The sequence below is a fragment of the Loxodonta africana genome, chromosome 17, assembly GCF_030014295.1.
Source record: "Loxodonta africana isolate mLoxAfr1 chromosome 17, mLoxAfr1.hap2, whole genome shotgun sequence".
In the NCBI taxonomy this organism is placed as follows: Eukaryota; Metazoa; Chordata; class Mammalia; order Proboscidea; family Elephantidae; genus Loxodonta; species Loxodonta africana.
The window spans coordinates 73,187,129-73,475,486 of NC_087358.1; the positions used below are offsets into that span (position 1 = coordinate 73,187,129).

Sequence of the window (288,358 nt, forward strand, 5' to 3'; positions counted from 1 at the left end):
AAGACACTTACCTGGTCAACAAACGGGAAGAGATCAGCTTCCTGTAGCTGCTGGCAATCCTTGGTGTTCCTGGGCTTGTAGATTCATCTGCTTCTGTCTTCACGTGGGATCTGTCTCCGCTTGTGTGTGTGTTTCTGTGTGACCTCATTAACATGCGTTAAGAAAATTCCTATTTCCGAGCAGGGTCATATTTACAGGGAGAGGGGTTAGGACTTCAACATAATTTTGAGGGGACACAATTCAATCCATTGTTGTCCATTGCCATCAAGTCAATTCTGACTCGTGGTGACCACATGTATGCAGAGTAGAACTGTGCTCCATAGGGTTTTCAAGGCTGTCACCTTTCAGAAACAGATCCCCAGACTTGTCTTCTGAACCCTCTGGGTGGGTTCAAACTGCCAGCCTCTTGGTTAGCAGTGAGGTACTTAACCATTTGCATCACCCACGGACTCCATAACAATTAGCAATTCCAATTCTAAGGGTGTATCCTGTAAACATGGTTACACATATGAGAAATACTGTATGCATCGAAGAATTGTTTATGACATGAAAAATCACAAATGACCCAAATGTCCGTTTCTAGGGTAATAGATATGACAATGGAATATTAAGTATCTGTAAAAAGGAATAAGGAAGATCTTTACTGCGACAGAATGATTTCTGAGATATCTTATTAAATGAAAAGAGCAAGGAGCAGTACAGTGCCTGATACTACTATGTTTGCATTTAATTTTCAAAAGAGAGAAAAAAAGATTATAAAACATGTACATATATAGTAAAAAATTAACTGCAAATATGACTATGTACATTCACACATGCTGTATATATAATCCTCATATGAATATATATGTGCATGTTTGTATATACATATATATGCATACGGGTATATAATGCTTGCATGAAGAGAACTGAAACACAAGAAACCAGTAATAACGGTTGCCTCAGGACACAGGACTAAGGGACTGAGGGACTGAGGGACAGGGATGAGCCGGTCTTTTCAATGCATGCTCTTCTGTGCCTTTTTCATTCTGTAACATTATGGATGGAAGACCCTTTTCTAAAATAAAATTTAAATATAAAGCATGCCTAGAAAGGGGATGTATAATCTGGATCCTACTATTTTTGAGCCCTCTAAGATCAGAATGCCTCCTTTGGCCACAGATCTTGTAAGTCTGCAATTTAATTTTCTCACAATCAAATTTTTAGCAAGTTTTCAGGAGCAGGTTTTGTCTGAAGCAGGGAACAACCTGCACACTAGTATCTGACACTTTAGTCCCATTTCAAAACACAGCTATCACTGCCTTCCACAAAGCAAGTTCCCTTCAGTCCTCACCAGAAGCAAATTTACTGAAAAGGGCCCCTCACTTTCCAAGGCCCAGCCAGGGGCCTAGGAGCATGTTCATGTGATCAGATACTTCTGTAAATTTGCAAAAGCAAGATTTTTCTTTCTTTCTTTTTTTTTTTTTTAACTGTGCTTTAGATGAAAGTTTACAGAGCAAATCCTTTTCTCATTAAACAATTAATACACATGTAGTTTTGTGACATTGGTTGCCAATACTTTCTTCTTCTCGACCTTGGGTTCCCCATCACCAGCTTTCCTGTCCCCTCCTGCCTTCTCATTCTTGCCTCTGGGTTGGCGTGCCTTTTTAGTCTTGATTTCTTTTATGAGTCTGTCTGGTCTTTGGCTGAAGGGTGAACCTCAGAAGTGACTGAGTTAAAAGGGTGTCCAGGGGCCTTACTCTCAGGGTTCCAAAAGTAAGATATTTTAACCACATGCACTTAACACTGATGTCTTTTCAACTCCAGTTTCCCTTTCTTTCATTTCCTCTCATGTTGGGTGACTAGAGAAGCTACAAGCATTTGGGGATTCCAGTAAGGGAGAGTGAAATTGGGGCTACATTTAGTTTGGGTTTAGTGGATATACTTAAATATTTTGAAGTCCCTTCCATGCATAGTTGGAGTCCCTGGGTGGTGCAAACAGTTAACATGCTCAGCTGCAAACTGAAAGGTTGGAGGTTCAAATTCATCAAGAGGTAACTTGGAAGAAAGGCCTGGTGATCTACTTCTGAAAAATCAGCCATTGAAAACTGTGGAGCACAGTTCAACTCAGACACACATGAGGTTGCCATGAGTCAGAGTCAACTCAACAGGAACTGTTTTTGTTGTTTTGTTTTTTTTAATGGGGTGTCCAACCTTCAGGAATTCTATTGTGGCCTAGAAGGTAACTGTACTGATGACTCCCTTCTCTGAGCCTTGCCACCAAGGGGTGAAAGAGGAACCCCCCCCTAAAAATGCAAAAAACCAAGCCTATTGCCTCCAAGTCAATTTTGACTCATAGTGACCCTAGAGGACAGAATAGAAGTGCCCCATAGAGTTTCCAAGGAGTGCCTGGTGGATTTGAACTGCCAACCTTTTAGGTTAGCAGACATAGCACTTAACCACTACGCCACCAGGGTTTCCAAACCCCCCAAATGCTTTAAAATATAACTTCTTTGCTGAAGTGAAAGGAGGAGTCTGAGTGGTCTATTTCTAGAAAAAGACCTCTTAGAGAATTTAGTACCAACCAAACTTCAGTCCACTATCACACCCTCTGGGAAATAAACTTTCTGCTTCCATTTCTCTTTCCTTAGCTGGGGAGAGAGAGATGGTCTAACTTAGCCCTTTTCCTCTTCCGCAAGACAGCTACTGTCCCCTCACAGAGATAGCACTTTGAAGCTCGTGTTGAGATTTTACCCCCTCTTCCAACCTTTTGGGAAAAATGATGGACTTGGACTCTTCAGAAATTATGTTCCTAGAAGAAAATGTTCCTCACTTGCTCTGGTCCTTACTTTATAACCCGCCTTGTAACAGGCGATCTTTATGGATAATGTTATGGATTGAATTGTGTCCCCCCAAAATGTGTGTCAGCTAGCCTAGGCCATGATTCCCAGTATTGTGTGGTTGCCCACCATTTTGTCATCTGATGGGATTTTCCTGTGTTGTAAATCCTAACTCTATGATGTTAATGAGGTATGATTAGAGGCATTTATATAAATGAGGCAGGATTCAATTTGCAATATTAGGCTGTATCTTGAGTCAATCTCTTTTGAGACATAAAAGAGAGAAGTAAACAGAGACGGGGGTGGGGGGCAGAGGGAGGACCTCATACCACCAAGAAAGTAGTGCAAGGAGCTGAGTGCATTTTTTGGACCCAGGGTCCCTGCACTGAGAAGCTCCTAGACCAGTGGAAGATTGATGACAAGGACCTTCCACCAGAGGCAACAGAGAGAGAAAGCCTTCCCCTGGAACTGACGCCCTCAGTTTGGATTTCTGGCCTCCCAGACTGTGAGAGAATAAATTTCTGTTTATTAAAACCATCCACTTGTGGTATTTCTATATAGTAGCACTAGACAGCTAAGACACCATCCTTTTTGTAGCACACTTTCTAGGTGTCCATCTTTCTAGGGCCTAGATCTGCTAACAGAGCAGGAAGAACAAAGTCAGTTTTTGTTGAGTCAACTCTCATGTTGACACCATGTGTGTCAGAGTAGAAATGAGCACCATAGGGTTTTCTTTTTAATTTATTTTATTTTTTTTGTTGTTGAAAATATAAACAGCAGAACATACACCAATTCAACAATTTCTACATGTACAATTCACTGACATTGATTACATTCTTTGAGTTGTGTAACCATTCTCACCCTCCTTTTCTGAGTTGTTCCTCCCTTATAAACATAAACTCACTGCCCCCTAAGGTTCCTATCTAATCTTTCGAGTTGCTGTTGTCAGTTCGATCCCATACAGATTGTTCTTGAAACAGCACAATGCCCGAGGCAGACATTCCTTACTAGGGTTTTCAATGGTCCAGTTTTCAGAAATAGACTGCCAGGCCTTTTCTTCAAGGTGCCTCTGGGTGGACTCAGACCTCCAACCTTTTGGTTAGCAGCCAAGCATATTAACCATTTGCACCACCCAGAGGCTCAGGAAGAGCAAAGCCACCAACTTTTACATAGTCCAGCTAATCACGAAAATGTGTCCAGGCTTCAAATAACTTGAATTTTACCTTTTTTTTTTTTTCTTGGCAGCATGATGTAAAATTAAAATGGGAAACATATTTAATACTAAGCTTTAAAAAGAAACCTGCTACCATTGCTATGTACTTTGATACAAAGTCTATGATGATAGTAATAAAAGAAAGTACAGGAAATACTCGGCATTCAAAGATTTGAAAAAACAAACAAAAAATATGTCAAAGCCCCAACCCCTGGAATCTGTAAATGTGACCTTGTTTGGAAATAGGGTCTTTCAAGATGTTATCAGTTTTAAGTTAACATGAGGTCAGTTAACATGAGATAAGTTAACATGACTGGTGCCTTACGCAATACGAGAAGAGCCACAGAGAGACAGAGGGAAGACAGCCGTGTGACAAGGAAATGATGCTGCATCTGCAAGCCAGGGATACCTGGAGCTACCAGAAGCTGGGAGAGACAAGTAAGGATCTTCTCCTAGAGCCTTCAGAGACAGCGTGGCCCTGCTGACACCCTGAATTCAGACTGTGGCCTCCAGAACTGTGAGACCATAAATTTCTGTTCATATAAGCTACTCACTTCGTGATATTTTGTTACAGCAGCACTGGAAAGCTAATACACTGCCCATCATAGGGATCCCGTCATGAGCAATCATTGCTCTGGGGCCCCCAGTGCCTGGCCAAGGCCTTCTCAGAGCAGCAGCTCTCAGGCTCTTCTTGCCCCAGCCTCCTCCTTCCCTCTCTCCTCTCCCAGGTGTCAGATCCACATCACAGTCTGCAGGCTCTTCAAGCCTCCTCCTGTTCTGTCCCCTTTATTCTTCACAGGTATTTCTCAATAAATCTCTTGTACATCTAATTTCATCTCAGCGTCTGCTCCTCAGAGGACTCCAGCATTACCCTAGAACATTTGAATCATGTGAATAAAAGGGGAAAATTAATACTATTTTTGCTTTTGCAGAAAAAAAAAAAGACGGAAAATAAAACTTTATGGGGCATCTACTAAGTGTCGGATAGGGCTAGGCATTTTTAAATACCTTGTTGCATTTAATTCACAAAGGTAAGCATTATTATTCCTACATTTTTAAAATCTAAGTGAAATTCTCTTTGGTTAAGTGACTCCTGATGCTCTTGGTATTTACATTGCTACTAGCTCTGCTTAGCTTTCTAGAGAAATTCAGATTTGGAGTCCTGAGGCAGTTCGTATACAGTTTTCATGAGCTTAGAGGAAGGGCTAATAAGCCCTTATGTTGTGGGTTGAGTGCAGTGAAGACTCTTGCTTTCAGTGACCTCATGTCCTTCCTTCACCTCAACCAGTTGCCATCATGTTGATTCCGACTCATGGTGGCCCCGCGTGTGTCAGAGTAGAACTGCACTCCACAGGGTTTTCAATGGCTGATGTTTTGGAAGTTGAATGACAGGCCTCTTTCTTCTCAAGCACCTCTGGGTAGACTTGAGCCACCAATATTTCAGTTAGCAGCAGAGCATGTTAAACATTTGCACCACCCAGGGACCCAGCCCCTCTCAGACAGGAGACCTGCCTTTCATCAACACTCCCACCATCTTATACTAAAAATTCTCTGCAAAGCCCAAACTGAGCCTGAGTCCACTTGCAGAAGTCTCGATATTTTCACTGTACCTTCAAATATGACGGCAAAAGTTGTATGGAATGGTGGTTATAAAATATCATGAAATGGTTAAAAACAACTTTTATGTTAGAACTCCCTAGCCTTTTCAATATGAAAGGAATACACAATCAAAATGGTAAAAATGTAATATAGATATAGTATATATGTACGCAAAAGTGGTAAAAATCTGCCTTAAAATGATGAGTAGCTATATGAACTATGGTAGCACCAGCTGCTGTAACAGATAGACCTTGAAATCACTGGCTTAACCCATAGAAGTTTATTTCTTGCTCATATAGAGTCCCATGGCAGGGGTGGCAGGGTAGGGGGTGAGGTCCTCGGCCATGTGCAGTTGTTCACAAACCCAGGTCCACAGAGGCTCTGCCATCTTCAATCCATGGTGCTTCCAAGGTTGCCCTGGGTGTCGACATCCAGGAGAAGGTAGAGAAGGCATTCCTGCTTCTTCGTCACTTTTGCTCACAACACATCCATTGATGAGAGTCAGTCACACGGCCCCACCTAAATGCAATGGGGCTGAGGAGTGTGTCCCTGGCTGGGCAAGGGGAATGCAAATATTGAAGGACAGCTGGCCATCTCTGCACAGCAAACATTGCCGGCTGGGGTGATGACCATCCTAGCTTGCCTGGGCTCTCCTGGTTTTAACACTGAAAGTCCCACATCCCAGCAAGTCTCTCAGTCCCAGGCAAACTGAGACAGTTGGCCACCCTATTAATTGAAAATAGACTCACAATTAAATGTAATAACAACTTAGAAAGCAGACAGAATTGCTTTTAAATGCGTTCAAGAATTGTTCAATAGCCCTAACGTACACAGGTGGTTCAAAAACCTGAGCAGGTGATTAGAAACATTGTTTTTTTAATTGTTGTAAAGATGTATATAACACAGTATTTGCCAATTCAGTGTTTTTCACATGTACAATTTAGTGATACTGATTATATTAATCATATTGTAAAACCATCACCAATAATCATTTTTAACCAATTTGTTTTCAGACAGAATTAATTGACAGCTAAGAGCAAATTTTTTTTTATTGTGTTTTAAGTGAAAGTTTACAGATCAAGTCAGTCTCTCACACAAAAATTTATATATATACACCTTGCTATATGCTCCTGGAAACCCTGGTGGCGTAGTGGTTAAGTGCTACGGCTGCTAACCTAAAGGTCGGCAGTTCAAATCCGCCAGGTGCTCCTCGGAAACTCTACGGGGCAGTTCTACTCTGTCCTACAGGGTCGCTATGAGTCAGAATCGACTCGACGGCAGCGGGTTTGGTTTTGGTTTTTATATGCTCCTAGTTGCTCTCCCCCTAATAAGACAGCACACTCCTCCTCTCCACCCTGTATTCCCTGTGTCCATTCAAGCAGCTCCTGTCCCCCTCTGCCTTCTCATCTCCTCTCCAGATAGGAGCTGCTCACATAGTCTCATGTGTCTACTTGAGCCAAGAAGCTCACTCCTCACCAATATCATTTTCTATCTTGTAGTCCAGTCCAATTCCTGTCTGAAGAGTTGGCTTCGGGAATGGTTCCTGTCTTAGGCTAACAGAAGGTCTGGGGACCATGACCTCCAGAGTCTTTCCAGTCTGTCAGACCATTAAATCTGGGAAGAGCGAAATTTTAGGGATTCATGAAAATATCGACTCTCAAATAAAAGAGTCACAATTGGCTGAAAATAAATTGTAAATAAAACTTCATAAAAGATTTTAAATAGTATAAAACTTATTCTTAAAATAAAACAAAAATACTAAAAATCTTCAGTATTCTACAAAATGAGTAAAAATCCTTAATAACATAAAATATTGCTTAACTGCCTCTCTAGCCAAATAAAATGATCAATGTCTGAATAAAAAAAGTTAATACTCATTTTTTACCAATTCCTCATTTTGGCCAGTGTGTTATTTTAAACAATTTCTTTCAGCCAATGTTTTCACCCATTTGATTTATACCACTTCACCTGGTCCACTTTCTGTATTCACTGAAGGGTGAGTCCTGACTCCCTATGGAGAAGGCCTCTCAGACTAGCCACAGATCATTTTTGCCTGCCCTGTCCCCAGCTCTTTTTTGTTTTAACATCTTATTGCAACTTTGCCGCAAGAGGTCTTGTTCTCCTTGCCCACATTACCAGTTCTCTTAAGTACAGAGGCTGAGTATTGCCTTTCTGTGTGGCCCCTCTATATCCTCCATAATCTCTTATCTCAAAGGAAACTCAAAGCCAGGAAGAAATGAAGTATAGGGCCCAGGTCTCATATTCCCTCTAGAAGGAAATGATGCTTCATTGATTGTCTCCCACCTGCCCCCTCCCATTAGAATTAACCTCCTTCCATGTGCTTACATCACACTTCATTTAGGCTTCTTCCTTGAGTACCTTTCACCAGATGCTGGAAATACTGACTTCTGTTTTGCTACTGTGATTTTTAAAGTTGTGTGTCACCTTGGCTGGGCCATAATTCTCAGTGGTTTGGCAGTTATAATGTCATTTGGCAGTTGTTCGATGATGTGATCACTTCCATGATGAGATTTAATATACGGTGATCACCTCCATAATGGGATCTGTTATGAGTAGCCAACCAGCTGAAAGGGCGTTTCCTTGGGGGTGTGGCCTGCATCGAATATGAGTGGATTTTTCTGATAAGGCTCAGGGGCTTTCGCTCTCTCTGAATCCTGTAGCTGGCTCCTGTTTGTCAGGTTCTTGGCACTTGAGCTAGCAACTTACCTATGGTCTTTCCTGCTGATCTTGGGATTCATCAATCTTCATAGCCTGTAAGCAACAGCCCTACTCTCTGACCTGCCGATCTTGGCTTCACCAGCCCTTGTGGCTGTGTGAATCAGGAGAATTCTCTATTCTGACCTGCAGACTTGGGACGTTACAACCTCTACAACAGCGTGAGCCATTTCCTTGATATAAGCCTCTCTTTCTTATACGCTTTACTGGTTTTGCTTCTCTAGAGAACTCAGCCTAAGACAGTTGCTGTTGAGTTGGCCCTTGACTCACGGCAACACGGTACACAATGAAACGAAAAACTGCCCAGTCCTGCACCATCCCCATCATTGGTTGCTGATCTGATCATTGTGATCCATAGGGTTTTCAATGGCTGACTTTTGGAAGTAGATGCCCAGGCCTTTCTTCCTAGTCCTTCTTAGTCTGGAAGCTCCACTGAAACCCTTTTCAGCATCTTAGCTACACGCAAAGCTCCACTGATGACGGGTGGAGGCTGTGCATGAGGTATATTGACCAGCAATCAAACCTGGGTCTCCTGTATGAAAGGAGAGAATTTTACCACTGAAACATCAATGTCTCTTATTCCTCTTAAGAGCTAAAAAAAAAAAAAAAAAAAGGCATGGCAATGAAGTTTGATTTGAACATGTTAGATGAGGGATGGATCCACAAAGTTTAGTCTCATGATAAAGTGAAATCCTCTAGGGAGATTGGTATAGCTACAGTATTTAAACAACTTGAATGGCAATTTGCATTTAAACAATTTGAGAAATTTGGGGTATAAAGGGTTACATGGACAAATCAATAAGTTCTGGCTCTCGGCTTTCACTATCTGGAACCATAAAATCTCCATTCTCGTCCCATGCCTTTCAGCTTTGAGAGCACTACTGCAGTGAAATTTCCTGTGCTTTTGGGGTTAGTCTGCTTAGGTCATTGCTGATTTAAAGGAAAGTAAGTGGGGCTGAACCAGCTTTTCACAGCTGTGAGTCACAGCTGTGAATCTCTATGGTGCTGAAATAACAGTAGCATGTGGTAATCCAATCTGGGCTTTTCCTGGGGGCTGTCATTACTGCAAATTGAGGTGAACTTGGGTGGAAAGCTCTAAGGTGGCCACAGCGCTGTGGAGTCAGAAGCCGATGCAGGAGCGTGTCTAGGGCGTAATGAGAATCAGAGGACAAGGTAGCCACAGAGCCCCAGTGGATGGTCATGTGAGCGTCACTCCCTGCTACACTGCCCACTTGTGCAGTGCTCAACCCCCCTGCTCCCTTGCTCCAACCACACTGGCATCTTTCAGTACCTTGAATGTGTCATGTCCTCTCCCACCCACCTCCTTAGTACATGCCTGTCTTGGTTACCTCGTGCCACCAGAACAAAAAATACTGCAAGGGGATGGCTTTAAAGAACAGAATTTTATTTTCTCACAGTTCAGGAGGCTAGAAGCCCAAATTTAGAGTGTACCTCTAGAAGGAGGTTCTTTTTTAATCTATTTTAGCTTCTTGTAACCAACAACCAGTTATTATTGAGTTAATTCCAACTGTAGCAACCCAGTGTATGTCAGAGTAGAATTGTGCTCCACAGGGTTTTAAATGGCTGATATTTTGGAAGTGACCGCCAGGTCTTTCTCCCAAGGCATCTCTGAGTGGATGAAAACCACCAATCTTGGTTGGCAGCTGGGTGTGTTGTTTGTGCCACCTAGGGACTCCTTAGCTTCTAGTAGCTGTGGCAATCCTTGGGGTTCCTGGTCTTGTAGGTGCATCTGCCCTGTGTGTCTATCTTCATATGGCATCTTCCACGTCTCTGTGTCTAATCTGCTGTTTTCATAAGAGCTGACTCAGAAGTGATCAGGTTTAGGATCCACCCTACAGTGGTATGATCACATTAACATAACAAAAGAAAACTCCTATTTCTAAGCAAAAACCAAACCCAGTGCCTTCGAGTCGATTCCGACTCATAGCGACCCTACAGGACAGAGTAGAACTGCCCCACAGAGTTTCCAAGGAGCACCTGGCAGATTCGAACTGCCGACTCTTTGGTTGGCAGCCGTAGCACTTAACCACTATGCTACCAGGGTTTCCTATTTCTAAACAGGGTCTCTCAATACCTTTTTAAGCACAGAGGTTAGAACTTTCATATTTCTTTTGGGGGGAACAGAATTCCATCCATAACGCTCTATCCTCTCCTCCCCCCCCCCAAATTCATACCCTTTCTACTTGCAAAATGCATTCACCCTATCTAAATGCCCTTCCCGTATCTGGATCTCTCTCTTCTCCCACAAACATTGTTCTCCTACTAATCCTTAAGGTCCCAGCTCAAATGTCACTCCTTGGAGAAGCCTGTCTTTTCAGATTGGGTCAAGTCCTCCATTATAAGTTATTCTTTTCCTATATAGCAGGTTTTACTGTTTATATATCAGAGTATTATTTTATCTGCCTTTCCCAATACACTATGAACTCCATGAGGACAGGGGCTTGATCTGATTTACTCATCATTAAAACCCTAGTGGCATAGTGGTTAAGTGCTACAGCTGCTAACCAAAGGGTCAGCAGTTCAAATTCACCAGGCACTCCTTGGAAACTCTGTGGGGCAGTTCTACTCTGTCCTATAGGGTAGCTATGAGTTGGAATCGACTCGACGGCGCTGGGTTTGGTTTTCAGTTTTTTTTTTTTTTTTTTGTATATTTAGAGCTCAAACTAATACCTGGCACCTACTAGAAGCTTAGTGAGGCATTAGTGGTTCAGTAGTAGAATTCTCGCCTTCCATGTAGGAGACCTGGGTTCAATTCCCAGCCAGTGCAACTCATGTGCAGGCTCCATACATCTGTCAGTGGAGGCTTGCATGTTGCTATGATGCTCGTTGGCTTTCAGCAGAGCTTCCAGACTAAGGTGGACTAGACAGAAAGGCCAGCCAACGAAAACCCTATCGAAAACAATGGTCCTATCTGCAGCAGATCATGGGGACGGTGCAGGACTGAGCACTGTTTCATTCCATGTTTCGTTTCATTGTGCATGGGGTCACCATGGGTCGGGGGCTGACTCAATGGCAGCTAACAATAACAACAGTAGAGGCTTAGTTAATATTGGTTGAATAGGTTGGATTTTCTCATGATAATGAGCCCAGTGAAGACTCATAAGGGTAGAAGAGGGAAGTAGGCCTAAGCCTGCACTGACTTACTTGAGGTACCTGCCATTCGTCTTAAAGCAGTAGTTCTCAAACTTGAGCCTGCATCAGAATCACCTGGAGGACTCGGTAAGACACAAATTTCTGGGCTCCACCCCAGTTTCTCGTTCTGTAGGTTTGGAACAGAGCTGGAGAATTTGCATTTCCAACAAGTTCTCAGGTAGTGCTGAGGGTCCTGACCCTGGGACCCCATTTTGAGAACCACTCCTCTAAGGTATCTGGCAGTTTCCATACATGAAGTCTGCTAGAAGCATCCCAGCCACTCCCTGGATAAGCTGTATCCAGGTCTTGGCAGTCCCACCCTATTTATATCCATGGTTTTCCACCTCCAGTGGGCTTCAGACTTACAGGTGGAGATGCCCATGGAATCTCAGGCAACCCCAGGGATTAACTTTCTGTTGATTTGAGTGCAACTCCAATATCTATATTCATAAAACCTCCTCAGGTGATTCTCAAGTACAGCCAGGACTGAAAACCATTGATTGAGATCATGACTGGTAGGTTCCATCAAAAGTTACAGTTATTACAGATATCAGATGTTTGACCACTGAGCAGGTGATTTTTTCCAAGAACTATGTCGTGGCCTTTCATTGAACCAAAGCATCCACGCACACAGCATCATTATGGTTAGACAGAAGCCTACATCTTAGCCCAAATAACCTTGTTACGGGAAACTGCATTTGGAATCAGAACTGGAGACCAGAGGGTAGGTGTCTTAGTTATCTAGTGCTGCTATAACAGAAATACCACAAGTGGATGGCTTTAACAAAGAGAAGTTTATTTTCTCACAGTAAAGTAGGCTAAAAGTCCAAATTCAGGGCGTCAGCTCCAGGGGAAGGCTTTCCCTCTGTCAGCTCTGGAGGAAGGTCCTTGTCCTCAATCTTCCCCTGGTTGAGGAGCTTCTCAGGCACACGGACCCCAGGTCCAAAGAACGCCCTCTGCTCCTGGTGCTGCTTTCTTGGTGGTATGAGGCCCCCAACTCTCTGCTTGCTTCCCTTTCCTTTTATCTCTTGAGAGATAAAAGGTGGTACAGGCCACACCCCAGGGAAACTCCCTTTACATTGGATCAGGGAGGTGACTTGAGGAAGGGTGGTATTACAATCCCATCCTAATCCTCTTAACATAAAATTACAATCACAAAATGGAGGACAACCACACAATACTGGGAATCATGGCGTAACTGTTACCAATTGCCCATCTGACACAAAGGGTCCTTGTCTTTTCCCGAGTAAGAATACACGCTAAAGACAAACTGTATCTTCAGCAAGCTTTATTTTGCTTGAGTCAAGCAAAAGGAGTCAGCGGGGATCTAAGCCTCTCCAAAAGACTGACTCAAACAGAGCAGCAAGGCTAGGGCTTATATGGGTTCAGGGGAGACAATAAAGTTATGAATATTTAGCAGGCTTCTTTCAAGGGGCGGGTACTTCTCAGAATTGCGGTGTGTGCTAATTAGGTTGCACACCCATCTGGAATCTAAGATGGAACCCGCTGATATTCAAGATGGAGTCCTTTCAGCAGCCCTTGGCATCACTTATTATGGGATATAGCACAAACGCACTTGATCTTCGGCACTACATCGCCATCTTCGGAGGGCTAAGGAAGGGTAAACAGTGGTCACGCTTTGTTCTTCTGCGCATGCGGAGCCTGTAAAGGAGGAGGGGACTAGAAAAACACTAAGAAAGAGATAGTAATTCATGGGTCATTTCAATCTTACCTCATGTTGACAGGGTGGGTTCCTGTTCACCCAGCTTGTAAGTGGTAATCTTTTAACACCTCTTTTGTTCAGCTAGGAAACCCTGGTGGCATAGTGGTTAAGTGCTATGGCTGCTAACCAAGAGATCGGCAGTTCAAATCTGCCAGGCACTCCTTGGAAACTCTATGGGGCAGTTCTACTCTGTCCTATAGGGTCACTATGAATCGAAATCGACTCGACGATAGTAGGTTTGATTTTGGTGTTTTTGGTTTGTTCAGCTGCCGGCACAGTTAACTCTATCTGTCTCATAACCAAGTTGATATACACATTTTTGGGGAGGCACATAATTCAACCCATGACATTCCACCCTTTGGCCCCCAAATAATCACATCCTTGCAACATGCAAAACATATTCACCCTATCATATCATAGCAAAAGTCTTAACTCCAAGTCCAAAATCCAAAAATACCTCTTCATCTGTGAAATCTAGAATACAAGTTATCTGCTTCCAAGAATACAATGGCAGAACAGGCACAAGCTAGACATTTCCATTACATATGGGAGAAACTGGAGGAAAGGAAGGGATAACAGGCACCAAGCAAGTCAGCAGAACACATTACATTAGCCCTCAAAGCCTTGAAAATAATCTTCTGTTCTCTGAGACAATTTACACAATAACCCTGCCCTCCAGCCTCTAGGTATTGGCCACACTCTCCCGATTCTGAGTGGAGGCCTCTGGGCTTCAGCTCCACCTTCCAGGCCCACTGGGACAGCAACTCTGCTTCCATGGCTTTAGGGACACTATTCTCCTTGCCCACCTGAGTGGCAACTCCACCCTTAGAAACACCAGAGGCCATGGCTCCACCCTTTGAAACCCCTGAGGTCATGGCCATATCTTTTGAGAGTGAGGCAGCTCAGCTTCTTGTGTTCCTGGGCTCTTCAGCTTCTGTTTCCTGGGTTCTTGGCTTCTTGGCTCCTCAGCTTCATGACCACATCTGCCCTGCTGGGGCAAGTGTTCCAAAGCTCAGTAGCTCCACCAATAAGCGCCTGGAGGCACCCCACTCTGCCAGGAAGCCTCATGCACACAGGCACTCAGCTTTCTCGCTCTGTGGGTCGGCTCCAGCACTGTCTGGCGCTGGTGCCCTGGTTCTGCTGCTGCCGCTTCTCTGCCACTGCAGGTCCTCTGCCACTGTCATAGCTCTATCCATTCACAGTTTCAAAACCACTTCCACATTTTAGGTATGTATTACAATCCCATCCTAATCCTCTTAACATAAAATTACAATCACAAAATGGAGGACAACCACACAATACCGAGAATCATAGCCTAACCAAGTTGATACACACATTTTTGGGGGGACGTAATTCAATCCATGACAGTAGGAAATCATTCTTCCTTAAAGTTATTCCCTGGGGAGCGGGCGGGCCTCTATGCCAGGTACTGTATTAGGTGCCAGGGACATAATGATGTATGGGACACAATTTCTGTCTCGGGTTGAGTTGCTGGGGACATTCTAGGTGAGGGTCCAGATGGCAGAGAGCAGAGGCTAGGGACAATGCACATCAAAGGACACAGGGACCAGGGGGAACAAGATGCCATTTAGCTCAGAGAAGCAGTCAGAGCTGAGAGGGCCTGCCTGGTATCCTCCAGGGCCCAGGGTATCCACTGTGCCCCCAGCAAAGCTGAGATGCTGAACACAGGAGCAGATGCATCCAAAGGCCTGTATACAACCCCACGAAAGAGAAAGAGCTTTATTGGATGTATGTGAGCCACCCAAGTTTGGAAGTCTGAGATATTGAATGTCAGGGGGTTAGAGGTGGTTTTGATATATTACGTCTAGACTGTAGCATGGCAAGGATTCAGCTATGCCTGGGTCCCACCCTGCAAATCTCCTCCTCTTGGGGATTCTGGCCATTAGAGAAAATGCACACAAGTGCCCACACATCACGCTAGCAAAATTGGAACAAAAATGTTGCTAATGTCTGGGCAAGGCTCCATAACCTTCAAAATGAAAGGCCCTCTAGAAATAGCAGGTTTGGGAACCAAAGGCCAAATTGGAGACTCCTACTTGCCTGTCCCTTTGATAACTAAGGTGCATCTGCCCCAAGCCATGGTCTTTTCAATTGCCTTATGTGCATGCAAAAATTGGATAATGAAAAAGGAGGACTGAAGAAGAACTGATGCATTTGAACTGTGCTATTGGCAAAGAATATTGACTATATCATGGACTTCCAGAAGAATGAACAAATCAGCCTTAGAAGAAATACAACCAGAATGCTCCTTAAAAACAAGGATAGCAAGACTTCAGTTCACTTACTTTGGACATGTCATCAGGAAAGACCAATTACTAGAAAAGGACATCCTATTTGCCAAAGTAGAGGGTCAGCAAAAATGAGGGAAACCCTCAGTTGAAACGGGTTAACATAATCACTAAAATTACCAATGGTCATGAAGACGGCACAGGACTGGGCAATGTTTTGTTCCGTTACACGTAAGGTCGCCACGAGCCAGAGCCAACTCAACGGTAACTAACAACGCTCGCCTGTCAAATCTGTGCCTTTGGGAAGACATAGAGCCGGATACTCAGAGAGGCCCAAGAGCCAGCAGCACCAGCATTCCCTGGGAGCTCGTGAGAAATGTAGAACCTGGACCCTGCTCAGAAAGCCTAAGGCAGAATCTAAAGGCTAACAAGCTCCCCACGTGATTCGCTGACACATCACAGTTTGAGAAGCCTGATCTTGGCCACTGGTCCTCAAACATGACCCCACATTACAATCACCTGAGGAATGTTTTAGACCACGGCTGATACACAGGCCCCATCTCAGACCAATTAACATGGAATCTGCAGAGGTGGGGCCAGGCATTGTTTGGTTTGATTTTTATAAGGCCACAGGGCTGTGAGGAAAGCTTGCTCTGAGTGAGGGTGTTGGTGGGAGTGGGACGTGCAGGAGGGCCTGGCCCTTTTTACCATTCTATAAGGCAGGTACCACTCTTGAGGCACAGTCACCTTCCCTCTAGAAACACAATGTATGTCCTGGACGCATTAAATCAGCTTACTCATTCCTACTCCACTGGGGGTGGAGAGAGACAGGAAGTGTTCAATCCCCATCCTTCCTTGGGGGCTTTGTGCCCTCTCCTCTCTGATAAATGTTTCCCCTTCATTTACTTATGGAACAAGTATTTATGTAAGAGCAACAATAACTGTTACTTACTCAGCACGTACTTGGTGTCAGGCAGTGTTCTAGTGCTAAGGCCACAGCAGGAAACAAGTAGGAATCTGCACAGAAACAGGCACAAAATTGTGAATGAATAAATGAACAAAATTTCAGACAAGTGCTGCAAATACAATAATACAGGGTGGAGTCCCTGGGTGGTACAAACAGTTAACATGCTCAGTTGCTTACTGAAAGGCTAGAGGTTCAAGTCACTCAAAAGGTGCCTGGAAAGAAAGCCATGTTGATCTACTTCTGAAAAATCAGCCCCTGACAGCCCTATGATCCAGCACACACTGACAACCCTATGATCCAGCACACACTGACAGCACTATGACACAGCATAGTTCTGCCCTGACGTACACGGGTGTCATAAGTAGGAGTCGCTTTGACAGCGACTGGTTTACTACAATGATTGGAATCATCTGGAGGGGTCTGTGGGCTGTGTGTTCAGAAAAGCTTTTTTTTTTTTTTTCCTGAGAACATTGCACTTGAGTGGAAGCCTGAGTTATCAGACCACTCTGGGGACACGGAATTCCAGGCAGAAGGAACAGCAAGTGCAAAGGCACTCAGGTGGGAATAGCTTGCAGTCACAAAACAGAAAGAAGACAAGGTCAGGCAGGTAGGAAGGGGTCAGCTCATCCAGGGCCACACTAAGGAGTCAGGATTTTACCCCACATGTAATACCACTGGGAGAGGTTAAGCAGAGGAGAGATGTGATACGATTTGCATTTTTAAAGCTCACTCTTGCTGCTGTCTGGAGAACAGAGCATAAAGGAACAAGAGGAAGCAGTGCTACCAGCAAGGAAGCTGGTAGAGTTGTCCTGCCCAGAGGCAGCGTGCAGCACCTGACATCTGGGGTATTCACAGCACAGGCTGCTGTGTGTACCCGGGGAGGTCTGCATTGGACTGGTTCTGTGGAGAGATTTGGGGCATTGTTTCTGGCTCTGTACCACAGCCCATGTGATGGTTAAGGTTGTGTGTCAACATGGCTGGGCCGTGATTCTCAGTGGTTTGGCAGTTATGATGTAGTTTGGCAATAGTGTGATGATGTGATTACTTCCATGATGAGATTTGGTGGGATGTGATCACCTCCATGATGGGATCTGCTGTGAGTAGCCAATCAACTGAAAGACAGTTTCCTTGGGCGTGTGGCCTGCATTCAAATATAAGCAGACATTCTCGCAATGCTCGTGGACTTTTCCTCGCTCTGGACTCTGCAGCTGGCTCCTGTTCATCTGATCTTAGGTTCTTGGGACTGGAGCTAGCAGCTCACCTATGGTCTTGCCTGCCAGCCTTGGGATTCATCGATCTTCGCAGCTTGTGAGCAAGAGCCCTACTGTCTGACCTGCTGCTCTTGGGTCCACCAGCCCCTGCAGCTTTGTGAATCCTCTATCCTAACCCACGGACTTGCGATGTTCCAGCCTGTACAACCATGTGAGCCATTTCCTTGATATAAACCTCTCTCTCTCTCTCTTTTTTTTTTTTATATTTATATGCTTAACTGGTTTTGCTTCTCTAGAGAACCCAGCCTAAGACAGCCTGGTTCTCCTGTTCTCCCGGAGGTTATGAGAGCTGCCAGTGTCCTTTAAATAAACTCCTTTTCTGTGCAAAGCAGACAGAAGTGGTTTCTGTTGCTTGCAGCCAAGAACTCAGCTAAGCCTCTTGAAGACAGTACTGACCAAATCAGAAGTCCTTGTGTGTTAACTGCAAGTGATACACTGACATAACTCGATGTAGGGCTGGAGAAAGCAAAAGAGTAAGGTAATAGGATTAACAAGATGACCAATTATCTCAGTTTGCCTGACAATCCTAGTTTATAATTCTTGACCCTGTGTAATTATTAATAGCTCTTCGAGGCTCCAAAGCAAAAGTTTATAGAGGGGCCCCTTCCTTACAGTCCACCTAGCCAGGATGAGAGACAAGTTCTTTTCACAAATACCAACTATCACAGGGACTGCGATAATTACGTAGCACTATGGTAACAAAAAATATTTTGTTGTCTCACAGTTCTGGAGGCTACAAGTCCAAATCAGGGCCTTGCCCATATTGCTTCCTTCTGTGGGTCTCTCTCCTAGTTCCTGGTGTCTGCTGCAATCTTTGGCATTCTTTTACTTGTAAACGGGTCCTCATATGGCGGGTCCTCACCACTCAAACCCCCATGGGTGTCTCTGTGTCTACTCTGCTCTTTTTATGAGACACTACTCAGAAGTGATTAGATGTAGGACCCACCCTGCATTGATATAACCTCATTAACATTAATAGTTGTCATGGAGTCAATTCCAACTCAAGGTGACCACATGTGTGTATGGGTAGAACTGTGTTCCATAGGGTTGTCAAAGGCTGATTTTTCAGAATTAGATCACCAGGCCTTTCTTCTGAGGTGCTTCTGGGTAGACTCAAAGCTCCAACCTTTCAGTTAGCAGCTGAGGACATTAGCCATTTATACTATCTTATTAACACAACAAAAGAGAGCATCTATTTCCGAACAGGGCCATATTTATAGGTACAGAGGTTAGGACTTCCACATATCTTTTGGGGAGACACGATTCAACCCATGACACACGATAAGCCCTTTTTGTACCCATACCAATGAAATTCATGTTATGCAACATAAAACAGAATTCTCTCAAGGCAGCTTCTACCTCATACAGAATTTTCCACTGCCCTGATCTAAAATTCGCTCCACTAAGCTGAGCGGCCCTCAGCTGCTCCATCTTGAGCCAGCTAATCTGCCCATGCAGATGATAATCCAAATTGGCTAGTCTGTAGTACCTAGCAGACCACTTCTGTGCAATGACCAAATATTAAGAGTTAGGACACTGAAAGGAACACAAGAATAAAGAGAAGCTATAGTAATTACTATATAACATAGACAATCCTACAACAATAGTATTAACAATTTATGAATGGATACATAGGTAGATAGGTATGCTGAAGAGGTGTGGGAGGGTGTAAGGGAGCAGACTCACCTGCAGATATAGGTTTGGTTATGGATATTTCTACATACATAACTGTAGGTACTGCACGTTTATTAATATAGACAAGAGAGCACATGAGGGGCACGCTTATGGAAACTTCTTAGACATAACCAAATGCCTTGTGGGACAAAGTTTCTAGGCTCAAAAGCAAAGGGGCACATTTAAAAAAAATTTTTTTTAATTGTACTTTAGATGAAGGTTTACAAAACTAGCTTCTCATTAAACAATTAGTACACATATTGTTTTGTGACATTGTTTACCAACCCCACAACATACCAGTAGTCTCCCTTCTTGAACTTCGGTTCCCTATTACCAGCTTTTCGGTTCCCTCCTGCCTTCTAGTCCTTATCCCTGAGCTGGTGTGCCCCTTTAGTCTCATTTTGTTTTATGGGCCTGTCTAATCTTTGGCTGAAGAGTGAACCTTATGAGTGACTTCATTACTGAGCTGAAAGGGTGTCTAGGGGCCATACTCTCAGGGTTTCTCCAGTCTCTGTCAGGCCAGCAAGTCTGGTTTTTCCTTTTGAGTTAGAATTTCATCCTACATTTTTCTCCAGCTCCATCCAGACCCTATATTGTGATCCCAGTCAGAGCAGTCAGTGGTGGTAGTGGGACCCCATCTAGTTGTGCTGGACTCATTCTGGTGGGGGCCGTGATAGATGTAGTCCATTGGTCCTTTGGACTAATCTTTCCCTTGTGTCTTTTGTTTTCTTCATTCTCAAGTGGGGGACATCTTCGATGCGGTGAACAACAGGTGAAATTATTCACTACAGATTAGTAAGTATGCGCAAGGAAGCCCATGCATACCTTGTTGATTAGGTAATCCAGCCCTGCCTGAGATCATCTTCAATCCTCAAACTAAAAATATCCCCTGAAGCCTTCTTAAAACCAAATAGTAGTATAGCTTAACTAGTAAAAAAAATTCCTGCCTCGAGCATTATGCCCTATTAAGAACTATCTTTATGGGATCAAATTGATAACAGCAACTGTAAAGATTAGATAGGAACCTTATGGGGCAGTGAATTTATGTTAATGGAGGAGGAACACCTCAGAAAAGAAACATGAGAATGGTTGCACAACTCGAAGAGTGTAATCAGTGTCACCAAATGGTACCTGCAGAGACCCGAATTGATTTATGTTTTGCTGTGTATATTCTCAACAATGACAAAGAAATTAATAAAATTTAGAAAAAAAATATCAGTTACTCCTGGGCCTGACCCTGTGAGAATTTCAAAAAAATATTATACCTTGTTCCTGCCCTCAGAAAAATGATTGTATAGTTGGGAGTGATGTGGTTTAAGATCACCACATGTTAAATGAAACCGTAAGATGAATAACTGAGCAGACCCTAGGGCTGATTCCTGAGTCTCTCTGGCTGGCCGTGTGATCTAAGCAAATGATTCAGCCTCTGAGTCTCAGTGGCCTCCTCTGCCAGCGGAAGGCGAGAGCCCCTACCTGCAGGGTTATTGTGAGAATTAAACTGAACAGTGTGTGTAAGAAGAGCCCAGCTAAGCTCCTGGCACCTCGTAGGTGCTCCTTTTTAAGAAAAGGAAATCGACAACTGTGTGCCAAGCAAACAGCAGGCAGGGAGTGAGGTGAGGATCAAATGAACTAAAGAAGTAGACCTTGATCTTACATTGGTCCTGTGCCAGGAACACAGCTGTATGCTGGGAACGCAAATAAGATGGGGCCACAAGGAGCTCCCGGTGGACTGGAAGTGAACACGCAGGCAAACAAGCAGTAATGAAACAGAGCTGCAGGGCACACAGGAGCACACAGGAAGGAGAGCTCACCTGAGGAGGGCGCTCACCTGAGGAGGGAGCACTCACCTGAGGAGGGAGAACTTACCTGAGGAGGGTGCTCACTTGAGGAGGGAGAGCTCCCCTATGGAGGACACTTAGCTGAAGAGGTTGTTCACCTGAGGAGGGAGCGTTCACCTGAGGAGGGTGCTGACTTGAGAAGGGAGCACTCACCTGAGGATGGAGCATTCATCTGAGGAGGGCGCTCACCTGAGGAGGGAGAACTCACCTGAGGAGGGCACTTACCTGAGGAAGGTGCTTACTTGAGGAGGGAGCACTCATCTGAGGAGGGAGCACTCCCCTAAGGAGGACACTTAGCTGAGGAGGGTGTTCACCTGAGGAGGGAGCGCTCACCTGAGGAGGGAGTGCTCACCCGAGGAGGGTGCTAACCTGAAGAGAGCAAGGCTGAGCTACAGTAACACTAAATCATCAGCCCATTCACTGAAAACTATCAGGCCAGTTACTGTTCTGATGTACACACAAAAAGGTTTATTGAAGTTCTGGCTTCCCTTTTCAGCTCAGTATTTTGCCCAAGTAGATTTATATTCATTTTTGGGTTCCTGTAATATGATAGAGTTTTGCTTTCTATTTCCTCTTCTACAGAAAATGAAACACTGAATTCTATGATGTTTCAAAATAGTCACAGAGGTGTAGTCTGGTTTCCCCTGAGGTCCTGGTGCTCACTATATGCTGATGTCATACGCAGCTGGACTTAGGGGCACAGCCTGATGAGGCCTCAGAGGCTAACCTGGGGGTGGGGAGGAAGGGAGATCCAAACAAGGCTGGGCTGGGAGTCTGACCTAACCTGCCTGCACTAGCCAAAGGGGTGGAGAATTGGGTTCCATGTGCTACTAACATACCTCTGGGGGTCCAGTCTGGACAGGGACAATACCTAAAGGCAGGTGGGGATGACATTGCAGTTCTCTGTGGTCTGTCTGAATCCAAGTAGGGCCCAAAGCAATCACATGGGATTTCTGGAATCATAACCCACTTCCTGGCAAGGGCCAGGTCAGTGGTCCACAGTCAGTTCCTGCAGAGCAAAGATCCAGGAGTGGGCTCTCATCTCAGAAGGGCCTGGAGCTCAAACCAGGAGCTGAGGCAGAAGTACCAGAAGTCCTAGGAACAGCCCACATAGCAGGAGGGGAGACGTGAAGAATAACATGTTGTTAGTGGCCGTCAAGTCAGCTCTGACTCCTGGTAACCTGACACATAACAGGTGCCTGGTCCTGCACCACCTTCAGGATCGTTGGTATGTTTGAGCCCATCATTGAGGCTATTGTGTCAATCCATCTCATTAAGGGTTTCCCTCATTTTTACTGCCCCTCTAGTTTACCAACCACGATGTCCTTTTCTAGAGATGGGGGTCTCTGATGATGTATCTGAAGAAAACAAAGTCTCTCCATCCTCCCTTCTAAGGAGCGTTCCAGTTATATTTCCTCCAAGACTGACTTGTTTATTCTCCTCGCAGTCCAAGGTATATTCAGTGTTCTTCACCAACACCCAATTTAAATGCATCAATTCTTCTTGTGTCTTCTGAAGAACAACATCAAGTTTCATTTGCTGTTGAGTTGATTGACACATGTCAACCTCCTGTGTTTCAGAATAGAACTATGCTACATAAGGTTTTAATGGCTGTGACTTTTTGGAAGTAGATCATCAGGCCTTTCTTCCAAGGCACCTCGGAGCGGGGAGGGCGTTCAAACTGCCAGCCTTTCAGTTAATAGTCCAGTGCTTAACTGTTTGTACCACCCAGGGACTACGAAGGATAACATCAAACTGCTGACCTCTTGGTTAGCAGCCATAGCACTTAACCACTATGCCACCAGGGTTTCCGAAGAATAACATAGCTACTGTTAATTGAGGGCTTACCTGTGCCAAGTATCACCTCACCTGAACCTTACAAGAACCTTAAGGAGTACTTCTTTATCACCCCCATTTTACAGATGAGGAATCAGCAACTTGGAGAGGTTAAGAAACATCCCAAGAGCTCATAGACAGTCAGAGGAGACCAGTAACCCTAGCCCAGGTCTGACTCCAGAGTTCATGTCCTTAACCTTTACTGGCCACTGCCCTCAGACAAAACCCCCAGGATTTCAGTTACTCTGGCCTGCCACAGCAGTGCTGTCAGGCTCCCAACCGCAAGATCGACTCTAAGCCTCACCCACTTGGGGAGAGAGCCTTCCTATATTTACTGGCCTGGTCAGTACTGGTTTAAGAGCCAGTTGGGACAGGTCACAGGGGCTTCACCTGAGTTACTCCAACAGAGAAGGGTTAGGGGAGGCACGGGTTAAGAGATAACAGCAATAACATCTAAGAAGTGAAACTTTTATGGCCTATATTTTTTTCTGTTCTAAATATGTACAGTAAATGTTTAGATGGTATTACTTTCTACCTGTTGAAAAACAGATTAAAGCTTATTGGTAATTATATACATAGGTTAGTGGTAGGATTCTCAACTTCCATATGGAAGACCCAGGTTTGATTCCCCGGCAATGTACCTCCTGCACAGCTACCACCTACCTGTCAGTGGAAGCTTGCATGTTGCTATGATGCTGGGCAGGTATCAGTGGAGCTTCCAGACTGAGATGGACTAGGAGGAAATGCTTGGTGATCTACTCCCAAAAGTCAGCCAGTGAAAACCCTATGGATCACAATAGTTTGGTGTACAGTGGATCATGGGGTTAGATCATGGGGATGACGCAAGACTGGGTAGCATTCCTTCCACTGTGCGTGGGTTCGCCAGGAGTCAGAGCCAACTCAACGGCAGGTGTTATTGTTAGCTGCCACCAAGTCAGCTCCAACTCCTGGCAACCTTATGTATAACAGAGCAAAACGTTGTCTGGTCCTGCAGCATCTTCATGATCAGTGGTATGTTTGAGTCCATTTTGTAGAGATTATATATATGCATATGTATATATGTCTGTTGTATATACATACATATAATTTTATATTATTTGTCGCATGTTCAAATATCTTCTAAAGTGATGTTCTGAGTCTTGGTAGTCATTGTGGTAATTCTTAATGCATGTGGTAAGCCCTGAATAGAAATGTCTCGTCCAGCATATCATCCATGTAGGTTCATCAAGACTTCACTGGAAGAAGTAAGCCAGGAGATAACACCTGGCTCGCGGTAACAATAACTGTTTACCTCATGAGGACAAATGTTATGTCCAGAGCTAGGAAGCTAATGGAAGTGGGCTTCCAGCCAGGATATCACAGCCAACAGCCACTGTGGTGGATTTCAGGATCGCTCCACATCCAAACACCAGACCTGGACCCTACCTTTGGTGCCAGTGGAAGGGCCCCAGACATTTTTAGGGCCTGTCTAACTCCCCAGCAAGTGGGAATCCGGGGTTCAGTCCACACCAGGGAAGAGGGAAATTGTGTGGGAGTGGGCAGGGCCAGAGTCATGGAGTCAACAGGCAGCCCAGGACCGCAAAGCACAAATCAAAGCACAACTTTCCTAAGGGGTGCGCGAAAGCCTGATTCCAGAGCCAAAGCAGAGAACAGACAGAGCCAGGTGTGTCTAAAGCAATATCCAGAGGAGAAAGGGCCCTTGGGATGGGCCTTTTATAACGTTCTCACAAAGCCCTCAGACAAGACCTTGGGCTGGCACTTCCTGCAGGGCTGGCCATCACTAAACATGGATGGATGGATGGATGGACGGACGGACGGACGGATAGATCAATGGACATAGATACATATAGATAGCTGCTGTTCAGTCAACTCCCACTTATGGTATACAGTGGAATGCAGTGTTACCCAGTCATGCCTCATCCTTATAATCACCAGCATGTTTGAGTCCATTGTTGCAGCTACTGTGCCAATCCATCTCATTGAGGGTCTCCCTTGCCCTCGCTGGCCCTCTACTTCACCAAACATCATGTCCTCTTCCAGCAATTGATCCTTCCTGATGATGTATCCAAACTGAGTGAGTTAGACAATGTTATGTTGTGATCCATAAGATTTTCATTGACTAATTTCCAGAAGTAAGTGGCCAAGCCTTTCTTCCTAGTCTGCCTTAGCCTGGAACGATACTAAACCCGTCCACCATGGGTGACCCTGCTGGTATTTGAAATACTAGTAGCATAGCTTCCATGCATCATAGCAACACACAAGCCACCATAGCACAACAAACTGACAGACAAGTAATGACATTTTTACCTTTGCTTCTCAAACCCAGCTACCCATTCGATATTAAAGAATAACACTATCCAGACCCCACCCCCAGAGATTCTGTTTCCGTTAGGCTGGGATGGACCCTGGCATCAGCCGTTTCTAAAAGCTCCACGAGGAGATCTAAAAGTGTGGCCAGGTCTGAGCACCTCTGTCCTAAGGGAAACGCAAGGTGAGGAGCCGGCTGTCCTACCCTGACTGAGCCCCATGGCCATCTCAGAGGGGAGCTGGCGGTCCTACCCTGACTGAGCCCCATGGCCATCTCAGAGAGGATCTGGCGGTCCTACCCTGACTGAGCCCCATGGCCATCTCAGAGAGGAGCCGGCGGTCCTACCCTGACTGAGCCCCATGGCCATCTCAGAGAGGAGCTGGCGGTCCTACCCTGACTGAGCACCATGGCCATCTCAGAGAGGAGCAAAGCCCCCACAGCGTCATGCTGGGCAGTAGCCCAGCAGCCCCGAAGAGACACCTGAGCTGAAACCTCCGCCCTTTGGAGCAGTATTAAATGATGGCTCGCAGTGTCTCAGGATGAGGCAGTCCAGGGTTTCTGTGCTGTCCAATAACTAAATTAAAACGGCATAGTGAATCTTTCTCTCTGTAGATTTACATCTAGCCAGGCCAACCCCAAGGAGAGACCTGGGGACTTTCAGAGCCCAGCAGGTCAGAGCGCCAGGGTTTTAAGTGGGACTGAACATCCTAGAGAACAGTGAGGCTGACTGCTGTGTTAAAAGACAAGACAGGAGAACCCACCTGTGTCTCTATCCGAGGCAAGAGAAAGGCAATGAGAAACTAGAGCGCTGTGACAACTCCTCACGCACATGGAAGCCTGATTTTATGCTAGTCAAAATAATTTTGCTCTATTTTTAAACACTGTTGAAATCAAAACTAAATTAATATAGACTCAGATTTGAAGAAGGAAAAAAGGCACCAAAATCCGTAATGAAGTGACAGGCTAATTAATATATCTGAACAGAGGAAGGAAACCAGAGAAACAGATTGGAAATCATGTGGATTTCATTCATATGAGGGAGAAGGCAATTGAAATATTCTTGCACAATTAATTAAATCTATAATGCACCCAGAATGCAGGTTTTCTAGCCTCCTGCTGAGCCCCATGGGACGGCTGTTGACCGGTAAGAATTTCTAAATTGCATTCTGGAAAGGTGTTTTAGAAATAGGGCAGAAAAGGCAATTTGCAGTCAGATCATGGGTACCGGACCTCCTTGTGCCTTGAGCATAAATGACACTCAGATTCAGCTCCCAACAGAGTCTAGAGCACACTCGCTGAGCAGTGGCCCCCAGTACAGATCAGGCCTGGCTGCTTCTTTCTCTCGAATGCCCCCTGCCCACCCGCTCCAGGCAGGGCAGGCTTTATATTATACCCTGGGAATAACCAGGAATCTCTGGGTGGTGCAAACAGTTAACATACTTGGCAGCTAATTGAAAGGCTGGAGGTTTGAACTCACTCAGAGGCACTTCAAAAGAAAGGCCTGGTGAACTACTTTAAAAAAATCAGCCATTGAAAAACCTGTGGCCCACAGTTCTACTCCGACACACAGGAGGTTGCCATGAGTGGGAGGCCGCTCAACAGCAATTTTTTTTTTTTTTTAAGGGACACTAGAACCAGCAGGCCCAGCTGGTGTCAGAACAGGCGTGGCGGGAGCCTCTTAGCTCCTCTTCCATCATGTCCCAGAGGTAGCTGCCAGCCTGGGCCTCGCTGAAAGCTAGCTCTGCCTCCAAGTGGAGGCTAGCAGGTGATCTTGGAAGAATAATGAACTTTATAAGAGCAGGAGTTCAGACATAACTTGGCCAAATCAACTTTTAGATGAGACCCTCCCAAAGGTAACTGAAATTGGCCTTGAAAGGTAGATTATTTTTGTTTTTCAAATTCACCTTGGCCAATGAGTATGAGTTGATACTATTTTGATTACAAATAATAAAACCCCGCTTAATTAAAAAAAAAAAAAAAAAAAGGAAACATTAGAAGGAAAATCTCAGCGAGCTCTAAGAGTTGAATAACCAGGGCTCCGGAAAGGGAAGCCTGACAGTTGTAGCAGGAGACTCTGATGCTTTGCTCTGGTGCTCTGCAAAAAGTGGGGTCCAGCTCCCACTCCCAGTGTTTGAGTTTCTCAGTTCTGATCTCAAGAGAGATGCTGATAGGCCCTGTGTGGGCTGGTGTCCACCCTTGGCTGATTTGCTGGACCAGAGTTGTGTGTCACATGCCAGGCCATTGGGAGGGCTGTGTGGCTGCCAGAATAGCCATGTCCTGGCAGCAGGGGTGTGGAGAGTCACACGCATTTGTACCTTCGGTCACCCACAAGATCTCCTCTGCCTGGTGTGCACTCGCCTCCAACCCTGAATCCTTCCCAACAAGCCCTGGGTGAAGTCTGACACATCCTCCAAGTCAGAACCAGGCATACCTCCCTGTGGCTTCCAGGGCACCTTGTGTCAGCCCCAGTTTAGCACTGAGAACAGGTCCTGCCTCAGCTTCCTATGTAGCCTCCTCCACCACCTGTCCGTCAGTGTGTCTGTCCTACTGTGGTGGCTTGCATGTTGCTGTGATGCTGGAAACTATGCCACTGGTATTTCAAATGCCAACTGGGTCACCCATGGTGGACAGGTTTCAGCTGGGCTTCCAGACTAAGGAGGACTAGGAAGAAAGGACTGGTGATCTACTTCCAAAAATTAGCCAATGAAAACCTAATGGATCCCAACAGAATATTGTTGATATAGCGCTGGAAGGTGAGCGCCTAGGTTGGAAGACGCTCAAAATGCAAAAACAGACCTGAGCACACCAGTGATTGTGCAGATGGTATAGGGCTAGGCAACATTTTATTCTGTTGTACAGGGGTTGCCATGAGTCAGAGCCAACTCAACGGCAGCTAACAAGCATGTAGTCTCCTGCAGATTATCTTGTACCCACAAATCCATTTTCCAAATGACCTGTGTCACATGCAAATCGGACCAGGCTCCTCTATTGCCTAAACGATTCAGTGGCAGGAACGATCTTCCTGTAAGGAAACAGGAGCACTCTCTACACCACTCCCAGCCTGTCTAACATCACCCCTGCCCAGGAAACCTTTCCTGTGCGCCCACCAACATCAGGTGCCCTGCTCTGCACCCCTGCAAGGCCCAGCCTAGCTGCATTAGCACACTGACGACATACTAGGAATTACAGCCCATGTTCTCTCCTCACCCTCAGACTTGGAGGTACTCTTAATATCACGGTTGTTTCTTTAAATCTCCAGCATCAAGCCTAGTGCCTTGGGCCAAAATCAGTGCTTAAAAGACAGTATGGTTTTGGATGAATGAATGAGGATAGTCACGAGTGATTTAATATTTTATGCTACAGTCAGCTCATTTCAGGTGTGGGACTTCTCCACAAAATTTTAAGTTTTTCAGTCAAGTTCACTCTCAGCTTACACCCACTGAGCTAGTACAGCGTGCCAGTCACTGGCCATTGCTACCCCATCCCCTCTGGTGTGTCTGCAGCACCGAAGGCCCTCGGTGAATGGACAGACTCTTCAGAGACTGGTGTGGATGGACGTGCATCCTTGAGGACAATGTCTGTGCTCAGAGCCCCTTGGCTAAAGCCAGCTCAAAGCAGTGTACACTCTAGTATTCAAACTCCGCAGCTATTTGGCTGGGGGTTTTCCTAAAGTCACAGTCACAGACCCAGGAAATAGTTGCTGCTTCAACAACCTGACCCCTACTCACACAGGAGGTGTTAAAATATTCCTGTCCTTACGGCAGAGAGCAAGACCCCAGGCTCAAGTCAGGACACCAGCTTGACTCTTGCCAGCTGGGGGAGCTTAGTTAGCAACCCTAGAGTAGGGCAAAGCATCCCATCCCAGTTAATGCTGTCATTGCACTGTTTACTTTTCCCACCATGGAAGTCATTCTATTGCTTTTTATGTTGTTATTTGCACGCTACCTGTACTGGACTATAAATTCCCGTGAGGCAGGGACTAAGGGCACCCTTTTCACTGCTGACTCTAGCGCCTAGCTCAGTGCCTGGTATATGCTCAGCAAATATAAATTTAAGGAAGGAAGGGAGGGGAGGGAGAGAGAGGGAAGGCAGGCAGGAAGGAAATTTCTCTAACCTCAGTTTCTCATCTGTAGAAACAGGCCAATAATTTCTGTCCCACAGGGTTGTTGTGATGATTAAATAAAAGAACAATTTGCTCCTACATCTTTCTTCCCATAACCCTTGTACACACTTAAAAAAAAAAATCCAGTTGTGGTCAAATCGATTTTAATTCATAGAGACCCTGTGTGTGTTGGAGTAAAACTGTGTTTCGCAGGGTTTTCAATGCTGATTTTTCAGAAGCAGATTGCCAGGCCTTTCTTCTGAGGCACCTCTGGGTGGACTCAAACCTCCAACCTTTCAGTTAACAGCTGAATATGTTAACTACTTGCACCACCCAGGAACTCCTTGTACACACTGCTTTTATAGAACTTAACATGCATACTTATGTGCAGGTCTGTCTCCCCTGCTTTAACTGTGAGCTTCTCTAGGGCAAAAAAAAAAAAACATTGCTATCTAGTTGCTTCTGACTCACAGCCAACCAAAAAACTTGTTGGCATTGAGTTGATTCCAACTCATAGCAACCCTATAGGACAGAGTAGAACTGCCCTATAGGGCTTCCAAGGAGCAGTTGGTGGATTTGAACTGCCGACCTTTATGCTTAGCAACTGAGCTCTTACCCGCTGTGCCACCAGGGCTCCGTAGCAGGGACTGTTACTTCTTTCACCTGTGTAATGCCTGCTCCTAGCCCACGGGCATCTGGCACACAGTGAGTGTTTAGTGTACTTCCTCCTTCTGCACACTTGCCAGAAGGGACCCTGGCAGAAGCAGCTGCCCCAGCCATCCTCCCTCCAGGATCCCCGGTTCTTCTGCCCAGCTCTGCACAGTCCCAGCTGCGTGCCTTAATTAGACAGAATGAATACTCTGCCCAGGCCTTTGGAGGGGAGCACACAGGGAGAAACAGAACCTGAGACCCGTGGGAAATCAGTGTTATGGAATCAATGTTACTGTTGTGATAGAAAAAAGTGCCAGGACTCAGGGCCCACCTGCTGTTCTGCATTTGTTCACATCCCAGTCAGAGGCTTGGTCCTCCCTCCCAGATGCATTGTGGGTCACTCTCTGGTCTGCCCTCCTCTCACGAGGCCTTTTGGACCACAGGGTCCGGATGCCATCTCCAGAGCCCAGGCCCCCAGAGCCGGGGCTGCAGCCATCCCTGATTGGTGGGGGACCTCCCAGTTCCTGCACCTGTTCTTCGTCTCCACATTTACCTTCCTATTGGTGGCAGATTTTGCCCCTGTACAAGTTTTTGCAATCACTAACAGCAGAACCAGTTGGTCCCCTATGCTTCACGGGCACAGGGAAGGTTCTGGAGGTTTTAGAAATTGGGATGCACCACTCACACCCTGCAGAGGACAGCACAGTGTGGATTGTATACAAGATTCAGACCCGACACAGGGGGGCTGCCTGCACCCTTTCCTCCCAAGGCTGCTCTCAGGAGAGGGTCTTACTCCCACAGCCCACCCTCCTGCCACCTGTCCCTGTCTGCTCTCCACTGGCATACTCAGCGCCTTGCTATCACAGGCTGGGACACCCTATGCCTTTGCCCATGCGGGTGCTCTACCAGGAACCCCTATCTCTCCTTCAAGTCTCAGCAGGCCTGACCACCCTACACTCCCCTGGTAGGGTGTGTTACTCCTGTGGGGACCTGCAGCCTCGCTGGCCCCGGCTCCCTGCACAGGCCTTGCAGTATCCATGTTTAAAATCTGGTCCTTTTCCTGTCTCTGTGCCACCAGGCCCAGCTGCTTGACAGCAGAGATTGGATCTTATTTGACTCTGTGTCCCAGAACCCAGTCGATGTCTGGCATATAGTAGGGCCCCAAAATATGTTTGCTGAATTGGTGACTGACCTCACTAACACCGAAGTGAAAACCACCAGTGATACAGTGGACTGCCTCTACTCAAGCATTTCCATTTCAGGTAAACACCTGCAGTTCAGCTGAAGAAATTAACTCAGTAACAGAAATGTGGACCAACTAAGACTCAGCTGAGCTTTGTGAGGGGTTACGGGGCTGATTCTTGGACAGGGAATAATGGCAAAAATTCCCTGAAAACTGAAGACTGTCTAGCAGAGGGTGGGTAGGTGAGAACAGGAATTTTGGGGTGTGTATGTGAGGGTCGGGTATGAGGTAGGCAGAGGGATGCTCCCTGAGGACGTCCACATCCTATATTACATGGCAGGGGAAGCTAAGCTTGTAGGTGGCTTTAGGCTTCTAATCGGCTAATATAAGATAGGGAGATTACCCTGGAATATGTGGGTGGGCCTGATATAATCATGAGTTCCTTTAAATGTGAAATAGGGAGGCAGGAGAGTCAGAGAAAACCATGTGATGACAAAAGCAGAGGGCAGACTGTTGGGATTGCTGACCTTGAAGGTGGGAGGTGGGCCGGAAGCCAAGGAGTGCAGGTGGCCTGCAGAAACCAGACAAGGCAAGGAAACGGCTTTTGTCCTAGAACCTCCAGAAAGGAACGCATACCCGCAGACACCTTGATTTAGCCCTGTGAGAACCATGTCAGACTTCTGACCTCCAGAATTGTAAGACGTAAACTTGTGTTGTTTTAAGGCACTAAGGTGGTAGTAATTTGGTACAGCAGCCATAACAAACACACGTAAGTTGATAGCTTGTCCACACCTGGAAATAACACTACCATAACTAACACTCACTGAGTGCACGCCACGTGTGAAACAGATGTACGCAACCTCATTTATCCCTCCATTAAGCCATCTACTCACCTAGGAGGGCAGCAATGTTATTATCACCACCGTTTTATGGATTGGGGAAACTGAGGCATTGAAAATTGAGTAATGGCCCAAGACTGAGCCCACTTTTGCTGACTCCAGTACTCATAACCCACACTTCCTCTCCCAAATTCCCAAAATATTCTTGTAGTTCTTGACTCCTTCCCCAAAAGGAAGCCCTTCTGTGGGCTGAATACAACTAAACCTGTCACTATATGCTACAAAGTGAAAATCTCAGTTTTCAACAAGATCACCTTTTTCTTCTAAGTTTCACCAAGATCAGCATTCGATTATCCTGGTGAGGGCTGTCTGCCCTTTTTGGCTTATGAGCTGAGATGAGACAGAAGAAAAGCTGCAGAGGCTGCCATGGGGCCCATCCAGCCTTGAAGCGGAAACATGGAGTTCACCACCTTGTGCACAGAAGAACCTGAAACCACACAACCCACCAAACGGTGTCACCTGCACAGACACAGGAGCAAATGGGCAAGTCTGCATTTACATTGTTTCTGCCTCATGTTTTCAGTTGCCTCTAGCTGGCTTCCCAGAGAACAGCAAATCTGCCTGGGGGGGCCAGAGGCATCCCAGGCCACCTCTTACCTTCACCTCCAGGCCACCTCTTTCCTCCACCTGGGGGCAGTCACCTCCAGGCCTGGACTCCACTTGGAGAGGGAGAAATCCAAGCAGACTGGGACTGGAGCAGATGTTTCCTTGGAAGACAGCAGACAGCAGGGCTTGTAGTTCATCTGGAGTTTGTCCATCTGGGTTCAGATCTGGGCACTGACTGACACTTTAGCTATGTGATTTGGAGCAAATAACCACTCTAAGCTTCCATGTCTGGTATATAAAATAGAGATCATCACTTTTATCTGCCTCCCAGGGTATGTGAGGCCTAACTGAGGTGGTATGTGTAAGGCCATTTACTCAGTGTCTGCAACATGGTAAGTGCTCACTAAATGGCAACCACTGGTGTTTATACCCCCCTCTCCTGGGCTTGTGGGATGCTATGTCTTTCTTGACCCTTATCCTGTTTTGACTGCTGTGAAGCGAGGCCTGGCCACCCTCAGAGCAGACATAGATGGCTACTAGGGCCTACTGTCCCACCCCACTGCCACCAGAATCAGCAAATCAGCAGCCAGGGCACAGATGTGTGCACACTCCTTGCACATACACATTCCCCAACCCCCCTTCCTCGAATTGCCTGCCATCTGCATTCCTTTCAGAAGAGAGGAGATTGACATAATCAATGAATGTCACTGGATGAGTGGAATTGTGGGCATTTTGGGTTTTCTTTGCCATATTTTTTCTATTTTATTAAAATATTTGTGCAGTGACTAAGAGGTGCATTTCCCTAACTGATAGGATGGCTATGAAGGTTAAGTAAGATAAGCTCATAGAAGGCCTAGCACAGTGCCTCTCAATCAAAGTTGGCTCTCATTAAAAGAGATCTAACTAAAAGCAATAATGTATCTTTTATAGGACTTTATGATTTACAGACCACTTTCATATGTTTTATTCATTTACATATTCACAACTTGAGGTGGATATTATTATTCCTGTTTTACAGATTGGGAAACTGAGGCTCAAAGACATTAAAAAGACTGGTCCCAGGATTGTCGGCAAGTAGCAACAGGGTGGGTGTTTTTAGCAACAGGGTGGAACAAGGAGTGAGTTGTGGGACCATGATGATACTCCCCGTGCAGGGCCGCTGGGCCTTGGTTCCTGCCACCTAGTGGAACTGTGGCTCACAGACAGCTCCCTAGGGCTCTGAGATAGAGGACCAGCTGCCTGGCATTCATCCCTGATTCTGGGTTTCCTGTTAATTCCTGAATCTAGAAACCAGGCATTACTCTCCTGATCCCTGCAAGCCTTTCCTGCTCTGTGGAATCAATATAAGCCACAGGCCTGAGAGCCATAGGAGGGAGGTGGGTTTCCCCAAAATGGTGACTGGCACGATGCAAAGCACCACAGCTGGCATGGGACAAGGGTTGCCAGCAGGCAGTGGGCTCACAGCCTCCCCCACGGGGGCCTAGAATGAGGAGGAAGGAGACCAACTTTACCACAAATCCACCTGGGTAACGAAAGGGAAGGCTTTTTTCTTATTTGTATAATGGCTCAAATACCTGCTCTTATCTCGTAGACAAGAAGTTTTTGAGTAAAAATAAGATCTATGCAACACTTTGAACTCCTTGGCATGGGGAGGATGGTCACAAAATGCATGCTAAAAGAGTTGTTTTCCCATTTATTCATTCATCGTTGATTGAACAAATATGTACTGAGTACCTTCCACATGCCAAACTCTCTTCTCAGAATTGGGAACACAGCTGTGAAGAAGAAAGCTTCCCCCATCCTCACGGAGTGCACTAGCACCAGGTGTCATTGAGTCAACACTGACTCATGGCAGCCCCACGTGTGTCAGAGTAGAATGTGCTCCATAGGGTTTTCAATGGCTAATTTTTGGAAGATCACCAACCTCCAACCTTTCATTTAACGGCCAAGCATGTTAACCATTGCACCACCCAGGGGCTCCCCATGGAGTAAACCAAAACCAAAAACCAAACCTGTTGCCGTCAGGTTGATCCTGACTCATAACGACCCTACAGGACAGAGTAGAACTGCCCCGTAGGGTTTCCAAAGAATACATGGTGGATTCGAACTGCAGACCATTTGGTTAGCAGCCATAGCTCTTAACCACTGTGCCACCAGGGCTCCCATTCATGGAGCATAGAATATAGAAAATCCAAACCCAAACCATCAGTGACCATTACTCTTCTATTTTTTGTAGCATTTTTCAATCCCAAAATGAAAGTGGTACTGTCCTGCTTCTAGGAGGAGAGGCTGGAGTGTCCTGGAAAGGGTAAGCTAATCTAAGTACATGCTGAAGTCAGTAATTGGAGGTAAGGTGATCTACTGTCCAGTCGGGGACATGTGAAATGAATTTTTGCAAAGGGTTCCTCAGCCTACGTTTTAATAGGTACGTATAAAAATGTATTTGCTGTGCTTAAAACTGGTAAATGAGCTTTTCCACCAAAAAAAAAAGTCCCTTTGCTTATAAACGTGTTTTTTTATGTAGTTAAAGTTGTAAACATGTTTGCCCCCAAAATTATGAAATATGTTGATAAATTGTAGTATAATTTGTAAAAAAAAACTTACATAACCAATGATGTAATGGCTCACGTAATTTTGGGTATAACCAACATGGCGGACGCAACTGCAAACCAGCGGGGCGGAGGCAGTGCCACAGTGCCAGGCTCTGCAGTTAGCACATAGTTCTGGCTGTCAGCCTCTGTATCTCCCTGTGTTTCGTCGGAGCGCCCTGAGCTGGTACTGGTGACCCTGGAGAAGATGAAGACAAAGACTTCTGTGAGCAGAAGACCACGATTGCTCCTGCTAAGTATGTAGCGGCCAAAGCAAGAATGAGACTAGTCAATCCCTCACTGGGCACACAGCTCCTGCCCACCCCCTCCTGCTGGCTCGCAGTTGCCCCTTAGCTTGTTGAAGGAAATAAATGTGCGAACGCTGTTTACTTAAGAGGTGTTTGTGCATGATAGCTCCTACTCATTGACATCCTAAACCTAGGTTCGTATTTTGACATGCGGTGTAATTTCTCAAAATACAATACCAGTCACATCATTGGATGCATTGCCAAACCCAATAAAGAGCCCACTGTGCTTGACATTCCCCCATTTTATGATGAATAATCAGGTTTGGGCTATGCCGGAATGAGGCTACTCCAGCGGACCTTTAAGGCAGGCGATTTTTCCCCAGGCCTCTATTCCTCACACCCTTGCCTCTTATCACCCAGGAGGCCAACCAGTCAGCTTCCCCAGAGGACTCCCAGGGCCTGCCTTGTGCCTGCAGCTCACACAACACAGCGCCCCCCACCCCCTTCCCAGATGCTGTCTGAGTTCAGAGCCCTGGGAGACGAATATGTGCTTTCTTGTCATTGCTGTTCATACAGACATTACGTCCCTGGCTTGGGCATCCAGAAATGTTCCAAAGCAGTGCCAGCATTTGTAAGTGGTTTCTTTAGCCTGCTCTCATCCCCCACTCTGTAGCCAGCCAAACCACCTCACTGTAAACTACTGTGTTTAAATAGAAATAATAAAATATATGTTTAAAGCCTGAAACCACACCACCTGCCCCCCCGCCACCTCCTCTCACCTCCTAGTCTGTAGGGCGTGTTAACAGATGGGGTAGGCTGGGATTTCTGCCTCTGTGAATCAGCTCCTAAAACATCCTCCTCACATTGTCCTTCAGGCCCGGTGGGGCCTTGGGCCTCTGCATATCACCAGCACCGGCACCGAAACAGCAGCGGGCCAAATGGTGTGGTACCATCTCCGTGATTCCAGCCATTGGGGCCTCTCTGGGAGGTGGGCCCAGAGTCAGGCCATCCCTCTACCCATCGTGGTGCTGAGGACCTGCTTTCAGGGTTGAGACTTTCACAAAGGGCTTTAAACCCCTTTGAACTGTTGTTCTCCTGATCCTCCCCCACCTCCCTCACTCCTCTCCCCATCAATAATAATAATAATAATGGTGCACTAATATGCAATTTGAACATAGAATTTATGACGTTGACTTACTGGTAGGGTATCCTGTACCCAAGCACTGCCCTAAAGTCCTCAGGGCCAGCCCAGGGATCACATGCCTCTCTTCTCCAACCCCAATCACTTCCTCAGGCAGAATGTGTCTTAAAGCCACTACCTAAAGCCTTCTACCATCTGTCTGTCTGTCAGTCTGTCAGACTGTGGAGGCTTGCAGGTTGCTATGATGCTGGGAGCAATGCAACCAATATTTCAAATACCAGGATGGTCACCCATGGGGGACAGGTTTCAGCAGAGCTTCCAGACTAGGACAGACTAGGAAGAAAGCCCTGGCAATCTACTTCTGAAAAGAGAACAACTAAGGTTGAGCTTGGAAAAAAGGTACCAGTCTGTGTTTGGGTGTTCTGGTTCTTTAGATCTTTCTTTCAGTGTTACTGTCCCATATGTTTCTGTATAGTTAGCATTTTGACAATTTTTGTACTATTGGATTAAAAAATGAAAAAAAGAAAATGAGAATTGAGATTATCCCAGGTTTTTCTCTCGAGCACTCAGGCTGAGCAACTAGACAGGCAAGGCTGTTTCTCACTAAGCCAGCATCATGCTTCAGAAATTGGCAGGTATAGTTAGGAGGAAAAACCGAGCCAGAGATCCCAAGCAGGGACAGGCCCCCTCCCCTCTCACCCGTGGAACAGTGGACATCATGGATTTGTTACAACACTTCAACCAGCCTTGACCTAGAAGTCCTCTCACAGAAGGACCCTAGGGAGCCACTTCTAATTTATCAGTGTTGACTTGTGAGAGAAATGTATTCGTAATCCCTGAACTAGCTGAACTGTCTCAAAATGAATTTCCAGGTTGGCTCTGAGAACCCCATGGCCTTCTGTGAACCCACAAAGCCCAGGACAACCCCACCTACTGTCTGAAGTGATTGGGCAGCAGTGCTGACGAGCCACCCAAATGAAGTCAATACGTTCTGAAGAGGCAGACTTATCACAACCACACTTAAGTGGCATTGAAACCCTAAGGCCTGGAGCATGCGCTTGTAGGAAAGGTCACTGGGACTGTGACCAGCTGAGGCCCTGAGGGGGATTTCTGCAGAGGCCCCACAGCTGTGTGTTGTTCATTTACCACACACTGTACTTGTGCCCTGGGCCAGCCACGTCAGAAATGCCTGGTTGCAGAAAGGCCACAATCGGAGTAAAAAATCATGAGCCACTGAAGAAGATGAGCAGAGGTTTGTGAGTGGGAGCAAGGAAGGCAAGGCCCAAGGGGAATCTATAAGCCTTTAATTTGTTGTTGTTATTAGTTGCCATCAAATCAGCTCCAATTTATGGCAACTCATATACAAAACAAAACATTGCCCAGCCCTGTGCTGTCTTCACAGGTGCTCGGGTCCATTGCTGGAGCCACTGTGTACTTTGAGTGCCTTCCAACCTAGGAGGGTCATCTTCTAGCACTATAGCAGACAATGTTTCATGATCCATGGGGTTTTCATTGGCTAATTTTCAGGAGTAGATTGCCAGGCCTTTATTCCTAATCTGCCTTTATCTGGAAGCTTTGCTGAAATCTGTCGACCATGGGTGGCCCTGATGGTATTTGAGATGCTGGTGGCATAGCTTCCAGCATCACAGCAACATGCAAGTTACCACAGTAAGACAAATTGACCCTCTGCTTAATTTGCTCCGTATTTAGGATTATTTTTCAGGCTAAGTAACAATTGCTTTTAGCTCATCCCAAAGCCTTCTTTGGAACCAGGAGGCTTTTAGGGCAGACGTCCCTCACACCGGTTCTGGTACTAAACTGGACTGCAGAGGAGCTGGTTATTAGAGCTCATCAGTGCAAATCAATCCATGAAGTGGCCTGAGCACCGGCTCCAGCATTGGCGGTGCCCCCAGAGTTCTCCCACCTCTTTATCTTATCACTTAGCCTCTTATGTCTGGTAATATAGCTTGTCCTAGAAGACCTATCAGCTCTTTAAGCTTCTCATAACCTAAAATTTCACTTTTCCCAATCAAAAGCAAATATGGTAATAAAACCAAATCCCCCTGTATCCCCCTAACATCTGCTCAAGACTGCCTCCAATTTAGTGATATCTACCCTCAATCAGAACAGTCAAAACTGTGTTAAATGCTGTCATCACGCCACCCACCTTCCTTAGATGCTTGCAAACGTTTACTAATTTGCATTCTGTAAATTTTGCACAGAAAAAGAGAACTGATAATTTCCTACATTTTGATCTCACCTCTCTGTCTTTCCCCTAGGAATAGCTAATCTGATATTATTTACAGATGATATATTTATATGGAAAAATCAAGCAAATCAACAAACTATTTCAACTCATAAGAGATATCAGAAAGTTTGTCAGATACAAATTAACCTCAAACATCAATCACATTTATCTACACCAGCAAAAATCAACTAAAAATATGATGAAAATAATGACAATAAAAATATAAAGCATAGGAACGTAATCAAGAATACATACAAGATCTGTATTTTTAAAAAAACTTTAAAACTTTATTAAAATAATCTATAAGAGAAGATGATTTTAATAAACAGAAAGACATACCATGGTTTTGAATGGGATGATTTAATATTATTAAGATATGAACTCTTTCCAGCCTAATCTATAGATTCAGCATCATCATAATCAAATTTTAATTGGACTTTTTGATACTTAATAAACTTTCGTTAAAACTGATTTGAAGGAATACAAGTTTATGGATAGATGAATCTGTCTTTGAAAAAAAATAATAAAGAGGAGAAACTTGCCCTACTACATAAGATATATCTTAAAGCCATGGTAAAGAAAATGGCTTGGTATTGGTACAGGGAAGACAAATCAACCAATGGAACAGAGAGCTGAGGACCTACTCAGGTATGTCTGGGGATCTAACACATGAGAAAGGGAGCAACGGGGACGAACACATCGCTTAGCTGATTTTGCTGGGGAAATTAGATGCCTGCTCAACACCTCACTCAAAGGTGGTCCCTAATGGACTAGAGACCTACATATGAAAAGTAAAATGTGGAGAATATGTAGCATAGTAATGGGGAAGCAAAGACTATAAGAGGAAAAAAAAAGGATGATTTGAATACCTGAGATTAAGGATTTCTTTTCAGCAAGGATATCATGAAGATAGTTAATAAATAATGGAAAGAAAGGGGAAAGATATTTGCAATATCTAAAATTGACAAATGATTTATATATATAACCAAAAACCAAACCAAACTCGTTGCCGTGGAGTCAATTCCGACTCATAGTGACCCTATAGGACAGAGTAGAACTGCACCTGGGGGATTCAAACTGCTGACCTTTTGATTAGCAGCCACAGATCTTAACCACTACACCGCTATTCACACACACTGCAAATCAACAAGAAAAAACAACCGCCAGCACAATTTAGAAAAATAGATAAACAGGGAATTTCAGAAGAAAAAATACACAAAAAAACAATCTTCCCCTGGCCTAGGAGCTTCTCAGTACAGGGACCCTGAGTCCAAAGGGTGCGCTTGCCTCCTGGTTCTTCATTTTGGTGACACGAGGTATCCCTGTTTCTCTGCTCGCTTCTCACTCTTATATCTCAAAAGAAATTGACTCAAATTACAACCTAATCCTATAGTTTGTGTCCTGCCTCATTAACATCATAAAATTGCCGTTGAGTTGATTCCGACTCACAGTGACATCATAGAGGTTAGGATTTAAAACACATCTGATCACAAAAAGGAGAACAACCACGCAACACTGGAAATCATGCCCCAGCCAAGTTAACACCCATTTTGGGGGGACACAATTCAATCTATAACATTCTACACTTTGGCCCCCAAAACATGCCCTTGCCACATGTAAAACACATTGAACCCATCATATCGTCCAAAAAGCCTTAAATCAACTTCAAGTCCAAATTCCATTCTGGGGCAAAATTCCTCTTCATCTGTGAAATCTAGAATACAAGTTATCTGCTTCCAAAGTACAGTGGTGGATGGAGCAGGCACAAAGTAGACATTTCCCTTACAAATGGGAGAAATTGGAGGGAAAGAAGGCATAACAGGCACCAAGCAATTCAGCAGAGCACATTATTAGCTCTCAAGGCTTAAAAATAATCCTCTGTTCTCTAAGACCATGGAGGCAATGGCCCTGCCCTCCACGCTCTAGGTGTTGGCCACAATCTCTGGATTCTGAGTGGAGGCCCCTCAGCCCTGGGGTTCAGCTCTGCTTTCCAGGCCCACTGGGGCAGCAACTCTGGTCTCTTGGATTTGGGCAACCCCATTCTCCTTGTCTGCCTGAGTGGCAGCCTTACTTCCTCAGCCCTGGCAGGCCTTGTTCTTCTGCCGCATGGGCATGGCAGCCCTGCCCTTTCAGCTATGGGCAGTTGATCCGTCCCCATCCTGGTGGCACCCACGAATGGCAGCTGTACGCTTCGGAAGCGAGTTGGTGAAAATCTGACTCTTTGAAGCCTAGGAGGCCACGGCCCCACGCTTTGAGACCCAGCAGGCCATGGTTCCACCCTTTGAGACCCCAGAGGTTGTGGCCCTACCCTTTGGGACCTAGGCAGCTCCACTTCCTGTGTTCTTTGTCTCTTTAGCTTCTGCTTCCTGGTTCCTTGGCCTCTCAGCCCCTCAGGCCTCTCGGGCTGACCTGGCTTCTGCCCTGTTCAGAGAAGTGTTTCCAAAGCTCTTTAGCACTACTGATAAGTACCTGGAGGCACCCACTCCACCAGTAACTTTGGCTGGAAGGCACTCAGCTTTCTTGCTCCATGGGTCAGCAAGCCTAGCTCCACTGATAGGCGCCTGGAGGCACCCCACTCCAACCAGGAAGTCTGCTGCCTGAAAACATTCAGCTTTCCTGTTCTATGGGTCAGCTCGCATATTGTCTCACACCAGTCTCCTGGTTCTGCTGCTGCCATTTCTCTGCTGCTTCTCACCATCTGCACTGTCTCCAGTGTTACAGCTCTCCTCAGTTCCTTCTGAGCCCTCACCAGAATTGTCTTTGATGTCCATAATACCACCAAGAGTCTCTTTAAGGCAATCTAGGCTTTTACTATTGGGCACTGTAAAACTCTTCCACCCTCTACCCATTACTCAATTCCAAAACAACTTCCTCATTGTACATCTCTGTTAGAGCTATGGCGAGCTATGGCTGCTAACCAAAAGGTTGTCAGTTTGAATCCACCAGCCACTGCTTGGAAACCCTATGAGGCAATTCTACTATGTCTTACGGGGTTGCTATGAGCCAGAAACAGCAACGGCTTTGGTTTTTTGTTCGATTAGAGCAACATCCCACTCTCGGTACCAAATTCTGTCTTAGTTATCTAGTGCTGCTATAACAGAAATACCATATGTGGGTGGCTTTAAGAAAGAGAAATTTATTCTCTCGCTCTGGAGGAAGGTTCATTATCATCAGTCTTCCTCTGGCCTAGGAGCTTCTCAGCACAGGGTCCTCATTACCACCAAGCAAGAAGAGCCAGGAGCAAAGTGTGTCCTTTGGACCTGGGGTCCCTGGGCTGAGAAGCTCTTAGACCAGGGGAAGATTGATGACAAGGGCCTTCCCCCAGAGCTGACATAGAAAGCCTTCCCCTGGAGCTGACACCCTGAACTCAGACTTCTAGCCTCCTAAACTGTAAGAGAATAAATTTCTCTTTGTTAAAGACATCCTCTTCTGTTATTTCTGTTACAGCAGCACTAGATAACTAAGACAGTATCTTAAGAAGAAGAATTGAGGACCGTCTTTGCAGTTGTCAGTTGTGATGACAGGAAGCCCAAAGGTGGTCCTTGCCGACTTCCCCTTCCTGGGAGGACAGACGGAGGCCCACCTGCAGCTTTCCTGAAGGGCTTGGCGGTTTTCTCCAGTCCTGAGACATCATGTGCTGGGTTCCCTTGCCTGGCTCTCTAGCTCACCCCAGCCTCATCCTGGCTTTTTCTTTCTGTCTCGACGTCTCAATCAGCCAGTGTGCTCTATTTCCACGCAAACTCCTCAAGAGTAGAGAGCAGTGGGCGTTCACCCTATACAACCCCAGACAAGCAGCCTACACAGCAAAGAAGAGATGTCTAATATTATGTTCCAGCTGAATTAAAACGTAATGCTTCTATCAGATTAATTTAATAGGCTTCTGAGCTTGAATGTGATTTGTTTATGCCTATCTGGTTTTTTATAAGAAGTCAGGTTGTGGAAAATTAAAACCATAAAAAAGCACTGCACCACATAGCAGCCTGTCTACAGGTGACTTACCACAGCATCCCTGGTACACGTGGGCAGAGCGGACACACGTGATGAGCTAGTAGCATCTGGTCTAGCCACCATATGTCTTAGAATCCCACAGCCAAGAAGGATTTCAAGAGATCCAGTACCTTGGCTCCTGACAAACTCCCCAAGCTATGGTGAAGAGCAGGAGTGTTGGAGTCAAGGCAGCCCAAGGTTCAAATCCAAGTTCAGCCTCTAACTAACAGTAGCAAGTGACCTAAACCCTTCAAACCTTAGTTTCTTCATCTTCCAGATGGAGATAGTAATACATACCTTATAGGATGGTTGTGAGGATTAGTTGTGAAAGCATATAATGGAATACCTGGGGCACAATAAGTGCTCAGTAATGTTCTCTGTTTTTGTTGTTACAATTATGAATAAATATCTCCAAGAATGGAGTCATAGCATTCTAACCAACATCTCTGCTTGAATGGTCAGAGGTTAACAGCTGAGTACACAAAAGAAAAATCAGCTGTGCTTCATCTTTCATTCACTAACTCCTTGAAATGTTTTACCTATAAAGGCAAAACTTCCTTTACGTTGCTTGCCTAGCATTTTTCCTTGAGATTTTTAAAAAACATTTAAAAACGTACAAATTTAGAATTGTACATTCTTAACATCAGGAAGGGTGGCTCCTAGAAGTCACACAGCCCAGCTTCTTTCCAATTTGAGATATCTTTTTACAGGCATCTCCCTGCCCCACTTCTGGCAGATAGTGAATCGGCTCGTCTGCACGTAATTCCAGTGGCCAGGAACCCACACTGTCAGCAAACAGCCCTTGCAAGCTACTGTGGCCTTCTTCATGGCCAGCTCTTTTTTCATCAGCATCAACATCGAAAATGACCACTCATTCACAACAGCCGAAGGTGGAAACAACCCAGTGCCCATCCACCAATGAATGGATAAACAAATGTGGCGTATCACACACTGGAGTATTATTCAGCTATAAGGAGAAATACAGCTCTGATACATGCTGCGGCATGGAGGAACCCCAAAAACATTATGCTAAGTGAAATAAGCCAGACACAAAAGGACAAATATTATCTGATGCCATTTATATGAAATATCTAGAATAGGCAAATTGATGAAGACAAAAGAATATTCACGGTTACCAAGGACTGGAGCAGGGGGGAGTTGGGGTGCTAAAAATAAAAAAGGGTCCACTCAGAGCCAGTTCACTGCCATTTCCCCAGGACCTACCCCAATGTCATGGAACCCAGGGTATGGTCAAAAGAAATATTTTGGTGGGAGGATGGGTAGATCTCATGCCCTCTACAAGTGCTGTGGAGAAGCCCTTGCGGCAGGGCACAGTGGTTAACAGCTACGGCGAACTATGGCCGCTAACCAAAAGGTTGGCAGTTCGAATCTACCAGCCACTCCTTGGAAACTCTTTGGGGCAGTTCTACTCTGTCCTACAAGGTCGTTTTGAGTCAGAATTGACTCACCACAACGGAACAGTATGGGTGCTATGGAACCCTGGTGGCGCAGTGGTAAAGAGCGCAACTGCTAACCAAAAGGTGAGCAGTTTAAATCCACCAGCCGCTCCTCGGAAATCCTATGGGGCAGTTCTACTCTGTCCTATAGGGTTGCTATGAGTTGGAATCCATTCAATGGCCACAGGTTTGGTTTGGTATGGGTACTATAAATAAGTTAAACGTATTTATTACCCTGTCATTCTATGACTTAGAATCCGAGGCCTTCAATAATGAACTTATACCTAAATTAAAGATGTTGGGACGATTTCATGTGAAACACTATAGAATGCTTTCTATCCTAAGACCTAAAAACGATCTCAGGCTCAGATGTTAGCATTAAAACTCTGCCTTGAAGGGATTTACCCACTCACTGACCATAGGGGTCTGAACGGTTGCAGCGGTCAGATGAAACACAGCCTCATTCCTTTTCAGATATTAACACTAACAGGTGCCTGAGAAATAGTGGCTAAGAATTGCATTCATTTCCAAATCTCTTCTTCTTTAAAAAAAAAAAAAGAATGTAATACCATATAACCTATCATCTGTTTGAACTTAATACAATGGCTAAGGCTTTATCAGAAATGTTTGTATTTCTGAATCAGTCACAAGGACAGACTTTTAACAGCTCTGCTTATACATTCCAAAAATGTGTATTTAGTCATTGATAACATGCTGTCTTTCTCAAGCTCAGTCATTGGATTCATTTAACTGTTGTATCAGAAAAGAACAAGGTTTTTAAGAGTTTTTATTACATATTAACAAATGAATACATGTGTTTTTATTAAGAATAATTAACATGAGTCACCCTCTCCCAAGCCGATTTGCTGTATCTTGCTTTTTCTTTCTCTTCTTGCAGAATGTCGTTTGCTGAAAGCGTTGAGTCAGGCCCAATGACTGATTTATTGTTCTCTTCACAGAGGAGGTAGGGAAGCGTTAGGTACCTGGTACCCAGCAAAAGCCCAGATGGCAGAGAGTCAGTGGAATTCCTCAAAGTGACAAAGGGCTGGGTGAGGGGTCCCTTGCTGGTACAACCAGGTCACAAGCCTAAGAAGGCTTGGCAGGTGTGGCTGGCTCCATCCCCAGCGCCCTGCTGCCACTCTTGGCTTTGCTGACCAAGGCTGTGTGCCTTCGCCTGGCTCCCACCAGGACCTCCAGGCCCCAGGAATTTGGACCGAGTGGTAGAGACATCGCTGGCAGAGACAGCAATCACCAGCTTCCTTCCCACACTGTCTTGTGATTCAAAGCAGAGTCTGCTCCACTTTTTAAAAGGGAGCGTGTTAATGCAGGGGGCCACAGGAACACAAGCGAACAAGGAAACACAGCAGTCCCATACAAGAGGCCGTGAGTAAGATGTTCATCCATGGTGAACCATGGCAGGGATGTGATCGAGCCCAGGGCATCACGGGCTGATTGCTGAGGGGCTTCCTGAGGGAGGTTCAAGGGGCTTCGAGAGCACTGCAACTTGGGGTTTTACAAACGACCCTGGACTGGGGCCCGCCACCTCCAAACACACACAGAAAGACACCCCCCGCCCCAAGATGCCATGTTCCTTCTAGAGATAGATCACCCTCCCTACATTCATGCTTGGCTGCAGAAGGGACAGGTTAAAAAGAAGAGGGTGCTTTTCCACCTTGAGCCTTTATCTCAGGCAGATATCACTGAGCCCAGTGGCCTTACTTGCGAACTTCTTGTAGGGAATGACTTTGAACTGGGCCTCTCTCACATCAATACAGTCTGATACCAGAGACAGACAACTTTGCAAAAATTGTTGTTGGCTATATGTGTGGCATAGTTGTTGAAAACGTTGGGTTTTTTTGGGTCTCTTCTTTGTGTTAATTTCTAGCTAATGCTTTCTCTTCCTTGGAGGGGTACATTTCTGTCATAGGAGCTATGCTGTGTAACTTTTTTTTTCTTATTGTACTTTAGATGAAAGTTTACAGAACAAACTAGCTTCTCATTAAACAGTACACAAATTGTTTTGTGTCATCGGTTACCAACCCCATGACATGTCAGCACTCTCCCTTCTCCAGCTCTGTCCGAGACCACTGTGATCCCTGTCAGAGCAGTCAGTGGTAGTAGCCAGGCACCATCTAAACAACGTTATGCTAATTGAGCCAGATGTTCCCCGAGACCATGGTCCCCACATATGCTGTGTAACTGTGCTCTCTATGAAATTTTTTTTTATGAGACTAACTGATATCACAAGAGGTGTGATATTCTGATAAACTCATGTATCGGTGAGCATATATATTCTCAGTATTTTATATGCCCCTTTTATATAGAAGGCCTGGGCTTGAGTCTCAGGCATGTGTCTTCTGAAATGACTCACTGGGCTCTCTAAACATCCACATCGTCATCTCTATCGTTGAAATAATAACAACTGTCTTGCACGATTATTGTGATGATTAAATGAGTATACAGTACAGAGTTTTGTAACATGGTTTATAAATCTTATCATTATTATGGTTACTATTATTACTATTAATGATAGACATGGCATAGCTATTGGCTGGCTAAATACCAAGAAACATGAATAGGTTATGTTTCTTATATTTTTTTCTCCAACATAACGGTTTGCTTCTGATCTAAACAGGGACTTACCCAAGTTCCTCCATCTCGTAAGTGGCAGGAAAAATCAGTTGCCTTTGAGCCAACTCTGACACATGTGACCCCATGTATGCCAGTGTAGAACTGTGCTCCATAGGGTTTTCAATGGCTGATTTTTCTAAAGTAGATCTCCAGGCCTTTCTTCCAAGGTGCTGCTGGGTGGGTTCAAACTGCCAACCTTTAGGTTAACAGCTGAACAAAAACTGCTTGCACCACCTGGAAGCAGGCCTAAAATCCAGGCCTCCCAGCCCACAGTTTAGTTTTCAAAAGGATCACAGGAGAGTATTTCTAATGCAGACATCATATGGTGGAGGGAGCAGCGGGGGTGATGGGAGCGGGGCTGAGTAACCAAGACAACTAAATGAACATCTCCCTCAGCCATTCCCAGGAGCCATGGTGGGGCAGCACAGTGGTTAAAATGCTTGGCTGCTAACAGAAAGCTTGGCGGCTGGAACCCACCAGCCACTCTGCGGCAGAAAGATGGGGCAGTCTTGTAAAAATTTACAGCTTTGGAAACCCTATGGGACAGTTCTACTCTGTCCTATAGGGTTGCTGTGAGTCAGAATCCATGCGAGGGCAATGGGTTTGGTTGGGTTTTTTTGGAACACCAAACCAGAGTGTCCCAATTCTCTGTGGGATGTGGCCCTCTAGTCACCGGCCCCATCTCACCCTGCATCGCCACCTTTGGGATTGCAGAACCCTCCCTGTCTCCATGAGGCCCCTCTTCTTCCTGCTCTTGCTCCTGCACACCTGTTTCCTCGGAGGAAATGGCGGCCTCCATGAAGGCCTGAAGTTGCTAAAGACTGAGTTTGCACTTCGTCTCTACCAGAGCGCGGCAGGAATTAGGAAGGCAACCAACTTCATCATTTCTCCTGCTGCCGTGTCCATCCCTCTGGAGATCCTGCAGTTTGGAGCCCGTGGAAGCACCCGCCAGCAGCTGGAAGATGCCCTGGGCTACACTGTCCACGGTAAGAGGCCTGCCCACACCTCACAGCCGGGCTGCCTCGGGACATGGTGAGCCCCCAGGCACCACAGGCAGGCACCTAGAGAAAGATGACTACTTGGCAAGAATGTAGTGAAGGGATTCAAACTTTGGAGTGGTGGTTACTCTGGATGATTTTTAAGGTTCCCTTCTAACTTCAGAATCCATGGCAATTTTTCAATTTCACTTAACAAATCTTTTTATAGTACATACTAGGTGCCAAGCAGTGTACGAAGCACTCTGTAAATATTAATTTATTATCACAGCAACCTTATGCAGGTAGGCAATTTTATAAGCATGCCTATTTTAGAAGTGGAGCCCTGGCGGCACAGTGGTTAAGAACTCAGCTGCTAAAGAAAAATGTCAGCAATTCGAAGCTACCAGCTGCTCCTTGGAAACCCTGTGGGGCAGTTCTACTCTGTCCTATAGGGTCGCTATGAGTTGGAAATGACTCAACGGTAAGAGTTTTTTGTTTTTTTTAGAGATAAGTAAGTAAGTGCAGAGAGTTTAAGCAACTTTCTAGTGAGTGGCAGAGTTGAGATTCAAAAACAGGTTGTCTGGCTCCAGAGCCCATGCTCTTGACCAGCCTGCTATCATAAATCTGTGGCTTCTAGTCAGAGCCATGTCTGTGGGTGATGTCTTTTACGACAGCTCTGCCCGCTGTGGCAAGAGTCTCCTGAAGGCTAGGTCAGCCTCGGCAGCCTCCCACTCAGGGCCTCAGGCCTACACACCTGGCCTTTGGTACCAGCTCCACACTAGACAGACAATCTGTACACAGCGATTCCTTTTCTGCCTTAGAGTACCAAAAACCAAACCCACTGCCAGCAAGTCGATTCCGACTCATGGGGACCAATATAGTACAGGGTAGAACTGCCCCATAGGGTTTCCAAGTCTGTACACCTTTACAGAAGCAAACTGCCACATCTTTCTCCCGTGGAGCAGCTTGTGGGTTCAAACCACCAACGTTTTAGTTAGCAGCTGAGTATTTTAACCACTGCACCACCAGGGCTCCTACCTTAGAATAAGATGTCAATTAAAAAAAGGATGGGAGTTATAACTGAGTAAATTAATATTTGTTAGAAAACGTAAGAACTACCCACCACACAGTCTTGGAGAGAACCTCCTTTGGGATGGAATCTTTGGCTGGCAAGTAAAGGTTAGCCCCCAAGATGTCCGGTTACATGGCAGTCCATCCTCATGCCATCCTCTGTCAAAACAAGTCTTGCGACCCTGTTGGCCAACTGACAAATGTGTTTTCTCTCTGGGAACATTCGAAGACAGATACAATTTATTGAACTTAATTTTTCTCAGCAAGTGTGTCATGCAAGCACACATACCCGCGGAGTTATTCTCCAGCCACGTTAGATTCAGTGTAGTTTGCAGCTTGTCAAGCACCACTGAGCCCCTGTTCCAGTGCTGGCTGGCGCTGTGCTGGGGACCAACGACACAGACGGGGAAAGAAACCCTGAGCTCAGGGTCAGTCTCAGGGATGACGCACGTAGAAGTACACTCTGATACAGGTGCAGTCAGTGAGTTCGTCTGAACTAAGTCCGTACAGGGAGGGTGGGGAATGATCTATTCCACTGCTGGACCGAGATGTCTCCTCAGAGGAGATGACATTTGACTACCAACACCAACTGCTCGGACTGGGATCACAACAGAAGCTCCCCGACAGGCTGGAGAAAAATGTAGAACAAAACTCTAACTCACAAAAAAAGACCAGTCTTACTGGCCTGACAGAGACTGGAGCAACCCCAAGATTATGGCCCCTGGACACCCTGTTAGCTCAGTACTGAAGTTACTCCTGAGGCTCACCCTTCAGTCAAAGATTAGACAGGCCCATAAAACAAAACGGGACTAAAGAGGCACACGGCCCAGGGGCAAGATGAGAAGGCAGGAGGGGACAGGAAAGCTGGTAATAGAGAAGGAACCCAAGGTCGAGAAGGGAGAGTACGGACCTATCGTGGGGTTGTTAACCAATGTCACAAAACAATGTGTGTGTTAACTTTTTAATGAGAAACTACTTTGCTCTGTAAACCTTCATCTAAAGTACAATAAAAAAGGAGAGATGACATTTGAGCTGGGTTACGAAGCATAAAGAGGAATATGAAAAAAGGGGGTGGGTGTTTCAGCCTGGAAGCAGATTTTCAGAGAAGTCAGGATTAGGAAGAAAGTCAGAAAATGCAGGTGTGGTTTTCCTGCAGAGGAACAAAGCTGATTACAAGCATGGTACCTAGTGAGTCAAATACGATGATTAATGGAGTTCCATTTAGCCCATTCAAGAATTCCCAAGTTTCAAGAATGGTTAATAATCATGCTCCGTAGAACATAGCCCTACTTTTTTCCTTAATCAGAGAAGTCTGGATTGTAGAGGTGGGGGTAATTATTATGAATAGGAATGCACCTGTTTACAGAGTGCTGGTTACCAGACTATGACCGTGCCTTCCCTGGCGGCACAGTCTACAGGGTAGTTAGAGCTCCAGCTACTCACCAAAAGCTCGGCAGTTAGAACCCACCAGGCTCTCCCTGGAAACCCTATGGAGCAGTTCTACTCTGTCTTACAGAGTCTCTATGAGTCGGAATCAACTCAACAGCAATGGGTTTGTGCTTTGCCTCGCCCCAGGACAGTTCAGAGAATCGTGTGTCCTGCTCGCAACAGCCCACTAGCTTTGCCACCTGGAGGGCCCCTCTTTCTTCTAAAAGTCAGTAGTAGCTGCTGTCTGGTCACTCCGACCCCGGGCAGCCCTGTGTGTGTCAGAGCAGAGCTATGTTCTGCAGGCAGCCCTGTGTGTGTCAGAGCAGAGCTATGTTCTGCAGGAATTTCAACGGCTGATTCTTCAGGAGTAGATCTTCACCAGGTCTTTCTTTCGAGGTGAATCTGGGTGGACTTGAATCACTAATCATTCAGTTAGCAGCCAAGTGCGCTAACTGTTGGCACCACCCAGGAACTCCTACAAGTCATTCAAAAACAAAAACCAAACCAAACCCAGTGCCGTGGAGTCGATTCCGACTCACTGCGACCCTACAGGACAGAGTAGAACTGCCCCATGGAGTTTCTGAGGAGCGCCTGGCAGTTAGCAGCCATAGCACTTAACCACTTTGCCACCGTCATTACAGACCAAGAAAACACATGTAAAAAGCAGCAGCAAAGCGTATCTCAAGGTCTTGGGACATTCTTCCTGTTTGATCAACAGAAAGGTCTCTCCACGATTGCAGCACCGCACTTCAGCCCTGTTTTCTTCTCACTGTGTGCTAGCCAGTATGTGACCACCAGGAACTTTGCCAGGATTCAGGCCTGCTGGTCTACAAACACAATATGAGATTCAGAACAGGCACCCGTGATATCCCCAAAGACTACCTTTATGGAAATGAAGCGCACAATTTCCCAATGTTCCGTGTTACAGGAATTTTCATTGTGCTTGCACGTAAATTAATGAAGACCATTGTATAGCTTTCTGTTGGGCATAAAGAACCAGGCCTCAGAGATAAAGGTGGTGTGGCCCCTGGGAAAGAATTCTGCTTGATGAAGCATATGGAGTTTACTCTTATACTCATTATGGCTTTGTTGTTGTTGTTAGCTGCCATTGAGGCAGCCCCTGACTCATGGCACCCCATGCACAACAGGATCACACAAGAGGGTTTTCATTGGCTGATTTGTGGAAGCAGATAGCTAGGCCTTTCTTCCTGACCTGGAGGCTCTGCTGAAACCTCTTCAGCACCACAGCAACCCATAAGCCTCCAGTGACAGACACGTGGTGGCTGTGTGCAAGGCGCACTGCTGGGAATGGAACCCAGGTCTCCTGCATGGAAGGTCAGAGTCCTACCACTGAGCTACCACTCCCCTCTATACCGTAGCTAGCTCTCTACTAACAGCTTCGTTTTAGAAGTAAGTCACAAAGGCAGGAAGAGGTTAATGACTTGGCGAGACTCAGCTTACCCAGCAGGCATGTAACGGAGGCAGGATTCAAATTCCAGATTTTCTGACTCCAAATCCTATGTTCTTTCCACAGTTCCTTAGCCAAAATCTAGGCCATTCAGCAGTTGCATAAATATACAAGCACCGTGCTTTCTCTCGTTCTCACCAGAGACATCTCAGCCCAAACAAATCCTTTGGAGATCATCCTAAACTTAATTCTCTTCTAGTTCTCCGGCAATTAAAATAACAGTGTCCTGAAGACAGTTCTTGTACTTAGAGAATTTTATATACCAAGTAGACCTCGACTTATGACATATTCGAGTTACCATGAACCACACTTACAACTGTGTTTTTTTTGTACCTTTTATCATTAGTAATATGCACTACATACAATATTGCAGTGTGTAATTTGCTGATGTAATCATTCTCTGATGTTCACTCACAGATGTTCAATGTATGATTTACTGTTCAAAACCCTACCATATAGCAGGCTATGAAAACTAAAAGAAAAAAGAGGTGTTCGTCTTATATCAGAACAGATTTAGGACAGAGTTGTGGTAAAGCCAGCTGGGATGAATTATCCAATAAGCAAGGTACACACAGGCTTAATTGTGCCCGCTTACTAATCTGTAGTGCACAGTTTCACCTGTTTTTCACCCCCTCTTCGAAGCCCCTGTGAAATTGTGCACTACGGATTAGAAGTAGAAAAATAAATCTCCTGCCTACCTTGCTTACTGTAAGCCGGTGCGTAGTGTGCTTCCTGGTTAATCTGCCCCTGGCAGGACCTCCCAGATTCAGTGTCACATTTGAGAAGTTCATTCAGGTCAGCAGTCAAATTAATTAAAGAGGAATGTACTCTCCATGCTAATGTCTCCCGTGAGTGTAAGGGGTGACCCACAGAAACACTGGTGAAAACTCCACTTCTGCTGTTAGCCTTTCCTCATTCTGGCGCCAGTCCTAGGGTCCTCTCCTCACGCCCTCTGTGGTTGTCTTTCCTTCCTCCTTCTGCCTCCTTCCTCTCGGCATCTGATTATAATCACGTAGCCTCTTTCCAGCAAGAAGATGGCTTTCTATTTCCAAGGAGGAAGGCGGAGAGAAATGAAGCCAGCAATTACAGGATTCCCTTTACAGGGCTGCAGAAGAGAAGAAGTTGATAATCACTCTCGCCCCTTCACAGACCAGGATCTAGGAAATACACCACAGTGTACACAAACAGGGGCCACTGCCTCCATGGCCCATGTTCATTTCCAGGAGGAGCCAAGCTATCTGAAGCAGAGAGGAGTCTTCCTACTCCATCCATTCCTCACCTGTGGGCAGGCAGGACAGTGAAGCATTTGGAGTCAGACAAACTTGTTCAAACCCCAGCTCCACCACCTACAACAGGTTGACACTGAGTAAGCTCCTTAATTTATCTGAGCCTCAGTTCTCCATCTATAAAACGGGAATAATGTTAGTACTTGCTACACAGGTTGTTAATAGGGTTAAATGTGAGAATGAATGTCAAGTGTTTAGAACAGTTTCTATAAAGAGTCAACTTAAGTTATTTTTTCTTCTGGCTATATATATTCTGGAGCCCTGGTGGTAAAGTGGTTAAGCGTCATGGCTGCTAACCAAAACGTTGACAGTTTGAATCCACCAGCCATTCCTTAGAAACCCTATGGGGCCGTTCTACTCTGTCCTGTAGAGTTGCTATGAGTTGGAATTGACTGGACAGCAACAGGTTTGGTTTTATATGTATTCTAAGCAGCCCTGGTGGCAAAGTGGTTAAGCGCTCGGATGCTAACCGAAAGGTCGGCTGTTCGAACTCATGAAAGAAAAGTCTGGCAGTCTGCTTCCGTAAAGATTTCAGCCTTGGAAACACTATGGGAAAGTTCTACTCTGTCCTAGGGGTCGCTGTGAGTGGGAATGGACTCACGGCAGTGAGAATGGAACATACTGTGTACGCTCACAGCACCTGGACAACCACTGAGAGAAGCTCTGCCCACGTGCCAATGTGCATGGACAAAGTCAGCTCAGATCGGGAAAAGATTGCAGACAAAAGTTTAAGCCACTTTACTCGGCTACTTTAATGCTTCTGGTTAAAACAACACAGGTTCCCTGGCCCAAGATCTTTGGGAGGATGGCGAGGTGAGCTTGGCGACCACCCCCTAAGACCACGTTACACAGTGGGCCAGAGAAATGCCTCACTTCGGCCTGTACAGTCAACATTCTAAAAAAAAAAAAACGGTTGCCTTGAGTGGACCCCAATTCAGGGCGACTCCATGATGTTTCGTAGGAGATCATCAAGCCTGTCTTTTGAGGTGGCTCTGGGTGGACTCAAACCTCTAACCTTTCAGTTTGCAGCCAAGCATGTTAACCATTTTCACCACCCAGGGACTCCACAACATTCTACAGGAACATAATCCTACAAATACGTAAGACCTTCCTCAGTGGAGTAAAGTCTGATTATCAGTGTTTTTTTCATTCATTTCTGTTCTCACTAAAATGAAATGTAAGCACTCAAGTTAGGCTATAATTCATGAGATATATCATAAGTCGTCTTTTACAGTTATAAATTCTAAGCAGCAACTTTGGTAGTGGAAGTTTGTGGATGAGTTGAATTGGCCCACTGCTGTTGTCTGCAGCCCGGTGGCTGGGTGCCCAGGCTTCCTCTGAGGGCTTTGGCCAGGCCACTGATGCGTCTGCAGCTGCCTGCTGGCCTGGCCTCGGTTATCGGAAGATCTGGGGAGGAAGGGTGTCGGGCCCCACACTATTCAGGGACTTACTGGTACAGGTTCCCTGGGAAAGCCAGGCCGGGCAGGGGTGGTACAGGAAGAAAGTACATATTTTATCTCACAGGGAGTCTGTATGGAGAGCTGAAGGGCCGTGCCTGGAGGGCAGTGGGGGTTCTGTAGTGGAATTCTCGCCTTCCATGGGGAAGACCCGGTTTGATCCCCAGCCAGTGCACCTCATGCACAGCCACCACTCGTATGTCAGTGGAGGTTTGCATGTTGCTATGAGGCTGAACAGATTTCAGTGGAGCTTCCAGACTAAGGCAGACTAGGAATAAAGGTTTGGTGATCTAATTCTGAAAATCAGCCAGTGAAAACCCTATGGATCACAACACTCTGACCCTGTTGCACATGGGTTGGCCATGAGTCAGGGGCTGACCTCACGGCAGCGAACAACAACAAAGGTCTGTGCCTCCTTCTTAGGCAGAGGGAGGAGAGGAGAGGACAGGAGGGGAGGGGGAAGGGCAGAAGGGGAGGGGAGAGGATGAAGCCTGCACAGGACGGGGGCCGGAGACCTGGACAAGCCCAGCTGGGCATGTGACTGGAGTGAGAAGACTGGGATACTCAACTGTGCTTTGAATCGTGGGTGGGGAGGCCTGGTTCCAGCCATGGGATGCCTAGGGGAGAGGAGTAGCTGTAGCTGGCAAATTAACCCATCCACCATGGCAAATTAGAGCATGAAAAAGAAACTCACTATTGATTATGGAGGGGAGGAAGCAATCCCCTGTGTAAACAGTAAATAGAGGTCCAGCTGCCATCCAAGAAGGTGGAAACTACTGGCTCTCTCAAATGCTTGTTATTTCCTCCACATTGTCCCAGGCTCCGCCAACAGTGCCAACAGCTGTCTGCAGCTCAGGGAGAGCTGGGGTGGGTGGAGTTGTTCCTTTCCTCAGGATTTCTCAAACGAAGGCATGATTCTACAAGAGGCTGCATTCAGATGTCACGCAGGCTTCTGACCTACAGTCATAGGAAGAGATTTAAGACCCAGTAGAAGACATATTGACCGCTCAACACCCTGGCCACTGTTCATCAGTGTTACTTGTGACATTCCACACAAATCTCTTCACTTTGTAAACATCTGAAACTTACCACCCTGCACACAAGAACTGCACTTTCCCCAGCCCTCCCTACTCTAGCACTGGTCAACATTTCTGAAGCAGAAAGTTCAGGAAGAACGGCCTCCGTAATGTTAGTAGTGTTTTCTCTTTGACCTAATCACAGCCTGATTTCTTTCTTGATTTCTAGCTTGATTGCTTCTCAGTTTTGTATCTGTGGACCCAGGCTAATTCCTGGATGGTTGCAGTAAGGGAGTCCCTGGGTGGTGCAAACAGTTAATCACTCAGCTGCTAACTTAAAGGTTGGAAGTTCGAGTCCATCCAGAGGTGCCTAGAAAGAAGGGTGTGGCAACCTAGTTCTGAAAATAGCGACTGAAAACCCTATGGAGAACATTCTACTCTGACACACATGCAGTCGTCATGAGTTGGAACCAACTCAAAGGCAACTATTATTTTTTCCAAATTGACTAGATAGTGGATGAACCTTCTGAAACAAGAGTACAGTTGCCCGGGTCCCGTGTCAATGTGCAAACTGAGAGTGTGCAAACTCACTGCTTGGCCCAGTTATAACTCACACCCACCATTGTCAACTCATCTCAAGCCTCCCACCCCCTCCTTTTCACAGACCAAAAGGTGAGAGATTTCCTACACGCCGTTTATGCCACACTAGCCAACTCCAGCCACCGCGCCGAGACGGAGCTGGCGTGTACCTTGTTTGTGCAAGTGGGGACACCTCTCTCACCCTGCTTCGTGGAGCAGGTCTCCAGGTGGGCTGGCAGCAGGCTGGAGACGACCAACCTCAGCAAGCCCAACCGCACCGCCGTCCACGGCGACCAACGGGCCTCCGGACAGATGGCAGGTAAAAGAAACCCGTCTGCCTAAAAGAGCCCACTGCCAGAGGGCTACGGAGGCAGAGCACCCATCCCATCACTGGGTCAAAGGGCATGCTGAAGGGTGCTGGGGGTCCCTCACTTGCAGTGGAAATTTGTCCTCCCGAGAGCCCCTGCATTTTAGTAATGGCCCTGCGCAGACCGAGGAAATCTGTGAAGCAAGAAGAGCTGATCTTGGCCCCCTTCTGCCGCGCACGCGCGCACGCACTCACCCACGCACGCACGCGAGCGCACTGTCACTGCCCCTTCAGAGCTTCCCGCTCCGGGACCTGCCTTGCAGGCTTTGTCCCATGCCTTTGTCACCAGGTGAGTTTCTGCTGAGCTCTGCCCTCGTGGACAGTTTACTGGCAAAGTGCAGCAGGAGTCGAAAAAGTGGTTTCTTGGGAATTACCTTAAGGAAATAATTCGATGGAACAAGAAGTTACATGCAATAATAGGTTTGGCCCAGTGTTGTCAAAAGAAAAACAACTTGCGAACAATCTAATTGTCCAGCAATTAGAAATGATTCAGAAAATTATGGCATCCATATATTATGCAGTTTTAATTATTATTAAGTAATAATAATTACTGGGTCCTTTTTACATTTTTATTTATTTAGCACTGATCTAAACATTCCACGTTCATTATCTCATTTTACCCTCAAATGTTCTGGTTGGTAGATACTATTATTGCCCCCATTTTACAAATGGAGAAACTGTGGCACTGAGCGTTTCACTTCTTGCCTCCCCTTCACAGAGCCGGGATCCTAACCCAGGCAGTCTGGCTCCAGTGTCCTTGATAATTACAATGGTTACATAGAAGTAGGAAGAGTGTTCAAGACCCAGTATTGTTTCAAAAGCAGAATAGAAAGTGATGTGCACATTGTGAGTGAACTGAAAACCATGTGTGGATAAGGACTACAGAGTTAAAATGCACAAGTTACAATCTTCGCTGATAAGGTGGTCTTCCCCCCTTCCCTCCCCTTCTGTCTGTCAACTTTCTATGATGATTCACAATGTCTTTTCAATTTACTTAAAAGTGTTGAACTCCTTGTTTCAGTTTTCCATGCCTCTGGAGGGCCAGAGGACACCATTACTGCTCTCAAGTCCTGGGCTGACTGCTCTCTAAGAAAGAGGGGCAGTGGGGTGCAGTGGCTAAGAGCACCGAGTCTGGGGCCAGGCTAAAAACCAAAACCAAATCAGTTGCCATGAAGTTGCTTCTGACTCATGGCAATTCCATGTGTGTCAAAGTAGACCTGTGCTCCATAGGGCTTTCAATGGCTGGTTTTTTGGAAGTAGATGCCAGGCCTTGCTTCCTAGGTGCCTCTTGGCAGATTTGAACTGCCAACCTCTGGGTTAGTAACCTAGCACTTAACCATTCGCATCACCCAGGGACTGGGGCCAGGCTACTTGAGTTCAAATCCAAAGTTTCTATGTTGGGAAACTGAGTGGATGGTGGCTCTGCCACTAACACATATGTGATCTTGGACAACTGCTCTGTGCCTCAGTTTCCCCATCTGTAAAATGGGCAATAATGATAGACCTGATCTCAGGGTTGTTGTGAGGAATTGATGGGGCTTTGTTAAAGCATTTAGAACACAGCTTATCACAAAGCGTGTGTCTATTAAATAAATAAAGAGCTGGGGCAAAAACTCTGCCTTTAGGGGTGAGCAGCCTGCTCATCTCTCTGGTAGTGCATGAAATTTTAACCTCAGCCCTCTGAAAACAGTGCCCTGAACCTCGCTGTCTATGCAAAGGCTCAACTAGGTACAGGGAGCAGCAGTTGGGCCATGTGGGGGCGGGTGGCACCGCAGCTTCTGGCCTGCGGAGTGAATACCTAATCATTGCTGGAAAACGGTCCCCAGACAGAACCAGCGGGAGCATCCAGCCCTGTTCAGCAAAGATTAAAAGCATAGTCTTCAGCAACAGCTAGTTATAAACGCTTACTGATTCAACAATTAATAGAGCTTCCACAAAGACTTCGGCCCCAGCAGCGCACATGCGCAGTTATCACGGCCAGGGTTTGATTCTAAGTTCTTCTCCTCCAAGGCCCTTTGCTCCCCGCCGGCAGGTGAGACCCCAGGTGGCCCATCGTGGGAGCAGGACGAGTCAGCGTTTGCTCAGCTTGTACTCGTGAGCTCCATGTCCTTCCAAAGCACTTGGCAGAAGAGGTTCTCCACAGACACACAACTCCTGCCTTTCACCTGTGCCGAGGGCCTCGTCCTGCAGGTGCCCATGATGTACCAAGTGGCAGAGGTCAATTACGGTGAGCGCCTTCCGCCAGGCAGCCTGAAGTGAGACAGTGTGGGAATGAGGGAAGGAGAGGGCAGGCCAGGGCCTAGAAAAGACGGGTGGGGTGGGACCCTTAGAGGGGCCTGGGAGCAGCGTTCCCGAAGGGATGGGAAGGAAGCAGATGTGGAAGAGAAACCCAATTTCATGCTTGACATTTCCCTTTTGGCTTAGTAAAGGAAGGAGTTAATGTGGAACCAAAAAACCGCCACCCTGGCCGGCACCCCCGTAAGCTGAAAACCCACATTGCTATTTGGCGAGAGGGGCAGGGCGGTGCAGAATTCGGTCTGAGAGGCTGTCCAAGAGTGTCCCAGACGGCGAGGCCGGCTTGTTCCAGCCCCGCTTTGAAGAGCCCTGGTTTGCACCCATCCTGGTCAGGTGAGGGGTGCCACTGGCCGTGAGGGGCTGCAGCCTCCAGCCCCACAGACTAGACTACAGTGTGGGCTCTTCAGTGGGACCCCAGCACTGAGGAAGGCAGGACCCCCCCACCCCCACCCCGCCGCCTGCCCTGCCCACATCCCTGCTTCCATGCACCTCTCTCCCCAGGCTTGCCTCTCCATGAAGCTCAGCCCCTGCAGGTTGTGGGTCTAATTATGCTCTTATTTGAGGGAAATTCAAGGAGACCTAAGTCAGTATTTTAGGAGCTTCGGCATTTAGAAAACTTTCTACTAGTCCCAGGGGCGGATTATCCAATAGGCAAAATAAGCACAGTGCTTACCTTGCTCACCAGATCATCTGTAGTGAACAATTTCACATTTTTTCACCACATCAAAGCTTCTGCATCTAGGTATGGCTGGTGTCTATCTCTCTCCCAACTCCACGGCACCTTCCTGTGGAATCAAAGCCCGTTTTCAAATTTACAGTCCCTGACAGGGGCAGATGACCCAGTAAGCAAGGTAAGCATGGGCTTTCTTGTGCTTACTTAATAATCTGTAGTGAACAATTTCACATGGTGTGATGTGGTGAAACCTATGTGAAAGTGTTCACTACAAATGATCTGGTAAGCAAGGTCAGCACTGTGCTTACCTTACCTATTGGATAATACACCCCTGACTAGTCCTACTTTGATACCATGCAGTCAGTCCAGGGCACACAGTGGGTGCTCAATAAATATGTTTGTTTATGCGACCTGTCCTTACCCACTGAGGTCAAGTAAGATGAGGCCAGGAGTCCCTGGTGGTTAAGCCCGCCACTAGGCCTGGCAGTCTGTTCTGAAAGGCCACAGCCTGGAAAACCCCATGGAGCAGCTGTACTCGGCACATATAAGGTCGCCATGAGTCCCACTTGACTCCAGGGCAATTTTTTTTTTTTTTTTTAAAGGTGAGCACTGAAGAACCTCTGTTGGGTAAATAAGCCCACATTTACTATTTATTGTAGTTCCTCAGTACACTTTATCCTTGCTGTGGCGCCCACTCTGGCTGATATGACTGTCGGCTCAGTGGCAACAGGCAGGCCCTGTGCAGCTCTTGCTCTTCCCAGCACACAAGGTGCACGGTGGTTGGCATACGATGGATGCGGAGGAAATGTTTACTGAAGAGACAGAGCAAGGAGTCGGCGCCATGCCTTCATAGCCTGCCAACTGTCCTGTTCCATCAGTACTAGACCCTGCATTGATCTCACCAGTCCCAGGAAGGGGTCCTGCCTGCAGCTCCACCCCAAGGCTGGGGTGCCAGGCTCTAGATCTCCACCTGCCGGCCTAGATTGTCCCATATGACTTGCCTTCTCTCCTGTTCCTGGCCCCCACTGGTACCCATGCATTCACCAGCAGCTCTTGCTGGGTGTCCTTGTCCCTGGCCAACTGTGTCTGCTGCCATCCGCCACTTGGCACATGACACTCTTCTGAACCTATGCTCTGCCTGATGGGCTGGACTTGTCCTCTCTGCTAGCCACTGGGCTCTCCCCAGTGCCAGCCCCCCTCCCAGGGTCCAGCCTCCAGGTCCTTTTCTCCTGGGCCAGCCATTCCCATTGCCGCAAGCTCCCTGCTGCCCATCCTGATACCTGTCTGTGTAGGTCAGAGGTTACAAACCATTAGTCCACAGGTCAAATCCAGCCTGGACTCATGTTTTGTCAGGTCTGTGTAGTGTTTTGAAAATTAGGACATCCAAATCTGGATTTAGAGCTTTCTTGATAGGAAGATCTGGCAAAAAGAACCTGGGACCCCACATGGCCACCACAGGCCAGGATTGCACTGGCTGCCCCTTCAAGCCAGGGAATATGGTCTCCCACGTGCCATCGGCCTCACTGTGTCCAGCTACCCCAGCCCCAAAGACGCAGGCCCAGCCAGGGTTATCTTAGAGATTCTAGGCTTTAGATCACAAAAGGTGTCCATATTACCCAACAGCTGTTGGCCTCAAACTGCCCCTGAGGGTGAGGTAGATATCCTGTTTTGTTTCTAATTCTGTAAGTTGGCCTCCTCCTAGAGCATGGTTCCCAGAACCCTGGGAGAGAGCTAATCCTCAATTTACTGAACCCTCAGGCCAGTTCCAGGACCCTGTGGGACAGCAGGTCGGGGTGCTGGAGCTGCCTTACTTGGGAAGTACGGCAAGCCTGTTCCTGGTTATGCCCCGTGACAAAGACACACCAGTGGCCCACATTGAGCCACACCTCACAGCCAGCATCATCCACATCTGGACCAACAGCCTGAGGAGAACCAGGATGGATGTGTTCCTACCCAGGTGAGCAGCCAGGCCCTCCTTAGGCCTCCATTGGACTAATGCGAGAGTCTGTCCTTATTAACCACTTGTCTAAGGTGTCTCCAGAGATGAGGCCAAGTGGAAGTTACCCTGGTGTTTGGGTCCCTTTTGAGCTTCTAGAGTCACTGCTGCTGACAACCTCATGGGACAGAATGAAATGAACCAATTCCTGGGGTTTTCTCAAGAGAAGATACTCTGCCTTTGATGTGCCAGGCTAGAGCCTGCAGGCGCCCACTCCAGCTTCTCAGGGGCAGGGAAGGAAGAGTCGTGCAGTTCCCTTCTGAAAATGTACCCCAAATCTTTTCACATCCTAAGAGTATATAACGGTCATTTTTCCAAAGCCAAAGAGTTAAGATGGCTTATATAATGGAGAAAATACAAATATCAGAATTATATCAGATATAATTCTGATCAGAAGCCCAATTAAGGTGTAAAAAATTCGAGACTTTAAATCTCTGTGCTGTAAGCTTTCATTCTTTCTAAATCGAAGTGAGCCCTCCCTTAAAAAAAACCCAACAGGTATAAATGCAAATTTTCAAAAACTTAAATGATGACATGGAAAAGCAAAACCTATTAGCAAAACTCATTACTTTACAAAAGGGCTCATCACAGAATTTCTTTAAAGGATGAACTTCTCTGGTACGTTTGAAATCAGAGTAACTTTGTAGTCAACTTGTAGACCGCATTCAGGGAGGGATGTTGTCTGAGGCTGGTTTTCAGTGTGCGAAAACCGCCCTGCTCCTCCCCACTCACCGCCTGGCCTCCCTCTGCTGGCCAGGCTCTCAGCGGGTCCAGGGAGAGGCCTTAGCAGCGTTCCCTGGAGGAGTTAAAAATAAGCCTGTGAACTGATGAACAAAGGGCCATGGTCTAAAGTGGAATCTGGCAGAGCCAGATAAAATCATCTCTCAAAGCCAAATATTTGGCCCCCAAATCAAAGCACAAAGTCTGGATATTTCAGCATCTCTCTCTGGTGTGGGACAGAAGCAACCCCAACCTTTCTGTTACGTTTGAAAAGAAGCTCAACAAAGGAAGGAAGAAGAGTTTCTGATGTCACAAGTAGAAAATGCAGCCTGTGCAGCAATTTGCCACAGTCCTTTTTTGTGTGTGTGACTTTGCCATAGTGGTTTCTTGTGATATTCCTGTCTGGTTTGGGTGAAAGGTATTTTCTTAATCAAGATTTTTTTGTACCATTTCTTCTGAAGCTGGCTTCACAGCCATACAAGAAAATCATTCATTTTTATAGTCACACCTCACTTTTACTGTTTAAGGTTTACCAAAAATGATACCGCTCAGTTTTATCACCCACTGGAATCACCATAGTTGGCTTCACAGAGCGCTCAGTACTTTCTCAAGACCAGTGAAAAACAACAATGAAGCACAGCGATAGCAGTGAAGGGCGTGCGCTCTGTGCTGGGCCTGTACTGAGCTCTCTCTAAGTCTTGCTTCGTTAAATTTTCACAGTCCTGTCACCAAGTACTCACAAATGAGGAAACTGAGGCAAAAACAGGCTAAGTAACTTGCTCCAGGTCCCCCAGCTAGTAAGAGTCACTGGGTCAGGATTCAAATCTCAACCACTTGATTCCCAAGTTCATGCTCTTAACCACTGTTTCAGCATTAGCAGTTTTAAAAAAGTGATGTGTTTTAAGTACTTAAGAAAATTTCAGAAGAGGTGGTCCAAAATTTTTTCAAGAAATGTCAACATATTTGGAGAAACCTTTTTTGAAAACTATTCACATAAAAACATACTTTCATGTGAAATTCTGATAGTTTTGTTTAAAATGTAGGGCACGAAGTCTTTGATATTAAATTGTCAGCAGTCTTTGATATTAAATGGTTTGTCCTTTTCTTTTACTCTCCTGCAAGCTCTGCTTGGTTTATAGAAAAAGATAATCTAAATTCCACTTCAAACTTTTAATTTTGAAAGACAAATAATATCAGCAGCCCTTTTAAAAGATCCTTCAACAGTAAATTTTTATACAGCTTGCCCTTGGGGATACATTATGAAGTTGGTTTTCTGCTCATAGAACTTACTAGGAAAACCAAGTTAAGTACATTCCTTCCCTCTGTGCCTCAAAGGCAACACGCTACACACAGCAAACATGAATATATGTTTTATCAAATATAAACATATTAAATGGGACACTCTTTGAATTCTAAATTAGTCAATAACTTTGTGTGTGTATACCTACTGTGTGCCAGGTGCCACACAAAATGGAGGTAGCCAAATGTAGAGGTTAAGACCAGGGTTGTACACTCAGACAGCCTTGGTTTGAAAGGAACTACAAAAAAAAAAAAAAAAAAACCCATTTCCGTTGAGTCAGTTCTGACTCATAGCGACCCTATAGGACAGAATAGAACTGCCCCATAGGGTTTCCAAGGAGCGCCTGATGGATTTGAACTGCCAACATTTTGGTTAGCAGCTGTAGCTCTTAACCACTACGCCACCAGGGTTTCCAAAATGAACTATACCACATACTACTTATGTGATCTTGAGGAAGCTTCTTAAACTTGTTAAGTCTCAGTTTCTGCATCTGTAAAGTGGGGATAATAATAACATAGTCATATGGAGATTAAATGAGATAGTCCACAAAAAGTACTTATCACAGTGCATAGACATGGTAAGCACTCGTTAATTATTATTATTAAAAAATATTTTTAAAAGGTTTGTATAGCCTCTATTCTCAAGTAGTTTACCATATCACCAATAACTGTAATAAGAAGCAAAATAGTCTATATATCAAAAGAATATAAAAAAGTGTTAATTGGACTTTAAAAACCGAAGGTCATAAAGCTACTAGAAAAAACAGTAGGAGTGATGTCAGTGAAAATGGCAGAATAGGAAACTCTAAGGACCTGTCTCTCCACAGAAACGCCTAAAAAACTGGCAAAAATTGTCAGAATCAACTTTATTGAAACTCTGAAAAATAGTCAAAGGTTTACAGCAACCAAGCAAATGCTTAATCAAGAAAAAAGGTAATTGAAACCCAGTAGGAGAGCTTTGTGGCGCCCTGGTGGTGCAGTGGTTAAGAGCTTAGCTGCTAACCATATGGTCTGCAGTGCTAATCCACCAGCTGCTCCTTGGAAACCCTATGGGGCAGTTCTAATGTGTCCTATCAGTTCACTGTGAGTCGAAACCGACTCGATGGCACATAGCAACAACAACAAGGCGAAGCTTTGTGGCATTTTTAACTTATCCTAACCCCATCCTCCCTTCCTGGCTTGACAGAGTCTTCACAGCAGCCCATGTTCCCAGTGTGAGTTTCTGAGTGCCAGAGGGAGCACAACTCTTCTCAAAGAATAGTGGCTGTCTGTTTTGATCTGTCAGGTGGCTACATGAAGGACTAATGTAAAGGGTTTGCCTTTATTTTGACTGACTCAAAATCCTTTCAGGACAAAAAAAAGCTGCTACATAAAGGACATTTGTTGAAATACTCAAAAGCAAATAAGCCAGCCACTGCCACCTGAGGCAGAGAATATCAGTTCGGGTACACCATAGGAATGCCAAAGAGCCTGGGAGAAAAGGCTAGGGAGTTAGATGATGTGGGGAATAAGGATTATGAATAGCTTCCAATATTTTGGAAATCTAGAAGCCCATGCATATGCCTAGGGTGAGCAGAAACTCATGGAAAACCTAAGAAGGTCCTAAGCTCCCACTTCTGGCTGACCTTCAAGCTCTGTGAAAGCAGGAAGTGAAGGTGAAAGGAGTGTGGTTACTGCCCAGCTGAGTGCTAAAGGTGTGCCCCAACACGCACACCAAGCCTAGCTATAAAGACAGGGTGATTTTTTTTCTCTCCTTGGCTCCAGGCATTTAAGGAAATCTCTGTCAGATCATCAGCTGACCACTAAACTAATAGACCAGAGACTTCTGTCATCACACATGACAAAGAATACAGTCCTTACAAAAATAGTTTAGAAAAGCCATTAAACAAGGAAACAACTACAATCCAAAACAAACAGCAACAACAAGATTCGGGGAGTGGAGAGAACCAAATTTCCAGACTTGTCACATTATAATACTAAAAATATCCAGCTTTTAATGAAAAATTATGAAGTGTACAGGGAAACAAGAAAGAGTGGCCCATTCACAGGAAAAACAGCAATTAACAGAAACTGTTCTTTAGGAAGCCCAGGAATTGCACTTACAAAAAAAGACTTTAAATCAGCTGTTTTAAATATGCTGAAAGAGTTAAAGGAAGCCACAGATAAAGAGCTAAAGGAAACCAAGAAATTTATGTCTCACAAAATAGAGGATAAAGAAATAGAAATTACAAAAAGAAACTGAATAGAAATTCTGAAGCTGAAAAGTACAGTAGCTGAAATGAAAATTTCACTAAAGGTAGTAATAAAACCAGTCTGGTACTGGTAAAAGAATAGATATATAGACCAATGAAATAGAATTGAGATGCCAGAAATAAACCCATACACCTATGGCCAACTGATTTTCAACAAGAGGGCCATGTCTATTCAATGGAGAAAGAATAGTCTTTTCGATAAATGATACAGGGACAACTGGATCTCCACATGCAAAAGAATGAAATTGGACCCATACCTCATATCATCTATGAAAATTAACTCCATGGATCAGTGACCTAAATATAAGAACTAAATAAAACCACACAATTCTTAGAAGAATACGTAGGGAAAATGCTTTGAGATCTAGTTTTTGACAGTAAAAAAAAAAAAAAAACCAAACCCATGCCATAGAGTTGATTCCAACTCACTGTGACCCTATAGGGCAGAGTAGAACTGCCCCATAGAGTTTCCAAGGAGTGCCTGGTGGATTTGAACTGCTGACCTTTTTGGTTAGCAGCCATAGCAGTTAACCACTATGCCACCAGGGTTTCTTAGAAATGACCCCAAAAGTAAAGCAAAAAAAGACAAAATAAATAAATTGGACTTTATCAAAATTAAAAAACTTTTGTACATCAAAACGGCTTTACCAAGAAAGTGAAGAAGCAACCTACAGAATATGAAAAATATTTGAGAACTATATATCTGATATAGGCTTAAAATTCAGAATATATAATTTACATAAGTCAACAACAAAAAGACAAACTAATTAAAAAATGGGCAAAGGTCCTAAATAGACGTTTTTCTAAAGAAGATGTACAAATGGCCAAAAAGCACATGAAAAGATGCTCAATGTCATTTGTCATTAGGGAAATTCAAATCAAAACCACTATATACCACTTCATGCCCCCTAGGATGGCTAGTATCAGAAAAATGCAAAGCAAATATTGGTGAGTATGTGGAGAAATTGGAACCCTCATCCATTGCTGTAAAATGGTACAGCCAGTGTGGAAAACAGTTTGGCAGTTCCTTAAAAAATTAAACATAGAATTACTGTATGGCTCAGAAATTCCACTTTTAGGTATCTTCCCAAAAGATTTGGAAGCAGGAGCTCAAACAGATACTTGTACAGTATTCGTTGCAGCATTATTTTCAATAGCCAAATGGGGGAAACAACCCAGATGTCCATCAACAGATGAATGAATGAACAAAATGTGGTACACACATACAATGAAATACTATTCAGCCATAAAGAGAAATTAAGTTTTGATATATGCTAGGAGATGGATGAACCTGGAAAGCATTATGCTAAGTGAAATAAGTCAGACTTTAAGGACAAATACTGTTTGATTCTGCTTATATGAAATATCTCAAACAGGAAATGCAGAGACACAAAAGTTTATCAGTTGTTACCAACAGATTGGGGAATGGGGGAAATGGGGAATTATTGCTTAATTATGTTTGGGGTGATAAAAGTTTTTTGGAAATGGATAGTGGTGATTGTGATTAAGGTCGCTGAATCGTACACCTAAGGCTTGTGGAAAGAGTAAACATTTTTATGATGTTAAAAAATATGTATAACAAACGTTTGCCATATCAACCATTTTTTTACATTTTGTTTTGTTTTACTATGCTGTTCAACCATCATCACTATCCATTTACAATTTTTTTCATCACCCTTAACAGAAACAGTGCCCACCCCAGTAATAAGCTCTGATCTCTATGCATTTGGCTGTAAAACAGCTGTTTTTTTGCGATAGATATTGTACCACAATAACAAAATCTTTACTGGAGGAGTTCAACAGCAGATGTGAGCAAGCAGAAGAAAGAATCAGCAATCTTCAATATAGGCCAATTGAAATTATCTAATCTAAGTTTGGTTTTTGGTTTTTTAAGGAGCAGGAAAAAAAAAGAAGAAGAGCCTACGAAGCTATGGGACACTGTCAAGTGTACCAACTTATGCATAATGGAAATCCCAGAAAGAGAGGAGAGAGGGAAAAGGACAGAAAGAATATATGCAGAAATAATTGCCAAAAACTTCCCAAATTTGAGGAAAGACATGAATCTACATATTCACAAAGCTCAATGAACTCTAAGTAGGAGAAACTCAAAAAGAGCCACACCAAGACACATTATCATCACACTGTTGAAGACAAAGACAAAGAATCTTGAAAGCAGCAAAAGAGAAGCAACTCATCATACACAAGAAATCTTCATTTAGATTAACAGCCAATTTTTCCTCTGAAACCATGGTGGCCTGAAGGAAATGGGATAACATATTAAATAAAGTCCTGAAAGGAAAAAACAAAAAGCTGTCAACCAAGAATTCTATACCCAGCAAAACTACTCTTCAAAAATGAAGGTGAAATTAATACATAACCAGATAAACAAAAGCTGAGGGAGTTTTTTGCTAGTAGACCTGCCATATAGGAAGTGCTAAAGGGGGTCCTTCAGGTTGAACTGAAATAACACTGGACAGTAAGTTGAAGCCATCTGAGGAAATAAGAACACTAGTAAAGTAACTAAAAACAAAAACCTGTAACCGTCAAGTTGATTTCTACTCATAGTGACCCTATAGGACAGAATAGAACTGCCGCATAGAGTTTCCAAAGAGCAGCTGGTGGATTTGAACTGCCAAACTTTTGATTAACAGCTGTAGCACTTAACCGCTATGCCACCAGGGTTTCCATAGGTAAATATAAAAGCAAGTATTTCTGTAACTTTGGTTTGTAATTCCTCTTTTTGTGTATCATTTAAAACATAAATGCATTGAACAATAATTATAAGTATGTTAATGGGTACACAATGTAGAAAGATGTAATTTGAATGAATAACAACATAAAAGGGTAGGAATGGAGCTGTATAGGAACAGCGTTGTTGTATACTATTGAAGTTGTCATTAATTCATTTAGGCTATAAACTTAAGATGTTAATTGTAAACGCCAGGGTAACCACGAAGAAAATAACAAAACATATACGGAGAAGGAAATCAAAATAGTAAACTACAGAAAATCATTAAACACAAAAGAAGGAAGTAATGGAAGAATTGAGGAACTGGAAAGGTACAAGACATACAGAAAGCAAAAAGCAATTACTTTAAAGATAAATGGATTAAACTCTCCAATTAAAGTCCAGAGATTGGTAGAATGGATTTTAAAAAAAGATCCAACTATATGCTATCTACAAAACACAAAGATCCAAAGACACAAAGAGGTTGAAAGTAAAAGAACGGGGAAAAAAATATTCCATGCAAATAGTAGCCAAAAGGGGGCTATACTAATATCAGACAAAGTAAACTTGAATTCACAATTGCTACAGGAGAAAAAGAAGGGCATTATATATTGATAAAAGGAATAATTCATCAAAAAATATAAAAGTTATGAATATATATGTACCTAAAAACAAGGCTCTAAAATACCTGAAGCAAAATTTACAGAATTGAAGGAAGAAAGTTTGACAATAATAGTTGGAAACTTCAGTACCCCACTTTCAGTAATAGAACAACTAGACAGAAGATTGATTAAAAAAAGAGGACTTGAACAACACTATAAGCCAACTAGACCTAACATGTATATAGACCACTCCACCAAACAACAGTAGAATATACTGTCAAGTGCAAGTGGAACATTCTCCAGGATATATCCTATGTAAAGCCATAAAGCAAGTCTCAATAAATTTTAAAAGACTGAAATCATATAAAGCATTTTCTCTGACCACAATGAAATAAAACTAGAAATCAATAACAAAAGGATAATTGGAGGATTCACATATATATGGATATTAAAGAACATACTCTAAAACAACCAGTGGGTCAAAGAAGAAATCACAAGGGAAATTTGAAAATACTTTGAGATGAATGACATGAAAACACAACAAACTAAAACTTATGGGATACAGAGAAGGCAGTGCTCAGAGGCAAATTTATATCTGTAAATGCCTACATTAAAAATAAAGGAAGATCTCAAGTCAATAGCCTAACTTTCCAATCTTAAGGAACTAGAAAAAGAGAAAACTAAACCCAAAGTTAACATAAAGCAGGGAATAACAAAGATAAGAGCAAAGAGAAATGAAATAGAGGATAGGAAAACAATAGGATCAACAAAACCAAAAGTTGGTTTTTTTAAAAGATCAACAAAATTGACGAACCTTTAGCTAGACTAATTAAAAAAAGAGAAAAGATGCAAATAACTAGAATCAGGAATGAAAGTGGGGACATTACTACTGACCTTACATAAATAAAAAGGATTATAAGATCATACTATGAAAAATTGTGGGCCAACAAATTAGGTAATCTAGATGAAATGGAAAAATTCCTACAAACACAAATTTTCTAAACTGACTCAAGAAGAAATAGAAAATCTCAACAGATCTATAAGGAGTAAAGAAATTAAATCAGTACTCAAAAACCTCTCGACAAAGAATAGTCCAGGACCAAATGACTTCACTGGTGAATTCTACCAAACATTTAAAGAAGAGTTAACACTAGTCTTCCTCAAGCTCTTCCAAAACTAGAAGAGGCAAAACTTCCTAACTCATTTTAACTCTGTGGTATGAAGCCAGCATTACCATGTTACCAGAGTCAAAGACATCACAAGAAAATAGATGCAAATATCCTCAACAAAATACTAGCAAATAATCTAGCAGTACATTAAAAGGAATATACACTATGACCTATTGGGATTCATGCCAGGTGTGCAAGGGTGGTTCAACATATGAAAATCAATCAATATAATATACCACATTGAGTAAGGAAAAAAATTACATGGTCATCTCAACTGATGTAGAAAAAATTGACAAAATCAACACCTTTTGCAATAAAAACATTCAACAAACTAGAAATAGAAGGAAACTTCCGCAACATGATAAAGGGCATTTATGAAAAATGCACAGCTAACATCGTACTCAGTGGTGAAGAACTGAAAGCACGCCCCTTAAGAACAGGAATAAGACAGGATTCCTGCTTTCACGACTTCTATTAAACATTGTACTGGAAGTTCTAGCCAGAGCAATTGGGAAGAAAGGAAGGAAAAGAAAGGAAGAGCATCCAAATTGGAAAGGAAGAAGTAAAACTATCTATATTCACAAACACCGTGATCTTATAAATAGAAAATCCTAAAGAATCTTCAAAAACTCTTAGAGCTAATAAACAAGTTCAGCAAAGTTGCAGGATACAAGATCAACACACCAAAGTCAGTAATATTTCTATACATTAGCAATGAAAATCCAAGAATAAATTAAGAAAACAATTCCATTTATGATAGCATCAAAAAGAACAGAATACCTAGGAGTAAATTCAACCAAGGAGATGCAAAACTTTTACACTGAAAATGACAAAATATTGCTGAAAAAAGACCTAAATAAATGGAGACATCCCATGTTCATGGATTTGAACATTTAATACTGTTTAAAAGGCAATACTCCCTCAAAGTGATCTATAAATTCAATACAATCCCTATCAACATCCCAACGACTTTTTTTTTTCTGGAAATGAAAAGGCTGAACTTAAAATTCATATGGAATTGCAAGGGACATCAAATAGCTAAAGCAGTCTTGAAAAAGAACAGACTTGGAGGACTCACATTTCCCAATTTCAAAACAACTACAAAACTACTACTACTGCAGCAGTAGTCAGAACACTGTAATACTAGCATATGGATAGATATATAGATCAATAGAATAGAACTGAAAATCCAGAAGTAAATCCTTGCATCTGTGGTGAATTTATTTTTGACAGGAGTGCTGACACTCTTCAATGGGGAAAGAATAGTCTCTATAACAAATAGTGCTGGGACAACTGGATCTCCACATGCAAAAGAATAAATTTGGACCCATACCTCACACCATATATGAAAATCAACTCAAGATGGATTAGCAACCTAAATCTAAGAGTTAAGACTATAAAACTCTTAGAAGAAAGCTAAAGATTCCTTACATATGACAGGAAAAGCACAAGCAACAAAAGAAAAAAATAGATAAATTGGACTTCATCAAAATTTAAAACATTTATGCATTAAAGAGTACTATCAAAAAAATGAATAGAAAATCCACTGAATGGAAGAAAATATTTGCAGATCATATATCTGCTAAGGGTCAAGTAGCCAGGGCATACAAGAACTCTTATAACTCAACAACAAAAAGATAACACGATCAAACAATGGACAAAGGACTTGAATAGATAAGCTCAGCACCGTTAGTCTTTAGGGAAATACAAACTAAAACCACCACGAGATGCCACTTCATTCCTTCCTAGCCATACTGGGATGGCTATAATTATAAAAAATAGAAGAAGAAAATAACAAGTGTTGGCGAGGATGTGGAGAAATTGGAATCCTCGTACATTGCTGGTGGGTATTATAAAATAGTGCAGCCACTGTGGAATAATTAGGCAGCGCCTCAATGAATTAACCATAGAATTACCTATGATCCAGCAATTCCACTCCTGGGTGTATACACAGATGTTGTTGTTGTTAGATGTCATCAAGTCCGTTCCAACTCCTGGCATCCTCGTGTGTGCTGAGTACAACTGCTCCATAGGGTTTTCAGGGCTTTGACCTGTCAGAAGCAGATCACTGAGCCTGTCTTCCAAGGCCCCTCTGGGTGGGTTCACACTGCCAGCCTTTTGGCTAGAAGTCAAACATTTAACTCTTTGCACCCCCCAGGGACTGCCTGAGAGATGAGGAGGAGGTATCGATTGAATGGGGTCTAGAGAAATGGGCTGTAATTAAAAGGCAATAAAGGAAGTTGAGGGAGGCCTGGGAAGAACAGCTTGAGCAGAGATAGGAAAGAGCAATGTGTGTTCAGGTTAGTCACTGGGTAGCATCTAGAGGAAGAAGGAAGGGAAATGAGCCTGGAGAACCTTGATTTCCAAGGTAAGGAATTTGGACTCCATGTGATATGTATGAAAGCATATTGAATGAGACTTTTAAATGAGTTTATTTATTTATTTATTTTTGTCTTTTAGATTTAGGATCCAAAATCATTTCAACTTAAAAAGCATTTTAAATTCTTGGGGAGTCACCTATCTTTTTGATCCACTCAAAGCTAACTTGAAAGGAATTTCAGGTAACAACAGTTCCTTCTTCCGAGATTTTTGGTATTGTGTTTTGGGGCAGTCTTATCATATTTTGATTAAGGGCTTCTAGTTGTTTCTATAGAACCCTCAGTATTAAACAGCCAGAGTCAACGTTACTTAAAAGAATAAAGTGCTTGGCTTTATATAAGAATGTGTTGCTTCTGCTGTCAGTCACGTTTGGGTTAGACTTTGAGGGTGGAGTCATTTCCTGAGACCCTTTAAGCACAGTTTTTGGAGACCAACTTCCTAGTGAGGCCAGCACCCGTAAGACACAACTCATCTTTCCTCTGCCCTGTGTGACTATGAATGTGCCAGACACTGGTGCAATAAACCAAACCCAGTGCCATCGGGTCGATTCCAACTCATAGCGACTCTATAGGACAGCGTAGAACTGCCCCATAGAGTTGCCAAGAAGCACCTGGCGGACTAGAGCTGCCGACCCTTTGGTTAGCAGCTGCAACGCTTAATTACCATGCCACCAGGGTTTCTGGTACAATAATACAGCTCTTTATTCTGATGTTCTGCTGTCTCCCCAGCCTTACAGTCACCCTTTCTTTCTACCTCTTCTGCCTCTCTTACCTCCTCTGGTCTCTTCTAATGAGCTAAGCTTGAAACTTTCCCTTATCCGTTCAACTTCCTTTCTTCAAATTATCCATGCTCCTGTAACCTAATCCTAAAATGGCCTGCTTCCCAGCATTCATATTGAACTTCTTTGCCCAAAGTAGACGTGCTACTCCCAATCAATAGGGGCTGTGTGCCTATGATCTGACAGAGGACTTAAATAAAATATAAAAAGAGAGTGGAATGCCAGAACATCGTATTCCAGGGTCCTCTTAGGAGACCGCTGGCTAAACTCTATTTTCCACTCCAAAGGCTCATGTTTGTTACTACTCTGAATAGTTGATTATCTGTGGGAAGATGACATTGGGGCAGACATTTTCATGGACCTTGACATCCTTCTTGTCTGATAAGCTTGACAATCACTATTTTGAACGCTAGAGCCTCATATCACAGACAGGTTTTCAAAAGCTTTGCCCAGAATCTTCCTTCTTAAGCGATCACAGAAAAAAAAATGAGAGTTTGATCCACAAAAGAAGTCTTGACTTGGGCTTTAGATGTGACCAGTCTAACGGGCAGAGTTACTTATCAAATAAAACACAAGAGGATTGACTTTATAGTGTTTAAAATCCACCCACTCTACTCATTACCTGAACATGCGGAAATAAGCAAAGCAAGAGTCAAGTTTGGACACCGTGCCCAGGACAATGCTTGGATACAGTGGGACACTCAATAAATATTGTTGGCTTGGTTAAATGTCTCAACCAGAAATTTTTCCTGGTGACACAGACACAGTCTGGCACCGCAGGGAAAGAAAGACTGGAGTGAAAGGGGCAGAAGGCAACAAAAGGGCAAGGGATGTGTGCCATCTTTAATAGTGTGCAAATCAAATCCCAGTCTCCTTTTGCGGCTCCACAGCTCAACCACGGCACTTCTGCAGTTGATGGCGGCTCTGTTCTTCTCCTGATCATCCTAGTTAAAAACTTTCGGGCCGGTCTTGACCTTTTTTCCTGCACCACTACATTCAATCAACCACTATGGCTTACTGAGTATTTCTTCATAGCTCTTAAATCTCTCTCCCTTGATGTCTTAAAAGTGCATCTTAAAATGCCACCAATCCTGTGGCTTCAAACAGGACTGAGCTTAACCCTCATTGTCCATAAATCTGTCTGACAAGATCTAATAATAAGCAACCCAGTTTTTAAAGTTTTTTTTTACATCTACCCTTTTTTTTTCTAATGCAATGCAGGTGTACTTATGTATGTTCAAACCAGTAGAATACAGGCCACCTGATCTGGCCTTATTTAATAATCACTGAGCAGTTACCATGTGCCAAGTGTGAAGTTTTCATTCATGTTTTCTACAGATTTATAAAAAAGACAAAATCAGTCTTATAACCTTCTCCCAGTTGTATTCATCTAAAGCAGGGGTTGGCAAATTATGGCCTCCCACTTGTTTTTATAAATGAAGTTTTACTGAAACACAACCACTCCCATTCACTTACAAATTGTCTAGTGCTGCCTTCCCATTACAATGGCAGTTGAGTCATTGCAACAGGTACTATATAGCCTTTAAGGCTAAAATATTTACTATCTGGTCCTTTCTAGAAACTATTTGCTACCTAAGGTATTGCCTCCAATGCCCTTCTTTGAAAAACATAATCAAGGGACTAGTCACTTCTGTGCCCAAATGGGCTTTCAACTTAATTCTAGAGGCATGACCACTGAATCTCTCCAAGAAATAATTTCCTCCTTCCGAAAATGGGAATAGCCGCCACCCACCTCACATATTAATTTTATCAGAAAATGCTGGCCTCCCTTCATCCAATTAACAAGGGCTTACCAAACAGGTCTTGTGTTGTTGATGAAAGCCTGACAACCACAGGGAACATCTGGCCTTTTTCTTCCTTGGTTCCAAAGCCCAGAATCATTTTGCTATCTCCTTCACTGGGTGGGTTTTTCCCTATTTACCAGTCATTCATCTCTTCCTACTTGGCAGCAAATCCATTTTTTTGCTCCCTTAAGAACTTGCTTCATTATCATTTTGAGGCCCTCTGAGCCCAAGTTATAACCTGCTCTCCACCCCAGCCATCCTTGACAGTAGGTGTCATGAGGCTTTAAAGAGTAATTCCAGTTGTGTTTACAGTGCTAGAGACACTTTTCTTGAGTAAGCCTACTTCCTATAGAACCAGCAGGCTTTGATGTACCCCCAATCCAAGAGCTACTGCTTCTGCACAACCCTTAAACTCTGAAGAAACAGTCTTCTTTTTTTACTTTTATAAGTGGGTCATTTCCAATATGCACTCAGTAAGAAGTACAAGCTCCCTGTTACTCTGACTTAAATGAGCAAACCACCCACAGTTGGTTGGGTACTGATGTTAATTTAGGCCACACCAGATGTCTGGTCAGAGCTGGAATAGAGAGGGCTGGGGAGTGGTCTAGAAGAGAGGAACACAGAAAGCAACTAACCACAGCCTAGTTTCAGATTCTTCTTAGCACTCTATATGCTGGGCTGGGTGCTGTGTGAACCCCACACTCCCGCCATCGTTCAGGAACTATGGGACAAGATGATGACACAGATAAACTAGAAGCAAATTCTGGCAATAACTCTTTAAATGCCACTAACTCTGCCAATAGTGATAATAATCGGGAAGACAAAAAAAAAAAAAAAACCAGCAAATGATACATTTGTCTTGCTTTATGAGAAGCTCAGGATGAAATATAGAGACATTGATTTACGTTTTGCCAATCCTGTGTTTACACAGTGTCATACCATGAAGACTTTTCAACTTTTTGATAGTCTGACCAACCACACACAAAGGATGATGGAAGAGGTCTCCACTAACGGGAGAGGGGAACTGAAGTAATCATTTGGTGAGATGTCCTGGAGGAAGTCTGGGCCCCTGTGGAGCTACAAACACAGGCATTTTTTTCCAAGTGAAATTAGGTTAAAAAAACATCAAGGCAGCTGCTTTTAAGGGGAAAAGAGAACAAATGTAGTGTGAGGGGTGTTTGTTATTCACTCAAGCAACATTTACTAAGCACATATATGTATCCAGCATTATTACGCTAGTTGAGTAAAGTAAGATATACTTAAAATGAATTTAAGACATAGTTTCTGCCTTCTAGAAGCTTACAGTCTAAAAAGGAAAATGGACATGTAAACACTTGGTAGAAGATGTTATGGAAAAAGAATGGAGAATATGCCAGGAGGGAGAGTAGGAAGAGTTCTCCCCCTTAACTTGGATAGTATAATGTAATGTAGGGGCAGATGGGTTGATGGTGGGCTACAGTGTTTCCTGAAATATGTTCCCGAGAATGCTAGTCCAGTAAATTTGGGAGGGAGTGGTATGGGTGATTCCATAGTTAAATAAGTAAAAAAAAAAAAAAAATTTTTTTTTTAAATACTTCATATATAATCCTCCTGGAGAGATTCACTGCGAACGTTAGCAAATTAGCAGCTCTAAGAAGTCCCCTACTAAAAACAAAAACTGTTCAACCAACATGTCCCACATTTAACTAACCATGGAACCCTTTTTACAGGATAGAACCTATAAACAACCTTTGGAATAAATGTTGGGAAGCCAGGCTATATGATTCTCAATGGCACTGAGCACCTGCCAACACTGCAGGGAAGGATGAGGCCACCAGGGGAGTCCCTTTGTACTTGGCCTCTTCCAGGCTGATCTCATTAGTTGTAGAACATTTCAGTAGCTACTTAGCAAAAGTAAGGATCTGTACTAGAGCAAGCAAGAGGAAAAAAGCAAACAAACCCACAGATGATCCTGAATTCTCATTTCGATCACACACAAATGCTGGTCTTCTCCATTCTCAACTCTTAACAGAGATAACATGTAAGAGATGCTGATGCTGGGGTATGGCAGGCGATGGTGTCTTGGCTTACGGCTGTGCAAACACGTGACCATCAATTATTGGACCATCCCTGTAGTCTGGTGGGGAAAAGCTATTTAAATGAAACTCTTTGGTTGGAGCTTTAAGATACTGGAATAACCAAGCCCATCCAACTCATCCATACAGTTGGTCCCATTTCTTAACCTGTGCCTAGACTAACACAGGCACATATACCTTAGTTGATACCCACCCACTGCCTTTGAGTAGATTCGGACTCATAGTGACCCTACAGGACAGGGTAGAACTGCCCCGTAGGGTTTCCAAGGCTGTAATCTTTATGGAAGTAGACTGCCACACACATCTTTCTTCCAGAGCAGCTGGTATGTTTGAACCGCCGACCTTTCAGTTAGCAGCCGAGCACCTAACCACTGCACCACCAGGGCTCCTCCTTAGCTGATAAGAGGTTTCATAGTGAACCTCTGCCCATTTCAGTATTAAAAATGCTCAGATGCCATACTAGATAGTAGTGAAGCCACAGAAACAGCGAGACCTCGTCTCTGCTGTCACAGAACCGTTCTTTATCCATAAACTCATCTTCTTAATTTTGGCACTGCATTTCAGCTTGTTCAGTGAGCGAGTGAGAGGCCAAGTATCTCATTACAGAAATGTGTTTCTTTTCTCAAAACCCCATGCAGAAAAAGACCAACTGCTAAAATAAATCAGACTCTTCACTCAGGACAAGCGATGCCAAGTGACTGCTTCCACTGGTTTTCCCTTCCTGTGGCCCTGTCTGGTTCCCCTTCCTGACGCTGGAAAGTAAGGGTTCTGTACTGTGAGAACAGCCAACTCAGACTTTCTGCACATACTTCATTTACAAAATGGATGAAATGCAGCATATTCCAGACGGGTTTTGTTCTCTTATACCACATTCATGGGCCACCTCCATGTATGTTGTTGTTGTTGTTAGGTGCCATCGAGTCGGTTCCGACTCATAGCGACCCTATGCACGACAGAGCGAAACACTGCCCGGTCCTATGCCATCCTTACAATTGTTGTTATGCTTGAGCTCATTGTTGCAGCCACTGTGTCAATCCATCTCATTGAGGGTCTTCCTCTTTTCTGCTGACCCTGTACTCTGCCAAGCATGATGTCCTTCTCCAGGGGCTGATCCCTCCTGACAACATGTCCAAAGTTGTAAGACGCAGTCTCGCCATCCTTACCTCTAAGGAGCATTCTGGCTGCACTTCTTCCAAGACAGATTTGTTCGTTCTTTTGGCAGTCCATGGTATATTCAATATTCTTCGCCAACACCACAATTCAAAGGCGTCAACTCTTCTTTGGTCTTCCTTATTCATTGTCCAGCTTTCACACGCATATGATGCGATTGAAAATACCATGGCCTGGGTCAGGCACACCTTAGTCTTCAGGGTGACATCTTTGCTCTTCAACACTTTGAAGAGGTCCTTTGCAGCAGATTTGCCCGATGCAATGCGTCTTTTGATTTCTTGACTGCTGCTTCCATGGCTGTTGATTGTGGATCCAAGTAAAATGAAATTCTCGACAATTTCAACCTTTTCTCCGTTTATCATGATGTTGCTCATTGGTCCAGTTGTGAGGCTTTTTATTTTATGTTGAGGTGTAATCCATATTGAAGGCTGTGGTCTTTGATCTTCATTAGCAAGTACTTCAAGTCCTCTTCACTTTCAGCAAGCAAGGTGGTGTCATCTGCATAATGCAGGTTGTTAACGAGTCTTCCTCCAATCCTGATGCCTCGTTCTTCTTCATGTAGTCCAGCTCTTCGTAGTATTTGTTCAGCATACAGATTAAATAGGTATGGTGAAAGAATACAGCCCTGACGCACACCTTTCCTGACTTTAAACCAATCAATATCCCCTTGTTCTGTCTGAACAACTGCCTCTTGATCTACCCCCATGTATATGCATGAAAAATGGAAACCAACTTTATTAGTCTAAGATGAAACAAAGAAAGCTCCCTCGAAACACAATATGCAAACCAAAATGATTTTAATACTCATACCACAGATCCCTTTCCAGTGGCATGCTAGAGTGGACTAGAATACACTTTCTGAAGGGGGTAGCCAACCCTGGGTGGTGCAATTGGCCACCGGCCTAGTCGCTAATCAAAAAGTTGGAAGTTCAAGTCCACCCAGAGGCGCCTTCAAAGACAGACCTCGTGACTGACTTCCTAACAATCAGGCATGGAAAACCCAGCGAGCATAGTTCTCCTGTGAAACATGGGTGACCATAAGTGTGAGTGGACTTGACAGCAACTGATTAACGTGTATATGCAGGGGTGAGGTGGAAATGGGTGCTGGCTCTTACATCAGAAAACCTACATGTTCCCAACTCTGCTCAGGTAGTGAGCTCAGATGGCTTAACAGTTCCCTCTAAAATGAAAGGGTTGGACTGAATGATTTCTAGTTAATGATAAAGTACAAAAATCTGTCAATTCCCCTAAGTTATCACTCATATTTCCTAATAGTATTTTTGAAACTATAACACAGAACAATTATATCCTAACTTTGCATTTTCTTTGCACGCTCTAGCCATGAAGCAATTTAATTGCACGACTGATAGACCTAAGTATACTGGAATGCAGTCATGCAGCATTAAACATTGTTAATACACTGAATTGTGCCTCTTCAAGTCCATAATGCAAACCTGTCACTTAAAAGTGGCTCTTTAAACGCAGTCCAAGGACATGTTCAAGGGTAATCATCTGAGATGCCTGCTAAAAATGCAGGTTCCTAAACTCCATATTCTGCATTTAACGAGTACCCTGGAGATTCTTATGACCACTGAAGTCTTAGAAACATTGGCTGAAGGGAATATTTCAGTACTAATTAGAAATCATTTTTTAAAATTAACTATTGGAAAAATGGGGCACTGATCTGAATATTAATTTGGGGGGATTATTTATTAGATAAATTTACCAAATTTGAGGTTTTGAAAGTTGCATAAAATGTCAAACTCTAAGAACTTCATGAATTCTCTCTCCCTGGCTATACAGCAGCCCTGGAAACTAAAAATTTAAAGTACATTCTTTAAAAATGTACTGAAATCCTTAAATGAAATGCATCGGAACAAATACTAATCAGCAATTCACATTTTTCTCATTTCCTGGGGTTAGGCCAAGACGGCTTCTACGTTTCTGAAGCGACCCACAGGGCCGAGATTGAAGTTTTAGAAGAAGGTACCAAGGCGTCCGCAGCCACAGGTATGTCCGTAACAAGTAAGCGATACCCAGCCACACTGGTGGCCTCTATCTGCTTTTGTTAAATGTACGCATTTGAATTTTCACATTTCTAAATCTTTCAACTTAAAACTCCAAGTCAAGATGTGGCACAGCACTTTTTAAAAAGTCTTATCAATGTTTACAGAAAGTGAAAAGGTTTTGGAAAATGATACGAGAAAAGAAATACCCATTTCGAAATGGATTTGTACCATTATCCCATAAACAAGGAATAGAGTCATTCTGAAAATTACTTTCAGTAAGGTATTTATTCCATGGGATGTTTTGAGAATAGGAGACAGGCTTGGCTAAGTGGTATCTTTTCTCTAATTTTCCAATTTGTACCCCTATCATAACACTAAACAATGAAAGGTCATTAGGATTTTTTTTTTCCCCTAAGAATCCAGAGATATGATTGACTTCTTATCCAATTTAAATAACAGTTTTCTTCAAATGTACAGAAAACACAGTGGGATTCCTCTCTGTTCCTTTTTTCTTGCAGCTCTGTTGTTATTCAAAAGGTCTCAGATTCCTATGTTTAAAGCAGATCGGCCATTCATCTTTTTCCTGAGAGAACCCAACACAGGTATTACAGTCTTATTTTTATAGGATTAATATAAATTATTTATTAGCATCTCTCTAGCAACAAGGGCTCATTTGTCCACGATAGCCTATATACAAGCATTCTTTCTAGCTATAGCTAGTTTCTCTGGTGCTTCAGAAACTTCCCAGTTGCAGGGTCTTGTATCCTGAGAAAGGGGAATATTTCATACCTAGAAAGAAAACTATTATCCTCAATGTGTTTTGCCTGCTCTTTCTTTCAACTCATTTGTAGTTGATGTAGATTAAAAAAGACTCAGTTTCTACTTCTGGAGAGACTTAGAAAAATTATCAAAGTAAAACTGACAAACCTTGCCTATTTTTTCACTTGGAATCTAGCTTCCTCATCATTTTAGGAAAGAAGGTGGTTTCTTCAGGCCACTAGAAGATGAGCGTAGTCCTCTAGCGTCTCTCAGTGATTCTAGCATTCTAGTAAACGCACCCGGATTTCTATAGTTTTTCCGTTGAAAAGTTGAGTTGACCCAGTATTTCTCAAGTTTGCTGAAATTATACAAAAATAAAATGTCTGCCCTAGTACTTTTAAGTCCTACTATACAACCTCAGCTTAATTCCAAAATGGTACAGTACCGACAAAGCTGCAGTACATCAGAATGACAAGCACAAGTCCTGTAAGATTCAAGAGCGCTGAACAAAGTGTTCAAGTATTTCTCTTTCAAGCTTAGTTTGCTTAATGTTCCCTTACCCCTCTGGCACTTATTTATCAGCCTAGGAAGAAAGAAGGATTCTCAGTAAAGAGTTGTTGGCAAGTCTAAATAATGTATTAAAAAGAAATAGGATGGAATAACACTAGTAAAATCACGCAAAGGTGGATCTCTTTTAACTAAGCATCAGGCATTATTTTTATTAATGGAGAGAAAAAAATGTCAAAAGTTAGAATAATGAAAATTATGCATCAGCTTTATACAAATCGTTAAGGAAATACTGTCAACATTGTTTTATCTGGGAATCATTTGCATACTGCTATAACTTGTGCTAGAAATCAAAGTAACACTTTTGTGGCAAAAAGGATGAGGCTAATCGTTCATTAGAAAGTAAATGGGGAGAGAAGTTCATTCTCCAGAATATATCCTCCTAGTCTTTCACCACGATCAACCATCCCAATCCCACATTGATTAGGTGAAAATTTCATTTATCCCTCAGAACAGGAAGCAGAGAGCTCTTAGAAAGGATGCCAAAAATATCAAAGATGAAAAAATGACAGGTTCTACTCCCTCAAGAAAAAAAGACAAGGCTAAATTTGAATAGAAAGGTCATTGCTAAAAGCTGATAACCTAAAAGGGTTGATGACAGTTAAAAGAGAAAGATTCTTTTTTGGAATTCAGTTGCATAAAAACGATGTCAAACCCCTGGGTCTAGGAAAAGACAGACCACTGTTTTCAATGGTGTGAGTTTTCAGAACGGCCTTAGCCATCAGGATGAGGATACAAGGCTAATCCAAAACCAGTTCCACAGTCTACACATTCTGAAGCCCTTGTGAATTTGTTTCCTTCTCTTTTTGGGAGGCATTTGCCCATATCACACAAGACAGTGACTCCTCTTCTGGTGACAGAGTACTGAATCTTTAGCACACCAAACTGACAAATCTTATTGATAAAGGCAACTAATGACTCCTGCAACTCACAGATGAGACACATAAGGGAACATTAAAAAAAGGATCTCAACATTGAGATTAAACATTCAAAGAATATCATTTACCCAGCCTAAAGCCATTCAGTGATCTAAAGGGCCTAAAAGATGTGATAAAACCAAAATATATCTTTCTTCCCCTTTGCTTACAAGTAGAATTCTACAGTAAGTACTTCACTACTGTAGTTAACACGCTCATAGTCTCCTAAAATGCAACAAGCCTGAGAAAGATGGAGCAGTTAAGTTTTAGTTTAGATGGATCTTGATGAGTGTAAAAACTATGCTGGCAGACAGAAAAAGGACAAAAAAAGAGGAAACTTGACAAATGGCTGCTTCCCAACTTCTTCCAGGGTTCATCTCCCCCAAGATATTAAAACGTCAAAGGGCTAAAGGATTATTAACTCATAAACAAGCTGTCAAATGGAAATAAGAATTTTCTGATAAGGAAAGCAGCTAAAATACTGGAATAGATTCTCTTTCCTACATATTCTTAAGTATGAGTTTGTATCCAAATGATTTCTAATCCCTTTTATTAATCTCAGAATCTAAGTATATATAATTTAAGATCAGACAATATATCTGGATTTGTTTAGCTCTTGCTGAATTTAGCAATGTAACTGCAGGCAATTACTTTAACAACTCCACCTTTTAAATGATATCCTGCTTTACCTAAAAAAGTATTCTGTAGATATAAAAAGAATTTAAAGAATTGCATATGAAAATACTATATAATGCTACATTAAATTCTTCTTTTTCTTGACAGGGTTTGTCTTCAGTATTGGGAGAGTTTCAAACCCCCTAGATTGAATTAACAGGTCTCCAGCGTGCCTTCACGTTCATCTATGCTTTTCTTCATCAAAAGTTAGTTTCACTTTGCTATACCCTTGAACTTTAAAAAAATGTTCTGCTTAAGTGCAAAAAGATGAGGGTATGTAATTTTCAAATATTATGAGTGCAAAAATACTTCAATTGTATTGTAAGTTTATTTCACTCTCTTTTAATCCAAATGTAATTAAACCTTCTTTTCTACTAGTTAACTCCAAAAAACACTGTAAGGCACAGCAGTGATCTATGAGTAATGAGTGAGTCAGGTCATAGGATCACTTCCTCAGTAAAGAAACACAAGGCCATGTTCAACTGAGTGTGGGGAATGAATAGTATGGATTTTTCCTTATCCTGTGTAACTCAGGGGGAATGCAAAGTGATCATAAGCAAGGTCATCTTAAATGTGTGTCCTTTCCATTTATCTTCTAAATAAAATTGAGAATTTAAGTATGAGAACAGCCGAGCAAAACAAAGAGATCCCCCCTTTGTTGGACCCCCAATATATTGTGGGCCTTGTGTAAGCACGGCATCAAGTGCTAAAGGCTAGACATTGCAGAGTCTATGCTGTAATCCCACACTTACCACTCCCTAACAGCTTCAATGTAATGCCATCCACAAACTTAGTGAGAAGGGGAAAAGGGTTGAAGGGAAGTAAGGAAACCAATAATGTCCAAAGTCTGCTTTTGAAACAGCTTTGTAAGTGTCTGCCTGTGTGCCACGGATACAGTCGCTTCCATTATCTAGACAAAAAATGGGAGTACGTTGGTGTGGACAACAAAAACTAAGAACACAGAGTAAAAAGACAATGCAGATTATCTAACACATAATTACAGTTACGTTTAACAAATAGGAACTTCCAAGTGGTGTGTCTTTCCAATGATAAAAAGCAAGGCCTTTAAGATTCCATTAATTTTTTTTTCAAATGATTACTTTAAATGTGATTATTTCCTAAACCACACAAGAGTAAAATAGAGCATTTATTGATGGAATAACAAAAGTGCTTTTCTTAAATATTCTTCAAAATACATTTGTACAACTTACAATAATATATCCAAAATAACTGTATATACAAAACATTACCTAGTTTGAAGGTATGTGCTTTTTTCCCCAAAAATTACAAAGTAACTTTTTTTTTTTTTTTTTTTTTGGCAAAGTTCAACCTTAACAGAGGTGACAATTTTAAAGGTTGGTTTAAGAAAATAGAACCTGAGGGAAATTGACACGCAAGAGTCAATGACAAGCAAGAGATTTGGAGAAATATTTTTAGTTTGTTAAATAAAAATGTTTTGTTTTTTTTTTAGAGTGATACTTTTCACATTACAAAAATAAACCAAAATGAAGAAAAGGTCACTGTAAAATGATGGAAAAAGGATCTGTAGACTTGTTTTTTGTATTTCAAATAACCAACAATGCATGTCAAAAAATGAATGCAAGATCACGATCATCTGGTATTTACTTTGTTTGTATTTGGAGAAGAGAGTGAAATAAGTGGCCAAATTTTATTTCCTTTTAATTGCTATTAATATGGTTGATCTGATTGGCTCTTCGATGAATTTCATCCAAAAAGTTCTCCAGTTGTTCTATTAGCATTCGTTTTTTAAACCTGTATGAAAAAAATAATACCACTCTCAATTTCTTATTAATTAATATTTACATACCAGTATAATATTTAAAATAAAAGAGAAACTGTTTTGGGAAATTTTTCAAAATGAGAATGAAAAATGTACATGCTATTATATATAAAAAATTATTAAATCAGTACAGTATTACAGTTTGTCCCTAAAACAAATAATCTAGACCTAGGTACCTAGGTACAATAGTAAAGAGGTTATTCCTTCCACAACCAAAAAAAAAGAGGTTATTCCTTCCACAACCAAAAAGAAAAAGGGGGAAAAAAAAACTAATGTTGCAAATAGTCTAGCATAGTTTGGGCTCACAAAGCCATCACTGCAAGAATTTCTTCTCATACACTTTGAAACAGAACGTTTAAAGTAATATGAACAAAGTGTGAATATAATCCCCACAAAATGGAAGGAGAAATAAGAGTTGGGCCAGATCATTTAAAATCCATGCTGTCCTACTGTTCCAGCTAGAAAGCTAGCAAACCAAGGGTAGACAGCTAATATAGCAAATAATAAACGGCACTGAAATAGCAATTTTTAAAAAATCTCAGTAATAAATACAGATAGCCTAATTTCAAATTAAAATTGAATTTATCTATATAAGTGTTAACATTGCTGATGCTTTTAGAACATCTAAGACTGCTGTGCAGCCCACACCTGTCTCCTCTCTACTGGTCGCTACTATGAACAGCCATTATACTATTACACAGCTCTTTCAAAGGCAAAAGTGAATGAAGTACAAGTACCAGCCACATACACAGGAATGGCTACATTCACAATGAGGTCTGATCTGACAGTACGTTGCTATAAAGAGCATAACAGGTGAAACACTCAAAATCATGGGAATAATTATGGCCTTATCTTGATCCTTAAAGTGGTCTGTGTTCTAGCCACTCCAAAAAAAAAAAAAAAAATGTAACTGCTCAATCTAAAAATGCTCTATCTTTAATGTGAAGCATGGAAGATACTGGCAGACTAATTAAGTAGGGTGGAACTATGCTTACATTTAGCAGGTCAGACTAAGTTTCCTTATGATACTAAAATTTTATGTGTGTCTCGGAATAAAAATAAAAAATGCTTTGTGTATTTTCTAAACTCATACAGCTATGCTTTTCAATTGATTGCATTCTAGTTACCATTTATAACCTTGATCCACATTCTTTGTATTAAAGTACATGATCCTAGGCTACTGAAAGGAGTCAGAAATAAGGTCAATTTGTGCAACCTGGTTCCCTAAATTACAGGTTTTCCCATGTACAAATAAAGTGCATTCAGATACTGCCTTTTGAGGTTATCTCTAATCACTGATTAATATTAACTGTGGTCCAAATATCTTAAAGAGAGAAATTAAAGGCTAAAAAAAAAAAAAAAAAGACACCAAAATGTCACAATAGGATAAATGAGAATTATGCAAGCATCTAATAATTTACTTATCCATAATTTCTGAAGAATTGGTGTGTGGTTAATTTTTAACTGAAGTTCTTTTATAAACTAAAAATGAGAAGTACTTGAATACATGTGAGTCTGTCACATGTAAGCACAGACAATACAAGTACAAAATAGACTCTATTATTATGATACTGGCTACATACACTGGGGACTCATTTCATAATGTGCTGTAGTTTATTTACCTTGATGCTTCTTTGATGACATTTTGTAAAAATATTAGTCTTGTTTGTAAACTGCCTTGCACATGCTTCAGTAAAGTGAAGATTCTTTCATATTCTTAAAACAAGAGAAGCAAAAAGATATGGCTTTCATTTGCATTCTTACTCAATATTTTTCTATTGCAGTTTACTATATTAAGATATACTAAGACAAAAACAAAAATATTCTACATAAAAACTTCACTTATTTAAGATTTTATATTTTAACATATATGTGTGAAAGAAAATCAACATCAATACAGGTAACTTGGCAGACATCTTTTTCTTTTTTTGTAGAAGTTCCCAATAAGGTATCAATCATAAAGCTTAGAAGGATGAGTAAATAGCTTTTTGGTAGTACTGCTGAAAAAGAGGCAAGTGGCTATTACAAAAACCCATCCTTATAAATTCTAAACTACAGCTAACATGGGGAAAATGTGGAGAAAAATCAGGTTAAGAGTACTATTTCAGTTTCAAGTTTTCACATAAAATTCTGCCAAGGACTACAAGCTCCTAAACAGTGAGTCTTACCCACTTCTGGCCCACCCCTGGATCACTGTACCCTCAGAGCTGGTGATGTATCTTCTGAATGAATGCTGACAACATTGAGTTTTTTTCCTACAAAGTTCTTCTGTATTCATATATATAGTTTTCATAACTTTCGTTTTTTACCCTAAACATATCCCTGGTCACTATCATAGCTTAAATCTTACATAGGCACTATGCCAAGAACTTTACAGACATGAAATCATCTAATCTTCACATTTTTGGGGGTTAGCTGCTATGCTAAAAATTCTAGTTGCTGGTAAGAAGAATAGTCAAGACTATGTATGAGTTCCTGTCGAGGCAAGAACTACATGTAACTTATCTGTATATTCTTCACTGCTCTCAGTCCCTGCTGCCTACCACCATACCTAGCATAGTACCTTGGACACAGCAGATATTCAGTAAATGTCTGTCAGCTGAATAAAGAATCAAATGTTCTTTAATACAGCTCAGATGTTGTTCAAGACTGATCTAGATTCATTCAGATCTATGCTTTCAGTTAACGGGACTTTTTTGTTTCATAGAAATCAAATCTGAAGTTTGTCTCTATACATACTTCTTCCTGGTTTTCGGATCTCTTTCATTATTTGTGCTTTTAGTTCAGTGTTGACTTCTTCATGGCTTCTGCAATGCACCAATTTCTTTCCTTTGTTGAGTGAAGATGCTGGTATATTCTCTTCAGCACATTGTTCTTTATCTCTTGGCTCCTCATGATTTTCTAAAAATCCACCAACAGTTAGGTCATTAGCTCCTAAATGGTCATGACTCAGAGCCTCTGTATGATTGGTTGGTCGTTCCAGTAAATTGGCTGGAGAAGATGATGTTGAAAATTCAGTATCCATAGCATTTGGTGTAATGTCCAACGGAAGTTGGTCTGCAACATGATTTTCAACCACATCATCTATTGCCAAATCATTAGTGGTTTCTGAAACTAAAAACAAAGATAAGGGAAGAAAAAAAAATGAGAGCCAATTTCAAAGCACACAGTAAAGAAAGCTACAAAGGAATATCATACATAGCAAATCACAACCAATTTCCTTGACTAACACAAATTAACAAGTAACATGTATGGTTAAGTTTTGCTAAAGAAGATATGCTAGATTTCAATTTGAAACTCTCAAAATATTTCCAAAATCTGTACAACTTCTGCCCTTAGAAACACAATTAAAAATAAAGCCAATTTCAACCACCTTTTAGCTCTCTGGTCTATCCTATGGCAATTTCATTGAACAAGTAGGTTTTTTTTATGCTTTAAGACCAGTTGCCCGGGAGTCCATCCAACTCATGACAATGCAATGTGTGTCAAGAGTAGAACTATGCCCTCCATGGGATTTTCAATGGCTGACTTTTTTCGAAAGTAGATCGCTAAGTGTCTCTTCTAAGGCACCTCTGGATGGACTCAAACCTCCAACCTTTTGGTTAGTAGCAGAGCATGTAACTGCTCCACCCAGGGATTCCTTTTATGTCTTAGTGAAATATATGTGATCAAAATTATCATGGCCATTTTTCCCTTAGAGAGCCCTAGCTCGTTCCAACCTAATTCTGCCTTACATAACAATTATCATTTATAAGCAAAAGCAAACACTGGACGACCTGACTGCCAGTTTATACTGTTCCACATTCTGCAGGGAACATAGCAAACATGTCAGGTTTCACAGCACACCCTTTCCTTATAACCAAGTATCTGTGGTTGTTAGGTGCCATCAAGTCGGTTCCGACTCATGGTGACCCTATGTACAACAGAACGAAACAGTGCCCAGTCCTGCGCCATCCTCATAATTGTTGTTATGCTTAAGCCCATTGTTGCAGCTACTGTGTCAATCCAACTATCTAGTCCTCATTATATGAGCAATGTAGAACAAGCTGATGCCCACTTCAGGTCATTAGTCCACCAGACCCTGAAGCTTGCCACTTAACAGCAGATTATTAGACTTACTCCCCACAGAAAACAGCTGAATTCTAAGTTCCCTGATTGTTCACCAGCCTCCAAGACACCAGCAAAATTCATCTCCGTTTTGTGCATTCACTGTCCAAAATGTAAGCTCCCTCTTCACCTGTACTCCCCTGCATAATCACCCCATAAACCCTCTCCTGGATCCTGTTCCATGATTGTAAACTCCTCTTCACTGAATGTTCTCTATAGCAATTCATGCTTCACCTGAAACTTAAAATCAGGTCCTGGAGTACCTGCCTCCTTCACCTCCCATGACCATTGCAAGGCCATTTCTCCTATGCACTCTTACAGAAACTAGCTCTTTTGAGACTCTGCCACTCATCCTCTCTCCTCATCATTATCATATACTGATCTCCAGGGTACACCCCTTTAGTCACTGATGTCTCTGGCATCTAGTTCACAGCCTTCCCCCCAACCCCAAGTCCCTCTTGACATCACTGGAGGTCTGTAAGACTCAAAGTGGGGGTCTGTGTACAAGCAGAATCAGCACCATCAGAGAGACTGCTAGAAAGGTTCATCATGAGCCCCAGCATATTTTAACAAGACTCCCAGATGATTCAGATGCACATGGAAGTTTGAGAAGCAGTAAGTGACTTCAAGTCAATCACCTGGACTGAAAAGTTCTCAACTTCTTATCTCCAAAGAACTCTTCCATTGATGCTTTGCCTCCTACCTCAAACACAAATTCAGACATCCAGGAGCATAAGCCCTTACCTTTGCAACACTCTCTAGCCACTGCTCTAACTCATCCAGACTTTCCACTCCAGCGCCCCCCTTCCATGCTCCCGTCTAGTCATCAGCTCTCCCGTCTCAATACCTACTTTCCTATCTATCTAGCTTACATCCTGTGGTATCTCACTTTCTGCCAAAAATATCCTGTGGTATCTCACTTTCTGGAGAAGGTTGGAATACTTTTTTGTGGGAGAGGAAGAAATTGCTTGGCAGTGCTGAGGATCCAAGTAAAGGTGGTGATTGTGACCACTCCGCAGGGTGGATGAAATTTCTGCAGCAGCGCCAGTTATTCCAAACGCAGTTCTAGAGCAGGCAGATAGAATCATCTAATTTGGGGGTTTGCCCAGGAGATGTCATGGAACGACCGCCTCTCTTGCTCTGTGACACGTTCCGCGTGAGCACAATTAAGTGTTCTGGAATTCTCAGTCTTCACAATGTTATCTATAATTTTTTATGATCCACACGGTCGAATGCCTTTGCATAGTCAATAAAACACAAGTAAACATCTTTCTGATATTCTCTGCTTTCAGCCAAGATCCATCTGACATCAGCAATAATATCCCTCCTTCCATGTCCTCTTCTGTACCCAGCTTCAATTTCTGGCAGTTCCCTGTCGATGTACTGCTGCAATCCGTTTTGAATGATCTCCAGCAAAATTTTACTTGCGTGTGATATTAATGATATTATTCGATAATTTCCGCGTTCGGTTGGATCACCTTTCTTTGGAATAGGCATAAATATGGATCTCTTCCAGTCAGTTGGCCAGGAAGCTGTCTTCCAAATTTCTTGGCACGTATCAGTAAGCACCTCCAGTGCTACACTGTTTGTTGAAACATCTCAATTGCTATTCTGTCAATTCCTGCAGCCTTGTTTTTCACCAATGCCTTCAGTGCAGCTTGGATTTCTTCCTTCAGCACCTTTGGTTCCTGACCATATGTCAACTCCTGAAATGGCTAAATGTCAGCCAATTCTTTTTGGTACAGTGACTCTGTATTTGTTCCATCTTCTTTTGATGCTTCCTGCATCATTCATATTTTGCCCATACAATCCTTCAAAATATTGCAACCCAAGGCTTGAATTTTTCGTTCAGTTCTTTCAGCTTCAGAAATGCCAAGCCTGTTCTTCCCTTCTGGTCTTTGCATTATGTCATTATAATACTTTACTTTGTCTTCTCGAGCCACCGTTTGAAAACTTCTGTTCAGCTCTTTTACTTCATCATTTCTTCTGTTCGTTTTAGCTACTTGACATTCAAGAGCAAGTTTCAGAGTCTCCTCTGACATCCATCTTGGTCTTTTCTTTCTTTCCCATCTTTTTAATAACCTCTTACTTTCCTCATGTATGATGTCCTTGATGTCACCTTACAACTCATCTGGTATTCGGTCATTAGTGTTCAATGCATCAAATCTATTCCTGAGATGGTCTCTAAATTCAGGTAGGATATACTTAAGGTCATACTTTGGCTCTTGTGGACTTGCTCTAATTTTCTTCAGCTTCAACTGGAACTTGCATACAAGCAGTTGATGGTCTGTTCCACAGTTGGCCCCTCGCCTTGCTCTGACTGATGATAGTGAGTTTTTCCATCATCTCTTTCCATAGATGCAGTCTATTTGATGCCTGTGTCTTCCATCAGGCGAGGTCCACGTGTATAGTCAATGTTTATGTTGTTAAAAACAGTATTTGCGATGAAGAAGTCCTTGGTCTTGCAAAATTCTATTCTCCGATCTCTGGCATCATTTCTATCATCAGGGCCATATTTTCCAACTACCAATCCTTCTATGTTTCCAACTTTCGCATTCCAATCACCAGTAATTACCAATGCATCCCAATTGCATGTCAATTTCAGATTGTAAAGATGGTAAATATCTTCAGTTTCTTCATCTGTAGCCTTAGTTGTTGGCACGTAAATGTGAATAATACTAGTCATATTAACTGGTCTTCCTTGTAGGCATACGGGCATTATCCTACCACTAACAGCATTGTACTTCAGGACAGATCTTGAAGTGTTCTTTTTGACAGTGAATAAAACGCCATTCTCCTTCAAGTTGTCATTTCCAGCATAGTAGACCATATGATTGTCCAATTCAAAATGGCCAATAGCAGTTCATTTCAGCTCACTAATGCCTAGGAAATTGATATTTATGCATATCATTTCATATTTGATGATTTCCAATTTTCCTAGATTCATACTTTATACACATTCCATGCTCCTCTTATTAATGGATGTTAGCAGCTATTTCTTCTCATTTTGAGTCGAGCCACATCAGCAAATGAAGGTCCCAAAAGCTTGACTCTATCCACATCATTAAGTTTGACCCTACTTTGAGGAGGCAGATATTCCCCAGTCATCTTTTGAGTGCCTTCCAACTTGAGGGGCTCATCCTCCAGCACTATATCAGACAATGTTCCACTGCTATTCATAAGGTTTTCACTGGCTAATTTTTTAATTCTGCACTGGCAGTCTACTTCTGAAAAAATTAGCCAGTGAAAACCTTATGAATAGCAGCATATCACTGTATGATGATCTGATAGGCACTTCTAAACTCACTCATCATCTCTTCCTTCATCTCATACCTGACACCATTATTTACCCAATGCCTCTCAAGGCAGAAACTTCACTCTTCCCTTGTCCTGGACCCAACAACTAATCAATTGCCAAGTCCTTTCCTGCTATGTCCGAGTACTTATCAAATACATATTTTCCTCACAACCCCACTGCCAGGTCACCACTATCTTTTTCCTGGGTTTCTATAATAGCCTCCAAGATGGTCCCTCTGCATCTAAAATAATTACAGAATAAAATCAAATATCTAGTCAGTGTCCACATTCTCCAATTACCTTATACACTTTCTGTTTGTGGAAGAGTTTTTGTTTGATTCAGGATCCAAGTGAGACCTATACATTGCAAGTGGTTTATATGCCTCTTGGCTATCTTTTAAGCTATAAGATTGTTCTGCACCTCTCTTTTTCCTAAGCATTTTCTTCTGGGATAAATAAAAATCCATAATAGATTCTTTTTCCTACAGAGCCTCTCACAATCTGGGTTTTGCTTATTGTATCCTTGTTTTGCCATTTAACATGGTCCTCTAGTATTGCCTTTAAATTAGTAGTTAGAGCTAGAGGCTTAATCAGACTGCTGTTCATAAATATATATACTTTTGGGGGGGGGGCAAAACATAATATTGTATAGTTGCACCAGGAGATATGTAGTATCTGAGTTCTCTCCAGTTAGGATGTTGTCAGCCACTAAAGATCACTGCCTATATCCATTAATTCATTAAGGAGTCCCTACATCCATTTTTGTCTCTCTCTGATAACATTCTGTACATTATAGTCAGCCTGGTTTTTATAAAGTTAATCTGATCAGGCTACTTTCTCTACAAAACTTTCTAATGGGTTCTCATTGTCCTTAAAATAAAGTCTAGAATCTTTACAAGAGCTTCCAAGATCCTTCATGATTTGGCCTCAGCCTATCTTTCATTCTCACCTTACCTCATTCTCAATACCCTTATTCTCTCAGTTCCTTTCATGCCCTTCTCTCTCCTTTATACCTCTGCACATACTCTTGTTAGAATACTACCTAATATAGGCAAATGCACGGCTTTATTTAGCTAACTGCCAGTCATCCTTCAAGTGGTGGCATAAACCATAACCTCCTCAGTAAAGTGCCTTGACTCCCAGATTAAATTAAATCCTCTTGCCAAACGCTTCCACAGAATACTTGACTTTTCTTTTGTAATGCCCATCACACATGTTCAATATCTGTTCAATGACCTTCTTTCCTCACTCATTATAAATGAGGGCAGAAGTCACTATTTTCTTATTCAGTGCTATACCTCAATGCCTATCATTGTCCAAAACAGACTATGTATTTAAATAGTTGTTGAACTAAACTAAAATTGAAAACCACCTTTCTGTGGGTATTGATAATGCCCCTTTTAATGCCTATTTTTACATACTTAAGATTTGTAAATGCTATTTTAGAGCACAACAGCCACAAAGTATCATGAATATATGAAATGCTCCACAAGCATTTATTAAAAAGACAAACAAAAATGATTACACGCTCATTTAAATAAAGCAATATCTTCTCCAGATACTCAATGGACTCTTATCAACCAATTTTTTCTATAATTTACTGCAAAAAACTCCTCACCGAAGAGAAACCAAAAGGTAGCAAATCATGTTCAAAAAAATAAAGAACTCCTACTTTTATGAAGAGGAAGGGGTTTAATAAGATCTGACTGTGCTTGAGTCATAGGTACAGGTGGTCCTTTTCCTCCAATATGATTATTCACAACAGGGTTCTGTTGTCTGCCTCGCAGTAATGGAGACATACACCGGCGTCTTTTGGGGATCCCTTGCATATTTGGTTCTCCAGGTCGTTTATGTTTATTTTGAGGTCCAGCCACAAATTCATCTGCTTCATCTATCATCATACCCTGTAACAAAATATGTAATTTTCCTGAATTTACACGTACTTTTACATGGCACAACTAATTTCAATTGCAATTAAAACGATAGTATTACAACTATGTTGCCATTTATTAGATACTCAATAAGGAAAATAGCTTCAGCTTATTTAGTTAAATTAAGAACGGTTATAACCCTGTTAAATCCAGTGCCTAGCACAATGCTCGGCACATAGCAAGCACAGTCATCCCTCGGTCTCCATGCGGGGTTGTTTCCAAGACCCCTTGCAGATACCAAAATCCGTGGATGCTCAAGTCCCTTATATAAAATGGCGTAGCATTTGCATATAACCTACGCGTGTCCTCCCGTATACTTTAAACTATCTCTAGATTACTCAAAATACCTAATACAATGTAAATGCTATGTATGCAGTTGTTATACTGTATTATTTAGGGAGTAATAACAAGAAAAAAAAGTCTATATGTGTTCACCATAGACACAGCCATCGCAGGCCTAACTACATAGTACATTTCAGACACGAGGTGGACAATGCTCAAACAACAAGTGCTGGAGAGCCTGAGAATTTGTGAAATGGCAACAAGCTATGGCAAGGGATGCCCACACATCACTTCCCCTCCTCCCCAAAATATTTTGAATCTGCAGTTGGTTGAATCCGCAGATGTGGAGGGCTGACCGTACTCCATATACTTGTTAGATGAATAAATGAAGGAATGAGCAATCAAATAAAAGATTAACTACTAAGCTGACAGTACGAATAGAAATCAAATTCTCTTAAATTGTGTTTAAGATTACCTAATAAAGGTTTAACTTATTGTACAATAACTTCACAATGTTTGTAAACTTTAGAAAATACACTACTGAAGCAGGCAAAATGTCTTTGAGAGTGAGTCACAGAGGCTAACTTATTCTCTAATTCCCATGCAAGATTCCCACACAAGAATGTCAAGAAATAACTTGAAAATTGAGAATAAAGACAAAGCTATAAGACATGATTGTCTAACAAAACAAATGAGGCAAGAGGTTACTGTGAATTTTACCTAAAGTCTCTTTTTATAAAGGAAAAGTATAAAAACATACCAGCCATCACATAAAGAAGGAAATTTAAGTTGTAAATATAGAGGGAAATAGAGGCACATGTAATACTGGTTACATGACTGATGAAATGACATTGTGTTTTAATGAATATAAAAGCACAGTATTTTAGTCAAATGAAGGATTGTTATAAACTCTATTAAATCCACCATGCCTAGCATAAAAAATTATGTAATGGAATACTTTAAAATTACCTTTTTATCCAGCTTAAAAGGGTTACCAAATGTATGCAGCCTTCGAGGCTGGTCAGGATCAAGTTCTCTTAGAGGAGAAGGTACTTGCTTGAGGTATTCCTGGTAATTTCCCATTTGTGCTATAGGAACACTGTGCACTTGATCTTTTCAAACAATACAACAACAAAAGTTAGCCTTAATAAAACTATGGCCATCTCATTTTCCAATAATGTCTTCTCATATACGAATACCACCTAGTGTTATTTTAGGCCGTCTTCCCTTACTATACATATTCTAAATTAGTCTGCTACAATTATAAATATGTAGCATAAAGTCTTTCACTTTTTAAAATATTGATTTCATTTTATAAACACAACAAAAATATTGTAGTTAATTTCAGTGCATAAACAGTACGTGTAATCTTACCATGAAAACGTATGTCTCTTCTGCTTTGTCCCAAGTAAACAGAAGTATTTAATTATAGCAGAATTTACAGAAAAGAGAAGTCACATAGATAATGCTTTTTATATAAAGCTGTAATCGGAATGCTTAAATTAGAGATGACAAAGGGTTACATCCTCAGCTGACGCGATGTGCGGTAGGTGCTTTGAATACAGGAGGAGGTACAGAACGTGCCACTTGCTGGCCACCCAGAGCTACCCCACCAGGTACTAGTGCAGTGCAGGAGAATGACTGTGTCTGACTGTCTGAGCATGTAAAAATATGAAGAAAGCGAAAAAGGAAATCAAAGTTTACCTCTGGGGAATAGAATCTGGGGCAACAGTGATGGAGAAGAGAAAAGAAGAGAAATAGGAATGACTCACCTTTACTTCATCTGTCTGTATATGCATAGAGACTGTAATACTACTATAATAATGCTTTAAAAAACTAATTGCCATACCCTATTTTTTCATACTATAAAGAAAAAAACACAGAGGAAATACTAATATTAATGTCATTATCTAACCTTCATCCTGTCCTTTAAGAAATTTGCGGGTGCTCTTCAAAAGATTGGACCTCATTCTTGTTAAGTGATCCAGAAGATTCCGTCTTGGTATGTCATAAGCATTTCTAAATGTCTGTGGTTTCAAATCCTATGGTTGAAACATTTAAAGACAAATTTATTTTCAAGTGTAGAATTGAGAGACTAAAATCTCTGGCTTATAACACAGCTTTGGAAATAAGATATATAAGTTATCTAGTTAAGAAAATTAAATATCTTATAAAACCAATTTCCAAATTGTAAAAACTGTGAAGGTTTTTAAAAACACTCGTGGTAAAATTTACATACATAAAATCACCTACTTTAAGTATACAGTTTGATGTGTTAGTAAATTGACAGCTGTGAAACCATCCCCACAATCCAGGTTTTAGAACACTTCCATTACCCCTGAAAGTTCCTTGTGCCCATTTGTAGTCAACCCTCATTCCCATCCCCAGGCTACCATTGATACGCTTTCTGTCTCTCTGTATTCCGTTTTATAAACAGAATCTCACAATATACAATCTTTTGCATCTGGCTTTTCCACTTAGCATGTTGTTTTTGATATTCATCCAGGTTGTGGGTGTGTTAGTAGTCTGTGCCTTTTTATTGCATTAGATGGATATGCCACATCTTCTTTATTCGGTCAGCAACTGATGAACACTTGGGCCATTTCCAGTGTGGGGCTATTACGAATAATACTGCTGTGAACATTTGTGTGAGAGCCTTTATACGGCCATTTTTACTTCACTTGGGTAGATACCTACACGTAGAATTGCTAGTTGGGTTGTATAGCAAGTGTATGTTTAATTTTTAAGAAACTGCACACTATTTTCCATCAGGAACGTATGAGAGTTCCAGCTGCTCCGCATCCCAACCAACATGTGATTCTCTTCAGTCTTTTAAAGTTCATTCATTGTAGCGGGTGTGAAGTGGCGTCTCATTATGACTTTAACCTGCATTTCCCCGATGGTTGCTGACGTTGAGTGTTGTTTCATGTGCCTGTGTGCCATCTGTATATCTTCTTTGGTGTCTGTTCATCAAATATTTTGGCTGCTTTTTTTTATTGGGTTGTCTTTTTATTATTAAGTTGTATGAGTTCTTTATATATTCTTATATGGAGTCCTTTATTTGATATATGCTTTTTTTTCCACCCTGTAGCTTGCCTGTCCATTTCTTTGGAAGAGCAAAATTTTTTCATAGAGTTTAATTTATCTATTTTTTTTGGTCTGTGCTTTTTGTGTTGTATTTTACAAATCTCTGCTCTCCCAAGGTCACAAAGATTTTCTCCTAGAAGTTTTATAGTTTTAGTTCTTACATGTAAGCCCATGATCACTTCAAGTAATGTGAAGTAAGGGACAAGGCTCACTGTTTTGCATATATATATATATATATTTATATATTTATATATATATACACACAATTGTCCCAGCACCATTTGCTGAAAAGTCTTCTCGCCCACTCAATTATTTTGACACCTCTGTTAAAAATTGACCACATGTGTGAGGGACCATTTCTAGACTCTACTCTCTTTTTCTAATCTATACGTTTATTCTTCTTTCAACACCACACTGTTGTACCTTTATAGTAAGTTTTGAAATCAGACAGTGTAAGCTCTCCAACTTAATTCTTCTCTTCCAAAATTGTTTTAGCTATTCTAGGACCTTTATATTTACATGTAAATTTTAGAATCAACTTGTCGGTTTCTTCAAAAAGCCTGCTGGGATGAAGATCTTTTTAATAATGAGTATTACAAGCATTTTAGGGTGAGAACATGCTGTGTCCGAGGTCATCAGTGTAAGTACCAAAGTTCAGTGAAACTGTAGTGACTTAACTCTACCCTTAGCTACATAACTTTAAGCAATCTCTAAGCCTGTCTTCTCATCTATAAAATGAACGGGTTAGTTTACTCTTCATCAATCCATCCACACATGCACAACGTTAGTTTAAATTCTAAAATGCAATGATTCAACGCTGCAGAGGTATAGAGATACTTCTTAAAATTCTGGCAAATGAAATGCCAGTTAACAGAAAGAATGATTTATTCAAAAAACCATAACAGAATATAACTACAGTAGCACTAAATTCATATGACTATTACCTTATTTAGCAGAGCCACCTGGAACCCAGTGTACTCCTTCATATTAAGGTCTAGCAGTCTGGGAGGAACATCCTCTGAAATTCCCTGGAGCAACTGCTGAAAATCTTTCCTACATGCCGTTGATACGCCGTGTGATCGGCTTCGGACTTTAATGCCGGTTTCCTGTACTACTTTTTTGCCTACAGATCCGATAACTCGATCAGATTCTATTTTGGCCTGAATTAAAAATAAACAAGAGTTGTCTTGATATAAAGTAAATTGTGAAACCAGATACTAATAGTCAGTTTTGGTCTTCTATAAATTAAATATTTATTATATTAAAAAAGGGATATAAGACATTAAAAACTGAAGTAGCATAGTTTATATCAGGTACTCAGTAACTAAACATTTTTAAAACAATAATGCCTTATGACTTTAAATCATTATAACTCTAAACTTTTGGACAGAGCAAACAAATTCAACTTCAATTCGTTATTTACTAAAACTCGCGAAACTCTAAGCAAGAGCCACCAGAGCTGAGATGCAGACCTTATCGGAGAAGACTTGGCCGTGGCTCTTTGGACTGCAGAGAAGTCACTGTGGTCTCATGGTGGAACCTACTAAAGATCCACCCTCTAGGGTGCTGGAAAAGGCCACTCATGGGGAAGCCTCTGACTGCTGGCTGCCATAACCTGCGAATGCTATGCACTGAAGAGGCCACCCGTGCTGCCGGAGTCAGGCAGGAGAGAAGCCGCACCGCTGCAGAAGCCTGCCGTGCTGGCGAGCAGACCCACCACCGGGGCTGTGCTCTGCTCTTTCCCATATACCACAATGCTACTGCTTAAATTTGGGTTCTGCAGTCGAGTTTTTAGGCTAAAGTGATATTACTAAAATTATGTCCTTTTGAAAAATCTTTACTAAGTATAAATAAATGTCCTATGTACATTAAAAAAAAAAACTCTCTACACTTAAACCAAGGAGCCCTGGTGGTGCAACGATTAAGTGTCAGCTGCTAACCAAAAGGCTGGTGGTTGGAAGCCATCCAGTGCCTGCACATAAATAACATAAACAGTATATTACAAGCAGTGTGTACACTTCAGTTCAATCCAAATGGTTAATGTCCTATGAAATACATTATTCTTCTAGTACTTTCGATATCTCTAACTTAACTAGTTGTCAAAATGCAGGTTGAGAGGTGTGCTTTCCACTGAAAAACGACACCGCTTTTTGCCACGCCTGTGAACGTTCAGTTATGTGCTAATAGCAGTGTCTTTAAGTAAATATCGATATGATTATTTTTTCTAATTTTCTATCACGTCTGAATTGGGGATAAACCCAGTGCCATCGAGTCGATTCCGACTCATAGCGACCCTACAGGACAGAGTAGAACTGCCCATTAGAGTTTCCAAGGGGAAAGATCTGTCAATCTGCTTCTGTAAAGATTACAGCCTAGAAAACCCTATGAGGCAGCTCAACTCTCTCACGTTGGGTTGCTATGAATCAGAATCGACTCGATGGCACTGGGTTTATCCTCAATTCAGACGTGATAGAAAATTAGAAAAAATAATCATATCGATATTTACTTAAAGGCACTGCTATTAGCACATAACTGAACGTTCACAGGCATGGCAAAAAGCGGTGTCGTTTTTCAGTGGAAAGCACACCTCCCAACCTGCATTTTGACAACTAGTTAGGTTAGAGATATCGAAAGTACTAGAAGAATAATGTATTTCATAGGACATTAACCATTTGGATTGAACTGAAGTGTACACACTGCTTGTAATATACTGTTTATGTTATTTATGACCAGAATGGCAAAATTCAGTGTTTTTACAAACGCTTCAGTAGAAACTCCCGTTTTGAAAGAGAAAATTCTGCAGAATTTAAAAGATAAAGCAAAAGAAATGGATACTTTTTTCTAAGAAAAATAACTTTCTAATATAAATTTCTCAAAAGAAAATGTTCACATATAGGAAGTCTAGGGACACACTAATGATGCCATTTTTCGTAAACTAAGAATTATTATGAAACTTTAAAATTAAACTAACATTTCATGTATTAAGAAAACGTTCTGCATCCCACTTTGGTGAGTGGTGTCTGGAGTCTTAAACACTAGCAAGCGTCCATCTAAGATGCATCAATTGGTTTCAACCCACCTGAAGCAAAGGAGAATGAAGAACACCAAAGACATACAGTAAAGATGAGCCCAAGAGACAGAAAGGGCCACATGAACCAGAGACTACATTAGCCTGAGACCAGAAGAACTAGATGGTGCCTGGATACCACTGATCACTGCCCTGACAGGGAACAGAACAGAGTATCCCTAACAGTGCAGGAGAACAGTGGATGTAGATCTCAAATTCTTGTAAAAAGACCAGACTTAATGGTCTGAGACTAGAGGGACCCTGGAGGTAATGGTCCCCAGACCCTTTGTTAGCCCAAGACCGGAACCATTCCCGAAGCCAACTCCAGACAGGGATTGGACTGGACTATAAGATAGATAATGATACTTGGTGAGGAGTGAGCCCTTTGGCTCACGTGGACACACAAGACTATGTGGGCAACTCCTGTCTGAAGGTGAAATGAGAAGGACGAGGAGGACAGGAGCTGGTTGAATGGACACAGGGAATACAGGGTGGGGAGGAGGAATGTGCTGTCTCATTAGGTGGGGAGAGCAGCTAGGAGTAAAAAAAAAAGAAAAAAAAATTTAACATTTCAAAACATAGCAGACTATGAGACAGAATTATGTTAACATATGATATATCTGCTTTAAAATACAATATATAAATGTAATGCAATTCCATTCAAACCATTAAGAACTAGCATCTGGCTTGTTACCATATTAACCAAAACCAATTACAATACTTAGAGGCTCACTCTATTTCTTGACATTACCTGTTGACTCAATTTTTTGAGGTATGAAATGACACTGTAACTAAGTCCATATTCCATACTGTCTGCTATTAGGTTAGGTGCTCCCATCATTCTAACAGCTTTCTTCAAGGGCTACAGGAAAAGAGGAAACATCATTCAATATTAAGCTTTAAAAGTTATGGCTACATGTATAAGAAATCAGTTTTAAAAATTTCTCCAAAAAGATTTCCCTTTCTTTTCCTCAATAAAGAAGGGAGTAACGTAATCATATTTGTATTTCGGCAAAATGTTTGTCAGTGGCATAAAAGGCAGTTTGAAATAGAGTTAAAAAGGATTAGAGGCCATAATAATACCAGGAACAAACAAGGGTTATCATGGGATAAAATGAGTTAATACATGTAAAGGACTTATAAAAGAAAGCATCTTGCTCATAGTAAGCATTCAGCAGCTGTTAACCATGACTATTATTATAATTAGCTGAGATTAAATTAAAAACAACCAAGAAACAAGATCTGAAAGAAAAATAAGAAGGAAAAATATTTACTATAGACATGGTATAGTGAAATAATTTTCAATTTTAAGGGGATGCAAATTGAGACTGTCTTTGTGCAATGAAAAATAGCGCTAGCAGGAGTGTCCAGCACATGTGCATGGAATACAGCCAGTAAAGGGATGATAATAACTGATACACAGAAAGAATAAATATTGGAATCAAATGAGAATTAAACCCCAGCTCTGATATTTAATATCCATATAAGTCCTCAGAGTTGCAATAAAATGTAAATGAGTCAACAAATGCAAGTTCCCCATTCTAAGTGATTCTTCTTTTTCATCCTTTTACATGGCAGGCTCTACGTGCTGGACACTCACACAACTTTTCTCTTACAACTCTAACATGTTATGATTTTCAAAACTTCAGAAAATAATCTTCTAATTACATTAGGGATATATTTAAAAAAGATTAGTTATAGCCAAATGCTATAATATTCCTGGATCAAAAGCATAAGTGTTTAAAAGTGTAGGTTTTTTTGTTAAGAAGTTACTTTTCCTAAATTAATTAATGTATGTAAATAATATGTATGTTTTTGGTCTTATCTACCAAAACACAGCAGTTTTTAAGTAATCAGGTTTTCTAAACGTATATGGTTCTATGAGAATATATACTTATCTACCTAAAAAGGCATTTCTAGAGACTTGGGAAATAATGCAACAAAAAAAATTTTGTACCTTTAAAGAGAAAACAATTATAACACTGCAATTTAAAAAGCATTATAACAAAGTTAAGAGACTAAATACTAAAGTCAGACTAGACTGCCTGGGGCTGAATCCCAGCCTCCCACACCCCCACATATATTAGCTATGTAGCTTTGGACAAATTTCTTAGCCATTTAGTGCCTTAGGTTCCTTATCTGTGAAATAGGAGTGACGGTTTTTACCTCACAGGCTTATGACATGAACTGAACGACGTTCACATGTGTAAAGTGCCTCGGACAGCGCCTGACCTATGGCAAGCGTTATGCAGGTGTTTCCTATCAGCATCATCACTGCCATTCTATCAGCCACTAAAACACATCTTTATCATTCCATCTGTATTGATAAAATGGTCATTTGTACACCCAATTTTCATGACATTTAATCTATAACAGCAATAAATAAAGGTTTATAATAATACCTAGGGTAAACTATAGGCATTATATAAAATTTTATATAAGATCTATTTTTAAAAATAATAATATTCTTACCCCAAGATAGTAGGGAGGCATTGTTTTCAGGTAACTTTCAAACGACTGTCTCCATTTCAATGTTGGTTTTGCTTTATGTACTTTAAACAAGTCATCTAAGAATGTACATTATGAACAAAGTATCATCACTCAATGTTTTCATGCATAAAAATCAAGTCAAAAAAGTTCCATTTTTAAAGTCTGTGTTTTGTTATTTCTATGACAGAGTAGCATCAGACACAAGTTTTTAATAAAATTCGAAGCAGGAAAACTTCTGGTCCTGGGGTTTTCTCTTAATAATACCATTTAAAAATGAAAAGGTGCCAATTATGGTCTAAAATTATATGTAATAATAAAGGCAGAATCAGAAATACACAAGAAAAAAATCCATATCCTGCGTAGACCTGGACACAAAACAGATTAGAGGACAGAAACAAAGTATGCACAACGTCTTCTGTAAAATATACCTACTTTCACCTATAGCACAATTAAGAAAAAAATATATATGTGTTGTGTGTGTATATATATAAAAGTGTATATATATATATACACCTACAAATTTTTTACTACAACTTTTAAATCTGAGTGGATTCCATGAAGGGAGGGAAGTCTTCTCTAACAGCAGTCCTCAAAAAATTACAGCCAGATGATACTTAGAAACTAACTTTGAACTTTTATCATACATTATTTTGAGATAGATCCCCTTATTTTAAAAAGTTTTTTCCAAATGAAAATTAAAGCATAAATTCCCTGAAAGAAAATACACTAAGACCTTGTGCATATATAATGCTTTTACAAAATATGTTTTGTTTAACAGAAGCCCTGCATTACCAATTCTACCTAACTTATAGAAAAAATTCAAATATTTCATTTAAAATTTAATATACCTTTATTAGTCTGTAGAATAAAGGTGTTTTGACACCAACTTTCAATTTGCCACAAACGTAAACAGGCTGTTATAAAAAAACTCTTTAGAAAGGCTTAACATTTTCAAATATTAAATACATCTTCATTAGTTCCCAGAAGACAAGAAAAACTGCACAGAGATGTTCCCCAAGTTCCTTTTTAGAAAACTTTTTCTATGCTGAGCCACAGAAAATGTTACAGAATTACTTACCTAAAAGGGGAAGGAGGACTGGATAATTGTAAGGCATCACAAATAAGTTGACACAGTTCAGTGCTGTACTGGCTTTCAAGTAACCGAAAGGATGACCGAGTTCACTATATTTTGCACTATTGCTCACATATACCTGTTTAAAAAGGAGTTGTTAAAACTTCGTATTTAATAACCTTTAAAGAATGTTAACGTAAACCACCGACGCAATTTAAGTTTTTAAGAAACATCTCACTTAAATTTTTACATCACTACAATTGTTCAGCTTACCTGCCAACATGTCTGAGGAGATTTCCTTTCCAGGATAAACTGAGTCAGCGGTGAAGGTTCCAACTCATATTTGTCAAAAGGCAATTTGTCAATAACCATTGGTTCACAGTCTGTACAGGAAAACTTCACTACCGGATGAGATGTACGAGGTGGCTAGAGGGAAAGTCTTATTATTACTATCTCCACAAAACACCAGGAACAAACTCATTGTAAGTATTTTGATATCACTATCAAAATATACTCCATTCCTCAGTTTTGCTAGTAAGAGTCTGATCTTTACTATTAAAAGCACCATTACATAAAATACTTTAAAATATAATACATGAATTTTTTTAATATTCACAAGAAAAACATTTCAAAACCTATACAAAATGAAAATCTTCTTAGATCTTAAAGTAAAATTTATCAAATAAGTTAAATGCAATATTTCAGAATTAAATAAGTACTCTTTAATGTTTACATCTAAGAAATATGAAATGTATAGGAATCTTCATAAGTCTCATTTGAAGCAATTTAATTACTTGTATACATTTTTTTTTTTTATACATTAGCAGGTTCCAAACTGAGCATACATCTTGATCAGTAAAAAGTTTATTTAATATATAATCAATTAAGACATATATACTTATTATATGTTATTAATGTATTCTATACATAATAAAACATATACAAAAGCAATATTAAAATAGAAGAAAAATAAGCATAAATAGAAGTTCTAATGTTTTCTTCTCTACTTTAATGGGCTGTTTCGGTTACTCCCGTGGTATGCACACCCTACCTTGTAGACCCTTGTTCTAGGAGCATAGAAGATATAGGACGATTAAAAAGGCATAGCATTCTCCTATTTACCTCTTTCTTAGTAGTTTCCTTCCTGAGAAATCTCACCAATTATGAAGAAAATATGAGCTATGTGGAAATAATTTAAAATTTCACAGCTATAAAGGATTCTATCGGACTCAAGTGGCTCCCAAACCTACTGTGCTGGTCCCAGATCTCTCGTTTCTCTCCTGTATCCAACTGCCTACTAGACATAGCCTGACTCTTCTAGAGGACCCTTAAACACACTATATCTGATTCATTATTTCTCCTCCAGACCAAAAAACCTGTTCTAAAAACCTAGATGCTATCCTTGATGTCTCCCTCTTATCCCCCATAGTTAGCTGTCTCAAAGACCTAGCTAGATAAAATGATACCACAAATTCTAAGATGCAGTACAACACATAAAACATGAGAGGTGCTCAATATAAGTTGCTTTCTTTGTCAATACTAAATTCTCACTTTTCTAGAAATGTATCTTCTACTTCTTACCACTGGAATTCAACCCTTCATCATTTCTTATCAGACTAAATTAGTAAAATCACTTTTTAATTAGTCTTCCTAGCTAATTAGTCCTCTTCCAGTTTCAACCACAGCCACGTCAGCCCATTATTGTTATGAAATGTAAGTATGACCACGTAATTTCTCTCCCTAAAATTATCCCGTAAAAGTAGCTTCCGATCACCTAAAAATAGAGTTCAGACTCTTTTAATATTACATGCAGAGATCTTTGATGATCTGGTCCCTGTATGCCTTTCAGCCACAATGCCACACGGGCCCTGTGCTCCAGCCAGGCATACCTGCAGTTACCCAAATATGTCATCATCTTTCAAGTTCCTGTGTTTCACATGTTACTTCTGACCACTTTATTATTTTCTTTCTTCCACATTTTGCAAACCAAAGATGAGTTGGCAAGGACCAACCTCTAAGAGGCCTCTTCCCTGACACGCTTTCACACCTTGTACCCCAAACATATACCAGGCAGTTAGGCACTACCTGCCCTGGGCTCTGCTGCAAATCTCCATTACAGGTAGCATATTACGCTTGAGTATGTTTACATGTCTGCCCAGCCCATAAAATGCTGAGCTTCAAAAGGACCAGCACTAGGTTTTATTCATCCGTGCTCCCGTGCCCAGCATACAGGATACATAACATATTGAATGAAACTTATTTTTTGGATAAAAATATTGAAATCCAAAGGGAAATATGGAGAAAAAATGGTATAGAACTTGTCTAATTTTAATCCAAGAAAAGAAAATTTTGCATGTATTTTTTTTTTTCATCTAATCGATGAACAATCCCATGAGACAGGAGCGATCGATGAACAATCCCATGAGACAGGAGCTAGTATATCGATTTAACAGATTTTGGGAAACCGAGGCTTACAGAAGATAATTAACCAAAGTCACCCAGCTAATCACCAATAGAACCATGATTCAAATTCAAAATCAGTCTCTAAAAAATTACATCTCAGGCGGCGCCAAGATGGCGGACTAGGTACACAGTACCTCGGATCCCTCTTGCAACAAAGACTCGGAAAAACAAGTGAATCGATCGCATACATAACAATCTACGAACCCTGAACAACAAACACAGATTTAGAGACCGAGAACGAACAAATAGGGGAAAGCAGCAACTGTTTTCAGAGTCTGGAGCCAGCGTCCCAGTCAGGTAACCTTGGCGCCGGGCTTAGGTCTGCGCATGGGGGGCTGAACACAAAATCTTGTGACGGCTAAAACAAGGGGCACAGCCCTACCCCCCTGAACTGACCCCGGGAGGGGGCCCAGTCGGTCTGCGCAGGCAGTGTGGCGACGCAGCTGGTGGGAGAAGCCCCTGGAAGGCAGTGACTGGTTTTGGAGCCGGGAGTGCAGCGTACCAGCCGGGGAAGCTTGGCACCGGCATTTGACTGGGCGCTATCACGGCGCAAGCACGGGGCGCAGCCCTACTCCCCTGAATTAACCCCGGGAAGGGGGCCCAGCCAGTCCGCAGGGGCGGCGCGGCAACGCGGCTGATCGGATGAGAAGTCCCAGGGAGGCAGCGACTGATTTTGGAGCCGGGACTGCACCGTCCCAGCAGGGGAATCTTGACGCTGGACTTTGGACTGGCAGCGGAGGATCTGACCGCGGCTTCGGCGGGCCAGACACTCGGGGGGCAATCTCCACACAGCCAGCACACATAAGCGACACGCCCCTCGGGAATCTCAGATAAAATAGTCATTCCAAGCAAGATAAGCAACTTTGGCTATATTCCTGGGTGCTACTCTCCTGTTTCTCTGAACCCTCCCCCACCCTTCCCAGGCGGCTTCATTAACATTGGAATTTCCTGAGCCAGAGGGAGAACGGCTCCGATTCTGCAGCGGCTTTGCTTTTCCCTTTTTTTGTTTTTTTTTTTTTTGGTCTTTTCCTAATCCATTCTTCCGGCCTGAGAGAAGGAACCACAAAAAACCCAGGGACTAAAAATCCATCTCTAATTGGACTAAAAACACAGAACCAGCTACAGCCAAGCATATATGATCCAAATCTCAGGCTTTCATCCTTACAGGGAACAACGTGGCGGTTATAAACCAAAGGCAGTTCTGGTAGGGATCTGACTACATTTTTTTTTTAGCAGATTTTCTGGAAAAACAAGTTTCCCAGGTCTGATATCTCTGCTTATTCAACAGAGCCCTAACTGACCCACAACAGGAAACTGAAGGCTGAAGCTCCCCCCAGACCACCTAGCCTCTTGCCTTAGGGGTCTAAGGAGGGTGACACCTACCAATCAGTAGAGGTACTGGCACTGGGGGCCTAAGGTACACCTGCAGTGCCCTCCCACCAAGGTGCTATAGGAATAGAGACACACCTACCTTACTGACACTTGGGGGAAGCCTGTCAGCATCCTGCCCCCCCTGGAGGGTGAACCCCAGCTGCTAATAGAATCTGGTGCACACAACTATCACCACTACTTCTCGAGGTGGATAGGTGTTAGGGTGCAGCAAACGCTTGATGACCCAAAATCAGAGTCTACTCAAGAATAGTGAATAGACTCAGGCATATATATCTGGAAACAGTCCAAACCAGCTGGTAATAGGTGATAAGTAAGTCAAGGGCTACAACAAACAAAACAGCACAATCTAGTAGCCCATCCACGTATATTGAAAGAAAACAAAACAAGATAAGACTCAGTGAGCAAATATAGAATAAATCACTACTTTATATCTTAGTGATGGCTCGGACACAGCAGTCGATATCAAACCACATAAAGAAGCAGACCATGACAGCTTCTACAACCCCCCAAACAAAAGAATCAAAATCTTTCCCAAATCAAGATACAACCCTGGAATTATCAGATACAGAATATAAAAAACTAATTTACAGACTGCTTCAAGACATCAGGGATGACCTCAGAAATGAAATAAGGCAAACTGCAGAAAAAGCCAAGGAACACACTGATAAAACTGTTGAAGAACTCAAAAAGATTATTCAAGAACATAGTGGAAAAATTAATAAGTTGCAAGAATCCACAGAGAGACAGCATGCAGAAATCCAAAAGATTAACAATAAAATTACAGAATTAGACAACGCAATAGGAAGTCAGAGGAGCAGACTCGAGCAATTAGAATGCAGAGTGGGAAATCTGGAGGACCAGGGAATTAACACCAACATAGCTGAAAAAAAATCAGATAAAAGAATTAAAAAAAATGAAGAAACCCTAAGAATCATGTGGGACTCTATCAAGAAGGATAACTTGCGTGTGATTGGAGTCCCAGAACAGGGAGGGAGGACAGAAAACACAGAGAAAATAGTTGAAGATCTGCTGACAGAAAACTTCCCTGACATCATGAAAGACGAAAGGATATCTATCCAAGATGCTCATCGAACCCCATTTATGATTGATCCAAAAACAAAAACACCAGGACATATTATCATCAAACTTGCCAAAAGCAGAGATAAAGAGAAAATTTTAAAAGCAGCCAGGGAGAAAAGAAAGGTCTCCTTCAAGGGAGAATCAATAAGTTCAGACTACTCAGCAGAAACCATGCAGCCAAGAAGGCAATGGGATGACATATACAGAGCACTGAAGGAGAAAAACTGCCAGCCAAGGATCATATATCCAGCAAAACTCTGTCTCAAATATGAAGGCGAAATTAAGATATTTACAGATAAACACAAGTTTAGACAATTTGCAAAAACCAAACCAAAGCTACAAGAAATACAAAACAGAACATCCTGATATCAACTCAAATAGGGAAATCACAAAAACAAATTAAGATTAATTAAAAAAAAAAAATGCTCAAAACAGGGAATCATTGAAGTCAATATGTAAAAGATCACAATAATCAAAAAGAGGGACTAAATACAGGTGGCATAGAACTGCCATATGGAGAGGGATACAAGGCGATATAGAACAATACAAGTTAGGTTTTTACTTAGAAAAATAGGGGTAAATATTAAGGTAACCACAAAGACGTATAACAACTCCATAACTCAAGATAAAAGCCAAGAAAAACGTAACGACTCAACAAACATAAAGTCAAACGCTATGAAAATGAGGATCTCACAATTTACTAAGAAAAACGTCTCAGCACAAAAAAATATGTGGAAAAATGAAATTGTCAAGAACACACATAAAAAGGCATCAAAATGACAACACTAAACACTTATTTATCTATAATTACGCTGAATGTAAATGGACTAAATGCACCAATAAAGAGACAGAGAGTCTCGGACTGGATAAAGAAACACGATCCATCTATATGCTGCCTACAAGAGACACACTTTAGACTTAGAGACACAAACAAACTAAAACTCAAAGGATGGAAAAAAATATATCAAGCAAACAATAAGCAGAAAAGAAGAGGAGTAGCAATATTAATTTCTGACAAAAGACTTTAGACTTAAATCCACCACAAAGGATAAAGAAGGACACTACATAATGATAAAAGGGACAATTGATCAGGAAGACACAACCATATTAAATATTTATGCACCCAATGACAAGGCTCCAAGATATATAAATCAAATTTTAACAGAACTGAAAAGTGAGATAGACACCTCCACAATTATAGTAGGAGACTTCAACACACCACTGTCGGAGAAGGACAGGACATCCAGTAAGAAGCTCAATAGAAACACGGAAGACCTAACTACAACAATCAACCAACTTGACCTCATTGACTTATACAGAACTCTCCAACCAACTGCTGCAAAGTATACTTTTTTCTCTAGCGCACATGGAACATTCTCTAAAATAGACCACATATTCGGTCATAAAACAAACCTTTGCAGAATCCAAAACATCGAAATATTACAAAGCATCTTCTCAGACCACAAGGCAATAAAATTGGAAATCAATAGCAGAAAAACTAGGGAAAAGAAATCAAATACTTGGAAACTGAACAATACCCTCCTGAAAAAAGACTGGGTTATAGAAGACATCAAGGAGGGAAAAAGGAAATTCATAGAAAGCAACGAGAATGAAAATACTTCCTATCAAAACCTCCGGCACACAGCAAAAGCTGTGCTCAGAGGCCAATTTATATTGATAAATGCACACATACAAAAAGAAGAGCCAAAATCAGAGAACTGTCCCTATAACTTGAACAAATAGAAAGTGAGCAACAAAAGAATCCATCAGGCACCAGAAGAAAACAAAAAATAAAAATTAGAGCTGAACTAAATGAATTAGAGAACAGAAAAACAATTGAAAGAATTAACAAAGCCAAAAGCTGGTTCTTTGAAAAAACTAACAAAATTGATAAACCACTGGCTAGACTGACTAAAGAAATACAGGAAAGGAAACAAATAACCCGAATAAGAAACGAGATGGGCCACATCACAACAGACCCAACTGAAATTAAAAGAATCATATCAGATTATTACGAAAAATTGTACTCTAACAAATTTGAAAACCTAGAAGAAATGGATGAATTCCTGGAAAAACACTACCTACCTAAACTAACACATTCAGAAGTAGAACAACTAAATAGACCTATAACAAAAAAAGAGATTGAAACGGGAATCAAAAAACTCCCAACAAAAAAAAGCCCTGGCCCGGACGGCTTCACTGCAGAGTTCTACCAAACTTTCAGAGAAGAGTTAACACCACTACTACTAAAGGTATTTCAAAGCATAGAAAATGACGGAATACTACCCAACTCATTCTATGAAGCCACCATCTCCCTGATACCAAAACCAGGTAAAGACATTACAAAAAAAGAAAATTACAGACCTATATCCCTAAGGAACATAGATGCAAAAATCCTCAACAAAATTCTAGCCAATAGAATTCAACAACATATCAAAAAAATAATTCACCACGATCAAGTGGGATTTATACCAGGTATGCAAGGCTGGTTTAATACCAGAAAAACCATTAATGTAATCCACCATATAAATAAAACAAAAGACAAAAACCACATGATCTTATCAATTGATGCAGAAAAGGCATTTGACAAAGTCCAACACCCTTTTATGATAAAAACTCTCACCAAAATAGGAATTGAAGGAAAATTCCTCAACATAATAAAGGGCATCTATGCAAAGCCAACAGCCAACATCACTCTAAATGGAGAGAACCTGAAAGCATTTCCCGTGAGAATGGGAAGCAGACAAGGATGCCCTTTATCACCGCTCTTATTCAACATTGTGCTAGAAGTCCTAGCCAGGGCAATTAGGCTAGACAAAGAAATAAAGGGCATCCGGATTGGCAAGATGGAAGTAAAATTATCTCTATTTGCAGATGACATGATCTTATACACAGAAAACCCTAAGGAATCCTCCAGAAAACTACTGAAACTAATAGAAGAGTTTGGCAGAGTCTCAGGTTCTAAGATAAAGATACAAAAATCACTTGGATTCCTCTACATCAACAAAAAGAACATCAAAGAGGAAATAACCAAATCAATACCATACACAGTAGCCCCCAAGAAGATAAAATACCTAGGAATAAATCTTACCTAGGATGTAAAAGACCTATACAAAGAAAACTACAAAGCTCTACTACAAGAGATTCAAAAGGACATGCTTAAGTGGAAAAACATACCTTACTCATGGATAGGAAGACTTAGCATAGTAAAAATGTCTATTCTACCAAAAGCCATCTATACATACAATGCACTTCCGATCCAAATTCCAATGTCATTTTTTAAGGTGATAGAGAAACAAATCACCAACTTCATATGGAAGGGAAAGAAGCCTCGGATAAGTAAAGCATTACTGAAAAAGAAGAAGAAAGTGAGAGGCCTCACTCTACCTGATTTCAGAACCTATTATACAGCTACAGTAGTCAAAACAGCCTGGTATTGGTACAACAACAGGCACATAGACCAGTGGAACAGAATTGAGAACCCAGATATAAATTCATCCACATATGAGCAGCTGATATTTGACAAAGGCCCAGTGTCAGTCAATTGGGGAAAAGATAGTCTTTTTAACAAATGGTGCTGGCATAACTGGATATCCATTTGCAAAAATATGAAACAGGACCCATACCTCACACCATGCACAAAAACTAACTCCAAGTGGATCAAAGACCTAAACATAAAGACTAAAACGATAAAGATCATGGAAGAAAAAATAGGGACCACCTTAGAAGCCCTAATACAAGGCATAAACAGAATACAAAACATTACCAAAAATGATGAAGAGAAACCCGATAACTGGGAGCTCCTAAAAATCAAACACCTATGCTCATCCAAAGACTTCACCAAAAGAGTAAAAAGACCACCTATAGACTGGGAAAGAATTTTCAGCTATGACATCTCCGACCAGCGCCTGATCTCTAAAATCTATATGATTCTGTTAAAACTCAACCACAAAAAGACAAACAACCCAATCAAGAAGTGGGCAAAGGATATGAACACACACTTCACTAAAGAAGATATTCAGGCAGCTAACAGATACATGAGAAAATGCTCTCGATCATTAGCCATTAGAGAAATGCAAATTAAAACCACGATGAGCTTCCATCTCACTCCAACAAGGCTGGCATTAATCCAAAAAACACAAAATAATAAATGTTGGAGAGGGTGCGGAGAGATTGGAACTCTTATACACTGCTGGTGGGAATGTCAAATGGTACAACCACTTTGGAAATCTATCTGGCGTTATCTTAAACAGTTAGAAATAGAACTACCATACAACCCAGAAATCCCACTCCTCGGAATATACCCTAGAGAAACAAGAGCCTTCACACATACAGATATATGCACACCCATGTTTATTGCAGCTCTGTTTACAATAGCAAAAAGCTGGAAGCAACGAAGGTGTCCATCAACGGATGAATGGTTAAATAAATTGTGGTATATTCACACAATGGAATACTACGCATCGATAAAGAACAGTGACGAATCTGTGAAACATTTCATTACATGGAGGATCCCGGAAGGCATTATGCTGAGCGAAATTAGAGGCAAAAGGACAAATATTGTATAAGACCACTATTATAAGATCTTGAGAAATAGTATAAACTGAGAAGAACACATACTTTTGTGGTTATGAGGGGGGGAGGGAGGGAGGGTGGGAGAGGGTTTTTTACTGGTTAATTAGCAGATAAGAACGGCTTTAGGTGAAGGGAAGGACAACACTCAATACATGGAAGGTCAGCTCAATTGGACTGGACCAAAAGCAAAGAAGTTTCCAAGATAAAATGAAAGCTTCAAAGGTCAGTGGAGCAAGGGCGGTGGTTTGGGGACCATGGTTTAAGGGGACTTCTAAGTCTATTGGCAAAATAATTCTATTATGAAAACATTCTGCATCCCACTTTGAATTGTGGCGTCTGGGGTCTTAAATGCTAACAAGCGGCCATCTAAGATGCATCAGTTGGTCTCAACCCACCTGGAGCAAAGGAGAATGAAGAACACCAAGGTCACACGACAACTAAGAGCCTAAGAGACAGACAGGGCCACATGAACCAGAGACCTACATCATCCTGAGACCAGAAGAACTAGTTGGTGCCCAGCCACAATCGATGACTGTCCTGACAGGGAGCACAGCAGAGAACCCCTGAGGGAGCAGGAGATCAGTGGGATGCAGACCCCAAATTCTCATAAAAAGACCAAACTTAATGGTCTGACTGAGACTAGAGGAATCCCGGTGGTCATGGTCCCCAAACCTTCTGTTGGCACAGGACAGGAACCATCCCCGAAGACAACTCATCAGACATGAAAGGGACTGGACGGTGGGTAGGTGAGAGATGCTGATGAAGAGTGAGCTAATTATATCAAGTGGTCACTTGAGACTGTGTTGGCATCTCCTGTCTGGAGGGGGGATGGGAGGATAGAGAGAGTTGGAAGCTGGCAAAATTGTCACGAAAGGAGAGACTGGAAGGGCTGACTCATTAGGGGGAGAGCAAGTAGGAATACGGAGTAAGATGTATATAAACTTATATGTGACAGTCTGACTTGATTTGTAAACGTTCACTTGAAGCTCAATAAAAGTTAATAAAAAAAAATTACATCTCATTTCAGTATCAACACTTCTTATTTGAAATTTATTTTCAAATATTGAAATTTATAAAAATTCCCTTTCCTCTAAAACATCCTTCAGTTAACTAAATTTTGCCAGTTACTTTTCATATTATCTATTTCTTATGATTCTCTCATCATCTTACATTGAACTCTTACTGTCTCCTACCTGGACCATAGCAATAGCCCTCTTGCCAGCTGCCTGCCTTCCAACTCACTTCCCTTCCAACTTTGCTGCATGTAACAACCACTAGATTAACTTTCCTAAAGCAGCACGTAAAAATGCCACTCTGTTAAAACATCTTCAACTGCTCTTTGATCCCCACTGAAAAAAAAAAGCTCAAATTCTTTAACCTCAGCCTTCAGAGTCATCAGCAATTTGACTTATTTAAATAGTAATCTCAAGGTCCTATATACATGTTATGATCCACCCAAATTCAGCTACTTGTCATTCCTCCAAATACAACTTGTTCTTTTTTACTTCCATACTTTTTGCTCCTACCATTTCCTCCTCCAGTTGAAATGCTACCCGTGGTTCAAAACCCTCTATGGCTTGTGACAATTTGCAATAGACCACTTGACTAGTCAATATTAATACATACTGCTTGTAATATTGGTTTTGGATTTCTTTCTGTTAGGACTTCCAGGTACCATACAGTACTACTGCAGGCATTAAACAAATACAATAGGATGAATAACCAACAAGACAACATTGCATACAAACATGATATGAGTTGAAAGGGCTCTAGAAGAGAAAGTACACTGACCAAAGGAATGGGGAGCCTCTCTATGAGGGAAGATGAAAAAGTTATCATGGAAAAGTAATAAAGAAGATGCCTCACCAAAATTTATAAAGCCTCAATGAGTATACAATTATATACATTTTCATGTTCTACTTCATTAAATCCCTAACGAATAAAGGAAATACCACTTTACAGACTCTGTATGGACTTAAAGTAAAAATTACCCTGAAGAACTGGTACAGGTTTACATAAAAGGTTTTAAAAAGGGTTCAGTTTAATTCATAAATGATAGTTCCATGAAGTATCATTAAAGACAGCTTAGTGATCTTTGAAATACAATTCTTATCTTCTAAGGGTAATATTAAAGAGAACCACTGTCATGCTCTCCCACAAAGTATCTCCTGATGTCCTCAGATACTACAAAAAATACTAGTCTGAAAAAGAGTATACCACTAACACCGAATAAATATTATTTGTATATTTTTACCCTATGATAGTAAGAATAGTGAATACTGATAATTCACCATGATCATTCAAGAGATCTCACTGTTCCTAAAAATAATCCAGGTACACAAGACCAGAAAATCTTTTCTAACCTTAAGCCTCCAGAATGAAACACTGAAACATGCAAGTCAACACCAATCTCTGTGACTAAAAAGACTGCAGGTAAATAATCAGGATTTTCAAACCTTCATTTAAATTCTAAGTTGTGTCCCAGAGACAAATCCTCATGTCACATTATGTTGACAGTCCAAAGAGAAAATCTTGCTACATTTGTGATTCTGTATCCAGATGCCAATAATAAAAAGGTAAGGATGGTCAACAATTGAATGGATAAATAAATTATGGTACATTCACAAAATAGAATGCTGTACATTGATAAAGAACAATGATGAATCTGTAAAATATTTCATAACATGGAGGAACCTGGAAGGCATTATGCTGAGTGAAATTAGTCAGCTGCAAAAGGACAAATATTGTATGAGGCCACTATTACGAGAACTCAAGAAATAGTCTAAACAGAGAAGAAAATATTCTTTGATGGTTACGAGAGGCGAGAGGGAGAGGGGGATTCACTAATTACATAGTAGACAAAAAATAATTTAGGAGAAGGGATGGACAACACACAATACAGGAGAGGTCAGCACAACTGGACTATACCAAAAGCAAAGAAATTTTCTGAATAAACCAAACGCTGCAAGGGCCAGAGTAGCAGGGGCAGGGGTGTGAGGACCATGCTTTCAGGTGACATCTAGGTCAACTGGCATAATAAAAACTATTAAGGAGAGGTGGGGCCAAGATAGTGCAATAGACAGACGCTTCTGCGAGCCCTCTTTACAAGAAAGACCCGAAAAAACAAACCAAACGACTATATTTGTGACAAATTGGGAGCCCTAAGCATCAAAGGCAAGCTCAGACAACAAACTGAGGGGCAGAGCGAGGAAGAGGCCGTTCAGAAGTGGAGAGGAGTTACCGGACCTGAATCGCAGGGAGCCCTCAGACACCATTCCCGGAGCAGCGGCGGCGGTGGCGGCAGACTGATACCAGCGTTTGGCCACACTTTCCTCAGGGAGAAGCAGCCAGCACACAGCCTACTCACACCTCTGGAACCTGAGAAGAACGGCGCTCTCGGCAAAAGCTAAGTACTTGCATATATCTTACCGAGCCCAGCACCCACCACCCCCAAGCTGGCTTCAGCGGCTGAATCCCTGGACCTGAGACAGACCCTGCTGAGCACCTAGAGTCATCCTCCAAGCCTTAGGGAAGGAAAAAATTTGTAACTGCGGGGAAAAGATAATTTGCTAGCTCCATTAACCAGGTGAGCTCAGGACAGAAGCGGCTCCTGTCAAGGCATAAACCCTCCATGGACTTTGAGAACCTTTCCCTTCCACATGGACCTGAGTGGGCCCATTTCGGGAGAATAGACCCTGTTGGGAAACTCCAACCATTTCAACTGTGTGGTGGGGAGGTGGGTGCTTGATGTTTGACATTGCTTTGCCTCTTAAACAAGGTCATCACCTATCCACAACAGGGACCTAAGGACTGGCAGCTCCACTCAGATCACCCAGCCACCCGCGACAGGGGTCCAAACATAACTGGTACCTCCCAGTCCTAACAACCAAAACCTTTGGGTGCCCATGGTCCCTCTGCAGAACCCACCTACCACCACGCTCTAGTGAACAGAGACGCATTTTCCTCAGAGACACTCAGGGGTCAGTTCTCAGCCACCTGCCTTATTCAGAGCGTGACGCCCTGCTGCAATCAGATACCAGTACATACGCCAATCAACCCTGCCCCTCTAACACTGTAGGACAGAGCCTGTACCAAACACTTGATATCAGCTACCTGGAAACCTGAGCTGAATTCATGCAAGAAAACTAAATGGACTCCTAGACTGATAACACCTGATAACAGCTCTAGCCAGCTGGGGACAGGACACCAGAGCCCCAAAGGCGAAAATAATCAAGCTAGCTCACTCAAGCAACCCATAGGGGTATACCAAAACAAAACAAAGAAAGCAGCTATGACACAGTATCAAGCATAAAATAATAAAATAACTTACAGATGGCTCAGAGACAACAGTCAATATAAAGTCACATAAAGAAACAGGCCATGATCACCTCAACAGGCTCTCAAAACACAGAATCCCGGGATCGTCTAGATGAAAGTGCATTCCTGGAATTACCAGTGCCAGAATACAAAAGTTTAATATACAGAACCCTTCAAGACGTCAGGAAGGAAATCAGGCAATACGCAGAACAAGCCAAGGAACACACAGATAAAGCAACTGAAGAAATTAAAAAGATTATTCAGGAACATAATGAAAAGTTTAATAAGCTGGAAAATCCATTACAGACAGACATCAGAAATTCAGAAGATTAACGATAAAATTACAGAATTAGATAACTCAATAGAAAGTAAAAGGAGCAGAATTGAGAAAGTAGAAGTCAGAATTTCTGAACTCGAAGATAAATCACTTGGCACTAATATATTTGAAGAAAAATCAGATAAAAGAATTTAAAAAAATGAAGAAACATTAAGAATCATGTGGGACTCTATCAAGAGAAATAACCTATGAGTGATTGGAATACCAGAACAGGGAGGGATAACAGAAAATACAGAGAAAATTGTTGAAGATTTGTTGGCAGAAAACTTCCCTGATATTATGAAAGATGAGAAGATATCTATCCCAAGATGCTCATCAAACTCCACGTAAGGTAGATCTTAAAAGAAAGTCACCAAGATATATTATAATCAAGCTTGCCAAAACCAAAGATAAAGAGAGAATTATAAGAGCCGCGAGGGATAAAAATGAAAAGTTACCTACAAAGGAGAGCCAATAAGAATAAGCTCAGAATACTCGGCAGAAACCATGCAGGCAAGAAGGCAATGGGATGACATATTTAAGAAACTAAACGAAAAAAATTGCCTGCCAAGAATCATATATCCATCAAAACTGTCTCTTAAATATGAAGGTGAAATTAAGACATGTCCAGATAAACACAAGTTTAGGGAATTTGTAAAAACCAAACCAAAACTACAAGAAATACCAAATGGAGGTCCTTTGGTTAGAAAATCAATAATATCAGGTATCAACCCAACACTAGAACACTGGGCAGAGCAACCAGAAGTCAACCCATAAAGGGAAATCCAAAAAAACAAAGCGAGATTAAAAAAAAAAAAAAGCCAAACACAGGATAACAGCGATGTTATTACATAAAAGACAACATTAAAATAATAAAGAGGGACTAGGAAAAATAATTATACACCTGCCATATGGAGAGGAACATACGTCAATACAAGAAAAAACTCCTAGTTTTAAATTTAGAAAAATAGGGGTAAATAATAAGGTAACCACAAAGGAGAAAAACTATCCTACTCATCAAAATACAAGGGAAAAATACAGACTCAGCAGAAACAAAATCAACAACAACAAATATGAGGAAAGGACAATATATAAAGAAAATCTCAGCACATAAAATCAAGTGGGAAAAAGAAACTGTCAACACACAAAAAAAGACATCAAAATGATACCACTAAATTCATACCTATCCATAATTACCCTGAATGTAAATGGACTAAACGCACCAATAAAGAGGCAGAGAGTGGCAGAATGGATTAAAAAACAAGATCCATCTATATGTTGCCTGCAAGAGACACACCTTAGACTTAAAGACAAAAACAAACTAAAACTCAAAGGAAGGAAAAAAATATATCAAGCAAACAACAATCAAAAAAGAGCAGGAGTGGCAATATTAAGTCCTCACAAAATAGACTTGAAAGTTGAATCCATCATAAAGGATAAGGAAGGATACTATATAATGATTAAAGGGACAATACACCAAGAAGCTATAACCATATTAAATATTTATGCACCCATTGACAGGGCCACAAGATACATAAAACAAACTCTATCAGCATTGAAAAGTGAGATAGACAGCTCCACAATAATAGTAGGAGACTTCAACACACCACTTTCGGTGAAGGACAGGACATCCAGAAAGAAGCTAAATAAAGACACCCAAGATCTAAATGTCACAATCAACCAACTTGACCTCATAGACATATACAGAACACTCCACCCAACAGCAACCAAGTATACTTTCTGTTCTACTGCACATGGAACATTCTCTAGAATAGACCACATATTAGGTCGTAAACCAAGCCTTAGCAGAATACAAAACACTGAAATACTACAAAGCATCTTCTCTGACCATAAGGCCATAAAAGTGGAAATCAGTAACAGGAAAAGCAGGGAAAAGAAATCAAACACTTGGAAACTGAACAATACCCTGCTCAAAAAAGACTGGATTATAGAAGACATTAAGGATGGAATAAAGATATTCGGAGAATCCAGTGAGAATGAAAACACTTCCTATCAGAACCTTTGGGACACAGCAAAAGCAGCTCTCAGAGGCCGATTTATATCAATAAATGCACACATCCAAAAAGAAGAAAGGGCAAAAATCAAAGAATTATCCCTATAACTTGAACAAATAGAAAGAGAACAACAAAAGAAACCCAAAGGAAACAGAAGGAAACAAATAATAAAAATAAGAGCTGAACTAAATGAAATAGAAAACAGAAAAACAACTGCAAGAATTAACAAGACCAAAAGCTGGTTTTTTGAAAAAAAAAAAAAAAAATCAACAAAATTGATAAAGCACTGGCCAAACTGACAAAAGAAAAACAGGAGAGGAAGGAAATAACTCGAATAAGAAATGAGATGGGCGATATTACAACAGGCCCAGCTGAAATTAAAAGATCAGATTATTATGAAAAACTATACTCAAACAAATTAGAAAACCTAGAAGAAATGGATGAATTCCTGGAAAAACACTACCTACCTGAACTAACACAAACAGAGGTAGAACAACTAAATAGACCCATAACAAAAGAAGAGATTGAAAAGGTAATCAAAAAACTCCTATCAAAAAAAACCCCTGGTCCGGAGGGCTTCACTGCAGAGTTCTACCAAACTTTCAAAGAGTTAACACCAGTACTAAAGCTATTTCAGAGCATAGAAAAGGACAGAATACTACCAAATTCATTCTATGAAGCCACCATCTCCCTGATACCAAAACCAGGTAAAGACACCACAACAAAGGAAATTATAGACCTATATCCCTCATGAATGTAGGTGCAAAAATCCTCAACAAAATTCTAGCCAATAGAATTCAACAACATATTAAAAAAATAATTCACCATGACCAAGTGGGATTCATACCAGGTATGCAGGGATGGTTCAACATTAGAAAAACAATTAATGTAATCCATCATAGCAATAAAACAAAAGACAAGAATCACATGATTTTATCAATTGATGCAGAAAACGCATTTGACAAAGTTCAACACTCATTCATGATAAAAACTCTCAGCAAAATAGAATAGAAGGAAAATTCCTCAACATAATAAAAGGTATTTTTACACAGAGCCAACAGCCAACATCACCCTAAATGGACAGAGCCTGAAAACATTCCCACTGAGATCGGGAACCAGACAAGGATGACCTTTATCACCACTCTTAATCAACATTGTGCTGGAAGTCCTAGCCAGAGCAATTAGGCTACATAAAGAAATAAAGGGCATCCAGAACGGCAAAGAGGAGGTAAAAGTATCCCTATTTGCAGATGACATGATCTTATACACAGAAAACCCTAAGGAATCCTCCAGAAAACTACTGCAACTAATAGAAGAGTTCAGCAGAGTATCGGGATCCAAGATAAACATACAAGGATCAGTTGGATTCCTCTACACCAACAAAAAGAACATCTAAGAGGAAATCACCAAATCAATGCCATTTACAGTAGCCCCCAAGAAGATAAAATACTTAGGACGAAATCTTACCAGAGATGTAAAAGACTTATGCAAAGAAAACTACAGTACACTTCTGCAAGAAACCAAAAGAGACTTACATAAGTGGAAGAACATAACTTGCTCGTGGATAGGAAGACTTAACATTATAAAAATGTGTATTCTACCAAAAGCGATCTATACATTTAACGCAATTCCGATCCAAATCCCAACGACATTCTTTAATGAGATGGAGAAACAAATCACCAAATTCACATGGAAGGGAAAGAGGCCCCAGATAAACGAGGCATTACTGAAAAAGAAGAACAAAGTGGGAGGCCTTACTTTACCTGATTTTAGAACCTATTATACCACCACAGTAGGCAAAACAGCCTGGTACTGGTACAACAACAGATACATGGACCAATGGAACAGAATTGAGAATCCATAAATCCATCCACATATGAGCAGTTGATATTTGACAAAGGCCCCAAAACAGTTAAATGGGGAAAAGACAGTCTTTTTAACAAATGGTGCTGGCATAACTGGATATCCATCTGCAAAAAAATGAAACAAGATCCATACCTCACTCCATGCACAAAAACTAACTCAAAATGGATCAAAGACCTAAGTATAAAATCTAAAACGATAAAGATCATGGAAGGAAAAAGAGGGACAATGTTAGGAGCCCTAATACATGGCATAAACAGTATACAAAACATTATAAAGAATGTAGAACAAAAACTAGATAACTGGGAGCTCCTAAAAATCAAACACCTATGCTCATCCAAAGACTTCACCAAAAGAGTAAAAAGACTACCTACAGACTGGGAAAAAGTTTTTAGCTATGACATTTCTGATCAGCGCCTGATCTCTAAAATCTACATGATACTGCAAAAACTCAAGTGCAAAAAAGACAAATAACCCAATTAAAAAATGGGCAAAAGACATGAATAGACACGTCACTAAAGAAGACATTCAGGTAGCTAACAGATACATGAGGAAATGTTCACGATCATTAGCCATTAGAAAAATGCAGATCAAAACTACAATATTTCATCTCACTCCAACAAGGCTGGCATTAATCCAAAAAACACAAAAGAATAAATGTTGGAGAGGCTGTGGTGAGATTGGAACACTTATGCACTGCTGGTGGGAATGTCAAATGGTACAACCACTTTGGAAATTGATTTGGCGCTTCCTTAAAAAGCTAGAAATAGAGCTACCATAGGATCCAGCAATCCCACTCCTTGGAATATATCCTGGAGAAATAAGAGCCTTTACACAAACAGATATATGCACACCCATGTTTAATGCAGCACTGTTTACAATAGCAAAAAGATGGAAGCAACCAAGGTGCCCATCAACGGGTGAATGGATAAATAAATTATGGTATATTCACACAATGGAATACTACACATCGATAAAGAACATTTCCTAACATGGAGGAACCTGGAAGGCATTATGCTGAGTGAAATTAGTCAGTTGCAAAAGGACAAATATTGTATAAGACCACTATTATAAGAACTTGAGAAATAGTTTAAACTGAGAAGAAAACATTCTTTTGTGGTTAGGAGAGTGGGGACGGAGGGAGGGTGGGAGAGAGGCATTCACTAATTAGACAGCAGATAAGAACTACTTTAGGTGAAGGGAAAGACAGCACACAATACAGGGGAGGTCAACACAATTGGCCTAAACCAAAAGCAAAGAGTTTCCTGAATAAACTGAATGCTTCGAAGGCCAGCATACTAAGGGCAGGGGTCTGGGGACCATGGTTTCAGGTGACATCTAAGTCAATTGGCATAATAAAATCTATTAAGAAAACATTCTGCATCCCACTTTGAAGAGTGGCATCTGGGGTTTTAAACACTGGCAAACAGCCATCTAGGATGCATCAATTGGTCTCAACCCACCTGGATCAAAGGAGAATGAAGAACACCAAGGACACAAGGCGATTACAAGCCCAAGAGACAGAAAGGGCCACATGAACCAGCGGCTACATCATCCTGAGACCAGAAGAACTAGATGGCGCCCGGCTACAACCGATGACTGCCCTGACAGGGAACACAACAGAGAACCTCTGAGGGAGCAGGAGAGCAGTGGGGTGCAGACCCCAGATTCTCATAAGACCAGACTTAATGGTCTGACTGAGACTGGAAGGATCCTGGTGGTCATGGCCCCCAGACCTTCTGTTGGCCCAGGACAGGAACCATTCCTAAAGCCAACTCTTCAGACAGTGATTGGGCTGGATAATGGGTTGGAGAGGGATGCTGGTGAGGAGTGAGCTTCTTGGATCAGGTGGACACTTGAGACTGTTGGCATCTCCTGCCTAGAGGGGAGATGAGAGGGTGGAGGGGGTTAAAAGCTGATGAAATGGAGACAAAAAGAGAGAGTGGACGGAGAGAGCGGGCTGTATCATTAGGGGGAGAGTAATGGGGAGTGTGTAGCAAGGTGTATGTGGGTTTTTGTGTGAGAGACTGACTTGATTTATAAACTTTCACTTAAAGCACGATAAAAATTATTAAAAAAAAACTATTAAGAAAAGATTGTGCATCCCATTTTGGAGAGTGGCGTCTGGGGTCTTAAATGCTAGCAAGCGGCCATCTAAGATGCAACAATTGGTCTCAACCTACCTGGGGCAAAGGAGAATGAAGAACACTTAAGACACAAGGAAAGTATGAGCCCAAGAGCCAGAATGGACCGTGTAAATCAAAGACTACAACAGCCTGAGACCAGAAGAACTAGATGGTGCCCAGCTACAACAGATGATTGCCATGACAGGGAGTACAACAGAGAATCCCTGAAGGAGCAGGAGAGCAGTGGGATGCAGAACCCAAATTCTAGGAAAAAGATCAGGCTTAATGATCTGACTGAGACCAGAGGGATCCCAGAGGTCATGGTCCCCAGACTTTCTGTTAGCCCAAGACAGGAACCATTCTCAAAGCTAACTGTTCAGACAGGGATTGGACTGGATTACAATAAGACAGAACATGATACTGGTGAGGAGTGGCCTTCTTGGATCAAGTAGACACATGAGACTATCTAGGCAGCTCCTGTTTGGAGGGGAGATGTGGATGTGCCTAGGTGGACAGAAGCTGGCTGAATGTACATGGAAACACCGGGTGGAGAGAAGGAATGTGAGGTCTCATTAGTGGGAGAACAGCTAGGAGTACAGAGCAAGGTGTATATAAGAGACTGACTTGATTTGAATACTTTCACTTAAAGCACAATAAAAATTTTTTTTAAATATAAGGATGGTATCGGATTCTAAAGGAAACAGATACCTCATTTTTATTACTTCATTAACAATAGTTTATTATAGCATGTGGATCATCTGTCTAATCCCCCTCATGAACCACACCTCTAACTGACAGTAGTACTCAGAACTGATATAAACAGCAATTAAATGGTTACTATTACAGTCATGGTATCTCTTGTACTTACTAGTGTTGGAGAATTCTGATCCGGCCAAAAAGATTCTGGAACAGGCCAATGACCTATAGGAACCCCAGTTTTAGGATTTGGTCTGACATATATGAGCTTGTGACAACTATGCCAAGGCTGAGATCCAAAAGGCCTTGACACATCTGGCTGGCCATCTGTAGCAAAGAAATTAAAACAAAACATTTAGCATTGGGGGAAAAAAAGTTGAATTATACCCATTATTACCCAAGTTAATAAAAATGCCCTAACTCTTGTTCTTTTCTGGATTTCCCTATTTTCTTACATGGTAAAATACCACGGATTATTGCTTAATATTTAGATTAGATTAAAACTCACCAGACAATAAAGTTTGCAATTCCAACTATCAGTTCACCAGTTGAGAGGACCTCCTAAAGAACCTTTTGCTTGGCCAATCAGAACATGTAAAACATTCTCTATGGAAAATGTTTGTTTAATGAATAATAAGGGCAAGCATCCAATTTATCCGTTTCCTTATCATATCCCCAGTGCCAAAAATAGAGCCAGGCACACAGTAAATGCTAAGTAAGTATTGCTAAGTGAATATTTCTTAAAAATAATTTTAACTAAAGCCTAATAACTCCTCCAAAAAAAAAAATACTTTATGCCCATCCAGATTTAAAGCACCTACCTTAATCCAAAAGACTTGCAGCAAAACAGTGATTTTCTTTTCCAATTCAGTAAACATTTACTTACAGTGCCTAACTGTAAGTCAAGCACTAAAGCAAAAATAAATCAACACATTCCATGTCTAACAAGTTTGTTTTGTTTTAAAACCAAATGTAATAATGTGATTTTATATAGGTTTAGCATCCTCTGCTCCTTCTGTATAATCCCAACCTTTCTTCTCTGTAATCCCTCCCTCAATTACAGACTCTAGTGGCTCACCTCTCCTAACCACTGCCGTCGAGTCGATTCCGACTCACAGCGACCCGACAGAACAGAGTAGAACTGCCCCACACACCTCTCCTAAGCATCATAAATAATTTTCTAATTCTTGAAATAAGTTATATTCAGTGCAGAGAGTCCTAGCTGTAAACTGTCCATTGGTTCTAGTCTAACTCCTTATGTTGTTGTTGCTGTTAATTTAATTACCATCAAATCAATTGTGACTCATGGCAACTCCACACAGAGGCTTATCTACGGCAAATGGAACCTATGGCAAGCACGGAAATTGCACCCTTGCAGAGGTGTGTGAGCGCCCAGGGCCAATCTGTAAGTTGTGTTCCCCTACCCCAAAATTCGAGCACCCAGGGGCAATCTCTAAATTGCACCCCCCCCCCCAATTTCAGGATGAATAAATGTTGATAGCAGCAACACATGAGCAGAAATACCTGCCCCCTCTTGTCTGCCCTCCCCCCACTGTCCGGCTGCCTCAGTCAGGCACCTTTCCTATTTGTGGCGCCTGGGTATGTCACTCCACACCTCATCTGGCGCCCCCTTGCAGTTGCGCCCAGGGGCAAGTGCTGCGCTCTGCTCCCCCTTCCCCACGCCTCTGCGCCCGCGTCCACACACCTGGCACTCATCTCCTAGACAACCTCACCATAACATCACCATAACAAATACAAGTCGAGTTCCTTCATCTTTGACTTAACACACTATGGCACTACATGAAAATTACAACTGCATCTTCCTTGCTTTCATGATGAAAATTAATGTGTTCGAAGTCATTTTTTTTTTTTTTTTTCAGTTTCTTCTCTTTCTACACTCAGCAGAGCAAGATCACATACTCTGTCTTGACCCATGGTGGCTCTCAAATACAGAAGTATTAGTTTTAACCTGCTGAATGATCTCTCACAGCTGGCAATGTAAACTGAGATGGTTAGTCGAAACTGTTTGATGCCCCCCTTTCAAGTGGCACCCAGGGCATGTGCCATACTCGCCACACCTTAACTCTGCCTCTGATACATGTGCACAGTAGAACTGCAACACAGGGTCTTGAAGACTGTGACCTTTCAGAAGTAGATTCCAGGCCTATCTCCCCAGGCACTTCTGGGTGGGTTCAAACCACCAACCTTTTGGCTAGTAGTGGAGTGCTTAACTGTTTGAGACATCCAGGGACTCCTCTAACTCTTTATACCTTCTGGCTAATATAAATAGTTCATGATCAGAGAAGCTGAGAAAAAAGTTAGGTAGGGATTAGCTAGAATTAAAAGAGTTAAGCCTAATGGCAAAGGCTAGTCCTTAATTTTTGGACCCACACAAACCATTTGGTTCTGTTCAGTTTGATCCTAGGAACAGTGTAGCTAAGGAATAAACACCTAGGGTTGAACACTCTGTGAATTAGAGAACATGAGAGAGGCAAATTTATTGGAGAGGCAACAGTACAATATTAAAAAAGGAATGAGGTTTCTGGCTCTTACTAAAACTGTAAGCTATAAACAATCATTAATATCAAAAGATGACGTTAATGAACCACTATCAGTTTACCTTGATTTCCCTATTTTAATCTTCCCTCGTTACAGTAACAGTTTTGTCACCTTACTATAAAGGCCAAAATTGTAGTGATCAGTTCTACTTAAAACAACTGATAAAGCAAGTCTGTAAGTACAATAATACCTTCTACCGGAGAAGGGTCTGGTCCTGCTTTTTCAAAGTTTATTACCACCCCACTTTGCACCTTCTGCACCAAGGACTCCAGACACTGATTAAGCATTCTTGGAGAACATACTGAATATGAACGGCCTGAGATAAAAAAAAGAGTAAAACTAGTTAGTTGAAGGACTCTCACCTTTGGCAAGAAGGAACCATGGTGAGGTTACAGTACTAATAAAATTTAATGGTAAAGTTTAACTTATTTCACTATCTAATGGAAAAGTTATTTCCAATAAAACAACCAACAATTAATTCCATTTTATGAGAGCACATAATGTTAATAAAAATCTTGGTCTGTACAATGTACAAATCACAAAGAAAAAAATACATATTCTACGTATGTATATAACACTATTTCCAAATGTTACTAATATCATTTATCTTTAATACATACACACATACTTACAACATCAAGTAACTATCCCCCAATAATCTTTCTCCTACTTAGCAAAAGTACTCTCATTAAGATTAATGCTAAATACATAGGGGATATGCAGTAACTATTGAAATTGGTCTCTGGCAGTGACTGCATATTTTAAGTATCTGCAGAAAAGATGGTATTGTGTTTTTCCAAATTTCAGTTGGCTTAACTTGGGAATTTCCTATTTTTTTTAATGAATACTCCTTTCACATGTGTTAACCTACAATATATTTAGTTCAAAAGCATTAAAAATCTAGTGATTGGGAAAAAAAAAAAAAAAGATACAGGTGAAAAGATCTCCTAAACAGTGACTTTCAACAAAATTATCTGGACCTGTGCTGTCCAATACTATAGCTGCCAGCTGCGTATAGTTACTGAGAACCTGAAATGTACCTAGGTCCAATTGAGATACACAGTAAGTGTAAAACAGACACCAGATTTCAAAGGCTTAGTATTAAAAAAATGTAAAATCTCTTAATCACTTTAAAACATCAATTTCATGTCGAAATATGTGGGATACAATGGTTTAAATAAAATATATTATTGAAACTAATTTCACCTGTTTCTGTTTTTTTTTTAATGTGGCTACTAGAAAATTTTTAATTGCATACGTAGCTTGCATTATATTTCTTTTATACAGTGTTGATCTAGACCAATGCAGAAAACCTGGACCACTAAAATTCAATTTTAATTAAATATCTTGCAATATTATTTTTAGTAAGTTCAATATGATAAAGTCCTGCCCTTTTACAAACTCAACCAGTTATTTCAGAATACAGGCTACTTCACTGTATTTGACAAATCAAATTACTCATATCAATTCATTCTCAACATGTAATCTGCTAAAGGATACTCCTGGAAGAGACCATTAGGCGGTAGTGAATGACTCAAACACTCAAAAATAAGCTTTTCTTAGAAAAACAGCCATCACATAACAAGCAACTTACCTGCATACAATGATGATGTTGGTACCCATAAAGGGCCACCAATTACCAAGTGCCTCTTAGGTGCCTGGCACTGTTCTAACCACTTTATCATATTAATTTATTTAATCTTAGCAAAAAGTATATGGGTTATTTTTCCCATTTTACAAAGGAGAAAACTAAGGCACAGAGTAGTTAGCTAACTTATCCGAGTTAGTACAGTGGTGCAGCCAAGATTCAAACCCTGAAAGGGCATTAGAAACTACTCCAGGTACACTTTTTCCCTTTGGAAATCAAGGTGCTGATTTGAAACCAATACTGAAACTGTCTATACAGAGCCAAGTTTATTTGGAAGCACCGGTAAAAAATTAAAAAAAAAAAAATTAAGTCAATTTAAACATGTACATAAAACACATAAAAAAGGCTGACCATCCTAACACACAAGTATTTAAAAGATTATGTAAAGGTTGAATACCTTATTTCATGACATTTACACATCTTCCCAAGACATCATTAAAAAAAATAAATAAATTTGACTGTATAATTGTCGTTAATTCTCTCTACTCCCCTAAGCTATATTATCAAGTTGATGACCAGAAAAATATAAGCAAATCAGTTATGATCTTAGTTTGAAATAAAATTATTTAAAGAGGTGTTTTATAAAAACTAGGAAAAACTGAATAAACAAGTCATTTGGCAAATAATAAAAATCCATTCTTTTGAAAGTTAGAAATAAGCAATTTCTGCCATCTTTACAAAGTGAGCCTATATTCTATGTAATGTTGTTCTTATGTTTACTTATTCTCTATGTTAAAACTCACATAGAAGATGTGACGACACTTTGTACTGAATGTGTGAAGCTTTATACCGAAGGGTAAGGTTTCTAAAATCGCTAATTATATCTGTAAGAAAAGTGTATTAACACACACCTTCGAGTCAAGAAGCTGGCTCAGTCTTCGTTAAGTAGAGCCCACAGAAGTCTACTTCTAGATTAGCATTTTAGTAAAATGAAGAAGATGCAAAAAGAACATTTCTAAGTTGGGCAACAGTCCCTACAGATGCTAAGAAGTTACATTTATTAATCTAGAAGTCTTTAAATAATTCTTATAAAACACTTCTTATCCTCAGTATTTCTACCAACACGTCTATTAGGCACTGTCGCCCCTGCGCCTCCCCTGCTTCTTTCCAGCGTACCAATCTTGGTTTGTGGCACAGCCATTCAGCTCCAGCTGCTCAGGCCAAGGGAATCATCCTTGACTTCGCTTCCCCTCGCTCCCCCATCCCTGGTTTTCCTTTGAAATATATCCTACATCAGACTTCTCCAAACCCAGCACTCCAGACCAAATTACTATTATCCCTTATTAGTCTCCTGGTTTCCATTCTTGCTACTGTACAGTATGTTCTTACCCAACAACCAAAGTTGCTTTTCAGGAACAGAAACCAGACGTCATCCCCTATTCAAAGCCCTCCAATGGCTTCGCGTCACGCTTGTTGATGTTGTGTGCTGTCGAGTCAGTTCTGACTCATAACGACCCTACAGGACAGAGCAGAGCTGCCCCATAGGGTTTTCAAGGAGCAGCTGGTGGATCCAAACTGCCCACCTTTTGGTTAGCAGCTTGAGCTCTTAACCACTGTGCCACCAGGGCTCACCATCATACTTAGAAAATAAAAAATATTTATTATTATGGCCTAAACAACTATTCAATACTTGGCCCCTGCCTACCTCTTCTTTCCACTCCTCCCTAACTTTGTAAGCTCCGGTCACATCAACCTTTTTGTTGCTCCCAAATACAGAACTTTTTCCTGGGGGGAACAAGTCCCTTTCCTCCCTCCACTTCCCCCTTGCCAGGAGGGGAAGCTTCATCATTCAGGTCCCTGCTTATCCGCCACCCTCTACTGTAATTTCTTTTCTTCATAGTAATTAAAAAAAATTGCTGTCAGTCAATTCCAATTCATACATATAAACACAACTAATATGTGCATATATATGTATATCTGTGCACATATATGTGTGTGTGTGTATACACACACACACACACACACACATACATATGCCCTCGTGGTGCAGTGGTTAAGAGCTATGGTGAGCTATGGCTCCAACTCATAGCGACCCTATAGGACGGAGTAGAACTGCCCCATAGGGTTCCCAAAGGGCAGCTGGTGGATTCGAACTGTCAACCTTTTGGTTAGCAGCCATAGTTCTTAACCACTGCACCACCGGCGGCTCTCTAGAATAATATTATTTATTCATTTTATATGATTATTATCTGTCACCCTGTCTAACAATCTAGGCTTTGTCTACTGTAGTGCTGTATTCCCAGTATCTGGAACACTATTTGGCATAGAGTGGACGCTCGTTAATTACCACTTTAATAATTAATAATAACTACATCCTATTCAAATCACAGACCAATAAATAAAATTTTAAAACCATGTTAATATTTGTTAAAGAAAAATGCTTGCAATGACAATTTTGCATTTTTTTAAAACACATACATAAGAAATACAACAAAATATTAACTGATTTGGCAATTATAGGTGAACTTCTTTCCAGTTTTCTCAGTGAGCATGAATTATTTTAGCATGGGAAAAATAAATGTATGCGCACATGCGTGCACGCGCGCACACACACACACACACACAGAGGAAACTTACCAGTGATTATATATTTGGATAGTGCAGTAACAGCGGGTATTAGCTTTTTGTTCTCCTTTCCTGACATTCTACCCCTAAAACTTTCTTTAGTGAACATTCTTTTAAAATAAAAAAGAAGACACATTACTGAGATATATGAAAAGGTGAGTGGCATTTGGGCAGCTTCCCATTATTGTTAGCGAGAGCATGAAAAGGGGATTCAGGATATGTATTTTGCAGAAATTTCCTAATTTCTTCACTAACTAGGTTTCTGGGTCACCGAAAGATATTACCAAGGGTGAATTCAGAATCTTCTCCTTTGGAGATGTTCCTTTCAAAGAATAAACAAAATAACTTTAGTACGTTACTGCCCAAAGGCACGGATATTAACTACTACGTGATATCTCAAGGTTCTTTTCAGACCCACTCTGTTTACACCACTAACTTCATTTCACTTTCTGAATATACTTGATCCTAGAAGACATATGTTATAGTATATATAGTCCCATAACTTCTTCTTAATTCTAAATCCAAACTAAGTAATTCATGGTAAAGAATCTCCAATGCAAGAATATTTCAATTATAGCCTGAAGGTCCTTCACAATCTGTTAGGTGAAAACCCTAGATTTAAATTTAAAAAAAAAATCCAAGAATTTAGTAAATAGGTCAGTTCAAAGAAAACTCAAATTTCCTGAATACAAATGTACAATCCACCCACAGAAATAATTAGGACTGCCACTGAAACACATTCATGCACAGAGAATTATTAGCGGTAAATTTCCGATGATAGAAAGGTTGTCCCTTAAAAATTATGCATAAACTTTTTTTGGGTAAATTAAATTGTGAAGACATCAGTAAAAACAATTCACAAAAACATTTCTATAAAACGGTAACATTTAATAATGTGAATAAAGCTTCCTCACTTGTCTACCTCATATACCTGTGTAAAGCTAATTCCCTTTTTTGTCTGTAAGTGTTGCAGATTTTTAACACCCATAGAATTTTAGAAGGGCAACTAAAATATTAACTAGCTAGCAGTTGCTGACAAGTCGATCCCAACTCATGGTGACCCCATGTGTGTCCGAGTAGAACTGTGCTCCATAAGGTTTTCAACTGGTAACCTTTTGGAAGTAGATCACTAGGGCTTTCTTTCTTTAAGCCCTCTGGATGGACTTGAACCTCCAACCGTTTGGTTAGCAACCGAGCACATTCATGTTTTGTACAGCCCATTTTCCCTTAAATGATGCAGATGGCTATGACGGAATCTCAGTAGAGCACTAACTGTATCTAGAGACTACACCACAGGCCCTAATCACAGGTGAAACAGTGGTATACCAGACTTGGACATTTTAACATCAAATTCCTTAGGTGAGAAACAACCTGGTCCATGAAGGCAAGACCACTATGTCTGTCTTGCTTACTAGTGAAGTCCAAAGGCATGGAACAGTGCTTGGAATACAGTAGGCACTCAATACATATCAATACATAACATTTGTTACAGAACTTAGCAAAACTAATCCACCTGTTAACCAATTTCACATCATAGAAGTTGAGTCTATTAACGCTGTATTTCAAGATTCTCATTAATGCTCCTTTAACACACCGGCTATCTGATCGAATTTGTAAGTGAAGCATAAACTGGGGAAGGCCTCACCACCTGCTTCCTCAAGCCTATTTGCCTCTGAGAAGAACTGTACTTAAATCCAACAATATACCATCAAATGGATAATGATATAATTCTCAAAACATTTCTTACAAAAAATAACTCTACAGTATTTCTAAATCATTAGCAATCTCTGAAGAAAATTAATTTAACAGCTTCAAATGCCAGCATTTTCTATTTAAGTAGCAAAAATCACTATTCCTTATCAGATCAAGTAGTAGCCATTCTATTCGAATCAGGATCATAAATCTTCATCAATAAATGAAAATTTAACCATCTTCTTGTTCAATAAAAACAAGCATGGGGTTTTTGAAATGTACATTTAAAAACATTCAGATAAACTCTGCTTTAAGTCACTGAAATTCTGCAAGGAAGTGTTTACAAAACTTACCTCCTGTTACCTCGCACATGGGTGTGATTGCAGAGTCATCTAAGGGTACCCCTGTCAGCGGTTCTGATTCTACTGACATGGTGCCAGGCAACCGCAGCACTAATGCGAAGAGTCTCTGATCCCAACGGAAAGGTTCCTTGGTCAATTCACTTCCAGGTAAAGGAGAATTAAGAGGTAAATGGAGCTGGAAGTAGAAAAAAAAAAGATTTCCACACATTTTTTTTCCTAAAAGGCCACTTTAATTATAATTACATTAAAACTGCATTATGAATCTTTTAGCTGTTCAAAAAGAAGCTAAAAAATAAGAGCGTATACAGATACAGCTAAAATAGCATATAAAAAATATTGGGTATTATAATTTAATTTTCTCAAGCTTTACTCCAAAGACCTAAATTAAAAAAATCCGTATCAGTTTATAAAGAGTATGTTCTATTTTGGTGAGTACTGTCTGGGGTTTTAAAAGCCTGTGAGCGGCCATCTAGGATACTCTACTGGTCTCACCCCTTAGTGAGCAAGGAAGAATGAAGAAAACTAAAGATACAAGGGAGAGATTAGCCCAAAGGACTAATGGACCACATCTACCAAGGTCTCCATCAGACTGAGTCCAGTAAAACTAGATGATACCTGGCTACCACCACTCACTACACTCTGACAGGGATCACAATACAGGGTCCCGGACAGAGCTGGAGAAAAATGTACAACTAAACGCTAACTCAAAAAGAAAGACCAGACTTGCTGACCTGGCAGAGACTGGAAAAACCCTCAGAATATGGCCCCCAGACATCCTTTCAGCTCAGTAATGAGGTCACCCCTGAGGTTCACCCTTCAGCCAAAGATTGAATAGGCCCATGGAACAAAACAAGACTAAAGGGGTGTACCAGCTCTGGGGCAGGGACTGGAAAGCAGGAAGGAACAGGAAATCTAGTAACAGGGAACCCAGGGTTGAGAAGGGAGGGTGTTAACATGTCATGGGGTTGTTAACCAATGTCATAGAAAAATGTATGTCCTAGCTGTCTGGTGAGAGACTAGTTTGTTCTGTAAACCTTCATCTAAAGTATAATTAAAAGAAAAAAATCTAATTACTGTAATGTTTTTCAGATTTAGATTCAATGTTATAAAACATCAGGTCCTGGACTGCTTCCAAATAAATCATTTCATTTAATTGTTTAAAAAACCTGGTGATAGATCTCTTATTATTACTATTTTCTACATTTTTTAAAAATGGGTCTGAGAGAGAACGATTTGGTCTCCTGGATCCAACTCATTGCTGTTTCTACTGTACCACAGCAGCCTCAATAATATCCTCTGTTCTTAATAATTTTAAATATTAAATGTCTTACATAAGACATACATTCCTAAAGCGTTACATAAAAGTACATTTTGTCAATCTCATTACGTATTAAAGGTATTAAGGTAGTGATTCTCACCACACCTACGTAGACGGGTTTTGGGCGTGTGTGTTTATTTCTTAACAGATGCTTCTCCTTATCCCCATCAAAGCTGCTAAGTCAGAATCTCTTCTGATTCTAAGATTCTTAAGAATTTTGAAAAGTTCTAAAGTGATTCAAACAGGCACCTCTAGTTAAAAACCAGTGTACGAACAGAATCCATACATCAATCTTAGCATCCCTAAATGTGGGACAACTAGTATGTGTCATGATGTGATGCAATGGGAAGTTCATCACATCAACTCCTAGATCCTGAGGGAGTAAGGGAGACAGTGAAAGAAGGAAGGAGGGAGGGAAGGAATGAGGGGAAAGGGAAACCAGAATCTAACTAAGCCTTTATTTGTAGAGACTGGGGATATAGGATTAAGTTAAACAGCACCACAAGGGAGCAATCAGTAAAATAAAAAATGTGGGATATTCTAGAGAACAAATGATCCAATTTCTCCAAAAAACCAACAGCCTGAAAAAAGCAAGGCGGGAGAGGTGGGACTGATAAAACTGTTACAGAATAAAAGAAACTAAACAACCAAAAGCAAGGATTTTTGAGACCATCAGGAAAATTTGGAATATATGTTGCTTACTGGAATTATTAACAATATTTTAAGTGTGATAATGGTGTGGTGCTTAGGGGAATAAAAATCCTTATCACTATGTAGGTCCAGGTTCAGCATATTCAAGGAACTTATTAATACAAATGTTGGAGTTTGTGTTTTTGTTTTTTCTTAATATGTAACAGAGTTTAAAATTATCACTTCCATATTAATTTCCCAAGTTTACACTCTTTTCTCCATAAAGCAAGATATAACTGTATTGCTTACAGCCTTTCTATTTCTCACTTCAGAAAGATAACTAAACCTAATAAATTAGGAACTGAAGTCATTCTACACTGATTAAAGACTCAGGTTTCTTCAATGACTTCCCTCAAACCAGGATAAAAAAAATTCAATTCTATTCTAAGAGGGTTCCTAGAGCAGCTGCACCTCTGTCCAGAAGATTCCTGGCAAGAGAATACGCTTACAAGGCTCCCTTATCAAGATCGGCCAAGGTTCTCTGACCATGGACGGAAGTCATGAACTCTTCCTCTGGCAATGACCCTGCTTAGGGCAGAATAAGTCAGAGGCAGTAAGGAAGGAATGCTAACGAAATCTGGGCCAGGATGTTCTCTGATGAAGGCTCTCCAAACTCAAAACTCTGTGACACCTGCAAAACAGCTCAGCAACTCCAAGCCCTTGCCGCCATTACCATATCCTGCCGTAAGACACCCGGGAAAGCACTGTTTGTGTCATCTTTACCTCAGAACCAACCACTTTTCTACTTGGGAAACAGAACTACCAAGCGCTTGGTCATTTTCTAACATCACAGAAACTTCAAAGCACCAGTGGCACTGGCTGAAGAGGGTTTCAGTTGTTAATACAGTTACTCTGGGGAATAAAGGAGGTGGGAAATCATCTTGAGAATCCAGTGGATAACAGGCACTGCCTGTTACAAGAGGTATATGTGTATGTATGCGTATATACACACACCTATATACACAACTAGTATGTGCACACACATGTGTATGTGTACATATACATGTGAGTGGGTGTGGGTGTGTGTGTGTGTATATGTATGTAGGTATGTGTGACCTGATGGTGCAGTGGTTAAGAGCTATGGCTGCCAACCAAAAGGTCAACAGTTCAAATCCACCAGCTGCTCTTGGTAACCTTATGGGGCAGTTCTACTCTGTTCTATAGGGTATGAACAGGAATTGACTTCAAAGGCAAAGTGTTTGGGTTTTTTTGGTACATAGACACACACACAACTAATCATATCCTGATGAGCATCTGCAATGCAGACAATATCCAAAGAAAAAACTGGCCTATGGCTGTACAATGCTAAATGTAGAATGCATTTCAAGTTAAAAAAAAAAAGCCAAGAAAAGTCAGAAGGATATTCCCCAAAATTTTATATATAGCTATTTAAATTTTATAACTATTCTCAAATTGTTATTGTGTGCCCTCTAGTCAATTCTGACTCACAGCGATCCTATCTACAGGACAGACTAAACTGCCCCATAGAGTTTCCAAGGCTGAAATCTTTATAGAACCAGACTGCCACATTGTTCTCCACTGGGGTGACTAGTTGGCTCAAACCACCCACCTTTTGGTTAGCAGCCAAGTGCTTAACCACCGTGCCACCAGGGCTTCTTGCTCCCAAATTGCTATTCATTTTTCAATTTATTTCCCCCTCCCCATATCACCACCACCCTCTCAGCACCAAATAGGGGGAAAAAATCTCCTGTAGATAAAATAGGATGGAGTGATGGCAGACAAACAGGGACAGGAAAGAGATAAAGGCCTGAAGGAAAAACATTCTTAGGAGAACTGAATTCCTCCAAATCTAAGGTTTACAGTTTAAACTCCAGCAAGGTCTTAAAATCACAAGGGGTGGGGGGCGGGGGGACTTTCTGAACATAAGGACTTTGAGAATCAAAGCAAATCACATGCACATCAAAAAATATAAGAACATCCATTAGAAAAACTACGCAAAAAATACAAATAGATAATTCTCAAAAGAAAACAAAAATGGGTAAAATGTAACACCCAAGACAAAATCACCATGGCCTCTAAACATGTGAAAAGATGCTAATTATCAGATCATACAAATTAAATATCAGAGAGCATTTTACACCTATCAGATTAGCAGAAATTTTAAAGTTTGACAATACCAAGTGATATGACAAGAATCTAGAGCAAATGGGAACTCCATCACGCCTGATAGGCCTATAAACTGGCAAAATCACTTTGGCAAACAATTTGATAATATTTGGTAAAACTGAAAATGAGCATATCCTAGGACTCAGAAATGCCACCTCGAGGCACACATCCTGGAGAAACTCTCGTATATTTTCACAAGAAATAACGTAAAAGAATATTACAGCACTGTCAGAAACAGGAAAACCTCCAAGTCCACTGATATAAAAAAAAAAAAAAAATCAATAAACAGAACTGCAGTATATTCATTTACCACAGTTAAAATGAATAGAAAGTGTCTGTTACAGTTTTTTGCCCATGCTTTGGTAGGCTATCTGTCTTTTCTTATCGATCTGGAGGATATAAACATTGCAAATATCTATGACTGCTTTTCATTATTTCAGTGGTATCTTTGATTTGTAAAAAAAGGTGTTGATCATATTACTATATTTTAGTACTTTTTGTGTCCTCAAAGATCATGAAGATGTTCTCCTATGTTTTCTTCAAAAGGCTTTATTATTTTCACATTTACATTTAAATATGAAATACGTCTGGAATTGATTCTGGTGTATGTAAGGTAGGGATGAAGATTATTTTTTCCAGATGGATACCTAACTGACCCTGCAGCATTTCTTAAAAAGACTATCCTTTCTACGTTGCAGAGCAATGTCACCTGTACATATATGAGTCTATTTCTGTATTTTAAAAGAAGGCAATATGAAAAATTATATGTACAAAATAGCATTTATATGCACTATTAAAAGTAAACAATATTTAGAATAGCTCAAATTCATAATGGTTGCTTGTGGGGTAGAGAAGAAGGAGGGAAGCGACCCTGTGTGGAGGAACACATCATAACTACTGTAATATACTGTTTCATTTATTACATTTTTAAAAAATCTAGAACAAAACTAAGCAAATACAGTAGAATTTTTAATATCAGTTCATCTTATAATACTAGAATACATTAATATGGAGATAATTATCAAAAGCCAGTAAATTATTCTAGACTGCATAATAAAGTTTAAAACATCTAAGGAGGGCTGCAAATTTTAAAAACTGAATATATCATGTGTGATTTGGTAATACAGTAATTTTTTCATAAGCATGTTATTATTGACCTTTATTAAGATCTTCACAAGATTATACTTTCCAAAGGTTGGCAAAAGTTTTGATTTTACTTGAATATACTTGAGGCTTTCTATATTGCTATAATCAGATACCATTATTAAGTTATCCAATGGGCACAATTTCAGGACTTAATAAGGACATACCAAGCCAAATAAACAAGATTTGAGATCATGTTTTAGCTAGCTCGCTTTAAAAGAAGCTATTTCAAAACTTCGGGTAACCAAGATACTCATACATCATTACTTATTTTTTACACTTGCAGAATGTTAAAAAAATTAAAAGTCAGCAAAAGGTGAAAGACAAACGAAATTTATTTTAAAAGCATCTTTAATTCAGGAATCCAAACAGATGTCTCCTAACATACAACCTAATTGGCTCCTGGATGATGATCACACCCAGAGCTCACCATGAGTCATGGCTGATCTGTACCAACACTTAAGGGTTCCTCTTGAACTTGGATGTTCTGCCAATTAGTTCTATTACTAAAGTAATTCAAATTATACGCACTTTAATCATAGCACTTTCCACTTTAAGTTTAAGGGCCTATTTACTTGGCTGCCTATCTCACCAGTTTGGGAGAGGGGATCTGATTCTTTTCTGTGCCTGTCCGCCATAGTATTTGTCAAATGAAAGAATAAATGAGGTTCTACTACCAGTCTAAGGAAAGCATGAGAGGGCAGAGCAAGGTTTGCAGTCACAAAGCACAACCACCCTTCAATGCCCTGCTAACAAGAATCGCGCTCCCCTGCATGTGGATACAAACACACAAACACAGTTTCCATGGTAACATGTATGTGATGGGTCATAGAACTGGGTAGTCCTATCTCCGAGAGCTTGGGAAAGTTATTCTCTCCCTGTATGTGTAACTAGCTGTCTCTAGCTTGTATGTGCCCATGCATACAGGATACAAAGACATGAGTTGCAAAACCTGGAGCAGAGTGTGGAGAAACAACCACTCCACATGCTGGTGCCATGGCAACTACTCCAAGTAGCTCAGTACACAACACTCATAATGATAATTTACATAAGGACACACTTCCATAGAGGCCCACACAGAACATAACCTCATACATTTCTGCATTATGAGAGATACAAAGAACTTGACCATGTATTATTTCTTACAAATTTTTTTACCTCACACACATTAAACCTTCACTTTTCCATACAGTTTACTGCACTGGCCTGCACGTAACAAATGAACTTGGCATAATATCAGAGGTAATTAGATTATAAATAGACAAAATTTAATTTTTATCATTTGGGGCCTTTTTAAAAAAACTAAGAACGATCAAAAGAATAGAGATCACAAATCAAGCTGTAACTCAGGAGTTATTTAATGAAAGGCAATATATTAAGATATTGAGGTACACAAAGATAAGAAAAATAGATTTCTTACCTTCAAGAACATAAAAAATTTTACAGAGAAAACATAACGGCCATTAAGAGAGGTACAAGAAAATGAACTTCCTAAAATGCCACAAACAATAATATTCAAGGGGCAGAAGGGCACTTTGGGATGCTTGGAAATGCTGAAAGTAATTCAAGAATCTTGACAGCCCCGTATTTTCTTTCAACAAAGTACACAGACTGTTACTGCAAGGTATTCCTGAATGGTAACAAGGCTAGCAAGAAGAATTTTCCAGATAAAATGAGACAACCAGCAGCCATATTCTCATAGGCTTGGGGGCCAAATAAACCTGTACTGAGATGCACTACATCTGCTCCTACTAGGTGTGGTTACCTCACTTTCATAATATGTATCCTTGAACTCATTAAACCAGAAACACAACCTAACCTTACACAGATGTGTTGAATGTGGACTCGTGCCAATCCACGGCCTACCTGCAACTGGTGGCAGAAGCAGAATCTAAAATACTTGAAAATGTTTTATAAAGTTCTGAGTGTGGAAAAAAAAAAAAAAAAGGAATTCCAGTTGAGTCACAGAGTATGGACCATGGGAGATGAAAACAATTTATGGAAAAAGTAGCACTTCAGTCAAGTGTTCAACATTTCTAATAGGTAATAGTAACAGCAGCTTCGTGTTGTTATTGTTACCTTCTGTGCACCAGGTGCCATTACACATGATCCAATTTAATCCTTCCAACAACCCAATGCGTTAGGTGTTATACCCATTTAAAAACTGAGAAGACTTAAAGAGGTTAAGTACTTTATCTGAAGTTGCAGAGGTGTAAGATAAATGGGTAAATATTCAAAATTAGGTCAATATCTGAAGCCTATTTCTTAACCTCTATGCTAACATTTCCAAAGTAATTTAACCATAAAACCCATTATTTAAGTAATATCTACAAAAAAATAAAAAAACACCACACTTCCTATTTGACACCTCCTCTTGAATGACTCAAACTCAACATGTTCAAAACTGAACTCATAATTTTTCTCCACCTATACCCTCAAATGGAAACCCTGGTGGCACAGTGGTTAAGAGCTACGGCAGCTAACCAAAAGGTCAGCAGTTTGAATCCACCAGGTGCTCCTTGGAAACCATATAGGGCAGTTCCACTCTATCCTTATAGGTTCACTAGGAGTCTGACTCAACTCAACAGCAATGGATGTTTGTTTGGTTGGTTGGTTTTTGGTTTTATATCCCCAAATGCAATGTCAGCAAATTTTATTGATTTAACCTTCTGAATGTCTTTTGAAACTGTTGTTTCTTTCTATCTCTTCTACTCTCATCAACCTCCTTGTACAAGCTATTGTCAGAACTAATGCATCAGTGCCTAACTAACTGGTCTACCAATACCCACTTTGGTCTCCCTCTCCTCCACTCCCTGCCTCTCACCCCACCCCAAAATAAAACCCTTAGACAGCTTCCTATTGCTTTTATATTAATAACAACATTACAGAGTATGGCCTCAAAGTCCTGGATGGGCAAGCCCAACAACCTTCCTTATACTATGATTCCTTCTCTTTTATATTCCAGCCACATTAGCCTTCTTTCAGTCCTTCATCTCTCTTCTGCAAGAGCCTTCGTACATGCTAGCCCGCTGCCTGGTATGATCTTCCTTCCCACTTTTTGTGTACTAAATCCTACTCATCTCTTCAGATCTTAGGCTTCCACAACCTCCTTAACTAGATCTACTGCCCTTATTGTAAACCTCTCATTACACATACTCCTCCCTTTTATAGGATATTTCATTATCTTCATCTATGTAATATTTAATAATATCTGCCTTCCCAACCAGACCCATGGGAATGGGCCCGTTTGTTTTCTCACAATTTTATCATCAAAGCCTAGAATAGTATCTAGTTCATGGAAAAAAATCAAATAATAATGGCTAAATGAATAAATGGAATGAGAAGTGGCTAGGTTGTGGAGGGCACTGAGAAATCTAGTTGGCAGTGGAAAGCAAAAAAACATCGTTGAACGGTAGAATAATAAAGTCAAGTGGTGTACTATAGAGTAATAATTGCCATGTGTACGATGAACTGAACGGCTGCCAAGACAAGCTAGGGAGCTAATGTAATAGTTTAAGAAAAGCACCAGAGTGACTGCTGGTAAAAGGAATAAGAGCAGAAGGAAAAAAACAGATTAATGAAAGCAAAACACTGTTACCAGAAACAACTGCAGAGGAAAACATATATAACATGGTACATACTAAGGTCCTTATGCTTTCTCTACCTCTACTATTATAGTGATGATATAACATATTACAATGATGTTATAATAACAAGGTACCGGAATATACAAAGCATGAATTAAAAACTAAACTACAAAACTTAATTTCAAAATGACATGCACACACACATACATGCACCAGAAGAGAATATGTGTCTCAAAGACGTACAAGAGACAAAATAGGAGGTGGAGCCAAGATGCCAGAATAGACAGATGCTTCCAACAAGCCCTCTTAAAACAAAGACCCGAAAAAACAAGTGAAATCAGTATATTTACGCAAAGCTAGAAGCCCCGAATATCAAAGGCAAGCTTAGAAAATGAACCGAGGGAGACGGGGAGGAAGAGACAGTTCAGAAGTCGAGAAGAGTTACGAGACATGAATCGCAGGGAGCCGACAGTCACCACTTCCAGGAGCAGCAGCAGCGACGGTCTAGTACTAGTGCTTGGCTGCAGCTTCCTCAGGAAGCAGCAGCCAGCCACACAGCCTACTCACACCTTCGGAACCAGAGAAGAACAGCGCTCCCGGCAAAAGCTAGGTACTTGCATATATTTTACTGTATCCCCACCCCCCTGCCAGCTCCCAAGCAGGATTCAGTGGCTGATTTCCCTGGGCCTGAGATACGCCCTGTTGAGCACCTAGAGCCATCCTCCCAGCCTGAAGAAGGAATAAATTTGCAATTGGGGGAAAAGATAATTTGTCAGCCCCACTAACCAGGGGAGCTCAGGACAGAAGCAGCTCCTGTCCAGACATAAGCAGTCCATGGGCTTTGAGTGCTTTACCCCTCTGCATGGACCCGTGTGGGTCTATTTCAGAAGAATAGGCCCTTGCTGGCAGACTCCAACCGTTTCAGCTACGCGGCGAAGTGGTGGGTGTTTGATGTTTGACATTGCTTTGTCTGTTAAACAGGTCCTCACCTACCTACATCAGAGGCCTAAGGACTAGTAGCTCCACTCAGGTCACCCAGCCACCCGAGACAGGGGTCCAAGGATAACTGCTACCTCCCAGTTCTTACAACCAAAAACCCTGGGTGCCCATGGTCTGTCTGCAGAACCTACCCACCTGTATGCTCTAGGGAACACAGACACGTGTTCCTCAGAGACACGTGGGGGATGATTCTCAGCCCCTGCCTTGTTCAGAATGTGACCCCCTGCTGCAACCAGATACCGGTCCCTACACTAATCACCCCTGCCCCTCTAAGACCGTAGGACAGAGTCTGTACCACACACTTGATGTTCATCTACATAGACACCTGAGCTGAATTCACACAAGAAAAGTGAATGGACTCCTAGACTGATATACCTCATAACAACTCTAGCAATCTGGGAACAGGACGTCAGCGCTCCAAAGGCGAAAATAATCAAGCCAGCTCACTGATGCAACCCATTTGGGCATATCAAAACAAAACAAAGCAAGAAGCTTGCTTATGGTAAGCTAACATAAAATAAACTAATACAATAACTTATAGATGGCTCAAAGACAACAGTCAATATCAAATCACATAAAGAAACAGACCATTATCGCCTCAACAAGCTCTCAAAACAGAGAATCAAGGGATCTTCTAGATGAAAGTGCCTTCCTGGAATTACCAGAGGCAGAATACAAAAGATTAATATACAGAACCCTTCAAGACATCAGGAAGGAAATCAGGCAATACGCAGAACAAGCCAAGGAACACACAGATAAAGCAACTGAAGAAATTAAAAAGATTATTCAGGAACATAATGAAAAATTTAATAAGCTGGAAAAATCCATACAGAGACAGCAACCAGAAACGCAGAAGACTAACAATAAAATTATAGAAGTAGACAACTCAATACAAAGTCAGACGAGCTTGAGCAAGTGGAAGGCAGAATTTCTGAACTTGAAGATAAGGCATGAGGCACTAATATATTTGAAGAAAAATCAGATAAAAGAATTAAAAAAAATGAAGAAACATTAAGAATCATGTGGGACTCTATCAAGAGAAATAACCTACGAGTGCTTGGAGTACCAGAACAGCAAGGGATAACAGAAAATACACAGAAAATTGTTGAAGATTTGTTGGCAGCAAACTTCCCTGATATTGTGAAAGATGAGAAAATATCTATCCAAAATGCTCAACGAACTCCACATAAGGTAGATGCCAAAAGAAAGTCACCAAAACGTATTATAACCAAACTCGCCAAAACCAAAGAATTTTAAGAGCAGCTAGGGATAAACGAAAAGTCACCTACAAAGGAGAGTCAGTAAGAATAAACTCAGACTACTCGGCAGAAACCATGCAGGCAAGAAGGCAACGGGAAGACATATTTAAAAAAATGAAGAAAAAAAAATTGCCTGGCAAAAACTTATATCCAGCAAAACCGTCTCTCAAATACGAAGGTGAGATTAAGACATTTCCAGATAAAGAGAAGATTAGGGAATTCGTAAAAACCAAACCAAAACTACAAGAAATACTAACAGGAGTTCTTCGGTTGGAAATTCAGTAATGTCAGGTATCGACCGAGTCTAGAACACTAGGCAGAGCAAACAGAAGTCAATCTAGACAGGGAAATCACAAAAATAAAAGACAAAAAAATGCTCAAAACAGGGAACAGTGATGTTATTACGTAAAAGAAGACAACATTAAAACAATAAAGACGGACTAAGAAATGTAGTCATAGGTCTTCCATATGGAGAGGAAGACAAGGCGATACAAAGAAATAAAAGTTAGGTTTAAATTTAGAGAAATAGGAATAAATAATAAGGTAACCACAAAGGAGACAAACTATCCCGCACATCAAAATAAAATAAAAAAAAAAAAAAAAATAGAGACTGACCAGCAACAAAATCAACAACGAAAGGAGGAAAGAATAATATATAAAGATAATTTACTCGGCACATAGAATTAAGTGGGAAAAAGAAACTGCCAACAACGCACAAAAAAGACAGCAAAATAATAGCACTAAATTCATACCTATCCATAATTACGCTGAATGGGAATGGATTAAATGCGCCAATAAAGAGACAGAAACTGGCAGAATGGATTGAAAAACACGATCCGTCTATATGCTGCCTACAAGACACACACCTTAGACTTAGAGACACAAACAAAATAAAACTCAAAGGATGAAAAAAAATATATCAAGCAAACAACAATCAAAAAAGAGCAGGAGTGGCAATATTAATTTCTGATACAATAGACTTGAAAGTTAAATCCATCAGAAAGGATATGGAAAGACACTATATAATGATTAAAGGGACAATATACCAAGAAGATATAACCATATTAAATATGTATGCACCCAATGACAGGGCTGCAAGATACATAAAACAAACTCCATCGGCACTGAAAAGTGAAATAGCTCCACAATAATAGTAGGGGACTTCAACACACCACTTTCAGTGAAGGACAGGACATCCAGAAAGAAGCTCAATAAAGACACGGAAGACCTAAATGCCACAATCAGCCAACTTGACCTCATAGACATATGCAGAACACTCCACCCAACAGCAGCCAGGTACATTTTCTTTTCTAGTGCACATGGAACATTCTCTAAAACAGAACACAAATTATTAAGTCATAAAGCAAGCCTTAGCAGAATCCAAAACACTGAAATGATACAAAGCATTCTCTCTGACCATAAGGCCATAAAAGTGGAAATCAGTAACAGGAAAAGCAGGGAAAAGAAATCAAACACTTGGAAACCGAACAATACCCTGCTCAAAAACGAATGGGTTCTAGAAGACATTAAGGATGGAAATAAAGAAATGCATAGAATCCAGTGAGGATGAAAACACTTCCTATCAGAACCTTTGGGACACAGCAAAAACAGTGCTCAGAGGTCAATTTATATCAACAAATGCACACATCCAAAAAGAAGAAAGGGCAAAAATCAAAGAATTATCCCTACAACTTGAACAAATAGAGCAACAAAAGAAACCCATGGCCACTAGAAGAAAACAAATAATAAAAATTAGAGCAGAACTAAATGAAATAGAAAACAGAAAAACAATTGAAAGAACTAACACAATCGAAAGCTGGTTCTTTGAAAAAAAATCAATAAAACCGATAAACCACTGGCCAAACTGGCAGAAGAAAAACAGGAGAGCAAGCAAATAAACCGAATAAGAAATGAGGTGGGCGATATTACAACAGACCCAACTGAAATTAAAAGAATCATATCAGATTACTATGAAAAATTGTACTCTAACAAATTTGAAAACGATCAATTCCTAGAAACACATCACCTACCCAAACTAACACAAACAGAGGTAGAACAACTAAATAGGTCCATAACAAAAGAAGAGATTGAAAAGGTAATCAAAAAACTCCTATCAAAAAAAAGCTTCGGCCCAGACAGCTTCACTAAAGAGTTCTACCGAAGTTTCAGAAGAGTTAACACCACTACTACTAAAGGTATTTCAGAGCACAGAAAAGGACAGAATACTACCAAATTCATTCTATGAAGCCACCCTATCCCTGATACCAAAACCAGGTAAAGGCACCACTGAAAAAGAAAATTACAGACCTATATCCCTTATGAACTTAGATGCAAAAATCCTCAACAAAATTCTAGCCAATAGAATTCAACAACATATCAAAAAAATAATTCACCACGACCAAGTGGGATTCATACCAGGTATGCAGGGATGGTTCAACATTAGAAAAACAATTAATGTAATCCATCATAGCAATAAAACAAAAGACAAGAATCACATGATTTTATCAATTGATGCTGAAAAGACATCTGACAAAAGTTCAACACCCATTCATGATAATAACCCTCAGAAAAATAGAATAGAAGGAAAATTCTTCAACATAATAAAGGGCATTTATACAAAGCCAACAGCGAACGTCACCCTAAATGGACAGAGCCTGAAAACATTCCCACTGAGATCAGGAACTAGACAAGGATGCCCTTTATCACCACTCTTACTCAGCATTGTGCTGGAGGTCCAAGCCAGAGCAACCAGGCTAGATAAAGAAAAAAAAAGCATCCAGATTGGCAAGGAAGAAGTAAAAGTATCTCTATTTGCAGATGAAAGGATCTTATACACAGAAACCCCTCAGGAAAGCTACTGAAACTAATAGAAGGGTTCAGCAGTATCAGGATACAAGATAAGCGTACAAAATTCAGTTGGATTCCTCTACACCAACAAAAAGAACATTGAAGAGGAAACCACCAAATCAATACCATTTACAGTAGCCCCGAAGAACATAAAATACTTAGGAATAAATCTTACCAGAGATGTAAAAGACCTATACAAAGAAAACTACAGTACACTTCTGCAAGAAACCAAAAGAGACCTACATAAGTAGAAAAACATACCTTACTCACGGATAGGAAGACTTAACATTATAAAAATGTCTATTCTACTGGAAGCAATCTATATAGATTTAATGCAATTCCGATCCAAATTCCAATGACGTTTTTTAATGAGATGGAGAAACAAATCACCAACTTCATATGGAAGGGAAAGAGGCCCCAGATAAGGAAAGCATTACTGAAAAAGAAGAACAAAGTGGGAGGCCTCACTCTACCTGATTTTAGAACCTATTATACCACCACAGTAGTTAAAACAGCCTGGTACCGGTACAATGACAGATACATAAACCAATGGAACAGAATTGAGAATCCAGACATAAATCCATCCCCATATGAGCAGTTGATATTTGACAAAGGCCCCAAAACAGTTAAATGGGGAAAAGACAGTCTTTTTAACAAATGGTGCTGGCATAACTGGATATCCATCTGCAAAAAAATCAGACAAGACCCATGCCTCACACCATGCACAAAAACAAGCTCAAAGTGGATCAAAGACCTAAGTATAAAATCTAAAACAATAAAGACCATGGAAGAAAAAATAGGGACAACGTTAGGAGCCCTAATACACGGCATAAACAGTATACAAAACATTACTAACAATGCAGAAGAAAAACTAGATAATTGGGAGCTCTTAAAAATCAAATACCTATGCTCATCCAAAAACTTCACCAAAAGGGTAAAAAGATACCTGCAGACGGGGAAAAAGCTTTTTAGCTATGACATTTCTGATCAGTGCCTCATATCTCTCTAAAATCTACATGATACTGCAAAAACTAAACTACAAAAAAAAAAAAAAATGGGCCAAGGACATGAACAGACACTTCACTAAAGAAGACATTCAGGCAGTAACAGATACATGAGGAAATGCTCACAACCATTAGCCATTACAGAAATGCAAATCAAAACTACAATGAGATTCCATCTCACCCCAACAAGGCTGGCATTAATCCAAAAAACACAAAATAATAAATGTTGGAGAGGCTGTGGAGAGACTGGAACACTTATACACTGCTGGTGGGAATGTAAAATGGTACAACCACTTTGGAAACTGATTTGGCACTTCCTTAAAAAGCTAGAAATAGAACTACCATATGATCCAGCAATCCCACTCCTTCAAATATATCCTAGAGAAATAACAGCCTTTACAGGAACAGATATATGCACACCCATGTTCACTGCAGCACTGTTTACAATAGCAAAATGATGGAAGCAACCAAGGTGTCAATGAACAGGTGGATAAATAAATTGTGGTATATTCACACAATGGAATACTACACATCGATAAAGAACAGTGATGAATCTGTGAAACATTTTAAAACATGGAGGAATCCATGCTGAGTGAAATTAGTCAGTTGCAAAAGGACAAATATTATATAAGACCACTATTATGAGAACTCAAGAAATAGTTTAAACAGAGAAGAAAATATTCTTTGATGGTTATGAGAGGGGGGAGGGAGAGATGGTGGGAGAGGGGTATTTACTAACTAGATAGTAGATAAGAACTACTTTAGGTGATAGGAAAAGACAACACACAGTACAGGCGAGGTCAGTACAAATGGACTAAACCAAAAGCAAGGAAGTTTCCTGAATAAACTGAATGCTTCGAAGGCCAGTGTAGTGGGGCAGGGGTTTGGGGACCATGGTTTCAGGGGACATCTAAGTCATTTGGCATAATTAAATCTATTAAAAAAACATTCATTCTGCATCCCATTTTAGAAAGTGGCATCTGGGGTCTTAAAGGCTAGCAAAAGGCTATCTAGGATGCATCAATTGGTCTCAACCCATCTGGAGCAAAGGAGAATGAAGAACACCAAGGACACAAGGTAATTAGGGGACCAAGAGACAGAAAGGGCCACATAAACCAGAGACTACATCAGCCTGAGAGCAGAAGAGCTAGATGGTGTCAGGCTACAACTGATGACTGCCCTGACAGGGAACACAATAGCAAACCCCTGAGGGAGCAGGAGAGCAGTGGGATGCAGACCCCAGATTCTCATAAAAAGACCAGACTTAATGGTTTAACTGAGACTAGAAGGACTCCAGTGGTCATGGGCCCCAGACCTTCTGCTGGCCCAGGACAGGAACCATTCCCAAAGCCAACTCTTCAGACAGGGATTGGACTGGACACTGGGATGAAGAGGGATGCTGGTGAGGAGTGAGCTTCTTGGATCAAGTGGACACTTGAGACTATGCTGGCATCTCCAGCCTGGAGGGGAGATGAGAGGGTAGAGCGGGTTAGAAGGTGGCAAAAGGGACATGAAAAGAGAGAGTGGAGGGAGGGAGCGGGCTGTATCATTAGGGGGAGAGCAATTGGGAGTGTGTAGCAAGGTATATGTAAGTTTTTGTGTGAGAGACTGACTTGATTTGTAAACTTTCACTTAAAGCACACTTTTAAAAAAAGGAAAAGACAAAATAATGGTTACAAAACTCCAATCCACCCAATCTTGTTGACTGAGGCATTACTGCTTATTCAAGTGCTTAACATTTGAGTAATAGCAAAGAGTGTTTAATTGCAAGCTGTGCTTATTTATGCAAGTCAACAGTGACAGTCTCCTCCTTTTAAAAATACTCTATTATTAATTCAGTCATATATTCTTTGAAATATCATAACTTGTTACTTTAAAAAAACATAAAATTCAGAATCTGTCTCTCCCTCCCCTAGTGATCTGAATTGGTGAGGTTTCAGTACAACACATACACACTCCTGTTAACCCTCTCAATGCTAAAGCATAACTTGCTATCATTTAACCATTATGTCTGAAGTTTATTCAGAGTCTAGCTTAAAACATCTAGACTGGAATAAAGTATAAAGTATTAAATTATAAGGTTAATTTATAGTACACTGGTAGAAAAACTTTAAAAATAAAAACACAGTGAAAGCTTTATGAATCATTTTGGAGAGCCATTATTTTCTAGATAACCTAGAGAACATGTAGAACCTTGTACTTTAATATAAAATTTATTCAGATCAATTCAGACAAAGTTCAGAAGCTTTCTGAAATATATATCCCTATCTTCTGAAAACATTTTACACCCCTAAAACATGACAGTAATAGCCTTTTCACGATAATTCAAGGAAGTTTAGGAGAGAAAACATTTTTAAAGATTTCTTGTCCGTAACAATTGTTGCTGTTGTTAGGTACTGTTGAGTCGGTTCTGACTCACAGCGATCCTACAAGATAGAGTAGAACTGCCCCACAAAGTTTCCAAGGAGTGGCTGGCGGATTTGAACTGCCAACCTTTTGGTTAGCAGCCAAGCTCTTAAACACTACACCACCAGGGCTCCATCCATAACAACATTGCCTAAAATCACATAGCAAGTTAACAGAACTGACAATTCATCACTAATTAAGTTCCTATAATGTTCCAGGGCTTCAATTAGATGCCCTGCTTGAGTCATTTCATTTATTCCTCCAACAAACCTATTACCTGTAACTTAGATTCTTGGGTATACATTAATATATTTGTTTCTCTACAGTTAAACATTAAATGTACATGAAATTTTCTCCAACAATAACATATAATTATCCATACAGATACATATTTCTTTCTTCTTGCATATCCTTGAATTTCAGTATCACAGAGTTTCAGTCTGAGCCTTCTCCACACTGAGTCTAGCTGTTCCTCTGAATCTCTCTGGGTCATTCGAGGTTAAGCAGAGCATCTGGGTCATATTTTACAATGATCTTGACCAAATCTAACAATTTAGTATAAACAGCAAAATTTCAAGGCATATTAAAGACTACTAGTACTCATTTGGAAACCCTGGTGGCATAGTGGTTAAGTGCTACGGCTGCTACCCAAAGGTCGGCAGTTCGAATTCACCAAGCACTCCTTGGAAACTCTATGGGGCAGCTCTACACCGTCCTATAGGGTCGCTATGAGTTGGAATCAACTCGACGGCACTGGGTTTGGTTTTTTTGGTTTTGCTTAGTATTCATTTGTTTTTCCTATTTAATTAATCTTAGAATAATTTCATAATATCCTTACCTCAACTACAAATTACTGGAAGATATAATGCTTTTCTTTAAAAAGCGCAGCTTTGGACAGATGTTTGATTCCTCGGTAACAGCTCTTCATAATGGGTCAAACAGCAATAATACCACTTTATAGCTTTGAAAGTGTTATCACTTCTCCTCAGAAATTTAGCACTTTCAACTGCCTTTAATTGTACTGCCTGCTATATGTTAGGTAATCTATTGTACATAATTTTTTTTTCAATGCTTATTTCACCATACGGTAACGATCTTTTAAAAAAAGTTTTAAGGATCAATTAGGGATCCAGAGTTATGTTGAACTTCTACCATGAAACTTCTGGTCAGGCTAACACACACCTGTTTATCTCCTTTCTCTATAATAAAGAATTAAAATATAAGCCTACAACAATACAAAGAAAAAGAAGGCATCAGAGAAAAAAAGTGGACAGATGTTGAAGCTGAGCAAAGGAAACCACAGCATAGAATTTACAAGGAAAGGGGCCAAATGGTCCAGCAAAACCCAGGTGACACATTGGACTAGATGAATAAAGAGTACAGATTCGAAGTGGGGCAGAAAATTTAAGAATCTATTGACAATTTGTATATAGAACCACTGACATTCCCCACCTCCACCCCTAGCATTTATCCCTAGGCAAAAAAAAAGGGAAGAGGGAAGGATCCAACCAAGACTCCAGATACACAGCTGAACAGGAAATACAGAGGACAGAGGATCAAGTTAAACAACCCCATAAGGAGGCAAATCAAACAAATCCAGATGAGGGACATTCCACAGAATAAAGTACTAATTTCTTTACAAAATACATGACGTGGGAGAAAAACCCAGCAGGTAGTGAGGGAATACTGCTACAGGTTTTAAAAGGTTAAAAACACGTAACAACCAAATATAATGCATGAACCATGTTTGGATTCTGATTCAAAAAAACCAACTGTAGACATCTGTGAGACAAAACAGGGAAATATGACTATGGACTGGGATTTAGATTATATTACTTACTAGACCCCTTAAAAGTTTTAAGTGTAATGAATAACTGCCTACATTCACAGATGACATGATCATCCATGTAAAAAATCCAAAGAAATCTAGAAAAAGGTTACTAGGTAAACAAATTTAGGAAGGTCACAGGATACAAAATTGATACACAAAAACCAGTTGTTATTTCTATGTACTAGCAACAATCAGAAAATAAAAGTAAAAAACAAAATAACCTGCAATAGTATCAAATACACGATGCCTAAAAAAAAAAAAATTTTTTTAAACATGTGCAAACCTTGTACACTGAAACTACAAAACATTGCTGAGAAATATTACAGACCAAAAAAAAAAAAGATACATGTTCATGGAATAATCAATAATATAAAATGTCAATCCTCCTCTAAATTAATTTATAGATTCAATGTTATGCTGGTCAAAATTGCAGTAGGATTTTTTTTTTTTTAAATATTTGTGTTTTAGGCGAAAGTTTATACAGCAAGCTGGGTTCCCACTTAACAATTTTTGTACAAATTGTTCTGTGACATTGGTTACAATTTTTGTAATTTGTCAGCATTCTCATTATTTCCATTCCGTTCTGCTTCCATTTATCTAGTTTCCCTGCCCTTCCTTGGCTCTCATCTTTGCTTTTGCATAAATGTTGACCATTTGGTCTCATATACAGGTAGCCCCAACTTACGATGGGTTTCCGTTCCGATGACTTGGTTGTAACTCGGTTCTCACATAAGTCGAATACCACTTTTTCTTTTTTTCAGTTTTCACTATTATTGCCTTTTATTATCAGTATCTTTATAAATCCAATCTATGTCTTTGGTGGGTGACATGAAAATAACATCAGCAAATTACATGGTACGACACTGTATGTGTTACATATTACTAAGGATAAGATGTACCAAAAAAAAATAACGGATGGTTGTTAAGTGCAATTCATCATAACTCGAATACATAGTAAGTCAGAGACTACCTGTAGTTGACTGTATAGGGGAGCACATTCTTCACGGGTGACATTATTTATTTTAAGTCAATCTATTATTTGGATAAAAGGAGACCTCCAGGAGTGGCTTCAATTCCAAGTTAAAAGGGTATCTTAGGATGACAGTCTTGGGGGTTTCCTCTAGTCTCTATCAGTCAAGTCTGGTCTTTTTTAGAAATCTCAGTTTCCTTCTACATTCTTCTCCCATTCTATCCAGGACTTTCTTTTGTGTCCCTGGTCAGAACAGTCAGTAGTGGTAGCTGGGCACTACCTAGTTCTTCTGCTCTCAGGCTAGAAGAGGCCATGGTTCATGTGGGCTATTAGTCCTGTGGACTATTTTCTTCTTGGAGTCTTTGGTTTCCTTCATTCTCTTTTGCTGCAGATAGGAAGAATCCACTAGTTCTATCTTCGACAGCCACTCGCAAGCTTTTAAGACCACAAATACTGCTCACCAAATTAGGATGTATACGTTATCTATATGAACTATGCCATGCCAACTGACTGAGTTGTCCCACGAGACTATGGTCCCAAGCCCTTTAACCCTGTATACCAATCCTGCTAGGTGTCTGGACATGTCTAGGAGGTCTCTGTAACTGTGCCTTCTATATGCTTTATTACATATATGAGTATATATGTAGCACACCCAAACATGTATATACACAGCAAGCTTTTATATATAAAAATTAACAAGCTAATCTAAATTTACATGGAAATGCAAAAGACCTACAATAGACAAAAAAAATTTGAAAAAGAAAAACAAAGTAAGAGATTTAAATTGACTGATTTCAAGATTTATTAAAAAGTCTCTGAAGTTGAGGCTGTGTTACAGTTGTACTGGTATAAAGATAGACATAGAGATCAACAAAACAGAATAAAAAGTACACAGAGACACACAAGAGCATGACCAATTGACTTTTGACAAAGATGCCAAGGCAATTCCATGGCGGAAAGGATAATCTTTTCAACAAGTGGTACTGACACAATTAGTTAGCCATATGTCAAAAAAAAAAAGAATCTCAACACTTTCCTATCATACATAAAAATTTTAAATTAATCATGGCCCTAAAAGTAAGAGCTCTAAAATTCCTCTAACAATATATAGGGGGAAAATCTTAGTAACTTTGGGTTAGGCAGACTTCTTAAATAGAAAACAGAAAGCACAAAAAAAAAAAGGAAAACATTCGCACTTCAAGTGAACTTAAAAAATGAAAAGGCAACCCATAAACTGGGAGAAAATATTTGAAAAACATACATCCAATAAAGGATGTGTATTCAGAATACGTAAACATTCTTACAACTCAATGATAAGACAATGATCCAATTAAAAGCTGGGCAAGAGATCAGAATATTCACTTCACCAAAGAAGATACAGCGATAGCAAATGATCACACAGGAAGATGCTCCACATCATTAATTATCAGGGAAATGCAAGCTAATGCCAAAATGAGATACCACCACACACCCAGCAGATTGTCTAAGATTGAAAAAAACTGGAAAAAATCAAGCTCTGGTAAGGATGTAGAATGGCCAGAACCCTCGCTCACTGCTGGTGGAAATGCGAAACAGTACAGACACTTTGGTAAACAGTTTGAAGCTTCTTATACAGTTAGACACACACCAAACGCGCTCCTAGGTGTGTATATACCAAGAGAAAGAAAAACATGCATCTACAAAAAGGTCTCAAGATCAATGTTCATAACGGCCTTGTTCATAATCGTCAAAGAATGGAAATAACACAAAGTTCTATCTGGTGAAGGGACGTGCAAATCACAGCACAGCTATACAACGGAAGGACACTCAGCAGTAAAAAAGGAAAAAACTACTGACACACACAGCAACACAGAGGAGTCTCAAAGGCATCGTGCTGAATGAAAGACTCCAGATGCAAAGCCTACACACTGTATGATCCCATTTATACAAAATTCTAGATTTTAAAGACCAAAACACAACCCTATGCTCCAGACTTGCTTGATGCACATCATACCACCTGGTGAGTCCCTTGCCTTGATGTTTCTTCTAACTAACCCTCTGCAGCACCCTTGAGGCCCAGCCCTTCCTGAGAGCACACGTGTGAGCCCTCCATGGGCAGGTCTTCTCTGACACCTCCAAGAACAGTAGTCTCTCTTTTTTGTATCGAGATAGGGAACAATAAAAACAGTAAACTTTCTCGAGCATGTTACCTCATCTAATCATCACAGCAACCATGAGGTACAGTTAATGTTATCCCCATTTTAAGGATGAGGATGCTGAAGCTCAGAACAAGAGGGAATAAGGTTATACCTCTAATTAGGTGCAGAGCCAGCAATTAGTTCTAGGTCTCTAAGATATAAACACATTCTTTCATAAGCACATTTTAAATACCTCCTTTAAATCTGAATTGGAAATATTAGTATGAATTCATGACATTTTCTCTTAAAAAATATGTATGTACGTGTGTGTGTGTATGGAGCCCTGGTGGCACAGTGGTTAAGCGCTTAGTTACTAACCGAAAGGATGGCAGTTTGAACCCACCAGCCCTCCACACCCTTTACCCTGTTCCACAGGCTGAAATTTAGTTGTACTGTTGATTTAGGGTATGTTGTAAAACCAGCATTACCATTCAGATAAAGTTAAGATAGAACAACAAATGAGAAGGACCAGAGGACCCTAGACAACAGGCTGCAGCAGAACCACGCTCCCTCCCCAAACACCAGTTGTGTCTTTAATGTGAAAGGTAAAAAGCTTTCTATCTTTTTTAAGCCACTATTATTGTTGGCCCGATTAGAGCAGCCAAACCAATTTCCTAGAAAAACACACCTTGCTAGAAGTTTTTCAGAATCCTTGAAGGTTCAGCTAGATGCTGATCAATTTATTTTGCTTTGCTGCAGAAAATATGCATCAAAGAGACACTGTACTTTAAGGGCAGGAAAGCACACATGCTATTCAAACTAATGCTAGAAGTCTTTCTGAATAATAAACAGAGAGCTGACAATCCCAGCCTTCAGTCAAGTACCACTTTAGTCTCAATTACCCAGATTTGTTTGGATGATGTAGATGTGGAAAAATAGCTTCAAATAAAATCCTATTTTGGTGAAACTGAGTGGGTATTTCCTAAATCCCCTTGCTGAAATATAATATAGCCTTAGCTCCTACTCGTAACAACAGAAAACAAACATACAATTAGTATCAGGCCCTTACAGATTCATTTCAGTTTCCTCCCCAAAAGATGTAGGTAGAGTTCTAAGACTCATGATTTACATTTCCTCAACTCCCTTCCTTTTCCTAAGGTTTTTATCCCTCATAATTCCTAATCCCTAGTTCTTTTTCTAACGATTTTCAAGAAGAATGATTCAAAACTCAAGGATATCCAAATTAAAATTATCTGGTTGAGGGAAGGTTTATGAAATACATCCTAGAATTTGCTGTTTGGGAAACTCACAGTGAGAGAAGAGCCACTACACACTGAAAGCACCTTCACACTTTACCTGGTAGAAGTTTTATTAAAATGGAAGGGCAAAGGAAGGACACAGATGGACCCAGAGAGAATGGGAGAAAAATGTGGAACAGAACCTCAAATTCATTTAAAAAAAAAACACCTACTGGACTGGTTGAGACTGGAGAACTTCCCAAGACCACAGCCCTGAGATACCCTTCAAACTTTTAACCAAAACTAACCCCTAACGTCACCATGTAGATAAATAACAAATTGGCTTAAAAAATAATGAATATCACCCATAAGTATACTGTTGTGCTCCTTTAAAAAATCGCCCATGAGACCCAACAGTCAACAGTTACCTTCAAACAAAGATGAGAATATAAGAGGGCAGGGTAACTAGATTAATGGAAACAAAACAACCAGAATGGAAATAATGAGAATGTTCACACATTGTGGAGAATACAACCAATGTCACTGAGCAATCTATTTAGAAATTATTGAATGGGAACCTAAACTGCTGTGTAAACTTTCACTGAAAACACAATATTAAAAAAAAAAAAATCAACTTTCACTGAGCACAAACCTTAGCAAAAGCCAAGCACTACTCTAAGCCCTTTACAAACCCAGTGAATCATCACTATAATCCTATGATGTACACACTATCCCCAATTTACAGATGAGGAGATGAGGCTTGGAAGAGTTAAAAAATTCACACATTACAGAACGAGGCTAAGTGCAGATTCATGTCACATATAATAAGAAACTGAAGGATTTTAACCTAAAGAGTCACATGAAAAGATCTGCTTTTCAAAAATAATAACAATGGTTACAATGTGGAAAATAACTAAGGAAGAGAAAGATTAGCAACAAGATAGTTACTCTAAGCAAGACGCGATTAAAGTTTAATGACAAAAAATGAAGATTTTCAGTTAAAATAACACGATCTCTACTCCCTCCAGAACTCCCACTTTAAAAAAAAAAAAATGTTTTTAATGGTATAAATTCACGAGGACAAAAAACAGGAGGTGGAAGACTATAACAGACAAAAAGACATCAATAATATTTTGACTCTAGAAATCAAATGGAAGAGAGGTAACCAACTTAGAGTAAAAGCAGAAATCTAAGTGGCCACAGGACAATGTCAACAAGAAGAAATGGTGCAACAAAAAGAAAGTTCCACAAAATAGCAGCAAAAGGAGTCAGGAAGCTAAAGTCACAAGCATTTCAGAAGATAAAAACAAGGGGATTCCTGAAATTAGGGAAAAGGCTGCAGGCTTTGTAAATCATCAGCCTGTGGATAACAATGAAGCCACGGGAGCATAGGACAGCACTCAGGGAACTTAAGAGAGACAGTCTTCAAAGCCAGAAGGCTTGAGGGGTGCAAATTATTTTATTCCATCCTAGGGGTTGTCTTTTCACGTTCTTGATAGGATGCTCTGAAGCACAAAAGTTTTTAATTTTGTGAAGTACAATTTACTGATTTTTTCTTTGGTTGCTTTTTTTGGTTGTGCTTTTGGTATCATATCTAAGAAAATGTTGCCTAATCTGAGGTCGTGAAGGTTTATATCTATGTTTTCTTCCAAGAGTTTTATTGTTTTAGCTCTTATATTTAAGTCTTTGTTTCATTTTGAGTTAATTTTTGTGTATGATATCAGGTAGGGGTCCAACTTCATTCTCTTGCTTGTGGCTATCCAGTTGTCCCAGACCATTTGTTGAAAAGCCTAATCTTTCCTCTGTTGAATTGTCTTCTCACTCCTGTTGAAAATCAATGTCTGGACTCTCAATTCTATTACATTCATCACCTCTATCCTTATGCAGTACAGTATTAGTTTTTAAAAATCCCACATCAGCATGAAAAAGCAATGGATTTGAGGGGGAAAATAAAAAAGGGTCAAGTCCTAGCTCTGCCTTTTACCTGGGGGTCAGCTTTACTAAGATTCATTTTCCTGTCACAGAATTGTTGAGAATTAAAAAATATGTGAAATTACCTTATAAACAGTAACAAGTTACAGAATTAAGTTTTTATACATACATATATATATATATATATAAAATGATGAAACTCAACCTTATAAATCATTTTGACAACCAGAAGTAAAAGAAAGGAACACTGAGAAGCCTTCACAATCTGTTTCTAATAAACAGTGCTAGTATATAGTTGGCTCTAAGTATTTATTAGTTGAAATGGACCATTTTCTCATTGTTTTATATTCTTTTTATTCATTTTCTATGACTGTTAAGATTATAACAAAATAATTAGTAAATTTAAAAACACCCTTCAGATTCTTTCTTTAGCAATTATTTCCTCGAAAAAAAGTGAGTAAACTTCCCTTAGGCTATGTCTACACTAGATTTGTAATATTACTATGTAATATAAGCAATTAAGAAGGTTCTTCCCAAATCACTTCTAATTAGGAAAAAATAATTAAGAAATTATTAAAGTCAAAGTGAATTCTATAAAATGTAATAACAACCTGGTTTATTTAGCTGGTAGTTCCACTTGACAATTTGTTCCTCTGAGGTAAAAACCAACCAACCAACCAAACAAACAAAAACCACAAACACACTTTTAAGATCAATATTTGTTCAGAGGAAAAAGTAATCACTTTGCAACCAGCAATATAAAAATTATTGCTTTAACAAAGTTTTACCCCAACACATTTCAAAGGTGAATTCTTCCTACTATTTTTTAACAGCTGTTAAAATATAATTACTACCATAAAATTCACCTGTTTTAAATGTTCAAGTCAATGAGTTTTAGTACACTTACAGAGTTATGCTACCATCACCACCATTCGATTTTAGAACATTTCCATCACCCCAAAAACATCCCTGGAACTCATTTACAGTCAATCCCCGGCCCACTTCCCAGCCACTAATCTATTTTCTGGACATTCTATATAAATGGAATCATATAGTGTGTGGTCTTTTACATCTAGCTTCCTGGACTTAGCATAACGTTTCTGAGGTTCATGCTGTAGCATACCAGTAGGTTTGCTCCTTTTTTATTGACAAACAGTATTCCAACTTTTTTTTAAGTCTGGTATAAAATGACTCACAAACAGTTTTATCCTCTTTTATAAGGAGGTAAAAAAAAGATGAGTTGCCAAAAAATCTACTCTTTCTACAGTCCACACTATTGCCACTATCTAAAATGCAAATCTGATTTCTTTCTCCTCTACTAAAAGCTCTTCGATGGCTTCCATCATCACCTCAAAAGCAAAGTTCCTTGACAGAGCATACACGATGGGCCATGTCTACCTGTCTAGTCTCATTTCCTGATGCTTCTTAATACTTTACCAACTATCAACACTGAGGTACATACCCCCATGCTCTCTATCAGCTTTATGCCTTTGCACCCACCCACTTAGCAAACTTAAGTTAATCTTTCAAAGACCAACTCAAGACATCATTTCCCAGCACCAGCTCCAGCCTCACTTTCTCCGTACCATCTCAGCAACTTAGGCTTTGATCATTTTACTTCTCAACCACGCTGTAACTGTTACCTACCTCTCTTACCAAACTCATGATCCTAGCATCCAACGTAGTGTGTGAACATCACTGGTGTTCACTATTTGTTCAATTAAATGGAACACGTTCTGACCATTAGTGTTCTTCTGCTCACTTCATGAAAGATAACTTCATGCATAAAGTCTACCCTAAAACTGACAGTGAAAAAGGCCTAAAAGAAGTAGTATAACACTTCAAGGTCCATGGCAGTGGTCTGCAAAACAGAGTGTACACCAGGGGTCAGCAAACTACGGCCCACCAGTGAAATCCCAATGCACTGCCTGTTTTTGTAAATAAGGCTTTAATGAAACACAACCTCACTTGTTCATTTAACATACTGTCTATAGCTGCTTTTGCCCCTTAATGGCAGAATCTAGTAGTCCCTGAGACCATATGGGCTGAAAAGTCTAAAACATTTACCATCTGGCCCTGTAAAGAAGTCTGCCAACCCCTGGTATACATCTTGACTGGGGGGGATCAGAAGTTCCTTCATGTAAGTTTTTTTCATCACATCTTTTTAAATTTCCACTTTTGTATGTTTTGTAATATAGTAACATATTAGTAAAGCAGTGGTGTATATACTTTCTGAATTAAGAAGTTCAGATATGATAAGGAGGATATATGCTCTAGAATTTTTCTTTTTTACTAATGCAGGTAGCTTGATCAAAAATAAACTAGTAAGTCTTAAGACAAATTTGAGAGCTTACTTGAAAATTTAGCAATAAACACATTAGAGAAACAACTGGGTTTCATAAGTGTTTCAAATCACAAAGAGGCCTAGAATGAAATTTTTTCCAAGGCAAAATGGTCAAAACATCTCTAAAGAATCTTTTAATGGTGTTAAAATACTATTCAAATGATGCATGTAGTGTTAATATTCTTCAAGCTGAATACAATAAAATATGAGCTACATAAATCTGAACTGCTTCGAAGATGGTTATGTTTTTTAAAAAAATTTTTTAATGATAGACAAATGAAACACAAACTTATCCTTTCAACTCCTGAAGCTCAATTGCCTGAAAAAAAAATTGGTATGTGATAAATATACAAACTAAGGGAGTACCTCACTAGCTACATTTTTAAAAACTCTATCTGTACTCAACAACTTAATGTAATTTTGTAACAAAGTGTCCGTTAGTATGACAGTAAGACTGTTCCTGCTTAAGACAACAGATGCTAATCCAGGGCTCTGAAGAGCCCCCACCCATTAAACAGATCTTACAACTTGGGAGGGTGGTTTCTAATAATTCAAAAGGTGGGGTCTGGTCATCATCAACAAATCTGTAAGCTCAAAGTTAGTTTACCAAGTGAACCTGGATTTATCAGGTTAGGGTTGTCATTCTAGTTGAATCAGATTCTCCAACAAATAGTCACAGCCCCCAGAGAAAACTACGCTCTACTCTGCTCACCTTTAAGGCTTTTTCTGAGGCCCTCCGAGATGACTAGCATCAGACTTTTGAGGAAGGCTAGCCATTAGACAAGGCATTTCCCCACGATCTGACTGCTTGAAGTGACATCCAGGATCAGGTCGATCCTGTATCCAGGAATCATGACCCTCCCTGAGGCACCAGTCATCATGAGACAGTCAGTGCACTTTAGCACTTCTTGAAAACCACTGGGCTGCTCCTTTAGCTGAAAGGAAAAAAAACATCAAAACTACAACAAACAAAACAGAGAGGGGAGGGAGGGAATCACTAATTCAACCTGACAAGACAGAACGTGGGGAAAAATGTGCCAAAATAGCCTTGTCTAGATAAAAATGTAGCCTTGCCTTGACGTAAAGACCATAGTTTCAACATTGTTTCACTTACTGCATACAATTTATTCCTAATATCCAAATCTAAAATATTTAAAATTCACTGTTAAATCTGAAGAGAACAACTGAAAGTAGAAGTTAAATAAGATATTTATGGGAACGCAGCTAACCCAGTATAATCGGTATTTATAAAAGACTGGCAGCCTATGGCATATGTGAGTATGTCCCATCAGATACTCTAATACTCAACATTGGCATTCTCTCAAATTGTAATCTTACTGAAAAAGGCATGAAATACGCTTTCTAAGGATAACAGAAAACTGACAATGCCATTGTTAATGTCTGATAACCCATCTGCTCCTATTCTTAAATCTGACAATGATGAACAAGAGAAAAGGGGCTGGGCTCACACCCTCTTTACCTGGCCCGACAGCAGCACCAAGCGGGCCACACACAGCGCTCTCATCCCAGCACTCCTATGAATTTCAGTGTTGAGGCTTGCTTGAAATAAGCAAATGTAAATGATCACATCATCATGCCCATAAATAAAAACCTAAAAAAGCTGATAAATAAATAATAGGATGATTTAAGGCTTATTTATTTAATCTGCTTTAAAGTAAAAACTCTACATATAGGAATTAAGAGATAAAATTCTGCTCATTTCTCTTGTTTTCAAATACGAAATACCTTTTTTCCTAAGACATAATGTTAAAAGACAAAAGAAGTCTTTGAGGTTATCATTTTAAGAGCTGGCTCATAGCTTCTGTAAAATATCCTTGTCCTAAAGGTAATAAATACTTTGTCCATCGCACAATTGCTTTACATTGCTTTCTCTTACTTATCCCATATCCCCAACTTAGTTAACAATACCAACATCCATACAGATGCCCAAGTCTGAATCCTGGAAATGAGACTATTCCAGGGTTTTTAAAATTTGTTCGAGAATATGATTCAGGCTATGGAACTCTCTCCCTAGAAGAAATGTGCTTATGTACATATGGACAATATCTGGACGTGATTTCAGGAATTCGGCAACGGCAGGGGGAAGGGGGGCCACCACTGGCTGAGTTTTGGCATTCCCCATGTTTCCCTGGGTTGTGACATACAGTTTGCTAATTCTTCCAATTTTACCATCTTTCAATCTATCCTCTTTTACTCTGATTATGAAATGCATTTACAAAAATGCAACTCTGATCAGGTCACTTACCTGCTTAAAATCTTCAATGCCATCCCAAAAAATGTTAACAGAATGAAGCCCAACTTCCTTAGGATGGTATCATCTGACCTATACCTACACTTCAGGCAGCTATCCCTCCTATCTATGCTTTGCATACTCCAGTCATATAATCTCTACTCTACCAATACACTGCTTTCTCTGCTTTCATACTTTTGTATATACTATCCCCCCGTCCTAAAATATCATGGCTCAATTCCCTACTCATTCTTTAAAGTGCAACTCCTTACTTTAGGTTCTTTCAGAACCTTCTGTTTACTTCTGCCATGGTATTTATCTCAGTGTATTAAAACTGTTTATTTACTTGCCTGTCTTCAATACCAAATACCAAAAACCTTGGGGCGGTAGAGTCGATTCCGACTCACAATGACCCGATAGGACAGAGCAGAACTGCGCCATAGGGTTTCCAAAGCTGTAATCCTTACAGCCCCGAGAGCTGCTGGTGTGTTAGAACTGCTGACTTTTTGGTTAGCAACTAAGCATTTAACTACTGCACCATCAGGGCTCTCTCTAGGGGCAATAAAAACCAAAAACAACAAACCCATTGCCATTGGGCCTATTCTGACTCATAGCGACCCCGCAGGACAGAGTAGAACTGCCCCTACAGGGTTTCCAAAGAGTGGGTGGTGGATTCGAACTGCCAAACTTTTGGTTAGCAACCAACCTCTTAACCACTGTACCACCAGGGCTCCCTAGGGGCAATAAAAAATAGCCTTATTTAATTCCATCGTCATAATACAGTAAAACCTGAGAAAGCCAGAACCTGTGTAAGGGGAAATCCTGTCAGAGAGGAAAACTCAAAGATTTACCACTAAAACAAGCAAAAGAAAACTGGTAAGACTGCACCCTGTCAAAGGCAAAAAACTTTTGAGACCCAGAAAAACAAGGCAGTCCTGTCTAGTTCCAGCTCTCACAAGTTTCACCCTGGTACTAAATATAAATGTATGGTTCTGCTACTATTCTTGTATATAACCAAAGTTACTATGTATCAAAAAGTATCACAGGGAGAATTGTTACTGAACTAATAGAAAATACGCTTAAATGATTCAAAATCTGAAACATTCTTTCTGGAAGGATATTTTAGCACCAAATCTCTTAAAAAGCAACAAAATATCACCATTTCTTTATAAATTGCTTTTATCTGGGTGAAGCGAAGCCCTGGTGGCACAGTGGTTAAGAGTTTGGCTGCTAACCAAAAGGTCAGCTGCATCTCGGAAACCCTATGGGGCAGGTCTGCTCTGTCCTATAGAGTCGCTATCAGTCAGAATCGACTTCATGGCAATGGGTTTGTTATTTTTACCTGAGTCAAGTACAGACTTAATTTTTAAAATGATGGTAGTTGCAAGGACATTCAAGCCAGGAATTACAGCTAAGTAAGTATACCAGAATATTATGCAGTCCTTTGGATTAAAAACTCCTAAACCAGGGATAGCAAGTACATGACCATATGGTGACCCCATGCACACAATGTACAGAGTAGAACTGCACTTCATAGAGTTTGCAAGGGTATGACCTTTTGGAAGCAGATCACCAGGCCTATCTTCTGAGGTGCCTGTGGGTGGGTTCAAACATCCAACCTTTCAGTTAGTAGTCAAACATTTAACCATTTGCGCCACCCAGGGACTCCAAGTACATGGCAGATAATGTTAAGTAATTACTCCCCTCTTTTGCCCCTTTCTCTCCTCGACCCACATCTCACACTCAGAGTCTAAGAACAGCAACTCCTCAGTACAGCACACTGAGCAGATTGACTGCAGATGGCATGGAAGTTAACATTTCAGGGCTGCCATAATCTATCCTAAACCATACCATCAGAACTAGAAATTAGCCTATTAAAAATATTCACACAAGGTCAATTCCATTACTGAGTTGAACAGATAAGGAATTATTTAAATATTATTTATATCTTAAACAAAATACTTTTTGGTGACCTTGTAAGACAAAAACATTTCCACCTATTTTGTTAAAGTTGTTCATATTCACATGCTTTTTGTGTAGTTTTTTTTTTTTTTTTTAAATACTTGTAGTTACATTATCGGAATCAGCTCGATGGCACTGGGGGTTGGTGGAAGTTACATTATGTTTTAAAATCATGATTTCCAAATAATCTGGCTGCATCAGAATCAACTGGGAAGCTTTTTAAAAAATACAGATTCCCAGGTCCCTGCCCCGATGAACTGAGCTAAAATTTCCAGAATTAAAGTCGAAGCATGTGTATTTTAGAAAGCAAACACCCTAGGTGATTCTGATGCAGCCGCTTGGAAGTTACTGTTCTAAATATCACAGTGGTTCACACACAGAAGAGCTAGAATCAGAGAGTAACAGAAACATTTCTAAATGAAATCTTCCTTAAACGTGCAGTCTCTTATTGCTTATTGATTCTGACAGGGTAATAAATGCAGAGTGAAGTTGCTTCACCCTCTGAATAAAAACTACTTTGATAAATCCTGCCACAAAATTCTAGATTGTAGATTAATTTAGTTACTATAGCCTACAGCTTCATGAAAGAGTAGTTGGTATTTCTTTTTAATTACTTTTGCGTATGTGTGGGAACATTCCTTAAGAGTTCTTCTTACCACATAAGCTCTAGAAAAGTATATCCAATATGAGTACTCCAAATGGGAATTGCTGAAAAGTCACTATAGAAACTAGATTGAAATAGTTCATATTATTTTAATTACACATTTTAATAGTTACATATATCCAACATACTAAGAATGTCAGATGTATACATTTTTACAGCATACCAGAAGTAATAATTCAGAGGTTGAGAAAGCAGGGCCAAAAAATGGATAGAAAAAGAAAATGCAAATGATCTGCTTTCAACAAATTCTTATTAAATGTTCTTAGAAAGTTGAATTGGTAGAGACTAACACATACACTAACATTGGACCTATATTTAGAACATCTGAATCACAAATTAGTAAAACAGGAGCTTATCTTGAGATTGCTACTGGGCCCCTAACAATAACAATATAAAGAGAAGGACTACTAAGGGATACAGATGAAAACTCAGACACACATTTAGACACAGGCTTGTCTGAGAGATTCTACCACACCACAACAGCATCCCTCAAGGTTCCTTACAAGACTTTTTTTAAAAAGGAAAAAAAAGTTTCCCAAAATTCTAAGTGTCCTGGGAAAAAGCAACTATTTTAAATATGTGTTTAAAAGTCTTTACGAACACAATCAAAATAGATTTTTGGCAACTTTTGGCACATATTTTTAGTGAAATAAGACATTTTGACAGGAAAACATACGTTTATGGCTTCTGAATCATTTCAGATACTAGAAACGGATTTCAAAAAATTCTAGACTGTCCTATAATCCGTACAAGTCACTAAGAGTTAAATGCACACTATAAATTACAGATCCTTGCCAGTTAAGACAAAACCACGCACATCACCCAGAACAATGAGGAAAAAAATCACTGCGAACCTCACCCTGCACTTCAAAGACTGATGAACTTTGGCATCAACTTTTGAGAACTGACAAGTTGAAAGATAAGACCCCAATCTACGGCCATTTTCATACACAGCTGAGACTGCTCAGACACTCTCTTCCTATATGCCAATATCCTTGATTAAACTGCCCCAAGAAGTTATAAACCTAGATGGAGTTAATGCCCTAGCTGGTCTTAACTTGGGAAAGCTGACAGAAAAGCAAAACTGCTAATGTCAAAAGCCAACAGTTTCTGTTTTGTTTTATCCTATAAATATCTTCTCTAATATGTTAGCCTCCAAAGCAGTCATAACATTGCAGGATTCTTCAGCATATAGGAGTCTCAATATGTGAAAGATAATGCTACTGTTAGCACTTTCAAGGAAGGAAAAATAACTGCTCCACTGTCCTGGTACATCATTCATTGCTAAGGAGGTGCTGGTAGGCTTTCTCCTGGGCTGCCTCGTTGAGCAATACTGTTAGCCATGTGTTCCTGGAATCACAGCACAAAATGGTTTGCCATTGCAAGCAGTACTAGAGAAGACCTTTGCAGGGAAGAAAAACTAGAAACAAAAACTTTCAATAACTCAAAATTATTATTTGTTAATTCTACCAAACAGTTGATACATCAGGAAGTTCATGATGAACAGTACACTGACTATCTGGCCAGAGGCATGTTTACCAACACCAAAGATCACTACTATGGGGGTAAATACTGTAGGTTTCTTGTGTGTCCAAATTCAAAGTTCCATCTAATTCATTCCCTGTAAATGAAAATATTGCAAACAACCAGTTTTACCAAATAGGCCCATTAAAAAATCAAAGGCAAAAAATACACACATACACTTCCAATCCAAGTAGTAATCAAAAGCCCTTGTTGTAGTTATCAAAAATACTACACTAGAAACATACTCATGATACCTCAGATAATGGACTGGACTTAATCAAACGGGGCCAAAGAAGACAAAGTCAGGAATTAATGTAAAATGAACATACAGCTCAAGATTTTCATCTCTGATACAAAGCTGTTACTCTTCTCTCCGAACTCATAACATACTGCTAAGCGATGAGCCGTCCCAGAGGACATGGTACTGCTATATTCCTTAGAGAATCAAGCTACAAAAAACTGGATCATTCTGGCCTGTACATCTTAGCCAAGTCAAGAGACAATATGGTACCACGTTTTTCCATTAGCTCTTTTCTAGGCTCAAAACGACTTTATTCCAGACTTTCTTCCCAAGGCTCACAGATATCAACTATAAGCCAGACCCTAAACCAAATCATCCACAAGATTCCTGAATCTCGTCAGTCAAGACTGAAATCAGAGCTATAAAAATTCACATTACCCAGGATTTAACACACGCACAAGACAGTGACATTAACCCTCCCTCTTTACGGCTGCCACACGTTTAGTTTGTATCTGTATTTTATCATTCATAAAACTATTTAATAGCTGTCTCCCCCATAAGACTATGAACTTAAAAACCAGAAACCCATCTTATTCATCTCTGCAATCCTCATTGCCTAGAAATGCCTTGGTCACAACAGTCAGTTGTGGAACACTGCATGAATAACAGAATACCTACGTCACTACAATATAAAAAGCTGAAGCGCTAAAGCAGACAAACAAGAAATCAGGAACATAGAAGGTAAATTTTAAGAACACACAAAAACATACAATCAATGAGAAGCAGTAGTATTATCAGGAAAAAAGCACTGGTCTAAAGTGGCTAGGATATCTTTGGAATTTAGATAAATTCTTATCTAGATTTTAGTACTAACAAATGCTGTTTGAGCAAATCACTTCGGCCTCTTTGGATCTCAATCTCCTCATTTGTAAAATAAAAAGGTAAACTCACTTAGTGTGAGCTTGGAATTTCCTTATATGCTATGAGGATAATTTTAAAGCAGCAGGAATACTTACTTTTAAAAAACAGCACCAGAACAGATATAACTAGTACACTATGTTAGATAATATGACTCCTGAGCAAAGGATATCATACAGGTAGAATGTGCAACTCCATAAATAATAACAGATCACGTAAACAGCAGCCACAGTCAACCAAGAATGACACACACACACCCGTAATGTGGAAATTATTGATACATTCATTCATTCAATAAATCCAAAAATAAAGTTTTTCCAAAGGCAAAAGTGAGAGATTTTAAGATAAAGGGATATAAACACAAACTTATGTTTGTTATTCCCCGGTAAAAATTACAACACCAGATCATATTTTAGCATGAGTATATGTACACACACACACACCAAAGAGCAAAACAAAAGTGAAAGCATCTTTATGCTTTTCTATAAATGGAAAGACTCCTTCGATAATTTAATTACTTAGGATAGACAAGACCAGTATCTCACAACATTTTAGAACAAATTAAACTATAATGATATGTACACCTATGGTATATTCTCTGCCCCACAAGATAAGCCTCGCTGGGACATTAAAATCCAAACATGCAAAGGATCAAAGACATTCCTAAGCTGGAAAACAAAAAGAACTCACAAGTGTATGTTCCAAAATCATAGCCAAACTAAACCTTTGCCTTGAAACAAACGAACCTCCCACCTCAGATAAGTAGCAGTAGTAATCAATTCTGAGCTCAGTGACTAGCAGGCTCAATACAACTATGTCTATAATCAATGTTTTTTAAAAATATAATCTGTGCTCACTGACTATGGCTAAATATTGTAGAAGATATAAGAAACATGAAAGGTAAGACCCTTGCCCACAGGGAAATCTTCCCAACCTTATTCTAAGGTAATTTCTGCTTATACACAGTCAACATTTCTCAAATGCCCTACCCAAGGAAGGACCCAGAAGGAAAGGTGCAATTCCAATATCCATGTACATTCCAAGACATTATAAAAAGCTAATTGTTTGTACAAATATTGCAAACAATAGACTCAAATATATGGGAACAAAATATATTGCACCTCAAAGGGCATTTCTACAAAGGCAATAAGGCAGATCCCCTTGAATGGATTATCTCACAGGTAGGAACCAAGCCTAAGGAAGCCCACAAACCTGTTAACTGCAGCTATGGAACATTCCAAGGCTACTAATTATACACAAAATATAAATTATAGAATTAGGATTATAATCTGCCTAATTTTTCAGCTTTATCTCCAAGAATTATATTCCAAATTCCTTTTGATATCAACTGTTCAGGCAGTCACAGCTCTTTACTATGCTCTTTTCCTTTATGGCTCACTAAGCACTTTCACATACATTTCCTTTCAGACTTCCAACAACCCTCTGAGGTAAGGCAAGAATTAATCTTTATTTCATAGACAAGGATACAGAGTTAGGGAAGTTAGATGACTAATACAAAGTTAACAGCTAAAAAGTAACTGAGCCAAGACCAGAACCTAGATGTCCTGACTCCATGTACAACTGGCATTCCACAATGTCACCCAAATGAAAATACTGCTAAAAATTACTAAGCTTAAAAATTATACTTTTCCTGCTTAATCAAACTCTTTGTAAATAGAAATTAAACTTAAGATTCTAAAGCAAATGCAAGCAGCAAAGAGAGTTGTCTAATCTTTCTAAATCTATTTTGAAAAATAAATAAAATGTTCAAGAGCAGTTCAAATACTACAGTAAAAACATAGTAAAAAACAAAAACAGAACTTTTGCATTCACCCTACCATACCACGCAAAGGCAACGCTCCATAAGGCGTGCTAGGAGAGAACAGGTGAGGTTAGCGGCAAAGTCGTGACACCGTATCTGACTTAGAGAAAATGAACATTCCAAAATCACCACTAGTCCTGGTCTCCGACCCCTCTCGGCTTTGCTATTCCCTAGTCTAGGCGTCTCCTCAGTGAAGCGCATGTAACAGTCCACTTAAATATGGGACCAATTTATTACAACACTGTTCCCATTTTTTTAAACCTGAAAAAAAGAAATTCTTTTTTACTAATATTTACTGCATGAACTGACATTGTCACCGTCACATCAATGCATAAATACATATGTTTCAGGTGAGGGGTACGCTCAAAATTTTTTCACAGAAGGGATTCCTATGCAAGAAAATTTAGAGGCTGCCACTAAATACAACAAAGGTAGATGGGCCCTAGGAGACAGATGAATCTAGACTGCATCAAATAATCAAGAAGAGAACCTACTGAAAGTGTTCAGTATCCCACAGTGCACGCACAAATAAAGATTTCAACTGCATGTGTATAATAAATGCTGTTATAAGCAAAACTTACCTCATCCTGGACTCCACTAGTAGTAGTCAACTTGCTCCCATCAGTAATTGTAATAATTATTGCTGGCTCCAAGAAAAAAGGGTTTCTTCCCTAAAGTCAAAAAATACATTTGATTATATTAAGGTTTAACTTCTGCCTTAGAACTTTAAGTAAAAAGTCAATTCTCAGAACACAGCACACAGGATCCCTCCTGTTAATAAAATTTATACAATAGTGTATACCTGTTCCGCACATTTAAAAAGTTTATAAGGACACACAAACTAAAACAGTGATTAACCCTGAAAGAGTGGGATCAGGTAGAGAAAAAAGTAGGTTTTTTTTTTACTTCTTTACACATGTTGTTTTAATTTTACAATGAGCATTTACATCTATGTAATTAAAAATAAGTTAATTTCTCAAAAGTGACCCTAGTAGTTCAAGTCTAGTAATCCGACATTTTTAGATACAACAAACTGCACAGACACAGCATTTTCTGAGAAGCTTTCTTTAAGAGTCCGGCAGCACAGGTGAACACTGCCATAACCTATGCCTGTAATCCAAGTGTCTGAACAAGCAGGTAAATGAGCAGAAGAGCTCCAAGAGCTGGCTCCATGGAAAACACTCAGGCTACTCTGACCTTAGCAAAATTTAACAAACAAGAAAAATTAAAGTTAAGAAGGATGGTCACTTAATGCTGGGGAAGAGAAGGAATATATTTCTTATTATATTTAGACAACTGCCACTTCCTAGCACACTACAGCACATACAAAATATCTGCTGAATGAATGAGTTTGCAAACACTTCACCAACAGCAATTCTGTGATTATAACCTAAGCATAAAATGGGAGATCTGGTAGATTAAACGTCTTGATCAAGTCACACAACCTGTAAGTGGCACATGCATTTTTCAAACAGGTACCCAAGAAATAATGGTTCCAGAAGAAGAAAGAGCCCTCTGGTCAAGCAAAATTAAAATACATCGGATATATCACCCTCTGGAAGATTTCAAATGCATAACAGCATTCAAATGTCACAGGAGTCTGGCAGGAAGAAAACATGAATTTACCCTCCCTTTTTTCTTCTCTAGGGGGAACCCTGGTGGCATAGTGGTTAAGTGCTACAGCTGCTAACCAAGAGGTCGGCAGTTCAAATCTGCCAGGCGCTCCTTGGAAACTCTATCGGGCAGTTCTACTCTGTCCTATAGGGTCACTATGAGTCGGAATCAACTCGATGGCAGTGGCTTTTGGTTTTTTTTTTTTTTTTCTTCTATAGGAGCCCTGGTGGTTAAGAGCTATGGCTGCTAACCAAAAGGTCAGCAGTTTGAATTCACCAGCTGCTCCCTGCAAACCCTTTGGGGCAGTTCTACTCTGTTCCATAGGGTCACTATGAGTTGGTATCGACTCAACAGCAACGGGTTTGGGTTTTTTTGTTTTTTCTTCTCTACAATAGTCATGTTAAATGAAACACATTTTTGGGCAACATTACACTATTAAAAAAAAAAAAAAAAACACTATAGTGCCTCTCATATCATTTAACTCTCAACATGAATAATCAATTCTAGTAATGCACATTTCCTCCTGGGCCCTGCAAACAGGAAATGTTCGTTTCCATCTCTGGGCGTTGACTGGTTCCCTCAAGTGAAACGCTTTTCCTTTTCCCTGCCCACAAACTATTCAATTTTAATCAGGGCTTCCAACCAGCTTGTGCCAGTTCAACCCCCTGCTGAAAAGATATGTGCCTTTCTACCCCAGATATACTGAATCAGAATCTACATTTTAAGGAGATACCCAAGTGATTCTTATGTATAATAAATTTTGAGAACCATCGCTCTATAAATTCTTAGACACAATTCTAATTACCTGGGGATCTTGTTATAATGTAGATTCTAATTCAGCGTATCTGGGGTAGAAATGCAAATTTTCTGCAGGGGTCAAATCAGAATGAACTGTTCAAAGCTCTGATTTTAATTAACCTAAACTTTTCCAAAATTTAAAGCCATTAAAGAACCTAAAATCATTCTATCTTATATTCAGAAGCCAGAAAATTAGTCATATTTACAATTATAGAATAATAATCTACCAGGTACTAGGACCTCATGGATGATGTCCACCCAAAAATTAACACACTTTTTTAAGAACCGTAATGTCAAAAATCAAGTTAAAATGTATTAAAACTTAGCAAAAAGTCTGAGTTACTAAATTTACTGCAGCTAAATTCAAACACCAACATCAAAGTTACTTTTTTCTAGATGACCAAACAAAGCTTTTAGCTGAAACACTGCTAGTCTTCCCACACACTTAACACTCTGCTCTGCTGAGGCTAGGCCTAAAATAATACCCAGGCTCTTGATAATAACAATAAAGCATGTATATTATCACATTTGACCCTAAAAACTTGGTAGGGTAAAATGTTCGAGAAGATTTAAAAATATAACCCACCTGCTAAGAGGCAAGGCCAGAATCTTAAAGACTTTCCAAATCTAAATCACATTGTCTTTCTGCAGCATCTGGAGGTCCTGCTGGTACCAACTAAATTCTCTTAGACACAATTCTAAACCAAGCTGGACAGTGCCGTGTTCACTCAACAATGAATGGTGTTATAATCAGGCCTTTTCATTTTTTAATATACTCTATCTGTAGTGAAATTGGAGCCCTAGGTGGTGCAGTGATTAAGAGCTCGACAGCTAGCCAAAAAAGATCAGCAGTTTGAATCCACCAGCCGCTCCCTGGAAACCCCATAAGGCAGTTCTACTCTCTCCTGTAGGGCCACTATGAGTCAGAATCCACTAGACCACAACAGATTTTTGGTAGTCAAATTAACTACGGTAGGGCTATTCTTTACTTGACTTCCTGTTCCTCTATGACTCCTTATCCACCAATTTTTCTATATATAAATTAATATGCCTTCCCCAACACAAACACAGTGAAATAAAATGCAACATATAACAATGCTTGCTTTTGAAAAATATATAACTTTAACCAATTTTCAAAGTATTTATCTGGATATAAAATATTAAGTTATTTAATGGCTTTAAATTTTGGAAAACTCCGATAAAGGGGTAGAAAAAAGAAAAGAAAAATATTGCCATCCTTATTGCACCATTTGATCCTATCTTACCCCGCCTAAGATCCTCTTCTAAGAGGCAAGAGTTTAGCCAAAAATCACACTAAGGAAAGCAATATTAGGTACTTCAAAACTTAGAAAAATAATGATGAAATGAACGTAATTTATACACAAAAGAATGTTTTATTATTTCTTCAGGAAAAAACTTTCTCTGCCTCTGTAAACATCTATAAAAATTTATATTAAAATATTTCAAATTAACAAACTATTTAAACATGAATTTCTAAACCACAGTAGAAAGGCCTAAGTGCCCAGGACGTGCTGCTTCAAGGGAAGTTTTTACACACTCTTTTCTCTGCTCCGCTCGTCTTGTATACTCACTGCTGGTGGGAGCACAGTGAAAACCTGGCGTGTTTGCCAACGGTCTTTCACCCAGCCAAAAAAAAAAATGTTTTGTTTGTCTGCCAATAAGATTATTATTTTTTGTTTTCATAGAAGATAATTTCACACTCAAAAGTCTAAATCACCTATGATTCGATCACTGGAATACAATGTCATTAACTGGAAAATACCAGGCTATCTGGTGCCGAGCCTCTGCAGTTTAATTTAATAATTCTTAAATCCTTGTATTTAAGAGCAATTATTTTACATTTTCATTCTTAATAAGTATGTTTATGAAGTTACTCAACTGGGGAACAGTACATATTACTAAACTTTCCCTCAAAATTCACCTTGGTCATAAAGTAATAAACAGTCTTTATCATAATTATAAGATCTCGAAAAAAAAAAAAAAGAGCCCTGCTATGAGAAAGGCAGCCAGCAGAGGGCCTGTAAGTTAACTTTTGCCATTAACAAACTCACAGGTTTTACTTGAGAAGTGGTTCCGGACTTAGAGAAATCTAGACATATGACTATAAACTATTATGCAGACAAAATACACTATTCCACTTCAAGAGCTAAAACTTGTAATTTCCTATTGACTAATGAGAATCTTTCTGTCAGTTAGAAATCATGATTTTAATATCGGTCAAAAGGCTCAAATAAGGGTTTTGCCATAAGTAAGTATAAAGAAAAAATTTTCATTTAAGATTTCCTATGATAGTTTTCTGAATAATTTAGTATTATTACAGTGTTAAATAATTAAGATATAAAATCTCAATAATCAAAAAATTTAAAGATTATATCCACAATTATTCCTGCAAAGAAAATGCTTTAGAAAAGTTATTTTGCAAAGAAAACAGTTTTGAAAATGCAAAATTAAAGTAATTTCTCCCAAATATAAACTAACCTGGTTCTTACAATCAGAATTCTCTTAGTTTTACCTAAAAAATTTAAGTTGTGATGGGCAAAGGGCAGGAATTTTAATGTACCCTTAAAGTGGTGGAAGTATTATCTGCTGAACCAAAAGGAAGCAACCCTGAGTAAAACTCTTTGTGGCTACATCCGCTGTAGGACCAAAGGGCTCCAGCGCCACCATGCTCCACCATGTTGGCTAGTCCTTTGAACAACACATAAGGATAGGATGGCCAAGTGGCTGTCTGCCCTACAGTTTTCTTCACATGGTTTAAGGCATCTACTGAAAGGGAAACATGCACCAATGGTCAAGTTCTCCAGCTCTCCTATGACAGCATCTTCAGTTACTGTCTAGCTGTTTTGTTCTGTAACAGGAAAAACCAAAACAAATTCAACTCCAGAGTCAACTCCCAACTCATGGAGACCCCATGTGTATTACAGTAAAACTGCGCTCCATGGCTCTTCAATGGCTAATTTTTTGGAAGTAGATCGCCAGGCTTTTTTCCGGAGGCACCTCTAGGTAGGCTCAACCCTCAGAACTTTTGGTTAGCAGCCAGGCACACTAAGCATTTTCACCACCTAGGGAGTTAGGGAGTAGGAAGACATATTCAAGGCTATGGACAACAGAAATCAACAAATGAGATGTTACAATGGGTACCCCTAGGCCAAAACACATCACCAAATGAGAAAAAGCAAGAATTTTGAGAAATGGTTTGTGCTTTTTTCAATCGAATACTTCCTTTTCAAGTAAATAGCAACAACAAGCAAAAATGGTATAAGATGGAAAAGACTGCCTTAAGTACCGTATCACCAAAGACTCTCATGTATAAACTGAACACGTACTTTGAAAGATCACTGTTAATTTTGTAATGGTTAAGTTGCCAGGCTAGCTAATCTTTAGGTTCATTTATTTACATCTTTGTAGAATCTACACAGTAAAAATATGAAAGAACTGAAGTCTATATTATCTACCCTACTTTTCTCTGCCACTGATAATAAAGACGTGACAATATATATTGCTGTAAAATACGAGAAATCATCTGATATTCATTTAGAAACTTTTTCTGATACTTAGCTATGTAATTTGTGAAAATTCAGACTCTACAAAGCAAATATTTATAGAAATATTAATACAGAACCTAATATTCTTCCACTTCAAGCTTATTTTAAAAGAAAAGCATTTTAGGATCCAATTCACATCCAAAGACTTATCAGACATAATAAACACTGTTACAATTACACAGAACTGAGGAAAGCGGCTTCTTTTAATACACACTTTGCAAAGCTAGTCAACTAGAACAGCATTCTTCATATCAGTGCTGCTTAAACTTCAGACATTTACATACCACAACTACAATTTTTGCCAAGAGCACTTATTACCTGTATTCGTATTTTACATACTCAATTTTCCCTTTAGTTTTTTGTTTTAGCCTCAATCTATAGCAGTTAAGATCTATGAAATCACAGTTTTGATGTGTTAATTATATTTCTCTATTCAATAATTTGTTGTCATTATTATTGCTTAACTACTTTTTAAAGAGTGTGGGGGCTGTTTTGTCATTTTATGGAGATGAATACACAACTAGTTAATTACACATTCCAAACAAAATATGACTATTATTTAAGTTGATAAAGGCCTAACAGGCTTACATTTAAATCAATATTCCTTAGTCAGAATTGTAAGTTTTGCTTTAGAATTCAGCAAGATAATTACTTTTATACTTAAAATCTCAAGTGGTATGACATAAATGAGTCTTTTGATATGAAAACTCCAAAACGTTCATCTTAAGAAACGAGTACTTTTAAAACAATCTTTGACTACACACAAAAGACCTCCAAAGGACACATTTGGAACGGATTAACCATGGTTGCCTCTGATGAAAGGAAGTGAGCAACTGTCTAACTTTTTACAATACTTGAAATTGTTTAACCACGTTTATTACCTATTCAAAACAAACACTCTTTGAAATTGAAATGTTCTTAGTATCCCAAAATAAGGCACTTTTACAAACCTGACGGGATACATTCATGTCTATAACTATAGAAGAACATGTCAAAATTCCACTTTATAAGAAATATATTTTAGTTTCAAGTAATTCCATTACACAATTGTGTACCAATAGTTTCCTTTATTCAACCATATAATTCTTTGTATGAAAATATAAAGGATTAAAAACGTAATTTAATTGGAAAAGACATAATGCCAGATTAATTTTAAAGGGCCCTGATTTAAAGAAAAAAATGTGGATTTTTAGTTTTCTAGAAAGAATTGGTGGTAACGTATTTTAGTAAGTTTTTTTTTTTTTAGGAGGAAATACTTAAATTTCTCCAGATCCATTACAAAGGCATATGTACTTGGATAATTTTCTGGAAATCCATTCTTGCTAGATTATGATTCAAACATTTATTGATGCTTGTGCTAAATGGCTTACCAAGTATTTGTAGATTTAAATTTTTTAAATAGGTGACAAACAAAATCCAACCACATAATATTTGGGCCTACCCTTCGAGAAAAAATGAGCTTTCCTAACTCTAATACAAATCCACTAACGGTTTTACCTTAGTAATGCACTTCGCCACAAAGCAGATGCCACATATTGTTACATGCGACATGTTTTAGAATGTTACTATTCAAAAGCTCTGAGAGCTTAACAAAACCACGCCTTTTTACATTATGATTTCCATTCAATCTAATCTTACTTAGAATGAGATTTGACCCATTCTGGATTAGCAATCAAATGTATATAAAGGCCTGTTACCCTATTACCTGATTTAAGCCAATCTTCTGGATACAATCTCTTGGCTTTTCTTCCTAGTTTATCGGTTTGAGAAATGTGATTATATACTTGTACAACTAAAATTCAAGATTTTACATCAGTTATTACCAACCAAATACATAAAATGATCACCAGCTACCACAATTCAGACATTACCAGAGGTCACCAAGACATAGTTTTGCTTATTCCTGACAGTCCAAAAGTACTGGCTCTGGACCTTGTGGACTGGACCTTTGAAACATCACCCACTGTAATCTGCTGCTTAACCTTTCACAGCACACTGTGTAACCAATCTTCCTCATTGCCTGTGATTCAAAACCATCAATTGTTTTTAATTCTTTCAGAATAATTCTATTGTTTGGATACTTCCAGCATTTAGAAAACCCAAATAACCAGAAGGCTCTGTTGATGTTTTCTAATACCTAAGTTCATCAGCTTTAAGACTAAGGGAATATTCCTTTAACATGCAGCATGACTTCTATCATTCACTAGTTACAAATTACATCACCTAATAGTTAAGGCTACATTACTTTCTAATTTACTCATACATCAGAACTATTTTCATAATAAACTTTTGGAGATGAACATATCCAAGGACTTTCACCGTAAATTACCCAGCGTATGCAGGCAAAACTAGTGGACGGGAAGTGTTGGAATGTCATACCCTTTAAGGCACAAATTCAAAAGTCAAGAGTAGGCAGACACTAAAATTTTGAGAAGACTGATCAGTAGACTGATATAATTTGTCTTTTAATTACAACTAAACTTTTAAATGAGTTATGAGAGTTTTAAGTTAAAATATTTTCACATGCAACTGTATCTCTCAATCGCTGAGTTGAAACAGACTTGACAGCTATGAGTTATATTTCTCAATACACCACTAAACAAATTTCAAATCACACATACCCTAAAAAAGAAATATCTTCACGTAAAAAAAATTCCTCCTAGGCTTATCCCATTGTGTTTTTCCCACACTAATTTGTGTTGCGAACAATAAAAGTGACCATGTTACATATTTTACCTTTCTTCTAGACAAGATTATCCTTCCTTCACCCCTCTCCAGCCATCACCAACTTGAATTCTAAATTATATGTACTATTAGCATCAGAGGAAACCCTGGTGGTGTAGTGGTTAAGTGCTACGGCTGCTAACCAAAAGGTCAGCAGTTTGAATCTGCCAGGCGCTCTCTGGAAACTCTACAGGGCAGTTCTACTATGTTATGTACTACAGGGCCGCTATGAGTCGGAATCGACTCAAGAGCAGTGGGTTTGGTTTGGCGGGATTGGCCTCAGAAACAGATTCAGATCTAAATTTGCTCAAAGCTTAAAACCTTCCTTGCTTTGGAAATCAAAACATGTTTTGTTCTGTACTTTATTTGTACTTATTGTCAAGGAAGAAGTACAGCCCAGATGCTCCTTCGAAGCAAGGACAGTGAGACTACATCTCACATATTTTGAATGTGTTATCAGGAGGGATCAGTCCTTGGAGAAGGGCATCATGCTTGGTAAAGCAGAGGGTCAGCGAAAAATAGGAAGACTCTCAATGAGATGGACTGACACAGTGGCTTCAACAATGGGCCCAAACAAAGCAATCAATGATCGTGAAGATGGCACAGGACTGGGCGTTGTTTTGTTCTATTGTACATAGGGTCGCTCTGAGTCGAAATTGACTCGACGGCACCTAATAACACTGAATAGCTCATTCCAGCTTCTCATGATGGATGTTCGCTGGGTTATGCACCAACCTTCATTCTGTTTCTGCCAAAAGTTTCAGAGTAGAACAACCTGAAGATAACCACCACCTGTGCTCCTACCATGTACCTGGAACTTTGCTAGGTGACTGACAAATATTAATAACAAGTGTAAGCTCTAATTCTTACAAAAATTTTCAAGATTGGCATTATCACCATTTTGTGGCTCAGAGGCTATAGGACTTGTCAATATAACACAGCCAGTTCTGATAAAGCAGTTCCTTCCACGCTACCACACTGCTCACTCTGAAAGGCGCTATGCCTGTCAACCAAGAGGTAGGCGGTTAGAATCCGCCAGGCTCTCCCTGCAAACTCTATGGTGCAGTTCTACTCTGTCCTATAGGGTCGCTGAGTCAGAATCGACTCGACAGCAGTGGGTTTTTTGGTTTGGTTACTCTGAAAAAAGCAGGATAAAAACTGTATCCCAGTTTTTAAAATTCAAATAAAAGGAAATACACAAAAAATGGTAACAGTGGTTTGTTACAATAATAAATTTATATTGTATGTCACTTGATCTTCACAATCCTGTAGGGTAGGTTTTTTCACCCCATTTTTCTGATGGGGAAACTGAGGTTGAGAGGTTACATGATTTGCCAGGAATTCACCTGGTAGAATAAGAATTCAAAATCAAGCCAAGTTTTTCTGAGTCTTAGACATGATGCTCAGAGATTTTCAAAATTACCTTCAATCAAAGGAACACGTGATAGTTAACTAATAAAAAGAAACATAAAAAGCTTCAATTACTGAGCCTAATGCTGGCTGGCATACTAATTAGAAAAGTCAACTTGCACTGAGCCAATTCTGACTTACGGTGGCCCCACGTGCTACAGGGTAGAGCTGCTCCACAGGGTTACAGCTCTATATTAACTAACTACATCAGAAATCAAATGAACTATTTTGAATGAACAGAAAATCAAAGCGTGGCATTAAATATACATAACGGAATCTACATAGGCCTTAAAATAATAATGGTATCAAATTGTGTCAACTATCCCCACATTCGCATCCTTATTTTTTTCCCAAATAAAAGATAGGGAAAATTCTACTTAAAGTTAATACATGTAACAAACAGTATTTTATGGAGTGTTACGATAAGGACTAAATGCAGCCCACTGCCAAAATCCAAAGTCTGGTTTTCCTAAGGAATTGAAAGAACCCGTATTGCATTAGGCAACAACTATAGACATACCCCCAAGAAAGGGACTCAGATCTGCTGGCCCTATCTATAAATAAAATGTGCTCTTAAATAGTACACCAAGTTATTTTTTTTTAATTGCCTAATTGTTCCATAACCAATTATAATGTTTTAAATATTTCATAAATGAGAAGAAATTAACCATTTTAACCTTTCTGGGCTCCTTTCTTCACCTATAAAATGAGGGAGATGCCTTATTCTCCTTCTGAAGCCCTATGAAATAATCACAATAAAACACACAGAGAAAAGTCCCATGAAAATTTGTCAGTAGATGCAAAAGTTCAATGTTTTTTCCAAGAATGTATAAAATTCACTAAGCGCCACACTTACGATTTGTGTATTTAAAATAAAAAAATGGGAAGGAGAAGCAGTCAGGGAATAAAGACAGACTAAAATGAAACCAAAACCTTCAATATTTTGTTTGTAAGTATGGCATTCATACTTAAAACAGATTAATAATGGAAACCCTGGTGATAAAGTTTATATAAGAAAATTACTTTTTAAAAATGGATGAAAGCAGGGTTGAAATATTTGAGCATTGATCAACCACTGCCTATCAAGACAATTCTAATTATAGATTATAAATATGAAGGATGACTGAAAATAATTTTAAATATTTAAGAAACATTTCAAATTATAAGACAGTGTATCTCTTTGGAGAAATTCATGGCATGAACATGACTAAAAAAAATCTTCTTAGCAAATTTTGACCACTAATGACCTTAAATCAATTCAATATACTTGAATAAGTGAGTGGAATTCTTTCATTTTAATATGAGATTTGTTCTTGGACTTTTAATTTTCAATCTTATGTAGTTTAATACACAATTATTCATATACTCTTAACTTAAATGGAAAATAAGAGTCTCCTCCTTAAAGGCAAAGAACTTATTATTTTTGCCTTTTATACTTAAGGTTTTTTCCCAATAATTTTTCATTGAAAATGCAATGATGTCTTTGGGATGTTCTTCATTTTTTTTTTTTTTTTGAAGGACCATGACATGGCATTTTTTGATCCTTTAGAACAGAGATGTAAGGCATGAAATTAAGAACTGTAGCAATTGTTTTGAATGAAAACAAAATCTGCGTCTTGAAATATTCTTCCCATTCAAAGTACCACCTTTAAAATTAATTCTCAATAGAAAATAAATCACATCTCTTTTATGCTACCTTGAGCTCAGTCAAATCTTTTTATTAAAATATCCCTTGATTTACTCAACAGATGTCTTCCTGAAAGGTTCCTTGGAAATGAGATTTGTGTAACTCTCATCTTAAACGCACTAGGGGGAGCTCCCTATTTGAAAGAATCCTACAGCACGTGCTTCTCAAGCAAGGGTTCATATTCTAACCTGTATTCCTGCAAAGGAATGACTTTCAAATTTAACTGAACTATTTATATACAGGTTTTAATACATTTGTTTAAAAACACTCCACTACTTTATCCTACGCTTATCAACTGCCATGAAGACAACTTTGGCCAAATTATAATATTTACTTTTTACATCTCCTTCCCCAGAACTGAGTATAAAGCCCAAGGAAAAATACATACTTAATATGCTACCAGTAGATTTCAGAGCATGTAGTGTGAATCAGCTTTAGATACAATTAGATTTTTACAACTTTAATTTCAAACTTAGAGCTGAGAAAGAACAGAAACCCAGAAGTAAATACACTAATCCTTTACGGTAGAACGTATGCCTTCTGTCTACTGAGCACTTCGTCATTTTTAAAGTACATTTTAAATGCGCCATCCCATTTGACCTCTCATCGAATCTAGAATAGTAAGGGTACGAAGGCTTCATTGTCAATTTAGAACATGAAGAAACAAAGGCACGGAGTGGTGAAGTGACTGTCCAGTGCTATACAGAACTTCAATGGCAAGCTCAGGACTAGGATTCCAATTTTCACATTGCTGCTCATTGCTCTTCTTTTATACAATTGAATAAAGAGGGAGAAAAAAACATTTAAGCAAGTTTGACTACAGAGTCTCCTCTTTACCAATGGTAACTCCTGAAAATACTCTTCAGGAGGCTTATTATAAGCTCAGAGAACTTCAAAATTTTACAAAATACCATTTATCAATATGTTTCCCGTTCATACCCACCACATCAAAGTATATTCAAGAATAATAATTCAGTTTCTTTTGAAAAGATGTCTACTATAGCTCAGTAAATACCAAACTATTGATGATACATCCGTTGATAGCCTATGGGAAACCAAAAATCCAAATGGGAATCAAATTTTCATTACTTCACCCACCAACATTAAAAGTCTGTATTTAGTGCTACCTGAGTATTAAATGGGTACTGTATACGTAACTGAGTTATTTGCTAAATTCAGAAATGGATCTTTATGCTGAAGAATAAAATTGGTTAAAATTATTCTCCCTAAGAATCATTGCACCTGATTTTGTCTTAAAAGCCACCATTACTCAATGAGGACAATACTCAGCACTGAAAATTCTCAAAACATTAAAACACACATTTCATCTCCTTTTAGGCACTGGTCAAGCACTGTCTTCACGAAGGGCACATGGCATGCCAGGCGCCATTCTAAGCCCTGGAACAATCTAATCAGTACCAGCATATTGGGGGGGGGGTGGTGCGGAGTCAGGCCAGTGACAAATGAATCTCAGGCCAGAGTAAGACTGACCAGCTGAACCTAAATGAAGTTTTCTTTTCAAAGACAATGTTGCAAACATTGACCAAAAACAGGAAGATTTTGAATATGAAAAAATATATATCTACATGTATAAACTTTTACTACAGCTCTAAAACTTCATGTGTACTAATTTTAGACACTGAGGTGGGTTCAGACTTTCAGTGGCTCCTAAAGGATCAGTATCATTTGAAACTGGTAAACACATCTGGAAATTATGCAGACATATATATATGCCAAATTTACCTGCAATGATAAGCACTTAATTCAGTGCTGCTATAATTAAAAATTTTGTAGAAAATATACATTGTTACAAAACTGCAGAAGTAACAGTGAATGGTAACGAAATTAAGGACTTCTACACGCATGGACTCTTTTAGTGGGTTATCCAAAGAGCATGAGGAAAAGTTTCACCAAAAATTGTTTATTCCCAGCTACTGTAACCTTACTGATGCCAGTTCTGATAGCATCCTAACTAACATGTCAAAGATGTTTTATTTGTAGGTATGCTAACCAAAATCACAACTGTAAATTAACGGATGCAATATAGACAGATATTAAATACACTCCTGCAATTGGTTATGTAGAGTCACATATGTGTGCGTCTGTATGTAAAGGGGGTGGCTGTGGTATCTACAAAATCTATATAAAGATACAAATACATACATATATACACACACACACGCACTAACCCAAATTTAAATATTTAAGAGAAGACTAATGCAGAAACTTATTGAAGTATTTTAGACGTTCTGTAAAACAGATACACTTTGTCTTCCATCTCATATTTTCTCTGAGGTTATACACAAGTATATAGTACAGTGGGGCTCCACAGATCCTAGTATACATATCTATGTAAAAACACTGAGATATAACAGAACAAAAGTACTCCATGGAAAACAGGCCTATAAAAGTATTTTTGCAAAGAAAAAAAATACAAGAGCTGTGTTTAATATAGGAGTCCTGATGGCACAGTGGTTAAGAGCTCGGCTGCTAACCAAAAGGTCGGCAGTTCAAACCCACCAGCTGCTCCTTGGAAACCATATGGGGCAGTTCTACTGTCCTATAGGCTCGCTATGAGTTGGAATCAACTTGACAGCGACAGGTTCGGTTTTTTGGTCTGGTGTTTAATATTAAATATTTGAGTCATTCAAAATTCCTGACAAGTTATCCTTTTTATGAATAAAAAATACCATTATTTAAACCACCAAGAAATAGGTATATAAGAAATATCTTCTAAAAAGTCTTTTTCTAATTGAACACTTTCTCAAATAATCATTCTCATTTGGAAATTGTGGTTTCTTATTTTAACGCTAGTGTAATTTTTATGTGCGAATTCAGGACATAAGCATTAACGTTACTCCTTGAAACCTTGCTTATTCATCAAAATAATTGAGAAGCATTATTCCTCCCCCTTATGGAATTGATAAACCCTAATGTGCAAAAAAAAATCCTAATCTGCAGGCTCTTGTCTGGTCAAAGTGGTAACAGCAAGACCACCTTCAACCTCAAGCTGTTTACAGTGCAACCTGTGAAAGCCAGAACTGCATGCTTTCTCCAGGTCTTGCAAGTTTTCCACCTTGACAGGGTGTCTTACCACTTTTCTATCACTCTCTGTTAGTGGAAATTGTTTTGAGTTTTTTCTTCTCTGACAGGATTCTGTCTTACACAGGTTCCAGCTTTCACAGGTTTTATTACATAAGCTTTAGACAAGAACTAATGTGTTCTCTTGTAGAAAATGGCAATTGGGGAAAGGAAAATACAGGCTTAAGTTAAAAATGTTCTCAGCCTCACCATGACAATGAGTTTTCCTGAGGAAGGACCCTAAATATTTTTCATAGGTCGTAGGAAGTGAATGTGTAGGCAGAAAGACAGGAAATTAACAGTTGTGCAATACACTGTTGTTAGGTGCCATCAAGTCGATTTTCGACTCACAGCAACCCCATGTGACAGAGTTGAACTACCCCATACAGTTTTCTATACTGTAATCTTTACGGGAGCAGACGGCCAGGATGGTTTGAACCACCAACCTTTTGGTTTGCAGCCGAGCGCTTAATGGTTATACCACCAGGGCTCCTTCTGTGCTACCCACTGACAACCTGACAAATAATCAAGCAATGGCAAGTTTTGAGTTTTTCTTTGAAGTCAAAGAAGGTTGGATAAAAACCTTAAGCATTAAGATTGTGTATCACCACATATAACAACTGGATATGAAAGGGAAAGAAATCTATGATTATTTTACAGAAATAAATTGAAGAGTTCATGGCAAATCTACCTAAATTACTGAAAGCTGCAACATGAAGCAGCACAGAAAGGGGGGGAAAGTAATGTAAGAAAATACACATTTACCTAATTAAACAATGGACGTGCAATTCGGTAAAAGTAGAAACTCATGACAATTGTGGCTGTGGAACTGGGAAAAGAAAAAATGTACATCTAAGTATACCATGGTGGTGACAGTGCTCTTCACTATGACACAGGAAACTCACTGGGTTTAACAGCCCTTTGTTATGTGTCACATTACATATTCTTCAGTATCTTTTATTTTCCAGGCCAGTGATCTCGTTAAAAAGTTATAATGGACCACCTTGCATTATTCCACAGTGAACCACCATGTGATTTAAAGCTGCATGGAAGTCTTGTCTCATCCTTAAACAGACGAGCTGCAGGTGCAACAGAGGGCTTTAGGGGTTAAGAGTGGGTTCTTTCATTATTTTCCAGACAGCCTCTTTTCCAAGGGTTTATAATAAAAAAAAAAAATTCTCCTTCAATAGTTGCTAATTGTGTATGCTTGAAAAACTGAGAAATCTTAATGTACTCAACCAGGTATTGCACCCCAATGAAAATCTGAGCTTTCAGAATAGTTAAACAATATGGTTAAATTACACCCTGATGCAACACAGAGAATAGTTTCCTAATATTTGTCCTGACTGATACAGAAATGGGGACCACTGACCAACTGGCGTCTGTAGGCCACTGCAGTTGCTGCACACTCGCCTGCAGCGGTTCGTTACTGAGTATGGTGAGGCAGGAGGTTTCCACTTTAATGTACCAAATGAATTTCAAGGGATTAAAACCACATTCACGACAACTCAATTTTTAGCAAAGGATTCTGGCTCTAATTCTGAATTCAAGTGCGTTTTAAGCAAAAATATGAGGGATACAAAACTATACTGAGTATGTTGAGGGTTTCACGTTTGTGTTACGTGCATATATTTTCTTTTAATCTGAAATGTTTCATACTTATATTTTACATATAGGTTTAGGACTGGAATGTGTTTTTCCACAAAAAGAAAAATCAGCTATTTTTCCACCTTAATATTCAACCTACCTGCCCATAGTTGTCTATGCCAGTTACTAATCTATTTAAATTTAATAAATCAAAAGCTGTCCTTAGGGATTGGCCAAGAGTCGTAAGTCCTTCAGCCTGAAGGTTTTTCAGTTCATTCATAAACGTTGCATGGTTTTCTTTCCATCCAGCCTGAAAAGAAAAATGTAAGAATTTTTTTTTCATCTTTCAAAGCCATGCACACACGGGCAGCCGTTATAATCTGATGCTCGCCAAGTAGCTGCTTCACTTTACAGTACAACATGGTTAACTTGTTTGTTGTGTGTCACTGCTGAGGAAACTCCCCTCCAAAGCTCGCCAGAATAAACCTTCTTGCTCTATAGCTTCTGGTCATTACCAGCTGCCACACTTCACAACTTTACTGGGGAGCTGACTCTCTCACACCCCAAATTTCAGGATGTGAAGGCAGCAGCGCAGAGCAGAGGAAACTGGACTTCTGAAGTCAGCCTACAGCTGTCCCACTAGCCTGTGGCCCTCTCAGGAGCCATCCAGAGCCCCAGCGCCGCAGACCCCCGCTCCCCCACGCCCCAGCCCGAGCCCCGGGCGAGCCGGCGGGGCCGAGCCCCGGGCCGAGCCCCCTTTCATGCGGACGGGGCTGCGCCGCCGGCCGGGCTGTCACTCCGGCTAACTTGAATAAATATCCCCCACAGTTCATTGCTGCCGCTCACGCCGCGGAGGGGAAATGTCGGCCATGTTGATCGCAGCGCCGCCGCCGCCGCCGCCGCCGCCGCGGGCCGGGCCCGGGAGGGGACGGCGATGGCCTGGCGACTCCGCGCCGCGCCGGGACGATCCAGAGCGGGGGAGGGGGTGGGAGCCCTCAGGGGAAGAAGCCTCGGGGCCGGGAGCGCGGCGGGTGGGGGAGGGGAGCATAATGAAGGGTGGACGGGGGGCGGGGAGGGCGAGCGAGGAAGGAACCGGGAAGGGAAGGGAAGGGGGGAGGGCGAGGGCTGTTACCTTGATAGCATAGGGCGGCTCTTCGAAAGTGACCAGCATGTACCTGTCTCCTCTGCTGGCGGGATCCCGGGCACGGAGCTGCGGAGAGCGGGCGGGGGACGGGGAGAGGAACAGGGCGGGCGAGAGGGAAGCACAGAGGCGAGGTTACGGGCGGAGAAGGGGCGCCGAGCGGCCCCGCCGCCCCCCCACAGTACCGCACACGCAGCGGCCACCCCTCCACGTCGCCCCCCACACACAGATCGGTCCCCACACACCGCCCGGGGCCGCAACCGGGTCCGGGGCCGCAACCGGGTCCGGGGCCGCAGCCGGCTCCCGGGCCGAGCCCGGCTCGCAGCGCCCGCCCGCCCGCCGCCCGCCCGCCCGCGCGGTGGGGGAGGGGGTCCCCGAGGCCGGCAGCTCCCGCAGTCAGGTCCCCGACACCTCCGCCTCGCCGCCCCCAGCCGCCCTCCCCCACCCCTGCCGCCCGCGGACCGCCGGGCCGGGGTCGCCGCCCGGGCTCGGTCAGTCGGTACCTTCATGAAGGTCTCTACCGCGCCTTTGGCCGTGTCCAGGTAGGTGGTGCCCAGATGGCTGCGCTGGTTCATAGAGGCAGACGTGTCTATCAGGAACAGTAAGATGGGCATAGTGCTGGCCGGGGACACCGGGGCCCGAGGTGGTGGAGGAAGACGGTAGGTGTCGGCGCCGGTGGCGGCGACCGCCGCTACGCGGGGCGGGGAGCGCGGCCCCCGGGAGGAAAACACCGTCTGGGTCTTTCCTCCGGCTGCGGGGAGTTTCTCCCCCGATAGTTAAGAGGAAACTCCCCAGACCCAGTCCTCCCCGTCGTACCCCCGCCTCCGCCTCCTCCTGCCTGCCTGCCCGCTGGGCCGGGCTCCCGGCCGTCTGTTTGTCGGTCCGTCCCCCCTACCTCGGGGGTCCCGTCCCCGCTCCCGGCCCCTGTGTGTGTCCCAGCGGGAGACGGCCCTGGCTCCCCACCCCACCCCCGGTGCAGGGAGTGGGGACCTGGGAGCTGGCGAAGGGGGGAGTGGGCTGAGGGGAGATTGGCCCTGGGGCTGTTGGGAGAAGTTTCAGGGACTCCCTCTGCACCCCAGCGGTGTCACCACTTTCTCGGCCCCTCTCGCTACTGAAGCGCTTTTCTCTCTCACACTCCGGTTTTAACTCGGGCAGGGGCTGCAGAGGCTCCGCCCCCTGACACGTCCCCGAGCCACGTGATGCACCGCCCCGCTGTTTTATTGGCTAGCCCCTAACCTTTCATTAGCATATTTAAACAGCTCAGGGGCGGGGGAAGTTCCTAGGCCGGCTCTGGGGACAGTTATTGAGCACGCGCGGAGGCGGGGCGTCGGGTACGCGCGCGAGGGGCGAGCAGGCGGGCGGGCCGACGCGGAGGCGGGCTCCGGGAAGGGGCGGGGACGGACCGCGGAAGGGCCGCGAGGTGGGGGAGGGGGCCGCGTCGGCGCGTGCAGGGCCGCCGCGCTCTTGCGCGTCAGGGCGCCGGCCTGCCCTTGGCTCTTGGAGGTGTTAGGGGTCGGGGAAAGGGAGATGCAGGCTGGCTTCAGCTGCCCTCCGAGGTCGTTGTAGTGAACCCCTTCCCCGGGGGGCGAGTGAGGAGGGGATGAGTAAAGTGCCCGGACACCCGATGAGCACAAGCGTCGGACCCGCGGTCGCCCCCCCGAGGTGGCTCGGGTCCGCGGTCGCCGGAGGAGGTTCCTTGGACCGGGAGGGCCGGCCCCAGCGCGGGCGGGTCCGGAGCGGGGGAGGGGAAGTGAGAGGTTGTTTATGACCAGGGACTGATCTCCGCCAGTCACACCGCTCCCGCTGGGGAGTGGGGACGAGGGCCCGAACCTCGCGCGGAGCCTCCCTCGGCCTGGGGAGCGACCGAGGGCGAGGGCTGGAGCCGGGGCAGGCCGGGCTCCGTCTTGTTGAGGACCCCTCAGAAGGACAACAAACCCTCTCTCCTAACCCAACCCCGAAAAACCCTGGGAGAAGATTCCGATTTCCATAGTTCCCCTTTTTACTCCGGAGAAGAATAACTGGGCCTACCCCCAGAATTACATTGCACAAGCCGCGTTTACGTTGGGCCGTAGAATAAATAGCAAAATCTGCATATCAGAATTGAAAAGGACCCCAACGACCGTAATGCATTACCAATATTTTACACGTGAAAAAACTGCCTTTGGCTTGCCGGGATAACACAAAATGGGTTCCCATAACCCTGCTAGTGCTCTTTCAATATGGTGCCCTCTCACGCTTGACCCAAATACCGTAGAGGGAAGAAGTTCTAACGCGAGTCTCTGTCATCCTACCTGAGGTAATGAAGCTTCTCCTAAATGTCCGAGGGATAGTGTCCTCCAAGACACGAGTTGAAACACTGAAGACACTGTCTTAAATGCAAGTTGGATTGGGGACATGACATAGGACCTTCTAAAATGTAGCTATTAATCGGGCCTTTCCTACTAGCCTTGCATTGCCTGAATTTTTTAATTCTATTCCGAAATTCTTATTTGCTTACTGCTCATTTAGAGAAATTGTTGATACTGTTAACCACAGAAGAGATGCTGTGTGGCACTTTTAAAAAATTTAAGTTTTGTAAATTGGACTTTTCCTAATCTTTACGACAGCTTCAGAAATCTGTTCATTTATGTTAGGGCTTTTTCAGTAATAATGCTGCTCTGTGATTATGTACCATGGAAGAGGTGTCATATTTTTGAGATTTGAACTGTGAAATAGGAAGAAGATGGAATACAGGCCCTATAGCCAATATTTGCTGAGGACCTACCTTGTACTAGGTGTGCTGGAGATAAAAAGTTAATCAAGTTTGATCCTAGTATAAACTCGATGCCTTCGAGTCTATTCTGACTCAATGTGACCTTATGGTCTTAGTATGGAGAAGATAAGAAATAAATAAAATATGGTCCCTGCCTTCACAGAGTTTGTGGTTTTCTAGAAAAAGATGACATACATAAGGCATAAAGTGACTAGATACTAAGTAATTCAGAGAAAAGAAATATATATTGTGGTGATGAAAGAACATTTCCTAGGATCAGTATGTTTAAGGTGCAACATAAAGAAGTATTTCTCAAACTGGAATCCTAGACCCAGAGATAAGAATTATGTTCTATGATACTTTCAAATTTTTGTTTTCATTTTTTATGACAATATATAAATTACGCGGCCAGTTATAAAGACAATTTTTCTTTCAAAATGATGGACATATTCAGAGTATAGGTCTGTAGTTTCTATTATCAGTGTTTTCAAAGTCTGCAGATCCCTCCCTGCCTGTCTCAAATTGTATCCTCATAAGAGAGGCTTGGTGGTGCAGTGGTTAAGAGCTTGTCTGCTATCCAAAATGTCCGGCATTTATAATCCACCAGCCACTCCTTGGAAACCCTATGAGGCAGTTCTGCTCTGTCTTATGGGTCACTATGAGCTGGAATTGACATGATGGCAACGGGTTTAGTTTGTATTTTTGTTATTTTTTATAGGATCATAAGAATTTACATTGCATTAATACATTATTCAAGAAGCCCTGGCAGCACAATGGTTAAAGCACTCAATTGCTAACCAAAAAATGGGATATTGGAACCTACCAGCTGCTTTGTGGGAGAAAAGACCTACCTGTAAAGATTTCAGCCTGGGAAGCCATGTGGGGGCAGTTACAATATTCAGTATTTTGTATATAGGTTTGAGAAACACTGCTTTAAGGGATCGGTAGGATTTGGGATATATGAGTAGAGGAAGGGGAAGCTGCTGGTAAAAAAAAAAAAAAAAAAGAAAACCCTTCCAGACATTGAAACCATAGGAAAGAAAGGAAGGCAGGACAGCATTGCTGATGGCTTCGTGGGGACAGTGACGTTTAGCCAGGCTGGAGCACCAGACACAAGAAGAATAGCACAAGGTTCAGAAAGGTTGGTCAGGACTAGACAATAAGAGCCTTTATTCCAGACTACGGGATTTTTTTTCTTATAAATGAGAGTTTTTAGTTATAGTGCTAAGTACAAAGCAGTGTTTGAAAGCAACCAAACTGTTATTAGCTGCCGCAGAGTCTGCCACTCATTCACGGCAACCTCACGTGTTAAGAGTAGAACTGCTCCGTAGAGTGTCCTTGGCTGTAAGACCTAACAGCAACAAAATCTCAGAAGCAGATAGGCAGGTCTTTTCTTATGCGAAGGTGCTGGGTAGGTTCAAACTGCCAACTCTTAGGTTACTAGCCGATCTCAAACCACTTGTGCCACCCCAGCTCCTTTGAAATACATTAGCATATATAATTAACTATATTATATAGTTATTTGAAATCATTTTCCAACTGAGCCATCATGGCTCTTTCTTCCCTGACTCAGTAGGGTTGGCTGATTGTCATACTGATCAGGGTCAGATGCAAAGACCAGGAAGCCAAGCCCAGTGAGCCCAACCTGGAGTATATAACCAGAACCTATGTTACAATGAAGCCTGAGATCAAAGGTAGATTTCCAGTCAGAACCTAAGAAGTAATAGAAGGCACAGAACAGGAAAGAAATCAGGGCAAATATATGCTGCAAATGAAGAGGCAATCAGAAACAAGGAAACATTGACAACCTCTCTAGACAAAATTGTGAAATAGCCAAGTTTATTCTTTGTGCTCACTGGTTGACAGGCTATTGGTTGATTATGGCAGAAAGTTGTGTTTTTTTGGTCATGAGATGCACATCATTATCACCCAAAGAGCTTTAAAAAAAAAATGTACCAGATCTTCATCCCTGAGGAAAGCGATTCAGTAGAATTTGGGTAAACCCTGGTCATCCTACTTTTAAAGAGCTCTTCAGGTCAATCTTATAAAGAATACTGATTGAAAACTACATGCTTAAAATATAAGAATAATTTCGTGCCTGGCATCTAGTAGACACTCAATAAATAACTGAAAAACTCACACACCCTTAAATTTGTTGCCTTTATTAAAAGAACTCCTAAAATAAACAAGTCTGGAAGCTAAAGGAAAGAAATTATAAATGTTTCATATGCTTATTTAAATTACTTGAATTCAACTATATTTGTTTGGCAAAAAATAAAAAGAGAAAAAGAATTTAAACAGTGCCAGAGATTCCCACCATCTCCTCTCCTTAGGCCCTGGAGTGAGCACAAGATGAGAGCCACGAATCTCTTTTTCACTCAGTCTCTGTGATTCTGGAAATATAAAAATACAGAATTTTTCTAAAATGTGACCACTAAGCGCAAGCCAAGTATTTCATCTGAGACTCAAAATTCCACTGCTTAGAGGGAAGACTAGTTGGAGCCATGTGTGCCAAGCCCAGTGCTTTTGCAAATCTAGGGAATTAGGGAAAATTTTCCTGGAGAGGCATTGATCTGAAGAGGTATATAAGAGAAAACCTGCTCTTTAGTATGTTTTTAAAGAAGTGCTGCCCAAATGCTGTCTTCAGTTTAAAAGGGAATGAATAAATTATGTGGAAACCTCTGAAAGAATGGTGACTCTGGCTTATACAATAGCCTAAATTGTTGAAATGGAGCTATTCTAACAGAATTAAGAACTGATGATTTAGATTCATTTGTAGGAGCCAACCAGAGTCCCCAATTAAGCAGGGTAACACTGTTTAAAAATAATTATGTGCCAGTGACTTGGGTTATGGTATTCAGATGTGCCCTCTGAACAAAATAATCGTATGAACCTAGTGTTCCTCATTTGTAACCTAACAGTTTCTTTTGGCTGTTCTTACCATTTTCCCAACCCTCTGCTATACTACTCTGAAATGATAACAGTTAATGATGTTAAGTGGTTGAAACATCAAAAAAAGTGTAGAAATTACAAGCATAAAAAAATTAGATGTGAAACTATGTATATAATGCCTACAGTTTTATAATATGTATATAAGGGAATTTAAGTTTAGTCATCCTAATATCAATCCTCAGAAAATGCCACTAGGAGCTACCATTAAAAAGAAACTAGCTCAACAACAACCCAAAAAGAAAAAAAAAAATTATTTAAAAAAAGGAAGTCAAAAAAATTAACATAATTGCTGACATGAATTAATAGGCAAATCAGTAATGGATTTTATCAGGGCACACAAACATGGCATTTGAACACAAGGAAAAAAAATTTAGAACTGTATTTCATCCTTAAAAAAAGAAATTAGATCTTTCGAAGAACAGTGTTTCATGATAATAGTTGAAGTATCAGACAATTCAAAATCAGCTCTACGGACATATCCAGACTGAGAATTAGAATCACAGTGAACAGTTTCTTTAGGAAAAGAGTGTGAACATTTCAGCCATTCTGTCAACTAATGTTATCAAACACATTGTATGTGACAGTCACTATGCTATATCTAACGGGAAAGAAAGAAGACAGGTAAATGGGTAATGAGAATACAATAATTATGTCAGCAGACCCAAGCATGATATAAGACCTTCTGTGCAAGGTTGTTTTGAAAATTCTAGGTAATATACCCTATTCCATCAATTCTGAGACACCATGTGTTGTAAGAAGCACCATAATTTTTAGGCCACTGAAAGGAAAACAAAATGCTACTAATTAAGCTATGACATAATCCTTTCTCATTATTTAGAATTTTTCCATACTATATTGAACTATATACTATGTTGATAACTGTATACTATATTGGTAACAGGAACATTTTTTAAAAGAATGCTCTGCTACTGTCTGATATTTTCTTCCAAACTATTGTCACCCATTCTTCAATTTTTAATACTGATCTTTCCTGATCCAACTAGATGGTGTCAATGGAAAGTTTTCAGACCTCAACCACGACTTGATCCTTTCTTTAAAAGGCTGATGGAATTGCCAAGGGTTTGCAATTGTCTAGTCATGCCACCAGGAATAACCACAAAGTTTGCACAATCAAATTGACTATGTCTGTGGAAAGAGACAATGGAAAAGTTCAATATCTTCAGTCAGGCTATAGCAATTACATTACAATTACCTTCTGTTTGACAGCATTGTAAGCATGGATTGTAAGTCACATTCTTATTTTCGAGATGTTAAAATATAAAGAAAAATACACCTCAGAAGGAGTGAAATACCACTTAGTGCTGGTAACTATTAAAATAAGTATTATTAGAGTAATATCCACCACTCATCTGTCAATTTGTTGTGCCATGGTGGCTTGTGTGTTGCTGGGATGTTGGAAGCTATGCCACAGGTATTTCAAATATCAGCAAGGTCACCCATGGTGGACGGGTTTCAGCTGAGCTGCCAGACTAAGACAGACTAGGAAGAAGGACCTGGCAGTCTACTTCTGAAAAAAATTGGCCCATGAAAACCTTGTGAATAGTAGCAGAACATTGTCTGATAATAGTGCCAGAAGATGAGCCTCTCAGGTTAGAAGGCACTCAAAAAACGACTGGGGAAGTGCTGCCTCTTCAAAGTAGAGTTGACCTTAATGGGGTGGATGGAGTCAAGCTTTCAGGACATTCATTTGTTGATGTGGCATAACCAAAAATGAGAAGAAACAGCTGCAAACATCCATTAATAATTGGAACATGGAATGTATGAGGCGTGAATCTAGAAAAATTGGAAATACTCAAAAATGAAATGGAATGTATAAAGATGGAAATCCTAGGCATTATTGAGCTGAAATGGACTGGTATTGGCCATTTTGCATTAGACAGTCATATGATCTACTATACTGGGAATGGCAGATTGAAGAGGAATGGCATTGCATTCATCCTCAAAAAGAACATTTCAAGATCTATCCTGCAGTACAATGCTGTTACAGGATAATATCCATACCGCTACAAGGAAGACCAGTTAATACAACTATTATGCAAATTTACCACCAACCACTACTGGGAAAGATGAGGAAACTGAATATTTTTACAACTTCTCTAGACTGAAATTGATCAAAAATGCAGTCAAGATGCATTGATAATTGCTGGTGATTGGAATGTGACAGTTGGAAACAAAGAAGAAGGATTTCTAGTTGGAAAATATGGCCTTACATGATAGAAACGACACTGGCCATTGCATGATAGAATTTTGTAAGACCAATGACTTATTCATTGCAAATACCTTTTTTCAGCAACATAAACAGTGACTGTACACTTGGACCTCACCAGATGGAAAATGTGGCAACCAAATTGATTAAATCTGTAGAAAGAGGCAATGGAAAAACTCAATATCATCAGTCAGAACAAGGCCAGGGGCTGGCCGCGGAACAGACCATCAATTGATTATATGCAAGCTCAAGCTGAAGCTAAAGAAAATTAAAACAAGTCCACAAAACCTGAATTTGAAGATCATCTCAATAGATTTGATGCATTGAACACTAATGACCAAAGACCAGATGAGTTGTGGGATAACATCAAGGACATAATACATGAAGAAAGCAAAAGGCCATTAAAAAGACAGAAAGACCAAAGTGGATGTCAAAAGAGACTCTGGAACTTGTTCTTGAACACAGAGTAGCTAAAGCAGATGAAAGAAATGATGAAGTAAAAGATCTGAACAGAAGATTTCAAAGGGCATCTCCAGAAGACAATTATAATGAAATGTTCAAAGACCTGGAGCTTGAAAACCACAAGGGAAGAACACACTTGGCATTTATCAAGCTGAAAGAACTGAAGAAAAATTTCAAGCTTCGAGTTGCAATTTCAAAGGATTCTACAGGCAAAATATTGAACAACACAAGAAGCATCAAAAGAAGATGGAAGGAATATAGAGTCACTGTACCAAAAAGAATTGCTTGATGTTCAAACATTTCAAAAAACCAAACCAAACCCATTGCTGTCAAGTGGATTCCAACTTATAGCGACCCTATAGGACAGAGTAGAACTGCCCCATAGAGTTTCCAAGGAATGCCTGGAGGATTTGAACTGCCAAACCTTTGCTTAGCAGCCATAGCACTTAATCACTATGCCACCAGGGTTTCCAACTAAACTTGTTGTTGAGTCGATTCCAATTCACAGGGACCCTATAGGACAGAGTAGAACTGCCCCAGGTGGTTTCCAATGAGCAGCTGGTGGAGGCGAACTGCCAGCCTTTTGGTTAGCAGCCAAACTCTTAACCACCGTACCACCAGGGTCTGAGACAGACATTTCAGGAGGTAGCATATGACCAAGAACTGATGATATTGAAGGAAGAATTCCCTGCTGCACTGTAGGCATTGATGAAAAACAAGGCTCCAGGAATTGATGGAATACCAACTGAGATGTTTCAACAAACGGATGCCGTGCTGGAGGTGCTCACTGTCTATCAAGAAATTTGGAAGACAGCAACCTGGCCAAATGAGTGGAAGAGATCCATATTTGTGCCCATTCCAAAGAAAGGTGATCCAACAGAATGCAAAAATTATCCAACAATATCATTGAAATCACACACAAGTAAAATGTTGCTGAAAATAATTCAAAAACAGCTGCAGCAGTACATCGACAGAGGACTGTCAGAAATTCAAGCCAGATTCAGAAGAGAACCAGAAACAAGGGATATTGCTGCTGATGTCAGATGGATCTTGGCTGAAAGCAGAGAAAACCAGAAAGATGTTTACTTGTGTTTTATTGACTATGCAAAGGCCTTCTGCTGCGTGGTTCATAACAAATTATGGATAGCATTCAAAGAACGGGAATTCCAGAACACTTAATTGTGCTCATGTGGAACCTATACATAGACCAAGATGCAGTCATTCAAATGGAACAAGCAAATAGTTCATGGTTTAATATAAGGAAATGTGTTTGTCAGAGTTTTATCTTTTCACCATACTTATTCAGTACGTATGCTGAGCAAATAATCCAAGAAGCTGGACTCTATGAAGAAAACCGCAGCATTAGGACAGGTGGAAGACTCACTAACAACCTGTGATGCGTAGATGACACAATGTTGCTTACTGAAGGTGAAGAGGACTTGAAGCATTTACTGATGAAGATCAAAGATCACAGCCTTCAGTATGAATTACACCTCAACATAAAGAAAACAAAAATCCTCACACCTGGACCAATAAGCAACACCATGTTAAACCAAGAAAATATTAAAGTTGTCAAGGACTTCATTTTACTTGGATCCACAATCAACACCCATAAAAGCAGCAATCGAGAAATCAAAACATGCGTTGCATTGGGCAAATCTGCTGCAAAAGGTCTCTTTAAAGTGTTGAAAAGCAAAGATGTCACTTCGAGGACTAAGACGCACCTGACCCAAGCTGGGCAATGAAAAAGGAAGACCGAAGAATTGGTTCCTTGGCAAAGAATATTGAATATACCATGGCCTGCCAAAAGAAAGAACAAATCTTGGAAGAAGTACAGCCAGAATGCCCCTTAGAGATGTATCAAATGGACTCAACCCACCTGGAGCAAAGGAGAATGAAGAACACCAAAGACACAAGGAAAATATGAGCCCAAGAGAAAGAAAGACTCCATTGGCCTAAGACCAAAAGAACTAGATGGTGCCTGGCTACCACCAATGACTGCCCTGATAGGGAACACAACAGAGAATCCCTGATGGAGCAGGAGAAAAGTGGGATGCAGACCTCAAATTCTCATAAAAAGACCAGACTTAATGGTCTGAGACTGGAGGGACCCCAGAGGTTGTGGCCCCCAGACTCTCTATTAGCCCCAAACTAGAATCGTTCCTGAAGCCAACTCTTCAGACAAAGATTAGACTGGACTATAAGATGTAAAATGATACTGGTGAGGAGTGTGCTTCTTAGCTCAAGTAGACACATGAGACTATGTGGGCAGCTCCTGTTTGGAGGTGAGATGAGAAGGCAGAGGGTGACAGGAACTGGTTGAATGGACACGGGAGTGTTCTGTCACATTATAGGGAGAGCAACTAGGGTCATATAACAATGTGTATATAAGTTTTTGTATGAGAAACTGACTTGAATAGTAAACTTTCGCTTAAGGCACTATACATACATAAAAAAACCAAAACCAAACCCAGTGCCGTCGAGTCGATTCCGACTCATAGCGACCCTGTAGGACAGAGTAGAACTGTCCCATAGAGTTTCCAAGGAGCGCCTGGTGGATTTGAGCTGCCGACCCTTTGGTTAGCAGCCCAACACTTAACCACTATGCCACCAGGGTATAAACATATATATATATATATAAAATATATATATATATATATATACAAAAAAAAAAGAAAGTCTGAAGAAAAGAAAAAAGAGAATGCTCCTTAGAGGTGAGAATGGCAAGACTTCATCTCACATACTTTGGATATATTATCAGGAGGGACCAGTCAACAAGATGGACTGACAAAGTGACTGCAACAATGAGCTCAAGCAGAACAATTGTGAGGATGGTGCAGGACCCAGCAGGGTTTTGTCCTGTTGTCCATGGAGTCACTATGAATCAGAACCGACTCAACAGCACTTAACAACAATGACAACAAGTTATACTGCTGTGGATGTTGGGACTACATCAGTGAACAAACAATCCAAATCCCTTCCCTCATGGAGAGGAGGGAAGACAGACAATAAAGAAGTAAATTATATGTCAGAGAGTGATAAGTGCCCTGCAGAGAAATAAAGCAAGGAAAGGGAATAAAAAGGGCAGGCCGGGCTGTGGATTGCATTTTTAAATAGGATGATCATAGAAGAATTTGTTGAGAAGGTGACATTTGAGCAAATATCTGAAGAAAGTAGAGCAGCAAGCCAGGTAGATAACTAGGGGGGAGCATTCCAGGCAGAAGAACAGCACGTAGACCCTGAGGTGGGAGTGGATTTGGCATGTTTAAGGAACAGTGAGAAGGCCAGTGTAGCGCAGCGGTTAAAGCGATGAACTGCTAACCAAAAATGTCGGCGGTTTGAAACCACCAGTGGCTCCACAGGAGAAAGATGTGGCAGTCTGCTTCTGTAGAGATTTACAGCCTTGGAAACCCTAGGGGATCGCTATGAGTTGGAATCAACTCAATGGCAGTGGGTTTTCTTGGTTTTTGAGCAGGCCACTGTGGCTGAAGCAGAGTAGGTGAGCAAGGAGGAGAGCTATAGGAAATGAGGTCAAAGAGGTAAGAGGTGAGCAGCTCGTGTAGGACCTTGATGGTCGTGAATGGTCTGTGGCTTCTAAGCTGAGTGAGATGGAAAGCCATTGTAGGGTTTTGAGCAGAGGGTAGAATAGACTGTAAGAAAAAAGGGAACGGAGAACAGTCAGGAGGTTATTGCATCATCTAGGAAAGCAATGGTGGTAGCTGTTGGACAAGTGGGAAAACAGTAAAAGTGGCGAAGAGTGTTTTCTTGTTGGCTTGGATACAAAATATGAGAAAAAGAGAAGACTTGGGGATGACTCTAAGCATCTCCAGTTAGTTCCTTTGGACAAACTTCTAGGATGGGAATTTATTAGATGCATTTTTATGGCTCTTTAGACAGACAGGTAGATTACTCACCTGCAAAGTTAAGTCAGTTTACACCAGCCAGTGAAAGCCCTATGGATCACAGTGGTCCCATCTCATTGTGTGAGGTAGCCATTAGTTGGAGGCCAACTTAACGGCTGCTAACAACAACACTCCAGTATGTATATGGAACATAGATTATAAAATTTTTGAGAAAACTGTTTCAGCCAGAATTTTTTAAAATAGCTTTACAAATAACTTTGGCCTGCAGCAGAATCATTAAGGGACTGAATTGTTGCCTTGAATTTTGCATATATATGTTACTACAGTTTAAGTAAAAACACCTTTCTGATAAAGATTACAAAGGTCTTGGTATTTCCCTTTTGAGCTCACACTGTAGAAAAAACTGAAACATGAAGTGGAATTTGATAAATGCAAAAAAAAGGTTTGAAGAACTCTAAGGAACTCTTACCTGAGAGGGCAGGAAAAGAAAGGTGAACCAAAAAAACCACCAGAGAAGAAGGTGGAGGACTGGGAACCTGACTTGCCAAAGGAAAGAGAAAGAAAAGTTTGAGAAAGAAGGGTATGTTTTCTCAACAGTTGCTGAAATGTCAAATAAGACTGAGAAAAAGCCATCAGATTTGAGAAAGCAATTGGTGACTTTTATAAGGGTCTTTTTAGTGGAATATAGAGGCAAGAGAAATAGGTAATTAGATCACCAGGGATTTTAGTAAATGATTGAAGACAAAACATAAACTTCTCTTTTTGCATTAAAAAAGGAAATGGGATGGTAGCTTTAAGACTATAGAGGACTTTTTTTTTTTTTTTTAAGGTAAAGGAAAGACCTGAACGTATGTTTAGGGAGAGAAGAAGCAGAGGAAAACTGAAGGTACCAAGTGTATGGTGGTGTCAGAGGAGGCAGGAAAGGACAGGGTCAACAGCATAAGGCGGGAACACTAGGATGTAAAAGGAGGGGCATTGTGATCTCCGAGACCAGAAATAATCATGAGAATATGAGCAAAGCAGGTAGCACAGGGCCTGGTATATAGTAAATGCTTAATGTGTGTTGAATGATTGAATCCATTACAGAGAAATTCAGAGATAGAGAGGATGGATGCTGTGGTGAAGTGAGTCCTTTATGTGGTCTTTTGCCTTGGTGGGAAGCAACAGGCCCAGTCAAATGGGAAGTGGGAAGAAAACAAACATTTGATGTTCTGCTTGTACCAGGCAGTCTGCTAGGCTTTCCATGTTCATTTACTCTTCTAACAAGATTACTTTTGTTCCCAGCTTTTTTGGAAAAGGACCAAGTAATATTAAGTAGGTCCTTGGGTGGCACAAATGGTTTTCTCTTGGGTACTAACCTAAAGCTGGTTCAAAACCACCTAGTGGTACTGTGGAAGAAAGGCCTGGCTATCTGCTTCCATAAAGATTACGGCCAAAAAAATCCTGTGGAGCAGTTCTACTCTGTAACACATGAGGTTACCGTGAGTGGGAATCAACTGGCAACCAGTTTTTTGTTTGTTTTTTTTTTTTCCATTTCTTTGTTTAATATTAGGTAACATAGTCCAAAATCACAAAGCAGAATGGAACTAGAACCTGAGTATGAATCCAGAGGCATAATGCTGACAGTAGGCATCATTGATCCATCCATGGGAGTTGGCGCTTAGGGTCAGAGCTTCAATCCCTGTGAAGACTATAGGCAATGGGCTACTTCAAACTAAAACAAGGCAGAGACTCAGGCACAGAGGAAAATGACAGGGAGACCACAAAATGTCTTATAAGGCAGGAATTTTCTCATAAGAACAAGCTGGGAAGGATAAAGGGGTAAGAGATTCTAGGATGTTAGTGAGATTATCATTTTAATATTCAGTTCACTTATCCCCACGACCCATGTTCTAAAACAGTGAATAAAATAAAATAGCTTAGCATCTTATTATGCGATATCTATCAACGAGTATGAGCACAAGAGAAGCTCTCACGACATCCACTTAACTAATTTGCCGTAATAACTGACGCTCCTTGTTCCCTCTTTAAAACGTGCCCATGGCACGGTGTGGCCTCGGCTAGTAAAGTCGAGTACTAGTACTCGCGAAGTCCTGCTCTCATGACAGGTTTCATGCTCACGGAGTCAATTGCATTTTTTCTGAAACTAGTTTACGCCAGTTGAATTTGTCATTGTAATTACGTTCTTCAAATACTATATAAACCAATGAAATGTGAATATAAATATCACCAGAGACACTGCTGTCAAATTAGGCGAAGGCAAGACAACTGCAAAAGCCTGGAAAAGGTTCTTAAAAATCTGCAAGTATTTTTCACTTTGAAAGATTGGCAAATGAAATACATTTACATTTTAAGTTAAAATAAAAAGGTTAACCTATGTCTGCATCAATTTGTAATTTCTCTGCTTTAACTGACTTTTTCTATCAATCACCCGCTAGTGCTGGATAAGAGGACATGTACTATATGCCCTGTATTGTATTGGTATAACACTTTTGTTCCTTCTTTCTAAAAAAAACCAAAAACCGCACTAACAATCTCTCTGTAAAAGTAAAAATCAAGAACAGAGTCCATGTTCTTTTAGTGACTCTGTTCAACACTTTTATGTTCAATCTAAATACAGAGAGTAATACTACATGTCTGTTTAGATAATTCCTCTAAGTCTTGGGGATAGTGTGACTTTTACTTATGAAGTCTTGTATTGCGGCCGTTTCTTGCTCACTTGTAGTCAGAAGACTATCGGGAATTATGCACATAAGGACCAGATTGCTTCTGTTGTTGTTTCACGATAGGCCAGCGTGTACAGCATTTTAATATTTCTCTCTGTAAGGAATCTTAGAAATAATCTAGTGCAATTCTCTTGTATCAGAGATGAATAAACTGAGGACTAGGGTTATAAAGGAAACCCTGGTGGCATTCTCATTAAGAGTTCAGCTGCTAACCAAAAGGTCAGCAGTTCAAATCCACCAACCACTCCTTTGAAACCCTTTGGGGCAGTTCTACTGTGCTATAGGGTCGCTATGAGTCAGAATCGACTCAATAGCAATGGGTTTAGTGTTTTGTTTTGTTTTTGAGGGTTATAAAGAGTTGCCGTAGGTGAAAATTTATTGAAATAAAATTAAGGGAAATGTTTCAGTAGCACCTAACATTGTATCTTCACCATGATGTATAAAAATTTTAATCCAAGGATCTTAAACCCGTTGCCTTCCAGTCAGTTGCGACCCATAGCGACCGGATAGGAGAGGGTAGAAACTGCTCCATAGGGCTTCGAAGGAGCAGCTGGTGGATTTGAACTGCTGACTTTTTTTTTCTTTGGCTAGCAGCCAAACTCTTAACCAAGGCTCCAAAAGCACTTTCAAATCAGATCATTAATTATTCCGATACCTCTGTATCAAATTTTTCTCCTATTTTCTACCAACTGGGTTGCCGCTTGTCAGAGAGTGAATTAAAAGAATCAGCATCTTCTCTGCAGGTCAATCAGTTGTGAGTTACATGGTCTGCAAATAGAAACCTTAACAAGGGTTATTTTTATCACCTATGGCAGAGGTAGGCAGTCCAGGCCTCGTTTGTCCTCTCTGTGATTTCACAGTGTGCTTAGAAACATGAGGTTTTTCTCCTCCCGCCATTCTTAATGTGTGCTTTCAACTTGTAATTAGCTAATTTACTTCAAGTATTATGTCTGATTCTTGGTAAAAGTCAGGAGAAGGAGAAGAGAAAGCATGCCAGCTTAGCTGGCCTTTCTTAAAAAGGATATTTTCTGGAACCTTTCCTAATAATTTCCTCTTTCATCTGATTAACTACCCATGTCACATGGCCATCCCTATCTGCAACGGAGACTGGGAAATGTAGTTTTTTGGCTGGATATAGTGCTACCTCCAACAAAACTGAGGAAGAAAGAGATAATGAATGCTGGGAAGGCAACCAGCCCTCTTTGTCACCGTGGGGCTGTTGCCAAGATTAGAAAGAACATGCGTGTGGAGACTAGCATGTGCCTCCCACATAGTGGGTGCTGCAAACTGGTAGCTCTTATTTAAAAAAAAAATGAAATTAGTGGTTATGTCTCCAAACGTATTTCACAGGAATTATAAAAGAGTGTTTTCATGCATGTAAAGATGTCAATGTGGAACAAAATAATTTTTAGTAGAAAAGTATTTCTGAAACTGTCATTTGGCACTAAAATACTGGTGTGGCAACTTTGTTTCTGAATTGTACTGAAAATATACACACCAAAGCGTTCATCAGCACAATTCACACATCCACAATTCAATGACCTTGATAACATTTTTCACGTTGTGCCACCATCATCACTATCCTTTGCCAGAGTGTTCCACCACCATTGACATAAGCTCAGTGTACCCCAAACACTCACCCTATCCCCCTCCCCCCCACCCCTGATAACTGTTCATAATCTTTGGTTTCTGTGCATTTGCTTATTTCATATAAGTGAAATCATATAGTATTTGTCCTTGTGTGACTGACTTATTTGGATCAGCATAATGTTTTCAAGGTTCGTTCATGCTGTGGCATGCATCCGATCTTCATTTCTCTTTACAGCTGCATAATATTCCATTGTGTGTATGTACCACACGTTGTTTATCCATTCATCTGTCAGTGGGCATGTTGGTTGTTTCTACTTTTTGGCTATTGTGAAAAGTGCTTCAATAAACATTGTGTGCAGGTTTCTATTTGCATTCTGTCTTCACATCTTCTGGGTGTATACCTAGGATTGGGATTGCTGGGTCATATGGTAGTTCTATTTTCAACTTTTTGAGGAACCATCGAACTGTTTTCCACAGCAGGTGTATCATTTTACATTCCCACCAGCAACAGATGAGGGTTTCAGTTTCTCTAGAAACTCACCAACACCTGTGGTTTTCCTTTTTTTTTTTATTATTGCCATTCGAATAGGGATGAGGTGATATCTCATTTATGGTTTTAATTTATATCTCTCCAGTGGCTAATGAGGAAACCCTGGTGGCGTAGTGGTTAAGTGCTATGGCTGCTAACCAAAGGGCCGGCAGTTTGAATCCGCCAGGCACTCCTTGGAAACTCTATGGGGCAGTTCTACTCTGTCCTATAGGGTCGCTATGAGTCGGGATCTACTCAACAGCGCTGGATTTGGGAGTGGCTAATGACGTTGAGCATCCTTTCACATTTTTGTTGGCCATTTAAATATCTTCTTTGGTGAACTGTCTATTCAAGTCCATTGCTCATTGTCTTAATCATCTAGTGCTGCTGTAACAGAAATACCACAAGTGGATGGCTTTAACAAAAAGTTTGTTTCCTCACAGTAAAGTAGCTAAAAGTCCAAATTCAGGGCGTCAGCTCCAGGAGAAGGCTTTCTCTCTCTGTTGATCTTCTCATCAATCTTCCCCGACTAGGAGCTTCTCTTTGCAGGGACCCTAGGTCCAAAGGATGTGCTTTGCTCCCAGCACTGCTTTTTTGGTGGTTTGAGGCCCCAATTCTCTGCTTGCTTCCCTTTCCTTTTATCTCTTGTAAGATAAAAGTTGGTGCAGGCCACACCCCAGGGAAACTCCCTTTACATTGGATCAGGGATGTGACCTTAAAACCAAAACCAAACCCATTGCCATCGAGTCAATCCTGATTCATAGTGATCCTACAAGTTTTACAGTCCAACTCTAATCCTCTTTAACATAAAATTACAATCACAAAATGGAGGACAACCACACAATACTGGGAATCATGGCCCGGTCAAATTGATACACACATTTTTGGGGGGGACATAATTCAATCCATGACACCCATTTTGTTTGATTGGGATTTTTGTATTTTTGTTAAGTGGTAGAAGTTATATATATTTTGGGTATTAGGCCCTTATCTGATATACAGTTCCCCAAATTTTTCTCCCCATCTGTAGGTTGTCTTTTCACTTTGTCAATTGGTATGGCAACTTAGAAAAATCATATGCTTAACCAGATTATCATTTTGCATGATGGTCAATAATTTATGAAGGGGTACTGTAGTCTCAAAGTTCAAATAAAAATGAGCTTTTTCCTCCCCTTAAGTTTTATGAGTGGAAAATATTTGTTTGTTATATTTAATTAGCATTAAAGTATGTAGTTTATCATAATAAAGCATGTTCAAATTGGTGACATGTTGAGAAAATACATCTGTCGAACCATTAAAATTTTGCAAGTATTTTTTTGTACTGTTTATATATTGTTAAAGAAAAATATTGACCTTCAAAGATGTATCTTTGGGGATTGTTGGATTTCTGATTTCACTCTCACAAATTTCCAGCTTCCTATAGTCATTTCCATTAGAATGACAATGTTGGAAGTTTTATGTCAGGTATTTGATTTCGTGAACAACAAGAGACAAATATGTACTTTATAAGAAACTAAACAATTTTTCACATACAGAAATAGAAAATGTTAGAATTTCGTAGACATAAAAATACCTAATGCTAGATCCGCCTCATACATGTGATACGCCATGTACTGTCAAATCCCTCCATAAAACAGAAAGCTGAAGCAAAATCAATATTTTGTTATACTGGACTTTTATTCTATAAATTTTTGAGAATGAGTGCACAAAAATTAGTTCATGTCAGGCCGTTGTCTACACATTTTCTTTAAAATGAACTCAATATGAGGCCTGTGTGTGTTTAGCAATTTAGTAAATCCTTCTATGAAGAAATCATCCTGCTTAGTGTTTTACAAGTACTTACTTCTCTCCGTGTTTATATCTGAGTAGTTATTACACCAGTAAGGGGAGTCACATGAGATATTCACAGAGACTAAGTGTCCCATACAGGAATCGCAGAGCTGCAACTCGAACCCCGTTCTCCCTCTAAAGCCTGTGTTGGTTTCTCTACTCCATGTCCTAAGAATGTAATGGACTTGTGATTTAGAGTCTTGGTTTTGCATGTAGCAGTTTTGTGAACTTTGATGTCAATAGATGTATTGTGCTTTTAATTTTCAGATCTGTGAAATGTGATTTTGGTTCAGGTTTGTTTTTCAAAATACGACCAAGACAATACAAGCAATATAATGTGAAGAAATGAGTAGATAGGTGATGAAGTCAATCAATTTATGAAGTTCAAACCCAAACTTTTTCCTCAATGGCAAAATTCATCTTTTTTTTCCTCTAAATTACCAAAATACTTGATGGAGTTATCCAATTAATTTTTTTATCCATAATTTCTAATTGCAGTTTTTAACCACCATAGTTCCACCAGGAAGCCTATGCATGCTTTTTTTCTTTCAAACTTTTACTTTTTTCTTTGCTTAGGTTTATCCAATCATTTATAGTTAAGTCAGTGTCTTTCTTTAACTTATTTCAGTTAACCTAATTCCACTTCTCCAGCTCCATGCCACAACCCCCACCCAGCCCCAGTTTAGCATATATCCTGCTCCTCCCTGGAGAAATTGTGTCAACGTTATCATTTCATTGGCAGCGTCCTCACTGCTGGAAGTCAGGCTTGGTTGTGAAGGAGAATTTGTTCAGGCATAAACAAAAAAAACCAAACCAAACCCAGCGCCGTCCAGTCGATTCCAATTCAAAGCGACCCTATAGGACAGAGTAGAACTGCCCCATAGAGTTTCCAAGGAGCACCTGGCAGATTCGAACTGCCGACTCTTTGGTCAGCAGCCGTAACATTTAACCACTACACTACCAGGGTGTTTATGTTCAGGCATAAATATCTTTCAAAGCAACTGCAATATTTAACTCCGTTTTCTCCAAACTTCTTAGCCATTCGGATGGCACCTTTTTAACTTTTTTCTTTACTCTCTCATTTATTTTCTCTCTTTCTAGTTTTTTCAATTTCCATTCCAGAATCTTTTTAATACCCAGTCAGTTTTATGTTTATTCCGCTCCCACATTACAAAATGTCTACTCTTTTCAGTAAATGTAAACATTAGTTTCTCAGGGCACCTGTGTATCATGGTTTTGTTGCTGTAGTTCTTCCTCCGTTTCTGCATTGCCTTCAACTCCCAGCATCCCACGTTCCACCTTCTCCACCTTCTTCCCTAGCCCAACTCCTACTCACTATTCCAAACCCAGTTTAAAACCCGCCGTGACTCTCCAGTACGTAGGAGCTCCTTAGGCTGGGACAGCACTTGGTTCACTCCTCAGGCCAGGTGCTTAGCAGAGCCTGGGATTTGGCTATGATTTAGTTAGCAGACTGCCGGCTCAAATGTTTGTTAAATGTTAGGTCACATGCCCCATTCCAAACTCCCAGTCTGTCTCATCTATGCTTTTATGGTAGAACCTTTGTTTTACAGTAATACAACTTTTTTTCGCTTTGAGCTTTTTCTGACCAGTTCATTTTTTGTCCTCACTCAGAGTCACCCTTCAGTCTATTCCATCTTTGGCAAATATAGACTTTTTTTTTTTTTAAGTGAAAGTGCCCTCTGTTTTTCTCACTAAGGCATCCAACAAGATCTTTTTATACTTTAGGAAGTACTATTTTCCGTTTCATAAAGAACTCTGACACCTATCAGCTACTCAAATCTGGTAGTTAGCTGCTTTCCACAGATTAGCCTAAGCAAACTCGCCTGGCAGTCAGCCACCGGAAATTCCAGTTACAGCACACTGTCATATGCCTTCACCATGACCTCACTTACATGGAATAGGCCAATATATAGAAACCAAGTATGGTTCGGGGTTACCAGGGGAGGGTGGGTAGCTTTTGCTTTGGGACATTGAGTTTATGTTAATGGTGGCGGAGTGATTTGGAAAAGGATAGCGAGAATGGTTGCAAAACTTGAAGAATGTAATCAATGTTACTGAGCTGTACGGGTAGAAATTGTTGAGATGGTGTATGTTTTATGTATATTTTCACCACAATAAAAATTTTTAAAATCATTTTTTAAAAAGGCCTGGAAAGTGTTAGCTATGAGATTAGGCAAATACTCTGCTTCCCTAACCATCTCAGGCAGCCCTAAAAAAAAAAAAACCTTCTGCCAGTCCATTCCACCAACTCATAGAGACCCAATAGGACAGAGTAGAACTGCCTCATAGGGTTTCCAAAGAGTGGCTGGTGGATTCGAATTGCCGATCTTTTGGTTAACAGCCAAGCTCTTAACCACTGCACCACCAGGACTCAATTGCAGCACAAGGGGTCCTTTATTAAAATAGCCTACCAGTCCTAAACAAAATATTTTACAGTAAAACCTGTAAAAGCCAGAAACTGTGGAAGGCGGGAACCTGTCAGAGAAGGAAAGCACAAATATTTTCCACTAACAGAGAGTGATAGAAAAGTGGTAAGACCGCACTCTGCCAAAGGCGGAAAACTTGTGAGACCCGGAAACACAAGGCAGTCCTGTCGATTCGGCTCCCACAGGTTTCACCATGGAATTTCATGCTGGCGTCTTAGGTACCATCAAGGAGATGACGATGCTGCATTGTTGTTCTTACCCTCTGTTGCCTCTTATATGTCTGTTCTGCAACATGCTGCCAGAGTTCAAACAACATAGATGAGATACCTTGATGTCCTTAAGATCTTAAAGTACAGGCCTTTTATTATCAGAACTATGCAATGACAATGTAGAGCTTTAAAATAAGAATTTCCACTTGATGGATGCAATATGACATGCCAGCCTACATCTCTGGTGTAGGAAGTATTGAAATGTCCAGTATAACTCAGACAAAATGGAACCAACTCACAAAAAATGTTTGAGTAGTTTCTTGACTTGTGATTTATTGAAACTGCCTTGGAATAGTTTTATACCTGAGAAAATAAGGCAGAAAAAGCTTTAAAAAGTAGTTTATTCATAATGAAAGCATACATTATTATTTCATGTTTAAATCTACCAGGCCAACCATTTTCACTTGGTCTTTCTTTGAGTCAGGCTAGGGCTCCCTGGGAAACCCTAGTGGCACAGTGGTTAAGTGCTAGGGCTGCTAACCAAAAGGTCAGCAGTTCGAATCCACCAGGCGCTCCTTGGAAACTCTGTGGAGCAGTTCTTCTACTCTGTCCTATAGGGTCACTATGAGTCGGAACCAACTCAATGGCAGTGAGTTAGTGGTACAATTGTTAAGCCCTCCACTGCTAAACTGAAAGGCCTGTAATGGTTGAAAACCATCAGCCGCTTTGTAGGAGAAAAGACCTGGTGATCTGCTCCCTTAAAGAGTACAGCCTAGGAAACCCTGTGGGCAGTTCTGCGCTGTCATAAAGGGCCGCTATGAGTTGGAATCTACTCAACAATACGAAATAAGAAGAAGGCTATTTTAATTGAAAAAAAAAAAAAAAGACGTTGCCGTGGAGTCTATTCTGACTCCTAGCGACCCTATAGGACATAGTAGAACTGCCCCATAGGGTTTCCAAGGAGTGGCTGGAGAATTTGAATTGCAGACCTTTTTGGTTGGCAGCCAACCCCTTAACCACTGTGCCACCAAGTGAACCAAAAAACAAAACAAAACTTTGACTTCTAAAACTTTGACTTCTAGGTGTATCTATTTCAAGATACATCTGGTAATCAATCATTTTTCCTTCTTACGTAACTATTTCTCCCAGAATATAGCTCAGTGCATTGTTTTAAGAGTCATTTAAAAATGGAGTTAAGAAAAATCCACAGTTCACCTTTATAACTGGTTTAATTGTGTAATAATCTTGGAGATTTAGGTCCAATTTTGCAAAGTATAGTAAAGTGAGCCTAGCGTACTTAGGAGAAAATACACGATCCCAAACTTATTTTTTGATTAACTTAGAATTTTTACTTTTTATGGTTTCCTTGAATAAGGATTGGAGCAGTAAAAGGGCATTTGCCTAATGATCTGAAGTTTGACAGCCAAAAATAAATACAGGAAAAAATCATGACTTTTAGATGCCTCTAGTTTGAGATTTGGCACAGGCTGAATTCAAGCTTACCTTTGTACTATTGAAAAAAAAAGTTTGCTATGCAGGTGATATACACAGTAGAATTTATCTTACTTTATAATGAACATCAATCTATCCAAGATCTTTTAGCCTCAAAATTATTTATTCACAAATAATGAAAGAGAACATTACAAAAAAATAAAATCACCTCATTTTCATAGCCTGGTCTCTTCCATTACATAGCAGTGTACTGTGTGTTTTTAAAGTTATGAAAGTTGTAAAAAGTTATAAATTTATAAAAACTTATGAAAATTTTAGAAAAGTTCAGAGATATATATGTGTGTCATTTATTTACAATTGGTGCCAACTTTGCCCTTGGAAATGTCCGAGGGCATTTATGGTTTCTCAGCGAAGGAGCAGGGGCGGCAGTAAGCTACTTTCAGTGCCAGGAGATAGAAGTATTAAAACATCTCGCAGAGTGTAGGACTGTCCTGTGCAACCATCAATTATCCCGTCCAAAATGCCGATAATGCAGTCACCCCTGAGAGGCATATGGGGCCTGCCTAGCTCTTACAAATAGGTGAGTGTTCATTGTGGACATGTGTAAAGACAGAGGAGTATGGGCGCACAATGCACATTTGGAGCTAGACAGCCTGAGTTCAAATCAAATTTCTGGCTATATGACCTTGGGCATGTTCATTAAACGACCTGAGACTCAGTTGCCCCATATATAAAATGAGCACAATAGTAGTACCTGTCTCATAGAATTGTTGTAAGGACTGAACAGGTTAAAATCTATTAAGTTCTCAGCATATGGTAAGAGCGCAATAAATGTTGGTTATTGCTATTACAAGTTCACTCTGTCCCTTGATTTTTCATTATTTAGAATTGCTGAGAGAATGTACAAATATACTTTTGAAACCTGAAGCTTCTAAAGTTAAAACATTTCAGGCTAGAACCCATTGTGTTAGAAGATATTTCTTGCCGATGAAATGTCATAACGTAAGCATGTACTCAGCCATTAAATGTATTCAGACAAAGCAGTAGAAGAGAGTTAACAGTCGGGGGGCATTCGCAGCCTGGGGGGATCTGTGTCATCTGCAGAAAAGGGGTGGTGTAAGGGGGACAGTCTGTAGGATGCAGAGATGCAAGGAGGTCGGGCCAGATTATAAACACGAGTTTGCACAGCGGTGATCATAGCTGATGAGATGCCGCTGAGAAGAGATTACTCCTGACCTAGAACCTTGCGGAAAAATCAAATCCAAATTACCGTCAAGTTGGAGGACATTTGTAGAATACTCTGCAGTTACATGGGGTCTCTAAGCCTCCAGCCTATCAGTGCAGACACGGAACATTCTAAATAGTTAAATGCTTCTTTCTGTAAAAGAAGAGACTTCTCACTCTGCCGCTAAATCTCGGATTTGTTGTTCTGCACACAGAGGGCCTCAGAGTTAAAAACTCTCATTTTTAACTATAATATAGTGTCCTTTGAACATGTAAAGAAAAAGCCAGTGAAAGCCAGTTTTACTTCTGTTAAGGATTTATAAACCCAAAAGTGAACAGTAACTTCATCCCAGTGTTTTATAGATTAAAAAAAAAAAAAACTGAATCCAAACAAGAATAAGATTAGTGCCCGTGGGAAAAATAGAAGAGCTTATCGCGGTGAATACAGCACATTTTTCATGAGTACAAGTTAGGCAGCTGGAAACAAAAGGAACTGAAAAAGTAAATGAATACCAATTGTCCTTCCAATTTTTCAAATCAAAGGTCTTTCAGTTGTCAAATGTGTTACATGATGATGTAAATGATCATATGCTTTAATCACAGATAAGATCAAGTAACACCACAGTTAGTAGGGCACTTCCGAAATTAGCACTGCTAGGACTATGTTGATTCATTTTCTTTCAAAGACTGAGTCACAAAGTATAAAATCTAGCAAATTGGAATTAGTGCTTCCTCTTCCTCCCACTAAACCTTCACCTTCCTAAAGCTTCTCTAGTCTTTGTCAGGCTCTCTGGCTATACGCTTGCACAGGCCCACACCTGCTTTTCTTTGGAGACTCTCTAGTGGCCTCACATGCACTATTGTGACCGTTTCTCTCTAACATTGTCCTCTTCCTTGGGCTTTAGTCTTAATGTCCCTGAGGGCTACTAGACGTTGCAGCTTAAATACAAATATTCTACTCTAAAAATTTACATTAAAAATTTGCATATTTCCCCTTAAATCTTACGTCTAAACAATCAAGAAATCTTGTCAGCTATTTTCAAATTATATCCAGAATCTGTCCCATCTCCTTGCCTCCGTCCTGGTCCAGGTCATCATTATCAACTCTTGCCCGGGCTGTTGCAGTAGCCTCGTCTCTGGTCTCCCTGCTTCCACTCTTGCCCCACTTTATTGTCTATTGAAAGACAGCGGCCAGGGTGATTCTCTTAAAATGTGAATTGCGTTATAACACGACTCTGCTCAAAACCCTCCAATGTCTTTTCATTTCATTCAGGATGAAAGCCAATTTTTTTACGACCTATAAGTTCTTACACAATGTGGCCTCTGACCTGTCTCTCTCTGTCCTCTTGCGCACTCTTCCCCTTGTTGATGCCTCTAGCTGGAATGCTTTTCTTCCAGACACCTGCAGGATTCACTCCCTCCCTCCTTGAGGTCTTTAGCTGAATGACTTCTCAGTGAGGTCTTCCCTTACCACCCTATTTAAAAAGGCCACCCTCTCACCCTGAGCCTGCATGCTCCTTATTCTCCTTTGCCACTTGATTTTTCTCCACAATCCTTATCCTTAACGTAATATGCAATTTACTTTTTGTGTTTCTTTTTGTCTCTGGAAAGTGTGGCTGGCTGCAGGGATTTTAGTCTGTTTTGTTCACTGAGGTATACCCAGTGCCTAGAACAATGCCTGGCACACAGTCATCATTAAATGCATATTTCTTGAATGAGTAAAAAAAAGTAGCTCTCTGACTCTTCTGAAATCACCTTCTAATATAGACTACCTTATTTTTTTTTCCGAAGGTCCATAGTTTTCTCCCGCTAAAAATCCATCCAGATTCAAAATTTTGCTGTTATCTTTGTCCTTGTTTTTTCACATCTGATAAGTTACCAAATTCTTTCAATTCCACATTGTTCCCGGAATATTTCTCCTTTCTTCTTATTTCTGTTGCTACCCATGTCTTTCATGACAGTATGGATTAGAATTAGACAAACTTGGGTTTGAATCCCACCTCACAATTGATTAATTAGAAGACCTTTGGCAAGTTAGTCTGCAGGAGGGAGAAGGCCTCTATTTTTTATTTGTCAGGTGGTACCTCCTTTACAGAGTGGTTTTCAGTATTAAACAAGGTAATGTATCTAAAGCATGTGATGGTACCTGATACATAGTAAATGGTCAGCCTATTCTCTCATGCCCGATACATGGCAATAGATTTCTAACTGATAATCCTTTTCCTTGTCTCATTCCTTTTAGTACATCATACCGCTACTACCAAAAACTCTTCCCTAAGAATTGCTTTGATCGTGCTGCTCAGTTGACTCAACAACTTCCAAATCTTTCTACAGATAAAAGGAGTTGTAACTTGAGTGCTCACTATGCCCCAGGTGCTATATGCATATTATGTAACTTTATAAAACCCATTCAAAGTCCACCTAAGTCTGCCTGTCCTCTTCCTACCATATCAAGCCCTATCACATTCCTACTGTGCCTCATGGCCCATCTCCTCCCTAATCCATGACCGCCCCCACCAGAAGTCATTTATTTATTTATTTTTTCTGGCTCCTTGAACTCTTCCAATGTCCTAATTTGCATTGTAGTAATTTGTATTCGTAATGACTTCTCTACAATAACTTCACCCCTGCTACTGAGTTGCCTCGGGGAAAGCTACTTAACATCTCTGAGTCTCTGCTACCTCATGGTAAAATGAAGACAATAAATTTCTTATTGAACTGATGTAGAGGGAATATACACGCTCACAATATTGTGAAATACATAACATAATGTGAAAATTGTACTTAATACCACTCATCTCCTGGGGAACTTGTGTGGCAAGGAAATGAGCCATGTTATGTCCTGTCAGACTCAGGAATGAAGACAGATCTGCAGGGTTAGGCCATAACTGAGAATTGGAGAACAGAGCCAATTTGTGATTCTAAGAATGAGCACATGAAGACGGAAATGTGTAAGGCAGATGGGCAACCAAAAGCTCAGTTCAAGACAAAGACTGCTGACTGGGCTCAGTACTCAAGATCCAGGGCCTCCACCCATTTTGGGAGCATGCAAGCAATCCCCAAGACGTCAAGTGAGTGGAATGCTAAGGTCAGTAAGAATCCAGAATCTGGAAGTGGAAGTACAAGGCATGTCTCTAGTCCTAGAGACTGAATTTCCAACCTCAGGGCCCAACCAGTAGTAACAGTGACTCAGTGCAAAATCGTTGAATAACATTATGCTCACCTGCATAGGGCCAGAAATGGTTCTAGAGACCAGGTTAAGGCCAATTATAGGTGATAGCTACTGGATTAAAGCATGGGGGCAGAGAGATCGTAAGTCTGAAGGACTTCTGTGGTAGCATCTTGAGAGGATCAAGACTCCCCCTCTTATTTGTGGGTGTGCTCACTTTCTTCATGCACAGATCAGCGCCTTTATCAAAGAGTAGGGGATTGGTTTTAGGCCTTGGTGCGGCTTAATTTGATTACCAAAAGTCCTTCTTATTTAATTACATGGCAGGATCTGGGTAGGTAGAATTGTGGCTAAAATTAAGATTATTTATTGATTCCAATAAATAAATGGAGCTATTGATTAGGAATAGGACAATCTCAATTTCCCCAGTTATACTCTTAGTTAACATTAAGTGTTCATGTTAGGGTTTTCAAACTGTTGCCAGGTATATCAATCAGGATCCCAAGAGGAAACAAATGGAACACTCAAATTAGGAACATTTAGGAGGGTTTACAAGGAACTAGTTACAAAAGTATGGGCAGGGCTTAGGGGAACAAAAAGGGATAGGGAAGAAATTCAGATACAGAGGCACAGAGCTGTTACCGCTTCCAGGTCCAAAGGGACAAGAGGAGGGGAAGGTTATGGAGCTCGTAAGGAGAATGATGTATAGCAGATACCTTGCAAGGACAAGGGACACAGCTGCCCAAGGCAACCTCTCAAGGGGGAGCGGGGGTAAGTATCTTGACCTCGCTGTCCCCACTCCTTTGGATGTCCTTCTAGACTCTCCTTTGACTAAACCCATTCTGAAGCCAGAGGGTGTGGACCCATACAGGTCAGCTTCTGGGGCAGAGAACAGAGTGAGAAGGATAGGGAGTAGACCTGGAGATGGAAATCTAAACTATCGGGCATCCAAGCATAGTCGGATCTCATTCTCCTTACCTCCCTAATCAATCTATCCCTGTCTCTTCTTCCCCATGTCATCTCCCATGACTTCACCCTCAGAGGGTTCCTTCAGAGCTCCTGCTCCCATTTCTCTCTTAGTATGGACTTAACCTCCACCAAACAACGCTCTGGGAATTGATGGGATACCAATTGAGATGTTTCAATAAATGGATGCAGCACTGGAAGTGCTCAATCATCTATGCCAAGAAATTTGGAAGACAGCTACCTGGCCAACTGACAGGAAGAGATCCATATTTATGCCTATTTACAAGAAAGGTGATCCAACAGAATATGGAAATTATAGAACAATACCATTAATATCACATGCAAGCAAAGTTTTGCTGAAGATCTTTCAAAAGTGGCTGCAGCAGTATATCAACAGGGAACTGCCAGAAATTCAAGCCAGATTTAGAAGAGGACGTGGAACCAGGGATATCATTTCTGACGTCCGATGGATCCTGGCTGAAACTAGAGAATACCGGAAAGAGGTTTACCTGTGTTTTATTGACTATGCTAAGGCATTCATCTGTGTGGATCGTAACAAATTATGGATAACATTGCAAAGAATAGGAATTCCAGAACACTTAATTGTGCTCATGAGCGATCTGTACATGGATCAATAGGCAGTCTTGACTATTCAAGCAGAACAAGGGGATACTGCGTGGTTTAAAGTCAGGAAAGGTGTGCGTCAGGGTTGTATTCTTCCACCATACTGATTCAATCTGTTTGCTGAACAAATAATCCGACAAGCTGGACTATCTGAAGAAGAACAGGGCATCAGGATTGGAAGAAGACTCATTAACAACCTGCGTTATGCAGATGACACAACCTTGCTTGCTGAAAGTGAAGAGGACTCGAAGCACCTACTGATGAAGATCAAAGACCACAGCCTTCAGTACAGATTACACCTCAACAGAAAGAAAACAAACATCCTCACAACTGGACCAATAAGCAACATCATGATAAACAGAAAAGATTGAGGTTGTCAAGGATTTCAATGTACTTGAATCTACAATCAACACCCATTGAAGCAGCAGTCAAGAAATCAAAAGACGCGTTGCATTGGACAAATCTGCTGCAAAAGACCTCTTTAAAGTGTTGAAAAGGAAAGACGTCACCTTGAGGACTAAGACCCAAGCCATGGTGTTTTCAATCACATCATATGCATGCGAAAGCTGGACAATGAATAAGGTAGACCGGAGAAGAATCGATGCCTTTAAATTGTGGTGTTGGCAAAGAATATTGAATATACCATGGACTGCCAAAAGAACGAACAAATCTGTCTTGGAAGAAATACAACCAGAACGCTCCTTAGAAGCAAGGATGGTGAGACTATGTCTCATTGTAGGGTAATGCTATTCAGCTATATTCATCCCCTGCCTAACTGAATCAGCTTTGCTCTTCCCAAAAGCATGCTGGGGATGAATTCGGGATGGACTCGGGCTAAGGTACAAGGCTGGGAGTGGCATGACTGGGCCAGCGACCAAGGCCGAGGCATGCCTTAGCAACAAGAAGGAAAACATCTGGGCCTGGACGTGAAGTCCCTGGGAACACTGACTGCCCAAGGACGTGGGAGAAAAACAAGGAGCCTTGGTCCCAACTGGAATGGTATACAAGCTTGGGTCCCTTGCTAGGTGGTTGCGGAAAATACTACAGCTAGCCACCGCTGGAGAGCAGCTGCTTGCCCATGTGAGTAAGTTTCCCTGAACGTATGAATCGGGAAAGAGCTATGTGTCAGTTCCTTGGATTATCTGCCAGGACGCACAATGAGGGTCTTTCCTTGCTGGGGCTGTCCCTCGACGCTCATATACTTTGGACATGTTATCAGGAGGGATCAGTCCCTGGAGAAGGACATCATCCTTGGTAAAACAGAGGGTCAGCAAAAAAAAAGGGAAGACCCTCAACGAGATGGATTGACACAATGGCTGCAACAGTGGGCTGAAGCATAGCGACAATTGTGAGGATGGCGCAGGACTGGGCAGTGTTTCGTTCTGTTGTGTATAGGGTCACTATGAGTCGGAACCGACTCGATGGCACCTAACAACAACAACATTAACTATCATGATTCCTAGGAATGTAGCCTGAGCTCTAACCAAATCCAGCTGCTTGCTGGATGACTTGACCCAGGTGGCCATTATTGTTGTTGTTGTTTTTAGGTGCCGTCGAGTCGGTTCTGACTCATAGCACCCCTATGCACAACAGAACGAAACAGTGCCCGGTCCTGCGCCATCCTTACAATCATTGTTACGCTTAAGCTCTTTGTTGCAGCCACTGTGTCAATCCACCTCATTGAGGGTCTTCCTCTTTTCCACTGACCCTGCACTCTGCCAAGCATGATGTCTTTCTCCAGGGACTGATCCCTCCTGACAACACATCTAAAGTATGTAAGACGCAGTCTCGCCATCCTTGCCTCTAAGGAGCATTCTGGCCGCACTTCTTCCAAGACAGATTTGTTCGTTCTTTTCGCAGTCCATGGTATATTCAATATTCTTCGCCAACACCATAATTAGAAGGCATCAACTCTTCTTGGGTCTTCCTTATTCATTGTCCAGCTTTCACATGTGTATAATGCAATTGAAAATAGCATGGCTTGGGTCAGGCGCACCTTAGTCTTCAGGGTGAAATCTTTGCTCTTCAACACTTTGAAGAAGTCCTTTGCAGCAGATTTGCCCAATGCAATGCGTCTTTTGATTTCTTGGCTGCTGCTTCCATGGCTGTTGATTATGGATCCAAGTAAAATGAAATCCTTGACAACTTCAATCTTTTCTCCGTTTATCATGATGTTGCTCATTGGTCCAGTTGTGAGGATTTTTTTTCTTTATGTTGAGGTGCAATCCATACTGAAGGCTGTGGTCTTTGATCTTCATTAGTAAGTGCTTCAAGTCCTCTTCACTTTCAGCAAGCAAGGTTGTGTCATCTGCATAACACAGGTTGTTAATGAGTCTTCCTCCAATCCTGATGCCCCATTCTTCATACAGTCCAGCTTCTCGGATTATTTGTTCAGCATACAGATTAAACAGGTTTGGTGAAAGAATACAACCCTGACGCACACCTTTCCTGACTTTAAGCCAATCAGTATCTCCTTGTTCTGTCCAAACAACTGCCTCTTGATCTATGTAAAGGTTCCTCATGAGCACAATTAAGTGTTCTGGAATTCCCATTCTTCGCAGTGTTATCCATAGTTTGTTATGATCCACACAGTCAAATGCCTTTGCATAGTCAATAAAACACAGGTAAACATCCTGCTTTCAGCCAGGATCCATCTGACATCAGCAATGATACCACTGGTTCCATGTCCTCTTCTGAAACTGGCCTGAATTTCTGAAAGTTCCCTGTTGATATACTGCTGCAGCCATCTTTGAATGATCTTCAGCAAAATTTTGCTTGCATGTGATATTAATGATATTGTTCTATAATTTCCACATTCAGTTTGATAACCTATCTTGGGAATAGGCATAAAGATAGATCTCTTCCAGTCAGTTGACCAGGAAGCTGTCTTCCATATTTCTTGGCATAGACGAGTGAGCACCTCCAGCGCTGCATCTGTTTGTTGAAACATCTCAATTGATATTGCATCAATTCCTGGAGCCTTGTTTTTCGCCAATGCCTTCAGAGCAGCTTGGACTTCTTCCTTTAGTACCATCGGTTCCTGATCATATGCCACCTCTTGAAATGGTTGAGTATCGACTAATTCTTTTTGGTATAATGACTGTGTATTCCTTCCATCTTCTTTTGATGCTTCCTGCATCGTTTAATATTTTCCCCATGGAATCCTTCACTATTGCAACTTGAGGCTTGAATTTTTTCTTCAGTTCTTTCAGCTTGAGAAACGCCAAGCGTGTTCTTCCCTTTTGGTTTTCCATCTCCAGCTCTTTGCACATGTCATTATAATACTTTGTCTTCTTGAAAGGCCCTTTGAAATTTTCTGTTCAGTTCTTTCACCTCACCATTTCTTCCTTTTGCTTTAGCTTCTCGACACTCAAGAGTAACTTTCAGAGTCTCCTCTGACATCCGTCTTGGTCTTTTCTTTCTTTCCTGTCTTTTCAGTGACCTCTTGCTTTCTTCATGTAGGATGCCCTTGAAGCCATTCCACAACCCATCTGGTCTTCAGTCACTAGTGCTCAATGGGTCAAATCTATTCTTGAGATGATCTCTAGATTAAGGTGGGATATACTCAAGGTCATATTTTGGCTCTCGTGGACTTGCTCTGATTTTCTCCAGTTTCAGATTGAACTTGCATATGGGCAACTGATGGTCTGTTCCGTATTCGGCCCCTGGCCTTGTTCTGACCGATGATATTGAGCTTTTCCATCGTCTCTTTCCACAGATGTAGTCAATTTGATTTCTGTGTGTTCCATCTGGCGAGGTCCATGTGTATAGTCACTGTTTATGTTGATGTAAGAAGGTATTTGCAAAGAATTTGTTGGTCTTGCAAAATTCTATCATTCGATCTCCAGCATTGTTTCTATCACCAAGGCCGTATTTTCCAACTACTGATCCTTCTTCTTTGTTTCCAACTTTCTCATTCCAATGGCCAGTAATTATCAATGCATCTTGATTGCATGTTCGATCAATTTCAGACTGCAGCAGCTGATAAAAATCTTCTCTTTCTTCATCTTTGGCCCTAGTGGTTGGTGCATAAATTTGAATAGTAGTGGTATTAACTGGTCTTCTTTGTAGGTGTATGAATATTATCCTGTCACTGACAGCATTGTACTTCAGGATAGATCTTGAAACGTTCTTTTTGACGATGAATGCAACAACATTCCTCTTCGAGCTGTCATTCCCAGCATAGTAGACTATATGACTCTCTGATTCAAAATGGCCAATACCAGTCCATTTCATCTCACTAATGCCTGAGATATTGATGTTTATGCATTCCATTTCACTTTTGATGATTTCCAAATTTCCTAGATTCATACTTCGTACATTCCAGGTTCCAATTATTAATGGATGTTTGTGGCTGTTTGTTCTCATTTTGAGTCGTGCCACATCAGCAAATGAAGGTCCCAAAAGCTTTACTCCATCCACGTCATTGACGTCGACTCTACTTTGAGGAGGCAGCTCCTCCCCAGTCATCTTTTGAGTGCCTTCCAACCTGGGGAGCTCACCTTCCAGCACTATATCAGACAGTGTTCCGCTACTATTCACAAGGTTTTCACTGGCTGATGCTTTTCAGAAGTAGACTCCTGGGTCCTTCTTCCTAGTCTGCCTTAGCCTGGAAGCTCAGCTGAAACCTGTCCTCTGTGGGTGACCCTGCTGTTATCTGAATACCAGTGGCATAGCTTCCGGCATCACAGCAACATGCAAGCCCCCACGGTAGGAGAAACTGACATACACGTGGGGGAGGTAGCCATTAGTGCCATGGAATCAACAGATCCCAGAGCAAACCCATAGGCTCCCGCTACATCAGCTCCAACCTGACTGTACTGCTGCTGTGAATAAGACGGTTTTTCTCCTAATGGCTCAGTATTGCAAGCTCAGTCATCCCTGTTTGTGCCTTCCTTTATTTGCCCTCTATTGATTACATCCTGGACCTTCTCCGTCCAGCACGCTTTTCCAGTATCCTGGACCTTCTCCATCCGGCATGCTTTTCCAGTGTTCATCTAATTCCATGACTGTCCTGGTTTCTACCTAAACTGTTGTAATAGGTTTCTAAATATTAACCTAGCTTCAATGCATTGTATACCCAACTCTACTGTCCGGTCTTTAAGTTTGTTACACCAAGGTGCCTTATTGGTACAGCCATACTTTTTGCCTCTGTCCTCCTTGAAATGGTACGTTTGAGGAGAGGGAACAATCTATAACATAAATCTTCCTGAAACAGTGCTTTAATCCTCTAAACATGGGACCTTTAACGAGTCCCTAGGTACAGAGAGCATGTGGCACACCCTCTCATTTTGCATATGAGGATCTAAGGCCCAGAGAAACTGTCCACATAAACTGCCTCCCAAAACCACTGCTCTGAAAAATCCTGTGATGACTCTCCTGTACATTTTTAGTTATCAGGACATAAGCTATGCAGCTTCCCATTCCAGGCTGTTCCCACAATGTGTTCCCAACTCACCTTTTTAGTACTTTCTCCTACTGCTATGCCACACCGCCTGTTCTCTACCTAAACTCAACATTCTGGCATACAACTTATGGTTATCCCCATTTGTGCCTTTGCACATGCTTTCCTCTTTGCTTGAATTGACCTTCTCTCCCTCAACTCCCCAAGTTCTGCCTGTTGAAAATCTACCCACCCTTCAAAAGACGCCACAGCACTTTTCCTTAAACCATCTTTTACAAAGCCTTTTTTTTTTTATTAACTTTTATTGAGCTTCAAGTGAACGTTTACAAATCAAGTCAGACTGTCACATATAAGTTTATATACACCTTACTCCGTACTCCCACTTGCTCTCCCCCTAATGAGTTAGCCCTTCCAGTCTCTCCTTTCGTGACAATTTTGCCAGCTTCCAACTCTCTCTATCCTCCCATCCCCCCTCCAGACAGGAGATGCCAACACAGTCTCAAGTGTCCACCTGATATAATTAGCTCACTCTTCATCAGCATCTCTCACCTACCCACTGTCCAGTCTCTTTCATGTCTGATGAGTTGTCTTTAGGGATGGTTCCTGTCCTGTGCCAACAGAAGGTTTGGGGACCATGACCGCCGGGATTCCTCTAGTCTCAGTCAGACCATTAAGTATGGTCTTTTTATGCGAATTTGGGGTCTGCATCCCACTGATCTCCTGCTCCCTCAGGGGTTCTCTGTTGTGCTCCCTGTCAGGGCAGTCGTCGATTGTGGCCGGGCGCCAACTAGTTCTTCTGGTCTCAGGATGATGTAGGTCTCTAGTTCATGTGGCCCTTTCTGTCTCTTGGGCTCTTAGTTGTCGTGTGACCTTGGTGTTCTTCATTCTCCTTTGATCCAGGTGGGTTGAGACCAATTGATGCATCAAAAAAAAATTTTTTTTTAAAAGGCCGCTTAGCATTTAAGACCCCAGATGCCACATTTCAAAGTGGGATGCAGAATGTTTTCATAATAGAATTATTTTGCCAATTGACTTAGAAGTCCCCTTAAACCATGGTCCCAAAACCCCCGCCATTGCTCAGCTGACCTTTGAAGCATTCATTTTATCCCGGAAAATTCTTTGCTTTTTGTCAAGTCCAGTTGAGCTGACCCTCCATGTATTGAGTATTGTCCTTCCCTTCACCTAAAGCAGTTCTTATCTACTAATTAATCAGTAAAAAAAACCCTCTCCCACCCTCCCTCCCTCCCCCCCCCATAACTACAGAAGTATGTGTTCTTCTCAGTTTATACTATTTCTCAAGATCTTATAATAGTGGTCTTATACAATATTTGTCCTTTTGCCTCTGACTGATTTCGCTCAGCATAATGTCTTCCAGGTTCCTCCATGTTATGAAATGTTTCACAGATTCGTCACCGTTCTTTATCAATGCGTAGTATTCCATTGTGTGAATATACCACAATTTATTTAGCCATTCATCAGTTGGTGGACACCTTGGTTGCTTCCAGCTTTTTGCTATTGTAAACAGAGCTGCAATAAACATGGGTAGACATATATCTGTTTGTGTGAAGGCTCTTATTTCTCTAGGGTATATTCCGAGGAGTGGGATTTCTGGGTTGTATGGTTTATGGTAGTTCTATTTCTAACTGTTTAAGATATCGCCATCTTTTACAAAACCTTTTTTTAATTTTCCCCAAATGTTTTTTTTTTCCCCTCCTTTGAATCCCCAAAAACTCAGTACTGCTTTTTTCCCCTGGCCTGTAAGTATTTGTATTACCCAGCTTATGGTTATTTGTATATTTGTCTTATATTGTTTATTTGTTTTTACATTATAAGCTTCTTAGAAGCATGGCCTATGCCTTCTTCAACTTTCTATTTCCTATAGTATTAGTGCAATGTACTTCACAGAAGTATTTTAAATTCCATAAATATTTTTAAATTTTCACTTAAGGTACTCTTCTCTTTAGAAAGATTTGGCTATCCTATACACTTGCCTAGTATAACCACATCTCACGTGTAATCCCCTCAGCAGGAAGGGGTAAAGTTGCTCTTATCATTGGTCTTTTGTTTACAGAGGTGACGGTATTTACCAAACCATGTCTCATTCCTGTGATCCCTTACCTCCCACTTTGTCAAGTTGGTAGGGTATAAAGACCAGCCAGCCTAGTCTATATTGTAAGTGAAGTCTCTTTTGCAGGTAAATTTCATGTGCAACATATGTTGGAGACATGCAAGAATGTCTTCATGCATACTGTAAGTGGTATTAGGCACACTTTCGTTGGATACATTTTATTCTGACCTTACCTCTGCTACAACGTTGGAAAAGTGACTTAATCACCCTGAACTTTAGAGAATATGGACTAGGTCCATGTTTTCAAACTTTTCTTTTAAGCTGAGGAATTCTTTTATCAAACAGAATCTTACTTGGACATGTACTATGTGAAACGGATGAAATCAGAGTCAGGGGTAGTTTGGCAGAAACTTGGGGAAGGAGATTGGGGCAGCTTTGACGAATGGGGTGTGAAAACCAGTAGGCAAGGTGACTTCTAAAGTCCATTCCAGGTCTAACTCCTCCATTAGCCACTTTATCAAAGAGTACAGTCAGGGCTAGAATAGTCAAAGTAGTACTGACTGGTAGGGTTTCTAAAATACTAACTGATTGAGGGCATTCAAACGAGAGGCAGGAATATATTATATTTATCAGTCTTGGAATTATTGGGGCACAGAGAATAGCTATACAGTGCGTGTGGTAACTGGAATAAGTTTCAAGCTATCTAATGATAAAGGTGCTCTCCATTTGAGTGTAGGGAGCTTCTAAATGCTGGTCTCATCAAAAGGCTACACTCACCAGTTGTCTCTGAAGTCTGGTCTCCAGTTCTTATTTTCCATCAGAAGCCAGGAGAGAACCTCAGGAACGTGACAGAAAGGAACTTAGTCATGAGAGTTCTGACTGTGGCAGCGTTCAGCAATTGTGGCCATAGAAGAAAGGTATATATATATATATCCCTGGTGGTGCAGTGGTTAAGAGCTCGGCTGCTAACCAAAAAGGTTGGCAGTTCAAATCCACCAGCCGCTTCTTGGAAACCCAATGGGGTGGTTCTACTCTGTTCTATAGGGTCGCTGTGAGCTGTAATCTACTCGACGGCAATGGGTTTGGGGTTTTATATGTATATATAATATGGTGTTTTTATTGAAGCCTTACATACAGTTTAGGTTCCCAATCAGCAATATCTATACAAGTTGTTCAGTGACATTGGTTACATTCTTCACAATATGTGAACATTTTCATTGTTTCCATTCTGGTTGTTCCATTTCCATAGTCTAACTTCCCTGCCCCTTTACATTCTCATCTTCGTTTCAAAGTAATTGTTGACTGTTTGGTCTCATATAAGTGATTTCTTAAAGAAGCACAATACCTACAGGTGATACTTATTATTTTTTGAGCCAATTTGTTACTTAGCTACAAGGTGACCTCAGGGGTTAGTTTCGTTTCAAGGTTTGAAGAGTACCTCAGGGCAGTAGTCTAGGGGAGTCCTCCCATCTCCACCAGTCCAGTAGGTCTGGTTTTGTGTGTGTGTGTGTGTTTTAGTTATTTGAGGTTCTGGTGCACATTTTTCTCCCTTTCTATCGGGATCCATCTATTGTGGCCCTGATTAGGATAGCCAGTAGTGGTAACCAGGCACCACCAAGTTCTTCTGGTCTCAAGATAGATGAGGCCATGGAGGAATGGTGTAATTTTAAGGTCACAGCGTGGAGCCAAAACTATGCTATCTCAGAGAAAGCATAGGCTGGGTCTATAGTTTTAGCCTGTCCTTCATGCCAAGGTTATTTCTGAAAAAAACTTGCCATTCAACAGTTAACAGACTTTTCTATAATTTGTTCTGTGTTAGTTTGACTGTCTTAACACAAAATAATATTGAAGAATACATTTAAGCAATTCAAGATTGTTATGGATTGAATTGTGCCCCATTTCCAAAATGTGTATTGAAATCCTAACTTCTGTACCAATAAATGTGACCCTATTTGGAAAATAAGGGTTTTTCTTTGTTATGTTAATGAAATAATACCAGTGTGTGTGTGTGTGTGTGTGTGTGTGTTTGAGGGGGTGGTCCCTAAACTTAATTGCTCCTGAGTTACAAAAAAGCAGAATAGACACAGAAACACACAAGGGAAAGAGGAAGGCATCTACAAGCTCAGGAACTCCAAGGATCGCTGGCAGCTACTAGAAGGTGAAATAGACAAGGAAGGACCCTCTCTGCCCCCCTCAGAGCCATGCCCTGAATTCAGATTTCTAGCCTCCAGAACTGAGAAAATAAATTCCTGTTCTTAAAATCCATCCACTTATGGCATTTCTGCTACAGCAGCACTAGGAAATTAAGACACAGGTAAACATGGCAGTTTCACAATGGCTGGGACACAGGCTGCTGCTGTCTTTTTGATCTGCTGTCCTAGGGTGTGGTCTTTGTCATCATGGCCTATTATGTGTTATCACATTCAGCGGCAAGATGAGGAAAAGGGAACTGGAGGGCATGCTCTTTTCCTTTAAAGGTGCAACCTCAAAGGTGCAATCTCATCACTATGTTCCAATCCCAAGGGCAGAGCTCGAGACCACAGGCACGCTCAGATTTAAGGGAAGCTCATTGATATCTATTCCGGAAGTCCATGTACCCAGCTTAATTTCAGACATTCTTTTTACTGAAAAAAGAAGTGCAGAACAGATATTGGGGCACAACTGGCAGCCTTGGCCAAATATCCTAAAGTACAAAACAATTCTTGTTTCTTGGCCAGACTGAACTTTTTATGCTACCCAGGAGATCAGTGACAATCCATTGTTCGTAGTCCAACTCTTCAGGGCTGGCTTCTTGGCTTTCAGAGCTATATCTCACACTGATTTCTCCAGCATAAAGAAGACTAACAGGATCAGTGTCTCCAATACCAGGTGTTGTGGATTGAATTGTATCCCCAGCAATATGTGTTGAAGTCCTAACTCTGTAGCTGTGAATGTGACCTTATTTGAAAATAGGATCTTTGAAGATGTTATCAGTTAACATGAAGTCATACTGGAGTAGGATGGGTAAAATCCCATCTGAATGTTGTCCTTGACAGGAAGAACAGACACAAAAAGAGGAGAAGAAGAATGGCTTTGTGAATATAAATCTACAAGCCAAGGAATGCCAAGAAACATCTGGGGTTATCAGAAGCTAAAAGAGACAAAGAATGATCTTTCCCTAGAGCTGACAGAGAGAGCACAGCTTGGCCAACACATTGATTTGGACTCCTAGCCTTCAGAACTGTAAGAGAATAAATTTCGGTTCTTTAAAGTCACCCAATTTGTGGCACTTTGTTACGGCAGCCCTAAGAAGCTAAGACATGAGGTATCCAACTGGGTCAATCCTGGGGGTCCATGGAGACAGACTAATTGACAGCTTAGTATCTTTTTTTAAGTGAATGTATTTTAGTGATGAGAATTATAGGAAACTTCGGTAATTCTGGGGTCGGGCGGGAGATAGGGAGACTGGTTATATTTCTGGAGCTTGTTCTATCCCTGCAGCATTGTGAGCTTGTCAGGGATAAGCTTTAGCTTTTCAGGAGAGAAAATGGTGGTCTTTGATAGTTGAGGCAAGATGTTTAAGTAAGTGAATAAGCACAGGCACTGAGGTTTTAAAAATAGCTGGGTTTCAGGAATATGGGGCTGCATCTTATCTCCTTATCATAGAGAAACAGGCTTCTGAGGACTCTGAGTATTTCCTTCAGCCTGGTGAGACCCGTAGTATAGCTTCCCTAATCATGAGAAGTCATTCAGAATGAGTTCCTATTGTTCTCAGGGAAGCTTTCAGAGCTCTTCAGCATTGCAGGGCCAAAGGTGACAGATTCCTGATGAGTGACAGGTTCCGCAAAAAGATCCCTAAAGCTGACAGAACCAACTGAGATAAAGAGGATCATAACAGAATACTATGAAAAATTGTACTCCCACAAATTTAAAAATGTAGAAGAAACGGACAAATTTCTAGAAGCACGCTATCTACCTAAACTAACACAAATAAAAAAAAAAAAATAGAGGTAGAAAATCTGGACAGACCTATAACAAAAGAAGAAATTGAAGAAGTCATAAAAAAAAAAAAAAACAACTTACAACAACAACAAAAATAGCCCAGCCCAGACAGCTTCATTGGAGAATTTTACCACACATTCAGAGAAGCATTGACACCAATCCTACTGAAACTATTCCAGAAGATAGAAGAGAAAGGAATACTCCCTAATTCATTCTATGAAGCCAGCATAACCTGGACACCAAAGCCAAGCAAAAACATCAGAAAAAAAAGAAATTACAGACCAATATCTCTCATGAATATAAATGCAAAAATTCTCAATAAAATTCTAGTCAACAGAATTCAACAGCATATCAAAAAATAAAACATCATGATCAAATGGAATTCATACCAGAGATGCAAGAGTGGTTCAATATTAGACAATCCATGAATGTAATTCACCACATAAATTAAGGAAAAGAATCATATGATCATCTCAATCAATGCAGAGAAGGTATTTGAAAAAATCCAACACGCTTTCCTGATAAAAACTCTCAGCAAAATAGCAATAGAAAGAATATTCCTCAACATAATTAAGGATATATATGCAAAACCAACAGCAAACATTATTCTTAATGGAGAAAGATTGAGAGCATCCCCCTTGAGAACCAGAATGAGAAAAGGAAGCCCATTCTTACCATTATTATTCAATTTGGTACTGGAAGCCTTAGACAGAGCAATAAGGTAACAGAGGGAAATAAAGGGTATCTAAATTGGAAAAAGAGTAGTAAAACTATCCTTATTTGCAGATAGCATGATCCTATACATAGAAAATCTTAGGGACTCCACAAGAAAGTTACTAGAACTAGTAAAAGGATTTAGCAAAGTGGCAGGGTAGAAGATCAACATGCAAAAATCAGTTGGGTTCCTCTGCACTAACAAAGAGAACTCTGAAAAGGCTATTAAAAAAGCAATACCATTTATAATATCCACCCAAAAGATAAAATACCTAGGAATAAACCTAACCAGGGATGTAAAAGACTTATTCAAGGAAAACTATAAACACTACTGCAAGAAACCAAAAGAGATCTACAAAAATGGAAAAACATTCCATGCTCATGGACTGGAAGACTACATGTTAGGTCACAAAGCAAGTCTCGATAAATTTAAAAAGACCGAAATCACACAAAATATTTTCTCTGACCACAATGGAGTGAACCTAGAAATCAATACAGAAAAAAAACCTGGAAAATACACAAACATAAGGAAATTAAACAACACACTATAAACTACCAGTGGGTCAAGGAAGAAATCAAAAAAAAAATCACAAATTTCCTAGATTCAAGTAAAAATGAAAGCACCACATACCAAACTCTGGGATGCAGCAAAGGCCGTACTCAGAGGGAAATGTATAGGAATAAATACTTACATGAAGAAAGAATAAAGATCTCAAGTTGACAGCTTAACTTGACCACTCCAGTATCAAGAAAGAAAAATGCCAACTAAGCCTAAACCATCCAGAAGAAAGGAGGTAACAAAGATCAGAGCATAAATAAATAAAATTGAAAACAAATAAGTAAATAAAATCAATAAAACCAAAAGTTGGTTCCTTGAAATGATCAATAAAATTGACAAAACTTTAACTAGACTAACAAAGAAAAGAAAAGAAAAGTTGCAAATAACAATCAATAAATAAAAGAGGGGCATTACAACTGACCCAGCAGAAATAAAGAGAAGTATGATAACCTAAATGAAATGAAATGGACAAATTCTTAGAAGCACACAACCCACTCAAACTGATCAAGAGGAAATAGAAAATCTCAATGGACCCATGACAAGTGAAGAGATTGAATCAGTGAATCCCACAACAAAACAAATCCTGGACCAGATGGCTTTACTGGGAAAAGCTACCAAACATTTAGAGAAGAATTGACACCAACACTGTTTAAACTCTTCTAAAAGATAGAGAAGGAATGAGTACTCCCTAATTCATTCCATGAAGCAACCATAACCCTGATACCTGAACCAGACAAAGACACTACAAGACAAGAAAACTACAGGCCAATATCTCTTTCAAATATAGATGCAAAAACCCTCAACAAAATACTAGCAAACAGAATCCAACAGCATATTAAAAGAGTCATGCACCATGACCAAGTGGAAATTTTATCCAGGAATTCAGGAATAGTTTAATCAACATTAGAAAATCAATCAACATAATACACCACATCAACAGAACAACAACAACAAAAGAACCATATGATCATCTCTATGGATGTGGAAGAAAAACATTTGATAAAATCCAGAACGCTTTCTTGATGAAAACCCTAAAGAAGATTGGAATGCAAGGGGAATTCCTCAATACGATTCAGGGCATATATGAAAAGCCAACAACCAATATTATAATTAGCAGAGAAAATTGAGAGCTTTCTCCTTGAAATCAGAGCAAGACAAGGGTGCCTGCTCTCACTACTTCTATTCAATATTGTATTAGAAGGTCTAACCAGAGTAATAAGACAAGAAAAAGAAATAAAAGGTATCCAGATTGGAAAAGAAGAAGTAAAAATTATCTGTTCGTGGATGATATGATCCTATATACAGAAAATTCCAAAGAGATCATAAGAAAACATCTAGAGTTAATAGAGAGATTTAGTAAAGTCACAGGGTACAAAGTCAACAAACAAAAATCAGCTGGGTTTCTATACACCAGCAATGAGAAATATGAAAGTAAAATTAGGGAAACAATTCCATTTGCAATAGCACCTAAAAGAATAAAATAGTTAGGAATAAATCTAACTAGGGATGTGAAAGACTTATACAATGAAAACTATAAAACACTGCTGAAACAGATTTAAAAAGACTTAATAAATGGAAAGATGCTCCATGTTCATGAATTAAAGACAATATTGTTAAGATGTCAATACCACCCAAAGCAATCTATAGATGACTTTCCAGTAGAAGAAAAGGCACTAGAACTACCTGATAGGGAATTCAAATCTCTAATATTCAGAGCTATTCAAGAGTTGAAGCAAAAAGCAGACAAAAATGAGGAAAAAATAGACATTCATGGAAAAGATAGGTGAATTCATGGAAAACACAGACAAAAAAAAAAATGGAAGAATCCAGGAAAATAATAAAGGAACAAACTGCCAAGATAAACTCACAACTAGAAATCATACAAAAACAACAATTAGAAATCCAGAAGATAAATAACCAGATTTCAGAAATGCACAGTGTCATAGAAGGGCTGAAGAGCAAGTTTGAAATGATGGAAGACAGGATCAACAAAATGGAAGACAAACACTTGGATACAACCCTGTTTGAGAAAAAATAAGAAAAAAGAACAAAGAAAAATGAAGACACTCTGAGAATTATATGGGTACAATCAAAAGCAAAACTTTGGTAGTTATTGGAGTTCCAGAACAGGGAGAGAAAATGTAAAACACGGAGAGGATCATTGAAGAACTGCTGACAGAAATCTTTCCTAATATCATGAAAGGTGAAAAGCTGACCATCCAGAAAGCTCAACAAAGCCCATATGGGATAGACCCCAAAAGAAAATTGCCAAGACATATCATAATCACACTTGCTAAAAGACAAAGAAAAATTCCTGAGAGCACCTCGAGGAAAACAAAAAGTCACAAACAAAGGAGAAACAATAAGACTTAGCTCTGATTATTTGGCAGAAACCATGCAGGCAACAAAGCAATGGGATGACACATAAAAACCTTGAAAGAAAAATATTGCCAACCAAGGATAATATATCCTGTAAAACTCTAATTCAAATATGATGAAATTAAGACATTTCCAGATAAATAGAAATTAAGGGAATATGTAAAAACCAAACCAAACTTACAAGAATTATTAAAGGGAATCCTTTGGTCTGAGAACAAACAACATCAGACCCAAGACTGAATCTAGGATGCAAGATTGTACCAGCCAGATACCAACGCAGGAAATGGACTCTCAAGGAATATCTAAAAACAAAAGAACTACAACAGGAAACCGGAGAGGTTAATCTGTAAATGACAAAAAGGTCAGAGCAATAAAAGAGGAAATAAATGGTGTAAGTATACAGCTTTCTAATGGAGAAGAGGGCATGGCAATACCAAGTAATAATAGACTGGTTCAAGCCTAGGAAGATAAGGGTAAATTTCAAGGTAACCACAAAGAAAGGTAACAAACCTACTCATCAATATAAAGAAGAAAAACATAAAGTCTCAATAAAAACAAATCCACAAAAGCAAAAGAAATCCATAAACAAAAGGAATTCAGCACAGGTGAGTAACAGGAACAAAGAAAATGTCAGCATCACAAAAAAAAAAAAAAAAAAGCACTACAAAATGACAGCAATAAACTCACACCTGCCAATAATTAAACTGAATATAAATGGCCTAAATGCAGTGTTTTTTTTTTTTAATGCACCCATAAAGAGACAGAGAGTAACAGAACAGATTAAAAAAACAGGATCCATCAATATGCTGTCCAAAAGAGACACATCTTAGAAACAAAGATGTAAATTTATTAAAAATCAAAGGATGGAAAAAATATATCAAGCAAATAACTTCCCAAAAAGAGCAGCAGTGGCAATATTAATCTCAGATGAAATAGACTTTAAAACAACATCCACCATAAAAAACAAAGAAGGGCACTATATAACGATTAAAGGGATGATCCATTATGAAGACTTAACCATAATAAACATCTACACACCCAATGACAGAGCTCCAAAATACTTAAAACAAACTCTAATAGCGCTGAAAAGAGAAACTGACAGTTCTTCAATAATACTAAGAGACTTCAACACACCACTCTCGGTAAAGGACCAAACATCTAGAAAGAAACTCAGCAAAGGTACAGAAGAGCTAAAGAGCACAATTAGCCAACTTGACCTCAGAGACATATATAGAACATCACCCAACAGCTGCAACACACATGGAACATTCTCTAGAATAGACCACATTTTAGGCCATAGAGCAACCTCAACAAAATTCAAAACATTGAGATAATACAAAGTATCTTCTCTGACCACAGTGCCACCAAAGTAGAAATTAAGGACAGAAGAGCAAGGGAAAAAAATCAATTACATGGAAACTGAATAACATCCTGCTTAAAAACCACTGGGTAATAGAAGAAATCAAAGATGGAATAAAAAAATTCCTAGAATCAAAGAATGAAAGCTCATCATACCAAAACCTTTGGGACAAAGCAGTTGCAGTGCTCAGAAGTCAATTTAGAGCAATAGACGTACACATTAAAACAGAAGAAAGGGACAAAATCAAAACATTAGCTACACAACTTGAACAAATAGAAAGAGAACAGCAAAAGAAGCCCACAGCCTCCAGAAGAAAGGACATAATAAAGATTGGAGCAGAAATAAATGAAATACAGAATAGAAAAACGATAGGAAGAATCAACAAAACCAAAAGTTGGTTCTTTGAAAGGATCAACAAAATCGACAAACTACTGGCGAAATTCACAAAAGGAAAACTGGAGAGGATGCATATAACCCAGATAAGTGAAATGGGGGACATTACAACAGACCCAATCAAAATAAAAAGGATCATAACAGAATATTATGAAAAACTATAATCCAAAAAATTTGAAAACCTAAAGGAAATGGACAAATTTCTAGAAACACTACCTACACAAAATAACATTGAAAATCTGAGCAGACACATAACAAGAGAAGACATTGAAAAGGTAATAGTAATAATAATAAAAAAAACTCCCAACAAAAAAGGCCCTGGCCCAGGTGGCTTCACAGGAGAATTCTATCAAACATTCAGAGAAGAGCTTACACCGGTACTACTCAAACTATTTCCGAACACAGAAAAGGAAGCAACACTTCCAAATTCATTCTATGAAGCCAGCACAACCCTGATACCAAAATGAGACAAAGACACCACAAAAAAAAAGAAAATTACAGACCAATACCTCTCGTGAATATAGATGCAAAAAAATCAACAAAATTCTAGCCAATAGAATTCAGCATCAAAAAAATAATACACCACGACCAAGTAGGGTTAATACCTGGTATGCAAGGATGGCTCAACATTAGAAAATTAATCAATGTAACCCACCACATAGATAAAAGGAAAAAAAATCAGATGATCATCCCAAACTAGGAAGGTTAGAACCAAGGGTCTGAACAAACACATAAATTTAGGTAAAGATACAGCTACTATCCCCATGCATCTGTCAGTTTGTCCTAGTGTGATGGCTGGCATTTTGCTGGGATGCTGGAAGCTATGCCATCAGTACTTCAAATACCAGCAGAGTCACTGTCTTAGTTATCTAAAGCTGCTGTAACAGAAATACCACAAGTGGATGGTTTTATCAAAGAAAATTGATTTTCTCACAGCCAAGTAGGCTAAAAGTTCAAATTTAGGGCATCAGCTCCAGAGGAAGGCTTTCTTTCTCTGTTGGCTCTGGAGGAAGAGCCTTCTCGTGAATCTTCCTTTGGACTAGGAGCTTTTTTGTGCAGTAGCCCCAGGTCCGAAGGATGCACTCTGCTCCCTGTACTGCATTCTTGGTGGTATGAGTTCCCCCTGCCTCTTTGCTCACTTCTCTCTTTTGTATCCCAAAGGAGAACGGCTCAAGACACAATCCAGTCCCATAGAGTGAGTCCTGCCTCATCAACACAACTGCCACCCATCCCCCCTCATTAACATCATAGAGGTAGGATTTACAACACACAGGAAAATCACATCAGGTGACAAAATGGTGGACGATCACACAATACCAGGAATCACGGCTCAGCTAAATTGATATACACATTTTGGGGGAACACAACTGAACCCATGGCCGACAGGTTTCAGCAGAGCTTCCAGACTTAGACAGACTAGGAAGAAAGGCAGTCTACTGCTGAAAAAATTGGCTAGTGAAAACCTTATGAATAGCAGCAGAACATTATCTGAAATAGTGCTGGAAAATGAGCCCTTCAAGTTGGAAGGCACTCAAAAGATAACTGGGGTAGAGCTGCCTACTCAAAATAGAGTCAACCTTAATGACGTGGATGGAGCTAAGCTTTTGGGACCTTCATCTGCAGATGTGGCACAACTCAAATGACAGGGAACAACTGCAAACATCCATTAATGTTTGGAACATGAAATGTATGAAGTATGGATCTAGGAAAATTGGAAGTAGTCAAAATTGAATGCATAAAGACCGACATCTTAGGCGTTAATGAACTCAAATGGACTGGTATTGACCACTTTGAATCAGCCAATCATATGGTCTACTATGCTGGGAATGACAACTTTAAGAGGAATGGTGCTGCATTCATTGTCAAAAAGAACAGTTCAAGATCTATCCTGAAGTACAACACTGTCAGTGATAGAATAGTATTCATACACATAAGGAAGATCAGTTAATATGTTTATTATTCAAGCTTACACACCAAACACTAAGGACAAAGATAAAGAAATTAAAGATTTTTACCACTTCTGCAGTCTGAAATTGATCAAACATGCAATCGAGATGCATTGATAATTACTGGTGATTGGAATCAAAAGTTGGAAACAATGAAGAATGATCAGTAATTGGAAAGTATGGCCTTGGGGATAGAAATGACACCAGTAATTGAGTGATATTATTTTGCAAGACCAATGACTTATTCATTGCAAATACTTTTTTTTCAACAACAAATGGCGACTATACATATGGACCTCACTGGATGGAAAACACAGGGATCAAATTGACTACATCTTCGGAAAGAGACAATGGAAAAGCTCAATATCCTCAGTCAGAACAAGGCCAGGGGCTGGCTGAAGAATAGGCCATCAATTGCTCATATGCAAGTTAAGGTTGAAGCTGAAGAAGGTTACAAGTCCATGAGAGCCAAAATATGACCTTGACCTTGAGTATATCCCATCTGAATTTGGAGGCCATCTCAAGAATAGATTTGATGCAATGAATACTCAGGACTGAAGACCAGACGAGTTATGGGATGACATCAAGGACATCATACATGAAGAAAGCAAAAGGTCATTAAAAAGACAGGAAAGAAAGAAAAGAACAAAATGGATGTCAAAAGAGGCTCTGAAACATGCTCTTGAACATAGAGCAGCTAAAGCAAATGGAAGAAATGATAAAGTAAAAGAGGTAAACAGAAAATTTCAAAGAGTGGCTTGAGAAAACGAAGTAAAGCATTATAACGAAATGTGCAAAACCTGGAGTTAGAAGACCAAAAGGGAAGATCATGTTGAGCATTTCTCAAGCTGAAGGAACTGAAGAAAAAATTTAAGCCTTGAGCTGCAATTTTGAAGGATTCCATAGGCAAAATACTAAATGACACAGGAAACATTAAAAGAAGATGGAAGGAGGGTCGGGGCCAAGATGGCTGACTAGGTAGACACTACCTCCGATCCCTCTTGCAACAAAGACTTGGAAAAACAAGTGAATCGATCACATACATGACAATCTACGAACCCTGAACAACAAATACAGATTTAAAGAGTTGACCTGAGTGATAGAGACAAGAACGAACAACTACGGGGAAGCAGCAACTGTTTTCGGAGCCTGGAGCCAGCGTCCCAGTCAGGTAACCTTGGCGCCGGGCTTAGGATTGGGCACAGGGGAGCTGAACGCGGCATCTGGTCACAGCGAAAACACGGGGCACAGCCCTACTCCCCTGAACTAAGACTGGGAGGGGGCCCAGCCGGTCCGCGGAGGCGATGCGGCGACGTGGCTGGCAGGACGAGAAGTCCCCAGGAGGCAGCGACTGATTTTGGAGCCAGGAGTGCAGCGTCCCAGCAGGGGAACCTTGACGCTGGACTTTGGACTGGCAGAGGAGGATCTCACAGCGGCTTCAGCGGGCCAGACCCTCGGGGACAATCTCTACACAGCCAGCACACATAGGCGACACGCCCCTCGGGAATCTCAGATAAAATAGTCATCCCAAGCAAGATAAGCAACTTTGGCTATATTCCGGAGTGCTGCTCTCTGCTGTTTTTCTGAACCGTCCCCTCCCCTTCCCAGGCGGCTTCATTAACATTGGAATTTCCTGAGCCAGAGGGAGAATGGCTCCGGCTCCATGGCTTTGCTTCCCCCCCCCTTTTTTTTTCTGGTCTTTTCCTAACCCATTCTTCCGGCCTGAGAGAAGCAACCACAAAAAACCCAGGCACCAAAAATCCTTCCCTAATTGGACTAAAACACAGAACCAGCTCCAGCCAAGCATGTATGATCCAAATCTCGGGCTTTCATCCTTACAGGGAACAAGGTGGCTGTTATAATGCAAAGGCAGTTCTGATAGGGATCTGACTTCATTTTTTTTTTAGCGGATTTTCTGGAAAAACAAGTTTCCCGGGTCTGATATCTCTGCTTATTCAACAGAGCCCTAACTGACCCACAACAGGGAACTGAGGGCCGAAGCTCCCCCCAGACCACCTAGCCTCTTGCCTTAGGGGTCTAAGGAGGGTGACACCTACCAATCAGTAGAGGAACTTGTAGTGGGGGCCTAAGGTACATCTGCAGAGCCCTCCCACCAAGGTGCTATAGGAATAGAGACACACCTACCTTACTGACACTTGGAGGAAGCCTGTCAGCATCCTGCCCCCCCTGGAGTGTGAACCCCAGCTGCTAATAGAATCTGGTGCACACAACTATCACCACTACTTCTCGAGGTGGATAGGTGTTAGGGTGCAGCACAAACTTGATGACCCAAAATCAGATTCTACTCAAGAATAGTGAATAGACTCAGGCATATATATCTGACAACAGCCCAAACCAGCTGGTAATAGGTCATAAGTAAGTCAAGGGCTACAACACACAAGACAGCACAATCTAGTAGCCCATCCACGTATATTGAAAGAAAACAAAACAAGATAAGACTCAGTGAGCAAATATAGAATAAATCACTACTATATCTTAGTGATGGCTCGGAGACAGCAGTCGATATCAAACCACATAAAGAAGCAGACCATGACAGCTTCTACAACCCCCCAAACAAAAGAATCAAAATCTTTCCCAAATGAAGATACAATCCTGGAATTATCAGATACAGAATATAAAAAACTAATTTATAGACTGCTTCAAGACATCAGGGATGACCTCAGAAATGAAATAAGGGAAACTGCAGAAAAAGCCAAGGAACACACTGATAAAACTGTTGAAGAACTCAAAAAGATTATTCAAGAACATAGTGGAAAAATTAATAAGTTGCAAGAATCCATAGAGAGACAGCATGCAGAAATCCAAAAGATTAACAATAAAATTGCAGAATTAGACAACGCAATAGGAAGTCAGAGGAGCAAACTCGAGCAATTAGAATGCAGAGTGGGAGATCTGGAGGACCAGGGAATTAACACCAACATAGCTGAAAAAAAAATCAGATAAAAGAATTTAAAAAAATGAAGAAACCCTAAGAATCATGTGGGACTCTATCAAGAAGGATAACTTGCGTGTGATTGGAGTCCCAGAACAGGGAGGGAGGACAGAAAACACAGAGAAAATAGTTGAAGATCTGCTGACAGAAAACTTCCCTGACATCATGAAAGACGAAAGGATATCTATCCAAAATGCTCATCGAACCCCATTTAAGATTGATCCAAAAACAAAAACACCAAGACATATTATCATCAAACTTGCCAAAAGCAGAGATAAAGAGAAAATTTTAAAAGCAGCCAGGGAGAAAAGAAAGGTCTCCTTCAAGGGAGAATCAATAAGTTCAGACTACTCAGCAGAAACCATGCAGCCAAGAAGGCAATGGGATGACATATACAGACCACTGAAGGAGAAAAACTGCCAGCCAAGGATCATATATCCAGCAAAACTCTCTCTGAAATATGAAGGTGAAATTAAGATATTTACAGATAAACACAAGCTTAGAGAATTTGCAAAAACCAAAGCTACAAGAAATACTACAGGAAGTTGTTTGGTCAGAAAACCAATAATATCAGATACCAGCACAACACAAGGTCACAGAACAGAACATCCTGATATCAACTCAAATAGGGAAATCACAAAAACAAATTAAGATTAACTAAAAAAAAAAAATGCTCAAAACAGGGAATCATTGAAGTCAATATGTAAAAGATCACAATAATCAAAAAGAGGGACTAAATACAGGTGGCATAGAACTGCCATATGGAGAGGGATACAAGGCGATATAGGACAATACAAGTTAGGTTTTTACTTAGAAAAATAGGGGTAAATATTAAGGTAACCACAAAGAGGTATAACAACTCCGTAACTAAAAATAAAAGCCAAGAAAAACGTAACGACTCAACAAACATAAAGTCAAATACTATGAAAATGAGGATCTCACAATTTACAAAGAAAAACGTCTCAGCACAAAAAAGTAAATGGAAAAATGAAACTGTCAACAACACAGATAAAAAGGCATCAAAATGACAACACTAAACACTTACTTATCTATAATTACGCTGAATGTAAATGGACTAAATGCACCAATAAAGAGACAGAGAGTCTCAGACTGGATAAAGAAACACGATCCGTCTATATGCCGCCTACAAGAGACACACCTTAGACTTAGAGACACAAACAAACTAAAACTCAAAGGATGGAAAAAAATATATCAAGCAAACAATAAGCAAAAAAGGAGTAGCAATATTAATTTCTGACAAAATAGACTTTAAACTTAAATCCACCACAAAGGATAAAGAAGGACACTACATAATGATAAAAGGGACAATTGATCAGGAAGACTTAACCATATTAAATATTTATGCACCCAATGACAGGGCTGCAAGATACATAAATCAAATTTTAACAGAACTGAAAGGTGAGATAGACACCTCCACAATTATAGTAGGAGACTTCAACACACCACTTTCGGAGAAGGACAGGACATCCAGTAAGAAGCTCAATAGAGACACGGAAGACCTAATTACAACAATCATCCAACCTGACCTCATTGACTTATACAGAACTCTCCACCCAACTGCTGCAAAGTATACTTTTTTTTCTAGTGCACATGGAACATTCTCTAGAATAGACCACATATTAGGTCATAAAACAAACCTTTGCAGAATCCAAAACATCGAAATATTACAAAGCATCTTCTCAGACCACAAGGCAATAAAAGTAGAAATCAATAACAGAAAAACTAGGGAAAAGAAATCAAATACTTGGCAACTGAACAATACCCTCCTGAAAAAAGACTGGGTTATAGAAGACATTAAGGAGGGAATAAGGAAATTCATAGAATGCAACGAGAATGAAAATACTTGCTATCAAAACCTCTGGGACACAGCAAAATTAGTGCTCAGAGGCCAATTTATATCGATAAATGCACACATACAAAAAGAAGAAAGAGCCAAAATCAGAGAATTGTCCCTACAACTTGAACAAATAGAAAGTGAGCAACAAAAGAATCCATCAGGCACCAGAAGAAAACAAATAACAAAAATTAGAGCTGAACTAAATGAATTAGAGAACAGAAAAACAATTGAAAGAATTAACAAAGCCAAAAGCTGGTTCTTTGAAACAGTTAACAAAATCGATAAACCATTGGCTAGACTGACTAAAGAAATACAGGAAAGGAAACAAATAACCCGAATAAGAAACGAGAAGGGCCACATCACAACAGACCCAACTGAAATTAAAAGAATCATATCAGATTATTACGAAAAATTGTACTCTAACAAATTTGCAAACCTAGAAGAAATGGATGAATTCCTGGAAAAACACTACCTACCTAAACTAACACAATCAGAAGTAGAACAACTAAATAGACCCATAACAAAAAAAGAGATTGAAACGGTAATCAAAAAACTCTCAACAAAAAAAAGCCCTGGCCCGGATGGCTATACTGCAGAGTTCTACCAAACTTTCAGAGAAGAGATAACACCACTACTACTAAAAAAAAAAAAAATTTCAAAGCATAGAAAATGACGGAATACTACCTAACTCATTCTATGAAGCCACCATCTCCCTGACACCAAAACCAGGTAAAGACACCACAAAAAAAGAAAATTACAGACCTACATCCCTCATGAACATACATGCAAAAATCCTCAACAAAATTCTAGCCAATAGAATTCAATAACATATCAAAAAAATAATTCACCACGACCAAGTCGGATTCATACCAGGTATGCAAGGCTGGTTTAATATTAGAAAAACCATTAATGTAATCCACCATATAAATAAAACAAAAGACAAAAACCACATGGTCTTATCAATTGATGCAGAAAAGGCATTTGACAAAGTCCAACACCCATTCATGATAAAAACTCTCACCAAAATAGGAATTGAAGGAAAATTCCTCAACATAATAAAGGGCATCTATGCAAAGCCAACAGCCAATATCACTCTAAATGGAGAGAAGCTGAAAGCATTTCCCTTGAGAATGGGAAGCAGACAAGGATGCCATTTATCACCGCTCTTATTCAACATTGTGCTAGAAGTCCTAGCCAGGGCAATTAGGCCAGACAAAGAAATAAAGGGCATCCAGATTGGCAAAGAGGAAGTAAAATTATCTCTATTTGCAGATGACATGATCTTATACACAGAAAACCCTAAGGAATCCTCCAGAAAACTACTGAAACTAATAGAAGAGTTTGGCAGAGTCTCAGGTTATAAGATAAACATACAAAAATCACTTGGATTCCTCTACATCAACAAAAAGAACATTGAAGAGGAACTCACCAAATCAATGCCATTCACAGTAGCCCCCAAGAAGATAAAATACTTAGGAATAAATCTTACCAAGGATGTAAAAGACCTATACAAAGAAAACTACAAAGCTCTACTTCAAGAAATTAAAAAGGACATACTTAAGTGGAAAAACATACCTTGCTCATGGATAGGAAGACTTAACATAGTAAAAATGTCTGTTCTACCGAAAGCCGTCTATACATACAATGCACTTCTGATCCAAATTCCAATGTCATTTTTTAAGGTGATAGAGAAACAAATCACCAACTTCATATGGAAGGGAAAGAAGCCTCGGATAAGCAAAGCATTACTGAAAAAGAAGAAGAAAGTGGGAGGCCTCACTCTACCTGATTTCAGAACCTATTATACAGCCACAGTAGTCAAAACAGCCTGGTACTGGTACAACAACAGACACATAGACCAGTGGAACAGAATTGAGAACCCAGATATAAATCCATTCACATATGAGCAGCTGATATTTGACAAAGGCCCAGTGTCAGTTAATTGGGGAAAAGATAGTCTTTTTAACAAATGGTGCTGGCATAACTGGATATCCATTTGCAAAAAAATGAAACAGGACCCATACCTCACACCATGCACAAAAACTAACTCCAAGTGGATCAAAGACCTAAACATAAAGACTAAAACGATAAAGATCATGGAAGAAAAAATAGGGACAACCTTAGGAGCCCTAATACAAGGCATAAACAGAATAGAAAACATTACCAAAAATGACGAAGAGAAACCAGATAACCGGAAGCTCCTAAAAATCAAACACCTATGCTCATCTAAAGACTTCACCAAAAGAGTAAAAAGACCACCTACAGACTGGGAAAGAACTTTCAGCTATGACATCTCCGATCAGCGCCTGATCTCTAAAATCTATATGATTCTGTCAAAACTCAACCACAAAAAGACAAACAACCCAATCAAGAAGTGGGCAAAGGAAATGAACACACATTTCACTAAAGAAGATATTCAGGCAGCCAACAGATACATGAGAAAATGCTCTCGATCATTAGCCGTTAGAGAAATGCAAATTAAAACTACGATGAGCTTCCATCTCACTCCAACAAGGCTGGCATTAATCCAAAAAACACAAAATAATAAATGTTGGAGAGGCTGCGGAGAGATTGGAACTCTTATACACTGCTGGTGGGAATGTAAAATGGTACAACCACTTTGGAAATCCATCTGGCGTTATCTTAAACAGTTAGAAATAGAACTACCATACAACCCAGAAATCCCACTCCTCGGAATATACCCTAGAGAAATAAGAGCCTTCACTCAAACAGATATGTGCACACCCATGTTTATTGCAGCTCTGTTTACAATAGCAAAAAGCTGGAAGCAACCAATGTGTCCATCAACGGATGAATGGTTAAATAAATTGTGGTATATTCACACAATGGAATACTACGCATCGATAAAGAACCGTGATGAATCTGTGAAACATTTCATAACATGGAGGAACCTGGAAGGCATTATGCTGAGCGAAAGCAGTCAGAGGCAAAAGGACAAATATTGTGTAAGACCACTATTATAAGATCTTGAGAAATAGTATAAACTGAGAAGAACACATACTTCTGTGGTTATGAGGCGGGGAGGGAGAGGGTTTTTTACTGATTAATTAGTAGATAAGAACTGCTTTAGGTGAAGGGAAGGACAACACTCAATACATGGGAGATCAGCTCAACTGGTCTGGACCAAAAGCAAAGAAGTTTCCGGGATAAACTGAATGCTTCAAAGGTCAGCGGAGCAATGGCGGGGGTTTGGGGACCATGGTTTAAGGGGACTTCTAAGTCAATTGGCAAAATAATTCTATTATGAAAACATTCTGCATCCCACTTTGAAATGTGGTGTCTGGGGTCTTAAATGCTAACAAGCGGCCAACTAAGATGCATCAATTGGTCTCAATCCACCTGGATCAAAGGAGAATGATGAACACCAAGGTCACATGATAACTAAGAGCCCAAGAGACAGAAAGGGCCACATGAACCAGAGACCTACATCATCCTGAGACCAGGAGAACTAGTTGGTGCCCGGCCACAATTGATGACTGCCCTGACAGGGAGCACAACAGAGAACCCCTGAGGGAGCAGGAGATCAGTGGGATGCAGACCCCAAATTCGCATAAAAAGACCAGACTTGATGGTCTGAGACTAGAGGAATCCCGGCGGTCATGGTCCCCAGACCTTCTGTTGGCACAGGACAGGAACCATCCCCGAAGACAACTCATCAGACATGAAAGGGACTGGACAGTGGGTAGGAGAGAGATGCTGATGAAGAGTGAGCTAATTATATCAGGTGGACACTTGAGACTGTGTTGACATCTCCTGTCTGGAGGGGGGATGGGAGGATAGAAAGAGTTGGAAGCTGGCAAAATTGTCACGAAAGGAGAGACTGGAAGGGCTGACTCATTAGGGGGAGAGCAAGTGGGAGTACGGAGTAAGGTGTATATAAACTTATATGTGACAGTCTGACTTGATTTGTAAACATTCACTTGAAGCTCAATAAAAGTTAATAAAAAAAAAAAAAAGAAGAAGAAGAAGATGGAAGGAATATACAGAGTACTAGTACCAAAAAGAATTGGTCGACATTCAGCTATTTCAGAATGTAGCACATGATCAAGAGCTGTTGGTACTGAAGGAAGAAGTCCAAGCTGCACTGAAGGCATTGGAGAAAAACAAAGCTCCAGGAATTGAAGGAATTCCAACTGAGATGTTTCAACAAAGAGATGCCTCACTGAAGATGCTCACTCATCTATGCCAAGAAATTTGAAAGATAGCTACTTGGCCCACTGACTGGAATAGATCCATATTTGTGCCCATTCCAAAGAAAGGTGATCCACATCTGGACTAAACTAAAATCAAAGAAGTTTCCAGAATAAACTGAATGCTTTGAAGGCCAGCATAGCAGGGGTGGGGTTTGGGGAGCATGGTTTCAGGGGACATCTAAGTCAATTGGCATAATAAAATCTATTAAGAAAACATTCTGCATCCTACTTTGGTGAGTGGCTTCTGGGGCCTTAAATGCTAGCAAGTGGCCATCTAAGATGTATCAATGGGTCTCAACCCACATGGAGCAAAGGAGAATGAAGAACACCAAAGACACAAGGTAATTATGAGCCCAGGAGACAGAAAGGACCACATTATAAACCAGAGAATACATCAGCCTGAGACCAGAAGAACTATATGGTGCCTGGCTACAACCGATGACTGCCCTGACAGGGAACACAACAGAGAATCTCTGAGGGAGCAGGAGCGCAGCGGGGTCCAGACCCCAAATTCTCGTAAAAAGTCCAGATTCAATGGTCTGACCGAGACTAGAAGGAGGTCATGGTCCCCAGACCTTCTGTTAGCCCAAGACATGAACCATTCCCAAAGCCACCTCTTCAGACAGGGATTGGACTGGACTACGTGATAGAAAATGATACTGGTGAAGAGTGAGCTTCTTGGAACAAGTAGACAGACACATGAGACTATGTTGGCATCTCCTCTCTGGAGGGGAGATGAGAAGGCAGAGGGAGTCCGAAGCTAGCCGACACGAAAATAGAGAGTGGAGGGAAGGAGTGTGCTGTCTCGTTAGGGGCAGAGAAATTAGGAGTATATAGCAAGGTGTATATAAATTTTTGTATGAGAGACTGATTTGGCTTGTAAACTTTCACTTAAAGCACAATAAAAATTAAAAAAAAAGAAGACAGGTGATCCAACAGAATACAGAAATTATCGAACAATATTATTAATATCACCCACAAGTAAAATTTTGCCGAAGATAATTCAAAAGAGGTTGCAGCATTACATTGGCAGGGAACTTCCAGAAGTTCAAGCCAGATTCAGAAGCGGACGTGGAATGAGGGATATCACTGCTGCTGTCAGACTGATCTTGGCTGAAAGCAGAGAACACCAGACAAATGTTTACCAGTGGTTTATTGACTATACAAAGGCATTCAATTGTGTGGATCATAACAAACTATGGATAACATTGTAGAGAATGAGAATTCTATAGCACTTAATTGTGCTTGTGGGGAACCTGTACATAGAACAAGAGGCAGTCATTCGAACAGAACAAGGGGATACCGTGTGGTTTAAAATCTGGATAGGAGTGTGTCAGGGTTGTATATCATTTCACCATACTTATTCAACCTGTATGTTAAGCAAATAATCCGAAAAGCTGGACTATATGAGGAAGAACATGGCATCAGGACTGGAGGAGGACCTATTAAGAACCTGTGATGTGTAGATGACACAATGTTGCTTACTGAAAGTGAAGAGGATTTGAAGCACTTACTGATAAAGATCAAAGACCACAGACTTCTGTATGGATTACACCTCAGCATAAAGAAAACAAAAATTCTTACAAACAGACCAATAAACAACATCCTGATAAATGAAAAAAAGATTTAAAGTTGTCAAGGATTTCATTTTACTTGGATCCACAATCTACGCCCATGGAAGCAGCTGTCAAGAAATTAAACGATGTATTGCATTGGGCAAGTCTGCTGCAAAAGACCTCTTTAAGGTGTTGAAAAGCAAAGTAGTCACTTTGAGAACTAAGGTGCACCTTACTGAAGCCATGGTATTTTTAGTGGTCTCATATGCATTCAAAAGCTTGCCAATAGAATTGATGCCTTTGCTTACGGCGTTGGTGAAGAATATTGAACATACCATGGACTGGAAGAAGAACAAACAAGTCTGTCTTGAAAGAAATACAGCTACGGTGTTCCTTGGAAGTGAGGATGGCAAGACTTTGTCTCAAGTACTTTGGACATGTTATTAGGAGGGACCAGCCCCTCAAGAAGGACATCATACTTGGTAAGGTAGGGCGTCAGTGAAACAGAGGAAGACTCTCAGCAAGATGAATTGACACAGTGACTGCAACAATGGGCTCAAATATAACGATTGTGAGGATGGCGCAGGACCAGGCAGTGTTTCATTCTGTTGTACATAGGGTTGCTATAAGTGGGAACTGACTCAATGGTACCTGACATCAACAGTTACTATGAAAGTACATGCTTGTTGCAGGCACAAACTTGCAGGCATATGAATTCAGAAAGTTGATCCACAACTAAGATATAATTCTTAGCTGAGAATGACCAGTCTAAACAGCAAGACATTAGAGATCCAACAATAGGTCTTGGGATCCTGGGAAAATTTTCCTTTCTATCTAGAATTCGTCTATTCTTTACATTTAGAAATCTACCTGTGACGTAAACTAATAACTGATGAAAGATATTCTAAGTTCTACTGTTATGATTGGATAAGAACAATTCGTACAATATTATATGTATAGGAACTAATAGAATGGATTCTCTGAATCTGGGGTCAGAGTTGCACAGAGAAGCTCAGGACTCCTCCATGTACAGGTGGTGAGCTTAGAGGTACTGGGAGGCTACTCTGTGAAGGCTGAAAGTAGAGTTAATAAAGATGAAATTTGTAGGGTTCGAGTGGTGTGGGGCGTGTTGAGATATCCCTGCTAGGGTGAAGGGTAAATTTTCTTATTTGGTCCCTCCTACAACTAAAAAGGAGGCACCATGTCCAGTGGACCTGTTTGGATTTTGGGGGCGACATATTCCTCATTTGGGTGTTTTACTCCTGCCCATTTACTGAATAACTCTAAAAGCTGCTAGGTTTGAATTGAGCCCAGAACAAGAGAAGGCGCTGCAACAGGTCCAGGCTGTAGTGCGAGCTGCTCGAACACGTGAGCCACATGATGCAGCAGATCTGACGGTGTGTGAAGTGTCTGCGGCAGATAGAGGCTATTTGGAGCCTTTGGCAGGCCCCTACAGGTGAATCACAGTGTAGAACCTGAAGATTTTGGAGCAAAGCCCTGCTATCCTCTGAGGAGAAATAACTTGTGGCTTGCTCTTGTGCCTTAGTAGAGACTGAACACTTACCACTAAGTTACCATGCAACCTGAGCTGCCCACCATGAACTGGGTATTGTCTGACCCTCAAGCCATAAAGTTAGGAATGCACAGCAGCACTCCATCACGAAATGGGGAAGGTGAATGTGAGCTCAGGTTAGAGCAGACCCTGAAGGGCACAGTAAGTTACACAAGGATGTGGCCCAGATGCCCATCCCCTGTACTCCTGCTTCGTTACCTTCTCTCCCAGCCCACACCTATGGCCTCATGGGAGTTCCCTAGGACCAGTTACTGAGGGAGGGAAAACTCAGGCTGGTTTACAGGTGGTCGTGCACAATATACAGGCACCGCTTGAACATGAACAGCTACAGCACTGCAGCCCATTTCCCAGACAGTGGTGTGTTAGTTTGCTAGGGCTGCCCTAACAAAACACTAAAAAGTGGGTGCCTTTAAAGAACAGAAATTTATTTTCTCACAATTCTGAAGGCTAGGAGTCTGATTTCAAGGCATGGACAGTACCCTGCTCTCTCTGTTCACTTTAGGAGAAGATCCTTCCTTGTCTCCTGGTTTCCAGTAGCACCAGTAGTTTCTTGGCTTTTAGATGCACATGGTGTCTTCTCCTGTGTGACTCTGTTTCTTTGTCTTTTCTTTCATTTCATAAGACATCACTCAGAAGGGATTAAGACCCATTCTTCTCTGGTATGACCTTGTTAACTGATCAGATCTTCAAAGAAAGGTGCAGCGGTTAAGTACTTGACTGCTAACCAAAAGGTCGGTGGTTCTAGCCCACCAGCTGCTCTCAGGAGAAAGATGTGGCAGTCTGCCCGTGTAAAGATTATAGCCTTCGAAACCCTATGGGGCAGTTCTACTCTGTACTACAGGGTGACTATGAGTCAGAATCAACTCAACAGCACACACAATAACAACAGCAATATCCAAACAAGGTCATATCACTGGCACGGAAGTTGGGACTTCAGCATATCTTTTTGTGGACATAATTCAATCCATAACAGTGTTGAAAGAAAATTTTCCCATTGGACAGAACATCAAGCAGTACGCTTGGTTGTTCATCTTGCTTGGAAAAAGAAATAGCCAGAGGTATGAGTCTATATCAATTTATGGCCTGTTGCCAATGTTTTGGCTGGACTGTCAGGAACTTGGAAGGAACATGATTGGAAAGTGGCAAGGAGATCTGGGGAAAGATGTATGTGGATAGACCTCTCTGAGTGGGCAAATGATGTGAATATATTTGTGTCCCACGGGAACGTTCACCAAAGACTGATCTCAGCAGAGGAAGATTTCAATAATCAAGTTGTTCCACCTGTTCTGTGGATACCAGTCAGCCTCCTTCTCCATCTACTCCTGTCATTGCCCAATGGGCTCATGAACTAAGTGGCCATGGTGACAGGGATGCAGGTTACGTATGGGCTTAGCAACATGAACTTCTACCACCAAGGCCCAGCTGGCTACCACCACGATCTGCCAGCAGCAGAGAACAATACTGAATCTTCAATGTGACGCTATTCCCAGGGTGATCAGCCAGCTACCTGGTGGCAGATTGATTATATTAGACAGCTTCAACCATGAAAGGAGAAATGCTTTGTTCTTGCTGGAATAAGTACTCTGGATACAAATTAGTCTTCCCTTCATGGAATGCTTCTGCCAAAAGTACCAACTGGGAACTTATAAAATGCCTTATCCACTGCCTTAGCTTCCTAGGACTGTCATAACAAAACACAACAAAGTGGGTAGCTTGAAAAACAGAAGTTTATTGTCTCACAGTTCTGGAGGCTGAAGTCTGAATCAACGTATTAACTATGCCAATTCCTTCTAGGGTTCTGAGAGAGGAACTGATCCACACCTCCCTCCTAACATCTGGTAGTGCCAGCAATACTTAGTATTCCTTTGCTGCTTGTAGGTGTATCCTTTTCCATTGTCACATGGCATCTGTCCACTGTGTAGGAGTGCTTTTTGTGTCTGTTTTCTCCTTTTATAAGATATCACTCAAAAGGGACTAGGAGTAGAACCCACCCTAACCCATTATGACTTAACTGATGGTATTTTCAAAGAAACGCTCTATTTCCCTAAGAAAGTCATATTCTCAGGTACAGGGGTTAGGTCTTCCACATATCTTTCTGGAGGACAGAATTCAATCCATACTATCTACCGTTATGGTATTTCACTCAACATTGCCTTCAATGTCCAGGGATTCACTTCACAGCAAATTGTTGTTGTTGTTGTTGTTAGGTGCCATCGAGTCGGTTTTGATTCATAGCGACCCTGTGTACAACAGAGCTAAACACTGCCCGGTCCTGCGCCATCCTTACAATCATTGTTATGCTTGAGCTCTTTGTTGCAGCCACTGTGTCAGTCCACCTCATTGAGGGTCTTCCTCTTTTCCGCTGACCCTGTACTCTGCCAAGCATGATGTCTTCTCCAGGGACTGATCCCTCCTGACAACATGTCCAAAGTATGTAAGACGCAGTCTCACCATCCTTGTTTCTAAGGAGCATTCTGGTTGCACTTCTTCCAAGACAGATTTGTTTGTTCTTTTGGCAGTCCATGGTATATTGAATATTGTTCGCCAGCACCACAATTCAAAGGCATCAATTCTTCTTCGGTCTTCCTTATTCATTGTCCAGCTTTCACATTCATATCATGCTATTGAAAATACCATGGCTTGGGTCAGGCCCAACTTAGTCTTCAGGGTGACATCTTTGCTCTTCAACACTTTGAAGAGATCCTTTGCAACAGATTTACCCAATGCAATGTGTCTTTTGATTTCTTGACTGTCCCTTCCGTGGGTGTTGACTGTGGATCCAAGTAAAATGAAATCCTTGACAACTTCAACCTTTTCTCCATTTATCATGACACGGCTTATTGGTCCAGTTATAAGGATTTTTGTTTTTGTTGAGGTATAATCCATACTGAAGGCTGTGGTCTTTGATCTTCATCAGTAAGTGCTTCAAGTCCTCTTCACTTTCAGCAAGCAAGGTTGTGTCATCTGCATAATGCAGGTTGTTAATGAGTCTTTCTCCAATCCTGATGCCCCATTCTTCTTCATATAGTCCAGCTTCTCTAACTATTTGCTCAGCATACAGACTGAATAGGTATGGTGAAAGGATACAACCCTGACACACACCTTTCCTGACCTTAAACCAATCAGTATCTCCTTGTTCTGTCCAAACAACTGCCTCTTGATCTATGTTAAGGTTCATTACAAGCACAATTAAGTGTTCTGGAATTCCCATTCTTTGCAATGTTATCCATAATTTGTTATGATCCACAAAGGTGAATGCCTTTGCGTAGTCAATAAAACACAGGTAAACATCCTTCTGGTATTGTCTGCTTTCAGCCAGGATAGATCTGACTTCAGCAATGATATCCCTGGTTCCACATCCTCGTCTAAAACCAGCCTGAATTTCTGGTGGTTTCCTGTCGATATTCTGCTGCAACTGTTTTTGAATGATCTTCAGGAAAATTTTGCTTGTGTGTGATATTAATGATATTGTTCTATAATTTCTGCATTTGGTTGGATCACCTTTCTTGGGAATAGGCATAAATATGGATCTCTTCTAGTCAGTTGACCAGAAAGCTCTCTTCCATATTCCTTGGCATAGACAAGTGGGCACCTCCAGCGCTGCATCTGTTTGTTGAAACATCTCAATTGGTATTCCATCAATCAAGTCCTCTTCACTTTCAGCAAGCAAGATTGTGTCATCAGTATCCCCTTGTTTTTCGCCAGCGCCTTCGGAGAAGCTTGGACTTCTTCCTTTAGTACTATTAGTTCTTAATCATATGCTACCTCTTGAAATGGTTGAACATCAACTAATTCTTTTGGGTATAATGACTCTGTGTGTTTCTTCCATCTTCTTTTGATGCTTCCTGCATTGTTTAATTTTTTTCCCCATAGAATCCTTCACTATCGCAACTCAAGGCTTGACTTTTTTCTTCAGTTCTTTCAGCTTAAGAAATGCTGAGCGAGTCCTTCCCTTTTGTTTTTTCTATTTCCAGCTCTTTGCACAAGTCATAATACTTTGTCTTCTCAAGCCGCCCTTTGAAATCTTCTGCTCAGTTCTTTTACTTCATCATTTCTTCAGCTTTAGCTGCTCTACATTCGTGAGCAAGTTTCAGAGTCTCCTCTGACATCCATCTTGGTCTTTTCTTTCTTTCCTGTCTTTTCAATGACCTCTTGTTTTCTTCATGTATGATGTCCTTGAGGTCATTTCACAACTCGTCTGGTCCTTGGCCACTAGTGTTCAATGTGTCAAATCTATTCTTGAGATGGTCTCTAAATTGAGGTGGGATATACTCAACGTCATATTTTGGCTTTCGTGGACTTGCTCTGATTTTCTTCAGTTTCAACTTGAACTTGCATATGGGCAATTGATGGCCTGTTCCATGGTTGGCCCCAGCCTTGTTTCAACTGATGATATTGAGCTTTTCCATCGTCTCTTTCCACAGATGTAGTCAATTTGACTCCTGTATGTTCCATCTGGCGAGGTCCATGTGTATAGTCGCCATTTATGTTGGTGGAAGAAGGTATTTTCAATGAAGAAGTCGTTGGTCTTGCAAAATTCTATCATTCACTCTCCGGCATCGTTTCTATCACCAAGGCCTTATTTTCCAACTACCGATCCTTCATCGTTTCCAACTTTTGCATTCCAATCAGCAGTAATTATCAATGCATCCTGATTGCATGTTCAGTCAATTTCAGACTGTAGCAGCTGATAAAAATCTTCTATTTCTTCATCTTTGGCCTGAGTGGTTGGTGTGTAAATTTGAATAATAGTCATATTAACTGGTCTTCCTTGTAGGCATATGGATTTTATCCTATCACTGACAGCCTTATACTTCAGGATAGATCTTGAACTGTTCTTTTTGACGATGAATGCAACACCATTCCTCTTTAAGTTGTCATTCCACCAGTATAGTAGACTGTATGATTGTCGAATTCAAAATGCCCAGTACCAGCCCATTTTAGCTCACTAATGCCTAGGATATAGATGTTTATGCATTCCATTTCATTTTTGACAATTTCCATTTTTCCTAGATTCATACTTCGTACATTCCAGGTTCCAATTATTAATGGATGTTTGTGGCTGTTTGTTCTCATTTTGAGTTGTGCCACATCAGCAGATGAAGGTCCCAAAAGCTTTACTCCATCCACGTCATTAACGTTGACTCTACTTTGAGGAGGCAGCTCTTCCCCAGTCATCTTTTGAGTGCCTTCCAACCTGGGGGGCTCATCTTCCAGCACTATATCAGACAATGTTCCACTGCTATTCATAAGGTTTTCACTAGCTAATGCTTTTCAGAAGTAGACTGCCGGGTCTTTCTTCCTAGTCTGTCTTAGTCTGGAAGCTCAGCTGAAACCTGTCCTCCGTGGGTGACCCTGCTGTTATCTAAATACTGGTGGCATAGCTCCCAGCATCACAGCAACACACAAGCCCCCACAGTACAACAAGCTGACAGACACAGCAAGTAGAGTACAACAATGGGCCCATACAAATGGAATTCACTGGTCTTACCATGTTCCCCATCATCCTGAAGCACTTGGCTTTATAAAATTGGGGAATGCCATTTTGAAGACTCAGTTACGGTATCAGCTAAATGGCAATCCCTTGCAGAATTGTGGCAATGTTCTCCAGGAGGCTGTATATGCTGTAAAGCAGCATCCAATATATGGTGCTGTTTTTCTCGTTGCCAGAATTCACAGGTCCAGGAATCAAGGAGTTGAAGTGGGAGTGGCACCACTCACTATTACCCCCAACGATCCGCCAGCAAAATTTTTGCTTCCTGTCCCTGTGACATTATGTCTTGCTGATCCGGAGGTCTTAGTTCCAAAGGAAGGAATGCTGCTACCAGAAAACACAACGCAGATTTCATTGAACTGTAAGTTGAGAATGCCACCCAGCCAATTTGTGTTCCTCATGCCTCTGAATCATCAGGCAAAGAAAGAAATTACCATATTGTCTGGTGTGATTGAGCCTGATTACCAAGGGGAAATCGGATTGACATTATATAATGGAGGTAAAGAAGAGTATGTCTGGAATACAGGAAATCCCTCAGGGTGTCTCTTAGTACTACCATGCCCTGTGATTAAAGTCAATGGAAAACTACGGCAACCCAATTCAGACAGGGCTGCTAATGGGCCAGACCCTTCAGGAATGAAGTTTGGATTATCCCACCAGAGAAAGAACCATGACCAGCTGAGGTGCTTTCTGAGGGCAAAAGGAATATGGAATGTTTAGTGAAAGAAAGTGGTTATAAATGCCAGCTATGGCCACATAACCGGTTGCAAAAATGAGGTCTGTAATAGTTGTATTTCTCCTTTCTTATGAATATGTTCGTGTATATATAAAGCAAATATTTTTGTTTTTCCTCTTTTATCCTCTTTACGTCTAATATAAGATGTACTAATAATAGTTTATCTTATACCACAATACTATGTTACAGGGTGTCAAGGAGAAGAGTAAACATCATCCAAATATTTTGCATCCTTTTCTGGGGAACAGGTTAGCATATTTTCTGTTGTACATAGGATAGTTGTATCATATTAGGCAGAAGTAGAGGCAGAAGAGGTGGACTACGATGGTTAGTTTTAGATATCAACTTGGCTAGGCTATTAAAAAAAAATTTTTTTTTTTTTTTTAGTCCCCAGTAAATCAATCTAGATGTTGCTATGATGGTACTTTGTAGATGTAATTGACTTTAAGTAAAGGAGATTATCCTAGACTATCTGACTGGGTCTGACTCAATCAGTTGAAAGGCCTAAAGAACAGAACTGACGTTTTTCTGAGGAAAACAGAAATTCCACCTGTGAACTCTTTATGCCTAAGCATTCCAGCCTGCCCTGGCTAATGGCCTGCTCTACGGATTTTGGACTTGCCTAGTCAGCCTCTGCAATTGCATAAGCCAAATCCTTGCAATGTATGCTGTGACTGTTAAGGTTGTGTGTCAGCTTGGATGGGCCATGATTCTCAGTGGTTTGGTAGTTATGATGTAGTTTAGCAGATGTGTGATGATGTGATCACTTCCATGATGAGATTTGATATAATGTGATCATGTCCATGATGGGATCTCTTGTGTGTAGCCATTTAGTTGGAAGGGTGTTTTCTTGGGGGTGTGGGCTGGATCAAATAAAAGTGGACTTTCTGGTAAGACTAGTGGGCTTTTGCTTGCTCTGGATCCTGCAGCTGGTTCCTGTTCATCCGACCTCCAGTTCTTGGGACTTAAGCTAGCAGCTTACCTGCTGTCTTAACTGACGATCTTGGAATTCGTCGATCTTTGCAGCCTGTGAGCAAGAGCCCTGCTGTCTGACCTGCCAATCTGCAGCTACGTGAATCAGGAGAAGCCTCTATCCTGACCCATGGGCTTGGGACATTCCAGCCTCTACAATCGCATGAGCCATTTCCTTGATATAAATCTCTGCCTATATATATTTATACGCTTTACTGATTTTGTGTCTCTGGAGAACCAAGCCTAAGACATACGCATATATATCTCCTACTGGTTCTGTTTCTTTGGTGGAACCCTGACTGATAACAAATAAAAAATCTTTTTTTTCCTCATTCATAAATTTATATGCAAATTGTTTTGTGACATTGGTTGCAAACTCCACAATCCATCAGCACTTTTCCCCTTTCCACCCAGGCTTTCTGTGTCCATTTGTACAGTTTTCCCGTCCCTTCTTGCCTTCTTGTCTTTGCTTTTGGGCAGGTGTTGCCCATTTGGTCTCTTATACCTGATTGAACTAAGAAGCACTTTGATTCTACCAGGATTTCTCTGAAAACTTAAACCGATGCAGCATTTTTTTTTTTCTTTTTTGTCTGTTATAAATCTCTCATTTACAGGAAAGATTTTTAACATGCACGTACATTCAGGGTAGAAAAGAAAATGTTACATACCCTTCAGGAGGATTCTGTGTCAAGGAATTAGCAGCAATAACAGAAATAACTGTTTCTCAAGGAAACACAGATGTAAATCAAAGTGAAAGAAAAATAGGAAGTCACGTTACTACAGCATTTGATTATCCTAGCAAACCCATTGCTGTCAAGTGGATTCCAACTCATAGCAACCCTATAGTGACCCTACTTTCTTGTTTTAAGGGATTTTTACCAAACAAACTAAAACATAAAAATCCCTTCCATGCCTCTTTTTTTCCAGGGGTTACTGCCATTGACAGTTTGATGGGTGTATTTTAAGTTATTTCTTCTACACATTTAGTGCCTTCAACAGAATTGTAAACCTCAATTTGCTGTAAATAACCTTTCTGGTCTCATCTCCTTCTACAATCCCTGTCTTAGTTTCTTAGGGTTGCCAAAACAAAAGATACCACAAGTGGGTAGCTTTAGAACAGACAGTATTGTGTTACAATTTTGGAAGTTACAAGTCCAATAAAGAGTATCAACTCTGGGAGAGGGTCGTTTCCTGCCATTAGTCCCAGGTGTTCTTTGATGTCCCTTGGCTTGCAGGCAATTCTTCACATGGTCTCTTCCCCTTGTGTATTGTCTCAGAAGGGATTAGGTTTAGGACCCACCCTACTCCAGCACGACCTTATTAACATATCAGGAGAAAACTCTTACCAATCAGGGGCCTATTACAGCTACAGGGGTTAGAACTTCAACATAACTTTTTGCGGGACACAATTCAATCTGTAACAATGCCCAAACCCAATGCCTTGTTGTCATAAACCCGAAGCTCTGACCATCCACCCGCTTTATTTCATATTCCCGGGATATGCCTCTGCTGTCGCACAATTACCTGTGCTGAAGTAGTTTCCTTTGTCCAAATGGTCTTGCCACCCATGATCTTTCTAATCTTACCTCCTCCACACACCTTACTGAATTTTACTAGTTAAAATTAGTTGTTGCTCCTAGTAATAATAACTACTGGTCATAGAGAAATGAACATGTGCCTGGGGCTTTACATATGTAACGCATTTAATCCTCACAACAATCCATCAAGATGGGTAATGATCCCTTACCCAAATCCGTGAGGCCAACTGTGCTTCCAAATTCAAAATGTCTTGTTTTTTAGAAAGTCGACACAGTGATATGTGTCTCAGTTTCTCCATCTGTGAAGTAGAGAGAATAAATAATAGTATGTCCCTCTGGGATTGTTGTAAAACAGACAATACGTTCCTTCAGGAAAGGGCCTCATGAAATGCCCTTACAAAAGGCATTCTTTTTTGTTCTATTTTCTTGACTGTTATAAGTAGTACTGGCTTAAGAACAACTCATTGTTGTTGTTGTTGTTGTTGTTGTTGTTGTTGTTAGTTGCCTTCAAGCTGACCAAGCCAGTTGCTGTCCAGTCAATTCTGACTCATGATGACCCCATGTGTTACAGAGTAAAATTGTTCCATAGGGTTTTTTGGAAGTAGATCATCAGGCCTGTCTTCTGAGGCACTTCTGGGTGGGTTTGAACTACCAACCTTTCAGTTAGTAGTCCAGCACTAAAGTGTTATATCCGTAGGGACTCTTATGGATAGAACGTTTACCAAAGAAAACCCATACCCACTGAGTTGCTTCCGACTCATAGTGACCCTACAGGACAGAGTAGAACTGCCCTATAGGGTTTCCAAGGAGCGGCTCGTGGATTTGAACTGCTAACCTTTTGGTTAGCAGCCGAGCTAATATGTCTGGGAAAATAATTTGGGTGGTGATAGGAGCTCTTTTTTTCTTGGAATTTGTGCTTATTTCTCTTTCTTTGCTTCTACTTCCTCCTGCCACTTGCCACACCCTTATTCAACATTTCCTATCAAAATCACAGGCCTCCTGCTACTGCAGTAAAAATGCCTGCTTCTGTTGTCTGACTTACTTTACTATTAAATCATCATTTGCTCGGCAAAAAATTATGCTAGACAATTATCTGCTTCTCTGACAAAAACACTTGATGACACTGATGATAATTTTTAGGAATCCAATGTTAACACCACTAACAAACTTATTGTTATTATTTTTAAATCTATTCATTTCTTTTTTTTTTAATTGTACTTTAGATGAAAGTTTACAGAACAAACTAGTTTCCTACTAAACAGTTAGTACACATGTTGTTCTAGGACATTGTTTAACAACCCCATGACATGTCAACATTCTCCCTTCTTGACCTCAGTTCCGTATTACCAGCTTTCCTTTTCCTTTTCCTTCGTGGTCCTCCCCACTGGACTGGTGTGCCCCAGCAGTCTTGTTTTGTTTTATGGGCCTCTGGCTGAAGTGTGAACCTTGGGAGTGACTTCATTACTGAGCTAAAAGTCTGTCTGGGGGCCATACTCTCAGGGTTTCTCCAGTCCCTGTCAGACCAGTAAGTCTAGTATTTTTTTGTGAGTTAGAATTTTTTTCTACATTTTCCTCTGGCTCTGTCTGGGACCCTCTGTTGTGATCCCTGTCGGAGCAGTTGGCAGTGGTAGCCGGGCGTCATCTAGTTGTGCTGGACTCAGTCTGGTAGAAGCTGTGATAGATGTGGTGTATTAGACCTTTGAACTTATCTTTTCCTTGTGTCTTCAGTTTTCTTCGTTCTCCCTTGCTCCCAAAGGGGTGAGACCAGTGAACAAACTTATTTTTTTAATTCTTCCATGAGCCTACATGCAGAAGACCAAGAATGTAGCGCTGAAAGGGACCTTGAGGATCAGCTAGTACATTTGACCTGGGTTTACTTATGTAATTAAATGTTACGTTCAAAGGCACCAAGGAGCACGAAGGTGGAGTGACCTGCTCAGCTCCCAGAGCTGGTTAGTGACACAACACTGTCTAGACCCAGCCTCCGTCATGCCCAGGCAGCCACTGATCTGCTTTCTGTCACTGTAGATTAATTTTTGCCTTTTCTAGGATTTCATATAAATGGAATTATACAGTATGCATTTTTTGTGTCTGGCTTCTTTCACTCAGCAAAATACTTTTGTAATTCATCCACATTGTGGCCTGTATTGCTGAGTAGTATTACATTGTAAAAATGTAGTACAATTTATTGTTCATTCTTTTGATGGACATTTGGGCTATTTCCAGGTTTTGACAATTATAAATAAAGCTGCTATGAACATTCTTGTATATGGCTTTTTGTAAACACAGGTTTTTATTTCTGTTGGGGAAATACTGGTGACTAGATATAATGGGTCACAGATGCTTATTTCATTTCACAAGAAATTGCCATACCTTTTCAAAAGTAGTGGTACCATTTGAATTCCCACCAACATTGTATAAGAGTTGCATTTTTGTTTTGTTTTTTTTTTACATCCTCACCAACAATTGAGATTTTCTGTCTTTTAAATGCTAGTCTTCTAGTGGGTGTGAAATTGTACTTTATTGTGGTTTGAATTTGTGTTTCCTGATGACTTTTCATGTATTTATTGGCAATTCTCTATCCCTTCTTTATGTGAAGTATCTGTTCAAATCTTTGGGTCGTTCCCTGAGTTATATTGAGTCTTCTTAATATCAAGTTATAAAAGTTCTTTATGCATTCTGAATACAAATCCTTTGTCAGATATATATGTTATTAATAGTCTGTGGCTTGCATTTTCATTTTTTAAATGTCTCTCAAAGAGCTGATTATTTTTATTTTAACAAAGTATAATTTATCATTTTTTTCTCTTACGGATTGTGCTTTCTGTGTGCTATCAAAAAAAACCCCATGTTCTGTATACTTCATTGTCTCAGAAATTTTCTCTTGTTTTTTTTCCCCAGAAGTTTTACTGTTTTAGCTTCTATATTTAAGTGTACAATCCATTCTGAGTTGATTTTTGTGTATGGTGTGAGGTGAAGGTTAAGGTTCATATTTTCCATATAGATATCTAGATGTTCCAGCATTGTTTGTTAAAAAGACTATGCTCTCCCACTGAATTACCTTTGCACCTTTGTTGACAATCAGTTGATGGTATATGTGTGTGTGTTTCTGGACTCTAGTCTATGATGCTGCCCTGTCTGTCGTTATGACAAACCACATTGTCTTCATTATTGTAGCTTTGAAGCTAAATTGTGAAATCAGAGTAATTTCTCCAACTTTTTCTTTTCCAAAATTATTTTGGCTATTCTAGGTTCTTTTAGAATCAGCTCGTCAGTTTTTACCAAAAAAAAAAAAAAAAAAAAACCTGTTGGAATATTGATTGGAATTGTATTGAAGCTATAGATCAATTTGGGGAGAATTGACATCTTGACAATATGTGTTCATCTAATCCATGAACACAGTGTATCTCTCATTTATTTAGGCCTTCTTTAATTTCTCCCAGCAGTATTTTTCAGTGTACAGATCTTGCTTATATTTAATTTTCCATAAGCATTTCATATTTTTGAAGCTATTATAAACAGAATTTTCTATTTTATTTTTCAATTGTTCATTGCTCATTGCATTGTTCATTTCACTGTATATAAATAAATTGACTTTTTTAATATTAACCTTGTATCTTGAGAACTTATGAATTCTAGTGTCTGTTTTATTGGTTCTTTAGAATTTCCTATGAGTACGTTCATTTCATCTATGAATAAATCCAGTTTTACTTTTTCATTTCCAATCTTTATGCCTTCTGTTTTGTCTTTCCTGCCTGTTTGCCTTCCTTCCTTTCTTTTCTTTATTGCCCTACTAGGATTTTTAGTACAATGTTGAATAGACATGGTGACAGTGGACAAGCTTGCTGTATTACCAATTTTAGGAGAAAAACATTCAGTCTTTCAACATTAAGCATGATCTTAGCCTTAAGTTTTTGTCTGTTTTATAGGTGTCCTTTATTAGTTTGAGGAAGTTATCTTCTATTCCAATTTTGTTGAGAGATTTTGTCATGATAAAATCCACTGAACAGAGTGAGTTACACTGATTGTTTTTAAATGTTAAACCAACGTTGCATTCCTAGAATAAACCTCTAGTTTGTTGCAGTGTATTACTCCTTTTATATCTTGCTGGATTTGATTTGCTAAAATTTTGTTTAGGATATTTGCATCCATGCTCATGAGCAATATTGATCTTTAGTTTTCTTGTAACATCTATGCCTCATCACGGCAATACTAACAATAAAATGAATTTGAAATTATTTTCTTCTCCTATTTTCTGAAATGTCTGTAGGATCTATAGTAGTGTCCTCTCTCTCATTCTTGATATACTGTAGCCAATTGTGCCTTCTCTCTTTCTTCTTTGATTTTTCCAAAGAACTAACTTATGGTTTCGTTAATATTCCCTACTGTCTGTCTGTTTTCTATTTTATTAATTTCTGCTCATGTCTTTCTTTTCTTCTGACTGCTTACTTGGGGTTTAATTAGCCCTTCTTCTAGTTTCTTAAGACCTAAACTTAGATCATTGAGTTTAGACCTCTTTTTCTCTTCTAATACAAACATTTAAAGCTATAAATTTCATTCCAAGCACTGCTGTAGCAAAACAAATTTTGATATTTTATTATCATTCTCTTCAAACCATTTTTTAGTTTCCCTTTTGTTTCTTCTTTTACTCATGGATTATTCAGTATGTGTTGCTTAATTTTGAGATATTTTGTGCTTTTCTATTTGTCTTATTAATTTCTAATTTAATTCCACTGTAGCCAGAGAGGCATCGCTGAGTGGTGCAAATGGTTAAGCATTCGGCTGCTAACAAAAGGTTAGTGGTTCAAGCCCACCCAGAGGCTTCTAGGAGGAAATGCCTGGTGATCTACTTTCAAGGAATCAGCCACTGAAAATCCTATGGAGCACAGTTCTACTCTGCAGCACAGGGGGTCACCATGAATCAGAATCGACTCAGATGGCAACTGAGGGTGGTGATGGCTGTAGTCAGAGAACATCCTCTGTAAGGTTTTCATTCTTTTGATACCTATTGAAACTTATTTTATGACCCAGGATATAGTCTGTCTTGGTAAATATCCTGTGTATACTTGAAAAGAAGGTGTACTCTGAAGTTGTTGAGTGTATTATTGTTCTATAAATGTCAATTAGGTTATGTGGTTGACAGTGTCACTCAGGTCTTCTATGTCTTTACTAATTTTTTTTGTTTGTTGCATTAATTACTGAGAGAAATATGTTAAAATCTCCAACTATGACTGTATATTTGTGTATTTCTTCCTTTAGTTGTGTCAGTTTTTCGTTCACAAATTTTGAAGCTCTACATTTTTAATTGTTATGCATCATAACAACACATAAGATAACATTGTGAACTATCCCTCTTTGCCTCTTATAAAGTTCCTTTTCTTGAATTCTATTTCATCTATTATCAATATAGTCACCCCACTTTTCTTATGCTTACTCTTTGCCCAGATATATCTTTTTTTTATACTTTTATCCTATTTATGTCTCTGTATTTATGATACCAGAATATGAGATATAAGGCAGGTGATTATAAAAATATACACATTTTTAAAAGTAAAAAGCTGAAAGGATTTATATTTTGGAATAGATGATAAATTTTTGATTAGTCAAATCCAAAGGACTGAAATAATTGACCTTCAAAAGAAATGACAGTGCCGTGCTTAGTGCTAGCCTGTTCTCATCACCAGTTTAGAGCTCAAACTTTATAGAAATAAATGTCAATGATATGCTGCACAGAGGGCTGTGGAAACAGATAGCAATTTGGGGGATTGAAAAATGCCCTCTAGAGCATGGAAAAGCCGCTTCATGGAGCTACCAGCAGGAGACAGAGCATGCAGTAACCAGCAAGACACGCTTTCCCACCCCCGATCCTCTCCCTATTGCTCTACCTTCATGCTTCCAGGCTGGCAGCAGTGGCTCTACCAGCTGGAAAGTGCAGTGTCCATGCTGCTTGGATTCGCCCCACCCACATTGGAGATCAGCAGATAGGGAGTATAGGAAAGCAGCTTCACAAAGGTCCCAGCAGGAGACAGAGCACCCAGTAACCACTGATATATGCTTTCCTAAACCTGACCCTTATTTCCCTCCTCCTCACCTCCTCTGCTTCCCACTGGCCTCAGTCTCATGGCCTGGAGATAATTGCTTTAGCCTGGGCCACTTGGATTCACCCTGCCCACACTGGCCAGCTCCTGAGTGCCATTTGTCTGTTGCTGGTGTTGTTTTTTCTGTTTCTTTTGTTTTTTTCTGTGCCTCCCACCACCTCCCCCTCCTTTCTCTCGAACACCTGGTTCCATGGGCCATGTTTGCTTTCTGCTGAAAGGCTGTGAAGTGCCGCTCCACTGGGGAACCACTTCCCCAGCCTGCAACACCACACTGGTGGGATCCATGGTTTTTTTTTGTTGTTGCTGTTTTGTTTCCCTTTTTTTCATTGCTTGGGAACCCCTTCTATCTGGAAAGCACTGCATGGCTTAGAAGCCACTCCCCAAATCTGTGAAGCCGTTTAGGTGGGATCCCTGGGGGCATTTTTTTTCTTTCTATTTTTTTCTTCCTCTTTTCCTCATTTTTCAGTTCTTGTCTCTCTATACTTACCTTCTTTTCCTGTCTCCTGAATACCTGTCACTGTATGACATCTATACCCCCTCTAGCCATGCTATACTGCGCAGTCTGGGAGCCACATCCCCGATCTTTGCAGCTGCACCAGTGGTGACTTTTTTCTCTTCTAAGTTTTTATGTAGTTATTTTTTGTCTTTTTCTTTTTGTTTTTCCCATTTTTTTGTTTTTCATCTCTCCACTCCAACAGCAAGCTCCCTTAGCACTCTTTTTTTTTTTCCATAACGATTTCTGCCTCCTCTCTCTCTTCTTTCCCATAACTATATCAGCCCCACACATCACAACGCCTCCCCCTTCCTGTCTACCTGGACCATTCACTGAAAATCACACCCCCAAGCAGCACAAGCACGGCCTACCAGAACCTGCCAGCACTGATTCCCAGCCTACCCTGTCAGCCCTAGAACGTGCCACAAACAACCCAGCCAGCCCCTCCCCTTCAGATGGACCTGCTCTGATGCACCATAGCTGAGCAACTGGCCCTGCCCATTGGACAAGGAGGTGAAAAGTATCATGACCACAGATGAGTAAACAACAAAGAATGCACAGCCCGCCTACTCAAACATAACCAAATAAAATAAAAAAGCAGGATGAAACAAACAGATCTACAATCAATAAGCAAAGAAAATAACTACTGAATGTCCCAAAGACAGCAGACAATACGAAACAAAAAAAAAGTACAGGATGGTTCCAGTAGGCATCCAAAATAAAACACCAGCTGATCTTCCAGTAGAAGGAAAGGCACTACAGCTACCTGATAGAGAATTCAAATCTCCAATATTCAGAAGTATCCCAGAGTTGAAGCACAAAGCAGACAAAAAAGAAGAAAAATTCATGGAAAATATTAACAAAAAATGGAAGAATTCTGGAAAATAATGCAGGAACAAAATGGCAAAATAAATTCACAACTAGAAATCATACAAAAACAACAATTAGAAATCCAAAAGATAAACAATAGGATTGCAGAAATAGTGTAATAGAAGGGCTGAGGAGCAGGTTTGAAATGATGGAAGACAGAATCAGTGAAATGGAAGACAAACACTTGGCTACAACACTGTTTGAGGAAAAATAAGAAAAAAGAACAAAGAAAAATGAAGAGACCCTGAGAATTATATGGGATACAATCAAGAGCAAAACTTTGGTAGTGGTTGGAGTTCTAGAAAAGGGGGAGAAAATGGAAAACACAGACAGGATCATTGAAGAATTGCTGACAGAAAACTTTCCTAATATCATGAAAGATGAAAAGCTGACCATCCAAGAAGCTCAACAAACTCCGTATAGGACAGACCCCAAAAGAAAATCACCAAGGCATATCATAATCACACTTGGTAAAACCAAAGACAAAGAAAAATTCCTGAGAGCAGTTTGAGAAAAACAAAAAGTCACATACAGAGGAGAAACAATAAGACTGAGTCCTGATTATTCAGTAAAAATCATGCAGGCAAGAAGGAAATGGGATGACATATATAAAACGTTGAAAGAAAAGAAATGCCAACCAAGAATAATATATCCTGTAAAACTCTTGTTCAAATATGATGGTGAAATTAGGACATTTCCAGATACACAGAAATTAAGGGAATAAGTAAAAGCAAAACCAAACTTACCAGAATTATTAAAGGGAGTCCTTCGGTTTCAGAACAAACATCAGACCACAGCTTGACTCTAGGACACAATATTATACCAGCCAGACACCAACCTAGGAAATGAACTCTCAAGGAGTATCCAAAACCAAAAGAATTACTACATGGAACCAGAGAGGTTAATCTGTAAATGACAACGTCAGAACAGTAAAAGAGAGAGTAAATGCTCTAGGTATAGAACTTTCTAATTGAGAGGAAGACAAGGCAATACCAAGTAATAATAGACTGGTTCAAATCCAGGAAGATATGAGTAAATGTCAAAGTAACCACAAAGAAAGTTAACAAACTTGCTCATCAAAATAAAGAAGAAAAACATAAAGTCTCAATAAAAACAAAATCTGTACAAACAAAAGAAATGAAAAAGAAATCCACAAACAAAGGGAATTCAGCACCGGAGAGTAAGAGGAACAAAAAAAAATGTCAGAACCACACACAAAAAAAAAGCACTACAAAATGACAGCAATAAACTCACACCTATCAATAATTACACTGAATGTAAATGCCCTAAATCCACCCATAAAGAGACATAGAGTGACAGAATGGATTAAAAAAAAAAAAAAAAAAAACAGAGTTCATCAATATGCTGTCTACAAGTGACACGCATTAGAAACAAAGATGAAAATTTATTAAAATCAAAGAATGGAAAAAATATGTCAAGCAAATCACTTCTGAAAAAGCAGCAGTGGCAACACAAATCTCAGATAAAATAGACTTTAAAACAAAATCCACCATAAAAGATAAAGAAGGGCACTATAAAATGATTAAACGGATGATCCGTCATGAAGACTTAACCATAATAAACATCTACACACCCAATGACAGAGCTCCAAAATATATAAAACAAACTCTAACAGCAATGAAAAGAGAAATTGACAGTTCTACAATAATACTAAGACACTTCAACACACCACTCTCGGTAAAGGACCGAACATCTAGAAAGAAACTCAGCAAAGATACAGAAGAGCTAAAAGGCAAAATTAGCCAACATGACCTCATAGACATATTCGTCTCCAACATTCTCCAACACAGATGGAATGTTTTCCTTAATAGACCACGTCTTAATAGCACAGAGCAACCCTCAGCAAAATCCAAAACATTAAAATAATGCAAAGTACCTTCTCTGATCACAATGCCACCAAAGTAAAATTAACTACAGGAAGAGCAAGGATTAAAATCAATTACATATGGCAACTGAATAACACCCTGCTTAAAAACTGCTGGGTAATAGAAGAAATCAAAGATGGAATCAAAAAATTCCTAGAATTAAACGAGAACAAAAACACATCATACCAAAAGCTTTGGGACACAGCAAAGGCAGTTGTCAGAGGTCAATTTATAACAACAGATGCACACATAAAAAAAAAAAAAAAAAAAAGGACGAAATCAAAACATTAGCTACACAACTTGAACTAATAGAAAAAACCACAAAAGAAGCCCATAGCCAGCAGAAGAAAGGAAATAATAAAGATCAGAGCAGAAATGAATGAAATAGAGAATAGAAAAACAATAGAAAGAATCAACAAAACCAAAAGTTGGTTCTTTGAAAGGATCGACAAACCACTGGCCAAACTGGCAAAAGAAAAACAGGAAAGGACGCAAATAACTGAAATAAGAAATGAAATGGGGGACATTATAACAGACCCAACTGAAATAAAAATGAGCATAACAGAGTATTATGAAAAACTATACTCCAACAAATTTGAAAACCTAGAAGAAATGGACAAATTTCTAGAAACACATTACCGACCCAAACTAACACAAAATGATGTTGAAAGTCTGAACAGACCTATAACAAGAGAAGAGATTGAAAATGTAATAAAAAGGAAAAAAAAAACTCCCAACAAAAGAAAGCCCAGGCCCAGATGGCTTCACTGGAGAATTCTACCAAACATTCAGAGAAGAGCTTATGCCAATACTACTCAAAGTATTTCAGAACATAGAAAAGGAAGCAATACTTCCGAACTCATTCTGTGAAGCCAGCATAACCCTGATACCAAAACCAGGCAAAGAGACGACAAAAAAGGAAAATTACAGAACAATATCTCTCATGAACATAGGTGCAAAAATTCTCAGCAAAATTCTAGCCAGTAGAATTCAGCATCATATCAAAAAAGTAATACACAGCAACCAAGTAGGGTTCATACCAGGTATGCAAGGATGGTTAAACATTAGAAAGTCAATTAATGTAATTCATCATATAAATAAAAGGAAAGAAAAGAATCACATGATCATCTCAATCAATGCAGAAAAGGCATTCAACAAGTTCCAACACCCATTCCTGATAAAGAAAAAAAAAAACTCTCAATAAAATAGGTATCCCCACTCCCACTGCCATCGAGTCAAGAAATAGGTATAGAAGCGAAATTTCTCAACATAATAAAGGGCATCTGTGCGGAACCAACAGCCAACATCATTTTTAATGGAGAGAGACTGAAAACATTCCCCTTGAGAGCTGGAACAAGACAAGGATACCCTTTATCACCACTCCTATTTAACCTTGTGCTGGAAGTCCTAGCTAGAACGATAAGGCAAGAAAAAGAAATAAAGGGTATCAAAATTGACATTGAAGAAATCAAACTGTTCCTATCCGCTGATGATATGATACTATACATAGAAAACCCAAAAAAACTCCATGAGAAAACTACTGGAACAGAAAGATTCAGCAGATTAGCAGGATGCAAGATAAAAATACAAAAATCAGCTGGATTCCTATACACCAATAAAGAGAACAATGAAAAGGAAATCACAAAAACAATACCATTTATAATAGCTCCTAAAAAAATTAAATACACAGGAATAAATCTAACCAGGAATGTAAAGTACCTATACAAAGAAAACTACAAAAAACTACTGCAAGAAACCAAAAGAGATCTACATATAAATGGAAAGGCATACAATGTTCATGGATAGGTAGACTCAACATTGTGAAAATGACAGTTCTACCCAAGTCCAAGCCCAAGCCAAGCCCACTGCCGTTGAGTCGATTCCGACTCCTAGCCCCCCTATAGGACAGAGTAGAACTGCCCCACAGATTTTCCAAGGAGCACCTGGCAGATTCGAACTGCCGACCCTTTGGTTAGCAGCTGTAGCACTTAACCACTAGGCCACCAGGGCTTCCCAGTTCTACCCAAAGCAATTTATAAATACAATGCAATCCTGATCCAAATACCAATAAGATTCTTCAAAGAGATGGAAAAACTTATCATTAACATTACATGGAAAGGGAAGACGCCCTGGATAAGTAAAGCACTATTGAAGAAGAAGAATAAAGTAGGAGGACTCGCAATACCTGACCTCAAAACCTGCTATACAGCTGTGGTGTCAAAACAGCCTGGTACTGGTACAATGACAGATACATTGACCAATGGAACAGAATTGAGAACCCAGATGTAAATCCATCCACCTGTCGTCACCTGATCTTTGACAAGGGTCCCAAGTCTATCAAATAGGGGAAAAACAGTCTTTTTAACAAATGATGCTGGCGAAACTGAATGTCCATGTGCAAAAAAGTGAAACAGGACCCATGCTTCACACCATACACAAAAATTAATTCAAAATGGACCAAAGACCTAAATACAAATCCAAAAAGTTCAGAGAAGAAAAAATAGGATCAATGCTAAAAGCCCTAATACACAGCATTAATAGGATACAAACCACAACAAACACCACACAAACACCAGAAGATAAGCTAGATAACTGGGATGTTCTAAAAATTGAACACTTAATTTCATCAAAAGACTTCACCAAAAGAGTAAAAAGAGAACCAACAGTCTGGGGAAAAAATTTGGCTATTACAAATCAGACAAAGCTCTAATCTCTAAAATCTGCAAGAAAATCCAACACCTCTACAACAAAAAGACAATCTAATTTTAAAAAATGGGCAAAGGAGGGTGGGCCAAGATGGTGGAGTAGTCAGACCCTTCCAGTGATCCCTCTTACAACAAAGACCTGAAAAAACAAGTAAAAAGATTGTATTTATGACAAGCTAGGAGCACTGAACATCAAAGGCAAAGTTAGAAAATGGACTGATTGTCAGGGAAGGGAGAGATGGTTCAGAAGTGGAGAGAAGTTGCCAGACCTGAATCTCCAGGAACCCTCAGGCACCATTCCTGAGAGCGACTGTGGCTGGCTGGTGGTAGCATTTGGCCACAGTTTCCTCAGTGAGAAACAACCAGCCGCACAGCCCACTCACACCTCCAGAACCAGAGAAGAATGGCGCTCTCGGCAAAAGCTAAGTACGTGTGTAGATTTTACCGTGTTCCCAGCCCCCAAGCAAGCTTCAGTGGCTGTTGATTTCCCTGGGCCTGAGATAGGTCCTGCTGAGAGACCTGAGCCATTCTCTCGAACTTGGAGAAGGAATAAATTCACAATTGGTGGAAAAGATAACCTGCCTTCTCCACTAACCTGTGGAGCTCAGGACAGGAGCAGCTCCTGTCCAGGCATAAATGGTTCATGGACTTAGAATACCTTTCTCCTCTGCATGGACCTGTGTGGGCCTATTTCAGGAGACTAGGCCCTTGTCAGCAGACTGCAACTGTTTCAGCTGTGCAGTGGAGAGGTGCATGTTTGATGTTTGACACTGCTTTGCCTATTAAACAGGGTCCTCACCTACCCACATCAGGGGCCTAAGGACTGGTGTCTCCACTCAGGTCACCCAGCCACCCACAACAGGGGTTCAAGAATAACTGGTACCTCCCAGTCCTTACAACCAAAAGCATTGGGTGCCCACGGTCTGTCTGCCGAACTCACCCATCCATCTATGCACTCTAGGGAAAGGATAGTGGTGCCTACCAGTTCTTACAGATACAAACATTGGGTGCTGAAGGTACAGCCACAGAGCCTACCCACCAGAATGCTCTAAAGAACAGAGATGCTCCTTCCTCACTTATACTTGGGGGAAGGCTGTCAGCCCACTGTCTTCCTCAGAATGTGACTCCCTGCCGCTACCAGAAACCAGTGCATACACTCATCACCACTGCTCCTCTAAGATAGTAGGTGAGAGCCTATACCACACACTAGGTGACTGACTATCAGGACACCTGACCTGAATCTATAAAAGAATACTGAATGGACTCCTAGGCTCATATACCTGGCAACAGCTCTAGCCATCTGGTAACAGGACATTAGTGCTTCAAAGCCTCCAATAACCAAGTTAGCTCACACAACTAGCCTATTTGGCTATATCGAAACAAAACAAAGCAAGAAACTAAGACACAGTGAGCAAACATAAAATAAATTAATACAAAACTTAGATGGCTCAGAGACAACAGTCAATATCAAATCACATAAAGAAGCAGACCATTATTGCTTCAACAAACTCTCAAAAGAGAGAATCAAAGACTCTCCCAGATGAGGATGTAATCCTAGAATTACGAGATGTAGAATACAAAAGATTAATATACAGAACTCTTCAAGACATCAGGAACGACATCATGAATGAGATCAGGAAACAAACAGAAAAAGCCAAGGAACACACAGATAAAGCAGTTAAAGAAATTAAAAAGATTATTCAAGAACATAATGAAAAATTTAACAAACTGCAAGAATCCATAGCGAGACGCCATTCAGAAATTCAAAAGATTAACAATAAAATTACAGAATTAGACAACTCAATAGAGAGTCAGAGGAGCAGAATTGAGGAACTGGAATGCAGAAATTGTGAGATTGAAGATAAATTGCTTGGCACCAATATGTTTGAAGAAAAATCAGATAAAAGAATTTAAAAAAATGAAGAAACCCAAAGAATCATGTGGGACTCTATCAAGAAGAATACTTTGTGAGTGATTGGAATACCAGAACAGGGAGGGATAACAGAAAATACAGAGAGAATTGTTGAAGATTTGTTGTCAGAAAACTTCCCTGATATTGTGAAAGATGAAAGGTTATCTATCCAAGATGCTCACCAAACCCCATACAAGGTAGATCCCAAAAGAAAGTCACCAAAAAATATTATTATCAAACATGCCAAAACCAAAAATAAAGAGAGAATTTTAATAGCAGCCAGGGATATGGAAAAATCACCTACAAAGAAGAATCAATAAGAATAAGTTCAGACTACTCGGCAGAAACCATGCAGGCGAAAAGGCAATGGGATGACATATAGAGAGCACTGAAGGAGAAAAATTGCCAGCCAAGAATCATATATCCAGCAAAACTGTCCATCAAATATGAAGGCGAAATTAAGACATTTACAGATAAACAGAAGCTTAGGGAATTTGCAAAAACCAGACCAAAACTACAAGAAATACTAAAGAGAATTCTCTGGATAGAAAATCAATAATATCGGATATCAACCCAACACTAGAACACAGCAACCAGATATCAACTCAGATAAGGAAATCATGAAAATAAATCAAGATTTTTAAAAAAAGCTCAAACCTGGGAATCACTGATGTCATTATTTAAAAGATGACAATAATCAATAAAGAGGGACTAAATAAAGTAGGCATAGATCTTCCATATGGAGAGGAAATCAAGGCAATATAGGGAGATACAAGTTAGGTTTAAGCTTAGAAAAATAGGGGTAAATATCAAGGTAACCACAAAGAAGACTAATAATCCTACACTTCAAAATAAAAAAAAAAAACAAGATAAACATAGAGACTCAGCAAAAACAAATTTAACCACAATGAAAAAGAGGAACATACAATTCACGAAGAAAAACTTCTCAGCACAAAAAATAAGTGGAAAAATGAAACTGTCAACAACACACACAAAAAAAGGCATCAAAATGACAGCACTAAACTCATACCTACTTACAATCACGTGGAATGTAAATGGACTAAATGCACCAATAATGAGACAGAGAATTACAGAATGGATAAAAAAACATGATCCAGCTATATGCTGCCTACAAGAGATGCACCTTAGACTTAAAGACAAAAACAAACTAAAGTTAAAAGGATGGGGAAAAAATACATCAAGCAAACAACAAACAAAAAAGAGCGGGAGTGGCTATACTAATTTCTGACAAAACAGACTTCAAACTTAAATCTACCACAAAGGATAAGGAAAGGCACTGTATAATGATTAAAGGGACAATATAACAGGAGGATATTACCATTTAAATATTTATGCACTCAACGACAAGGCTTCGAGATCCATAAAACAAACTCTAACAGCATTGAAAAGTGAGATAGACTGCTCCACAATAATGCAGGAGACTTCAACACACCACTTTCAGTGAAGGACAGAACATCCAGAAGGAAGCTCAATAAAGACAAGGAATAGCTAAATGCCACAATTAACCAACTTGACCTCATAGACATATACAGAACACTCCACACAACAGCAACCAACTATACTTTCTTTTCCAGAATGTTCCAATGGAACATTCTCTAGAATAGACCACATATTAGGTCATAAAGCAAGCCTTACCAGAATCCAAAACGCCGAAATATTACAAAGCACTTTCTCTGACCATAGGGCCATAAAAGTAAAAGTCAGTAACAGAAAAAGCAGGGGAAAAAAAATCACACACTTGGAAACTGAACAATACCCTGCTCAAAAATGACTAGGTTATAGAAGATATGAAGGATGGAATGAAGAAATTCATAGAATCCAATGAGAACGAAACACTTCCTATCAGAACCTTTGGGACACAGCAAAAGCAGTGCTCAGAGGTCAATTTAGATCAATAAATGCACTCATACAAAAAGAAGAAAGGGCCAAAATCAAAGAATTATCACTACAACTTGAACGAATAGAAAGAGCAACAAACGAAACCTTCAGGCACCAGAAGAAAGCAAATGATAAAAATTAGAGCTGAATTTAATGAAATAGAAAACAGAAAAACAATTGAAAGAATTAACAAGACCAAAAGCTGGTTCTCTGAAAAGATTAACAAAATCGATAAACTATTGGCCAGACTGACAAAAGAAAAACAGGAGATGAGGCAAATAACCTGAATAAGAAATGAGATGGGCAATATCACAACAGACCCAACTGAAATTAAAAGAATAATAACAGAGTACTATGAAAAGTTGTACTCTATCATATTTGAAAACCTAGAGGAAATGGGCAAATGTCTAGAAAGACACTACCTACCTAAACTAACACAAACGCAGACAGAACAACTAAATAAACCTATAACAAAATAAGAGATTAAAAAAGTAGTAAAAAAAAAAAAACAAAAAACCTTCCAACAAAGAAAAGCCCTGGCCCTGACGGCTTCACTGGAAAATTCTATTAAACTATCAGAGAAGAGTTAAGACCACTACTACTAAAGGTATTTCAGAGCACAGAAAACGATGGAATATTCCCAAACTCATTCTGTGAACCCAGCACATCCTGATACCAAAACCAGGTAAAGACTCCACAAAAAAGAAAATTACAGGACAATGTCCCTTATGAACTTAGACGCAAAAATCCTCAACAAAATTCTAGCCGATAGAATTCAACAACATATCAAAAAAAATAATAATTCACCACAACCACGTGTGATTCATACCAGGTGTGCAGGGATGGCTCAACATTAGAAAAACAATGTAATTCATCACAGAAATAAAACAAAAGACAAGAACCACATGATCTTATCAATTCTTGCAGAAAAGGCATTTGACAAAGTCCAACACCCATTCATGATAAAAACTGTCTGCAAAATAAGAATAGAAGGAAAATTCCTTAACATTATAGAGAGCATTTATACAAAGCCAACAGCCAACATCATCCTAAATGGAGAGAGATTGAAACCATTCCCATTGAGGACAGGAAACAGACAAGGATGCCCTTTGTCACCACTCTTATTTAACATTGTGCTGGAGGTCCTAGCCAAAGCTATAAGGCTAGATAAAGAAATAAAGGGTGTCCAGATTGGTAAGAAAGAAGTAAAAGTACCCCTATTTGCAGGTCTCATGATCTTGTTCAAAGAAAACCCTAAAGAGTCCTCAAGAAAACTACTGAAATTCATAGAAGAGTTCAGCAGAGTTTCAGGATACAAGATAAACATACATAAATCAGTTGGATTTCTCTACATCAACAAAGAGAGTGATGAAGAGGAAACATCAAATCAATACCATTAAAAATAGTCCCTAAGAAAATAAAGTACTTAGGAATAAATCTAACCAGAGACATAAAAGACCTATACAAAAAAAACTACAAGACACTACTGCAAGAAACCAAAAGAGACCTTCATAAGTGGAAAAACATGCCTTACTCATGGATAGGAAGACTCAACATTGTAAAAATGTCTATTCTGCCCAAAAGGATCGATGAATATAGTGCAATCCCGATCCAAATACCAGTGATGTTTTTCTAATGAGATGGAGAAACAAATCTCCAACTTCATATGGAAGGGAAAGAGGCTCTAGATAAGTAAAGCATTGCTGAAAAAGAAGAACAAAGTGGGAGGCCTCACACTACCTGACTTTAGAACATGTTATACCACCACGGTAGTGAAAACAGCCTGGGACTGGTACGACAACTGATAAATAGAACAGAATTGAGAATTCAGACATAAATCCATCCATATTTGAGTAACCGATATTTGACGAAGGCCCTAGTCAGTTAAATGGGGAAAAGACAGTATGTTTAACAAATGGTGCTGGCATAACTGGATAGCCATCTGCAAAAAAATGAAACAAGACTCATACCTCACACCATGCACAAAATCCAGCTCAAAATGGATCAAAGACCTAAATATAAAATCTAAAACCGTAAAGTTCATGGAAGAAAAATTAGGAACAACTCTAGGAGCCCTAATACATGGCATAAACAGTATACAAAATATTACTAACAATGCACAAACACCAGAAGAGAAACTAGATAACTTTTTGGAGCTCCTAAAAATCAAACACCTATGCTTATTCAAAGACTTCACCAAAAGAGTAAAAAGATTACCTACAGACTGGGAAGAAATTTTTAGCTGTGACACCTCCAATCAGCGGGTGATCTCTAAAATCTACATGATACTGCAAAAACTCATCTACAAAAAGATAAATAACCCAATTTTAAAAAATGGGCAAAGGATATGAACAGACACTTCACTAAGGAAGGCATTCAGGTATCTAACAGATACAAGAGGAAATGCTCAACAATCATTAGGAATTAGAGAAATGGAACTCAAAACTACAATGAGATTCCATCTCACTTCAACAAGCCTGGCATTAATCAAAAAAACACAGAATAATAAATGTTGGAGAGGTTGTGGGGAGACTGGAACACTTATGCCCTGCTGGTGGGAATGTCAAATGGCACAACCACTTCGGAAATCAATTTGGCGCTTCCTTAAAAAGCTAAAAATAGAACTACCATACTATCTAGCCATCCCATTCCTTGGAATATATCCTAGAGAAATAAGAGCCTTTACATGAACACACACATGCACACCCATGTTGATTGCAACACCGTTTACAATAGCAAAAAGATGGAAGCAACCAAGATGCCCATCAGTGGATGAATGGATAAATAAATTATGGTATATTCACAGAATGGAATACTCTGCATCCATAAAGAACAATGATGAATCTGTGAAACATTTCATAGCGTGGAGGAACCTGGAAGGCATTATGCTGAGTGAAATTAGTCAGATGCAAAAGGACAAATAATTTATGAGACCACTAATATAAGAACTTAAGAAATAGCTTAAATAGAGAAGAAAACACTCTTTGATGGTAACAAGAGTGGGGAAGGAGGTAGAGAGGAGGGTTTTCACTAATTAGATAGTAGATAAAAACTATTTTAGGTGAAGGGAAAGACAACACACAGAACAAGCAAGGTCAGCACAATTGGACTAAACCAAAAGCAATGAAGTTTCCTGAATAAACTGAATGCTTCAAAGGCCAGCATAGCAGGGGCAGGAGTTTTGGGACCATGGTTTCAGGGGACATCTAAGTCAACTGGCATAATAAAATCTATTAAGAAAACATTCTGCATCCCATTTTGGAGAGTGGCATCTGGGGTCTTAAACGCTAGCAAGTAGCCACCTAAGATGCATCAATTGGTCTCAACCCACCTGGAGCAAAGGAGAATGAAGAACACTAAAGACATAAGGTAATTACGAGCCCAAGAGACAAAAAGGGCCACATAAACCAAAGACTACTTCGGCCTAAGACCAGAAGAACTATATCGTGCCTGGCTACAACTGATGACTGCCCTGAGAGGGAAACAACAGAGAACCCCTGAGGAAGCAGGAGAGCAGTGGGATGCAGACCTCAAATTCTTGTAAAAAGACCAGACTTAATGGTCTGACTGAGACTAGAAGGACCCCGGAGGTCACGGTCCCCAGACCTTCTGTTAGCCCAGGACAGGAACCATTCCCAAAGCCAGTTCTGATGGGGATTGGACCAAGGCATGGGATAGAAAATGATACTTGTGAAGAGTAAGCTTCTTGGATCAAGCAGACACATCTGACTGTGGGCAGCTCCTGTCTGGAGGGGAGATGAGAGGGCAGAGGGATTTAGAAGCTGGTCGAATGGACATGAAAATAGAGAGTGGAGAGAAGGGGTGTGCTGTTATGCTCTTTTAAGAACTATCTATAGGGGATCAAAATGACAACAGCAACTCGAAAGATTAGCTGGAAACCTCAGGGAGCAGTGAATTTATCTTAATGGGGGGGGAGGGGAATAACCAGAAAAGGTGGGTCAGAATGGTTGCATAACTCAAAGAATGTAATCAATGTTATTGAATTGTACATGTACAAACTGTTGAATTGGTGTATGTTTTGCTGTGTATGTTATCAACAAGAAAATAAATAAAATTTAAAACAATAGACAATGAACAGAAAAATTTACGGTCACTCAACAAATATTTTTTGAAAGCATATAGTGAACAAAGAAATACAATTTAATTTTAGACACAAAAGGTATTTCTCCTTTCTTAGAATTCCTCTGAAGAATACATTGGCCTATAGTGTGGAGAATAACCACTCCAACAAACCTATGAATCTACATTCTTATTTGATTATGATTAAATAGTGATGAGAACATCCCAAAGGTCCTATGGAAACCATATCACCTCCACTAACTTGTATGTGCAACAACTAAGACTTTATAAACTTAGGGTTCTCCTGGAAATCCGAGTATTTTGCTTTCAGAGATGTCTCTAAGATTCTTTACATTGGAGTACATTCAGGCCCCCAGCCAGCACACAGGGACCTGGTCCTACTGCAACAAGTTCTGTTTTCTACACATAAGCACATATATTTGTAGTACTTTTAAAATGTATATGTAGCAAGAGCCACACAGATGTTTCTCACTTTGACCTCGCAATCCTACTCCAGGGAACTTATCCAAAGACATTAATTTCACAGATGCAGAAATATGTATATTGCAGGGCTGTGTATAACAGCCAAAATATAGAAGCAACCTAACTTTCTACAACAACGGCAAAAAATATATATATTTTGAAAAGCATGGTGCATCAGTAAGATATCATATTAAGGGATCATTAAAAATCAGAACTCTGAAGACTGTGGAAATGTGAAAAAATGTTTTTGATAAACTTTAAATTTAAAAAGCAGCATTTTTAAAATGGCATTTACATTGTGATTATAAATATGTACAAATATGCGTACATGTGGAGGACTAGAAGATAATATAGAAAAGTGAAAATAGCTGTGTTAGGATGGAGAAATAAGCAGTTCATTTAACTTCTGAAGAAAAGTCTTGTATTGTTACATCAATTTTTCAACTAAAGAAATATAATTACTTGCTATGCATAATCAACTCATACTATAAGGACATGTCCACATAGATCACAAAGAAAAGCTAAGCTTTTACAGAGTTGATCTATTTGTTTTTTCTCTGAGCTTCCTACTAGAGTTATCTCTCTCCTGTTGTTATGGATTGAATTGTGTCCCCCAAAAATGTGTGCCAACTTGGCTAGGCTATGATTCCCACTATTGTGTGGTTGTCCACCATTTTGTCATCTGATGTGATTTTCCTGTGTTGTAAATCGTACTTCTAAGATTTTTGGATGATGTTATGAGGTGGGATAGGTGGCAGTTATGTTATGTTAATGAGGCAGAGTTCAATCTACAAGATTAGGTTGTATCTTGAGCAATCTCTTTCGAGATATAAAAGAGAAAGGGAGCAGAGAGACAGGGGGACCTTCTCCCACCAGAATGAAGAGCCAGGAGCATGTGTGTCCTTTGGACCTGGGGTTCCTGTGCTGAGAAGCTCCTAGACCACGGGAAAATTGATGACAAGGACCTTCCCCCATAGCTGACAGAAAGAAAGTCTTCTGCTGGAGCTGGCACCCTGAATTCAGACTCCTAACCTCCTAGGCTTTGAGAGAGTAACTTTCTCTTTGTTAAAGCCACCCACTTGTGGTATTTCTGTTATAGCAGCACTAGATAACTAAGACAATGTCATCATTTTCACTTGTGATTTTCAACCATGGGGAGCTGCTTCAGACAGGCCCCACCTCCAACCTACCAACTCAAATCCCCTGGAGTTGGGTCTGGGCATATGTATTTTGAATATCTTTCCTCTCACACACCCGCCCCCGTCCCCCTCCCCACACACACCGCAGGTAATTCTGATATGCAGCTGGGTTTGAGGACTCTGACCTTACCAGGCTAAATGACCGCTGGTCTAAAAGACTACCTTCCTGAAATTGGGGGTGGGTGGTGGGATCTCATTTCAAAGAAAAACCAAAAATGGTAATCTGTGTTCAAGTGACTACTTCCAATTTTGATTCCCTGTGATACAGGTAGAATGTTTTCCCACTGCTTTGAACCAAGGCATGCTTTTATTCTGCCCTCAGGAGACACCAAACCAAAGAAGGAAGCCCTCCGGCAGAAGGCAGAGGACTCCGCCTCAGGCCGTTCCTTAAGGCCAGCCCCCAGGACCCACCTGACTGTGCAAAGAGGCAGCAAGAGGTACTCAGGATTTTCCTCAAAAGCAAATATATTTTTTCCTAATTGAATTTTTATGTGATGTTCGAAAGGCTCTGGGCTTGCCAGAATATTTACTACTTTTACTTCCAGTGATTTTCAGACCCCCAGCAGCTGCTCCCCACCTCTATTGCATCCAGCATCCACTAGAGCAGGGTCGGTCAGGGAGCAGAGCTCTCAGGAGGTACCAGGAGGACCCCAGCCCACCACGAGTGACCCTTTCAGTTCTATCTGCCTGACGATGGGACCTCTTCACCAGCCTCTTACCCCAAAACGTATTCATCCTCTAAGTGGCTAGTAGTCGTTGCCCTTCCTCTGGCTTTATAGGTTATATGATGCTTTAGATTAGTTCATAAAAATGAGCCATTGACACAGAATATTAAAATTAGGGGGAGCCTGGTCCAATCCTTCCATGTTTAAGTTGTGAAACCGAGGCCCAGAGGGGATAAATGACTTGCCCACGTTCACATAACTTGATGAGGCAAAGCTGATTTCCAGTCCTAAAGCCCTTTGCATTATTATTAGGAAGCTTATACAATCGACCACAGCCCGTAGGGTGTGGGCTCTAAGTTGTTCTCATAGTTGTCAGTGACTCACCCACACACTCTTGTCCAGCCACCTGGTATGGTGACACATATCTAAGACATCCGCATAGTGGATTAAAAGCATTCAGACTGGGTCAAGCTGGGAGAGATTGACCTTTGACACTGGCCTTGTTAAGGGCACATATTTTTAAGAATGGTTGGTCTTAGAGTGGAAAATGAAAATTTTTATCTCTAGCCCGCTCTGGAAACCCTGGTGGCGCAGTAGTTAAGAGCTACAGCTGTTAATCATAAGATTGGCAGTTCAAATCCACCAGGTGCTCCTTGGAAACCCTATGGGGCAGTTCTACTCTGTCCTATAGGGTCGCTATGAGTCAAAATTGATTCGACAGCAACGGATTTTTTAACCTACTCTAGATTGCATGTCAAACTACTCACCACAGAATGGAAAAGGGGAGTTCAATCATTCAGTGTCCACAGGCTCTGTCTATACATTACCAATCAACTACAAATTCCTGTCACGGGTGGTTGTCAGTATATGAATGAGATACAGTCTGTATTACCTGAAGCAATTTAGTATCTGGAATATGTCTCCATTTTATCAGAGGAAAGACTACGAGGATGTTACTGCACGAGAGCCTACTTAGCTGATACTACTGCACGTGGCACTGTAGTTTCCAGGAAACCTGTTGACGTCGGCTACTGTCAAATCACCCGTGACTCATAGTGACCCCGTGCACAATAGAACGAAATGCTGCTCCGTCCTGCGCCATCCCCATGATTGGTTACAGATGGGACCATTTTGCTCCATAAGGTCTTCACTGGCTGATTTTCCGAAGTAGATCGCTAGGCCTTTCTTCCTAGTCCATCTTAGTCTGGAAGCTCTGCTGAAATCTGTTCAGCATCATAGCAACATGCAAGCCTCTGCTGACTGATGGGTGCTGGCTGCTCCTGAGGTGCGTGGGCTGGGAATGGAACCCAGGTCTCCCACATGGAAGGCGAGAATCTACCGCTGAGCCAGCACTGCCTCATGCAGGAAGCCTAATCTATGTGACTCCCTGACTCACATAGATCCTGTGGGCCCAGCGTTGCAGGCTTCGCAGTGCTTCCTGCTCCAGCTGCTGAGTGTGCAGGCTGGAGGGAGGTCCGGGATCTGAGGAGGCAGCATAAGCGCTGGGACGAGCTTTCATGGCCATTTATCAGTGCAGTATTCAGGGAATTCGGTGTTCTCGTATACAAACGTGAGAGCACAACTGCATGCCACGCACGTGCTCACTCAGTCAGCACAACCAGCACCAGCTGTGCGCCAGGCACATAGGTGCTGGGTTCCCAACATGGAACAGGACAACCAAATCCCTGTCCTCCGAGAGCTGGTCTTCTACTGGGGAAGACGGAAGACAAGTGAAATAACTGAGTAAAACACAGGATATACCAGGTAGTGCCGTGTGCTGGAGAGAGAAATGAGGTGGAGAAGGAGTTAGGGAACACTGGCGGTGAGGAAGGGAGGGACTTGCAGTCTTAAATAGGGAGAGCACTGGAGTAAGGACCTGAAGGAGGTAAGGGAAGGAGCCATGTGTATATCTGCAAAAGAATATTCCAGAATGGCAGAAGGGCAAAGGCCCCAAGATGTGTTGGGAAAACATGAAGAAGGGCAGGGGCAAAGGAGAGAGGAGATGAGGTGAGAAATAAGGGGTGGGGGGAGTCCAGATAATGCAGAGCTCGTAGAGGATTCTACTGGCTCCACCGTCTGCTCTGAGCAGAGAAGTGACACCATCTGCTTAACATCTTAACAGATTCTTAGGCTGCTGTGCAGGCAGCGCTGCTGTGGAGTAAACGCTGCTTTGGAGTACTTTCCTATTATGAAAATACTGAATTTAAGTTTATTATCTGGAAAAAAAAAAAGGCTTTTTTTTTTTAATGAATACTAAATTTAAGCCTGTTCCTGAAGTTTATAGGAAGGGGAACACCTTCTAAAATGAAGGTCAATCCCTCAGCAAGATAGCATGGGCTGAAAACAAAATATAAATAAAGAAGGCCAAAGTCCAAGGCTGAGGGACTAAGCAGTTTTGCGCTCAGCTACTAGCCTAAAGATTGGCAGTTTGAACTGGCCCAGCAGCACCATGGAAGAAAGTCCTGGCGATCTGCTTCCCTAAAGATTACAGCCAAGAAAATCCTATCGAGCAGTTCTACTCTGTAACACATAGAGTTGTCATGAGTCCGAAGGGACTGGACAGCAACATGTTTGTTTTTTTAGTTTTGTGAATTTATATGAATGCATGCATTTGAAAAGAAAACAAACAAAGCAAAAACCTTTCCACAAACCTAATTTAAGTAAGTAATGATGGTTTTAGCCCTGGCTCTGAGAGTGAGTGAATTGCTGGCTCCGTCCAGGCAGGTCTGTGCTTGGGGTCTCCGGTCTGAAACTGGGGCGATAGCTGGCACTACTTTACTGGTGGGCTATAATTACTTCGTGTGTATATGTTGTTGTTGTTACATACTGCCAAGTGAATTCCAACTCATAGTGACCCTACAGCACAGAGTAGAACTGCGCCATAAGGTTTCCAAAGCTGTAATCTTTATGGGGATCTCTGGTGGCACAGTGGTTAAAGCATTTGAATACTAACGGAAAGGCGGCAGTTCAGATCTGCCAGCTACTCCTTGGAAACCCTGTGGGGCAATTCTACAATTCCACTCTGTCCAAAGTGAGTCTGACTCAACAGCAACAGTTTTTTGTTTTTAAAAAAAATCTTTACGGAAGCAGGTCGCCACATCTTTCTCCCGAAGAATGGCTGGTGAATTCAAACAGGCAATCTTTCAGTTACCAGCCAAGCTCTTAATCACTGAGCCACCAGGGCTCCTTGTATGTGTATAGTAAATACACATGTTGTCGTGTTGTCAGCTGCCATCAAGCTAACTCTGACTCCTGGCAACCCCGTGTACAAGAGAAGGAAACCCTACCCAGTCCTGGGTCCTCCTCACCATGGCCGGCCTGGCTGAGTCCGTTGCTGTGGCTCTTGTGCCGATCTATCTCACCAAAGTTGACCCTCCGCATCACCGGACGCAGTGTCCTCCTCTGGCACTTGACCCTTTCCGATGATGTGTTCAAAACAAGTGAGGCAGACGTCGTTCTGCTGTGATGCGTATGGTTTTCACTGGCTAATTTCTGGAAGTAGATCACCAGGGTTTTCCTCCTAGTCTGTCTTAGTCTGGAGCTCTGCTGAAACCTGTCCACTATGGGTGACTGTGCTAGCATTTGAAATACCAGTGAAATTCCAGCATCATAGCAACACACAAGCCACCACAGCACGACAAACTGACAGACTCGTGGTGGCTAAAAAAACATAAATATTTACATATATATATATATACACATATACACACACATATAAATATATATGTGCGTGCGTGTGTGTGTGTGCATACATACACATAAGGAGCCCTGGAGGTACAATGGTTAAATACTTGGCTGCTAACTAAAAGGTCAGTGGTTCGAACCCACCATTCACCCCACAGGAGAAAGACCTGGTGATCTGCTCCTATTAAAGATTGTTGTTGTTGTTGTTAGGTGCCGTGGAGTTGGTTCCGACTCATAGCAACCCTAGGTACCTCAGAACGAAACGCTGCCCGGTCCCGCACCATCCTCACAATTGTTGTTATGCTTGAGCCCATTGTTGTAGCCACTGTGTCCATCCATCTCACTGAGGGTCTTCCTCTTTTCCGCTGACCCTGTACTTTACCAAGCATGATGTCTTTCTCCAGGGACTGATCCCTCCTGATACGTGTCCAAAGTATGTAAGACACAGTCTCGCCATCCTTGCTTCTAAGGAGCATTCTGGTTGTACTTCTTCCAAGACAGATTTATTCATTCTTTTGGCAGTCCATGATATATTCAATATTCTTCGCCAACGCCACAATTCAAAGGCGTCAATTTTTCTTTGGTCCTCCTTATTCTTCGTCCAGCTCTCACATGCATATAAAGCGATTGAAAATACCATGGCTTGGGTCAGGAGCACCTTAGTCTTCAAGGTGACATCTTTGCTTTTTGACACTTTAAAGAGGTCCTTTGCAGCAGATTTACCCAATGCAATGCGTCTTTTGATTTCTTGACTGCTGTTTCCACAGCTGTTGATGGTGGATCCAAGTAAAATGAAATCCTTGACAACGTCAATCTTTTCTCCATTTATCATGATGTGGTTTATCGGTCCAGTCAAAGGGATTTTTGTTTTATGTTGAGGTGTAATCCATACTGAAGGCTGTGGTCTTTGATCTTCATCAGCAAGTGCTTCAAGTCCTCTTCACTTTCAGCAAGCAAGGTTGTGTCATCTGCATAATGCAGGTTGTTAATGAGTCTGATGCCCCATTCTTCTTCATATAGTCCAGCTTCTCGGATTATTTGCCCAGTCTCAAATAATCCAAGAAGCTATAAAGATTACAGCCTAGGAAATCTATCATATGGGTTGCTATGAGTTGGAATCGACACGACAGCACACAACGTATACATATATATACACTTTTTAAAAGGGAACATATTTTGCTCCATAAAATGAAAATGTGGAATAAATTCAATCTCTACAAATAATAAAAAAAAATTTTACATGCCACATGTCTTCCCCACCCTTACCCATGTGTCACTTCTCTCCACATTGCCCATAGAGCCCAGTTCACCTAGGCTAGGAAGAAATCCCATGAGAGAAGGTCAAAGGGATGGCATGACTCAGCACCTCCTCTGGCTGCCTCGCCCTACTTTCCCAGCCAGCCATGCTCCTCGGCTGCTCAGAAGGCATCTCTGAACACGTTTTTATTTACGTGGCTATGCTCACCTCAGAATAAAGCCACCAGAATTTTTCTGGAGAAGATATCGAACACCTGATGTTGCTTCACAGCCAGGAGCTGGTGATGCTCACAGGAACGCCCCTCAGCCTCTGTCTCATGTCTGTCTGTCTCTTACACACACAGCCTGCCCTCTGGCCTGGCTGTCTCTTTCCTGTGCCCCTGCCCACACGTGTATCTCACTCCCAGCCCCTGCCCACGCAGGCGTGTCTCACCCCCAGACTAGGCCCACACAGGCATGTCTCACCCCCAGCCCCTGCCCACACAGGCGTGTCTCACCCCCAGACCATGCCCAAACAGGCGTGTCTTAACCCCAGACCATATGTACGTTTCACCCCCAGCCCCTAGCCACACAGGCTTGTTTCACCCCCAGCCCCTGCCCACACATGTGTGTCTCACCCCCAGCTCCTACCCACACAGGCATGTGTCACCCGCAGCCCCTGCGCACACAGGCGTGTCTCACCCCCAGGCCATGCCCACACATATATGTTTCACTCCCAGGCCCTGCCACACAGGCATGTCTCACCCCCAGCCCCTGCCCACACATATATGTTTCACCCCCAGCCCCTGCCCACACAGGCGTGTCTCGCCCCCAGTGCCTGCCCACACAGGCGTGTCTCACTCCCAGCCCTTGCCCACACAGGTGTGTCTCACCCCCAGCCCCTGCCCACACAGGGGCGTCTCACCCCCAGCCCCTGCCCACACATGCATGTCTCACCCCCAGCCTCTGCCCACACAGGCGTGTCTCACCCCCAGCCCCTGCCCACACAGGCATGTCTCACCTTCAGCCCCTGACCACAGAGGTGTGTCTCACCCCCAGCCCCTCCCCATACAGGTGTGTTTCACCCCCAGCCCCTGCCCACACTGGCATGTCTCACCCCCAGCCCCTGCCCACACAGGCATGTCTCACCCCCAGACCATGCCCACACATATATGTCTCACGCCCAGCCTCTGCCTACACAGGCATGTCTCACCCCCAGTCCCTACCCACACAGGCTTGTTTCACCTCCAGCCTCTGCCCTTACACCTCCCAGCCTACATCTGGTGCTGCCCACCTGATGCCCAAGTAAACTCCTGCCCCACACAGCCCACGCCCCAGTTGAATTTGACATATGAAGCCGGAGCTGAATCCCACATGGAATCAAACTGCCTGCAGCACAGCTCCATGTAGAATTCAAGATCTGTTGGCAGCGACCCCACCAAAGCCTCTATGTGCAGCGCCAGCGGAGACTGGCAGTGGGCCACCATTACCGCTTCACTCCATGGACACTCCTCCAAGGCTCATATTTTTGGTATTTCAAGGCTGCACTGAAGCAATGCTTATTCTAAAAGCTCAAATATGAAGTAAAGGTATCCATTTTCACCAAAAAAAAAAAAAATATATATATATATATATCTTGCACACCATTTCATTAACATGCAGCCTCTTTAGTCTTTTTTTTGTTTCCCTCTTTTTTTTAATTTTTAAATGGTGACATACTAAATGCATTGTCCTTGTTGTTGCCACTGTTTGCTGCTGTCTAAATTGGCCGTTGACTTACAGCAAATACATATCTTGTTGCGTTCTTAGCTGTCATCAAGTTAACTCCAAATCCTGGTGACCCTATGTATAAATGAAAGAAAGACTGGTTCTGTGTTATCATCATGCTAACCATGTCTGAGTGTGTTATGGCCATTGTGCCAATCCATGTGACCCCTTGCATGATGGAACAAAACACTGCCTGGTCCTGCACCACCCGCATGATCAGACACAGGTCAGACCATTGTGATCCATTGGGTTTTCACTGGCTGATTTTCAGAAGCAGATCACCAGACTTTCTTCCTAGTCCTTCTTCGTCTAGAGGCACCGCTGAAACCAGTTTAGCAGATAGCAACACACAGGCGTCTGCTGACAGAAGGGTGGTGGCTGTGCATGAGATGCCTTGGCTGAGAAGTGAACCTAGAGCTCCTGCGTGGAAGGCAACAGTTCTGCCACGCCGTCCTCTACCTTGCTTTTTTATATCACTTCATTGATGCATATTTTACATATCAGATACTTCATTACATATCAGATACTTCAGTGATCTGCTCCAGTGAAGATTACAGCCTAAAAAACCTTATGGAGTGCCTGGTTACCATTACTGGACATTTTGATCAAAGATTCTATGGAAGAATCCTGATCAAAAGAGGGGAAAATGGAGAACAGAATTTAATTTCTCATGGAATCCAGGTTTTCTGGAGCCATGAGGGCTGGATGAACTCTGAAACTGTTGCCTTAATAAAATCTTTAAATCTTAAACCAAAAATATCCCCAGAGGTCCTCTTAAAACAAAGGGGATTGGTTGCGGGATTGGCAACCAATGTCAGAAAACAATATGTGTGTTAATTGCTTAATGAGAAATTAATTTACTCTGTAAACCTTTACCTAAAGCACAATAAAACTGGGAAGGAAAAAAATTTTTTTTTCTCCCCCAAGGACACTGGAATACTATCCATGAATTCCATGTCAGGCTAGAGCTAAGGCCCAGGAAGAATCCCAAGCATCCACTCTCTGCCCAGGTTCTATGTGGTCCATCTGTAAAAGGTAGCCTAAGGTTCGATCCTTTTCATCTCCATCAGCACCCCTCCCCCACTGAAATGGACAATTGTTATTTTCTTAATCTTATATAAAATGTGAATAAAAACATACTTTAAAAATAAACAAACAAAATACCCCAAACAATAATTTAGTTTAAGTAATAAAGAAAGTCAGCCCTCATAATAGCAAAAACATGGAAGCAACCAAGGTGCCCATCAATGGATGAATGGATAAATAAATTATGGTATATTCACACAATGGAATACTACCCATCAATAAAGAACAGTGATGAATCTGTGAAACATTTCATAACATGGAGGAATCTGGAAGGCATTATGCTGAGTGAAATTAGTCAGTTGCAAAAGGACAAATATTGTATAAGACCACTATTATAAGAACTCAAGAAATAGTTTAAACTGAGGAGAAAACATTCTTTCATGGTT

General features: G+C 40.5%; 2 protein-coding genes across 3 annotated transcripts; one reads left to right on the forward strand and one right to left on the reverse strand.

Annotated features, from left to right (window-relative positions):
- Positions 1-47,776: 47,776 nt before the first annotated feature.
- Positions 47,777-81,386, forward strand: SERPINE3 (serpin family E member 3). The gene is given in 9 exon segments (XM_064269913.1): positions 47,777-48,053; positions 56,435-56,668; positions 56,788-57,005; positions 58,643-58,943; positions 61,443-61,641; positions 72,911-73,011; positions 80,581-80,667; positions 81,185-81,279; positions 81,282-81,386. Coding segments are annotated over 9 exon segments (1,596 nt in total). The 5' UTR covers positions 47,777-47,797.
- INTS6 (integrator complex subunit 6) lies at positions 81,273-190,320 on the reverse strand. 2 transcript variants are annotated; one of them, XM_064270178.1, is made up of 18 exons: positions 189,693-190,320; positions 189,181-189,258; positions 188,209-188,358; positions 172,163-172,252; positions 134,379-134,562; positions 128,311-128,436; positions 125,734-125,888; positions 104,992-105,144; positions 104,725-104,857; positions 103,629-103,723; positions 101,908-102,018; positions 99,034-99,249; positions 96,918-97,044; positions 95,972-96,114; positions 94,462-94,693; positions 88,125-88,499; positions 87,008-87,101; positions 81,273-85,357 (listed from the first exon to the last, which is right to left on the reverse strand). In XM_064270178.1, the coding sequence occupies exons 1-18, from the start codon at positions 189,801-189,803 to the stop codon at positions 85,264-85,266; spliced, it is 2,667 nt and encodes an 888-aa protein (XP_064126248.1). In that variant the 5' UTR covers positions 189,804-190,320; the 3' UTR covers positions 81,273-85,263. The 2 variants fall into 2 exon arrangements, with proteins under 2 accessions (XP_064126248.1, XP_064126249.1); XM_064270179.1 differs by lacking the exons at positions 134,379-134,562; positions 172,163-172,252; positions 188,209-188,358; positions 189,181-189,258; positions 189,693-190,320 and adding an exon at positions 132,346-132,564.
- Positions 190,321-288,358: the final 98,038 nt, after the last annotated feature.

What these genes read in the sequence shown, in the direction of transcription:
- INTS6 (XM_064270178.1), bottom strand. Translation starts at nt 189,803, where the DNA reads ATGCCCATCTTACTGTTCCTGATAGACACGTCTGCCTCTATGAACCAG. An exon ending in CGGTAGAGACCTTCATGAAG is followed by an intron (nt 189,259 to 189,692) that starts GTACCGACTGAC and finishes CGCTCTCCGCAG; the next exon opens with CTCCGTGCCCGGGATCCCGC. An exon ending in CATGTGCGAGGTAACAGGAG is followed by an intron (nt 128,437 to 134,378) that starts GTAAGTTTTGTA and finishes TTTTTATCTCAG; the next exon opens with GCCGTTCATATTCAGTATGT.